Source organism: Colias philodice, chromosome 9, assembly GCF_061535455.1.
Source record: "Colias philodice isolate Cphi_HAF_F1 chromosome 9, ilColPhil1 Martin Lab GWU primary, whole genome shotgun sequence".
Lineage (NCBI taxonomy): Eukaryota > Metazoa > Arthropoda > Insecta > Lepidoptera > Pieridae > Colias > Colias philodice.
The window spans coordinates 6,324,443-6,557,847 of record NC_143094.1 but is presented as its reverse complement, the minus strand read 5'-3'; the positions used below and the strand labels follow the sequence as shown (position 1 = coordinate 6,557,847).

General features: G+C 34.2%; 11 protein-coding genes and 1 pseudogene across 22 annotated transcripts; 7 read left to right on the top strand and 5 right to left on the bottom strand.

Annotated features, from left to right (window-relative positions):
- The first annotated feature begins 12,379 nt into the window (after positions 1-12,379).
- On the top strand, positions 12,380-14,674 carry LOC149485857 (putative serine hydrolase). The gene is made up of 3 exons (XM_089699187.1): positions 12,380-12,893; positions 13,395-13,611; positions 13,695-14,674. The coding sequence occupies exons 1-3, from the start codon at positions 12,765-12,767 to the stop codon at positions 14,375-14,377; spliced, it is 1,029 nt and encodes a 342-aa protein (XP_089555313.1). The 5' UTR covers positions 12,380-12,764; the 3' UTR covers positions 14,378-14,674.
- A 492-nt stretch (positions 14,675-15,166) lies between these two features.
- LOC149485856 (tRNA methyltransferase 10 homolog A) lies at positions 15,167-17,557 on the bottom strand. The gene is made up of 5 exons (XM_089699186.1): positions 17,394-17,557; positions 16,662-17,191; positions 16,433-16,579; positions 15,918-16,023; positions 15,167-15,451 (listed from the first exon to the last, which is right to left on the bottom strand). Exons 2-5 carry the CDS (start codon positions 17,166-17,168, stop codon positions 15,297-15,299), a joined length of 915 nt encoding a protein of 304 aa, XP_089555312.1. The 5' UTR covers positions 17,169-17,191; positions 17,394-17,557; the 3' UTR covers positions 15,167-15,296.
- A 2,790-nt stretch (positions 17,558-20,347) lies between these two features.
- Positions 20,348-23,082, bottom strand: Dlip2 (Dorsal interacting protein 2). Its single transcript, XM_089698725.1, has 5 exons — positions 22,917-23,082; positions 22,504-22,669; positions 21,534-21,623; positions 21,229-21,318; positions 20,348-21,140 (listed from the first exon to the last, which is right to left on the bottom strand). Exons 1-5 carry the CDS (start codon positions 22,985-22,987, stop codon positions 20,955-20,957), a joined length of 603 nt encoding a protein of 200 aa, XP_089554851.1. The 5' UTR covers positions 22,988-23,082; the 3' UTR covers positions 20,348-20,954.
- A 3,311-nt stretch (positions 23,083-26,393) lies between these two features.
- Positions 26,394-32,156, top strand: Argl (Argininosuccinate lyase). 2 transcript variants are annotated; one of them, XR_016316073.1, is made up of 8 exons: positions 26,394-26,489; positions 26,646-26,843; positions 26,956-27,180; positions 27,262-27,362; positions 27,531-27,724; positions 27,809-28,152; positions 28,233-28,475; positions 31,962-32,050. XR_016316073.1 is itself a non-coding variant. In XM_089699184.1 (8 exons), the coding sequence occupies exons 1-8, from the start codon at positions 26,481-26,483 to the stop codon at positions 32,110-32,112; spliced, it is 1,410 nt and encodes a 469-aa protein (XP_089555310.1). In that variant the 5' UTR covers positions 26,394-26,480; the 3' UTR covers positions 32,113-32,156. The 2 variants fall into 2 exon arrangements, 1 of the variants encoding a protein (XP_089555310.1); XM_089699184.1 differs by having other exon boundaries at positions 28,233-28,420; positions 31,962-32,156.
- An 81-nt stretch (positions 32,157-32,237) lies between these two features.
- On the bottom strand, positions 32,238-46,987 carry Pitslre (cyclin dependent kinase 11B pitslre). 2 transcript variants are annotated; one of them, XM_089699182.1, is made up of 12 exons: positions 46,719-46,987; positions 46,412-46,564; positions 45,566-46,272; positions 45,013-45,234; positions 44,643-44,826; positions 44,263-44,434; positions 43,813-43,995; positions 35,869-36,013; positions 35,489-35,610; positions 35,178-35,402; positions 34,796-35,014; positions 32,238-34,419 (listed from the first exon to the last, which is right to left on the bottom strand). In XM_089699182.1, the coding sequence occupies exons 1-12, from the start codon at positions 46,793-46,795 to the stop codon at positions 34,213-34,215; spliced, it is 2,616 nt and encodes an 871-aa protein (XP_089555308.1). In that variant the 5' UTR covers positions 46,796-46,987; the 3' UTR covers positions 32,238-34,212. The 2 variants fall into 2 exon arrangements, with proteins under 2 accessions (XP_089555308.1, XP_089555309.1); XM_089699183.1 differs by lacking the exon at positions 46,719-46,987 and having other exon boundaries at positions 45,566-46,323; positions 46,412-46,539.
- A 629-nt stretch (positions 46,988-47,616) lies between these two features.
- On the bottom strand, positions 47,617-49,128 carry LOC149485852 (uncharacterized; annotated as a pseudogene).
- Positions 49,129-49,896: 768 nt separating this feature from the next.
- Positions 49,897-55,848, top strand: LOC149485851 (sorting nexin-29-like). 2 transcript variants are annotated; one of them, XR_016316072.1, is made up of 12 exons: positions 49,897-50,178; positions 50,254-50,423; positions 50,869-50,996; positions 51,363-51,504; positions 51,597-51,700; positions 51,795-52,527; positions 52,624-52,747; positions 53,050-53,223; positions 53,312-53,452; positions 53,755-53,882; positions 54,238-54,568; positions 54,857-55,848. XR_016316072.1 is itself a non-coding variant. In XM_089699181.1 (11 exons), the coding sequence occupies exons 1-11, from the start codon at positions 50,176-50,178 to the stop codon at positions 54,326-54,328; spliced, it is 1,938 nt and encodes a 645-aa protein (XP_089555307.1). In that variant the 5' UTR covers positions 49,897-50,175; the 3' UTR covers positions 54,329-54,576. The 2 variants fall into 2 exon arrangements, 1 of the variants encoding a protein (XP_089555307.1); XM_089699181.1 differs by lacking the exon at positions 54,857-55,848 and having other exon boundaries at positions 54,238-54,576.
- A 4,810-nt stretch (positions 55,849-60,658) lies between these two features.
- Khc (kinesin heavy chain) lies at positions 60,659-74,891 on the bottom strand. Its single transcript, XM_089699170.1, has 19 exons — positions 74,568-74,891; positions 73,234-73,405; positions 73,000-73,143; positions 72,764-72,907; positions 72,493-72,617; positions 72,154-72,407; positions 71,955-72,063; positions 71,696-71,830; positions 70,338-70,510; positions 68,431-68,620; positions 68,009-68,299; positions 67,201-67,362; positions 66,518-66,684; positions 65,857-65,958; positions 63,585-63,702; positions 63,012-63,239; positions 62,565-62,679; positions 62,096-62,203; positions 60,659-61,697 (listed from the first exon to the last, which is right to left on the bottom strand). Exons 1-19 carry the CDS (start codon positions 74,712-74,714, stop codon positions 61,687-61,689), a joined length of 2,895 nt encoding a protein of 964 aa, XP_089555296.1. The 5' UTR covers positions 74,715-74,891; the 3' UTR covers positions 60,659-61,686.
- Positions 74,892-75,653: 762 nt separating this feature from the next.
- mys (position-specific antigen beta subunit myospheroid) lies at positions 75,654-92,624 on the top strand. 2 transcript variants are annotated; one of them, XM_089699171.1, is made up of 17 exons: positions 75,654-75,810; positions 80,306-80,630; positions 80,833-81,018; positions 81,370-81,598; positions 81,802-81,886; positions 82,139-82,309; positions 83,313-83,420; positions 83,853-84,005; positions 84,841-84,963; positions 85,079-85,246; positions 85,553-85,789; positions 86,186-86,360; positions 86,896-87,002; positions 87,402-87,546; positions 87,995-88,128; positions 90,148-90,300; positions 92,122-92,624. In XM_089699171.1, exons 2-17 carry the CDS (start codon positions 80,330-80,332, stop codon positions 92,185-92,187), a joined length of 2,541 nt encoding a protein of 846 aa, XP_089555297.1. In that variant the 5' UTR covers positions 75,654-75,810; positions 80,306-80,329; the 3' UTR covers positions 92,188-92,624. The 2 variants fall into 2 exon arrangements, with proteins under 2 accessions (XP_089555297.1, XP_089555298.1); XM_089699172.1 differs by lacking the exon at positions 75,654-75,810 and adding an exon at positions 78,697-79,110.
- Positions 92,625-103,440: 10,816 nt separating this feature from the next.
- Rbfox1 (RNA-binding Fox protein 1) lies at positions 103,441-205,091 on the top strand. 7 transcript variants are annotated; one of them, XM_089699180.1, is made up of 15 exons: positions 147,650-147,994; positions 168,076-168,120; positions 189,647-189,898; positions 190,214-190,486; positions 190,578-190,631; positions 193,348-193,440; positions 194,171-194,225; positions 195,848-195,868; positions 197,511-197,643; positions 198,515-198,575; positions 198,839-198,859; positions 199,129-199,131; positions 200,009-200,181; positions 201,003-201,066; positions 201,150-205,091. In XM_089699180.1, exons 1-15 carry the CDS (start codon positions 147,983-147,985, stop codon positions 201,192-201,194), a joined length of 1,305 nt encoding a protein of 434 aa, XP_089555306.1. In that variant the 5' UTR covers positions 147,650-147,982; the 3' UTR covers positions 201,195-205,091. The 7 variants fall into 7 exon arrangements, with proteins under 7 accessions (XP_089555304.1, XP_089555300.1, XP_089555303.1 ...); XM_089699174.1 differs by lacking the exons at positions 198,839-198,859; positions 199,129-199,131 and having other exon boundaries at positions 147,647-147,994; positions 190,217-190,486; positions 200,000-200,181; XM_089699177.1 differs by lacking the exons at positions 197,511-197,643; positions 198,839-198,859; positions 199,129-199,131 and adding an exon at positions 196,811-196,913 and having other exon boundaries at positions 147,649-147,994.
- A 179-nt stretch (positions 205,092-205,270) lies between these two features.
- LOC149485847 (cGMP-dependent protein kinase, isozyme 1-like) lies at positions 205,271-212,609 on the top strand. Its single transcript, XM_089699162.1, has 11 exons — positions 205,271-205,644; positions 208,115-208,479; positions 208,616-208,899; positions 209,129-209,298; positions 209,391-209,629; positions 209,835-209,935; positions 210,436-210,652; positions 210,745-210,976; positions 211,125-211,223; positions 211,685-211,941; positions 212,277-212,609. Exons 1-11 carry the CDS (start codon positions 205,543-205,545, stop codon positions 212,434-212,436), a joined length of 2,226 nt encoding a protein of 741 aa, XP_089555288.1. The 5' UTR covers positions 205,271-205,542; the 3' UTR covers positions 212,437-212,609.
- Positions 212,610-213,328: 719 nt separating this feature from the next.
- LOC149485846 (ATP-binding cassette sub-family C member 9-like) lies at positions 213,329-232,592 on the top strand. Of its 2 annotated transcripts, none has more exons than XM_089699165.1 (26): positions 213,329-213,711; positions 216,415-216,550; positions 216,633-217,008; positions 219,030-219,266; positions 219,349-219,678; positions 219,894-220,097; positions 220,188-220,488; positions 220,789-220,970; positions 221,063-221,339; positions 221,431-221,539; positions 221,607-221,758; positions 221,841-222,085; positions 222,392-222,607; positions 222,984-223,129; positions 225,101-225,217; positions 225,848-225,918; positions 226,130-226,251; positions 226,536-226,691; positions 228,122-228,343; positions 228,438-228,595; positions 228,684-228,879; positions 229,105-229,324; positions 229,476-229,600; positions 229,744-230,035; positions 230,851-231,050; positions 231,397-232,592. In XM_089699165.1, the coding sequence occupies exons 2-26, from the start codon at positions 216,417-216,419 to the stop codon at positions 231,541-231,543; spliced, it is 4,935 nt and encodes a 1,644-aa protein (XP_089555291.1). In that variant the 5' UTR covers positions 213,329-213,711; positions 216,415-216,416; the 3' UTR covers positions 231,544-232,592. The 2 variants fall into 2 exon arrangements, with proteins under 2 accessions (XP_089555291.1, XP_089555289.1); XM_089699163.1 differs by having other exon boundaries at positions 225,098-225,217.
- Positions 232,593-233,405: the final 813 nt, after the last annotated feature.

Sequence of the window (233,405 nt, the reverse complement as noted above, 5' to 3'; positions counted from 1 at the left end):
TTCTTCTTGAATCACTCTATCTATTATAAAAAACCGCATCAAAATCCGTTGCGTAGTTTCAAAGATTTAAGCGTACAAAGGGACATAGGGACATAGGGACAGAGAAAGCGACTTTGTTTTATACTAACTACTAGCGACCCGCCCCGGCTTCGCACGGGTGCAATGCTTATGCTGATACTAAATACACTACAGAAAAACTGTGAACGTTGTATAAAAACATAGCGGCCCGCTCCGGCTTCGCACGGGTATATAGCCGGGCGGCCGGCCGGTACCGCCGCAAACGCTACGTCCCGCAATTTTTAAATCTGTAATATCTTCGAAAATATTCACTTAAATCATACGGTGTAAAGGGCCATATAGATCTATATTAAATGAACAATGTATTCAAGGTATTTAATTGGTTAATGATTAATGCTGTATTGGTTAAAATCGCTTCGAAAATTAGCCATTATTTGTCGTTAAAAGTAAATGACAAAAAAAAGTTATTGTGGGTTACCCATAAGAGATAGACATATACCATCGCGGACTTTTCTGTAGACCTTTTCAATGTGTATAATACTTAGTACATTATTTTGATAAAAATCGTAGGGTTCAGCCTGCGTTTGCGATGTAAGCGGAAACAATGTAATTTTTTACGACATCACATTAGAAACCTCAAAAATAACAGTACTTCTCCACTATTTAATGGATGTTATTATACATATAAACCTTCCTCTTGAATCACTCTATCTATTAAAAAAAACCGCATCAAAATCCGTTGCGTAGTTTCAAAGATTTAGGGTGCACTCACACACATCAGTCACCGTCACGGCACGTCACCGGACAGGATTAAAAAAAAATATGTATCAATAGTTCTAGTATGACTCTGTTCCCACACGACAGTCGCCGGCACGAAATCTATCAGTGACGTCACCGGTCAGGCACGTCAAATAATCTTTCCATACATGTATCATACTTTTATCCCCACTCACCCGGTGCCGTCACGTCTCAGTTCAGTCAGCGTCGTGCTACCGTCAATAATTGCTACATGTTCTCTAGCGTGACACACGTCTAATCACTGACTAACCTGATGTATGTGTTCAATGATTCAGTCAAACCGGCGACGTGACTGACGGACAACATGACGGTGACTGGTGTTTGTGGATACGTACACAAACCGTCACCGATCAGTCATCGGTGACTTGACGGTGACTGATGTGTGTGAGTGCACCCTTAAGCGTACAAAGGGACATAGGGTAATAGGGACATAGAAAGCGACTTTGTTTTATACTATGTAGTGATAGTGATGTAGTGATTAATTGTCCTCGAATTTTTTTTCTTTCCGAGTACCAGTATGTATGACGGGAAATTTTAATATTTTATTTTGAACCAATATTATCTGGAGGACAATTTTGGTCGTAGTCGTCGTCGTCGTTGGTAGTGTGACCGAACCATTACTAAAATATCATCAGCCGTACAAATAAAAACTTGCTTATTCAAACCTTATGCAATGAATAGATATGATTAGAATAAATAAAGAATAAGGATGTCATAATTTCTTACAAATAAATTTGGAATAACGTCGATGTAACTATGCTCACGCTATGCAATAGGCGCGAAGCGGCAACGTAGCAATTCATTCACAAAATTATGAAAAACATTGAAATTGTCTACGGTTAAGCCTTGGTGCTGTCATTTTGAGTTTTGACGCTCGTTTGACTTCGTCGAATTTGTTGTGAAGTTTCATCATACGATGTTCTGTTTATTTTTTTTTAAATATTAATTGTAAATAATTTAAATAAGTCATTAAATATGCAAGCAAATGAAAGAGAACGCTATCCAATATCTGGAGAACAGAAGATAAACCCACCTTGAGATAGAGAGTTATACAATTATATATATTACAAAACATACAACTCCAGGCTTAGAAGATTTATATTTTCAACGAAAGTTTATATTATTGTGATAAGTTTAGAAATAAGTTTTATGTAGGTATGTATGGTTTGGCGCATGCCGTAAATAAATAAATCATTATAAATATCAAAAGGGTTTTTCATAATTTCATATGTTTTGACATTTCATACAAAATTTTCAATTTGAAATTATTAATTTGCTCAACTTTTTCTACTTCTCGTACTTATTACTCTCATTGCTATTATCTCAAATTAAGATTGAAAATTGCTTCTAAAACTTGTAAAACACAGCACAATGTACTAAAAGATAGGTTATAACTCGGTTATGCTGACATAACCGAGTTATAACCTATCTTTTAGTACATTGTACTAGGGTGTACACTTATACTAGGGTGGTAGGCGGAATAAGGACGAAATAGCATTAGTATGAATACTTATTACGAAGTTATACTAGGTTTCATTTATTACGTGTTTATTTGTATGATTTTTCCTTATTCTTAGTTTATTCTTTTCATAAAATGTTATAACTCGTTTATTTGTACGGCTGCATGAGTTTATGTCAAAAATTAGCGATAGTAGTTTCTATTCTTTAACGTTATTCTATTCTCTGGCATTAGTCTTGGCCTGCTGATCAGCTTAATCAATACTCAGTTTTTATCAAATCCAGCACCAAATCCAAATCAGATCTTTCCTGTCTCACGCACGTAGTAACTAAACCGTTTAGACCGTGCGATAAAAATTAAATAAAAAACACCCAACGCAGCGAATAAAAGTGCATAGAAAAAGGAATAAATAATTTCACAAACTTCCCGAATAATATTATAAAGAGGAAAGGTTTGTAATTATGTATGTATGACGTATGGTTTTCACGCATAAACTACTGGACCGATTTCAAAAATTCTTTCACCATTAGAAAGCTGCATCTTCACTGAGCAACATAGGCTAGGTTTTATCGCGGAAATTCCACGGGAACGGGAACTATGCGGGTTTTTCTTTGAAAACGCGGGCGTGGCCGCAGGCGGAAAGCTAGTTTTAAATATTTATGTTATGGACCAGGTGATTAATGCGGACATTATTTATAATATTATTATAGTTTATTACATATATTATATATTGTAGTTTGTGTAGTGTATAATACAAGTATATTTATATAACTATGTGGTATCTATGTACAGTATATGTAGTTTATGTAGTATGTAGGCATTTTTTAATATATTCGTTCTTTTATTTCTTTTTTGCGCTATCCTTATTATTCTCACATTTCCTTTCCTACCAGGTTGCCTGGCAGAGATTGCTGTGTAGCAATAAGGCCGCCTATTGTGCAAAAATTTTGTACCTCACTAATTTGTACCACATTTCCTATATTGTTTTGTACAATGAAGTGTTATAAATAAATAAATATAAATAATGTCTAGCTTTATTGGGCTAAGTGATTAATTACTATCTTAACTTCATTATTTATCACATTGCACGGTCATTATTATAATGCTACATGACAATTGGGCAATTTGATAATAAAGCTTGAAAAGTTGTCGCAAAGCCAAAAAGTTGTGTACCTACCTCAGAATGCCATCGCAGTGGCAGTTGTTCTAATAAGGGCCGGCGCCCACTGCCGGCACGGCGTGGCATGGCAGGGCAGAGGATTTTATTACTAACTAGCGGTCCGCCCCGGCTTCGCCCGTGGTACATGTTTACGTTTTCTCTACATAAAAACCATCCTCGTACTTCAAGGAATATAATAAAAAAGAATTATCAAAATCGGTTCAGCCGTTCTCGAGTTGTTCGTTGTTCGTTGTTCGATGTTCGATGTTCGATGTTCGATGTTCGTTGTTCGTTGTTCGTTGTTCGTTGTTCGTTGTTCGTTGTTCGTTGTTCGTTGTTCGTTGTTCATGTTCGTTGTTCGTTGTTCGTTGTTCGTTGTTAGTTGTTCGTTGTTCGTTGTTCGTTGTTCGTTGTTCGTTGTTCGTTGTTCGTTGTTCGTTGTTCGTTGTTCGTTGTTCGTTGTTCGTTGTTCGTTGTTCGTTGTTCGTTGTTCGTTGTTCGTTGTTCGTTGTTCGTTGTTCGTTGTTCGTTGTTCGTGGTTCGTTGTTCGTTGTTCGTTGTTCGTTGTTCGTTGTTCGTTGTTCGTTGTTCGTTGTTCGTTGTTCGTTGTTCGTTGTTCGTTGTTCGTTGTTCGTTGTTCGTTGTTCGTTGTTCGTTGTTCGTTGTTCGTGTTCGTTGTTCGATGTTCGATGTTCGATGTTCGTGTTCGTTGTTCGTTGTTCGATGTTCGATGTTCGATGTTCGTTGTTCGTTGTTCATTGTTCGTTGTTCGTTTTTCATGTTCGTGTTCGTGTTCGTGTTCGTGTTCGTGTTCGTTGTTCGTTGTTCGTTGTTCGTTGTTCGTTGTTCGTTGTTCGTTGTTCGATGTTCGATGTTCGATGTTCGCTGTTCGATGTTCGATGTTCGATGGTCGATGTTCGATGTTCGATGTTCGATGTTCGATGATCGATGTTCGATGTTCGATGTTCGATGTTCGATGTTCGATGTTCGCTGTTCGCTGTTCGCTGTTCGCTGTTCGCTGTTCGCTGTTCGCTGTTCGCTGTTCGCTGTTCGCTGTTCGCTGTTCGCTGTTCGCTGTTCGCTGTTCGCTGTTCGCTGTTCGCTGTTCGCTGTTCGCTGTTCGCTGTTCGCTGTTCGCTGTTCGCTGTTCGCTGTTCGCTGTTCGCTGTTCGCTGTTCGCTGTTCGCTGTTCGCTGTTCGCTGTTCGCTGTTCGCTGTTCGCTGTTCGCTGTTCGCTGTTCGCTGTTCGCTGTTCGCTGTTCGCTGTTCGCTGTTCGCTGTTCGCTGTTCGCTGTTCGCTGTTCGCTGTTCGCTGTTCGCTGTTCGCTGTTCGCTGTTCGCTGTTCGCTGTTCGCTGTTCGCTGTTCGCTGTTCGCTGTTCGCTGTTCGCTGTTCGCTGTTCGCTGTTCGCTGTTCGCTGTTCGCTGTTCGCTGTTCGCTGTTCGTTGTTCGTGTTCGTTGTTCGATGTTCGATGTTCGATGTTCGTGTTCGTTGTTCGTTGTTCGATGTTCGATCTTCGTTGTTCGTTGTTCATTGTTCGTTGTTCGTTTTTCATGTTCGTGTTCGTGTTCGTGTTCGTGTTCGTGTTCGTTGTTCGTTGTTCGTTGTTCGTTGTTCGTTGTTCGATGTTCGATGTTCGATGTTCGCTGTTCGATGTTCGATGGTCGATGTTCGATGTTCGATGTTCGATGTTCGATGTTCGATGTTCGATGTTCGATGTTCGATGTTCGATGTTCGTTGTTCGATGTTCGATGTTCTATGTTCGATGTTCGATGTTCGATGTTCGCTGTTCGCTGTTCGCTGTTCGCTGTTCGCTGTTCGCTGTTCGCTGTTCGCTGTTCGCTGTTCGCTGTTCGCTGTTCGCTGTTCGCTGTTCGCTGTTCGCTGTTCGCTGTTCGCTGTTCGCTGTTCGTGTTCGTGTTCGTTGTTCGTTGTTCGTTGTTCGTTGTTCGTTGTTCGATGTTCGATGTTCGATGTTCGATGTTCGCTGTTCGATGTTCGATGTTCGATGTTCGATGTTCGTTGTTCGATGTTCGATGTTCGATGTTCGATGTTCGATGTTCGATGTTCGATGTTCGATGTTCGATGTTCGCTGTTCGCTGTTCGCTGTTCGCTGTTCGCTGTTCGCTGTTCGCTGTTCGCTGTTCGCTGTTCGCTGTTCGCTGTTCGCTGTTCGCTGTTCGCTGTTCGCTGTTCGCTGTTCGCTGTTCGCTGTTCGCTGTTCGCTGTTCGCTGTTCGCTGTTCGCTGTTCGCTGTTCGCTGTTCGCTGTTCGCTGTTCGCTGTTCGCTGTTCGCTGTTCGCTGTTCGCTGTTCGCTGTTCGCTGTTCGCTGTTCGCTGTTCGCTGTTCGCTGTTCGCTGTTCGCTGTTCGCTGTTCGCTGTTCGCTGTTCGCTGTTCGCTGTTCGCTGTTCGCTGTTCGCTGTTCGCTGTTCGCTGTTCGCTGTTCGCTGTTCGCTGTTCGCTGTTCGCTGTTCGCTGTTCGCTGTTCGCTGTTCGCTGTTCGCTGTTCGCTGTTCGCTGTTCGCTGTTCGCTGTTCGCTGTTCGCTGTTCGCTGTTCGCTGTTCGCTGTTCGCTGTTCGCTGTTCGCTGTTCGCTGTTCGCTGTTCGCTGTTCGCTGTTCGCTGTTCGCTGTTCGCTGTTCGCTGTTCGCTGTTCGCTGTTCGCTGTTCGCTGTTCGCTGTTCGCTGTTCGCTGTTCGCTGTTCGCTGTTCGCTGTTCGCTGTTCGCTGTTCGCTGTTCGCTGTTCGCTGTTCGCTGTTCGCTGTTCGCTGTTCGCTGTTCGTTGTTCGTGTTCGTTGTTCGATGTTCGATGTTCGATGTTCGTGTTCGTTGTTCGTTGTTCGATGTTCGATGTTCGTTGTTCGTTGTTCATTGTTCGTTGTTCGTTTTTCATGTTCGTGTTCGTGTTCGTGTTCGTGTTCGTGTTCGTTGTTCGTTGTTCGTTGTTCGTTGTTCGATGTTCGATGTTCGATGTTCGATGTTCGCTGTTCGATGTTCGATGTTCGATGGTCGATGTTCGATGTTCGATGTTCGATGTTCGATGATCGATGTTCGATGTTCGATGTTCGATGTTCGATGTTCGATGTTCGTTGTTCGATGTTCGATGTTCGATGTTCGATGTTCGATGTTCGATGTTCGATGTTCGCTGTTCGCTGTTCGCTGTTCGCTGTTCGCTGTTCGCTGTTCGCTGTTCGCTGTTCGCTGTTCGCTGTTCGCTGTTCGCTGTTCGCTGTTCGCTGTTCGCTGTTCGCTGTTCGCTGTTCGTGTTCGTGTTCGTTGTTCGTTGTTCGTTGTTCGTTGTTCGTTGTTCGTTGTTCGATGTTCGATGTTCGATGTTCGATGTTCGCTGTTCGATGTTCGATGTTCGATGGTCGATGTTCGATGTTCGATGTTCGATGTTCGATGATCGATGTTCGATGTTCGATGTTCGATGTTCGATGTTCGATGTTCGATGTTCGATGTTCGTTGTTCGATGTTCGATGTTCGATGTTCGATGTTCGATGTTCGATGTTCGCTGTTCGCTGTTCGCTGTTCGCTGTTCGCTGTTCGCTGTTCGCTGTTCGCTGTTCGCTGTTCGCTGTTCGCTGTTCGCTGTTCGCTGTTCGCTGTTCGCTGTTCGCTGTTCGCTGTTCGCTGTTCGCTGTTCGCTGTTCGCTGTTCGCTGTTCGCTGTTCGCTGTTCGCTGTTCGCTGTTCGCTGTTCGCTGTTCGCTGTTCGCTGTTCGCTGTTCGCTGTTCGCTGTTCGCTGTTCGCTGTTCGCTGTTCGTTGTTCGTTGTTCGTGTTCGTTGTTCGATGTTCGATGTTCGATGTTCGTGTTCGTTGTTCGTTGTTCGATGTTCGATGTTCGATGTTCGTTGTTCGTTGTTCATTGTTCGTTGTTCGTTTTTCATGTTCGTGTTCGTGTTCGTGTTCGTGTTCGTGTTCGTTTTTTTTTTTTTTTTTTTTTTTTTTTTTTTTTTTTTTTTTTTTATTAGGTCCACCAAACTGGACATAGCACTACAAAAATAGATATGGTTATTCTATGATACATCACAAGTAATAGGTGCTAGACCTTCTAGAGGTGAACACAGCCTGCAATAATAAGTACGCGAATACATATTTACATTATTACAATATTAACATAATTTAGAAAAATAACATTATGGATCAATTTAAATACAATATTTATGCAATTTTGGAAACTAATTTTTTAAATGAATTTAGGGATGCGCTAAATATATCGACGTTATTACAAACTTTTTCGTTGTAAGCTGAACACATGCGGTGCAATGACGAGTGTTGAGCGTAGTTTGTACGACAAAAGGGAAGACTAAACGTTTTCATGTTAGTGGGACGGCTGAATGGCCTTGGTACATGTATCCTAATTTTTCCTAATAATTGAGAATTATCTATTTTACCATTTATAATTTTGTATAGAAACACGATATCAGAAAGGGTCCGTCTGCTTTCAAGCGATTTCATTTTAAAGTGCATAAGTCTAGAAGAATAAGACGTTAGGTTACGGCAAAGATTGTGAGTGAAAGTTAGGTGGTACAGGAATTGTTTCTGAATCCGTTCCAACCGCTGTATGTGTACGGCATAAGTAGGATTCCACACAGGGCTACAGTATTCGAGGAGAGATCGTACGTAGCAATTAAAAAGCAATACTGGTACTTCAGAGTCATTAAAGAATTTGCTCTGTCTAATGATGAATCCAGAAAGGCGTGCGGCCCTTGTTGCTAACGAGTCTATGTGCTCGCGAAAGTCGACTTTTGTGTCCACCACAACACCGAGATCGCGAATGTTCGTGACTTCACCGATTGGAATGTTATCAATAGAGTAAGTTATATGAAGTGGATTACGTTTCCTTGTGAATTTTATATGATAACACTTAGATACGTTAAGGAACATGTTATTTTTTGCGCACCATAATGTAATGCTGTTGATATCGTTTTGTAATGCTAAAGTATCTTCATGGTTTTTTATTACCCTATACAATTTGAGATCGTCGGCGAACATTTGGTACTTAGACGTAATGTTGGCACCTAGGTCGTTAACGTATAGTAGAAAAAAGAGTGGACCGAGGTGAGAGCCTTGAGGTACACCTGAGGGTAATGGTCGAGCGACTGACTTGTAACCTCTGAGTACAACTAATTGGGACCTGTTACTAAGATATGATTCGCACCATCTGAGCAGAGAGCCGCAAATACCTGCGTGGTACAATTTTTGGACGAGAAGGCTATGATCAACCATGTCAAATGCCTTGGAGAAATCGGTGTAGATAGCATGAATTTCATTTTGTTTTTCGAGCTCTTCATTGATGTCGCTGACGTATTCCAAAAGATTAGACATGGTTGAACGCCCCGGAAGAAAACCGTGTTGACAGGGGTCAAACAGAGGTTTGAGATGAAAATAAAATCTGTTGTAAATTATGGATTCGAACAGTTTACCCATGGCTGACAGTATTGATATCGGCCTATAATTCTTAACATCACTCTGATCACCTTTTTTGTGTATTGGAGTGATGTGTGCAATTTTCCATTTAGTCGGAAAATGGCCGAGGGAGATAGATTTATTGTAGATGTGGTACAGAGGCTTTGTGAGTTGCGCAGAACAAGTTTTTAAGAACAGGGGAGCGATTCCGTCTGGGCCTGGTCCCTTGTTAATGTCTATTCCTTGAAGTGATTTGTAGATTTCAGTTTCAGAGATGTTGCAAGAGCCGAGAGATCCATTGTTAGTGAAGGGTGTCATAGCGAAATCTACTGAATGGGGTGCAAGTTTACTATTGTATATGGAGTGGAAGTATTCAGAAAAGAGATTACAGATATTGTGCCCACCTTGAACGTTTCGGTCGTCAAGATACATTTCATCAGGAATGTCCCTACTATTTGATCTTAAGGATTTTATAAAAGACCAGAAGTATTTTGGGTCTTTTTTTATTTGAGCCTTTGCCTCAGATTTAAGTCTATTAATACATGTCAGTAGCATTTTTTGGCAACGGTCACGTAACACTTGAAAAGTAACCAGGTCCATTGGATTAGAGTATTTTTTGTACCTGTTATGATACTTTGACTTTTCGTTTAGGCATTTAATTAATGACCGACTGAACCAAAAGGGATAGTTTTTGTTATTTTTTGGTCGTAAGGGCGTGTATTTTGTTATTATGGGAGTTATAATACTATAGAATGTATCAACTGTTTCGTCAACTGTTTGTTTAGATTTAAAATAGCTATCCCAACATATTTTATCTAATTCCTCTTTGATTTTATTGTAGTCTGCCTTAGAAAAATTGAGGCTAGGAAACTTATTAATTTTGGGTGGTTTGTAGTTTTTTAGTTTGATATGTATGTCTAAAGGAGGGTGATGATTATCAATTTTTACTAGGGGGAATGGATTGATCGTAACTTGAGATGAGTCTTTTGCGTTAGTGACAATAAGATCTAGCGTGCGGTCATTAATGTTTGTGACAGGATTTATTTGGTGGAGACTATTGAATGAAAGGGTGTCAATTAGCAGATTGTCGATTGGATTTGACGAGCAGGTTGGGACTAGATCTTTGTTTGTATCTAATTTCCATTGGATGTGAGGCAGATTAAAATCACCCGCCAACAAGATCACCGATTTCTTCGGTAGTTTATGCTGAACAATATTGTTTAAGTTTGAGGTGAAGTTATTTAAATTAGTTAAAGAGATAGGAGGAGGGAGGTATACTGCGCAAATAAATAGGGGGACGATGGAATTGCCTTGTTTCAGCTTAACAGCTAGCCATAGGTCTTCGATTGAGGATTCCCATTGCAGCTTACGAATTGGCTGGAACTTATTTAGGACAGCTACAAGTACACCACCTCCAGAGATTTTCTTAGAATCAGAGGAGCTTCGGTCCCTTCTGAATACCGTGTATCTATTGTCAAAAAGTTCGCGATCGAAAACCGAGTCATTCAGCCAAGTCTCCGTGAAAATAACAATATCAGCATTTTGTTTTAAAACATTTGTAAAAAGTTCTTCTGTTTTAGTCCGAAGACCTCTTACATTTTGGTATGTAATTTTTATTTTAGTACAATCGTTTATAACCATTCAGCAAAAAACTAATCGAATTTAAGGGAATTCAGAAAGTCTAAATCCTTAACCACAAAGCTTTTGGACGTTATGTCCTTCCTCATATAAATACGGCCGTTTCTAACCCACACAAATTGAACGTTTTTGTCCTTGGACACTTTACGAGCCGCTGCGTGTAATTGTTTGTTTGTAGGTGATAGATGTTCACAAACGTACACAGGTTTCTGTTCGTTGTTCGTTGTTCGTTGTTCGTTGTTCGTTGTTCGTTGTTCGTTGTTCGTTGTTCGATGTTCGATGTTCGATGTTCGATGTTCGTTGTTCGATGTTCGATGTTCGATGTTCGATGGTCGATGTTCGATGTTCGATGTTCGATGATCGATGTTCGATGTTCGATGTTCGATGTTCGATGTTCGTTGTTCGTTGTTCGATGTTCGATGTTCGATGTTCGATGTTCGATGTTCGTTGTTCGCTGTTCGCTGTTCGCTGTTCGCTGTTCGCTGTTCGTGTTCGTTGTTCGATGTTCGATGTTCGTGTTCGTTGTTCGATGTTCGTGTTTGTTGTTCGTTGTTCGTTGTTCGATGTTCGATGTTCGATGTTCGATGTTCGTTGTTCGTTGTTCGTTGTTCGATGTTCGTTGTTCGTGTTCGTGTTCGTGTTCGTGTTCGTGTTCGTTGTTCGTTGTTCGTTGTTCGATGTTCGATGTTCGATGTTCGATGTTCGTTGTTCGTTGTTCGTTGTTCGTTGTTCGATGTTCGTGTTTGTTGTTCGTTGTTCGTTGTTCGATGTTCGATGTTCGATGTTCGATGTTCGTTGTTCGTTGTTCGTTGTTCGTTGTTCGATGTTCGTTGTTCGTGTTCGTGTTCGTGTTCGTGTTCGCTGTTCGTTGTTCGTTGTTCGATGTTCGATGTTCGATGTTCGATGTTCGATGTTCGTTGTTCGTTGTTCGTTGTTCGTTGTTCGATGTTCGATGTTCGTTGTTCGTTGTTCGTTGTTCGATGTTCGATGTTCGATGTTCGATGTTCGATGTTCGATGTTCGTTGTTCGTTGTTCGTTGTTCGTTGTTCGTTGTTCGTTGTTCGTTTTTCGTGTTCGTGTTCGTGTTCGTGTTCGTGTTCGTGTTCGTGTTCGTTGTTCGTTGTTCGTTGTTCGATGTTCGTTGTTCGTTGTTCGTTGTTCGATGTTCGATGTTCGTTGTTCGTTGTTCGTTGTTCGTTGTTCGTTGTTCGTTGTTCGTTGTTCGTTGTTCGTTGTTCGTTGTTCGTTGTTCGTTGTTCGTTGTTCGTTGTTCGTTGTTCGTTGTTCGTTGTTCGTTGTTCGTTGTTCGTTGTTCGTTGTTCGTTGTTCGTTGTTCGTTGTTCGTTGTTCGTTGTTCGTATTTCGTTGTTCGTTGTTCGTTGTTCGTTGTTCGAGTTCGAGTTCGAGTTCGAGTTCGAGTTCGAGTTCGTGTTCGTGTTCGTGTTCGTGTTCGTGTTCGTGTTCGTGTTCGTGTTCGTGTTCGTGTTCGTGTTCGTGTTCGTGTTCGTGTTCGTGTTCGTGTTCGTGTTCGTGTTCGTGTTCGTGTTCGTGTTCGTGTTCGTGTTCGTGTTCGTGTTCGTGTTCGTGTTCGTGTTCGTGTTCGTGTTCGTGTTCGTGTTCGTGTTCGTGTTCGTGTTATTGGAAATAAAAATTAACATCGAGTCCTACCTTATCGACTGTAGAAAAAAGTTATAGAAAATTTTAATTATTTTCTTACCTTATCGACTATAGATGTCGGTTACAAACAAACATACAAACATACAGGTGAAGCTAATAAAAAGCGTGTAAAAATATATGACACATAACATTGGTTTATTTACATAGCGATGTTTGGTCGTGAAGATATCACGATTCACGATGCGAAAATGATAAACGATAATACTTTACAGTCATTATCATGTAGATCAAACATCATTCCTACTTTTATGATAAATTAAGTACAAAGTCTATGAAAAATTTTATACAGTAACGATGAATGAAATGAAATTTGTAGATTCTGAGAATGACAAAACTGGCCTTGACTCCTAAGCCTAACGCAAAGTAAAACACGCAGTTACTCGTAGTTTTATTCTGTCTTCACTCACGAATTATACTTATATTTAAAAACAAATCGTGGAGTGTTATTTAATTTCTACAAACAGTCGCGATGAAATAATATTCTCATAAGCGAGACTATTTTTATTTCATTGAATTAGGTCAATAGATCGTATAACCTATAAGGCGTTAAATAGGTTATGATAATAGTGTAAGAATTTTACTATAGGTAATATAAACAATGAATATCTCAACCAAGATGGCGCACCGATTTATGAAACCTATCATTTTGAACTCTAAAATACAAACCATAAGATTTGTTTTAAATTGTTTTGAAAATACAGGATGCAAACAATTGCATACTGCAACGGTGAGTGTTATAATATTATCTAATAATTAGTAACTATCAACCTAGTTCAAATTAAATATAATATAATTTTCATATAATTTGTATTACCTATAGGTATTTTATTCCTTATACTTATTACCTTTTTTATATTAGGTAGTTATACATATCTAATTAGTAATTACCCACTTATGTTAAGGATTTTGCTATGTTCTTGTATTAAAATATTTTTGATTAATGCTCAATTGCCTTAATAACCACCTACCTAACTGATTTAAAGAAAATTATAAAATTGTAATTTTTAATATTTTTGTCTGTCTGTCCGTCTGTTTGTTCCGGCTAATCTCAGGAACGACTGGAACTATTTTGGCGTTACTTTACTGACAGAGCTGTTGTTAAAGGATTAGCTATTCCGATATTCCCACAGGAACATTAGAATTAAAAGGAAAAACTCATTCACACGCACGAGTTAAAACGCGGGGCGCAGCGAGCAATAAATAAAATAAATAATCATTGTTATTGTAGACCGTGCCCGTCAAAGAAATTAAAATACCAGTACAATGGGGCCACATAGCTGGGAAAGCGTGGGGAGACGTGGACGGACGCAGACCAATACTGGCCCTGCACGGCTGGCAGGACAACGCCGGCACCTGGGACACACTGGCGCCATTGCTCTACCAGAAAATTCCTATATTAGCAATTGATTTCCCGGGACATGGACTGTCATCGTGGTATCCACGTGGTATAATATACCTAAATTAAATAACTACTTACCTATTGTACTTTTACATATTATATATTAATCGTAATTTCTATTCATTACAGGTATGCAATACTATCCATGGGACTTTGCACGTTTAATACTAACTATTAGGGATCATTTTCAGTGGGATAAGGTATCACTGCTTTGTCATTCAATGGGATCCATCGCGGGGATGCGATACGCCTGCGTTTTTCCAGAAGACGTAGATTTTTTTATCGCTATTGACAATATTATCACAGACGATTATGACTTAGACCAAGTGGTTGAAATGTTCCCAAAACTATTTCGTAAAATCCAAATTGCACAATCCAGAACTGATGCTGAGCCGCCTTCTTATACTTTGGAAGAATTAGTAAAGAGATGGCATTACGGGACTAAAAAATCTGTATCCATGGAAAGTGTTCACCATCTTGCGAAGCGAGGAATGAAAGCATCATCGGGTGATCCCAATAAATACTATTTTAATAGAGATGCTCGTTTGAAGCACACCCTATTCATGCCCGAAAATAAAATGTTTGTAGAAACACTTGTAAAGCGATTAAAGTGTCCGACCGCTTATTTTAAAGCTATTAATTCCCCATACGCTTCGGATCCGTTTGCAGTGGAGCTTCGAGAAACTTTAGAAAAGAATAATGAAAACTTTGAATGTCACTTTGTTCCTGGTACACACCATGTTCATTTGAACAACCCTGAATTGGTAGCGCCTATTATGACGAAATTTTTAGAAAAATATAAATTTATATGAACCTACATGTTATTGTTACCTACATGTTTATAGGTAAAATTTATAGAAAAAATTAATTTCAGTATTTATTATTTAATATAAGTTATAGATTTCACTTCCATAGAAGCTTGTATATTTAAACTTTTAATTATGGTACACAATAGGTAAAGGTATGTTGTAATACCACTAATCAATTTAACATGATTTTGTGATCTTAAATATATTGTGATGGATGTATGTGTTGTGTGTATTGATTTATTGTATAAAAAGTTTATAATAAACATAAAAATACTATGTGTGTAATTACTCTTGTTTTTTATTTTCCTAATGAAAAGATATCCAACCAGCACACATTAAAATCATACAACCAACGGGACTTAGTTGAAGTGTTATTGGTTTACATGTTGTTTACTTAATTGTTCTTAAACTTTATAGACTACAGGCCAATGTTGAAAAATTTATGGGTCATTTGAACCACCTGATAGATCACCTGATCTATCTAGAATGATACAAGAGCATAAAATAATAAGATTTAGCACTATGACGTCACTTGTAAGCTGTCCAACTGAGTGCAGATGAGAATTCGAAAGTACAGGTAGATTTTTTCCCCTTATCTCCATAATTTTTGTACGGCGTTGCGGAATAATGGATTATAAGCAGTATTGAAATAGTATGACACAGATGAATTTATTTTTATTTTCCGACAATTGCCGGGGTAAATTTGGTCATTTGATTTTGTCACCTGGTGGTTGGCTATGGGCTAGTAGTAATAAGTCTATTATTAATATTAAAACAAAATAAAACAATGTATTCAAAATATAAATTATACTATATTGTCAAAAATTTTATAACAGTTGAATAATCAAGATATTTTAGTTACGAAAGTAAAACAAAAGCTTTAAAAGTTGAGAAAACTTGGTGTAACTATTTCAATACAATTTCATATGGGTACATCATTTTCTTTTGATGTGTCTATGCTGATTGTTGAACTATTTAATGAATCACATAGGTGTACTCCCTTCCTTATAGGTAAAACTTTCAGGAGAGCTTCTTGCCACTGCATACCCTCAGAAATACGAAGCACAATCTCAAAAACTGAAATAAGTAAAACAACATATTAGCCTGATTGTACAACTATTAGAAAAAATTGATTGTAATAAATAAATCTATACTAATATTATAAAGCCTAAGAATTTGTTTGTTTGCTTGAACGCGCTAATCTCAGGAACTAATGGTCCAATTTGAAAAATTCTTTCAGTGTTAGATAGCCCATTTGTCGAGGAAGGCTATAGGCTATATATCATCACGCTAAGACCAACAGGAGCAGAGCAACGCGGGTAAAACCGCAGGAATTGACTTTTTGTAGGGATTTAACCCATTGAGCCCCGAACGGCCCGATCGGGCCACGACACAATAGATTTTCTATTGTGTCTGTGATTCCGGGGCCTGATGGATTAATATTTATTGAAGTAGTTCTGTCTGTCGTGTTATAGTCAAGAATTAATGAAATATTCAGTAACATTAACATTAAGTAATTCTAAATGTTCATAAAAATACTCACCATGGTCTATAGTCAAAACTTTCCTTGTTTTCATGTTTACATATTTATCTAGAGGAAGCTGTGCATGCCTGATGCCTTGTTCCACAGCCAACTTATGACACAACCCCTGAAAATGTACAGACAAACACAGGAATAAATATTTATAACCATTTCATACTTTCATTCCTTCTTACAAATTCTAATGTTATAATGAATATTATGTATATTTATTATCCAAATATTGGATAGAATTTAAAAGAATGCACATAACTATATCATAGTTACAATGTAGATAAACAGATTTTATGAGTTGATGCTAAAATAATCTATATTTCACATGATAATAATCAAATTTAGAGAAAAGCACATAGTAATGTAATGTAAAGTTACTATTTTGGTAGTTATTACCAACACTAAAATAGACAGTTAACAGTGTGTGGAACAAATTGGTTGTAACTTTGATTATTCTTTAGATTATTATGTTTTAAAAATTTAAATTTACAATTAGTTAACTTACTTAAACTTCCAATCCTTACCTTATGCTTGTTATGGTCTACTAATCCACCAATGATATAGTATGTATCCTCTTCAAATTGCTCTATAATATTTTCAGATTCACTAGACAGATAAACTAACTTTTCTATAGGAAAAAGCTCGAGGTAGGATTTTTCATGATACTCCATCTGAAAACACCTTTACTCTAAGTTGTGATTAAAACATTCTTAGATAAGATTGCAATCATTATTGTATATTGTTAAGACTTACATCCCAATGTTCATAGCCATTGTGCCTGGAAATGTCAACTTTTGATTTTTCTCCAAAACTTGTAACATGAAATTGGAGAGGTGCTTCGGATCGTCTATTTATTGAATAGCACCGTAGCAACTGTTTTATAACCTTATACCTATCTTTTTCGATCATTAAATGGTCAAAACTTAAATCAATTATAATGCTAATATTCTTCTTAATTTTTTCTAGCTTCATTTTCTTCAACATTTTTCTGTTGGGACCTAAATCTATATTTGCCGCGCGAGCCTCACGTTTCCTTTCTTTGGCACGGGCCTTTTCTTTACTACGTTTTTCGGCCTTGTGTTTTTCCCATCTAACTTTTTTCAACCACTTTCTCATTTGATTTTTATTGAACGGTCTTGGTAGTTCATTTCCCTCGTCGTCTTTTAAACCTGGGTCAACAGTGACATCAAATAAAGTGTAATGATGATAGCTATTTTCCTCTGGTGCATTATTCTCCGGCTTTTCAAAAAGTTCCTCCATTTTCTTAATAATTTTCGCTTGGACTTAAATTAAACGTTTAAGTAAATTATTCATTCTTTAATATGAACACACCTGGCATAGAAACTTAGTAACAGGTCAATGCAGGTTAGGTAAATTTAATGTATTTTCCCATAGATAACTTTTTTAATAATGTGCAAACATTAAAAACTGCTGCATTACTACACACAGTTACTACATACGTTGAAAATTGATAAATAATTGTACCTTTTGAAATGTTAAAAATATAAAATTACAATTATTAAATTAATAATTTGGAGGCAAAATTGGACATTTTACATGAAGGAGTCTGTCACTGTCACAGTCCACAGCGTCCACAGAGCATCTGACTCAAAGAATATACTACTATCATACTACTATACTACTCTCTAACGAGATTACGAGAGATCTGACCCCGTATATATTAAATTACTCTATGGATCTGACTAATTCTGAGCTCGGAGCCGTAAGCTGGGTATCGACTTCGCGCTCCTGGCGCGCGCGCCATGAATGACCGCGCCGAGAGTGCGCTCCGCGGAGCGCGTTCCAAATAATTGAAGTATATCAACTAAGCGCGCCTGGCGCGCGTGGCAACTGTTCCAGTGTTTGACCGTTCATCATGGAAGCGTCGTGTACGAGCAGCAGCAGCTATTGTAATTATTATACACAGCATAATAAAAAAGAAAAAACAGAAACGTCAAGTGCGTTGGTGGATAAAAGAGCTGTACCGAAAAAAAATGCAGTATGGAGTGACACTTATAAGAGACATGCAGTTCGAAGTGATAGAAGACACAATAAAAAACTTCAAAAGAATGTCTACAGAAGATTTTTATTACTTGCATAACTTGATAGAGCCAAAGGTGAAAAAAATGGACACCCAGTTTCGCGAAGCTATTACAGTGACTGAAAGGCTAGAGACAAGCTTGCAATACCTGTTCAGAGTTTCAAACACAAAAACTACGACAAACCCGTCTCCATTGGCGCGCGCGCCACGTTTGATGCGCGGTAAAAAACCGACACCCGACGGAACGGACCGCTCCGCGTTCGACCGCTCCAACGAACATTTTGGCGCGCGTTCCAAACTGGTATCCATTTCACGCGGCTGGAGCGCGCGCCAATGTTCGACCTCTTGGAGCGCGAAGTCGATACTCAGCTGTAGGGCCGAGGGCGTAGGCCGTAGAAAGAGAAAGCAATAGACACCGGCAATGCGTGTCGCAGAGAGAGATAAAAAAGATTACGTCACAATATTTAGGGTTACCGTGTGAGGAAATTTACCCCACAATTTGTAAGATACAAATCTCTCAATATCATTATTAACATAACATAAGTGGATAATAATGAGATAATACCCACATAATAATATTATGTAGGTAAATACTAAATACTTACATGTCTAAATCTAAACTAATATTTTAAAGAGGAAAGGTTTGTAATTATCCCCGTTTTCCAATTACAGCACTAGAGCGCATTATGCGGCATAATGCTTAACGTTGAATGTTCCAACTACAGCAACGCTTCGCACAATCGAGCAATAGAAAAAGTAATGCGCGTGAATTGATGCGTGCAATCGATTTATCGTTAGTAATTATTAATTGTTGGAAAAAATTTTAAAGCTTTCATTTCATTGTAGTTTTTTCGAAATAATCAAAGTTAATTCAAATTGTGTTAAAAAAATAAATATAAGTATGGATGAAGGTACAAACATTGAAAAAAATGTTAATGAAATAATCAAAATCCAAATTACTTAAATTACTTAAAATAACCGTAAATATTTTTCAACCAATTACATATTATGTATACCACTTTATTTACACATTAATGAGGTTATTGCTAACTCCATGGACGTATAAAAAAAGACGGACGCCGTATTACGAACAAACAACGTGAAGCCACCATAGTAAGCTAGCGATCGTGTAAAGACAATAAACACGCACACACTCTCACCATAGTAAGCTAGTCGGCCGCCATTACGTCGTGAACTACCGACTGATTAACTGCGTCACTGTTTCACAAAAAATATTTAAAATGCTGTCTTGCGTGGTTAAATGGTGTCGCAACAGTACAATTTTAAATAACAAAACACGAGGGATTACATTCCACAGGGAAGCAAGTTATTTCTTTTATGTTTTAATGACAAAATTATTACGGCAAAATTTATAGAAAAAAATACAGCCGCCATTGTCAACAGGACAGCTGTTGCCATGGCAACATGGCACACACACATGGATGTTTCGCCGCCATTACTAGGCTTCACTCAATGTTTAGGCGATATACCGTCCGTCTTTTTTTATACGTCCATGGCTAACTCTATGAATATTTTTTTTTCAACACTGAACTTAGCGCAACCTGTGCGTTTCACGTTCCGTGCACGTTCCAATTAAGCATCAGCATAATTCGGCATTGTGCGGCACTGAGTCGCATTATGCTCTGTAATTGGAAAACAGCCTATGTATGTATGTATGTATGGTTTTCATGCATAAACTACTGGACCGATTTCAAAAATTCTTTCACCATTAGAAAGCTGCATTTACACTGAGCAACATAGGCTATATTTCATTTTCAAAAAAAATAGAGATCCTTACCAAAAATGCAATAATGTAACCCAAGGTATAAAAAATTCCTTAATAAAAATTCTGTTACTGCGTGCGCTGCGGAATCTATTGAATATAGAACAAAAAAAAATGTTCTACGGTATTATAGAATGGATCAATATCTACAAGAAAGTCCGTGATATTCCATTCAAAAGATATAACGAATTTTTAAAAGTGTCATTTTACAGAAAATAGTAGGTATACTGTTTAATACAGTGAGCAGGCGTAGTGCGGGACGGGGTACAGGTGAGGAGGGAAGGGATATTCGCAGGAACTACTGGTACGTTTTGAAAAATTCTTTCAGTTAGATAGCCCATTGATCGAGGAAGGCTACAGTAGGCTATATTGTACCATAACACTAAGACCAATAGGAGTGTAGCCACGCGGGTGAAACATATACCATAACCTTGAGATAGGTAATACATATTATGTATTTACACATACATATATTATAATATGTATATATCATTATCATAATCCCATATGAAAATGTGGATGTTATGATAATGCAGATGAAAACTCGATTGTTTATTATTTTTTATAAAGTAAAATAAAAAAATAAATAAAATAATGTTTATTTTCGTAAGTAATAACAGATACACACATTACAAAATTGACTTGGCCAGCTTACAAATACTCCGTAAAGAAATATACATAATATTATACATATCATCCAGAACTGGAAACAGATTCTAAGTATTCCACTTCCATTTCTAGATCTTCGGATGAAGATGACGAAGATGATGATAAAGAAGTGTTTTTAATAAAACGCTCTTCGATTATTACTTAAATATCTTGTGTCATATAATCGTTTTCGATTTTTCTGACGTGTTCACAGCATTTCAGTTATTGCTCTGGCCCAATTTCAGAAAAAGCTTCCTCCACTATTTTTTTTTTATATCCGTAGCAGGTCTATAAACATTCTACTCAAATCATTTCTATTGGACTTAAGATTAAGTTGTTTAAAATTTAAAATATTTTTAATTTAAAGTATGAAAACGGGTAAGTCCAATTTACTAGTCAAATATTCCACGCGCTTCAAAATTGAAGATTGCGGTGTTTGACCCTTCTTCATCCAATATTTTTCTACACATTGTATAATTAACAACACTATTTGCTTGTGATCGCAGCGGCTTTTTCAACATTTTCGAAGATTTTGAAGACAGGGTCAACAGATTCCAATAAATCCCCATCTTCTTCACTTATAATTAATAAGACTTTTTTTAAGTTCTGCAATAACATTTTGTAGTTTAGCTACTTTTTTCGTTAAACGTCTATTTTTTTCTCTAAGAGCCTTTAATTTTTTCAGTCGTTCGAATGACAATTTTTCCGATCTTTTCCATTTTTTTCGCAACGTTCGAGGAGTGTACTCTGGAGTCTTGTCCTGAAATAAAAAAAAGAGTTTATGATTTAATATATGATTTTTATAACTAATTGGTACAGACACTAAATATTTTGTTAGTCATACTTACTATTGTTGGTTGTAGAGATATTAGAGGGTCTACTATTTCAGCTGGCTTTTGACTACTAGTAGACGGCAACAGGTCAACTGCACTATCAATCTGAAATCATACGATTTATATGTTAAATCTGTCATATTTTTACTTTCATAACATACCTCATTAATAGTTCTTGATAACGAATTAGTGTTCCACGGTTATAAGTTATAACGAAGATAATATATTTTCATACTATAGTAATACATAGCAAAATAATGCTATGTAAATATTCGGGGGTAAATATTATAATTTTTATTTAAAATACTTTGTTTACTTACATGAATGTTTAAATTATTTTCAATGTCCAAAGTTTCCTCATGCAGACTGGAGGACGACGTTGATGGAACACAGGCTGGCGGATTGGTATCCTAAAAAAATATCTTTTGTATTTTATAGAAAACTAGCGACCCGTCCCGGCTTCACACGGATGCAATGCTGATACTAAATTCACTACAGAAAAACTGTGAACGTTGTATATAAAAACATAGCGGCCCGCGCGGCCGGCCGGTACCAAGTACCAACGCAAACGCTACGTCCCGAAATTTTTAAATCTGTAATATCTTCGAAAATATTCACTTAAATCATACGGTGTAAAGGGCCATATAGATCTATATTAAATGAACAATGTATTCAAAGTATTTAATTCGTTAATGCTGTTTTGGTTAAAATCGCTTCGAAAATTAGCCATTATTTGTCGTAAAAAGTAAATGACAAAAAAAGTTATTGTGAGTTATCCGAGATAGACTACTTAGTACATTATTACTTAGTAAGTACATTATTTTGTTAAAACTCGTAGGGTTCAGCCAGCGTTTGCAATGTAAGCGGAACAAATGTAATTATTTACGACATAACATTAGAAACCTCAAAAATAACAGTACTTCTCTATTATTTAATGGATGTTATTATACATATAAACCATCCTCTTGAATCACTCTTATCTATTAAAAAACCCGCATCAAAATCCGTTGCGTAGTTTCAAAGATTTAAGCATACAAAGGGACATAGGGACAGAGAAAGCGACTTTTATACATACTATGTAGTGATAGTGAAGTGATTATGTTTATAGGAAATATTATTTTACGTTTTTAGTATTTTGTAGAGGCTAAGAGAAGCCAGTCTCAGTCATTTATTGGTAATAAAATGCACAAAATAATGTTTTTCTACAGGTAATTAAATTTAAAAACACAAAACATATAAAAGTCTCAAAAAACCTTAATTGATAAGTTTAATATGCAACTGAATATTTACCAGAATAGGTACAGCATTAGGGTATAGCATTGTAAGTTTTTTCTTTTGGATCAACATTTTTTTCTCAAAATGGTTGCTGCAAATTTTTGATGATGGTTTTGGTTTCCAATTTGTTCGTCCTGTAGCTACAATCCAAATTTGTCGTAATATATCCGGTTCAGGAAAACTGGAACAAGCCATTGAATGTTTCAGATATTTAATTAAATACACACTGCAGAATATATATTTACCATAATAGTGGGTAACAATTTGTAGAAAAGTTGGCAACACAAAATTTTTTAGGTTAAAATTTATAATTGTTATTTTTGTGGTTTTTAAACAATGTATTTAAGTCAACAGCACGTGATACACAATATATTAACACGCTAAAATATCATGAAGGCCTATTAACTGATAAAGAGTTGTATACTTACGAGTGAAAAGATAATCCAGGCATTTTCGTTCCACTATCACTTTTACACCCTTTAACGCTACACCGCACCATGGTATTATTATATGGTATTAAAAACAGTAAGTCTTTAGAGCATGCACTATATATTTTAGGGATGACGATAGCTAGCCAAAAAGTATAGTAACTATGTGTATTAGGGTGGAGTGAAAAATATTTTTTTTCATTTTCGTTTCGGCATACCTGTAAAAAGATGTCATTATTGCTCATAAATACACATGCAAAATTATACTTTGCAGATGATACATTTAGAGGTGCCCCCAACATCATGAACTTTCAGAAATTCAAAAAATTTAGTCGAAAAAATCATTAAAGTTTAATTTTGACGAATTAACGCTAAATCAGATTTTGTGTTATCTCGTTGGTTGCCAACGGGAAGACACAGAACCCATAATATTTCAATATATAAAAAAGTGGCTATCGCTGGCTACCAGTGGCTCTGGTCGGTGGCCCGTTTGCGCCGACTCTTATTGTAGGAAACGTTGATTTTAAACAGTGCCGTTAAGGAAATAACACTAATGTTAGTAATATTTCTTAATTACATTTTACACGTAAATACAATTAAGATCATAATTTAATATTTTTGATGTGAGTTCTATCTATAATTTCGCTTTGTTACAGTAAAGTGTTGCAAGTCAAAATACGACAAACGACATGTTGTCCTGTATTTTGTTTGCCAGAGAAGTACCCAGTGTCTCAATTACCAACTTGTACTGATGCTAAGAAACTATTACTTATTTATTAGATATGAATTTAAACCTGATAAAATAACAAAATTCATGATTTATCCGAAAGATTAGCTACGGAAATGTTTGATGTGTGGCGAAAAGCATCGCTTCCCACTATTAGCTTGAATAGAGTACTACAACTTATTCGACACACCGTATTCGATGAATATAGACGCTTATTAAAACCTTATCAAGACCGACAAACTAACAAAAAAGAACAAGAAAAGATAACTGAAGTATTTTGTCACTCAGTACCAAAGGTTATTTGATATTTGAAGTTGCAAATGCATTTTTTTATAACTCTCTTGTACTTGCTCAAAAGATTATACCGACTTAACTATGTGGCAATAATGTAAGAAAACTGAGCCTCTGACTTCTAATTTATCTGAAGAAACCTTAAAAGACATCGTGAAAAGCGGTTTGACTACGTTTCAGAATATCAAAGATTTTCTATGCCTTGCCCAGGCCGTAAAGCATATTATCAAATTGGTGACATAAGCTTCAAGTGCAGTTTGCTGAAAAAGTAAACAAAACGATTTTATAATGGCAAGAGCATCAGTATCACGACTGCTAATGCCTAATTTTGAAAAAAAAAACAGCGTTATCTATACTAATATTATAATCTATACTAATATTATAAAGCTGAAGATATTGTTTGTTTGAACGCGTTAATCTCCAGAACTACTGGTCCGATTTGAAAAGTTCTTTCGGTGTTAGATAGCCCATTTATCGAGGAAGGCTATAGGTTATATATCATTACGCTTAGATTAACAGGAGCGGAGCCACGCGGGTGAAACCGCGAGGCAACCGCGAGCGCAGCTAGTACTAAATAATTACTTATTTCTGATATTTTCATTCCTCTATAATATCATTTTCATTAATGAAATACGTTAAAACAACTAATCAGGCTATTATTTAGTGTATCACAAAGAAGTTTGTTATATAATAGACTTGAAGGCCATAAAAATACTGTGATTAAAAAAGAAATCAAAGTTTGCGAAAAAATCATATTTTTCTAATTTTCAATTGGGTTGGGGCACCTCAAAACATCAAGACAGGTAAACAATATTTTGTATGCTGAATTCACTCATTAAAAGGCACCTTTCTGTCGCTATGCCGTTTGAAAAAAACAAAAAAAAATTTCTTCCATACATTATCACTCCACCCTAATGTGTATGTAGCTAGCTGTCAAACTTTGTTTATCAAACTAGCTTGCTAACCTTGAAAAAAGTGGCACGCTCCGTGAAACAAAAAAAATTATCGTTCTCTCTCATTTCTACACAACACCGGCGTTGCTCTTTTTCTTGTGTGATTGCAACATAAGATATCAGTTTGTCAATTGGTTTCTCTGCCTACGATCTGACGATTACTTGCTCAGCATCTGAGCAAGTAATATTAAAGTCTGTCAATTACTGGACATTGGCGAAGTCCCTTTTTATTGGGCTATAATATTATATAGCTTTACAGCTATATAATAAAAGCTATATAGCGGGCTTGGCTGGCATCACAGGCTGGCATCATGGAAATATTTCCATGGCTGGCATAAAATATTTTATATTACCTCAGAACCACAATTAAACACTACAGAATTTGTAATAGCACAATGGGAAGGTACCCTAAATACTGTAGATAGAAAATTTTATTAGACGGAAACATTCCATTTTTTTTTTAAGAAAAAAGACTGCATTCTACTAAGTATTTCGAAAATTTGCTTTCAACACCTGGGATTCGAACCAACTAAAATCATGATCTTTTGTACCTATTACAAGTTACAACATCGACCGTTGCCACATGGCTGTAACGGCAAGTAACGGTCGATCTCGAAAATCTTTGAATGCGGTTTTCTATCTTTTCAAAAATAAGGATGGATCCCTCCCAAGTCAAACTTAATACAATATCAAACGAAAGGAATATATGCCGCGCCGCAGCCGAGACCGGGGATTCCTTGCTCCAAATAGAATGAACTACGGTCCACTACAGAACGGATGAGTGATGACGGTCTTCTACAGTACCTGAAAGGAACCTGAAAGGAAGTTAGGCATAATAAGATGATTACAAACTCTTCCAAATATTTGAACTGTGCCTAATTATAAGAATACAATATTATAGAAAGGGGCTAGTCTAGAAAGCGCTGTTTTGTACAGTTTTTTTTGTAAAATTCTTTGTAAGACATTTGACAAACTATAATGTTTTCAATTTATATGAATAAATGCTATAAGTAAATTGAAGGTAAATTGTTTTTCATTTAATTTTTTTTATGTTTATGAACATAAAAAACGAGTGTGTACCTAGTACCTAACTAATCCTACTAAAATTATAAATGCGAAAGTTTGTGAGGATGTGTAAGTATGTGTGTGTTAATTGTTACTCTAACGCTAATACTACTGAACCTCCTAAAAATGAAATTTAGCACACATATAGAGGGTAACTTGGATTAACACATAGGATTGGTTTTATCCCGGAAATGCCACGGGAACGGGAATTATATAATTGTATTTCTTTGAAAATGCGGGCGAAGCCGCGGGCGGAAAGCTAGTATCTGATATTGGCTCGATATTGATAACTTCATATTAGTTTACTACTTATAAACAAAAATATTTGAAATTGAATTATTTCTTTTAAATATTGTGTGATGTGTCGTTTTCATAATCGTAACCTTTCATAACCTGCGATTGTGATAAGTGAACAAATAACAAAGCCCAGTCAGCCAGCCACAATATCATAATATAAACAAAAGTATTGTGCGCAAAAATTGCTTCATTTATATTTTTGTAAAGATTGACTTGAACACACTGAAAAAAATGTCAGAGGTAAGAATTAATATAAAAAATAGTAAAATTTTCAATAGATACCTATATTATATAGTTTCTATAGAACCTAGTTTGATGCTTTTCATCGTACCATTTTATGTACCTACCTACTACATAATCATTGTAATAATTGATTCACGTTGACCTTTCTTATAGAATAGATATCAATTATGGGGTGGTTGTTTCGAAGAAGAGGCTTCACAGGATCTGAGACACTTGAACGATTCCCTAGCAGTTGATAGTAGGCTCTTTCGGGAGGATATTCGCGGCAGCAGAGCTTGGGCTCAAGAACTGAACAAAAGCAATCATCTTTCCGATGATCATTATAATGCTATAATAGAAGGTTTGAATAAAGTTAGTATTTTTATTTCTTGTTTATTTAAATCACCTATTTTCGTTGATACATTTTTAACCATATAGACTACTGGCCAGGTAGGTATGATTGCAAACTCCGATTTGATTTTAGGTAGAAATCGACATCGAAAGTGATTTAAATGCTCATGGTCGCCTCTTAGATAAAGAAGAAGACATACATTCTGTCGTAGAAAGACGGCTTCAAGAATACGCAGGTGATGCAGCTTTACATTTACACACGGCCCGCAGCAGAAATGACCAGTCTGCCACAGATACAAAACTATGGATGCTTAGTTCTCTAAAAAATATGAAAAAAGAACTACTTCAACTTATTTCGGTAAGTAATACTAGACTGCTTCTGCATTCTTTTATCTTTTAGAGAATTGTGATTTTTATGGATTGCGTTTTCCTTTTCAAGGTAGTGATGAGCCGCGCAGAAGATGAAATAAATGTAATTGCACCGGGTTACACTCATCTTCAGCGAGCTCAGCCAATACGATGGAGTCACTTTATGCTAAGGTTATAATTATTTCCTTCTTTGTGTGTTTAAAAAGAGACTAGTTGTCTAGTTCACATTTACGTCTGCAGATTCGGGTACTAAGGATTAAATAATGGATTAAAATTTAAATCTGGGGTATAACCGTCTGAAGGCAGAATATAAAAATATTCACTGAATGTAAATTTCAGCTATGCTTGGCTTCTAAAAGACGATGTTTCTCGATTAAATGAACAAGCCAGGCGCCTGTCAACGTGCCCCCTCGGTAGTGGTGCTCTAGCTGGCTGTGCTTTGCCGATTGATCGTGAGAGACTGGCACACAGTCTGGGATTCAATGATATCACACCTAACTCTATGTATGCCGTTGGGTCAAGAGATTATATAGGTATTTTTTTTTCTTTTTGTTATTCTATTTGAGTTTTTAATGAGATTCCTTGAATTCGTAAATATTCAATAACTTTCTTTCTAGTTGAATTCCTAAATTGGGCTGCACTATGTTCCGTACATCTGAGCAGACTAGCGGAAGATTTGATAATATACAGCACGCAAGAATTTGGATTTGTACAGTTATCCGATAAATTTTCCACTGGGTCAAGTTTAATGCCTCAGAAACGAAACCCTGATGGTTTAGAATTAGTGAGAGGTGCTGCAGGAATGCTATTAGGGGATAGCTTTTCGTTTAGTTGTACTCTTAAAGGTTTACCCAGCACTTATAATAAAGACTTGCAGGTCGACAAGGAAATAACGTTCAGATCATATGACAGATTAATGCACTGCATAAAAGTTATGAATGGAACGATAAGAACTATGACTGTGAGTATTATATTAAGATAACAATAGTAGTTACCTGATTTTTTGCTTTTTTTAATTATCAATTATTTAATTTGAAACAGGTTGATCAAGATAAAGCTATTGGCCTACTGGATTCCAGCATGTTAGCTACAGACCTCGCTCACGCGCTCGTTCGACGAGGTGTTCCATTTCGGAAGGCACATCATATTGTAGGGTCCGTCCTTAAACGCGCTGCCGCCTTAGGAGTAGATCTACAACACATGCCTCATAAGGAATACATTGCTATATGGTAATACTAGAGGTCCGCCCCGGCTTCGCCCGTGGTACATATTTCGCAATAAAAGGTAGCCTATGTCCTTTCTCGGGTATCAAAATATCTCCATACCAAATTTCATGCAAATTGGTTCAGTATTTTAGGCGTGATTGAGTAACAGACAGACAGAGTTACTTTCGCATTTATAATATTAGCATAATATTAGTATGGATTTAGCAAAAATTGCTTCATTTTCTTTACCTTGTTCACATATAGAATCTTGTAAAAAATTTACCCAATATATTTGTTTCAAATAATTCATAATTGTATTATTATTACTTACAATAATTGACAACGGACCAGAGGGCGGGGCTTAAAAAACATGGCTACGTATTGTGTGCAACAAAAGAATTAACCATAAGCTTAGATTATGGATTGGTCTCCGCGCGCGCGCTACGACTAGATACCGCCGGCGTACTTGAAAAATGCGGCAACTAATAGTACGCCGAATTCGGCGTACCCAAGCCAGTCGTGTCACAAGCATTGTGTGGAGAGGGTGAACCGATAATTTATAAAGATTTTGAACAAAATCTGAAGTAAAATGCCTATTTGTGTCATAAAACTATTTAAAAATAATACAACAAAAAATAAGAAAGACACTGGGATCACGTACCATCACTAAGTATCGTATTATTCGAAATTTCTCCTTTACTTCGAAAAATTTTTCTACGAAAATACGACGCCATTCAGTGTTGCCGTATTGCATATCCAAAAAAATACACGTGGTTGAGGAAATATTTTAGCAATAATTTGAACTTTTTTTTTCAATACTATTACTAACACATGTATAAAAAAGTATAATACAATAATTTATTTCTGTTTAACCATGTTTAACTGACTCATATAATATGTTTTTTTTTTAATTTCCGCTTTTTTACTTTTAAACAACCTTTGTGACTATAGTATAGTAGCGTCGCAAGTGGATTTGAGTCACATTTTCATGGATTCGATTCCCGGCCAGGTCAGGATGAAAAAAATATTTTTCAAACTTCTTTCCAAGATGCCAGATTTCCCATTTATGAGGTAAAATTTATGTAGCTGGCAGCCCAATTCTTCACACACACTAGCGTCTTTACAAATTGCCTAACACACACTACAGAAATGAGTTGCCGCCATAGAAATCTAAATAACAAGACACTAGAAGTCGTAAGCGTGCGTGACCTTGTCGCCACTCAGGTGATTTGCACATCACCAGTGCATTCGTCACTGTTCAGTTGCTCTGGAGACCTATGAGTGTATACATGGTGTGTTTCAGCAATTCCCATTGCGGAAATTCTTCCACAAATTGTAATTATAATTATAAAGGAATAATATTTCATCGGAAAATATTTTTTTTTAGAAATAATGCCGTTTTTCCTTAAAATTATAGAATATTTACAAGTATTACGAGTGTCACCATAGTAATCGAAATAACAATGAATGACACAGTCGACCATTCTTATTATCACGTTTGTTCGTATTGGAGCAAAAAGTCTCATATACTTAGGGATGTTATTCTAAAATAAACCGTAAATTCGTGTGTTAGGATACATATTCAAAAGCTTAATTTAATAGATAAGTTAGTTTTCACTAAAATCAAGCTGTCCAATAAAAGGCATAGTTTACTTGTGTGTACTGTTTAGCTTTCGGTTTGAATGTGTTGATTTTGGCGACAGCGGTTTTCATACGAATTATGACATTACAGCACTTCTATGTGTCTTGTTATTTAGATTTCTATGGTTGCCGCACTCACAGAGCTATTGTTTTTATGTGGGGCGGTATCTAGTCGTAGCGCGCGCGCGGAGACCAATCCTTCATCTAAGACCATAAGTTTACATTGAATTAGTGTCATCAATTTTAATTATTTATGTTTTCTATAAATGATTTTTTTCAATTTGTTGGATCATGAATGGATTAATGAATCCTCATTAATATCATTATGTTTTTTCACAGTATCCTTCTTTAAACTCCGATTTACTAGACGCTGATGTCGTGCCTCTATATTTTTTTTAGCTTTATTTGATTCTCTAGCAGAGCTTGGTAGATTACACGATGAAACACATGTTTTTTTAAAGTCATCTTTTTAGTAATAACACCTGAAAAACAAATTTTTCAATTAGTTTTAGATTTATATTTACATTTATATTTGAGGTTAAACATTGTCAACTTACTTGGTACAATAAAATCATTCCTTTGAAAATGTAATGAACACACTCTCATATGCGGATTTATATTTTTCAATTTTAAAGCACGCTGCCAGGCTTTACATCGATCTACTTTTTCTTTTTTTCCGAAATAATTTTCAACATAAACAAAACTGCTACCAGGTTTAGGTAAAGCATGAAAACTAACTCCTAAATTCGTATGAGATTTATGGAGATTTACTACCACAACCGTTCACCGCACAATAATACTCCAGTCAGTCTAGACATTCAATTCACAATAATTCCAAAAGTTTTCAAACTTCGGTCAAGTGAATGGTACATTGGGACGACAATAAATCCCATTTTGCAACCTTGTCCGCAGTCCGGAACTGCAATTAAATTATTTTTTGCTGTATGGTCCTGAAAAAAATTCCAAAAGTTCTGCAAACTTGGGGAAGTTTTCGATATAATATTTCATATCACGTATTAAATTTGCAACCAATCTCAGTGTACGGAACATCTTTTAATATTGAATATTAATGTTTTTTTTTTTTTATTAAACTGAATGAGGTTGCAAATTTGTAAATGCACCAGAATAGATGTTTTCGAAGTTTGCAACCAAGTTCCAAAACTTTTGTAATTATTCCGAGACCACCTTACTCGAAAAAATGACCACGAATTAAAAATAATTATAAATAAACATGTTCCGGTCAACGAAAAAGGTTGCAAATTTATACAACCGTTCGGTATATATTTCCGATAACTGTGTTAAGTTTGCAGAACTTTTGGAATTTTTTTGCACGACCATACAGCAAAAAATAATTTAATTGCAATTTTAACAATGTTCCGTACACTTAGATTGATTGCAAATTTAATACGTGATATGAAATATTATATCGAAAACTTCCCCAAGTTTGCAGAACTTTTGGAATTTTTTTCACGACCATACAGCAAAAAAATATTTAATTGCAATTTTAACAATGTTCCGGACTGCGGACAAGGTTGCAAAATGAGATTTATTGTCGTCCCAATGTACCATTCACTTGACCGAAGTTTGAAAACTTTTGGAATTATTGTTAAATTCTCGATTTTCAATGTCGATTCTGACTGATCTATAAACTCTACTTTTATTTTTAGTACGAAATTTTAAAGAATTTTTATTAATTTAAAAAAAATTTTCTTTTTAATAGATTCGGTAATATACTTGTGCACTTAAGTGCACACTAAAACTAGTTCTTTTTTTGAACACCAGGTGTCGTGACTCGTGACCAAAGTGGTCCGTTGTCAAAACGTAAATATAAATTAAATATTTGCATATTTAAAAAAATCGGCATACCTATTAAAATGTTTAAAAATATAATTCGATATTGAAATCGTTTTTTTTTTTTTATTAGCCCAGAGTTTGGATCTCGAGAGGAGCTTGAGAAAGTATTTTCTTGGGAATCTAGCGTGGAACAATATAAAAGTGCCGGAGGAACTTCGCGTGACACAGTTGGAAATCAGTTGCAGTTGTTACAGAAATGGTTACAAGACGAACATTGTTAGTTTTATTATTCAAATAAATATATGAGGAAATTTAGAAAAATAAATCATTCGTTTGATTTTAAATTTGTAAATTCACAGGGTCAAAGTAAGTTTGGGTCTTTGGTATTTAAAATAAAAGAAATATCTCCTGTCAAAACATAGGTATATTTTATACCATATTTTATACTAAATCTAATTATCGTTCGAGAAACGCTAATAATTATTTATAAGAGGTATTTACATTTGTATCTATTTCCTAAACTGTTTTTACATATAGAAAAATATTTTGACACTTTAAAAATATGTATGTACCATTCAAACAAGTTTCGAGTATTTTAAATCGCTGACATATTTCATAAGATTATAAATGTATTTTAAGATCAAAAGGCTTGGAACTACATGCAAGAACATAGATTATATTAAATATATATTCCGTATTAAATATTAATTGTTTCTTCGGCTATGCATATTACAACAATAATATAATGATTATACAATAAAAATATTAATCAAAAATTTGCTGACGAATACAAAGATATAAATATTCTTGCGTAGTAAGTACTCCCATCTTAGAACAATATTTTATATTACACATTACACATTTGATACAGTCTTAACAGTTTACAAGTAGTTTTTGGATAATTGAACACAATTTCACTTTTTTTCTTCTGGTATTCTCTGTGAGAAAATAGACTACAGGCCCGTGTTGAAAAAATTATGGGTCATTTGACCCACCACCTGACCTATCTAGAATGATATAAGAGCATAAAATAATAAGATTCAGCACTATGACGTCACTCGTAAGCTGTCCACCTGAGTGCAGATGAGAATTCGAAAGTTCAGGTAGAGATTTTCTCCCCTTGTCTCCATGATTTTTGTACGGCGTTGCGGAATAATGGCTTAAAAGCAGTATAGAAATAGTATGACACAGATGCCGTACAAAAATGGTGGTCCACAAAGTCGGAATTTATTTTTATTTTTCGACAGTTGCCGGGGTAAATTTGGTCATTTGATTTTGTACGGCATCTGTGTCATACTATTTCTATTCTACTTTTAATCAATTATTCCGCAACGCCGTACAAAAATCATGGAGACAAGGGGAGAAAATCTCTACCTGAACCTTCGAATTCTCATCTGCACTCAGGTGGACAGCTTACAAGTGACGTCATAGTGCTGAATTTTATTATTTTATGCTCTTATATCGTTCTAGATAGGTCACCTGGTGGGTCAAATGACCCATAATTTTTTCAACACGGGCCTGTAGTCTAATAGACATATGCATTTAATATAAAAAACTCAAAACAATGCAATGTGAGAAAGATCTTTTGAATTTCAAAGTGAGAATAATATTATGTACAGATAACTTAGAAAAATATTTTGTCATACATATCAATTTATCAGTTAGTGTTTATTATTTCAAAAGTACCATGAAGTAAATGCTGATTTTTTTTTTGTTTTGTTTGCAGGATTATTCATGTTTATACCATAATATATCATACTAGTGATTAAGGCTCTCTTACATCTGCTTCTTCTTTAAGTCGCAACTCAGAACATGGTTCAATCGGTCGTTCTTGAATATTGATATTATTTTAATAAGAAAAAAGAAAGAGGAAACAGAAGTAAATTTTTAATATTAGTAACTACAATGAAGTCCTCCTTTTAATGCTTAATTTCTGATCGTCCAGATATTATTTTCAATATAGACTGTAGAAGTCTGAGCCATGTATATGTACAATAGGCTGTATAATGCTCTAGTTGTATCTACGCTGCTACTCCACGCTTCACAACAATGCCACTTAGCGCATGGATATCCCTTTTACGCTACGTCACTTCGAACTTCATAGAATAGTGATAACACTGAATTTTATATCACGATACGCAACTACATACTGGGCATACATGTATGTTGGGCACTAAAACAGGTCTAGCTGTAGCCTGGGTGAGACACGCGGTAGAGTACTAACCGTTCACGCAGTTCCGCCCAAAGCAGCGCGACGGACTGCTCCATTGCGAGAGCCGAGGGTATCTATGCAAGATTTCCGCACTTCAAAATAGTTCTGGTTATAACCACAGTCGATAGATAGTTGGTGTTCAGCGACGCAGCAGGGGCCGGCAGTAGCGCTAGAACTTGAGCGAGAAGCCGGGCGCCACGTTGAGCGAGCGCGCCTGCACGTGGAAGCCGAGCGCCTCGTCCGAGTCGGCGCGCGCGAACTGCGCGTACGCCGCGCCGCCCGCCGGCGGCTTGGGGCTGTGCGTCGTGCGCCGGTTGCCCTCCGACTTGGCGGGCCACGTGGGGAACATCGCCGGGTCGATCGCCACCGGGTTCTCCTGCAAATATTGTCATATTATATACATTGAACAGACATACGAACTACGCCAATGTCATGAATATTTGACAACAATATTCCTATACAAGCATAGAGTATATAAATAAATATAGTAATAAATAGGATAGCTTTATAGTGTATAATAATTGTAGAAGCTTACTTGCATTCCTCTAGAAACCACAATAAGAAACGTAGATTCATGAAACATAAAATAGCTTATCTACTTGTATATTTACTTCTTTTATTGTTATACCTTGAGACTTGTATACCATATAAAATTTCATTAAATTATATAATGCAAAATAAAATATTTTTTAACACATCACAAGCTGCATCCGATATCGCAACAAGAAACCCCTACAATCCATTCCACGCACCTTAAAGTATGCATGCTCGAGCGCGGCATCAGCGGACAGGCGACGCACGGGGTTGTACGTGAGGAAGCCCTGCAGCAGCGCGAGGCCGCTCTCCGAGAGCAGGTCGGCGCCGACGCGCTGCCGCAGCCCGCCCGGCGGGTGCTCCGCGAACGTCATCTTCTGCACCGCCGGCAGCTCCTTGTAGCCCGGCCACAGTAGTTCCGACGGCGTGCCGAGGTCCTGCAACGGACAACGACTTGTTACGACACTAGTTAAATGATAAATAAAAGTAAATAATTTAACTATGATCGAGAGCCACAAAAAAAACATCGAAAAAGTTTTAAATATAACCGAAACGCCAAAAGAGACAAATTTTATCTATGCAATTGAAAATATATCTCACCTTAAATATTCTATTCAACTGATCGACTTCTGATTTTCCAGGAAATAGTGGATTCATTGTAACAAATTCTGCAAATATGCATCCAACACTCCACATATCAATAGGTGTAGAGTATTCCTTACAGCACAGCAATAGCTCTGGAGCGCGGTACCAAAGCGTGACCACTATGGGTGTGTACTGGCGAAGCGGTGACCCATACTCCCGGGCCAAACCAAAATCTCCCACCTAAAAAAATAAAAATAATTATATTTATATCTCATAAATTTTTAATTATTTCACGAGATATTAAATTGTGAAAACAAAAATTATACCTTCAATATTCCTTTGTGTGAAAGCAACAGATTACTTGTCTTCAGGTCTCTGTGTAGGATCCAGTTATCATGCAAATGGTGAACTGCTTTTAATAATTGTGTCATCAAACATTTCACCTCACCTGAAAATATTAAATAGTTATTAAAATGCAATGTGGACTATGAAGTATGAACTATAGTGTGGTACATGACCACCATGGTATTTAATGCTGCAACTAATATGAAAACTGAATATGTCCGTAATATTGAATTATGCTGATTATGCGTGGACGATTGGCGCAAATAAGTATAATAATAAATTGAACCTAATTTAAAATTATTCCTACCTTTTAATGGCTTCTAATTATTGCGATATAACTCTATTTAAAATACTTTTTTACCTGGAAGAAACACCTGTTTCTTGTTTCTCATCGTTTCCATGAGGCTCTTCAAATCGTGTTCGACGTAATCCATGACAATGAATATTTTGTCCATATTCGAACCGACTACTATTTCCCTCACGGTGACTATGTTCGGATGCTGGCCCTAAAACAATACAATAGCGTTCTACCAATTAGTACACATAAAGGACTAAAGCTAAACTCCTTCCATTGTGAAGATTCTTCTTCCATTCCTTGCACCTTATTTCTAGACCAAATAAAGAGCAATTAAAACAATATAACAAATGTTCAATGAATAGAATGTAGTTCTACTTTTGCAAATTGGCTGGTAGACCTATATTGTATTATTAATATTTCTAATTGTTCATTTGGAATACTGATGGCTTGCCATACAGGTTTACTATATACAAACATATCACACAGCTCTGCTTGTATCATCATAATTATATTAATGTCTGTATTGGCAAATAGTAACATGTTATAGTAGATATAAATGAATTCATAATTTTCATTCATTTTCCGCATATTCAAACAGTAATGAAACATTAAATCTTATAAACAGTGCGCAAAATCATAGTTTATCATATTTACATATCTAATCATTACAAAAAATGTAAACATCGTAAAAACAAAATGATGTATCTATATCATTATAACTACTATTGCGCATTATTTATGAGTCGTTGATTGTAAAACTCTTTGACTTCAACTAATTATTCGAAACTATATCCTGGATTGAAATATGGTTTTGCTACCCAATTGCAAGTGCGCATGTTCCAAGGTTAGTTATTTGTAAAATCTGGATGTATTTATAAACACAAAGACAGCTAACAACACAGAAAAACAAAATAGCTGCAGCAAAAATAATTTGCCCGATTTTGTTAAAAGTATCGAGTATCTTAAATTTTCGGGTATAATTTGGGTCTCCATTGGGTAGATCGACATTTTAATATTCCAGATAAAATAATACTGACCATATATTATTGTATAATATGAATTGAAATACTAGCAATCTAATTATATACGGATTTGAGATTTCATCTTAATTTGAAATTTAAAATGATAAATTGTTTTTGTAAGCTTCATAATACCTTAAACATTTAAAATAAATATATTATAAACTAGCGGTCCGCCCCGGCTTCGCCCGTGGTACATATTTACGTTTTCTCTACATAAAAACCATCCTCGTACTTCAAGGAATATAATAAAAAAAGAATTATCGAAATCGGTTCAGCCGTTCTCGAGTTATGCGCTTACCAACACATTTTGCGATTCATTTTTATATATATAATAAATAAAGAGTTCCACATTAAATATTAACAAAAATTAATATAACATTTAACTTATGTCTTAAATAATAATTTGAGTTCATAAGATGAAGGTCAAGGGCGTGATTGGTATGTAAAAATTTTTAAGGCAGAATCCGATTCTTCCTAATAAACACATCATGTTAAATGTTGAAATTCATGTTAAATGCATAATATTTTGTTCCTTAACCCACATCTTAATCCGAATACATAAAATTTTAAATTCGGTAATTAAACGTGTATCCGTCGGGTGGTAGAAGCATGATATTTTTTGCAGAATGGCTAATCCGAAACAAAAAATAAAATAAAAAAGATTTACAAAATATTATATGTACATATATAATCTACACTAATATTATAAAGAGGAAAACTTTGTTTGTTTGATTGTAATGAATAGGCTCATAAACTACTGGACCGATTTTAAAAATTCTTTCACCATTCGAAAGCTACATTATCCACGAGTAACATAGGCTAGGTTTTATCCCGGAAATCCCACGGGAACGGGAACTATGCGGGTTTTTCTTTGAAAACGCGGGCGAAGCCGCAGGCGGAAAGCTAGTATATAATAAAATCCGATGGATTACGAAGGGACAGCTGTTAATTAAAATATGATAAACATGTGGTTGACCCTTATATCAAGCTTGTGAGTTTTCTCATCTTAAAAATTTTGTAGGTAGAGAAAATATTCAACAGTGCCTTGCAGGCCTTGTCTACATTTTTTTTCTTCGGGAATGGCTTTATGGTCCGGGAGCCAGCAATAAATTCCATGACCAATTTCGTTCAGACTTAAAAATAGAACAATGTTTAAGAAAAGTGTATCATTAACCATGGTGACCATTAGCTGCTTCATCTACTAACATCTACTGTTGGTGGTTTGAATAGCCGACTTCTGACAAATTTCAAGTCGGAGGTGTTAGGGAATTTTTACCGTATTTCCAAGGCTATTACTAAACCCATTTAACAAATCTTCAGCTGACGGTCACATGCTTAATAATAGACTTATCTCAAGCATTGTAAAAATTATCAGACCAAAAAATGAGTGACGAAATTTTTGCGTGACTCGCGATTCGCGAACCAATAAGTCGCTTATCTGCGCGGCCATGGCGTTAAATGGAGTTTCATTGAGTATATCGTTAATGTTAATAATAAAAATAAAGGCAGAATATAGCCAGTAGAAGCACTTATACTATAATTTATTAGTAATTTCCATAAACTTCTTATATATTTAATCATTTCTAAAAACATACAAAGGTACATAATCACTGAAAACCAGGGAAGTTGCTAAATTATTTAAGGCGCTGACTCCACGAGCGAGAGAATCGCGGCGATATTATCGTCGTGCCACGTATTTCTATACACTCTCTATGGAACCGTCTCCACACGGCGATATTATCGCCGCGATGCAACGAGTGGTAATGAGCGCGCGAAACGTCATTACATCATCGCTAGCCCGCCGCGTCTAGCAGCGGGCTCGCCACGCGCTCCCTACGAGCGCGCAGCGGGCGCGCTGTCAAACGCAGCGTCATTTCAGCGTTGCCTCTAGTCTTCTCGTAGTTCTCTTTAAGGAAACGTGGCGATACCGTTACGAGTCGCCCCGGAAACGCTGCGATTCCGTTACGACTCGCGACGATACGCGGCGGAATTATCGCTCGTTCGTGGAGATTGTCCGACGATATAAGGGCGGACTCGTCGCGATTCTCTCGCTCGTGGAGTCAGCGCCTAAGACAATCCATAAAAACATATAAGTTACTAATATATTTAAGATTAACTTTTCTATGTGATAGTAATATAAATATTATGCATTTATGGATGGTCATAAGTAAATAAAATTATAAAGATTAATTTAATTTATACATAAGACAACAATTTTAAAGAAAATTAACTTATTATCTACTTTAAACTCTAACGTATCAACTTAGGGTGATAAGCATAAATAGTAAATACCATCAGATTTTACAAATAACTCAAGACATCAAAACAAAATGGAGAGTAAAATATATGCATAATTATAGAATTTCATTAATATTATTAATTTACTAGGGCTTGTAATTAATGAAATTCTATTTAGTTAATAAATGAAATCTCGTCTATGCTTTATTGGAGTATTTTAAGGGTATATTACAAGTACACAGAACTTGCACTAATATATTTTGTTGTCGAAGTTATTGTTTAGGAAAGCCAGTTCAAATATCGATCGTAATTCTGATATGGCAATACAAACTCGGAATTTAGTTAGATATAATTTAGCTTATAAACAATTGTTTACAAAAATGTTACATAAAATAGAAATATTGGCTCACATTCAATTAATATTTCTTTTTAATTAGAATAACTTTCTTACATTAAAAAGTAAAAGAAAGTCATTCTCATTAACTCAATATAAAATTTAAATAATTCATGTTAAAATGATGGCAGATTTTAGTATTTTCACTATTTATTAGTTTTAAGTAAACGGGGATAAGTTCACGTTAATATCACGTAATATTATTTTGAGTAAACTATATTCTATCGCTACACATTACCAAACAAGTCTATCTGTTTGACGCAATCTCAAAAACTACTGCACCCATTTTCATTGTTTTCACCAATAGATAGAAGAAGAGTACTCGGGGAAGCTTATCATGTATAATTTGTTAAATTTTAGACAATACGGGCGAATCGGGGGGAAGCTAATACAATATATATTGAAATAACTTTCTGATACAAGTTTCTACAAAAAAGGAGGATCTAAAGAAAATTATATAACAACCTTATCGAAAGATCTTTTATCCAGTTAATGTTTTAATTTTGAAGAACCAATTCTAGCCTGTTAAAGACTATTGTAGTCATGTATAAACAGACTAAAGAAAACTTCACTTTTATGTATCATACAATAGAATACATTCTTTCAAAAAGCAGATACTTTTCAATAATCAAATGCCTATGAGATGATGGATCCATTTAATGTGTATATTTTTTGAATTGATTGAATCAAATTTAAATGAATTTGGTAATAGCACAATGAAAGTGATAAAAAGTCAACTATTGTAGGAATTTCCTCTGAGGTATCAAGGTTATGAAGCTATGAAATAGTTTTAAAAATTAAATCTCAAGTCAATTGGATATAAGTTAAGTTAGAAAGTTCGTTATAAAGAATGTCAAATAAAAGAAAACAAACAGTGAAAACCTTTGTACACTTGTAGTATGTAAGCAAATTGATAACTGGTTAAAATAACGTTTTATTTTGAAAAATATGTATCGGTTACTACAAGCATGAAACTATTCATATTAACTGCGCCCTAAACATCTAGCAAATACCGTTAAAATGACTTTAAGCATGCTTACTAAGTTATGTATAATTTTAAAATCTTTTATTTAAAGATAACAATCAGTGTCGAAAAAATAAGTTATATTGGACTTTAGGTCTATTCCTTGGCTTCGTTGTTATAATTTTCAGAGCACAGAAAGGTGGAAGGCGTTGCCTTTGTATGCATGTGAATTCGGGACTAACATAACATAACACTATCTATTACTAGTTGTTCTGGCAAACGCTGTTATGCCTTACTCTTATCATTTAGGGGTATAAAAAGATGTCCGATTCTCTGACCTACACGATAATGAGAATTTTATATAACAAGATATATTAGAGGATAGATAAGAACAATCCATCAAATAAAGTAAATTAGAATTAGAATAAAAATTACCAGGCACATATTTTATCTAACGGTGCATTTACATCAAACGAGTGAATGCTCATTCTATTCAAATTCTTTTAGTGTAAACAGACGTAGAGCATTCTTTCGTTGTTCTTAGGGCGTTCGAAAAGATTCTACGCAATATTCTAATACTGAACAACACTGAATACGAAATGAAGAATGCTCTTGCTCTAGCTCTAAAGGACGTCCAACGAGAAGCGATACGAAAAGTCATTCACCTTGAAAACAACTGTGGCGTTGACAAACTAATATCTATCTCTTTCCATCTTGTGCAGTTGCCGTAATGTCTCGTTCTCCCGGTTGTTCACATGACAAGTCAAGCCGGGTTCGCCAACATTCGGCCGGCCATTTTAAAAAGATTTATTCTGTTTTACAAATTTATTATAAGTGTTACAGACTCTGATTCTGACACTACAGACTTAGAAGAATCGGCGTCTGACTAAATAAATAATAATTTCTTTAAAAAAAATTGTTTTCTTATTTCCATAAACAACATAATATCATCACGCTTGTATTCCATAAGGGGCAGGCAGAGGTATTATTATTACATATTATATATATTATATGGTATATTATTACACACTCACATTTCGACTATTTGTTTCAAATCCCTATATTACAGGGGGCAAGTGTGTTGCCATACATAGAAACAGAAAATTATTATTATTCGCGTTATTTAATTTACATCTACATTATACAATAATTCAAATTAAATATGATAAAATTTATAAAAAAGACTACATATCCTTTTTTGTATTATTACAATTTGCCGGATATTTAATAAAAATATATTTAAATCCAACTTTAAAAAGGTTACGCACCCCTGCTATTCCGAATGACCTTGACTGTGGTTTGTTTACATTTGGTATCGCTTCTCCTTGGACGTGCTTTATGTTCGTTTGATGTAAATGCACCGATAAATACATGTCTAAACATATCCAGTTCCAGTTGTAACTAAGAGATAACTTCTAATTGTTAGGTAATCGTTTCTCGGTGCAATTTAAAAAAAGATTTGTTTCATTAAATCAGAAATTTTTAGCAAGAACATTAACAGTAAGAATAAAGGAGAAGTATTTAGTAAGAAATAGTTTGTGTCATTAATTGAACAAGATTTGAATGTTACATAATCTGGGGTGATAATTAATAATAATAGAGAAAGAAAAGAACAAGTAAACTTAATGATAACTGGATTTACTTAGAATTACCCAAGATCTTTTGGTAAATTAAAAAATTTCATTAAATTTAATTGATATTCGGCATTTACCCTAGGTCTCTTCAACACAGAATGGGTAATGGTGTTGCGAATTTTTTTATTACCGCTTGTATAAATGCAAACTAGTAAAGCATAATGGATGAAATATTTTTCTGTTTGTAAAAGAACCAGTTTTCTGTGCCATCATATAATATATCAGAATTAAAATCATCTAAACAGCAACGGTTAAAACCCATCTATTATTTATTTGACAAGCAAGACAAAACTGCTGTGACATTTTTAGTTGCAAATAAATAAAAAATAAATTTATGATTTTAATATGTTGATTTTATTTATAACTAGCGGTGTGCCCCGGCTTCGCTCGTGGTTTAGTTTACGTATTCACTCCATAAGGACCATTCTCGTACTTCAAGGAATTAAAAAAAACAAAGAATTCGAAATCGGTTCAGCCGTTCTCGAATTTTGCGCTTAGCAACACATTCGGCGCTTCATTTTTATTAAATAAATTATAATAATAGGAACAGTTCAATATAAAGCTTAATATTTGCAACATTCCTTACGAGTAAACGCCGAGTACAAATTAAGTTTGACTGAATCTTCAAATGATACCCAGACACCTTGGTTAATATTAACTAAACCCATATAAACCTAAGTTTATTTTTCTAAATCTATATTATTATGTGCATCTACCAGGGTTTCCCATCATTTGTATGTGCAAAACTGGCAAAATGTGATAAACTATTTACAAAGTCTACTGGCTAAGAAATTAATATTAAACATAAATGTTATCTTATTTTGTCATCATAATGTTCTACAATTAACTACAAGGTAATATGTGAAAATTTGTGAAGTTTTACACATGTTTGTGAATAAGAATAAATCACTGGCTTAACAGATTTTGATGAAATTTCAAATAAATTTTTAAATATAATAGTTATGTAAACTAGTAGTGAGAGAAAATTAAAATAGACGGTACCTTACCCTTTAGTCAATTAACCCATTGACCACCGAGCGCCCCGATCGGGGCGCGACACAATAGATTATCTATTGTGTCTGTGATTCCGGGGACTGATGGATTAAATTGCAAGGGTTGAAATAAATAACTAATTAATGATCTATGAAGTTTTATCTTGCCATTGAAATGTGATCAGTGTAAATCACTTTAGAGTAATTTCGGTGTCATGCAGTCAATACCTTATTGAAGTTCCGTACAATACTGTCTGTTATTTTACACACAATTTATATTACAGTTACCTTAATTAATGTCGAGATGTGATGCTTCATTTCACTTGTAAATGTTTGTATTGCCATTTCAGAAAACCATCGATATTTGATAGAAATATGGGTAATGGTAGGAAAAATTACTTTTCAAAAACAGTAAATTTGTAGGAGTAGAGAACATTGGAAGATTTTCCCCTGGAATAAATCCCTTATAAGATACTTAGGCCCGCCCGTGTATCGAAGTTGTTAACCCTTGCAATTGGGTCACACCTCTAGCACAACCCTCTTCAGGTAAGAGGTGCCGGGCCTGTAGGAATAAAATACATTGCATTAATAAAGTGAATAACACACGTGAGCCATCGAGTGCGTTTCCGCGCGGCTCAAACTTACAAGCTAAAGCTAAAACAGACATTACATTGAAAGATATACCTTTAAACAGTGAGTAATGTTGCATTACGATGGCCCAAGTGAGCTTATAATTATTAATAAATTGAGATTGTGATCCTACCTTCAGTAATGTGTTGATTTCCCTTAGTGATGTGATAGGGAATCCTTCTTTTTCCTTCTCCATTTTGAGCCGTTTCAGGGCAACAATCTCATCAGTGGTTTTGTCTCTAGCTCTATAGACAACTCCATATGTGCCCTCTTCAATTCTATTTAAACATTGAAACTCTTCAACTGATCTACACCCCTATAAAATATTTTTAGTTAATAACCATGTAAGCATTATTTTGCTATATGTTTCTGTTAAGTTACAGTTATAAAGTAAAATTTATCGAAATAAATGTAACTTACTGACTTTTCCATCTGATGATTATCATTATTTATAACTCATAATAGTTAAGCTCCCGTTAAATAATATAAATGATAACTAGATCACAATTGTGAAAATATAATTTTGTCATGGTAAATTTCTTAAGAGTAAATATTGTCTTACTACAAAATATAATTTAATTACCTGAAGGGCAGGGAAGTAGGGTGGCAATGAATTGATGGCCTCCTCTTTGAGTCTCTGACTTTCATCATCCTCAGTGGGTTTGACTTCTTCTACTGGAGTTTTCCCATTTTCATCAGGTGGCGGTGGGGAAAATGAATGGGACCTACTCCTACTTTTTGATCTAGATTGTGACCTGATGAAAAATTGCCAATTAGAATTTTTATATAAATCTTACTAACATTATGATGAATGCAAAAAATTAGACTTTGGTTTCTCAAGCAAATCAACAAGGCTACATGGAAATAGCGATAGTTTCCTCAATACAGCCATGTTTAGAAAAACAAAGTTGCTACAGTAATTTTCCTTATGACCTCAACCAATTTTATTAAAATAAAATTTACCTTCTAGTTTCATGTGATGAGGGGCTTGCATGGATTGATTTTGGAGATGGTGATTTTGACTTTGTACGATCTTTGGCCACTTTTTCATTCATAACACTATCTTGTACTTCCTCCTCTGATTTTGCGTCAGACTCTGAATCGGTAGAAGTACTCCCATCTTCGGTATCCGTATTGGAATGTTCACCTATAAATATTCATAATAATAATAGTTAAAAAATGTTTTAAAATACTCAGAAATAACATATTAAGTATTGAGGGTCCAATACCTGACATTTAACTTCTATAATTTAAAGAATTAAATAAATTAAAAATAAAATTATAAATGCAAAATAAATCCAAATTTTACCTAAAAAAATAAAATCAGAATTACCTTCTTCAGGTTCAGAGTGAGTGTCACTCTTCATTTCAACATCACTAGCGTCAGACACTTCTACAACTGAATCTCCATAGCTTGGTGAGTGCATTGTCTTGTTCTTTTTAGTTCTGCCTTCATCTGGGCTAATAGAGCGCTTCTTGCCTCGTCGACGACGGTCTTCACGACGCGCCTCTAATTCATTTCGCGATTGATGTTTTCTTTTAACCATTTCTCTTTCTACAATAGACAAAATACTTGTTACTAAAATAGTATAATATGAAAAGCATTTAAATTACTATACTACTCTTACTATGAAATTTTCCTTAATTAACAATACATTTTTCTGATTAAATTTTGTATTCAAAAACTTGAATGCATATCTTGAAAAATTAATTACTCATCTGTATACAATTTAACACTGATTAGGTACAATAATTAATTAGCTTAGTTGTGTTGCCAATTATATAATAAGCTAATCCTATACGAACATCATTCTATTTTTAGTAAACTGTATAAACTATAAATTGTTCTCTGATACAATAAAGTGATCTTATAAATAAAAATTTACCTGCTTCTATCAATCTGTTTTTTCGTTCTAAATGTTGTTTATCTAGAGATGAGTGTCTACTGGAATCAGACCTAACTTCTTTGTCATAATCAGAGTGTTTTTTAGTATCTTGTGTTTGAAGTTCTTTTGTCAATCTTTTACTTAATATTCTGCTCCTTAAATCTTCTAATTCCTTATCTCCAGAAGTTTTATCTCTATTTTCTTTTTCATTATTTTGAGAACCTCTAGTTTCTTCAGCCAGCATTTGTAACCTAGCATTTATTTGTGACCTCTGTGATGTACTTTCAAGCTTTTCGGCCTCAATATGCTTCCTTTCAGCTTCAGTATACTTATACTGCCTATCTCTATTAACATATAAATCACGATCCCTTTGGACATCTTTTTCTTTGTATGCCTCTTTACTTCTATAAGCTTCCCTTTGTCTACCTAAATCTCTATATGTATTATCTCTATAAACTTCTCTCTCTCTATAATGCTCTCTTTCCCTATAGGGATCTTTTTCCCTATAAACTTCCTTTTCTCTATATACTTCCTTATCTCTTATTTCTCGTTCCCTATACATTTCCTTTTCTCGTATGTCTTTATTATCGCGGTATACTTCCTTTTCCCTGTAGTATTGTTTATCTCTGTAGTAGTCCTTAGGTACATCATCACGCTCAATGGGTTTAACAACCTCACGTTTTGGTTTTTCCATCTTATCCCGGTCCCTGTTGAAAAAAGTCAATTATGTTGTACATCCCCAGACCACTGAGTCAGACCTTAAATTAATATTCAAAATTAATAATAAGATAAATATACAATATAGATGAAACATAATATATTAGTCCCTACAAAAAAAATACTAACCTATAGAGATGCTTTTTCTCTTTTCTCGTAACTTCTTTGTACCTTTCTTTGCCAGAACGTTTGTGACTCCTTTTGTCTCGATGCGACCGAATAACCGCTTGAGGCGGCTTAATTATCAAAGAATCAGCGTTATCGCGGTCCTCGTCAGACAAACTAGTAAAAAAGAAATAAAGAACGTTATACAGTCTGTAAATATCACATTGAAATATAGATGAATATGTACATATTGTCATAACCTGACAAATCTATGAACATGAATAGTAATGGAATATGTAACATATAGAATAACTTTATAAGAACTACTAACCTGAAATCCATTTCGTCCTGAATTGGACTTCGTGCTAATTCTCCGTCTTCACTTTGATCATCTTCGTAATTGCTCATGATTCGTCGAATCTATGTAGTATGAACACTTGAGTCCTTTTGAGTGTTTCAATTATCAATTAACAATATAAACAAACCACACTATACACCATAAAATAAATAAAAAATAAAACTTAATAATAATAAGCACTTAGAAACTGTATTACTTTAAAACATGCAGCTATCAAATCATATAGTTCGACGCCATCTTTACAAAATGGATAACGGAAGTTAAACGCTAAAATCAAGTCAGGTGTGCCAACATAACAAATTGATTATTTTTTTTTTTTTTTTTTTTTTCTGTTATGGCAAGAAGATATAACTATTTGCCAGTGTCAAGTATGTATGTATTAAAAAGGTAAGGAAACTGATCGCGGTAAGTAATATGGTGAGGAGATTAGGATTTGGGTTTTAAGTCAGAGGAGTTAGGAAATATTTATATATAATTAGATTAGGTACTGACTTATTTATTTATTTACATATATTATATACATACGTTTAATGTTATTACTTACTAGATACAAATATATATTATTATAGCTATAAATTATTTCATACTAATATACGAAGTTTAACATACGAACTCCAACAACGTATTTAGATATTCCAAGAATAATGATTATGCAAGAAAGTGTATTTTTTATATTGCAATAAATTTTTACTCTGTGCATCACAGACAATCACAGATCACGTAAACAGTGACAGTGACAGCCACAGGTGACAGCCAGGAGCCCAGAAATGCGAAATAACTTCGAATTAATGAATTTTGTGTTTTGATAAATCCATACAATATACCCATGTTTCATAAAATTAAATCTGTTTTTAATCTAGCAATGACACTTCTACACTGGATTATATTTTAATCTATTACTATTACCGAAATTTTTAAGAACACTATTTAACTGAGCAACGTTGGTCGGTTTTAATATGTTATTTTGATGTAAAGCTTCTATTAAGGTCGATAATAAATCTAGAATGACATTATTCGTAGGCTGATCACAACTTGGCTGTATTGCGCAACCATTATCAGGAGCTGGGATCTGATATTCCTTAATGAGAGCCTCATGAGAAGCTTTATCATATCCCACACTTGATTTAGGTGGAGATCGTGGTTTAAGGGCCACTGTCTTTTTATATGATGACCTCATACTGTCAGCATGTAATACATTTGCTTGATTTGATGCGAGATGTACAGTTGGGGTTGACTGTAATATGTCTGCAAAAGATTTCGAAATTTGTGGATGAAATTTACTTGCTTCAGCGTATGATATATTCTGCTGAGCCATTGAAATTTTAATGTTCCTTTGTCTATTAATCCATCAGTCCTCGGAATCACAGACACAATAGAAAATCTATTGTGTCGCGCCCCGATCGGGGCTTACGGTGGTCAATGGGTTAAATTCAGGACAGTCTTTATTTGTAGCATAGTGAGAGCCAGAACATACAATACACTGAGCACAATCTTCCTCAACTGTACATGTCTCACCAGAATGATCTAGACCACATTTGTAACAACGAGGTTTTGATCTACATATGTTTTTTGTATGGCCATATCGGCAACAGTTGAAACATTGAATTGTTGGGAAAATATACAAGTCAACTGGTAAAGCATTGTAACACATAAATATTTTTTGAGGTAGAACTTGACCATCAAATGTTAATATAACAGATTGCGATGGCTTCCAAATATTTGAACCATCAATGTTTACTTTATAATTTATACGCCTAATTTTAATAATTTTCCCACAGCCAGAAGGTACAGTTATATTATCTATAACTTCTTCTGGAGACCAGTCACTAGGAACACCCCTAACTAAACCCATTCTTGTAATATGAAATGTTGGGATTTTAGCTTTAAGTTTATATGTTATAAGATTACTATTATTTAAAAATGCATTAGCATCATAGAAGGTTGAAAACGCAACAGAACATCTATTTCTCCCTATTCTCTTAACACTGCCAGGAACAATGTTTTGAATTTTATTTTTCTTTAAAAAATTCCCAAAAGTTATTGGATGCAATGTGGAGCCATCTCCCACAGAACCTTCAATTCTCTGTACATGGACAATATATGGATATGCATCTGTTTGAATATAATTGGCACGGAAAATATCTGTAGGAGTAGGTGGAATCGAGTTTGATGATTCTGCTACATTATTTAATATAGAGGAAGAAGCATCATTAGCAATGTTTATTTCATTATCAATCATATTCTTTTTACGTCGCCGTTTTCTACTTAATTCAGGATCTATTAGCAAACTATCATTGTTAGTTTCTAAAGTGATATAACTTGCCACAAGAGGACCTGACCGTAAATCTGACTCCTCTGCAAAAGGATCGGGAGGGTCATTCATATTCCCGCCCGAAACTTCTACGAGGATTCTTACATACCAAAAATATAAAAGAAAACTTACCAATATATACAAAACTATATGAATTTACAAATATATATAATAAATACAAGTAATATTTACAAAATAAACACCTCTGACTACGAAGAAAATAATTAAAATTAAATAAGCTTTAGAAACACTCCCTCCAACTTCGAAGTTTCCCGCGCTTTTTTTCAAATTGATTATTTATGGCACAGATTTATGGCCACATTTATGGCAATAAAGTTACTTCCGTTAATAAATAATATTGACACTGAGCAAGTAATATTTATATAGTACTTCTATCGCGGGCCTTGAGCGCGGGGACCACAGCGGGGACCACAGCGGGGACCGAATCCAGAAATTCCGTAACGAAAAAAAACCTCACGCTCCCCACTCCGACGGGCACGGAGGTGTGGCTTGAAGGCATGCACGGCATGCTATGCTTACAATTTAGTCTTCGGATTTAGTGATATGCCGTTTCTCGCCGACTCAAACAATATTTGAAACGTATGCATCCAGAAGAAAAAGAAACCGACACAAAGTTACTTTCGATTAATATTATACTAGTAAAGAACTGGTATAGTATATTTGTAGGACTAAAATTAAATGAAAAAGATTTATTATAATACCGCGTATTTCGAATTCAAGTAGTCAGGCCATTATGACTACTAAATTCCTAGTATTCTTGATCATCCATGTCTAATAAAAACCAGTTATGTCAAAATTAAAATCTAAAGTCAAAACTCAAACTTATCAATTATCATGTATGAAAAGTCAAAATACAAATTAAAATAATGGTCATGATTTTAATGTTTTTTTTATTTTCAATTAGTATCAAAAATACAACTTTATGTTCTGTGTTAATTATTAATATGCAATTAAGCTAAAAGTGTAATGTAATGAATATATTGGGTATTGTCCTTGAATGAAGAATATTAATTGTAATATGATAGTTGTCAATACTATTATTTTCATGAATTTATTAACTTTGGCTTATTATGAGTAACGTTATAATCTATTATTAAAATGGTAAGATTCTTTCATTACACATTAGCGAGCTTTAATTAATAAAAAATTTTAAAAAACATTATGATTACCTCACAGAACAGTAAGATATTAAATACCCTTGCTAGCGCAATAGAAAATAAAGACGAGGAACTTAAAAAAAGGAAAGAAACTGCTAAGGAATTCCTACGTGAGCTGCTAGGCTGCATTGAAAACTGCCAAAATCGTTTCGGAGGAAAATCTGAACTTGCTACAGAAGACGATATAAGGTATACATTTTTAAGATGTCAACAAACATTAAATATGTAACATAATTCTAGTCTTTGGTAATTATATTTTGTATATATTCTGATATGATTTATAATGCATAATATTAGGTATTATTTTTTTTTACAGTACAATAGGGGAGCGCAAAATAAAAAACATATAAAAATCCCCATCAAAATCCGTTGCGTAGTTTTAAAGAGAACATGACTTTGTTTTATATTATGTTGGGTACGCAATTATTAAGAACACTATAGAACAAAATACAAATTATAAATTTTATGTAACATGCATTACATAAAAAAATGACCTCCAATATAATTACACTATATTAAAATAATGTTAACATATAAATTTATAATGTTAACATGTAAGGCAATATAATATATAATATGTAATGTGTGATTTATAAATAGTATTGAGTAAAAATATCACAAATTTTTATTACAGAATACTCCATCTTTGTGAAAAATGGGAAAAGGTTCTTAGCCACGGATTGAAGACTAGTTTATCAAATTACACCATTCAGAATTTTGTGTCAGCTGGATTAAATTTTACATTTAATATTGTAAATGTTGGTAAGTCAACATTTTTAATTGATCTATACTGCTATACATATTGGGTATATTATTAGATATGTATAGTATTTATTTTATTGAAGTTTTTAATTAATTACGTTACATAATATTATGTATTTGAATAACTTTTTCTACAAATTCTTTATTGTACACTATATAGGATATGATCAGTTTGATTGAAAAAAAAGAGAAGATGTTATGGAACAGGTAGTGGATAAATAATTGTTGTTATCTTAATAACTTATTATAATTAATTAATATTGATATTATAAAAAAATGAGTATTGAATGTCATGGCTTTTTTTGTAATTTTAAACATTTCCTTTCATTAGCCTAAAAATGAATCATATTATTTTTCATCTTTTAGGAAATTCACTATGGAGTTATTGTTGTCTGCACTTAACAAAGCACGAAAAAGAGCGATTTAAAATTTTGTCTAATATAAACACACCTCTAGGATATTTTAGAGCATTTCTTAGAGCTTCTTTGAATGAGCGTTCCTTGGACAGGTAGATATTTAAAAGTTTAAAGTATCTATCTTTTACAATTTTTTTAAATCTAAGGTTTGATTAATAATTATTATATGTATATTGTCTCTTAGGTATTTACAAAGCTGGATTTCACATGGTCTTTTAGTAGAGTATTATGATGAAGGAGCTATTGTTAGAAGTCCTGAAGCCAATCTCCTGCCTAATACGGCTGCAGGTAAAATTAAAAATAAATATTGAGTTGTGTATTTTATAAATAATCTTAACGCATGGGAAAAAAATTAATCAATATACTTCACATTTTGTTGCAGGCTTATCAACTGTTTTGTTTGCGTTATCAATAGATAGGGCGGAGTTGAATGACTCTCAGCATGCTAGCCAAACGAACAAGGCAGAATTAGTTATACCGCTTCCTACTCCGATCAAATCAGCTAACAATTCCAAACGAAAACCCCTTAGACAAGTTATATCTTTTGACAAAACAGAACATAAAAATAGTACGAAGGGAGGAAAGCCTTTAGAACCCGTTGATAGCGTATCAGAAGCGTCATGGAGCAGCGCTCCAGCTACGTGCTTAAATTCGCCAGACCCTAAAATAACATCGCCTATTGCATCCACAAGTGAGCCCACTAGTTCAGACTGTAGAACTGGTATAAGGCATTTCTTCCCCGACAGCGTCAAATCTCTTGACAGCCCTTTCCAAATACTGTCCAAATTATCTGAAAGCGCAAAGGAAATATTCACAAGCTCTTCCAGTATTGAAAAGAATAATTTGCGAGACGATGCGTCCGATTTAAGTGTCAATTGTTTGAAAATATATGAGAGTGATAGTGAAGAAGTAGCTGGTAGTATAGATGGTAGCACATCTTGTTTAGAACTTTGCTTTACAGAAGATGAAAGTGTGCCCGATGAAAAGGCACTAGATTCGGTTTTAGAATGTAGAGAAAAAGAATTCATTAACTTGCAAAAAAAGTTCAATCAAATTGAACAAACTAATAAAGATAAGATTCAGAAATTGGAAAAGGTTGTACTAGATCTAAGCAAGTAGGTATTCAAAGCAAATGTATATTTATTGTAATACGGAATCTGATAGTATATTATTTTATTGCACATGTTTTGATGTCATAATATGGTTTTCAGAGAAAATGATAGGCTGAAGGACCAGTTAAGAAATTATATGTCTGCCGTGGAAATGGGAAAGGCATTGAAATCAAGCAATGGCCATGACGAAGAGGTAACACAATATGAGCGAAAACTTGTTCAGGTTAGTAAAGGTATCATTACTGAAGTTCTCTTAAATAATATTAAATTGTAAGCAACTTACTGTGACAGACAGACAAACCTATAATGATACACCTATGTACACGAGTAGGATAGCGGTTTTTTTGTCCATTCCGATTCTTTGAAATGAGGATATTACGTTTATTGAGTTGTCCATGTTGTTGAAAATCTTTTGTTTTGTAAAAACATCAAAGATTAGATAAGATTATTAACTATAACATAGAATTGTTTTCTTAAAATAGTCATATTTATCGTGAAATCGTAACTACAATATCTCACGTACAGGTAGCTGAAATGCACGCGGAATTGATGGAATTTAATCAACATTTACAACGACGACTTCAAGATTTAGAAAATTCGGGACTGGAAATATTAGAATGTCCAGAATCTAACGTGAAAGTGTACATTCCCAGTGCGTTCTTAGTTGGAAAGAAACCAAATTCCTATCATGTTTATCAGGTATTAATAACTTATTATTCATTATTACGCCGTAAACATTTGTGGTAGTGCATTATTTGTTTATCTATATTTCCATTTATTTTTTCAGATATTCTTAAAGGTGGGACAGGAAGAATGGAATGTGTATCATAGATACGCGAAGTTCTATGAAATGCATACGCAACTCAAAAAATGTCATCCAGATATTGCTAATTATAAATTTCCTCCCAAAAAAACGCTGAGAAAGAGAGTGAGTACATACTGTAACAAATTTAGAAATAATATCTCACAATTAAAACATACCTACCTAATTTATGAAGATGTTAATTTTTAATTCTTCTTAGTTCTTTCCCGAAATATATGTTTTATTTTATTTTTGATGCATTGCACTTACTGGCTTTGACTAAGTTCGCTCCGGTTTAACTGATACAAAAAAATAATGATAGATAAATAGTTGAGTATTTTAAACGTTTCATACGTTCCCTTACAGAACAAAGTATTAATCGCAATAATACAAAAATACTTCTAAAGTTCTAAATTTGTACATTACAGGACGCGAAGGTAGTAGAACAACGTCGCATATCGCTACAAGCGTACTTGCGGCACGTGGTGCTCGTGCTGCCGGAACTGCGGGAGTGCACGAGCCGCACTCAACTCGTCACTTTATTGCCTTTTCTAGGGTATGTTTGACATTTTTTGACGTGACAACGTCTTATATTTCGATAGCCGGCTGCACGCACGAAAAAACATGACACATGCGGCGTTACCTCGCGCTCTGAGGCCTTCCGAGCGAGAGCGTGGAACGATTGACAACAGACAAAGAAGCACAATCGGCCGTTGTCACGTTCAACTATCGTCAATAAACCGACTTTACAGACAAACAATTTTTTTTGGATTTCTTCTCGAGTAGGTATTAATAATTTCTTGAAATCTCCGTATCATCTCCTCTAACTATGAAACATACAACAGCTTATCTCTGTAGCCATACGGCACATAAATAAATAAATTGTTTATTAAAAAACAATTCGTTTTCAGTACGTCGTCAACAGTCAAGGAAAATGGACTTCACAACCCATTAGCTCGCCAACATTCCAATGACTCTGTGTCTACTTATGATCCACTATGATATGTGTTTGCAGTATTGACTTGACCACACTTTTGACGGCTACGCAACGGCTATGTTAGATTTCTTAAAAATAATCCAAGTTGATTAGCCATAAACGATTATATGTAGAATATTCACAATGGCAGAGGTTGCGCTGCTGATGTTAGGTATATGACAAACGAACGAGTTTCCGAATCGGACATTGTGGTTTCAATGTAGTTTTATGCGTATGTTGAGTAATAACCACTTGTAAAAGTCTATGTGAAATGTATTTTTAACCGACTTCAAAAAAAAGGAGGAGGTTATCAATTCGGCCGGTATATTTTTTTTTTTTTTTTAATGTATGTACACCGATTACTCCGAGGTTTCTGAACCGATTTACGTGATTCTTTTTTTGTTCGATGCGGGATGGTGTCGAATTGGTCCCATAAAAATTTTATTCGGATAGGCCCAGTAGTTTTTATTTTATGAGCTTTTTGTCTGTATATTTGTAAATGTTGCAAGTGCAAGTTTGAAGTCGGTTGTTTTTAACGCAGTTATCACTTGTAGCTAAACGTATTTTAGAATAACATGTAGTATACATTTTCATACGGCAATAACTATCATTATATTTGATACTCTTATAAAAAGCGTAGGATTTCGCTCAGAAATATTCGCACGGATCTGAATACGCGACTTCACGTAGTATAAGAAAAGAAACGGTATGATAATAATTATTCGTTTTATTAAATAATGCTAAAACATGATCTCTGCATCATTACTTCCACTTTTTTCCAATGAATGTTAATTTTAATTTATTTTAATTTGTAACAATTTTTGTTATAGATAAATAGTTGTACAGTGCTTGAGATATTAGAACAATTTCTAATTTAAATTTAAAATCTAACCCATTGTTTATACTTTTTATGTACAACTCATGACATATTTGTATGTAATTTATAACATGTATAATTGAAAAGTAATCCTAAATAGATAATTTTCTGTGATGTTATTTAATTCCTGACGCAAGTACCTAGTTAAATATGGTTTTAAAGAAGCTATCTATTATATAAAAAACTGTGATAAAATGTTATCGTCATACAATGAAATTTCATTGCTGTAAAGAAATATTTATTTTAGCGTAATCCTAGTCCTAAACCCGAATGTATTGTATGCACGTTGTTAATGATTTTATTATTTTAACTAATTAATATTTTTAAGCTTTTCAGGTTAATTGTTGTTGTTAAAAGTTGAACTTATATCAAACAGAAAAACCTTAATCAGTACAATTTATTATCATCATATCACACATTAACTGGTACTAAACGATAGCCTTAAATTAGCTTTAGTATCTTATAAGTTATCGTAAAAACAAATAAGTAATAAAATATAGATTATTTTTCTTAAATCAAATTCCAAACTTAAAATTTTAGATATGTATGTTAATATGATGGCAATATATTATTTTAAATATTGTAAAATGTATTAGTTAACTAGGTACTGTATTTCTACTAGTAGCCAAAAACTCTAAATAAATACAAATAAATACAAGGTGTTTCATTCCATAATCCATATTTGCATTGATAACGTGGAAATAGATTCTAATATTTAACTGGATTATTATAAAATTATTACTACGATTGTATCCCCTTCATAACAGTAACTAGGAGGTGTGAGGCTACCAGCACATTTTATAATGGCTACAGCCATGCTGTTTATCAATCACATATTATTAGGGTGCTTTTCCTACTGTTCTATGGTAGCGTGGAATGTGTTTGTTAATAACCAATGATCGCTTCAAACTTCATGAAGCGATGTGATTGGCGACGCGGTTGGCGCAGTGGTAAAGTAACTGCCTACTGAGCCGACGGTCCCGGGTTCCATCCCCGGTCAGGGCAAATATTTGTGTGATGAACTCAATTATTTGTTCTTGGGTCTGGGTGTTATTATCTATATATATGTATTTATTAAATATTATATTTATCGTCGCCTAGTACCCACAACCTTAGATCATTAAGTAATGGATGGAGCACGCTGGCAAATGTTCTAACTAAACTTTCTGCTGGTTTTGGTGCGGGGAGGGTAACTCACACTTTGAAACACAATCACACATTCACAAAAATAATTTGTGTCTTTACAAACTCAAACTATTACAAAATGGACAGACTAGCATGTTTTTGCACACATACATCGATTACACAGAAAAATCTCTATACATATACGTAATAATACAATCGCTCTAAAGGGATGTAACCATATCGATATTACAAAAATAATAATTTTGTTGAAATTAGAAATAACATTAATATTATATTCATAAAAAATACTACACAGGTCATTTGTAACGTTTTCATCATTATTATATGCATACGAAAAAACAATAAAACGCCATTTTATTTGTATTTGAATATGTTTTTATTCAACACATCACATATTATATTCAATAAAATAAATATCGGTCCAGAAATTTTTATTATTTCTGTACCGAGGTGTCCATTCTGATTTTCTCCCACAGCATTCAATCCACCTTAGCCTTAAAGCAGGATTTTTTGTAAATCTGAAATATACGCAATATTCGTACATACATATAAACAAAGTAGCTGCTCCGCGCGGTTCCACCCCCGTGGCTCCACTCCTGTTGGTCGTAGTGTGATGATATATACCTTCCTCGATAAATGGGCTATCTAACACCGAAAGAATTTTTCAAATCGGACCAGTAGTTCCCGAGAATAGCGCGTTCAAACAAACAAACAAACAAACTCTTCAGCTTTATAATATTAGTATAGATTACATAATAGAAAGGTTACAAGATTAACGTTACAAAAAAACGGCTAAATGCGAGTCGGACTCGCGCACGAAGGGTTCCGTCTGCCAGTTAAAAGTAACCAAGCGTAAATTTTAATAAATATATACAAGACTTACAAAATAAACATTATACTCCTTTTTATGCAGTTGTGTAAAATTTTAATATAATAAAGATTAATTCTCATCTCATTTCAAATTAAGTTTAGAAAAATGTTTTTTTATCGACGTTCAAGTTAAAAGCAGTCCGTCACTAAGAAAGTCGTAAAAATTTACGACCTTTTAAGCGACGAGTTTTTAAATTCAACTCTATCACTGAGTTCATAAAGATTAAATTTGAATTTCTCTTCAAGATAGTCTCGCTACATCACTTTATAGTCTCGTGGGGAGTGCGGTTCAATATCGCGTTCTAAATTCAACTTTATCGCTTAGTTCATAAAGATTAAATTTGTATATTTTCTCTTCAAGATAGTCTCGCTACATCACTTTATAGTCTCGTGGGGAATGCGGTTCAATATCGCGTTTTAAATTCAACTTTATCTCTTAGTTCATAAAGATTAAATTTGTATATTTTCTTTCCATGATAGTCTCGTGAGGCCGCATCAATGATCGAGTACACACATGACTCGATTATTTGTCTTGATCATATCGCTAAACGATACATCGACGATTATTAGAAATTGCATTTAATTAGAAATGTACGTTAAAAAAATAAAAAAATATACACAAATGAAAGGTTATTCCATCTTTTTTAATATTCGACATGTTTGAATTGCTTCTGCAAGACTTGACAGTGCAAAACGGCATTTTTAGCGGAGCACTCGCAGACGTCCTTTCGATGTTTTACGAATACGCAGAGTGTTCGTAATCGATTACGCAAGTAGTTTTTATGAAAGCATAAGATTTTTCGATTCGAATAATCTTATACCTCGGCAAAAGGGGAAACGCCTGCGTGTGTTATCCATTACTTAATGATCTAAGCCCACAACACAAGCCTTGATTGTGCTTACTGTGGGACTAGGTCGATTTGTGTAATAATGTCCTATAATATTTATTTATTTATTTACACATCCTCGCACATAGTACTACGACGAATAAGTGCGTGTGTGTGTTATTCTAGCTCTTGTGTTGAAAATGTGTACAATTCCTATTTTAATTTATCGATTGAGTAGTCTTGCAGGTAAAATAAAAAACACTGTAGCAAATTAAATTCATATTTTATTTTTATAATAAATAAAAATCAAGAAAACACTCGTTTTGAGAATTTCCTATATATCAAATACATCGTACAAAAGATGTCGATATAAACTAAATCACTTGGTGCAAGGCAAGCCTTTCGGTTAGGGGTTCGCCCGCGCGGCTCGCGCCCTGTTTGAGCTGTCGATGCATCGGCGATGGAAACCGAGGATAGCCTCTTATTTCTCTACATATTATAACAAAAGTTAACTCACAACAAAGACGCAACTGCTTTCCGCACGGAATGCATCTCTGTTGACGTTTAAAACAAGTTTCGAGTGAAAGAATATGCGTTTTGATCATCATGATTATAAAACATTGTAAATAGAGGTATGTAAAAAAACGTTCAACACTTCAAAAGTGAAAAAAACGACATAATTTAGGTTTATGTAGTAAAATAAATAAAATATAATAAAATCAAGTATCTAACTTAAGTATGAAATAATTTACTAAAACTTTACACCTAAATAATATAAATGTATTGTAACACATTAAGGAGCTTTGGAACCTTTCAGCGAAAAAACGTGGCTTATATTAAATTTCAGTTGGTAATTAATAATCTCGGGACAATAACTCTAATGATTGTGATTGATCTTTGGTTTTCTGAACATGTGTCGACCATAGTTCCATAACTCCCAATGGGACGCAGCGCGGGCACTCGGCGTCGTTCCGCTCCGCAACAACCCTCAGACTGCGTGACGTGATTATTTCATAAGTACTTACATAAGTTACAGATCTACTAAGAAGCTAATGAATCTTAAAAGCAAATAGAGAACTTTAACCAAATCGCAGGCGTCTAAACCGATTCATAATAAAAACTTTAAACACATTTATTGTAATTCATAAGCATACATAGATTGTAGTAAGACTATTGGCAATTTTAAGACTGTAAGTGTAATCTACTTCAACGAAAGCTCTATTTGAAAGAGTTTTTAAATGACTACTGTTACCACCAAAACACGCGATATGGATAATCCTTCTACATAACATCACAGCTCACAAGCGAAAATGTACGACGCAGTATTGAAGATTAGTATATAAGGTGTCATGGATGATAACTAGTAATTTGCAAAAACTTTCTACGTGACTATGATAACTTTATTATTATGCAACAATTTATTTTTTCAAATTACAAATGAGATGTTTTAGTTGAAAGTGATTTTCATATTCGTCGCGGGAATACAAAAATCGCCCACTAAAGTGTCGTGCTCTGTGGCGCAGTTCGTAACCTAGAGGCCGAGAACTTGCTCATGGCAGCAAGTCGCCTAGGTACACACGCTCGTCATCTTTGTATCACTCGCATCAATAAAGAATGTAAGCTGATATATAGCTATTAGAAATTCATTTTGTTTCACCCGAACTGTATAATAAATGTGATTAAAGAGTAAAGTTGGCGGAATTGGTAAGGCTCCGCGAGTTGGTACCTCATGTTGTGACTAGAAAGTGAGTCGAGAAGACAAGCAAATACAGTGGATTTCATTAATAACGACCTCGGTTGTAACGACCTTTCGGTTATAGCGACGTCGAACTTACGTCCCTAGAATTTGAAGCATACTTTCGTATAAATCCATTCGGCAATAGCGACTCCGGATATAACGCCTAATTCGGGTATAACGACTTGTTTTTATGAACTATTTGGGACAGATTCCTAGAAATTCATTGCGGATATTGAGACGGAGTCGGCAAAGGCGCAAAGACTCATTCATCAACTTTAACTATTAAGCTTGTATTATGTAGGAATGTAAACAAAGGATAAGAATCTTTTGTTTACATTCGCAGATGGTCAAGTGATTTGTTTCTGTGTAGGATTACTTAGCACGTGCATGAAGTTAAAATTATGAATCAGTTACGTATCAATTTCCAGTGAGTAGTAGGATTAGGAAACGTATGTGAATATTGATGATCAAGTTATCACTACTGATAACTTGACGGATAATGAAATTATTGAGTCTGTACTTCAAACTCAAGAACAGGAGCATGAAGAAGAGGAGCATGAAGAAGAGGATTGCAATGTAAACGAGATTCCAATAATTAGAGATGCATTATGTGCTATTACAACGCTCAAAAAGTACTGTTTATTTGGAGAAGCCAGTAATAATTTAGATGTAGAGGGAATTATGAAAATGGAATATACCTTACTGCGTGCACAAAAGTCTAAACTTAAGCAGTGCACTATAACTCGTTTTTTAATAAAAGCCTTGTATAATATAAATAAGTGATAAATAAATAACTACGTATGTATAGGTATATACATAATGTACGTGATTTTTTATTATTTCGGATATAGAGACCTCCGGATATAGCGACAACATTAAAGTGGTCCCTCCGCCGTCGTTATAACCGAAATCCACTGTAATTGTATCCGTTCCCATTCTTTATTTGTGCGCGTCATACGTGTACGTGTTTGTTGAATAGTCGCGGTCGATACGTTATCACCCATTTCACCGGTTCTATACTTCGTTTCGTTAACTTATTAAATGCTCACATGTCGGCATAACAACGCTTATCACAATATATAAAAATATATATTAAAGAAGCTTACACTAGAACTACACATTGAATATGCACTCTGGGTTATGCATTTGCCACCACACTTGCCGCAACAGACATGACTTTAACGAAAATCCTTTTTTATTTCATTTTTTAATTTTTTTTTTTCTTTGTGCGGTAGCACATGCGAGTCTCTGAAACAACTTATAGCAGTTCATCTCAGATACTGGTATATAGATCAAATATATCTTCAGGGAAGAAATGAAATACACATTTGATGTTCTCCAATGATTGGTAACTGGCTCGGTATCTTTGTACTGACGTTATTATGAAACCTTTATATCATTCCTTCCCAGAAGATATGCCTTAATTTAAGAATATTTCATTTAGCACAGAGGCAATTAATTGGAACTAAATATAATACTTGTCATTTCATAAAATTTTCAATAGAATCCTTTTTCTAAAATCTTTAAGTTGACGCAAGTCAGAAGAAAAGTAATACTTTAAACAAAGTTGAGTTCTCTGGAATTACTTACTGATGCAAAGTTTCTGCACAACATAGTCTATTCGTCATAATATATCTTTTGTATTTGTCGACATGAGTATGGGATTATGGAAAACTTGCAAGAAGCTTATAACCATTTCTAAACATGTGCACTTATTAACATTAAGATTAAATAGCTCGAAATGTTAAGCCTTATGAGTACTACTATATTTTTGTTATTTTTTTGCTGTGTAGCTTACTTATTAGGCTTTTGATAAATACGTAAGTAGAATAATTTTATTTTTTTCAAGAATGATTTTGCCGCCTTATTTAAAAATACATCTATGAATTTTCACTTTAGATTCTTTATGAAGCAACGGCTATCTCTTCAACTCTCATCTGAAAAATTGTAAAATTAATTTTTATTTTTGTAAATATTTAAACACTTAAATCAGTTAAAATACTTTAAAAAAATGTAACAAACAAAGTGAAGTACATAATTGAATTAGTAATAAGTAGTGTTATTCTAAATGAACATAAAACAACTGAGCTCAAATTAGATTGTATACTTTAAAATGTTCATAACAAATTGGCAATACATTAATAAACTAGTGGTCCGCCCCGGCTTCGCCCGTGGTACATGTTTAAACTATCCTATCTCTCAAGTTGGATCGAACTGCACATGGTGTGCGAATTTTATTATAATCGGCTAAGTGGTTTAGGAGTCCATTGAGGACAAACATTGTGACATGAAATTTATATATATTGAGATAATAGCTAATAGAAGCGTGTCTCACCCCTGGCGCCTACAATGATGCTCTTCCTCTTCATGTCCTGTGCGGGCGCGGGTCGCACCACGCCGCCGCCGCCCACCAAGTGTCCGCCGCCAGCGCGGATCGGTTTCGCTGGAACACGAAGAAGTAATTAGTATACATGTTTATACAACACTTATTTCATGAATCGGTAAAATAGTTAACAGTATTACAGCGCATAATATATATATGAAGTCGGTTAAAAATTGATTGAAAACATAATCAAAATTGCTATATATTTTAATGATTTTGTGTAAATTGATCAGTTCCATATTCCATAGGAAATTAGTTGTTGCCATAATAATATTATGTTGGCAAATAAATTTGTATGGGGCTTTACATAATATAAATGTAACTACGATAACCGATATTTTCTAAAAGTGAGAGTGACAATCCTTATAAAATATCAATTTCGAATGACATTAACGATAAGATAGAAATTAGAAAGGCTCACCAATTTGTGCTTGCACGCCCCGTCTGGCGAGGTTCTTGGCGCGCACGGCCTCCTTGATCCTGTCCACCTCGAACTGATACCGCTTGCGGTCGCGCATCGCGCCTTCCTTCGCCTCCTGTTATTTTTCATGAGGTTAGTATATTAAAAGAAACTTAATTTACTAACTAATTCTAAAGATACAAACATATTTAACCATTAAATAAGGTAAATATTTTTTGCATATAGTTCTGCCATCTTAAATAAAGAATACAAAATTTTCCATGTACTAATGCGGATATTTTGTATTACCAAAACCTACACACCCAGCTCAGATTGAACAGTAAGATTTACTAGATAACAAGACCAATAAGCTGAAATATTCCACATCGCCTGAAAAAATAATTTAGTTCCCAAATATATTCACATCTCCTAGCATACACAAACAGAACATAATACAAAAACGCGTACCTTGAGAGCAGTCTCCAACGCCTTGACCCTTTCCATAGTGGCTCTCAACCGCTTCTCGAGCTTGGGCAGCTCGCAGCGCAGGTCCGCGTTGTCGCGCACCAGCTGCTTGTGCACCTTCGTCAGCTGCTCCAGGTTGTTCTCCAGGAACGAGATCTTCTGCTTCTGCGCTAGCGAGCCGCCCTCCTCCTCGGCGCCTTCTTCCGAGTTGGTCGATTTCTTTATTCTTGCCTGTGTTTTGTAATACAGATATTAGAAAGGTATAAATTCAAATTTTATGTTCAAAAGAAATGTATATAATAAAGCTGAAGAGTTGTTTGTTTGAACGCTCTAATCTCAAGAACTACTAGCCCAATTTGAAAAATTCTTTCGGTGTTAGATAGCCCATTTCTCGAGGATGGCTATAGGCTACATCATTACGATAAGGAAGATACAACAGGAGCGGAGCCACGCGGGTGAAACAGCGAAGCGAAGCTAGTTAATTATAACTGTATATTCATATCATCGCGCTCTCTCATGTGGATATCTAAGATTAAACAAAAAATATGTTTAAAATGAAACATGACAATATCTTACCTGCAAGTCTTGTACAAATAGTTTTCTTAGGTTGTGCAATGTCTGCAATTCCTTAGCCACAGTGTCTTCCAGTCCTTTGAGATCGGCGCGAGCTTGTTCGCGTCGCTCCACGCTTTGACTGTGTGATAATGTTTCGATTTAATATTACAAAAGGTAAACTATTTTAAATAATAAAATGATTTGTTAATGAAATAATGCTACTGGTATTAAATTTCCTACATTATAGAATTTTGGTTAAAAATGATAAAATTTACCTGCAAAGTGAGATATCTTCCTGCACGCACCCATCCATATTATGTCACGTATCGCTCTTAGGCCATTTTCTCAGAAAATGCCAACCCCCGGCAGTATGAATATGAATGGGATACGTGCGGAATAAAATGATAACTTAAAAAATATAAAAAAGCGAGGCGTTACAAGACCTTGCACTACATGTAACTTTTACTTACACCAACTAAGATTATTGTTTGTATAAATATTTGTATCACAAGTCAGTTTATTATATTGATTAATCATGACGTGAACAATCCAATCTAGAAATACTTGTACTAGGGTTTTGGTGTTTCATATTTTTCTAGATTAAATTGTCATTTAACTACATCGTTAAAAAGTCGTAACTTTGTGCAAACTTGTAATAGTAATGCCAATCATAATTTTTTTTTCACCATTTGCACAAATTCGCAACTTGTAAATATTGAGGCAACAATCACTCTTCGGCATTTGAGTGCAGACTAAGGAAGTGATATGGATTCTAGGAACAACATAAATGCAATTTTTATACAAAATCGTGGAAAAATCATTGGAATGGATGAAGTGATCATGCACTATGAAAAAAAATTAAAGTTTGTAAATGCCAATACGTAAATGCAATACTTGGAATGAACTATTACGATTTGAAATGCTTATAAATGCACTCTTCATTTCATTATCTCTAGGATTTCTTATTCTATTCATCTAGGAGGGTTAAGTATTCTTGTCCTCGTTTTATTAATATTTAAAAAAATATGATAGTTACTATAATATAATCCTAACTACAAAACTATATTTTAATCTTTGGTTTGATAAAAAATAATGGCTAAGTTTATCTAAGTGAAGTGTTAAAACTGATGGTCGCCACATGTGGTAGAAAAATATTTTATTAAAAATATTCTAATTTGAAATCTCTTTATTACATTATGTTTGATATTATTTACATATGTATTATTTACAAGTACCCAAGAAATATAACTCAATAATAGTTTTAAATTCCGTACACCGCTGTTTTGTGCATTTTGAGTTTTCTCAAAAAAATTCCTAATAATTTATTCATGTAAATAATATTTATTCGAATTTCCTTTAAAACTTAAAGCGTTTAAAATGACTAATAGTAATTACAACAAGAAATATTTCGTTAAAAGACGAATGTTTCTTTAAAAGACAACCACGGATTGGAAAACACTTAAATAACGACAACAACGAGCCTACTTTCAAACATTTACGTCTAATGAACCAATATTTAGATCTACTTATTATTATCATTATATACTTTCTCCATGCTTAAGTCACAATAACAAACAACAAAAAATCAAACATGCTAATTATTAATAACTACGTTAAGCATTTTAGTTGATAAATAACTTTCCTAATTTATTTGTTCGACTAGACTTATGGCTCACGACGAACTTCAAAGCGAAGCGATTAAAATGCGTAAAAAAATATAAATTAGTATTCTTAAAATAATTTCGTTACACCCGTTCGCAACTGTCTCACATGCATTTTCTATTAATCTAATTTGTGTTATTGCCGATTCAATATAAGACAGTCGCGACGAGAGAGAAGCGTTAATGAGTTAAACATGGTGGTCATGGATCTCTTTTAAATGAATTAAGGTTGCAGTAGTGTCAATAAACAATGTAAATGTTAAATAAATGCAACGTGAAATGTTAAGAGACCCATGATATTATCACAGAAAACAAGCCATCGAGCTTAAACCAAAACAACAATTTGTGGGTATCGGTGGGTAAGGAGTATCATGGTGACGGATATAAGTAAATGTAACTGGAGGGGATGGATGTTGCAGGTATGGCGGGGGACTTTAGAGATTGCCGAGAGCGACTTTTCCTCCCTGGCCGAAGCCTTTTCGATATCTAGGCCCATGTCGTAATGGAAACCCATCTTGTCCCTCTTGGGTGACATGATAAAGTCCCGAAAGTCGTCCTTGAGCAGCATTTGCTGGTTGGCGACCTCCTTTTCGGCCTTGTCTAGATTACGGCGCGGTGAACGTGACACTAACATGAGTTCCTTGAGCTTGGCGGACTTGTCGGCCTCCTCGCGTTTCAACTTCTCGTAGTCGTCCTGCAGTTGCTGTCTGGCCAGCGTCAACTCCTGGTAGGTACTGTTGACAATTGAATTACGATCATTAAATATGTCTTCAAGTAGGTACTAAATAATAAAAAAAACATGTTCCAATTAGATGACCTCATGTGAAAAGTTTTTTCTAATAATTTTTATATGGCTTAAAGATACAATTATATGTATAATCAAACAAAAATAAGTTAATTTATGTCACAAGTCACAACACAGTATTTATATCAATTCTCCCAACCTAAAATAAAACCAGATTCATATACAATCTTTGAAATTTGAAACTACTAATAGAGTAGTTTTAGCACACTATATCCACAACACAAGTGTATCTAGCACACAAACTAGTATCTATAGTGTATGTGCGGGACGCGGGTACTTCTGCGGACGCGGTTCTTCTGCGGACGCGGTTCTACCGAATACGCGCGGCCCCGTCAATAAAGTGGCACGGCGGAACACAGTGGAGTTTAGTCGGTAGGACCCTGCACTCAGCAGGGTGAGTCTGACATAACCCAGGGCTCTTCCCCCGAGTGCCCTGGGTATGCCTAAATGCATTCTCCACTATAAAAAAAAAATGTGCGGGTACTAACTCCTTGAGCTCCTGGTGGTGTCGCTGCAGCGCGGCGAGCTCGTCGCGCAGCGCGGCCAGCTGCGTGGCGTGCGAGGCGCGCAGCTGCTCGAGCTGCGCCTCCAGCGCCGCGCGCACCTGCGAGTCCGCGCGCTGCTCCGCCGCCGCCAGCTGCACGCGCTCCGCCGCCTGCACGCATGCAAATATTTCTTATATTACGGGAATAACATTTATGGCAAATAAAATCAGCACTGTTTTTGTGCAGCATTTTGCTGAGGCTGCATCCGTTTGCTAATCTTAAGATAAATTTTGTAATGTTGTTGGCTGTGTTTTTTGCAATAAATTTATTTATTTTCTTTCTTTCAAATACATGTAAGAAGAATTTGCAATAAATTTATATTAGCAGATATCTTTATAACTATTTAAAGCATTGCAATACAAAACTTTTCGGTGTCAAATATAAATTATTATGAAGTCTTTCAAATGTTGTTTTACATAGATTGTTCAATATGACTCAAATACCACAATGATATTTTTTTTAAATATATCAAAAAAATTACATGAATATTATCAGGATTGGAAAATTAACCCACAAAAATAAATCTTTATTCAAAAATCTTAGAAAATAAACTGAAGAAAAAGAAATCTTATTTAATTTAATCAATTTCATAAAAAATATGCAATGATTGATTGCAAAGAAATTACCTGCAAACGAGCACACTCCTCCCGCAAAGCGTCCGCGGCCTCTTCGAGCTGTCGTTTCTTATTTTCAGCCTCACGCATCGACTCGGCGAGCGAGGCACAACGCGCTTCGTGCTGCGAGATAAGGAGACGACATTCGCCCAACGAGCGCTCGTACTCTTCGATCTACATAAAAAAAATTGGTTGTTTGTAAATTAGGTTTACGATCGAGATGTTTACGTGATAACATAATGCAATGGCAGCGCTCGAGATGAGACGGGAGATCGGTCCGTCTCTCTCTCGTTATACCTGCGATCGCGCTCGTGAGGTTTTGGTGTGACACAAGTTTCTGAACATGTCACCCGGCTAAAACGATTTTAAAAACGTTATCACGTTAAAATTTTTAAACATTATTAAACTGAACATGTCATAGTTAACATAACCACTATCTTTAATTTTGAAGATGTTAAGCCAAAAATATACAATATCGATTAAGGCGTCGCGTGCCTTTATGTCGTCGAAGAAGCATGTCGAATTCTATTATCAAACAATGTTATGCTTGGAATTTACATTTGATTGCATATTATAATTTCCTCTATTTCTATCCTATTATTTTGCCCTCTCAACTAACAAATATACAAGATTTGTTTCTGTTATTAAAGGCATTCGTAAGAAAATCAAAATGATAACTAATTAGGAATGTAGCTCAAATTATAAATACTCATGATATAAGACACAATTCAAAACAATTAGAAAGAAAGGTGAGACAAACAATTCAATCATAATAATTACTATTGCATGTTGAAGTGGTAATTAACGACTATGCACTGACCTTCTGGTTAGCGTCGATATTAGCGGTTTCGAGCGAGTGGCAGCGTTGCACAATGTTTTTAACCTCACTCTTCATTTTGCTAATGTGCAGTCTGGCCACAGTGAATTCCTCTTCTAGTTTTCCAACAGTGTCCACGTTGAGTTTGAAGTCAAGTTCTGATCCTCCCACGGCCGCTCCGATTTCGGACAGATCCCGTAATAGGTTGGTAAGAAGTTCTGCAATGCGTTTACGTTGATGGGCAGAGAGATCGCGTAGCTGCTGGAGTTCGGCTGTTGCTGTTGTCAAGGCGCTCTGTTACGAAGAAAAACAATAGTTTATTTAAAAAAATCATTATTACTACTATTTTTATAAAAACTGTTGGTCAACCCAATCAGTTGTACATTTGCGAGTATAAAGCGCATAAAGTGCATCATAACACGCACCTGTTTGGACTGCAAGTCCTCCGAGAGCTGGTCGCACTCGCGGCTCTTGCTGTCAACCTCCTGCGACTTCTGGTCGTAGTTGACGGCGAGCTCCTCGAGCGCCTGCAGCACTTCCTTCACCTCCTCCTTGGCCGCCTCGTTCTCTTGCTGGATGCGGTTCATGTCGCCTTGCAACGCTTCGAAGTCGCGTCTGTATCGGAAATTTGTTTGGATAAGTGCTGATATTTCAATTATGGCAGAGCAAGGGAGCAGTTTGGCCAGTTATTTTTAAGTGACCACCACCACTTACTGAAGTAAACACTAGTAATGGTGCTTGTAACTTTGAAAAGCTTAACCCAGGTAGAATACTAAATATAGCATCCTTTCTTCATCCTAGTTAGATTAGTTGTTGTTTACAGACATTCCAAATTACCAAAACATGGCAAGTGACCCACATATTATCATCAAACATAAGAAGACATGAAGGAATTATAAGCCACATAATATATTTATCAACATTTGAGTTCATAAACATAAATACTACAGATATGAATGAAGCAATCCACTGGAGTAAATAGTGCATGATATAATATATTATATAATGAATAATGAGCATACAGCATACTATTAATATTACTATGAACTTTATTTTTTTGACAAAACTAATTAATTAGTAATTTAATCAATTATGCATTATCATCATAATATAACTATGCACTATCACCTTTTCCTTAAAATTCTCTGAATGAAATTTATAAACATTTTCGTTGTTGATAATGCAGATTATCATCATGACATGTTATCAATAAATGGTGCAATTTGCTTTTTTTGCTACGAAATTTATTGCTACAATACGCATTAGCGTTGATGTGCATTCACGTGAAAAATTTTAATGAAACATTATGTCTTATTTATTACCTAGCCTTGTTAAAATTAAATAAAAATGATGTTATTAGCGTTGTTTTACAGAAATTGAAATTAATTATTACTGGAGACTTGTATGATGATTAACCCCTTAGTTTTTTAGGTAAATAACAATGTATGCTACATATAAACCAAATAGTTACAGTGGTATTAATTACGTGTATTAAAGCCATTATTTACACTGCATGTTCTATTTTTTTTAAGTTATAGTCAGTCATTCATAATCATGTCACAGACAAAGTCCATAATTAATAAGCTATCATACATTAATAAGTCAATAATGTTGGTATGTGCAATAGAGAGCAACATTATGAGTTGTTTATATTCATATTACATAATTAACGAGATCTGTATCTGTGTTGAGGTATCTATGAAGTGAAATTCTTCTAGTTTTTTTTTTCAATAAAATGTGCTACATATTTTTAATTTATTACATTTTGCATGACTCACATTTTTTTTTTATATTTATGTTTAACTACAACATAGAAGCTGCAACATTCTCTTAAAAATAAGCCACACCTTTGAATACGCGTCCAAGTACCTTAATGTTTATTACATAACTTTTCAGGACTATATTATACAATAGCAACTACTGCGACTCATATCATGTACTAAATAGGCCCTATACTTTGTAGTTAGACCTTTAGCAATAAATAAGTTTATTAGTGATAATTGTAAACCGCATGATGATTGCTTTCAATGTTTACAAACTTTTGACATATACAAAATTAAAATAAAAAAAAAAATGTTGTGTGGTTTTATGAAACCACGGTAAAAGTGAAACTTAGGCACAAAATTATCGTATTTGTACGATAATTATCGTACGGTTCCGAACACTGCTTTATACCTACTCGGCAGCCGACCGTCACGCGACATGCGCTACACAGACCAAAAGTTTGAGACGATGTAATAAAAGTTTCACTTTAAAACATTTCTCCAACATCAGAAGACCTTATAAATTAAAAGTACAACCATGTACAAACTACAAGTTCTAAATCACATACCTTGTGCAAGCAATGAGTTCCTCCTGCTCCATCATTTGCTCCTTCAACTTCTCGACCAGCTGCGAGTGTTGGTTGATCTCCTCGTCCTTGTCGTCCAACTGCTGGTACAGCGCTTCGAGCTTGCCCTGCATCGCCGCGTCTTCCACTGCGCTCGACACCGCCACGGGGACAGGCTACACAATTGTACAAAAATATATTTTTTCGCGCTTAGTATACCAATAGTGGGACACCCTGTATATTACTAGAGGTCCGCCCCGGCTTCGCCCGTGGTACATATTTTGCAATAAATGGTAGCCTATGTCCTTTCTTGGGTATCAAAATATCTCCATACCAAAATTCATGCAAATTGGTTCAGTAGTTTAGGCGTGATTGAGTAACAGACAGACAAGAAAATTTAGTTTACTATAGTAAACTAATTTTTCTTATAATATTTAAAAATAGTATATTGTAATTAGGATTAGATTATTTTTATTTGTTTGGGGATTGCAGACTGCATATTATGATGATCAGGCATGATCTAGTTTAATTTTTAATATCATTAACTAGGTATATTTCAATATCTACATGTGAGATATGATAAGTAAAGAATCTCCATGTGGGTTAAAGATATAAAAACAGTATGATGAGCTTTATTTATATTACCTAAAATGCTATCATGGAATTTATTTATTTAAAAGAAATGGAAAGTACTATCTACAACCATCTTCAGACCTAGCTACACCCCAATGTGAATGTAAATAAAAGATGACATATTACATTACATATTAGAATAAAAATGATAGCCTTTTATATAAATATATAAGATGCATTTTAAAGAATTTTGTCAACCTACACATAATTATTGAATTATACACAGCAAAGTACCGCAGAAATGAACTGAGTAATCCACTTGGTCAAATGGAATGATTAGAATATTACGTCTGGTTTTAACAACTACATACTGACTCATCATTAAAAGCTGGCAAAGTGTTTTTGATCTATTTTTTCCATCTTTCAGTTGAGGATATTTATTTTCTTCTTCTATTTTGATAAATTTATTCAATCAGTTTTACACTTTTACTATAATATAGTAATGGATGATATTATCATCCATACATTTAAATTGATTTATAAGAACATTTTCTCTTGCTTCCTATTTTTAACATTATTATTATGGAGATAGCTGATTTTTACTCTCAGAACTAAACAAACCCACATAGTGGATCATTATCTATAATTAAGATGCAGATTTATAAAACACTTCAGTCAATAAATGAACAATTACATATAGAATACAACATCAATGAGTAACAGATTGAGTGGGAGTGCATTCATAAAATAACTGTATATATTAAGTCATAGTGTTTGAATAGACTTACCGCAACTGGGGGTTTCTCTTCAATGAATGATGTAACCGGAGTGGCAGCATCAATCTCAACCAGATTGACTTGTTCTTCAGGCCGTACAGTTTCTCCAGACCTCCAGCGGTTAACTTCGGCCTCCAATTTCTCAACCTATTTAAAGAACATGAATTAGTAGAAAAATATTACGAAAAAATAAATAAATTTTGTATTAGTATAATGTAAAAAAATGTAATAAAAATAAATACAGAGATAAAATGCTGCAAGGTAACCTGACCTTTCCTTTGAGTCTTGCAACCTTCTCCTTCTCCCTTTCATAGCGACGTTTCCATTCCTCAGCTGTGAGTTCCTCATTGACACACACAACATTCTTGACTGTTTTCGCTCTGTTAAACAATTAGTGATTTAATTATTGTGATCAAATTCATAAGGTAAGTATTACAATTAATATTATCCCATATATTCTTTTTGCTTACCTCTTACCAAAGTCCAATGTACTCTTAGTTTCACTCTCGTTGAAGGATGCTGGGGAACAGCAAATGACAATAGTGGTTCTAGCGTTACCACCAAGTGACTCTTGTAGAATACGAGTCAGTTTGGAATCTCTGTAGGGAATGTGGGATTTGTTGCCATCAGCAAGTGCAGATATAACATTACCCAATGCTGATAGTGATTTGTTAATATTTTTGGCTTCATCGAGCACAGTACCTTCAGCACCAGTTTTAGACACCTATAAAGTAAATATTTATTAGTTATATCAAGCAATCATCAATCACAAGTTATACAAATTAATGGCATTAAATTTAATGGCTTACCTTTTCTGAACCAGCCAAGTCCACAAGATATAGTTTTCCTGATAATTTCTTTTGATTTTCTAAGTTTTCTTGTTTAACATTAATCAGGAAGACTGAATGAGATCTAGATGAGTGTTCGTTCATGTCTGTAAATATAAAAAAAAAATTGTATTACTTTTCAATTCTACAAAACAAATATTATGATATACCAGTTGTTTAATATTATATTGTTTACACAGAAAGCTAACAATAACAATGTAATAAACAAAGTTGTTTTCTAAACATAACTTACTTGTAACTGCAATGTGTCTATTTGATTTTCCTTCTTCTATAACTTCAAATACTTCTTCTGGACTTGACACAAATCTCTCTGTAGCACCTTTTACAAATGGGACTCTGTTTTTATCTTCATGTACACTGAGGTTCACCTTTGAAACTGCAAAAGAAAATAAATATTAGAATTAATTAATAGAATTAAAACAGTTATTTTTAAACAGTTATTTTATTATTCAGAAAGTTATACATTACCATCTAATAAATCTCTGATTTTGTCCATATAAATTTCAAAATATGAAACTTTTATGTGAAACTCAAGATTTTCTTCCATTGCATAGATGTGATTGAATATATCGTTGACTATCCGTGGTATTATACCCTGTTTTCCTGGATCCCCTGCGAAATAAATATATTTTGTTAGCGTTTTATAAAGATTGATTAACTTTTAAATTATTTCCATGTTTAATAATTTATAATCAGACATACCTATGACACCTTCCATTGTGTGAGTTTTTCCGGAACTTGTCTGTCCATAGGCGAATATAGTACCATTATATCCAGCCAGCACATCTGATACAATGCTTTTTGCAGCCTCATTGTACACTTTCTCTTGTGTTGCATTAGGCTTAAATACTTTGTCAAACAAATATACTTTACCCTAAAACAATAAATTTTAAAACAAATGATAAATAAATAGCATATCATAGTCATAAATTAAATGATATTTAGAGCTAGCGCGCACGAGCAACTTTGTCTCCGCAACTATTTTGTCTCTCCCATCAATTTGTATGGGGAGTTGCGTCGCTACGTGCGCGCACTTTCATACTAGCCCATAGGTGGGAGAGACAAAATAGTTGCGGAGACAAAATAGTTGCGGAGACAAAATAGTTGCGGAGACAAAATAGTTGCGGAGACAAAGTTGCTTGTGCGCGCACTGTCTTATAATGATTATTTTTCAGCAATTTGTTACATATTGAACACCATTTGTACTTATCATATTATAATCTACACAAATTTAATGAATCTCAAAAAGTTAATTGAGAAAACCGTATTGAATAAAGTATAGTTCCAAAATCAAAATAACATGGATATTTTAAATGTACTGCAAGGCTAGATGAATTCTTATTGGAAAGTAAAAATAATATAGTAAATGAAAAGTAAATTCAGTAAGAGTATACCTATTGATTATGTAAAATAGGAAATATTGTATTGTATAATATAATTTCCTATACACAAGGTAATTACTAATGTATATTATATTAATTCATTTAAATTTAAAGGACATCTTAATTTTAATTCAAGTAATTGTTTTATATGCGTTCAGTTTTAGCGAAACTATGGAACATGAGGAGCTTCGTTCCAATAATAAATAAATAATTCTAAAATAATTGTATATCACTTCAAACTCATTTTACTTGCTGTGAAAATAAATATAAAAAGAACATAATATTTTCTACCATTTAACACCTACTGTTTTCGAAATATGTAATCTATTTAAGATTATTGTTTGTTTTTAAAATATAAAGTAAACAATGGACAAATTATTTAAGGCTTACAATCCTAAGAATTCTCAGGTCAAGGTCGGAAAACTATTTGTATTGATTTTCGACAGAAAAGGATTCTCACTCCAATATTGCGTCAAATACATCGGGAATCTTCAAATTTTCACTATTGCGATCATAATCAACCAAGCGGAATAAAAAAGAAAGGCCATTTCGTAGCAGGTGAACACCAGCCGTAATGTATTAGTCATCATGGTCTAAATTAGGGCGATGATAGAGGAAGTCAATATTGATACACGCATTAAATGTTTTACTTACCCCTATAGAAATGCAGTTGTCATCGGGTCCTGAAGGAAATTTCACAATAAATTTTGAACCAGCTTTTTCTTCAGAGTCATTGAGTGGCCGAAATCGGCATACGACTCTAATGCTGTCTTCAGCAGCTATTTCGCGATCAGCCGCCATATTTTACAACAATTAAGTTTACACTAAATACGGTCTACGGAATTACAAAAAATAAAACGTTAATGGAACATAAAACCGTGCATGAAGAACTACAAAGTTAAAATTTGTCACTGGGAAATCTTCATGACAGCAGTACCTAAATGTCGGCCATGTTCTCTGAAGAAGAAAGGCCTGAAATTGTTATTCTATTGGCTGGTCATTAAGAGCTGCCAACATAAAAGAAGAAATCGATTCGTCGCCAACTACCCACAAACATAATATGTAAAAGGTGCGTTCATAACTAAGTTTTTCTGAGTAGTTCGTCAAATCTACATAAAGGCGTGTTAAAAAGAGAAAAGATTTGATTGTTTGTTTGCATTAAATAAATTTTTCAACTCGTTTGCACATTTCTCTCATGAGCACAAAGCTGCAGTATTCCTGAGTATATGCTTTGTTTTATTGTGTTTTTATCCTACCATTCGGGCCGAGCAGCCGTTCTTTATCGAATTCATTTATTCCATCAAATATAGAATAGAATAGAATAGAATAAGAATTTATTCGCAGTAAAAATCAAACACATAAACAAAAAAAAAATCAATCAATATCAATCAACCCCATAATAAGAATCCCATAAATGTATTACATATTTATTATTTATTCAGTTTCTAGATGTTACTGAAGTGGTAGTTAGTATTTGAATTTCATTTCGATTCTTCTATAAATCTTTCAAAATAATTAATATTGCGATGAAAGTTTATCTAAGAAAAAACTATTTAATGACTCCTGACTTACTCCTGAAGTCCTGAGCATTTATACAAGATTAATGAATGAATGAATGAAAGATTACTTGGTTTAATAAAAAAATTGAGTATTAGAAAATTCTAGTTTTATTCTTTTTATAATCTGTACTGGTTGCTTTCAATTTTTTTGGTCTGTATTTATTTATGATTTTGACGTAATCGCATCAAAATTAGCATAAAATGAGCAAAAGGCAAGCAATAGTAACTTTTAAATTGTAATTAAATTTTCAATCTTTATTCAAAAATATTCCTTCATGATCTATATGTGCAAATAGTTTTTGATGATGAACATGTTGGTTTAAGTGTTAAAGTAATTGGTGAGTGATTATGTTATTTGTTTTACCATTTACAGACACCATTCATTAGTCATTTCGAACCATTGTAACTTGTAAGCGAACCCACACACTTCTATATGGTTTTTTAATCGTTAGATCTTACTAATGTACTGCATGGGAACAAGAAAATTACATTATGTACTTGAGCATTTAAAATATTCTGGTATATTTATTGTGCTCTTTGGATATTCCTAAACTCAAACTGTTCTTGTTGGTTTATTTGTTTAGTTTAATACACGTTATCTGCGTATATTTCTGTGTAAGATGTTTTAAAGGTCAAAAAACATTGAAGCCATGCAAAAACTATAATAGGTACATATTATCATAGTAATATAACAGAATATAACATACTTTTTATAAAATATACCCATAATATTATGTAAAGTTAGTTTATCGTTTTTCATAGAATTTGTTGAATTCCATTCTCTAATATTAATTGTTAATGAATATACACACTCATTTAAGATGATCAGTGACCACGTTTTCCTCCTTCATATTTCTGAAATCTGACCGTATTTTACATTTCTTATTAATGTGTTGTTATTTTATGACGTTGTTGGATGTAATGGACAGGCATATAAACAGATTCCTTTATTTATATTTGCTGTTTTTTTTATTACGATGATTCTTTATGCCGCACAGATATATTACTGAAATGAGACATGTAATCAGCTTGAAGCAAAGAAATAAGCAATTAAATTAAGTTTTAGTTACATCCCAAGGGCCCTTACAGTTTTTTTTGAATAAAGATTCAAAAAAAACTGTAAGGGCCCTTGGGATTGTAGTTTAATAGTTTTTAGTGCCTCTATCCAGGAGTACTATGTCGGAGTCGGAGTCTTATCACTAGAAAGACTGGCAACCTTTTTTTTATTATTTTGCAATAATAATTTCGTAATTATGTAATAAAAATACCTACACTAGGCTTTTTTTTAGTTTCGTACAAATGATAAACAATGGTCTTTATTACTATGAAGACGTAGTAGCCGTTGGTCTGACTACCAGGCTGTATCTCAGGAACCATTTACAGTAGACATTTCCAGAGATGATGTATTTTTGTTGGCGCTATAATAAAATATCGAGGTTAAGCAACGGTTGGCACGGTCATAAATTGGATGGGTCACTTTTATTTAGTTGCTCTTTCGTTTTTGTATGGGACCCTTATTTCGTGAGTCCGGCTCGATGTCGTCATGTTGTTTAGGTATTTCCGCCCGTGGCTTCAGTCGTGTTTTCATAGAAAAACCCGCATAATTCCTGTTCCTGTGGGATTTCCGGGATAAAACCTATCCATGTGTTAATCCAAGTTACCTTCTATGTGTGTGCCAAATTTTAATTGTAATTGGTTCAGTAGTATTTGCATGAAAAAGTACCTAACAAACATCAATACATATACATACAAACTTTCGCATTTATAATATTCATAGGAAGGATATAATATCATATAACATTAATCCATACTAATATTATAAATGCGAAAGTAACTCTGTCTGTCTGTCTGTTACTCAATCACGCCTAAACTACTGAACCAATTTGCATGAAATTTGGTATGGAGATATTTTGATACTCGAGAAAGGACATAGGCTACCTTTTATTGCGAAATATGTACCACTGGCGAAGCCGGGGCGGACCACTAGTAGGATATAATATCAGTAGTTAGGATGTACCATTTTTAAGCACTAATTCGAATTCCGTTTCCATTGCGTACCTACCTATCGTAACTAAACAAACATAAAGAATCCCTTTTCATTTTTTTTCTTATTTTGTGTCACAACCGTCTGTTAAAATTGTGCTGTTTGTATCAATACACTTAAATAACAATATGTACATAAAAATATGTTTATAGGTAATATAGCTACCGTTTTTGTAACGTTTACGTGGTTAAATTCAACAAAACCCCTTTGTATTATTGGATAGAAAATTAGTTTAAAGAATGAGCTAGTTTGTTGTCTATAAAAAACACGGTATGAATAATAATTACACTTGCAGTACGATAGTACTTATAGGGATTTATGTTTGGTGGCGCCGCGCCTGCCAGCCGGGAGCGGTCATCGACCCTCCATGCACCCTCTACCGTTATCGACGTTGTATATGGAAACCCGCTTGAAGATCGGCAAAATAGAGCTGGGATATAGCAGTTTAACTTTAACAAAAAATGTTGCATTCACAAGGTAACTTGACCTAACTGTTTTGTCTATACAATGTAAACAAACGGTATTAGAACGAGAAATTTTACGATAATAATGCAAATGACAACTCGGCGGTTTTTTTTATAATACCAATATATTTTAAACATGTAAACAATGTGTGTAAGTAGGGTGTAGACTGTAGGGATATGAATATAAAAATAAAATCCTTTCCTTTGAAAATAAAATCACGTAACTATGTATAAATATTTAATTAGGTACATTTTATTTTTAAATTTTAACACACCTTAAGTAAAATACGGGAACATGTTCACCGTATGCTTTACGCAAAAGCTTTAATTCACCTTTCTAGAAAAGTTCAATATTTGCAGAACCCTATGACGAACTTTTGATGATTTCCATTGATTTTCAATGTTGTGAATGTTTCGTTTATTTTTAACACACGGTTATCACAACAAAAAAGGTATTAACATCGCTTAGTTGTGATGTTATCGTTATGACCAGTTTTCTCGATTTTACCTTGATGAATTGATGTCGTGGTAAACTTGAAAAATAAAGATTTATTTCATTCACCTTAGCTGCTTTATGTTACGTCTTCGGGGCGTATTAATGCTGTCATACCCTTGTTTTATTGTGTTGACTTGGTTTTGGCACGTATTGGTTCCGAGAAGGCATGGTGACGGCGCCGCTGTATCACCCGCTGACGAAGTTATTTTCTGTACAATTAGTCACGCGTGTATCCGGCGCGGTCTGGTCGCGCGCTCTCTAGCAGACCGAATGTGTAATCGAAAAATAATAAAAAAATAATATGTATTATTTTCATTGACGCCGTAATAATTTGAATTAATTGTAATATTAATAATTATTGTACTTAAGCAAATTTTAATTTTGTGTTGTACATTTGTTTTTGTGATTGTTATTATTTTATAAATTTTAAATTATTAACTATTTTATTTATAACAAGTTGATGCCTTCTTAGTAATGTGAGAGTGAGTCAAGTGCAGTGATAAGAACGCGAATTATTACTTTATACCTTGTAGTGTAAACTGGGTCACTGGTCGAATAGTGAGCTTGCGAAATCATTGACTGCATACAAACTCTGCAATAAACTCTTATTTTGTACATAATGTGCTATATGTAGGTAAGTAATAAAATATTTTGAAGGAAATTTCTTGTAATTTGTAACTTCTTACATTTACATGATACTTAGTAGGTATAGAATAAAAAATATATAGATACTTGTTATAATTCGTACAATGTTTATGGTTTTTTTTAATTACATATAATCATATTTTTTAATACAACCTTATAACGAGGACAAGGTACAGTCAAGAGCGACGTATCTTTGCATTCATGATGCAATTATTTTTTCAACATTATTCAATACTATTTATCGCGAAAGAAAATCTTGTTTTTTTAAATAGTAAATTGTGTAGGTATCACGAGTTTTTCGACGCAGAAAAATTTTCAAAGACGTTCCTCGACAATCTTATTAGGCTATCTATAAGCAAATGAAACTCATTTTAAATACACTATCCCAATTTCCAAATAAGTTCAAAACTTATTTTTGTATATATATTTTAAGACAAAATATTACTATGATTTGAGTTACAATTTTTATTATTAAACAAAAAAAATAAATTATTGTAAAACTGTACTAGTCATATCCTTTGAAACATATTATGCCGTTATCATCTACAAATGAGTTGGGAGTTAACCCGAAGCCCAAGTAATCTGTTTTTCTGTATTATGGCCCAGTTGTTACGGCATTCCGCGACCTCGTTAGTAACGCGGGGGCGCCCTTACTCGCCCGCGCCCGTAAACGCCTACAGGTACGGATAACTACCGTGAATGTCCCATAAACTCGACAAACTCGCTTTTTTATACCTTACAGCTCAATGCGACGAAGAATTGTATCACGAAAATGATACGCTTATCAGTAATAGCAACCCACAACATAATGCAAACAGAAAATTTAAATTGTCCTGATAACACTAGTCCTCTTGTTATTAAACATCAAACATACGGATTAGTTGAAATACTCATATAGTAAACGATAACAAATAATTCATGACAGTGGTGGTCCAGTGGTCCAGTCCAGGTGGCTAAAACCTGGGAATTAAATAAAAATAGGAGCAACGAGACCAAAGGAACTTGTAAAAAATATAACTTTAAGATCAGCGTTATTCTGATTGCAACGCAACTAGTGGAAATCAGTGGCGAAATCGGCGTATCGTAGAATCATAATATAATACAACATATCATATGATCTACCATTCAGTACCTACTTAAATAACATTCCATACAATACTTATGACGAAAATATTTGTTCACAGATATTGATCAAGAAACGAATCGAAATGAAAATGAACACACGATCGAATATGCTTCGAATTTGCGTGTGGGTCTGCCTTTTGGCTGTATGTTACTGTCAAAGAGCAGAACAGCTCTTGGCTCAGAATCCATGCTCCAGTAAGACAACGTGCAGTGATTGCGCGCGAACGGCGACATGTGCTTGGTGCTTCGCCCCCGAGTTTAACGGTCCGAGATGCTTCAACCCCGCAATGGAAGGCGGAACCGCTGGTTGCGACGAAGCATACATATTCAACCCAGACAATCAGCAATCTATCGACACTATGTATAACAGAGAGTTGACTAGAGGTAAGTGTTTACAACCTAGCGAATAAATCAAGCAAGCTGTAAATTCGAACTTTGTATGAATATTTGTCTTTCGAAATTTAGAAACTATATTGTTACTTATCTACATAATTTTTTACATAATTTAGTAACAAGCACTAATCTGAATCTTTGTCACTGTCTCCCAATAAAAATGCCCGGACTTTATTAGAAGCATTTTTCGTAGCGCGAGGACGAATGGGTATGGGTATGGAGTCGACATACTACGAAGAGTCAATGAGTAGCAGTAGCAGCAGTAGCAGTAGCAGCAGCAGTAGCAGTGTGAAAGGCGGCGGTGGATACATGGCGGCGGCTGGTGGCGAGAACCTCGTACAAATCAAACCTCAACGAGTCAAACTACAGCTCAGGATGAGTAAGTGTGAAAATATTGTGACTCACGATAAGGCGTTTGCATTGTTGAGGTCATTTGATTGTAATTATATGTTAACGAGTTAAAAATAAAGTTATCATTGGTGTTTTCATTTATAAATAAAAAATAGCTGTTTATATTTGTCTTTACTTCATATAAGGCTAGTAACTAAATATAGACCAAAAGATAGCTAGCCTTATTATAAATGTTTTTCATTCATTAATCAAATTTTAATTCTGACATAATTTTCTTAGATTTTTTCCTGTTTACTAGGTAAATGTTTTAAAATTTTCCTCTGTACTTAAATATCTTGTGAAGTATATTATTTTTGTTACACATTAAATTTTCTTTTAGATCAAGCGCAAAAAATGACGTTCTCATACGCGCAAGCTCAAGACTACCCAGTGGATCTCTATTACCTTATGGACTTGAGTAGATCTATGAAGAACGACAAAGAAAAACTTAGTACTCTTGGAAGTTTGCTGTCAAGTACTATGAGAAATATTACATCAAACTTCAGAATCGGTTTCGGTTCATTTGTTGATAAACTAGTCATGCCCTATGTGTCTACTGTACCTAAAAAGTAAGTTTATCTTATGTAATGCGTCATTTTAAGAATTGCAAGGTTTCAAGGTCTTTAGAATATGTTGTTTATCACTAAATAATGAATTAATAATGAAGAATAAATTTGATCACTGTTTATAAATTTTCTTCATTTTAGCAATAACGCCATCATACAGTTTTAAATATGTAGTATAGTGATATTTAAAAATGCTTAATTTTCAGTCTCATCTCACCATGCGATGGTTGTGCTGCACCATACGGTTACAAGAATCAAATGTCACTCAGCAATGATACAGACTTTTTCGATGTAAGTAAACTTAAAATCTACTTTTTTAAAGATTCTACCATAAGTACCGGAAAAATGTCAGTGACTTGAATAAAAAAAAAAGAAAACCTGTGATCATGCTTGCCATATTATGTTCAAAGTGTTCAAAACGTCAGGTTAAATTATTATTTTATTAACAAATGACGTATCAAATCCGCCAATGAAGTTTTATTTATTATATTTTTCAGAAAAATAATCTGAAAATAATAAAATAAATACATAAATCACTTTCAGAAAGCGGTAGCCCGCGCGGACGTATCAGGTAACCTGGACGCGCCTGAAGGCGGTTTTGACGCGATCATGCAAGCCGTGGTGTGCAAGCAAGAGATCGGCTGGAGGGAACATGCGAGGAAACTGCTCGTGTTCTCCACTGATGCGGGATTCCATTATGCTGGCGATGGGAAGGTGAGCTGGTGAATGAATGAATGTATGAAATACTCTTTATTGTACATACACAGTAATAAATTTGATACATAGTTAAGATAGCTTATAATAGAGATGTACAAAGAGCGGCTTTATCGCTCGTGAGCGATTTTTGGTGGTGGTTATTACTTATTACCTTTTGAATAAGTTTTTTTTTACGTTTTGTAAACATAAAATAATATTACAGATAAGTACTGTTTTACATGAATATCACTGCTTCAATGGTATTTCTGGTTAAATGTTAAATAATAGAATGTACTTAGATATGTGTTTTTGGATTAGGAAAAATCTAGTGCTCTATTAAGAAGATTGTTTATTATACATTTGGCATTATAACCAAGAGTTGTTCCATCCATTTCCAAAAAAATTAACTAATAGCTTAATTACATGTGTGATTCAAAATTCAAAATTCAAAAAATTAATTTATTTGCCAAAAAACATGGTATACATAGATGTTAACAATTGAGTTCCAGCATGTTCAGCCGTTATTAACAGCATGCAAATTATGTCACTTAATTATAAATCAAAATTTCATTTATTATTTTCATTATCATTACATTTCACATTCTACAATCATTATTAACAAAGTCAATCAATCACAGTCAAAATTTATATTTGAAGTATTCTGCCAATGTGTAAAAGGAACGCTCTGCGAGGAATTTCACTAGTTGCCATTTTAATTTATTAAGTGGCAGTGATCTAAACTCTTTAGGAAGATGGTTAAAAATTTTGATAGCCATTGCATAGCTATTCCTGTTAAGGAGCGCAGTCCTACACAAAGGCATGCGCAAACGCGTCGGGTCTCTTGTAATGAAAAGCGAGCTATCCTCAAAGGTTGTGAATAAGTTATAATGATTGTCTTACTTATGTGTTAAAATTTTTTATCGGGTCATATAAATTAATAGCATTTTGTCGCGTGCTTAAAGTAACTCCATTTAAATTAAGTGTTATGAACATTAATAGAAATTATAATTTTTTATTGCAGTTGGGCGGTATTGTGCAGCCAAACGATGGTGAATGTCACATGGAGGATAATTCATATACTCATTCTACACTACAAGACTACCCAAGCATTTCTCAAATTAATCTGAAGGTAATGTTTACTCATGTAACCTTAACCTACTCGTAAGCATAAATTCATCTTAATTGAGTATAAGCCATAAACAATACAGGGAAAACTGGATAAATAATTCGTCATGAACATTTCGCAAAATTTTTGCATAAGTACTATTATTGAGTCATTACATAAATATAAATGTTGAAATTACCTTTTAAAATCTGCAGTCTATATGTTTTTCATACAGTGTATGGTTTTTTTTTTTCAATTTTAAGGTACTTACCAAAAACAACATAAGAAATTTTTAATGGTTTTTCACTGCTAAATTCATAATTTAATACCATAAATCATTTAAATTAGAAAAAGATCCAGTTTCACTTTCGAAGTTTATTTTGACCCATATTTTCAAACATGGTCTTCATAGAATTCTACTTGCAATGAAATTAAATATTTTAATCATCTCTACAGGTGAAAGAGCACGCAATAAACGTGATATTCGCAGTGACCGCGGAACAGATCAGCGTGTACGAACAACTGAGCAAGCACATTGAGGGCTCCAGCAGTGGCATCCTCAGTGATGACTCTGACAATGTTGTGGACTTGGTCCGGGAACAATATAATGTGAGTTTACGTAAATAATAATCGTAATAAAGAAAAATATCAATAATTATATCATACTAGCGACCCGCCCCGGCTTCGCACGGGTGCAATGCTGATACTAAATAAACTACAGGAAAACTGTGAACGTTGTATATAAAAAAATAGCGGCCCGCTCCGTCTTCGCACACGGGTATAAAATAGGTATATATATAGCCGGGCGGCCTGCCGGTACCGCCGCAAATGCTACGTCCCGCAATTTTTAAATCTGTAATATCTTCGAAAATATTCACTTAAATCATACGGTGTAAAGGCCCATATAGATCTATATTAAATGAACAATGTATTGAAGGTATTTAATTGGTTAAGGATTAATGCTGTATTGGTTAAAATCGCATCGAAAATTAGCCATTATTTGTCGTAAAAAGTAAATGACAAAAAAAAGTTATTGTGGGTTATCCATAAGAGATAGACATATACCATCGCGGACTTTTCTATAGACCTTTTCAATGTGTATAATACTTAGTACATTATTTTGATAAAACTCGTAGGGTTCAGCCTGCGTTTGCAATGTAAGCGGAAAAAATGTAATTTTTTACGACATCACATTAGAAACCTCAAAAATAACAGTACTTCTCCACTATTTAATGGATGTTATTATACATATAAACCTTCCTCTTGAAACACTCTATCTATTAAAAAAAACCGCAACAAAATCCGTTGCGTAGTTTCAAAGATTTAAGCGTACAAAGGGACATAGGGACAGGGAATGCGACTTTGTTTTATACTATGTAGTGATTTTTTAAAAAATTTTAAAATTTTCTTTGAAATAAAAATACAATGTCAATGTCCTTTGCAGAAAATCACATCAACTGTTGAAATGAAAGATACCTCAAGTGACGCCATCCAAATTTTGTACCATTCATCGTGTCTTGGAAGTAAAGATAATCTTGTACAAACGAACAAATGTGATGGATTGAAGGTAAGAATAAAACAGTATTTTGCTTATTGATTTTTTATACTTCAAATTTATATTTATTTCTGCTATTGTGTAGAGCAAAACTAAACTTTATTTCCAACTAATTTATTCTTATCAGGTAGGAGACGTCGTTGAGTTCACAGCGGAGATCACATTGAAGGAGTGTCCCAAAGACCGCAACAAATGGAAGCAAATGTTCACAATTTACCCAGTGGGTGTGTCTGAGAGTCTTACAGTCGAACTGGAGATGCTGTGCGATTGCCCTTGTGAACATCCTGGACATCATGTAAGTTTATGCCTTCAATTTAATAGAGGTTTAATTGAAATTAAATCCATCCCATGGCAGTAAAATTTCTATATTGGTTGTTTTCAAATTTGTTTACGCATGATGATTTCAAGAATTCTACAATTATATCATCTGTTCCTAGCTATTTTCCATTAACCAAAATAACTATGGTATAATTATTGAAAATTACGATCTAGCCTTATACTATAGGCTATAATATAAATCTAACTTAATTTGCTAGGTATAGTATGTCTAAGAACGCGTCCATTAACACGTTGATTGATTGTGTGTGTGTTTCGTTGGCAGGCGTACAACGACAGCCCGCTAGTGTGCAGCGGGCAAGGCATCTCGGCGTGCGGCGTGTGCGTGTGCCACCCGGGCCGCTTCGGCAAGAGCTGCGAGTGTTCCGCGCACAGCGGCGTGTCGCTGGAGCAGGAGCGCGGCTGCCGGCCCACCAACGCGACCGCCGGCCCGCTGTGCTCCAACCGCGGCACCTGCATCTGCGGCGTGTGCGAGTGCAACAAGATGGACGACCCGCTCAAGGTGACTGCTGTGATGTGTAGAGAGAAGACGTTACACCTCCAGCGTTAAAAAGAGTACCTACTGCACCATCAATCGGTAGCGTCGGTAAAAATAGATCTTGCCGGTCGCAGTGATACAAGCTTTAGACTAGTGTCTAATACAATACAGCTGCTGTTGTGCAGTAAAAAAATAATAATTGAATCAGTAATAGTGCTATGTACTAATCCCGGTCATGCTGACTGGAATTGGTATAATCATATACACATAGTAAAAGCATAAGAACTATTACTTGACTACTAGATATAAAACATTTGGCTGGTAAAGAAGTAGGTAGAAAAAGTTTAAGTAAGATATGTTAAAAAAGGTTCATAAGAACACAAAAGTAAGAAACATCCGATAAAATTCCATTCGTCACAGGTGATATCTGGCCCGTTCTGCGAGTGCGACAACTTCACGTGCGACATGAACCACGGGCAGATCTGCTCGGGGCCGACGCACGGCGAGTGCGTGTGCGGCAAGTGCAGCTGCCGGCCCGAGTACACGGGGCCCGCGTGCCAGTGCCTCAAGGACCAGAGCGCGTGTATATCGCCCGGTTAGTTGGATATTTTTATAATGCAAAAGTTTAAAAACTCAGGCCCCGGAACCACAGACACAATAGAAAATCTATTGTGTCTGGGACCGATCGGGCCACTTGGGGCTCAATGGGTTAAAAAAAAAATGTTGTGTGGTTTTATGAAACCACGGTAAAAGTGAAACTTAGGCACAAAATTATCGTATTTGTACGATAATTATCGTACGGTTCCGAACACTGCTTTATACCTACTCGGCAGCCGACCGTCACGCGACATGCGCTACACAGAGCAAAAAGTTTGAGACGATGTAATAAAAGTTTCACTTTAAAAATTCGTATTATTATAAGTACACTAAGTAGTAAAACAATAAAACAACTGTAGTACATTTATTGTCAGCTTTGATTAATTGTTATTCGCTTTCAAAATAGAAGAAGGCATTATAAAAAACAATCACAATCTCTATGATAGAAATTAACAGTGAACAGTACTCAAAAATACTGTTTACCCAAAGAAATAAAAATAAGAAATGTGTAACTACTATATTTTTTATTGCAGAAAACGGAAAAATCTGCAGCGGCAACGGTAAATGCGTGTGCGGCCAGTGCGTGTGCAACGTCGATGACGACCGACACTATACCGGAAAGTTCTGTGACAACTGCCCCGTAAGTTTCCATCATTTTTATTTTTTAAATATTTAATTAATTTAAGAGGACTACAAGAGCTAGCTGAACTTGAGTGACTCGCGCACACATTAACACAATCGACTCGATTTATAAGAACATTTTTTGGTCCTCTTGACGGGTTTTGTTTTATTTCCCATACTAAATATTTACAAAATAACAAATAATTTATCAGTTTTAAAGTAAGTAAAATGGATTCTAAAAATAATTTAACAACAAAAACAAACAATTCTGGCGGAAAAAAAAACAGTGAAACAAGCGACACGTCCGTCTAGCAACAGGCCTCGACCGATACTGTCGGTGCACGGGCGTTCACGCACACATGCGTACGTTTTTGGTTTGGGAATAAAAACATATTTACTAAACGCTAAATCGTTCCAGACGTGCCCCGGGCGGTGCGAGGACTTCAAGCACTGCGTGCTGTGCGAGGTGCACCGGCGCGGGCCGCTGTACCGGCCCGACGAGCCCGGCCCCGACTGCGGCGACTGCGCGCTCTACCCGCAGGTCGTCGAGGGCAAGATTGAAGGTGAGCGCTGGTGGTTTGTTTTTTTTTTTTGCTAGAGTCGGATATACTGGCTGGTTATAAAATTTTATAAAAAAGTAGCATTTATTTTTAATTTTTTTACTAGTATAAGCTATACTGGCAGGCTATAAAATTGAAAAAAGATAGAAGGTTTTTCTTTCTTGTTTTCTAACACCAGCTGTACTGGCAGTATATAAAATTTTGTACAAATAAGCTATGAAATGGCGTGTTATTCAGTGATGATGTAGAGATGTAACACGCACACTCGCGTAATTGTGTATAAAAAGCCGTGTGTGAAGTTTAATCGAACGATTAACAAAAATCGGGTGTAGTCATTTGTATGAATATTAAATGATAATAAATACATAGGGTAAATTTTTATGTGTTTTTATCTCCACGCTGCTGTATCAAGTAACTGCATATAAAGTTTAATCAAATTTTATTTTTTCAGCCAACGAAACATTGAACGAGCATTTGTGCAGTTTCTACGACGACGAGGACTGTCTGTACGTCTATGTGTACTCGTACAACGACACCAAGACTGTTCACATCCGAGCGCAGAAGGAACATGAATGTCCGAGGAAGGTATGTGTATTGTGTATACTGTTTCTTTTTCTATTGTGCTACATACAGTGGTGGACGTTTAATTAGAAACACGTAACAGATGAAGTGGTCATCAAATTTATTTACATTTGTGTATGAACGTATTAGAGATTAAGCATTATTTCATATTATGTAATAGAACACCCGTTTATCTAGTTTTATAAGAAATTGCTTAATTTTAATCAAACGTTAGCTTAAATTAATAAAATTAAACAACTTTAAGTGAAGTCTGATTTCCGACTATTTTCAGTCTGGACAACAAATTAGAAACAGCATGGTTCGAGTGTTCCAAAGTCAAAACCTGTTGAAATGCCGCCAATATTTTTATCTTCTACAAATATTTGCACCGTTTTTTAAACATTCCATCTAAAAGTTTCTGAAAATTAATTTACTTTGCAGTATAAATGGGTAAAAGTAAGATTTGTGACCCATTAACAAGAAAAATAATTTAAAGTTTACATTTTGACAAAAATTGGAGTTACAGTAAAATTGCAAATCATTTAGAGTGTTCGATAAAAAGATATTCAATGCTACAGTTTATTTAAAACAGCATGGTACTTCTGATCAAGTGCCTAAAAAAGCTCGACCATGAAAAACCACTGCTCGCGAGCATAGGCAAATAATTCTTTTCGCAAAGATGGATCCATTTAAAGGTTCCAATTGTATTAGGAAATATGTTTTTGCAAACGTGTTAAAATCTCATACAATCTAAGCCACGACGTTGTAAAGCCGTTGTTGTCTATAAAGATTATAACAATCTAAAAACAACCCCATTAGTGCCCATACTATAATGTTTCCTCCGCCATGCTGAAGCCTGAACTGTTTATTTATTATCTAAGGCCTGGTTAACTGAACGACGAGCCTTTAAAGATGGCAATTGCCATCAGAATTGATTAAATTAATTTTAATTTCGTCCAAAAATAAAACTTTTTCACTGGCGGACTGTCCACGAGCAATATTTCTTAGTAAATGAAAATCGTTGTTGTCGCTGTACTGCCTAGTAAGAACCTGCACTTTCCTGGCGTCTCTCCCAAAAATTTTTGCCTCGACTTACCGCCTGCAAATTGATTTCATCGACACATTGCGAGGTTCATCTTTGGAAAAAACTAATTTTATAATAGAATTTCAACTTTTAAATGGAACCATCTTTGCCAAAAGAATCATTTCCCTATCCTCGCGAGCAGTGGTTTTTCATGGTCGAGCATTTCTAGGCACTTGATCAGAACTTTTAAATAAACTATAGCATTGAATATATTTTTATCGAATACTCTAAATGATTTGCAATTTTCCTGTAACTCTAGTTTTTGTCAAAATGTAAACTTAAAATTATTTTTCTTGTTAATGGGTCACCAATCTTACTTTTACCCATTTTTACTGCAAAGTTAATGAATTTTCAGAAACTTTTAGACAGAATGTTTAAAAAACGGTGCAAATATTTGTAGAAGAAAAAAATATAGGCGGCATTTCAACAGGTTTTAACTTTGGAACACTCAAACCATGCTGTTTCCAATTTGTTGTCCAGACTGAAAATAGTCGGAAATCAGACTCCACTTAAAGTTGTTTAATTTTATTAATTTAAGCTTATGTTTGATTCAAATTAAGCAATTTCTTATAAAACTAGATAAACGGGTGTTCTATTACATATGAAATAATCCTTAATCTCTAATACGTTAATACACAAATGTTAAATAAATTTGATGAATACTTCATCGTGTTACGTGTTTCTAATTAAACGTCCACCACTGTAGTTTGAAAATGTATGTCGACGATTGTCCGTTTTTCGTAAAATTATTAATTTAAATGTTGTTGCATTGCCATGTTATGAAGTGTTCTTTTTAACCCATAAATATTATTTTTATTGGTTACTTTTAAAATGTTCCTGTTATTTTAGTACATAGAAGGCTCTTTGAACATTTATGTTTGTTCATTTTAGCTGACAGATAAGCTAAAGAACGTGCTGTAACGTAAGTGCAGTCATTTAACTCGATTAACGTTTGTCAGGTATTCATCCTGGGCATAGTGCTCGGCGTGATAGCGGCGATAGTGCTGGTCGGTTTGGCGCTACTGATGCTGTGGAAGATGGTGACCACCATACACGACCGCCGCGAGTTCGCGCGCTTCGAGAAGGAGCGCATGATGGCCAAGTGGGACACTGTGAGTATACTGTACTACTAGCTGGATCAAATCTTCTCATTTTTATAGCACAATAGCATTCCGTGCGCGGCTTCGCCCGCATTGTACTAAACTTAACAAATTGTGTATTTAAACCATTCTCAAGAACCACTCTATCTATTTAAAAAAAAAATCAAAATCTTTTGTATAACAACTGACACACAGACGGCTTAAAAAGTGTCAGTAGACGGTAAGGAGTCTACTGATACAAAAAACAAACCTTAACATCGCTCCGAAGTGACGTGAAAGAAAGAGAAACAAATAAACAAACACACTTGCGCATTTACAATATTAGTAAGGAAATAAGGATACCTAATATAGGATATAAATATATTTGAGGAGTGACATAAGCATCATTTTAATTGTGAAAGTGATATGGGGTACTTAAAAAAATAATAGAATAATAGTTTTTTGATGCCAAATTGAAATAGTGAATCAGACAAGTTTTTAACCCGTTACGCGTCCGGCGCACAGCCGGCACCGATCCCGATAGTGTCAAGGGAGTTCACGAAATCTAGCTTTTTTATGACTACCGAGTTTGAAAATTTTATTTACCCTATTGTTCTATAATTATATGCCATGTATTATATATTTTTGGAAAGAGGAAGAAACTAGTTATAGCATAAAAATGTAATCATGACGATATATTTTTTCTATAAAATTATAAAAAATTGATTTTCTTTTGTTTTAATTTTAATTGCTTACATACTAACACTTACATGATAATGCTGAGTCATCAAATGATCATATTCACGTTTTCATATCACTACACGATTGCCAAATACATTCACTTATATTTTCACACATTTAACACAACGTATTTCACTATGAATAATAACAAATCTCCATTATTCACAAACAAGAAAAAAAGCGCCATTTTGCGTCTTCCGCACTGAAAAGTTGAGACACTTTTTCACTGAGTATTCTTCAAATATCCCTAAAACCAATATCATAAACGTATTCTACGTAAAATTTCCAGTAATATACGTCTCAATTATCACTCATCTAATTATTCCTCTCGGCATAATTCACAATCCAAATATTCGTTGAACAAGACAAATGTCACAAACTATGGCCGATGACGCAACTCAATCAATGATTCACTTTTTTTTTTATTTTGTGGTTTTAGTCTCTATTGCCTGTCTCGGAGTCGTGTCGATTCGAATTATAAATGTTTAAGGCATAGAGAAATATTTTTTATACTGGAAACATTCACTTGTAAGTCTCTACTGATGACCTTCAATGTCACGGACCGCGTTACGCACAGGCGTTTGTGCGCAGGACGCTACAGTCCATTTTGAGTTACGCACACCCGCTGTGCGTAGGACGCGTCACGGGTTAAAAGAAAAAAACGATTTGTTCTTCATGCAGTTGTTTTTTCATTACTTCAATAAATATGTATTTACTTTATAAAATGACACAAGGCACTTACTTATCAATATGTGAGATCATAATTCTTTGTATTTGCTAATATTACTGTAAATGAGTGCAATGCGTCAAGGTTATTGCGCTCATTTCTTAATATATAATTATGATTAACTCATTAACTACTTCAATTTTGTTAATTTTTTACCCATACAAAAATTTGTATTTATTATATTCAGCTGATTTTGCGTCAAAGTTGACCATATATCAATGCTAACAAAGTTTCGGTCACTACTGTTTTACAAAATTATGTCTATTTTGTAATAATTTTGTTCATAAAATAATTTAATTCATAGAACCGTATATACCTTAATTTTACTTATCTTTATAATGTAATGAGATTTTATGCAAGTAATAATCAAACTATTTTATTTGCAGGGTGAAAATCCGATCTACAAACAAGCGACGTCGACCTTCAAAAATCCCACGTACGCCGGAAAATAAATACTTTCGACGTTATAGAAGCAATAAATGAAATTAAAGAAACGTAGTTCAGATAGTCATTATAAATTACATATAAATGTAAAGTCAGTATTTGAAAAATCGTGTATTTGTAAATGTTTAGATACAAGTATATAGATGCTAAATAAGCCTTATTATGTGCCTTTGATATATTTGTCGAACTTGTACACGGTAGCAATAAACAGCTATTTTTATTTAACGATTCTCCAATTCGTATCTATAAGGTCTGTTTTAATCTCATATTATATTTTATATCTAGTACGCTTTTGTACTTATGTGTGTGTGTATCATGTATGTAGAATGTGACTGTGTGTAGGTGACTATGATACAATAAGTTTCAGAGAATTATACAAATAATGTTGTTTGGTCTCTTATTTTGATTTAACCGAGATGATCTTTATACGAATATATATACGAATAAGAATTAGGGTTGTTGAGGATTCCTCTTCCGCTTCCTCATAATGAGGAAGTTCCGCAATATTTTGGGTTCCTCTACCGTTACCGCATCCTCAAAAATGAAAATAAAAAAATCCTCTTCCGCTATCGCTTCCTCAAAATTTAGAGGAAATTTATGAGGATGCTGATCCGATCGGGCGGCGAATTTACAAAGCCTATTTAAACTATGTATTTGAGTTACGAGTCGGACTCTACTAACGAACAAGAGTAGAGTCTTACCGCAATATTTATATCTGCGCCTAACACTTATCTCTAAACATAATAATATAACATTTTCTCTCATACTCAGTAGAAACATATTTTACCAAATAATGTTTGTCAAAAGTGATTTTAAATTAAAAAACAAACAAGTTGTTTAAGCTTACATAATAAGTACCAGTTAGTTTTTTTTTGTGGAAATCTTTTGTCGCTTCTGGCACTGATATAGATTAGGTTTTTTCTGTGGGTTTTTTCGAGTAATATGCATAAACAAAAGCTCATCTGAGTCCGGCTCGTGACTCAAATAGTATAGTACTTACAGTCTTCGTAAATTCGCGATCGGGCGAGCTAACCTCCCCTAACCTTAAACATCAATATGTAGAGACAGGAAAACGGCTTTTGTTTGTTTTTTAATTTTGATTATAATTTCCTATCATCCTCATCCGCTTCCTCTTCCGCTTCCTCATCCGCATCCTCTTCCTCAAAAAAATATCCTCTTCCTCATCCGCATCCCCTAAATTTGTGTGTAAAAATTCCTCTTCCTCCTCCTCTTCCTCATAATCACTTCCTCAACAACCCGAATAAGAATGTACCCTTTTATGTACGTATTTTTAACATTTTGATATTATATTGTAATGTATGATTGAGCACAAGAACTGCCTTTATTTATTAATTTGGTTTTAGACTTACAATATACTCGTATAATGGATAATGAAATTTAACCTGGCTTCCAAAATTACTGGTGCCTTAAAAAAAAAAATACAAACTAATATGACTAGTGCCATTACTAATAAGTATAATGAAGAGTGTTTTATTATTTATTAATTTTGATATAAATACATACAAAATGTTTTAGTTTTATTGTATATTTTAAGTTATTTTAGTTTTTAATAGCTTTTATATGCTGCAGTTTCTTTGCATTTCAGTAAGAATCCGTTTTTTTTTTGTATAATTTAAATATGTATGTGATAAAGTTTATTGTACTGATTGTATATTTTATTTCAACTGAGACTAACTATATAAAACATTTTGTGGCCTTTTAATAATAGCTAATAAATTTAATATTTGACAGTTTTGAGTTTTATTACCAAAATCCTCATATTCCTTTTACTCATTGCTCCAAAAATAGAATGTCGCATTTTGGAAAATATTTGCGATTATGACATTTGACATACACGCACAATACGGGGAATTTTTATCTTTGAATGACGCTTTTTGAGGGGCGTTGGTGTGAACTGCCGACTCAAAAATCTCCTTTGATTCAGAGAAAAGGCGTTTAGTTGATCTTCTAATTTTTAGGAAACCTCATATTATGTAATTTTCTTCAAATTTTTATGTTTGCGTTATTATAAATTTATATAGGATCCATCGCCCATTTTTGCACTTGATTACTATCAAGCTAATTTTCCGTGAGTAGCTTTATTTTGATGAGACGCCCAATAATTTCCTGTACGAAACTCGATGGTGGTAGCTAACAGAGGTAACAAGGATAAAATATTTTGATTTGATGGTTCTCAAATATTTATTACTAACTGAATGTTTTTTTTTGTTCAATCTCAAGATATTCAAGATATCTAAATTATTCGAAAAAATATTTGTCCTACAAAATCTATGGTTTGATCAAAGAGTCCCTCTTTCCAATGTGTATCGATAACGAGGTCATCCTAAATGATTACTAACCAGCTGATTTTTTTGTTTTCACTTATTTAATACTTATATAATTCAACAGACATATTGTCCTACAAATTGCGTAATAAATATTTGAGAACCATCAAATCAAAAATTTTTTTCCTTGTTACCTCTGTAAGCTACCACAATCGAGAGTTTCGTACATGAAATTATTGGGCGTCTCATCAAAATAAAGCTACTCACGGAAAATTAGCTTGATAGTAATCAAGTGCAAAAATGGGCGAAGGATCCTGGACTATAGTTTGAGTGGAAGCATGACGATATTCCACACTGTATTCTTCTTCCACAGGTAGCACCTTGACTCTAGTTACTTAAAATTCTATATTCAGATACCTACCTTCGTAGATATACTCGGTAACTTTTATCTATTCTCTCAGGAACGATAAAAAATATACCTTTAAAAGCTAAAGTTCACATTTCGGAGACACATAAGGTTATATCCTAAAGTAGGTATAGGTGCCTACCATTGTTTCAAACAAACAATCTTTTGACGTAGACTGAAATATCGGATGAAAGGTTTTTGGAAGTTATTAATTTTATATTTATTGAAACCTTGTCCTCCGGTTGCTCCTGTGGGGATAGAGACTGAAATATTTAGGTACATTTTATTTGTGTAGGAAAACACATAAACGCACTTAAATGGTTACCGACTGCCTCATCAGTTGAGTGGTTTGTTTATAACTTTATAGGTAGTATGGAGAAATCGCAATTTCGAGCCTCGTCATAAGTACCTAAAAACTTTTTTACTCGTACGAAATTCCCCCCGTATCTCGAAGGGCGAATAAGGGCCGGCGCCCACTGCCGGCACGGCGTGGCATGGCAGGGCAGAGGATTTTATTACTAATGAAGTTATTTTGAATCTTTTTTCAATCAGTTTAGTTATGCAGCATTAGTGGGGCTTTTAGCAGGATGCCACGGCATGCCGCGGGATGCCATTGCACGCCGCGGGATGCTCTGCCGTGCCATGCCGTGCCGTGCCGGCAGTGGGCGCCGGCCCTTAAGCTTTCGATGCTGCACGGTGCGCTATTAGACTACTGGCGCATGTTGAAAAAAATATGGGTCATTTGAACCACTAGAAGACCTATCTAGAACTATATAAGAGCATAAAATAATAAGATTCAGCACTATGCCGTCACTTGTAAGTTGTAAGCTGTCCAACTGAGTGCAGATGAGAATTCGAAAGTACAGGTAGACTCAGTAAATTTTGGTCATATATTTTTGTACGGCATTCTTTACCACCTACAGATCCATTAAAAATAATAAGAAAACGCGCAGTGCCGTACAAAAATGGTGGTCCACAAAGTCGGAATTTTTATTTATTTTCTGAGAATTACCGGGGTAAATTTGGTCATTTGAGTTGCATTCCCCTCTCTTTCCGCACTCCAGGGGGTGATTTGACACAACATGAAATAAATTTACTTTTAAAGTATTTTATGCATAGATAATATTTTTTCATGTGCCGCGTACATTTTCGTTGGTTCAAAGGGCAAAAAAACTGAAAAAGAAAAAAAAGTGTGCGTGTACTAGTGTACACACGTAAGAAGTGAAACTTCTTTATGACCTTATTTTTCAAAAAATAATTTACTATTCTTAGTTACTAAAATAGAAAAAGGTAATTTGGAAAAGTAATTATTTTTTAATTTTATTAATAATTTTAAAATTTTCTTATTCATTCCTGTTTCCCTTATCAAATCATAAAAAAATATATCTTAAAACTATAGTAGAGCCATTTTAATAGGCAACATTTGACGTCTATCAATTTTATCTTTGAAGAGAGGTAACCTGCTTAAAAACATCGATTAAAGTGAATTAATCGATACTGACTTGAAACATTTGTCAATCGAACTTGAAACACATTTATTAATATAAGATGATTTTTATTCAGAAGTAATCAATGCATTCATTAAATAATGCTATAATTTAAACATTCCATTTTACCAGATTCTCATGAGAATTGACGAGCCCGGTCAACTTTGGAGCGCAGCGCGGTAACAGCAGCAGCGTCTCGAATGCATTATATAAAAAAACTAGCGACCCGCCCCGGCTTCGCACGGGTGTAATGCTGATACTAAATACACTACAGAAAAACTGTGCACGTTGTATATAAAAACATAGCGGCCCGCTCCGGCTTCGCACGGGTATAAAATAGATAGCCGGGCGGCCGGCCGGTACCGCCGCAAACGCTACGTCCCGCAATTTTTAAATCTGTAATATCTTCGAAAATATTCACTTAAATCATACGGTGTAAAGGGCCATATAGATCTATATTAAATGAACAATGCATTCAAGGTATTTAATTGGTTAAGGATTAATGCTGTATTGGTTAAAATCGCATCGAAAATTAGACATTATTTGTCGTAAAAAGTAAATGACAAAAAAAAGTTATTGTGGGTTATCCATAAGAGATAGACATATACCATCGCGGACTTTTCTGTAGACCTTTTCAATGTGTATAATACTTAGTACATTATTTTGATAAAACTCGTAGGGTTCAGCCTGCGTTTGCAATGTAAGCGGAAAACATGTAATTTTTTACGACATCACATTAGAAACCTCAAAAATAACAGTATTTCTCCACTATTTAATGGATGTTATTATACATATAAACCTTCCTCTTGAATCACTCTATCTATTAAAAAAAACCGCATCAAAATCCGTTGCGTAGTTTCAAAGATTTAAGCGTACAAAGGGACATAGGGACATAGGGACATAGGGACATAGGGACAGGGAAAGCGACTTTGTTTTATACTATGTAGTGATAAGGAGAAAAAGTTTCCTCAAAAAACCACATAATACAAGATTGGTCAGAATTTTCTCGTTTCTTAAAGAAGTAATCTTTAATTTTCATTTTAGGACAAAAAAATATATAATTGTGAGAAAAAATTGTGTACCTAGTATGATTTCTTTATATTTCATAGGGCCCCCAGGCCCCAATTCTTGTGGTCCCAAGGGCCCCGGCATAATCTAAGACGGCCATGCATCCATGCCTTCTTTTTCTATCTCATCGGCCTATTAGAGTAATAAAATAAGACCTCTACTCATACTTATAAGCTATACGTATGTTATCACTCACACTTGTGCGCTATAACATTTCTATATCTCCTGCGCAGTTCGTTAGTCTTAATCGAGAATGCCCGGTAAAACCAAAATTAGGTCAAGAGAACTTGTAAAACAGTTGTCCAAAGGTATTTGTATTACATTTATTACTGGTGGCTCGCCACAACTTGTCCTGTTTGAACAATAGAGCGCTTTCGCCTAGAAGGAATGATGAAAGCTTTCAAGTTTCAAGTTATGCAATGATTCCATTGATCTATATTCAAAACTAGCTGTACCCGCGACTTCGTCCGCGTGGAATAGTGACCGCATAGTAGTTACTACTTAACACACAATTATTGAGTAAACACGTCTTGAAACACGTACTATCATATACAACTAAATTATAAGTACTTACACATTATTATAAAGTTAAGAAATAAAATAAATAATAACACAAAAGAACTGTTAGTAACATTTATTACTAAACTGAGCTATAAAACTTAGGTACAGAAGAGTTCAAAATTTCCAGGATGTGGTTATTCTCCCGCTCCCATATTCCTTCTACTTTCACAGACTTTCAACTTTTCCCTTTCATTCCTAGTAAATGGCAGAACCGATTTTGATCTAAATTCTAAACCATGTCTAATCATATACCTATATATTATGTACATGTCATATCCTTTCGTTTGGTACTCCATTTGGATTATGTATCCCCACTATCACCCCAAGGTGCCCTATATAATAATAAACAGATTAACCAATTTTGATAAAACATGACTAATTGTAATTCACACGTCATTTGATATGCCGCTTGATAATATTATTTGACCACATTCGATTATTCATTCCCACTTTTACCGCTATAAATCAATAAATGGATGAACCGATTTTGATTAAATTTGCCTCATCATACTTCTCACGTCAGGTCATGCCCTTTCATTTGATATGCCACTTGGGTATATTATTTGACAACTTTTATTCCCACTTTTATACCTATATCCAATAAATGGATGAACCAATTTTGATAAAATATGTCTTATTGTACTTTACACGTCATGTCTTTCATTAGATAAGTCACTTGAGTATATTTGATAAAATTTATTTATTTATTCCCACTTTTACCCCTATATCAAATAAATGGATGAACCGATTTTGATAACATTGGACTACTTAATTGTGTCTGACAGGTCGTCTTTTTTCATTTGTTATCACTTGGGTATAACAGACAGCATTCGTTTTTCTCATTCCCACTTTTGCCCTACATATAATTATTGGATGAACCGATTTTGATTAAATATGCCTCATTATACTTCTCACGTCAGGTCATGCCCTTTCATTTGATATGCCACTTGGGTATATTCGACAACTTTTATTCCCACTTTTATACCTACATATTATATCCAATAAATGGATGAACCAATTTTGATAAAATATTATGTCTTATTGTACTTTACACGTCATGTCTTTCATTAGATACGTCACTTGAGTATATTTGATAAAATTTATTCATTTATTCCCACTTTAACCCCTATATCAAATAAATTGATGAACCGATTTTGATATAATTTGACTTGTTGTTACTGACAGGTTGTCTTTTTTCATTTGATATATCACTTGGGTATAACAGACAACATTCGTTTTTTTCATTCCCACTTTTACCCCTCTACTATATAATAAATGGATGAACCGATATTGATTAAATACCTATGCCTCATTATACTTCTCACGTCAGGTCATGCCTTTTCATTTGATATGCCACTTAGGTATATTTGTCAACTTTTATCCAATAAATGGATGAACCAATTTTGATAAAATATGTCTTATTGTACTTTACACGTCATGTCTTTCATTAGATACGTCACTTGAGTATATTTGATAAAATTCATTTATTTATTCCCACTTTTACCCCTATATCAAATAAATGGATGAACCGATTTTGATAAAATTTGACTAATTGTTTCTGACATGTCGTCTATTTTCATTTGATAAATCACTTGGGTATAACCTACAACCTACATTAACAACTAACATTCGTTTTTTTCATTCCCACTTACCCCTATATAATATAATAAACAACTAATGTAACAAAAGAACGCATCTAATTCGTATTACCCGTTAGCGAGCTACGGTGGCACAGACAGACACGCAATACACACATAGCGGACATAACACCCCTCTTTTTGCGTCGGGGGTTAAAAATATAATACCTACGACATAATTTCAAAGACCTTTTATATAGAAAATTTACCTAGAAGTAACCATAATGCTATTTGTGCAGGTTTTAGACTTATGAGCAAAAATCTAAATAAAGTTCCTTTGACCCCCCCTACTACCCCCTCAGCATAACCATCCCCCCCCCCACGCTTGGGAACTTTCGATATGATCATCTGGACATGTCAAGGAATAACTTTAGCGTATAATTTACGTAATAAAGTAATTCATGTATAGAATGCCTTAGCAAATGTTCGCTGTGATTACTTAAATGGTCATAACTTTTTTATTTATGAACCGATTGACATGAAATAAACACTAAATGTTAAATGAAGCTTACCACAATATATTAGTGAAAACCGCATTTAAATCGGATAAGCCGTTTCTGAGATTAGCGTGTTCAAACATACAGACAAACAGACAAACCGACAAACAGACAAACAGACAAAAAATTTTTTAACGACAGTTTTGGGTTTGGGATCGATTTAGTAATAACCCCTGCTAATTTTTTTTTACATATTTTCATTGTACAGACACCACTTTTCTAGAATTTTATTATATGTATTGATGATGATGATGATGATAAACGAAATATTTACCTATAGAATTAACTTTCAATATTAATTTTCTATTTGATTGAAAATATAAATATGTAATAACCAAAAAAATCTAAGTACCTATCCATTACCATTTAGACATTAGACAGATACTTCCCGCACGGCCCTAAAGCTCCGTGTAGTTCGAAAATTCGAAATCAAGTAAGTGTCTTTATAAATAGGTACCTACTAGCCATCAGCCGCTGAAGTTGGCCCGCGTTAAGATGTAGAAGCCCTTCTGGCTAACATTGAGAGAACCGCAAAAAAATTCTTCAGGCTTCACTTAGGTAGGTATTTCATTTACCATTAAACTACTACATATTGTTAATTTATTTAATTATACCTCATAAAATGCTCTGCATTTCAAATCGAAAGGAACTTCGTTCCAATCGGGTGATCTACATGTGACACCTCAAACATTTTTTTATACAAAGACACTTATACTACCTTTACATACATATAGGTAGGCTATAGCATAAATAATTCACTTTCAAAACACAATATTGAACACGCAGTATTTTTCCTCATTTAAAATCGTTCAGATTGAGCAAGCTTGATAACATATTACATAGGAATTTGGTACAAATAACACGCTGCGAGGTATTTTGCGTTTTACCGATTACCTATCTGATTTACATTCCTGTCAGTTTGGAGAACTATCATTGGATTATGAGTGTGAACGCCTGAAACAAAAAAGTTGGTAAAAAATCTAAGTTGCACAACTGCGCCTTACATTTATGCAAATGACCCACATAATATAATGCAGCAATCAGTAGGTACGTATCCAGCATTAGAAATGTGGCCTTCATGCTCCACAATGTTCACGATATGTGTTATATTATTTTCTTTTCTTTGTTTCTATAGGCGGATACCAGATTAAATAAATGAAAATTAACTTAGCGTAGTTATAATCACGAGCTTACAGATCGTGACGTGCGACGTTAATAAGCTATGCCGATAGTGCAGCGATTAATAGAAAGAATATTAAAATAGACCGTATGAATTTATACTAAGGTCCGACTAAACAGTAAGAGATAGAAGAAATTAAAAATCCATTAAAAAATATTGATTATGAAAACTTTACGTAATTTATTTTATCGAATTTTTCTTAGTCAAAATATCATCTATTGGGTTGTTTAGAAATTTAGTTTCCGCTTCTATAATTCGAAAGCGATTCAATTTCCTCGCGGCCTGTTTAATTTTGGTTTAGGTACGTTTTACCTAATAGACAACTGTAAACAACCGACCGAAATCAAAATGAACTGATATATTATGGAAACTGGATAGTATAGTATTTCAATGTTTTATATGGTATACAAGTTAATCCTTCGTCCGATTCTCTTACGGCTCTCCCACTATAAATAAATTAAACTGGTGGTGGAAATTAGATTAAATGAATGAATTTGTTATATTTTGTTACTTAATTTGTTTCTGTAACAAGATTCATTTCCTTCATAAAGTATAGAATTTCACTTTTCATATGAAACATTTGTTTCGCTGAGTCTTTTATTTACGGGAGCAGACGTTTTAGACCGGGAGATACTGACACAAAATTTCGAGTCATTTGTAACAGGATGGCGGTTCTACAGGGGTCTTAGTACGCAATGATAAAAAGAAAAATGATGGTGTGATCGCTGGTATCGGTGGTTTAGTCGCGTGGGCGTTAGCCGAACTCGTCGGAAAAATAGCGAAAGTCAAACGATTTGTAACACAAAAATTTTAGTATTTACCGATAGCCCATACTAAAGAAGTAGGCGGTAGTGTCATGCCATACTTTTCCGGTGTGACTTACAGCCCGCCATACCGACGCGAATATGTTGATTTAAATAAAACAATTATTCAACCATTTGTACCAGGCTAATTTTTGCACAGGTAACCATCGTCGTGCAGCCATTTACGAAAATCGCCATGCCATACTTTTCGGACGATTCCAAATGGTCGCCATACCGCCGAAAATCTGCAAAAAAAATTTATTTCGCCAAACTTTTTGTACCAGTATTGCATTTGGACTTTTGGAGAGTATTTGATAAAATGTGACCATTATTATATTTGCCATACTTCTAGTAGGGGGAAAAAGTGCTGTCATACTTGAAAAATTAATTTAGTATTAATTTATATAAGTGAAGATTTCCAACACCTAGATCTTTGAAATTTTGTATTTATATTCTTTGATCCTCAAACTTCCAGGAAAAATAAGTGCCATACTGTTACAAATCGTTTGACTTTCGCTATTTTCCGACGAGTTCGACTAACGCCCACGCGACTAAGCCGCCGGTACCAGCGTTCACACCATCATTTTTCTTTTTGTCATTGCGTACTAAGAACCCTGTAGAACCGCCATCCTGTTACAAATGACTCGAAATTTTGTGTCAGTATCTCCCGGTCTATTTGTCTTCTGTCCCTGACCATAGTGACGCTACCAGACATTACTTGCTCTGTGCCGCTATAGCGATGTCACTAACTCACCAGCATATAACAACCAACTTACAACTTTTACTTACGTTATGATTCTAGATTAATGATGGATATTCTCCTCGTATCATTGTTCCATCATGATACAAAAGATTGTTGAGAAACAGATAAAAATACATACTAGGATACTAGTAGAGTCTAGTGATATCTATACCATAGCAAGTAAGCATGGCAAATGTTATGGGCAGGTGAAAAAATATATTATAAAAAAAGAAGTTAAAAGAAATATTATAGGTACTGAATATTCAGTGTTCTACAAATTTTGTTTGCATCGCAGTCCACGATAAAACGCTACTCTCGTACTCATGACCTTATATATATGCTGCACTCTTTTTCACGTGCTTCATGCATATTAATAGCAAAAGAACTCAACTTCAGAAAAACCTATTTAAAGTTCCATTCAACGTGTTTCTTGCTAGATGTTAATAACGTCTAACAATGTGGTTTCATGATATCATCGACTGAAATATTGTTACTATTTCACTTGTATTTTATCGAGAATTGTTTAGAGTAGGAACACATTAGTGGTATACAAAGGCTCCGCAGGTGGCTCGGCGATTAATCACGGCGAGGAATTCGCAGTGGGGGCGGGCGGGCGGTCGCGGTAGTGCCGCCTCGGGACTCCGTCGCGCTGCACGCTGCCTGCCCAGCGCCCTGACTCCACTTCTCTATCGCGACAACACATGGCATTCGACCCGCACTACCCTTAACAATTTTGCATAATATAAAGGTAAGATTATTTTCAGTTCTGCTTCTGTTGACTTGAAAATTGTCAACAGTATTTACCTGTAAGTTTTTAGGATTATCTATTGAATATTTTATTTCAATTTAAAACTAAACAAGGTGTTTTTATTAATGTAATTTAAATTGATTAATTTATGTCATTTTAATTCATAAAGCTTCATTAAATTGACCTAAATTTTTTACCGAAATTTTGTATAAAAATAATGAATAAAGTTGAGGCGGGAAATAAGTTTCTCAGTCAACAAGCGTACTTGTACCTGCAAAACAAGTTGCTTACACTAATTAAATTGGTTACAAATTCCGTCTTTGTATGAACTGAAACTTTATGAAGTTGTATCTTTACGTGGTCGTATATGTAGTGGTCGTATAACATTGCAGAAACTACAAAGATCAGGCGCGGCGTAGTGAAACTTTCTATAAGTACCTAGGTACTCGATTTTGGACACTTTTACTCCTAGTAAATAATAATATTGTTATGAATAGCATCAATATTTGAAATGATTGCAGTTGGTGATGATTTACAGGTTAGTAGCATTTATAAAAATAAATTGCTATGAGCTTAAAGCTCAGAGCTTTTTATGATTGAGTAATAGGTCGACGTACATTTGTATAACCATTAAAGAGTATAACAAACAACAAGTGATTTTAATATTATACATAGCCCAGGTATGTTATGGTGATGTATGATGGTTTTCAAGACGTAGGTTATCTGAAGCATGAAGGAGATATAGTTTATACAAAAGACTATTACAAAATATAAACAATTTTCAGACGTCGTGAGAAACAGCTGTTGATTGCATACATTTATAGAGGCAGTCGACAATTGTGTAGAACTGAAATACCTGTATCTGATAAATAATATTCTACTAACTATGTACATCTACTTATATACAAGTAGCAATTCACATAATTATAACATAGATTTTTAGTAAGCCATGCCGCCCATGCCTATGCATTAGTACCTTTTTAAAGGTAAACTATAGGTACAAAAGCTTTTGTTCCTTTGTGATTACTCATTTCCTAGTGCCGTGAAATGTATTTCATTGATTTTGCAAAGCGCAAGTCATCAATATTGTAAGCGCGGGCATTAAAGTTTGAGAGCTATAAAGGCCCAGAAATTACAGGAAAATCAAACCTGACGCATAAATAAATCATTTTGTAAAGGTATTTAGCAGACAAAATAAAAAATATTTAATTTTAAGTTATTGCTCTACAGTTCACTGATTAATTAGGTCATCCAGTCCTATAAAAATCACCCGATCAAATAAGACGAATAAAAATCTTTATAACAAGATAATTAATTGTTGTGTTGTTTGAAACTAGATAAAACTTTATTTACGTTGTATATTATGGGCATTGGGCTATGGCCCAATTAAAATATATTAGGTCGATATCATAATAAGCAAAAATTGTTGATGTAGGTACTTTGTATTCCAGAAACGATTCTTCTCATTTTTTTTTTTTTTTTTTTTTTTTTTTTTATTGTGTGATAGGGAAGCGCTTGACCACGATCTCGCCTGATGGTAAGCTGAGATGTGGCCTATGATGGAGCGCGCTTCCCTAGAAGGTACCCGTTCACTCTTCGCTTGAAGACCCCCATATTGTACTCGTCGGGGAACACATACTCAGGAAGCATGTTCCAGTCCCTCGCGGTTCGAATGAAGAATGTCGATCCGAACCGCTTTGTCCGGGTACATGGAACATCCACCATATGGCGATGCCTAGAGTCTGTGCGCCTCGACGATCGATGGAAAAACGGGGATGGCGGAATTAAATCGTGCAATTCCGCAGCGCACTCACCAAAGTGTATCCGATAAAATACCGATAAACTTGCCACTCTGCGACGGTGGGCGAGGCTCTGGAGTTTTTTGCCTACTAGCTCATCGTCGTTTATTAGCCTCTTGGCACGCCTCTCTATCGCCTCAAGCGCCTCCAGCTGGTACTTGGCGGAACCGTCCCAGAGGTGAGAGCAGTACTCCATGCACGATCGGACTTGTGCTTGATAAAGGTTGAGCAGCTGTCCCGGGCTGAAATACTGTCTCACCTTCGCCAGAATTCCAAGCTTTTTTGAGGCTACTTGGGCTTTGGATTCTATATACGAACCAAAGTTCAGAGTAGGCGTCAGGGTAATGCCAAGAAGCTCGAGGTGGTTGGTTATCGGCACGGATACACCCTGGAAAGTCGGAGTCAGGTGGAATGGACTCCGTTTAGCGGAGAATAGACACGCCTGGGTCTTAGTCGCATTGAACTTGACCAGATTGGCATCGCCCCAATCGGAGACCGCCTGTAAGGACAAGTTCATGCGATCGACCATCGTCTCTCGTAGAGACTGGATTTGTGCCGTACTGGTTCGCGCGCTGGATACATATCTCTCCACAACAGTGCTATCGTCTGCGTACCCATAGATACCGGGTTTCAGCAGATCGTTGATGTGTAGCAAGAAGAGTGTAGCGGAGAGAACTGATCCCTGAGGGACCCCGGCATTAATAGCCATTTGGTCGGACGAGCAGCCGTCGACGACTACCCGAAGCGACCGGTCTCTCAGAAAATCTGAGATCCAGGCGCAGAGACCAGCAGGCAGACCGTAGGATGGAAGCTTGCCAATAAGACTATCATGCCAGACCCTATCGAAGGCCTTCGAGATATCAAGGGAGACAGCAAGTGCTTCACCATGATTCTCGATGGCCTCGCTCCAGATGTAGGTGGCGTACGCTAGAAGATCCCCAGTGGACCGGTTTCGGCGGAACCCGTACTGACGGTCATATTTTTATAAAAGTAAAGAGAAGATATAATCACTTCACTTCAGGATTTTACTTAAGCCTAAGTTATTGCGTTTACGCTACGAATAGTTAGGTATAATATGTTTAATGTGTGTTTGCAAAGAAGCGTCATCAGAAGTGAATAATTTTGAAAATTTTGATGATATTATGCTTGAATTTATAAATATATATTTAGGTATAAATCGTTAGTTTTACTTGGGTTCACTGTCGTTCCTATGTTTGAATCATTAGTCTTTTATGCAGTCAAAAGGTTATCGGATATATTGTGTATCGTTTATGTATATAATCATAAGAACTTTATCTACCGCTTTTACTTTATTTCTTGCCTATGATAATGTTAAAAACATAAACTGTTATCTACCTAATTAAGCCAGTCTAGCTCGAGCCATCACGGACACGCTTAGCGTTTGAAGTTTAATCTAGTTTATTTCGCAACCTATAAACTTTACACAAAGCTAATAAGTAGATATAATATTTATAGATATGCGTTCAAAGGATAGGAGATAGAATGCATCAAATACGAAAAATAGGTAAAAAAAATACATCCTGTAAGTTTGTTGTGTTTTAACATTTGGTGCACTTTATTTTTTGCACCCAGACAGTATTTAATTCATATTGAGTAAACGTGGTACATCGATACGCAACCAAACTATCCACAAACAATATTAGTAGTCCTTTGTGTAGCCGCACAATTTACAAAGCATATCTCTAGACTCTAGCGTAGAACGATACCACAGAATAAAGTAGGTATTAAACTGACGATAAGCTTCCTCTGCAACCTATATGTTAAATTTAAACTTAAAAGAACGTGACGTGCTTTATGTATGAAGCGGATATGCATATTTTTTCATTAATTTTTCTGTTCATTGTTAAAAATAGACAACTCGTGTATTAGAATATCGGTCATCAAATCTTAAGTTAATCAAAATTACGTAATATGATATAATCAGTAATTACATATTAACTGTATTGTTAGCGTAAAATCATTTGTGATTACGAACATTTAGTGAGATCAATTAATCAGTTTACCAATGCAATACTAGCAAATTAAAGAGATCTAGTTGTTACTGTTATTTTATCAACAATAAAATATTAAACAATTTGTAATAAAGCATAAAACTTATTTCTGATATGTAATTTTGCTAAAATACGTTCAATTACTATTAGCCTTTAGTCATAAGTATAAAGTAACTATTTACGAAGATTAAAAAGACTTGCACGTAGGTTGTTACTTGTTATACGTAGCTACGTTCTCTGTGCATTATGAGATTTTCAATTTCAATCTCATAATATTATGATGTTTCTTTGTGATTGGTTTTATATTGTAAGTATGTTATGATTTCTTGGAAGAAAAGTTTGAAAGGTTGAGTAAAAATAGTACAAAATTATAGCAGTGTTCTTAAAGTCGTAGCTCCCGTAACTTATTGATGCTTATAATTGTTAATAGATAAAATAGAACTTTAAATACATTTTATTACGAACTATTTCTTTTGAAATCGATAAAGAAAGTAGTATATAATTTCTTTTTCTTTTAATTTTACATATTCTACCTACCCAATAGTGATAGCACAGATCAAGATAATATGTAATACGAAACTAAGATATTTTATAATATAGGTACAGTATACGTACACGCACCTATTAAATTAGAATGTGGTGACTGCCAAATTAATAATTCAGTAAATAAATATCGTAAAAAATTTAATCACGTTCTTAGGATTTAACTTAAGGGAGAGGGATTTAAACAGCACAATAAAGCGACGTTGAAGGCATTATAACAGGTCCTAAGGGAATAAGTATAACCAGTAATATTGTGTTTAACTTGATTTATAAATCGCCCTGTCTAATGATGATGAGGATTGTAGCTAATATTTAAATGTATACGACCGAACATAATGTAGAGTCAGGCCAGTTACCTACGACTATTTAAAATTAATAACCACTGTCGATATCGTAGATATTGTATGATATTTGATTTGTTGAATTTACAGTTTATGTATGATTACAATGATACAGGTAGGTACTTAGTTACATTATTTTTTATCAATAAGTTTGCATTACATTTGCGAAATCGAAATTTTTATTACAACAACGCTTTGTTAAACAAGAATTTATAATAGTAATTCTCTATTTACAATGATTTCTAATCATCCAGTCAACTAATTACCTACTCGTAGCCGTAGATAGGTTTTAAAAACTAGTAGAACATTGATGAAACCACTATTATGAATTCAGAGGCTGAAATAATAATCAGGGAAATACTCAGAAACATATCTTTCTTAATTAATCACAACACAGGCTGGCTTAATCTTAAGCGAAAAACAGTACTTTGTTTTACTTGTCCGTTAGAATGTTTTCTGCATGATAGGTATGTAAAATAAAATATGAGAAACGTTTGTCAAAAGTTATATTATGACAAGTTCTTTGTGATAAAGAAGACTGTTTACAAAGGATTCTACATTTAGAACAGTGTGTTGAAGAAAACGGCTCTCATAATATTATAAGTGAGAGATACACGTTGTAGCCATGTACCTACTCTCCTTTGGGACGTAAGAACCACTTATTCAAGCTGCTTTTCTATTACAGACGTGTCTCTCGCACGCCTATAAATATTATATATTTTTTTCGTATCATTTGAATTTAACATCAAGCTTTTATAGCAAGCTTGTAGGATGTCATTTGCAAGTTCGTTGTTTCCAGTACATTTACTAAATTAGGTACCTACTTGTTTGTACTACTTGTAAAACATAAATAGACCGTACTTATTTTAATTATAATTAATTGAGGCCATTTTCTTTCAATACTTACTTTAAATATAATACAGTAAAAGCTCATTTATAATATTTTAAAAGTTGAGGTGATTTTATCATTTTTTTATTTTTCTAAGGATTTTTAAATATTTGACCACATCGTATACTTATTGAAACAATGTCTATACCTACGTAGGTACTTGTTGTTTTACTCTAGCTTATAGCTACCTTCAATAAGTCGTTTATCCCGTATAATAAATTAATTATCGAATGCAAATATTTATAATTTCAATTCCAACGCATGAAAAGTTTCATGTAATCTCATTCAAGTTCCATCTTAGTTCCGGTCAATAGTCTAAGTGCCGGCTGTAAATTTCACCGAGAATCTCATGCCTCGAAGAACACGTAAGTCCGTCTTGGCTGTTGATAAACAGTGTCAGATGCCTGCGGGCGCTTGAACTAGTTTAAAGTAGGTTTCCCTGTAAAATGATGCTTCAATTAAACACGCGAAGAGATAAAAGCACAAATCCGTGAAATATTTAAGTTAACAACGTTCGAGCTTTTAAAATAGCATAAACAGTCTCTGCAACATTTTGTAACATAGGTTACATTTTGGGTGTTCCATGATCCATCTTTACCACAATGTTAATTAAGTGCGATAGGATATCATCTACATTCTACAGTATTGAATTAGCAAAAGATTATTTTTTTCAATAAATAAATTTTCCGTAAGACCAAAGGGTAATTTTTTTTACCTACAAACTAACTAAGAGGTGATGAGGATGAGGAGAAATTTGACCTTTACATTTTGAAGTTGCGTTACTAAAATAAGTCGAACGAAATGTTTATAATATAAAATGTAAACAACATTTCACATAAAATGTAATTAATTTCCTACTAGTATCTATACTAGAACTTTAAAAAGTTTATATGAAGCAGTTTATGTTATTGTTATATCACATGAGTAGATAAACTACATAGGTATGTATAGTGTTTTTAAATTTTACTAATAGACCCTATTTATATTGCTAAATAATTACTAGGTAGGTACGTGCCTAACCTAAATATTGAATTACCTATAACAAACATTCATAAATAATGTCAAATCATTGTTCAAATCAGGGAAATGAAAAATATTATTACCTTTTTGTATACAGGGTGTAATCGTTAAGTGTGCACAGGCGATTTTTCCGTAAGTATTACAGATAACAAAAAACTTTAAACTGATATCGAAAGTACTTAACCTAATGAGTAAAATGGCCGTAATAAATTTTTAAAAATAAATCGAGAAATATCAAAAAAATTATCTTTAAACCCTCCCATACATTAAGTATGAAATATGAATATCCCATATACATTTAATATGAAAGATTTTAGCTTTCTTTTTCTTTTTTGGTTTTCTGCTTTAATTACTTCGCAAATTTGAAGTGGCATTTTCCACGCTTTTTCCGGACATTTTCACGCATTTTCCGGATATTTTCCGGGGATTTTCCGAGCATTTCCCTGGCATTTTCCGGGGATTTTCCACGCATTTCCCAGTCATTTTCCGGACATTTCTCAGGCATTTTCCGGGGATTTCCAGGCATTTTCCGGACATTTTCACGCATTTTCCGGACATTTTCACGCATTTTCCGGACATTTTCACGCATTTGCCGGATATTTTCCGGACATTTTCACGCATTTTCCGGATATTTTCCAGGCATTTTCCACGGTTTTTTCGGAATTTTCCACGCATTTTCCGGATATTTTCCAGACATTTTCCAGGGATTTTCCACGGTTTTTCCGGAAATTTCCACGCATTTTCCGGATATTTTCCAGACATTTCCCAGGCATTTTCCGGGAATTTTCCGGACATTTTCACGCATTTTCCAGATATTTTCCAGGAATTTTCCACGGTTTTTCCGGAATTTTCCACGCATTTTCCGGATATTTTCCAGGTATTTTCCGGGAATTTCCCAGGCATTTTCCGGGGATTTTCCGAGAATTTTCCACGCTTCTCCCGGACATTTTCACGCATTTTCCGGATATTTTCCGGACATTTTCACGCATTTTCCAGGGATTTTCCAGGCATTTTCCACGGTTTTTCCGGAAATTTCCACGCATTTTCCGGATATTTTCCAGACATTTCCCAGGCATTTTCCGGGAATTTTCCGGACATTTTCACGCATTTTCCGGATATTTTCCAGGCATTTTCCACGGTTTTTCCGGAATTTTCCACGCATTTCCCGGATATTTTCCAGGTATTTTCCGGGAATTTCCCAGGCATGTTCCCGGGATTTTCCAGGTATTTTCCGGGAATTTCCCAGGCATTTTCCGAGCATTTTCCACGCTTCTCCCGGACAGTCCGGAAAATTCCCGGAAAATATCCGGAAAATGCGTGAAAATGTCCGGAAAAACGTGGAAAATGTCACTTCAAATTTGCGAAGTAATTAAAGCAGAAAACCAAAAAAAGAAAAAGAAAGCTAAAATCTTTCATATTAAATGTATATGGGATATTCATATTTCATACTTCATGTATAAAGATAATTTTTTTGATATTTCTCGATTTATTTTTAAAAATTTATTACCGCCATTTTACTCATTAGGTTAAGTACTTTTGATATCAGTTTAAAGTTTTTTGTTATCTGTAATACTTACGGAAAAATCGCCTGTGCACACTTAACGATTACACCCTGTATAGCTAAAAGCTGAATGAAATGTGAATGTTCCTATCCTTCCATTAATTGCAATTAAGTGCGAGTTCAGGGACAGTTTAACCACGTTTAACGAAACCTTTTAAACGACGACATGGCTTCATCGGTAAATAGCTCGTAATAGTATCATGTTAATGTTTGCGGTAATAGTCCCTTCATTGAAGATAATTTGTCGCAAATACTATACTATGAAATCTAGGTAAATCACATGAAATGCGGCTGAAAGGAAATAAATACTATTTCCATATTATGTTTCAGTTGTTGTTTTTCGATATCATTGCATTATTAGCATATTTTCATAGTTATCCTGCGTTCGCGTAGAATTACGTTTAAAAATTATTTTAATAGAAATACAATTTTCTTGTTTATACACAAATAAAATCCTTTTTGATATTATAGGATTAAACATTGATATTATTCAGTATTCAATATTTAGTTGTCAAAAAATTATAATGGATTGAGAAGCCTTGGTCCTTGGTGCACATCACTCTCCCAAAATTTGCTTCGTTGTGATATTTCGTTCGTTTTAAGGTGCGTATAAATTAAGCGCGGCAGCCGCGCGAGCCAATGTTCGACCAGAGTTGACGTTCATTTGCTGCGCGAGCCAATATGTAGATATATTTTAAGTTGAACGTAGTTGCCGCGCGCGGCAGGCGATCCATCACGAACATATCTTCTGTAGGTCGCCAAAAGTGTAGTCATTTTCTTTTTCAAGTCAGGAATAGGTATATCCATTTTCTTACTGATTTCTACCCACGCATCATACCTCAGCGATTTATTGTGGCATTGGGAGGATTTGCTGTTCCACAAAAATTCATTAGCGCCATACAATTGTATTAGTAAACGGCACTTTTCGTTGTCCATTTTTACATATACGCCGCGCGAGCCAAATCACCAAAACTACAAACCGTCCACACGGCGCGCGAGCGAACGACTGAAGCTCCTTTGATGCGGTCTCAAAAACCGACAGCGAGCGGATCGCCCCGCGGCACGTTCGAGCGCGGCAATGTTCGCGACGCCGCGCGCGGCGATCCCGTCTACATAGTGCGCGGCCGCAACGCGCGCCAATGTTCGATGGTTTGCCGCGCTTAATTTATACGCGGCTTAAGGCCCGGCGCAGACGGCACACTTTTTGTGCGATCGAGTCTGCGGCGCACAAAAAGTCTGCATGACGCGCAAAAAGTCGGTCGCGGATTTTTCACAGACTCAACGCACACGACGCACATCTTCGATCATTTTGTCGGCAGAGCTGTAGGGACGTAGACGCTATGGAAATCGTGCAGAGATCGCGAAGTATTATTTTGTACATGAAGTACAGAAAAAGAAGAAGAAATAGAGAATTTTGGGTACATCCTATACTTTCGGAAAGATTACTGAAGGGACAGTTCCATACCAAACATTTGATTCTGAAACAACATCCGGCAATTTTTTTCAAATTTTATAAAATGTCTGTTACTACATTTGATGAGTTGCTATTTATTTTGAGACCTGCTTTGACTCATTCAGAAACAACAATGAGGAGGTGCATTGGTCCAGAAGAAAGGCTGTCTGTGACACTCAGGTAAGTAAATAAAATATACATATTTATATAATCATAATTATATTATTTATTATAAACAACAACAAACTAAGTTTTTTATTATTCAAATGACAAATAGGTTTCTGAGGTACCTACTTATTATTTAAACCAAAGTCCAAAACATTATGAACAAAGATTTTCTTTTATTAATTAGGGAAAATAAAAAAACATAAAAATTTATAAGAATTACGTGGATTTTCATGGCAACAAATTTTTAAGTATGTTGTAATAATGTAGGTACACAATAATATCAATCTATTACAAGTGAATTGTCACTTATATTGTACTAAATAAAATTAGGGGCTTAACTACTAAATCACAATTATTATGGCAGATTATTATTATTAATCATACATTTTGGAAAACAAGTGAATTGTCACTTTTAAATAAAATTTGGGGTTTAATTACTAAATCACAATTGGAGCTTATTTACTAAATCACAATTGGGAGCTTAATTACTAAATCACAATTGGAGCTTATTTACTAAATCACAATTGGAGCTTATTTACTAAATCACAATTGGGAGCTTAATTACTAAATCACAATTGGAGCTTATTTACTAAATCACAATTGGAGCTTATTTACTAAATCACAATTGGGAGCTTAATTACTAAATCACAATTGGAGCTTATTTACTAAATCACAATTGAGAGCTTAATTACTAAATCACAATTATTATGGCAGATTATTATTATTAATCATACATTTTGGAAAACAAGTGAATTGTCACTTTTAAATAAAATTTGGGGTTTAATTACTAAATCACAATTGGAGCTTATTTACTTAATCACATTTGGGAATCGTATAGGAGCTACCGACGTTGACAAGTGAGAATTCTAGTACCTATAGTTGGTTCTTTGATATACTGTTCCTCTTACTATTTCGGTTAGAGTCCGGGCTGTCTGGCTGGTCGCAGTGGTTGCGTTTAGTAGTGCGCATCTTATCTGCACAGGATAATTTCCTTAATTTTAAGTCATTTTTTAACGCGTAATTTTTAATATTTTGCCTTTAGATAGATCCATCAGACATAGTTTTTTTAATGCAAGACGTTTTTTTCGTTGTTAAACATTGAGATAATATTTACTATACGTATGGAGGAGACACCACGAACAAAATCTGTGCGCCATTTTTTTGCTCTAACTAAGTTTTAAAAATTATTATCTAGTTAGGTTCTTACCGATGAAAGTTATTCCTTTGCACATTTCCGTATTATTTGTGCAATATCGTAATTCGTAACACACTCGAAGGCATATTTGATGCGTTTCACTTTAAAACCATTAAAAAAACCGCTCAACATACGTCATGTGGCGTATGTTGAGCGGAACATAAGTGATGTAGGCGGTGTCGTCTCCATATATGTATATTATCTCAATGTTGTTAAATAGGTGCCAGACGCAATTTTTTATTTCGTTTTTATAAAAAATTCAAATTATTTTAGAATGTCTGTAAATTTCATATTATGTTCTTCAAACATAATGTAATCTAAAATTAATTAGCCAGTCGCTAATTCGATTGTTAAGTATTAAATAATGTGTATAAATAAAAAAAAGTAATGAAGCATGCAGCTCATCAGCTAGTGTATTTTAATTATGCGACAGGAAATAATTGCAAGAATACAATATTATTTACACTTGTTCTTATAAATAAAAGCTAAAATGAAAAAAAAACATAAAAGTGAAAAATAAAATATTAAAGTTACCATACATTGAAAATAGAATAAAATCTATATCAATGAAGGTTAAACAACTACATTGTTAAATTTAAAAAGCCATCTTCATAATCATCATCATCTTCCCTCACACTGTCAGAATTATTTATGTTATCGTCTAAGGAATTGTTATTGTTTTCCAATATTCCATCATCTGTAAACAACTAGAAAATTAGTTTCAATAATGATGTACACACATACACACACACAACACACACACACCACACCACACACCACACCACACAAGACACACACACGTGAACACACACACAGTACACACTCGCATGTTTAAGTTTGTATTGAATTTAACTAAAGTAGTTAGCATGAATTTATATAGCTAGTATACTAGCGGTCCGCCCCGGCTTCGCCCGTGGTACCTACATGTTTAAACTATCCTATCTCTCAAGTTAGATCGAACTGCACATGGTGTGCGAATTTTATTATAATCGGTTAAGTGGTTTAGGAGTCCATTGAGGACAAACATTATGACACGAGATTGATGTATATATATTAAGATTAATGAATTAATATTGTTATCATCATCACTACATGGTATAAAACAAAGTCGCTTTCTCTGTCCCTATGTCCCTTTAAATCTTTGAAACTACGCAACGGATTTTGATGCGGTTTTTTGATAGAGTGATTCAAGAGGAAGGTTTATATGTATAATAACACCCATTAAATAGTGGAAAAGTACTGTTATTTTTGAGGTTTCTAATGTGATGTCGTAAATAATTAGGTACATTTTTTCCACATACAGTGCAAACGCAGGCTGAACCCTACGAGTTTTATCAAAATAATGTACTAACTATAATAGTACACATTGAAAAGGTATACAGAAAAGTCCGTGATGGTATATGTCTATCTCTTATGGATAACCCACAATAACTTTTTTTTGTCATTTACTTTTTACGACAAATAATAATGGCTAATTTTCGAAGCGATTTTAACCAATAGGTACAGCATTAATCCTTAACCAATTAAAGACCTTGAATACATTGTTCATTTAATATAGATCTATATGGCCCTTTACACCGTATGATTTAAGTGAATTTTTTCGAAGATATTACAGATTCAAAAATTGCGGGACGTAGCGTTTGCGGCAGTACCGGCCGGCCGCCCGGCTATATATTTTATACCCGTGCGAAGCCGGAGCGGGCCGCTATGTTTTTATATTCAACGTTCACAGTTTTTCTGTAGTGTATTTAGTATCAGCATTGCACCCGTGCGAAGCCAGGGCCAGGCGGGTCGCTAGTTAGTTATAAAAAAAAATTTTTTGTATAGAAGATTGTTGATGTACCCTAATAGTTTATTTTTTAGCCTAAGGAATAAAATGTACCAATGGAAGGTACTTGTTCCCACAACACAGGGAATCCTAGAGTAGGAACAATTCAATTTCTATGCATCGTATATTTTCGAAAAAAAAAAGTTATTTTTTATTGTTATTTAATTTTCGCGGCCGACCCTTTCTATCTCTCTTGCACTTTAAACTATCTCTCCATATACACAATCACCAAATTGTTATACTTACCTACTTTCACTACGTTTTTATTTGTACATATTTAATACTTAACAATCGAATTAGCGTCTGGCTAATTAATTTTAGATTATATTATGTTTGAAGAACATAATATGAAATTTACAGACATTCTAAAATAATTTGAATTTTTTATAAAACGAAATAAAAAATTGCGTCTGGCACCTATTTAACAACGAAAAAAACGTCTTGCAATAAAAAATTTATGTCTGATGGATCTATCTAAAGGCAAAATATTAAAAATTACGCGTTAAAAAATGACTTAAAATTAAGGAAATTATCCTGTGCAGATAAGATGCGCACTAAAAAACGCAACCACTGCGACCAGCCAGACAGCCCGGACTCTAACCGAAATAGCAAGAGGAACAGTATATCAAAAAAACCAACTACATATACTAAAATGACTTTTTTTTTAACGTTAATAGCTCCCGTACCAGAACTTAATTACTAAATCACAATTATTATGGCAGATTATTATTATTAATCATATATTTTGGAAAACAAGTGAATTGAAACTTTTAAATAAAATTTGGGGTTTAATTACTAAATCACAATTATTATGGCAGATTATTATTAATAATCATACATTTTGGAAAACAAGTGAATTGTCACTTTTAAATAAAATTTGGGGTTTAATTACTAAATCACAATTGGAGCTTATTTACTAAATCACAATTGGGAGCTTAATTACTAAATCACAATTATTATGGCAGATTATTATTATTAATCATACATTTTGGAAAACAAGTGAATTGTCACTTTTAAATAAAATTTGGGGTTTAATTACTAAATCACAATTGGAGCTTATTTAATAAATCACAATTGGGAGCTTAATTACTAAATCACAATTGGAGCTTATTTACTAAATCACAATTGAGAGCTTAATTACTAAATCACAATTATTATGGCAGATTATTATTATTAATCATACATTTTGGAAAACAAGTGAATTGTCACTTTTAAATAAAATTTGGGGTTTAATTACTAAATCACAATTGGAGCTTATTTACTAAATCACAATTGGGAGCTTAATTACTAAATCACAATTGGAGCTTATTTACTAAATCACAATTGAGAGCTTAATTACTAAATCACAATTATTATGGCAGATTATTATTATTAATCATACATTTTGGAAAACAAGTGAATTGTCACTTTTAAATAAAATTTGGGGTTTAATTACTAAATCACAATTGGAGCTTATTTACTAAATCACAATTGAGAGCTTAATTACTAAATCACAATTATTATGGCAGATTATTATTATTAATCATACATTTTGGTAAACAAGTGAATTGTCACTTTTAAATAAAATTTGGGGTTTAATTACTAAATCACAATTGGAGCTTATTTACTAAATCACAATTGGGAGCTTAATTACTAAATCACAATTGGAGCTTATTTACTAAATCACAATTGAGAGCTTAATTACTAAATCACAATTATTATGGCAGATTATTATTATTAATCATACATTTTGGAAAACAAGTGAATTGTCACTTTTAAATAAAATTTGGGGTTTAATTACTAAATCACAATTGGAGCTTATTTACTAAATCACAATTGGGAGCTTAATTACTAAAACACAATTAATATTGCTGATGTTATTACTATACCTTGGGAAATTAAGTCTTTTGATTGGTGGTGTATCTAGTCAAGAAAATAATTAGCTTAACAATTAGGTACTTAACTAATTTTCTAAAATCACATTCAGCCTTTTATCGAATTTTTTTGTTTATATTTTCATAATATACCTACTTTACACCTCGCCAACGTTGTCGTCGTCGCCAAGAGAAAAAAGTGATTCATTTTCGGGAGAAATTATTGATGCGTAATCTCTATAAACGGGTGAGGGTGTATATGACGAGCCGCTTGGCCTGCTTGAGTTTTGTAAAGAGATTGGCCTGGGAACGTATTCCGAATCTTCTGCAATGTCACTGTAGTTAGGGGGCTCAGTACTCGGTCTCTCAGCAGTGTCATATTGGTTAGACATATTTGAGTTCATCGATGGATCGGTTACAATTACCATTCGTTCATTAGGTATATCCAATACTTGCTGTGTTTGGTTGTGAATAGACGCTGAACTGCTTAAGGACTGTTTAAAATTTAAAACTGTTAGTAGTAATTGTATTCTTAATTGCAACTTTTGGTCTGATGAAAATTGTTTGACATAAGGCAGAAGCGACCGCAGAAATGATTCATCTTCATCCATATCCCCTAAGATTGTTCTGCTTTCTGAATGACGTAAGTTGTTGTTTTTCATCAGTTGATTGCCTTCTCTTAGTATTTCTAAATACTCCTCATCGTAACAATTAGTCTTGCTCTTCGGTTTCGTCTTTGGTCGTTTAGAATCAGTTGTTTCAGTATCTGAACTCTGCACTGTGACGTTTAATGTTTCGGCACTTTGTTCAATTTCGATAGAAGATTCATTATTCTCTACCACTGTAAATGGCAACAAAAATAGCAGTGAATCAAAGTAAATATATTTTCTCTTCTTTATTCTTCCGCTTCCAGAAGGAATGTTCTTTTGAGCACTGAGTTCCCTTCGGAAGCAACTTCTCAAAGAGTTCCACTTCGTCTGTATATCTTTTCCTATAAAAAAAGAAATAATTATATGTAGGTTACTAAAAGTTAGGTATTCATTATAGTTTTTGAACTATTTTTTTTTTTTGCAGGTATTTAGGACGAGGGTCATCGTTCGTCGAACTTGAAGAAGATTATCTGATTGGCGCATCTACTATTCGTTCTATAATTAAGGAAACCTGTACATCAATATGGGAACTATGTAAAAGTCAATGCTTTCCTGCTTTTACGGTGCAGAGATGGCTAGAGATTGCGAAACAATTCCACGACCGAACTCAATTTCCTAATTGTTTAGGAGCGGTAGATGGGAAGCACATACGTCTTAAGATGCCGCCAAATTCGGGTTCTAATTACTATAACTACAAGTCATATTTTTCTACTGTATTGATGGCAGTAGTTGATGCCGATTACTGTTTTACATTTATTGATGTTGGCGCCTACGGAAAATTCAGTGATTCAAACATTTTTAAAAACTCTACACTTGAGAAAGGAATTCTGGATGGTAAAATAATTCTTCCGGATAAACAAAAACTTCCTGGTGATCTGAATGGACAACCAATGCCGTTTGTTTTGGTGGGAGATGAAGCCTTTGCAGTTTCATCACACATAATGAGACCTTTTCCTGACCGCCATTTAAGTGTCCAACAGCGCATTTTTAATTACCGGTTGTCTAGAGCACGAAGAATGGTAGAATGTGCCTTTGGAATTTTGTGTAGCAAATGGAGAATATTTCAAAGAGGTTTAGACGTGAATATGCCACTAGCCATAAAAATTATAAAAGCAGGGTGTATTTTGCACAATTTTGTAAGAAAAAGAGACGGTATTCGTTTTGAAGACACGTTGTTTAACTGCTCTTTCGAAGATAATACATCTAATATTGGTGTGAGAGGGACAGATAATGGAATAGAAACGAGAAAGTATTTTACTAACTACTTCACCACTTCTCTGGGAAGTGTACCCTGGCAGTATAGTAAAGTCACATGAGTAAAGAAATTAATCATTAATTATGTATCAATTAATCTTAGATTACAAAATAAAAGACTGTATAAAACAAAGTCGCTTTCCCTGTCCCTATGTCCCTTTGTAGGTACGCTTAAATCTTTGAAACTACGCAACGGATTTTGATGCGGTTTTTTTTAATAGATAGAGTGATTCAAGAGGAAGGTTTATATGTATAATAACATCCATTAAATAGTGGAGAAGTACTGTTATTTTTGAGGTTTCTAATGTGATGTCGTAAATAATTACATTTTTTCCGCTTACATTGCAAACGCAGGCTGAACCCTACGAGTTTTATCAAAATAATGTACTAAGTATTGTACACATTGAAAAGGTCTACAGAAAAGTCCGCGATGGCATATGTCTATCTCTTATGGATAACCCACAATAACTTTTTTTTGTCATTTATTTTTTACGACAAATAATGGTTAATTTTCGAAGCAATTTTAACCAATACAGCATTAATCCTTAACCAATTAAATACCTTGAATAAATTTAACTCAAACTCAAACTCAAACATTCATTTATTCAAATAGACTACTATTTAGTAGCACTTTCGAATCGTCATTACATAAGTATTTTTAACATTTACCACCGATTCGGAAAGCAGTATCTATGGAGAAGAATCGGCAAGAAACTCCATTGTTCATTTAATATGGCCCTTTACACCGTATGATTTAAGTGAATATTTTCGAAGATATTACAGATTTAAAAATTGCGGGACGTAGCGTTTGCGGCGGTACCGGCCAGCCGCCCGGCTATCTATTTTATACCCGTGCGAAGCCGGAGCGGGCCGCTATATTTTTATATACAACGTTCACAGTTTTTCTGTAGTGTATTTAGTATCAGCATTGCACCCGTGCGAAGCCGGGGCGGGTCGCTAGTGCTTATTAAAATAATCCAATAATGATCATGAACCTTTATTGCACTATACAAATAATCACATTCACGACATTGAGATAATATTAATATGGAGACGATACCGCCTACACCACTTATGTTCCACCTCAACATACGTCATCTGGCGTAATTGCACTCAGTCGCTTGCTCGCTCATTGGCGCGAACGTCACGCTCATTTTTTATTTGTTTTAAAGTGAAACGCATCAAATATGCCTACGTGTGTGTTACGATATTGCACAAATAATACAAATAATACGGAAAAGTGCAAAGGAATAACTTTTCAATCAGTAAGTAACTAGATAATAATTTTTAAAACTTAGTTAGAACAAAATTTTTGGCGGGCGACATTTTGCGTCATTTGTCATAGATAAAAAATTTAAGATATGACATTGGGCATGAAATAAGTGTTGTTAGTAATATTTGCTGGCGTATATTTTTATAGTATAAAATAATAATTTTACATATTTAGAAAAGCATAGACTGGTTGTTAATTGAAAAAAAGTGAAATCATGAAATATGAAAATCAATTTTTTTTTGTTAATTGATTTTAATCAATTTTAATTGATATTGTATAAGCTACTGACTTGAACGTATAATTGAATTATTATTTATTTATCTGCACTAATATTATAAAGAGGAAAACTTTGTTTGTTTGTTTGATTGTAATGAATAGGCTCATAAACTATTGGACCGATTTTGATGAAATTTGGCACAGACAATCTTTAGACCCTGAGAAAAAACATAGGCTACTTTTTATTGCGAAATATGTACCACGGGCGAAGCCGGGGCGGACCGCTAGTTCAGAGATTAATATTTTTTCTATTCAAGGTTTCCATGTCTGAGCCGTGAAGAAAGGGAAAAATGGGCAGTGAAGAAACCTGGTTACCATCCGATAGAACTTGCGTCTGTTCATTGCATTTTCGCGATGAGGATAAATATACCACAAAAGCGGGAAGGCGTTTTCTAAAGAAGTCTGCTGTTCCTTGTATTGATGTTAGTAATAATAATAAAATTTTACGGATTTGTATAACAAATAAAATATTATTTTAGCCATCACTAACATTATTATTAGAGTCTGTCAAGCGAGTCTAGTCCCATGAAAAAGGCGGCAAATTCAAAAATCTTTTAGGTGTCAACACTGATATAGCACGCTGAAAACTTATTGATACTTGAATTTTTGATAAAAAAAAAAACATATTTGAAATAAATAAAAAAAAGCATTTCAATGTAAGTATTTATTTGTCACAATCAGAACTAAAATCAGAATCAAGAAATTCAATGCCTTCATATGAAAAATCACTGTCAGTATCATCATTACGCACAGAAATGATGAAAGTAACCTGTCATAGCAGCAATTTTTGTCAGATAGTCTGTTTCAGATTTCATTTTTTTATTGTCTTCTATGGCTATGACTTGCTTAACTTAATTATTATGAATTGTGCTTTTTATTAATTCATCATCCAAGGTGGCTGAAAAAAAACAACAATTTTTATAGTAGTTTTCACTTAAAGATGCCCCAGTAAGTTTCAAGGTCATGAACACGACGTCTGGATCTAAACCAAAACGGAAATCGTGATCACATCACAGTAAAATAAAAAAAGTTAGACAATTGTGCTAAAAGTATCAACACGTTGTTGCCAACCTACCTGATGTTAAAACGATTTCATCCAAAAGTCGTCGTTTTTGCGATAATACGTCGTCAGATTCACTCTGTACATGATTATATTTATTAATCATTGTAAACAACAAGCTCCTGACACTACTTTTAATAGGTTTCGGCATTATAACATTAAAAAACTCAACAAAAACCGGATAATTACGAGGTAACAACTGAATTTGTGACAATCTCTTTAACAGATCATAGTATTGCCATTATAAGAAATCAGTAAAAGGGTTGTGGACTCGACTCGCTTGACAGACTCTATTATATTTATTTTAGCCGAAGGTGTGCTACAATAGTACTGGAACAATACAAGCAATTTCTCAGCCGGGAACATGTTCTGAGGATGATGAACTAAATATAAATAAACACAATTTTTACACGGCTTTTATTTTTTTTCTAAAAAAGGCTCAATTTCTAAGGAATGAAACTTCCCATAGCCCTGACTGAACCTCCTCATCCTATATTATATGCCAGATATTGTTAGCCCCGCGTAGTAAAGTCAGTTTATATCTAAAATAAATATTAAGTAAGTACAAAGAAAATTTCAAGTCAACGTGCATGTAAGGAGTGGCACCCAATAAAATAGACAGAATGAAACAAAGTGTCGCCACTATAGCGGTGAGTCAGTGACATCGCATAATCTATGACTGTCTAGCCGTCATTCGCGCGCCCCGCGCCGCCGCGCTTGGCGCACAGATTTTGTTCGTGGTGTCTGCTCCATATTAATATTATCTCAATGATTCACGATCGAAAAATCCAACAGCACTACCCCGTAGATCTTTTAACCATTTACCGTTTTACCCATAAAAATGGCAAATTCATTTTCAAAATACTGGCAGCATACGTTGAAGTTTTGAATTCATTCGTATATGTAAAAATAATATTTAAAATAAGCCAAATAATCCACAGAAAACCTGTAAAACGATGTTTTATCTTTTTGTTTGTTTTCGGGAACAAATTTTACAGCGTTTTAATATCACAAGACAGCATTTTTTTACTAAAATATCAAACCCCTTTTGACGTATTGCATGACACTAGAATCGCTACCGATGGCACTGGCGGAGGTTCGTATTCGTTTTTGATTTCGTATTTTCTTTGACAAGGGCGATGGACGATTGACATGCTCCATCTGTCTTTTATTTTGTAATCTAAGCAATTAATTAATTATTTTGTTAAAAATACCAAGGTATAGGTGTTATACATAATAATCAAAGCGATTTTGATATATTGAATCTTGTTGTATCGATTCATAAATCGATAACTGTCATTCGTTCATTATCATTCAATGTCGATACCCATCCCTAATTTTTGCATAAGAAAAAAATAAACAAATAACCTCTATGCAACCTCTATGTTTTTCATCTAATCGTTTTTTTATAGTTTTGCAAGTTTTACTACTAAGGGCCGATTTTTCAATGCTTGGATAAAACTTATCCGTTCAATAAAGTATTACACGATAATATTAAAATGTCACGTAAACTGTCAAATACGGGCAATTAAAATACGTTTTTAAAATGGTAGTTTTATACATTACTAGCGACCCGCCCCGGTTTCGCACGGGTGCAATGCTGATACTAAATACACTACAGAAAAACTGTGAACGTTGTATATAAAAATATAGCGGCCCGCTCCGGCTTCGCACGGGTATAAAATAGATAGCCGGGCGGCCGGCCGGTACCGCCGCAAACGCTACGTCCCGCAATTTTTAAATCTATACTTGTAAAGGACGAGCACACGCAGGCGGCAACGGGGCTCCCCGCGCAGTGGCTCCACGTGTATGGGGCGGAGTTTCAATGCTACACGTGGAAGAGAGGCGCACCGCGGTTTCGATGAGGCGCACCGCGGTTTCGTCTATCGCGTTGTACGGTTGTACACACTACGCCACGTGTATTGCGTCTACACGTGGAGGAGGTGTGGCCTAGGCGGCACATGCAAGATGCCGCCGCCGCTTTGTACGCCGCCGCCGCTTTGAACCTCGCCGCCGGGCGACCGCTTTGTATCTCACCGCCGGCGACGCATATAAATAGCCCACATTTTCGAATTGGAGTCAGTTGACAGTTCCAGCAAGTTCTTATTCGAGATTAGTAGTGAATAAGTAATAGTGATTAAGTATAAATTGTAATAATGTAAAAAGGGAAAATAAATGTATGTCGAAGGAAGGGTGTTTACTTGACCACAAACCCCAACAATATACAGTCCACAACAATACTAATATTATAAAGAGGAAAGGTTTGTAATTATGTATGTATGTATGTATGGTTTTCACGCATAAACTACTGGACCGATTTTGATGAAATTTGGCACAGATAATCTTTAGACCCTGAGAAAGAACATAGGCTACCTCATATAGCGAAATATATGAGTCCGCCTCGGGCGAAGCCGAGGCGGACCGCTAGTCTGTAATATCTTCGAAAATATTCACTTAAATCATACGGTGTAAACTGTAAAGGGTCATATAGATCTATATTAAATGAACAATGTATTCAAGGTATTTAATTGGTTAAGGATTAATGATGTATTGGTTAAAATCGCTTCGAAAATTAACCATTATTTGTCGTAAAAAATAAATGACAAAAAAAAGTTATTGTGGGTTATCCATAAAAGATAGACATATGCCATCGCGAACTTTTCTGTAGACCTTTTCAATGTGTACAATTAACAATACTTAGTACATTATTTTGATAAAACTCGTATAGCCGTAATAAGGACGGAATAGCATTAGTGTGAATACTTATTACGAAGTTATACTAGGTTACATTTATTTCGTGTTTATTTGTATGATTTTTCCTTATTCTTAGTTTATTCTTTGCATAAAATGTTATAACTCGTTTATTTGTACGGCTGGTAGGGTTCAGCCTGCGTTTGCAATGTAAGCGGAAAAAATGTAATTATTTACGACATCACATAATTAGAAACCTCAAAAATAACAGTACCTACTTCTCCACTATTTAATGGATGTTATTATATGTACATATAAACCTTCCTCTTGAATCACTCTATCTATTAAAAAAACCGCATCAAAATCCATTGCGTAGTTTCAAAGATTTAAGCGTACAAAGGGACATAGAGACAGGGAAAGCGACTTTGTTTTATACTATGTAGTGATACGACGAATAAGTTTTAACCAAGGATTGAAAAATCAGCCCTAAAAAGTCTAATAAAAACTTAAACTTACCGTATTGTGTTTTTTCTTTAGTCGTCAAACATGTCCAAACAGGAGCGGAATAAACACTGCAGCACACTTCTTCCCACATTTTTCTTTTTAAATGTCTATCATGGTATTCCGCCTTAGAAGTGTCATAAATTGCTGGTCTGTTTTGAATTTCTTGAATTAACTTATTTACATCGACCTCTGGCATGATAATAGATCGCGTGCGTACGTCCCTAGCAATTGCAGATCGCCGACTAAAGTGTGCGCCGTCTGCGTTAGCGCTTGTTGAAGCAAACGTTCTATTTTTTTCACAGACTTTTTGTGCGGAGCGGCGCGATGCGGCGCGGTGCGATCTGCCCGAATTACACGGATTTTTTGTGCGCCGGACTTTTTGCGCGTCGTGTGCGTTACTGCATATAATTTCATAGGTTCTATTTTGACAGACTAAAAAGTGCGTCACGGATAGTCTGTCGTCTGCGCTGGGCCTTAATATGAGATTTTTCTAATAAATTATTCTTGGGTTTCAAATTTTATATTTTAATCTTAGATTTTAATATTATTTCATATTTAATAATTCTATTTCATTATAAGAGATTAAGAAGCTTGGTACGAAGTACGTGGATCTGTGAACTTGTAAAATCAACAATCGTTATAACTTATAATGAGAAGTAGTGATAATTACAGGAGAAAAATAAAAACCACTGAAACCGTTCCCCTTGATGAGTTGGGTATTAGTTTCTTTGTGTGGAAATGGGTTTGTCCTCGTTTATTGAAAATGGTTGGATACCGCTGAAAGCTACAGAAGTAGGACGTTTAATGGTAGATACTTAATATCACCAATATTGTTAAAATCTGTCTGTTCATGGGAAATAATATAAATTAAATTTATTGAAAATTCTTAGCGATTATTATCTTATAATTCCAAAACATAAATAATGAATATGCTTTATGAAAATTGATATCTCATCAATACTGAATTACTTTACCTATTTTACCATTTATCAAACACTTAACCTTACCAAGTTATCTTCAGTATTTATTCAATAAAATGCGGCACAATCCTTCTAAATTTCACCCTTTTATTGAACACGAGTTTACTAGATGAAAAAGTGAGTAGTTTGATTACTTTGACACGCGACGCAAGAAAGTTATTATTGAAAGAGCTTATGAAGTTTTTGATTAATATATATTGGAGCATGAGAAAGTTTACCATATAAGGCGTAAGCACTTTTTAACCTCAGCTATATTAGGCTGCGTTTATAAGTTACATTTAGGCGTCAAAATCAAATGTTTAATATTATTATTAGGTAAACTGTAAATGTATTATAGGACATTGATTGTTTGAGAGCATAAGAATTGGAATTAAAATAAAGAATTGTAAATGATCAATAGATAGGTACATGAATATTCTAGAATTTACCCCTACCTACCCGACCCAGTCATGCAGAAACACTACATAGGTATCTAATAGGAAATAAAATATGTATATCTATTATAATAGTATAATATTAAGCTAAGCAGCTGTAGCATAGTACCTAGTTATAATAGAGCAACTACAGCTGTAAAAAAGGGAAAAATTATCACAGTAAAGTAATGTTGTTATTTTTGAGCTTTCAGATAGGTAATTCAGAGATTTCAACGAAAAAAAACCCACCGATGTATTTAAAATTTTAAAAAGGAGATTTTTTAACGTGAGAATTCTCGATTCAAATTAGGGTGCTTTTGCGATAACGAGTGAAAAAAAAACAGTGTTTTTGGGATATGAAAACGAAATTTGATAGGTTATAAAAATTAATAATGAAAAGAAAAATTGTTTGTATGTAAGAGATAAAATGATATCTACAGATAAAAAATTAGAGGCAATGTGAAAAAAAAATATAATTTATACAAGATTAGAGTTGTACATACATCTTGCTACCTATAGTTATAAACTTAACCAATATAATTTTATTACATAAAAACCTAACAAATTTTTACCCTTAAAAACTCAACCCCTTCCACTTCACGACCTCTGGTCGCCGTTAATTTATTTTTCTTCTTCATTTTTCAATATACTTTTCATTTTCCAATGATTTTCATCCCACTATACTTATATTTTTTAACCTTTTACCATTTTTAAAAGCTTTACGCCTTGGTCTAATTATATTTGAATTAACAAATATCAAGTTCGATCAACATTGTATACCTATAGCACAGTATTACCATCCTACAGTATGGCGACGAATGTACTTGTGCAGAGAAACGGAGGGGAACTGGCGGGGGGTCGGGCGACGCGGGCCGCTTAATGCAATCACGCTGAGTTTGCATTAACTATCGCGAAAGGACGACGCAGTCGTATTTTTTGTGTAATAATTTTATTATACATAGGTACTTACATATTCTATTATGACGCGCAAAAACTATTCCGTTTACGAATGTCTGTGAAATCTACATTGAAATCCCAGAAGGAAACAATATTTCAGAAAGATTGTATTAATTGTATCTGTTGAATTAAAATCAAAGCTATATATATGTTGTCCTCATTATTTTCTAATCAGATTGTACATCCCAATGCGAATGCATTACTTAGTTAAATGGTATAATATACAATTAAGAACATCCAAAAATAAAGTGTCCACGTAAATAATATTTAGCAGTGCAATATCTGTAATTATATATTTATGAACAAATAATTACATCAGATTTAATAATCGCAATTATTTTGAATGTACATATGAATAAATGATTTCATCATAATATTAATAATCAAAATTGTTTTATTTCCCATTTGTTGCAACCCTAGCGTATTTTCGTGTGGCAGCGTAAGTACCTACGCTGGCGGCGGCATCAAAGGCGATTCCTTACTGTAGGAAATAATATTGTAATACTGTGCCTATAGTCCTATTATAACGGATTTTCTCACACTTTAGGGCAGTCGATTTTTATTCCTTATCGAAAGCACGCGATGGATAATTGTTTGCCTTGGAAAAGAAACCCGTATAAAATTGCGCTATTAAATACGATTCGCATGTAGGGTGGCGTATTTCCAAACTATACATAGCCAGAACGCAACCATAGGAAACTGCTCGTGTCTACTTTGTAATGCTGTTTTTAAGTTTTTTATTACAATATATACACGAATTTTGCGTACTGATCGTGTATACTTTGTAACGCGGATGCTTGCGTCTTCGTTCCAAACTATACACGATCAGTACGCAAAATATAACTAAATATACCTACTACTACACCACTTACGCTTGCTATATGTATCTACTTTTATTCTTCTTGATTGATTCAGTAAAATATGGAATAAAAATATTATAAGGTAAGCGTAGAAAAATAAATAGGTAAGAGATAAAAATAAGGGTTACCTATGGGTTAGGTTAGGTTCGTGTTTTTTTTTAACTACACAAAAATAGGAGCCACCGTCTTCTTCTGGACTTATTAGATTCTTACATTTTAGCACTATTGTCAATTGTAAGTCGTGCAGTATAGTCGGGAACAAAGACACAAGCATCCTCGATACAAAAAATATACGATTAGTACGCAACATTACTGTATACACAATACACATGCATTTTAATAATAGATTTCAAAACAGCAATACAATAATATAAACGCGAGCAATGGAAAGACGCCGCGCTTACTCCGAAACATACACGATTAGTCCGCATGCGTACTGGCGCTGTATATTATGGAGCGCTATTCTTACTTACTTCACTACAAAGTATACGCGAGTATTTGCGTACTGCTGTTGTATAGATTTGAAGAACTTTGTAAAAAAGTTATTTCCAAACTATACGTGATTAGTTTCACATCGTTGCGTACTGGCCTTGTATAGTTTGGAAAGACGCTGAACATCATCCAAATCCTTTATTATTTTATATTTATACTAGCGGTCCGCCCCGGCTTCGCCCGTGGTACATATGAAAAATAGATGTTGGCCGATTCTCAGACTTACCCGATATGCACAGAAAATTTCATGAGAATCGGTCCACCCGTTTCGGAGGAGTATGCAGACTAACATTGTGACACGAGAATTTTATATATAAGACTAGCTTTCCGCCCGCGGCTTCGCCCGCGTTTTCAAAGAAAAACCCGTTCCCGTAGGATTTCCGGGATAAAACCTATCCTATGTCCTTTCTCGGGTATCAAAATATCTCTATACCAAATTTCATGCAAATTGGTTCAGTAGTTAAGGCGTGATTGAGTAACAGACAGACAGACAGAGTTACTTTCGCATTTATAATATTAGTATGGATATACTTAGCCTTCCTCGATAAATGGGCTATCTAACACCGAAAGAATTTTTCAAATTGGACCAGTAGTTCCCGAGATTAGCGCGTTCAAACAAACAAACAAACTGATACACAAAAAGCTATAAGAAGCTGAATCAACACAACGACGACAACAACAAAAGAGGGCGTTAATTTTTGATAGACATAAATTTGAACCTCAATGTAATAATAGTTAGGTTTATGTGTGACGATTTAATAGGTTTGTGTTTAGGTTAGGTTAGGTTAGGTTAGGTTAGGTTAGGTTAGGTAAGGTTAGGTTATGTTAGGTTAGGTTAGGTTAGGTTAGGTTAGGTTAGGTTAGGTTAGCTTTTTAAAACTAAATTATTTCTGGCCACGAAATTTATAATCGTAATATTAGCTGTTTCGTCTCTCTTTTCTCGGAAAATTCGTAATTTTTCAAAATCGAAAAAATTCGGCTGTTCAACAACAAAAACAGGTACCTCAATGTACTAATAGTTTGGTTTCTGTGTGACGATTTATTAGTTAGGTTTGTGTTTAAATTTTTAAAACTATATATAAATTAGCTATTTCGTTTCTCTTTTCTCAGAAAATTCGAAAAAAAATTCGGCTATTCAACAACAAAAATAGGTACCTCAATGTACTAATAGTTAGGTTTCTGTGTGTGTGTGTGTGTGTGTGTGCGTGTGTTAAGGTTAGGTTAGGTATAAAACATGGGTAATATATTATCGAAAAATAGTAAATTTTCCGGACTGAGAAAAAATTTCCTAACCTAACATAACCTAACCTATCCTTTTCCACCTTATAGAAATATTTCCTGACGTATAGAAATTTTCCTGGCTTATATAAATTTTCCTGACGTATAGAAATTTTCCTGGCGTATGGAAATTTTCCGGACTTAGAAAAATTTTCCTAACCTAACCTAACCTATCCTTTTCCACCTTATAGAAATTTTTCCTGACGTATAGAAATTTTCCTGGCTTATATAAATTTTCCGGACGTATAGAAATTTTCCTGGCGTATGGAAATTTTCCGGACTAAGAAAAATTTTCTTAACCTAACCTAACCTAACCTAACCTATCCTTTTCCACCTTATAGAAATATTTCCTGACGTATAGAAATTTTCCTGGCGTATGGAAATTTTCCGGACATAGAAAAATTTTCCTAACCTAACCTAACCTAACCTAACCTAACCTATCCTTTTCCACCTTATAGAAATTTTTCCTGACGTATAGAAATTTTCCTGGCTTATATAAATTTTCCGGACGTATAGAAATTTTCCTGGCGTATGGAAATTTTCCGGACTTACAAAAATTTTCCTAACCTAACCTAACCTAACCTAAACTAACCTAACCTATCCTTTTCCACCTTATAGAAATTTTTCCTGACGTATAGAAATTTTCCTGGCTTATATAAATTTTCCGGACGTATAGAAATTTTCCTGGCGTATGGAAATTTTCCGAACTTACAAAAATTTTCCAAACCTAACCTAACCTAACCTAACCTAACCTAACCTAACCTAACCTAACCTAACCTAACCTAACCTAACCTAACCTAACCTAACCTTTTTTTTTTTTTTTTTTTTTATAGTGGAGAATGCATTTAGGCATACCCAGAGCGCTCGGGGAAAGGGCCCTGGGTTATGTCGGACTCACACCGCAGAATGCGGCGACTACCGACTAAACTCCACTGTGTTCCGTCTCTCCGCTATATTGGCAGGGTAACCTAACCTAACCTAACCTAACCTAACCTAACCTAACCTTTTTTTTTTTTTTTTTTTTAGTGGGGAAATCTTGCATAGATACCCACGGCCTCCGGGGAAGAGGCCGTGGGTTATGTCGGATTCCTACCGACCAAAACCCCACTGTGTTCCGTCAAGCCGCATCAGCGACAGGGCCACGGGTATGTGTAGAATTCATCCGTGACAACCTAACCTAACCTAACCTATCCTTATCCACCTTATAGAAATTTTTCCTGACGTATAGAAATTTTCCTGGCTTATATAAATTTTCCGGACGTATAGAAATTTTCCTGGCGTATGGAAATTTTCCGGACTTAGAAAAATTTTCCTAACCTAACCAAACCTAACCTAACCTAACCTATCCTTTTCCACCTTATAGAAATTTTTCCTGACGTATAGAAATTTTCCGGACTTAGAATAATTTTCCTAACCTAACCTAACCTAACCTAACCTAACCTTACATATCCTTTTCCACCTTATAGAAATTTTTCCTGACGTATAGAAATTTTCCTGGCTTATATAAATTTTCCTGACGTATAGAAATTTTCCTGGCGTATGGAAATTTTCCGGACTTAGAAAAATTTTCCTAACCTAACCTAACCTAACCTAACCTATCCTTTTCCTCCCTATAGAAAATTTTCCTGACGTATAGAAATTTTCCTGGCTTATATAAATTTTCCTGACGTATAGAAATTATCCTGGCTTATATAAATTTTCCTGACGTATAGAAATATTCCTGGCGTATGGAAATTTTCCGGACTTAGAAAAATTTTCCTAACCTAACCTAACCTAACCTAACCTAACCTAACCTAACCTAACCTATCCTTTTCCACCTTATAGAAATTTTTCCTGACGTATAGAAATTTTCCTGGCTTATATAAATTTTCCTGACGTATAGAAATTTTCCTGACGTATAGAAATTTTCCTGGCGTATGGAAATTTTCCGGACTTAGAAAAATTTTCCTGACTTATACGAATTTTCCTCATCTGTATAAATTTTCCCGACGTATAGAATTTTTCCTGGAGTATGGAAATTTTCCGGACTTAGAAAAATTTTCCTGACTTATACGAATTTTCCTCAGATAAAATTCATTTATTTATTCCTACTTTTACCCCTATATCAAATAAATGGATGAACCGATTTTGATAAAACGTTCACTTTCATCTTAATCTTAATACTATTATAAAGGCGAAAGTTTGTAAGGATTTATGGATGTATGGATGTATGGATGTTTGTTACTCTTTCACGTAAAAACTACTGAACCGATTACAATGAAATTTAGCACACATATAGAGGGTAACTTGGATTAACACATAGGATAGGTTTTATACCGGAAATCCCACGGGAACGGGAACTATGCGGGTTTTCCTTTGAAAACGCGGGCGAAGCCGCGGGCGGAAATCTAGTTTAATATATATGACTTAGATTCGACAACTTTAATTTTTTTCATTCCCACTTTTACCCCTATAGGTAGGTATAATAAATGGATGAACCGATTTTGATTCACTTTATCTAAGAACCAGCGTCGGAAAATATGCTGCCTTACAAAAAACCGCATCTAATTCGGATTACCTGTTAGCGAGCTACGGTGGAACAAACAGATACACACACACAGACACACATAGCGGTCAAACACTTATCACTCATCTTTTTGCGTCGGGGCTTAAAAATATATGTAATACGACATAATTTAAAGGACATTTTATGTATAAAATTTACCTAAAAATAAGCATAATTTTAATTTGCCCCTCCCCCCCTACTACCTCAGCTTACCCCCTCACTCCCACCCCCACCACCAGAAATAACTGTAGCGTATAACAGATAACTTACGTTTTATCGTACACTGTATAATAGTGTACCATAGAATGCCTTAGCAAATGTTCGCCGTGAATACTTAAATGGTCATAACTTTTTTATTTATAAACTGATTGACATGAAATAAACACTAAATGTTAAATGAAGATTACCAAAATATATTAGTGAAAACCGCATTTAAATCGGATAAGCCGTTTCTGAGATTAGCGTGTTCAAACATACAGACAAACAGACAAAAAAAATTTTAACGACAGTTTTGGGTTTGGGATCGATTTAGTAATAACCCCTGCTAAATTGTTTTTACATATTTTCATTGTACAGACACCACTTTTCTAGAATTTTATTATATGTATTGATTATAATACGATTTTTGAGAGTATATACCATAAAATACATGCTGCATGGACCAGGTATTTTCATATTCAATGCGTAAGGTGATAAAAATCTTTAGATGGCACGCTGTTCATTATATTATACTCAGATTATAGAACGAGAAACTGAGTATGGCTGGCAGAAGTACCTACCACTTTAATTTAATTATTTAAACGCATCTTCATATATGCGGAGTGCGGACGTTCTTTATACGTTGTGTTATTATTATTAACTTTATTTTAAACCTAAAGTATGCTTCAAAATTGCATACGCATTCAAAGGCATTAGTGAAAAAGACATAAAATTGAAAATCTCAATTCATCTTTACAGTTCAAAAGGCTATAAAATGTAGGTATGTATGTACTTTCAAAACTCTCTCTATTGAGTTTTAATAAATGAATACATATATTAAAAATGTACCTAAAATAAATCTGGGTAAGAAATCATCATTAATAACAAACCGAAACATTTTTCATTCTCCTATACAACAGTGTAGGTAATAGTGACTTCATGGGGTTATTTGCTTATCAAAGATCTTAACGATTCACCCTAGCCCAGTTTCCGCCAGCATTTGTTACCCTCGACTTTTTGAAGTGAACCAAAGAGCTATCGCATTTCATTTGGGTATAAATACATATGAATTAAAACAACGTAGGTATACATTTTAAGTCGTATGTTGTAATGTTCTTTCCGCCAATCTAGCGACCTATAAATTATTGCGAAAGCAGTATACCTTATTGGTACCAAATCATATTTTGACTGTAACTAGGTTTAGTGCACAGGATGTTTCAATTTGATCGTGCACTACGTAATAACGTCGTGGACCGACCTACCTCAAATTAGATATATATTATTATCTATTAACACATCAAAGAGGAATAAAATAGGTTATGCTTTGACTAAATATTTTAGAGAATTATTTTATCAGAAGTCTTGATTATTATCCCATCGAAGTGCTGATGAGGTCCCAGATTGAGCACGCCCTACTTCAAAAAGATTAATATTCTGTTGTAAGTACCTGTGTGGTTATTTACCGTGAACGAATTCATACTAACGAGCAAATGTGTATGGTTTTAATATGTATTATAAAATATTTTCTTTATATCATATAGTTTATATTGTATGTACATATACCTATCAGAATTTGTTTTTATTTAACGCAGAAGCCGTTCACCGAGCAAATAATCTATATTTTGTTGGATTTAAGATAACTGTATAAGTATACACAGTAATATGTATGCATGTTCCCATTTATCTTTAAAATGTTTAACAAGTTACTAATTGATGACACAACCTTCAGAAATTGAAATACTCGACTATAGTAATAAGTAATAACATCATTAGCATTCATTTCTAATAAGTTATTATTTCTGTAAACAACCGAAAATTCTGTATTAACTTAGCATTTAATTAACGGATAAGTACCTACTCAAAACTTAACGAAACAATTCAGAAGATTGTTGTTTACCTATACCTACATAAATTTTAATCCATTAAAAGCAATAAACAGACATGTATTTGAATATCTATCAATTACGGCGCGTATAATTGCTAATCAGCAACTAAAAATAATTATAAATGTTGGTTCATTGATGAATGTTACAATTATAATGAGGATTTAATGAAATAATTTGGAAAATCCAAAAGTGCACGCCTCATAATTTTTTTTTAATAAATATTTATTAATTATTATTTTTGTTTATTTAATAACAATTAAACCACATCGAATCAGACCCTGAAAAATGAAAGGGTTCTATTCCTGAGCATACTCAAGCGTAAGAGAAAAAAAAAGACTCGATTAGTAAAGTATTTCGGTCGCTATCGTGTTAACAAGAAAAAGGATCCGCACATACAGACACACGGACGTCCAAGACAGAACTTTTTTAAACTGTTTTTTAACTAGTTTAAATAACAAAAATGACATCAAAAATATCATGAACGTTAAAAATAGTGTTTTTTCTTAATATGTGTGTGTATGTATTATCTTACAAGTGCAATGTATGATACATAAAGACATTTTAAGTTTGAAAAATCAGATGTTTTGCGCGAAGTGACAGTAGTACCCACCTCAACGCTTCGCTTATGAGGCGTGCAAAACGCTGAACTGGCTTTCCGTGATGAATGAAAACCGTGTCGACGCTGTCGCTGGTCAACGGCAGTATTATGTTTTTTCCATATTTTTGTTTCCACAATTTCAACGTTATTACAACTTGTTTTATAAATGAGCATGAATTGTAATTAAAACAGGAAGTGGTTAAGAATATTATATTTTTATAACTGCCTTCCGTTGATATAAAATGTAGAGCATTAAGTAAATACCATAAATAAAAATAAAAAAAAAAATAAAAAAAAAAAAAATAAAATAACATTTATTTGCCAAAAACATGGTACAGAGAGGTGTGAAGAGATAATTGTTCAGCATGTTTCGCTTTGTATAAAGCATGCAAATATATGCGTAAAACAGATAGGTATACTAGATCTAATACACTACACATGCATATTATACAATCGATTTAGCAATTATCATTTAAGGTCAAAAAATTCTTTTAGGCTATAAAAACAATTAATAATCAGCCATTTCTTTAACTTATTTTTAAACACATTCAATGTCTGGTTTCTTATGCATTTAGGAACATTGTTAAATATTTTTATAAGCATAATAGGTCCACTTTTAGAGAAAAGCGCAGTTTTACAACGAGGCATAATTAGTTTGTCACGATCTCGAGAGGGAACAATACTCACGTCAGCCGCTTTTGTGAAATATTGGGGGTGTTTTTTAACAAAGACACAACACTCCAGTATGTACATAGAGGTCAGTGTCAGAATATTTAATTTTCGGAATAGTGGGCGACAGCTTTCTAGCGGCCCAACCCCGCAAATAGCTCTTATACATTTTTTTTGTGCCAAGAATGCTCTATTCATACTTGTTGAATTGCCCCATAATATAAGTCCGTATCTTAGTATAGATGACACATAGCCATGGTATGCGGTAAGAGCAATTTTTTCTGAACTTATGGTCCTTAAACGGCGTAAGGCGAACACAAATTTGTTTATACGCGAACAGAGATGATTAATATGTGATTTCCAATTACAATTGCTGTCCAATATAATGCCTAAAAATTTTATTTCATCAACTTCTTCCAATATAATGTCTTTATAAATTAAATTAATGTCACATTTTCTTTGTTTGTAATTATGGAACTGCATTACTTTCGTCTTTGCTAAGTTAGCCGTCAAGTTGTTTATTTCTAACCAGTCAATTATTCTATTCAATGTCAATTTTAAATTATGATTACATGTCAAATCCGAAGTTACATTAGGTATAGTCACAGAAATGTCATCAGCATAAAGGGTACATTTGTAGTTAGTTACGTTTGGTAAGTCGTTAATATAGAGTAAGAAGAGAAGCGGTCCAAGCACGCTTCCCTGAGGTACACCTGAACTGTTGAGTCTGGAGGTTGATCGTATAGTTTTTACTTCTGGACCAGCACCACTACATGCAATCTCGACACATTGCATACGATTGATGAGATAGGATTTTATCCAATTTAATGAGGGACCTCTTATTCCATACATATCACACTTATTTAGAAGGATACTATGGTTAACACAATCAAATGCTCTACTCATATCAAAAAATATGACCGTTGCGCTAGTACCACTATCAATATTTTCTAGAATGCTCTGCATAAGCTGGTATGCTGCTAGTGTTGTGGACTTTCCTTTTTGAAAACCGTTTTGTTCCTGTTTTAGTATTGAGAATTTACTTAAATAATCTATTAGTCTTTTATGCATTATTTTTTCGAATATTTTAGAAATTATTGGAATAAGTGTTATAGGTCTATAATTATTAATGTCATTTTTATCGCCTTTTTTGTGAATCGGTTTTACAATTGAGTATTTCAGTCTATCCGGAAAAATACCTTCATCAAATGATAGATTAATCAAATATGTCAATACATTAGCAATAAGATTAATACATAATTTAATAATAAAAACACATATCTCGTCATATCCCACTGAATTTGTATTTTTTAACGAGTTAACTACTTGAATAGTTTCAGTCTCGGTACAGGGGAAAAGAAACATAGTCGCTTCTCTGGGCTCGATGCCTAGTTTGCAGCTTGCTTCTGGGGATACATGGTTAGTGTAGTATTCGTTAAATGAATTTGCAATATGTTCCGGTTTCGTAAGCGTTATAGAGCCAGAGTTAATACATTCTAGGTAATTATGAATTTTTATTTCTTCTACTTTGTCACTTATAATATTCCAAGTAGCTTTGCATATATTGTTCGCTTTACTAAGGTAAGAACAGTTTTGATTCATTTGGGAGTTCTTAATACATTTTTTGAGCAACTTATCATATTTTTTAAAAGCTTCTTTGTTTTTTGTAGAATGTGTTTTGTAGTACGTGTATCTCAGTTTTCTTTTTCTTAACGAGGATACTCTTAACCCTTTCGTTATCCATTTAGGGCCAATGTTTCGATTTTTTATTTTAATGGTATTGATAGGAAAGCATAAGTTATAGAAAAGTATGAAGTAATCATGAAACTTATTAAATGCTTCGTTACAGTTGTTTTGTATGTAGACTTCACTCCATGATAGACTTGATAGACATTTTTGAAATTTTCTTATATTTTCTTTACAAAAATCACGCCTTTTTATATGTGACACTAAAGGTAAACTTTTTTTTTGAATAGGGCAATGTAAAGTTTGACCTGTCTCATGATCCGAAAGACCAAGTAGATGAACTGCTCCTTTTGCATTTTTTATGTTGCTTATAATTAAATCTAAGCATGAATTTTGTCTCGTTGGTTCATTAATATGTAGGATAAGGTCATAATTTAGGAGAATGTCTTGCAAGCTTTGAGATATATAATTTTCTTTAAGAATATCAATGTTCATATCTCCCGTTAATATAATTCTTTTTTTGTTATTTTTTGTCAGTTTATCCAGCAGTATTACAAATCTGTTTAGAAACTCATTTGGATTGGAATTAGGTATCCTGTAAATGCATATAATGATGATATTCATAGAGCGTATTTCGATACCGCAACATTCAAAGACCTTTTCCGTAGAAATATCAGTACAATAGGGGACTGGGGTGCAATCTATCAACTTATTTACAAGTATACAAACTCCTCCGCGTTTTTCCTTACTCCTTGAAAAAATACTACCCAACTTAAAATTTTTAAATCGAATATTTGACTCATCTCCCAATCTAACAAATGTTTCGGAGAAACAAATTACATCAATGTACGTATTTTCCGATAATAACTCATTCAGTGTAAGTTCAACTGCTTCCAGTTTGTTCAATAGGCCAGCTATATTTTGATGAAGTAACGTAAAATGAGACGCATTTAGAGAGCGCCTTGATTTAGCCGAAAAAAAGAAGACGACGATTCAGTATGAGACTTAATGTCATTTGAGTATTATCTATTATCACAGAAATTACTTGTCGCATGTTAGTGTACCTACTTATAATATAGGAAAAACATTTATAAAGGTAAAGTTTGACATAATTTATGCCAACGTTCATCAATATAAAATACTCGTATAGCAAGAAAAATAAGGTAACGAGCCTACAGCTACGTCCTGTATAACTTTCTGCCTTTTCAATATCAAGGTTTTAGAAAGCTAGTAAATATTGTGTATTTGACAGGCACGACCTATGGGCACGACCTAAAAAACCAGCCCTTTCCGCAGTCGCACCTTTACAGTTCACACAAGAACATCATATTTTATGTAAACGTCAATCATGGTAGATACGAGCAATCCCCGGAGCTTATCGGAGCTTGAATCCAATTCTTGCTTTTTCATTATCCAATATTGTATTGAATTGTATTGGGGCTTAACTCTACCGGCTCAATATAGATAATTGCTTTTCTAATATGTCCAAATATCTAATTATAAATATTATTCTATTCGTATCTAGATATTATTACTTAATAATAAAAATATATAACAGTAAAATAAAATGTATTCTCGCAAAGTTACCTACTAAAAATAATGATTTTATTGTTTTCTTCACACGACGCGACGTTTTGATTCAGATTTGATGGATACCATGAGATTTGTAGGTGTAAGCGTGAGATACATAAGATTATCCATTAACCGAAGTCTAGACAGTATATCGACTTTATAGTCAGACATACAGTTTTGTCTGTAGGAATCAATTTAATTGTCTTCAAAGAAAGAGATTCTGTGCTCTATATTTTTATGGTACCATATGTTCATGGAGTTCTCCGTCAACTGTTTACCGCTTTTAACTGTTTTTTTTATTAAAGTATATATATGAACAATATATGCTTATTGCATAAAGACTGGTATAACAATCAAAATGAGGAACTATTTCACGGGGTGAAGGTAACCTTGCGCGTCTAGCGCTATATGGGCGGTGTTAAGAACCTGCCCGAGCAATTATTCCCCACTCACAATAACTTTACAATGCAAGCATTCGTTTAAGATTAGAAACTAAATTATTATATATAATATACATGTATATGGAAATCAATAGATTGATAAATTACCTGGAACCTTTCAAATTATCGTCTCATACTTCGTGGTTTTTGTAATTATTAGTCTATATTTTGTAGTAGGTACTCACGAGGCATTCAATTTATTTTCAGTTTTTATAGCAATCCTATTAAAAATTTTAGTATACGGTTAAAATTTCCATGAATTATGCTTTTATAACTTCCAGAGGGACCTCTAGTATTTGTTTTAAAAACTTATTCATATATCGCAGCAGCTGAAATTTAAATGAAGTGTTACTCAATTGTTTCAGTAAAATAGTTTCACTCAAGTGAAATATATATCCATATTCCATACTAATATTATAAATGCGAAAGTAACTCTGTCTGTCTGTCTGTTACTCAATCACGCCTTAACTACTGAACCAATTGGCATGAAATTTGGTACATAGAGATATTTTGATACCCGAGAAAGGGCATAGGCTACTTTTTACCCCGGGACATAGGATAGGTTTTATCCCGGAAATCCCACGGGAACGGGAACTATGCGGGTTTTTCTTTGACTGCGCGGGTGAAGCCGCGGGTGGAAAGCTAGTCACCTATATGTAGATATACACCTCACAAACTAGAGAATGCGATAGTTGCTCATTGGTAAACTGCACTAGCTCGTATACCGCTCTTGAAAAAAGATAATATTATTAAAATATAACATATGCACATCATACATACCAACGGGACCCTACGGCTACAACTGATTCCCTAAAAATAGTAACATTTTCCGCAGTGCAGTAAAGTGTAAAATTTTAATAAACCTTTATCTGAGAAGAAGTGTAGCCAAGACATGGGATATGTAGGTGGGTGGGGGCCGGGTAGGAAGTATATAAACAGAATGGGTGATGTCCGCGATGACCGCCGTCGCCCGTCACTCAGCGACGTCGGCGGAGTCACCCCGCGCCACCCCATCACACCTTTGGACCTTTTCGCTAAATACGATGACCTCTATTATCAAACGAAACTTTAGATAAGCCCAAATAAAATTGTGTTGTCTCTGAAACAACGCAATTTTCGTAATGGCATTATTTCCATTAAACAAGACCTTTCCATTATTCATTTCATTTATTTTATAGTTTAAGAACTACTAACATGGACGATAACAATTTGTACCAAAAAATCAGTCGCATGCATAGCCAGTATTAGGTACCTATGCATTATCAATTAGTTTATGTGCTCAAATAATGAAGCGAATATTTATTGTATCTTTCTTGACATTTAACCAGGGCAGTCGGGTCTTCAAATATGTGACATGTCATGTCTTCCCCCGGGGTCTTTGTAACCCTTTATGTAAGAACTGAGAACTAAAGATACCCTTTGGCATTATTCATAACATAATTTATGAATATTAACTATATCAGCTTATTAATTTAGCAATGATATCCCTGGATAATAATAATTTAAACATTATTATAAGTATATATACTTATGTGCGGCTCCCAATCTTTACAGACATCTATCCTTTCTTATCCTTCATCTAATAATATAAACAAAGGGAAATCAAATACATATAATCCAACCTTCCTTAGACCATTATTACAAGGCTTGAAATTTATAGTAAAGAGGTGTGTAGAGTATCCAGAGAAGTACTGAATACAATTGAAAACTCTATATCGTCCAAATTTTACTCTAAACGGTCTTCTATTTTCTATGAAGTTTAAACCCAGTTATTGCGTTTAGTTTCACTAAACTTACCTCTAGTACATAATATATAATATAAAGTTTTACTCACATTGTTGCGAATATCTGTACAATTGCTAGTTTTGGCATCAGTCCAATGCTGACATCTTACAGCCTTAGAAGAATTACCGTAAAATAAATAAAAAGCAAATAACTTTTGTCGCTGATGATAATCTAGGTACTAGTTAAGTCTTTATAAAACCTTTATTTTAGGTGAACGTCGAACGAAAATTTATATCTTGCATATAAATTTTTTTCTCTCATCTTTAACATCTAGCCTTTGGAAAAATTATCGTGAAAAATCGAGGCTATCAATTATTTCGAAAAGTTACCGTATTTTTATTCGGCTCTTTATAAACACCCGCGGTGTGAATTTTATTGCATCGCATAATGATTTCAACTTTTTTTTAGAGTGATGCACAAATAATGAAGCAATTGTCGTCTTGTTTTTTAAGCTAAGTACGTTTTAATTAGATAATTAATTTTTGTAAGAATAAAAATATACTTTAAAACTAAAAGATATCTACCTACATCAAAACAAAATTTCGAATATTCCACTCCTTTATATTTCAATTTTTAACCTGAAAGTTCACATATTTCACCTTCATAACTTGACAAAAGATTATTATTTTAAGCTAAATATCTTAGTAAGTATATAGACTTTTATAGACCATTATTCCAGTAATAGTAGTAGTAGTAGTAGTTAGGTATATTATATCGTAAGACTGCAAAATCGCCATTTAGAACAGCCTTTGAATACTGAGCCTTCGAGTTAAAAGAAACTGAAACGCGGTTGAGAGCAGTGTAAAGTTTATGAATGCCTTTGCAAGATTGATGTATCGCACTTAACCCTAGCACGAGGCACAGTTTAACTACGATTATGTGCATTTCCTAATGCCCGACTTCCATAGACGGTATGTTATGATAACACTGTTTATTTAGGCCACCACTTTGTTCAAGTAACTACAGCACGATGTACCTATTTCATATATGAAATGTATTTGTCGGTATTACAACGTTGTAAAATTAATTGGTATTTAATATTCGCTGCATGTGCTGCAGTGTCTATAATTATAAGACTTTCATTAAAAAGTGGTATAATAAATAATTAAATATCTCTAGTACCTAGTATGTAGGTATATTACACTACTAGTACCTATATAGTTAGTACATATTTTATTATCTGTGGTTATATACATAATACATACAATAATTACAACACGAACGTAATGTTTCCGAATGTGTTTAATCTGAAATACTGTACCTATATTAGATACAAATTAATTTTTAATTTTAATATTCCTCATATTTCTATAACTAATAGGTAGTGTACTTTCAGGCTCTGTAAATTCTTATTTTTACCGACAAAAATAGGTATCATTAATTTATATTTTTGTGTTTATAATGAAGTATACGGATAATAATTTATATTCATTTATCATTTTTATAATCTGTATACTTCAAAATTTATAAAAAAATATGTAGAATATTATACAGGTACCTATAGCTATTGCCGATAAAATATTATGTGAAGCGGTGGTTTGTGGGTGGTTTGGTCTCCTAAAACCACCAATCACATAGAAACATTATTTATCACACATTAAATAAAATTACGTACGGTTTATGTAATATGATAGTAGGTGCCTTTAATCTTGATGACGATTCCAACTAAGATTCCAACCCTAACAATCTAAGTGCGGAAGACAATGACTGTACAAAAGTTTAAATATCTGCTTTGTTTACCAAGTTATTTTAATATCTCTTTAAACACAAATTTTTAAACAATACCGTCTTTCCATTGTTGGCATATTGTTGGATTAACCCATTTTAAAATAGGTACGACTTGTGACGAGCGTTTCAGCTCGTTTTTTAAGAAAATCAAAATACCTAGATAGGTATATATAATTTTTATACTTGATAATTATTGACACCGAATTTATTATTCCGAATATTGCCCATATTTTGATTCGATTCGATTATCCTAATTAGGTAGATAGCTAGGTACTGTGTATAGTATGCTGTATGGTATCTATTATTAATTATTAAACAATTTAAACAATTATTATTATCATTAAATAATAACTACTTGTAGGTACCTAGCCATAATATGGATACATATGATGTATTAAAAAGTATAGAAATAATTATTCTATAACTATAATATGAAAAATATTATATAGATAAGTACCAAACTTAAAATAATTTTAACATAGGTACCTACGTTAAAATTAATTTAAGTTTTAATCTAAGGCATCTTTGCTTTTTATAGAGTGTACGATAGAATTATTGTTTTTCATATCATTAAGCATTCAATAAGTATAAAGTATAGGTTTATACTTAATGAATGCTTAAAGTAGGTAAGTTTTATTCATTATGAATTATGATTATACTGAAGAGTTTATTGTAACTACGATATTTAAAAATTTTTAAAAATAGAACAAAGTTACAGGAGTTTTACTCAGTTGATATTGTTCATAACTTGATTAAAATTTTGTGTAAAACTTTAGCACAAAATTGATCGAAACTTTTGTAATTAATTTATTTTCTTATTGTTATATTATATGAATAGTAATGAATGTTAAACATCTATTGTTGATTGAGTGGTATCAAGATTGGGAATATATTAATTCTTGTATTTGGGTAAGGATAATATTTGTTTTATATAAATTTGAATTCATTAATCATTTCCATTCGGTATAATTTAAATTGATTATACCTACCTACTGTATAATGTTCTTATCATATAATTTTAATTTGATTACTTAAGTAACTATATATATAACAAAAATCTACCTATTTTCCATCTATTTTCTTTTTTGTATTGATAGAGTCAAATAGTCCGTAGATCTGCTTGCGTATTTTTTATTTCTGAATGAAACGAAGAATGTAATTTATGGACTAGGTACCTATATGAACAACTTTACACATTTTCTAGGATTGATCATTATATCTTACATAATATGTTTTGTTGAAGTAGGTAGCCTAAGTTTTGAACTTTTTGAAAAGATAGAATCGACATTACCTATCGCTATATAACGGTCATTTTCAAACCTAATTCAAATGGTTTTGTTTGAACATTTTGTTATGAAAATTAATTACCTACATAAATAGTTCTTGTCGTTCTTGTCAATAGTGAATAGGCTTTGAATAGATATCCTTTTGCACGCCTCATAAGCGAAGCGTTGAGGTGGGTACTACTGTCACTTCGCGCAAAACATGTGATTTTTCAAACTTAAAATGTCTTTATGTATCATACATTGCACTTGTAAGATAATACATACACACACATATTAAGAAAAAACACTATTTTTAACATTCATGATATTTTTGATGTCATTTTTGTTATTTAAACTAGTTAAAAAACAGTTTAAAAAAGTTCTGTCTTGGACGTCCGTGTGTCTGTATGTGCGGAGGATTTTCTTGTTAACACGATAGCGACCGAAATACTTTATTCGAGTCTTTTTTTTTCTCTTACGCTTGAGTATGCTCAGGAATAGAACCCTTTCATTTTTCAGGGTCTGATTCGATGTGGTTTAATTGTTATTAAATAAACAAAAATAATAATTAATTAATAATTATTAAAAAAAAATTATGAGGCGTGCACTTTTGGATTTTCTTTTGAATATTTTTTTTTGAATATGCACATCGCGACATTGTCTGTGCACATCGCAGACAATATGTCGATAGGGCCCGCATGTCGGGGTTGAGAGATAGGTAAGTAGAAATCTCTTCTTCTTCTGTAAAAGAAGAAGTGCAAAAGAAGGAGTGTTATGGTTTTTGAGTGTATGTATAAATGTAGATTGTAGGTATATTTAGATATTTCTTTGGCGCGCTGTACCTTCTTCTGAATCGTGGTAGGTAGCCGGTAGGTAGTGAAAAAGGCTATATAAATTAACAATCCGTTTTTTGTTTTCATAATAACTAATAATAATTCTTGTTCATCAGTATAATCGAAAATGAATGTATACGTACGTGTATGTTAATATAAATATCCACGATTAAAAAGCTAGGTACTCTGAGCTAGTTAGCCATTTTGTGCATATTATTTTCGATTTTTTCCAGGAATAATGCCATCTAGTGAATTAGTTTATAAGTATAGTAATGAAAGGTGCAGCTAATGACGACGCACTGTATAAACTCCTTATTTTCTTTACGTTCATAATAGATGGCGCTGTGAATTTTCCAAACGAATCAGTGCAAACTGCAAAACGTAGTATAATAATATTAGTCTGTGGCAAAACTGATAAGACATAGCTGTATAATATTTTTAGTTTGTGTCGTAAAATAAAAATATTTATCTTAATATTTCTAGTATTCGATTTCATTAAACTTTGTTATTGTCATTTAGTTTTCCCCTAAAAATACAAGTAATACAGGTCTATATTTATATTGAGTTCGCTCATTGGGTTCATTGTTTTCATCATAAGAATACAAATTGTTTTATTTGGCCTAGGTAGGTATCTACTGTACACTTACTGTACAGTCTACACGAAGTTTTGATATTTTTAGATTTTCATTACTTATCAAAGAAGATTCTTTATTGAATTCAATAATCTTTATATAATATAATTGGTACCTATCTATAAATTTTTCTCTTTATAAATCTAAGAATATAAATTTTGAATCTTTAAAATCTCGACGTTTGTGGAATTTATTGGTAGATCTCAAGAAATACAAATAAGTACTTTATAACATTTAAGCCCTTTGAATTAGGTATGTCGTTTATAGTTAGATACAAAAGAATGGGAAGCAAAATTATCGGTGTGGGGGATGCTGCTGGATCCGCGGAGCCCGGGAACGATTCATTGATCCGAAGCATTCTCGGCAATAAGACAGGGACCAACTACAAGAAGTTCAATAACATAACCTCTCGTTCACTCATTGTTAAATAATTTTCTTTTTGTTAAATATTTAACACGCATATTTATCGGTCAATCACATACCTACTTAATTTACATTTTGTTTATAAGATATACTATTTTGTAAATTAAGAACTTAATGTTCTCATATTATTTTAATATTCAATCAAATACCTAAAAAATTGAAGGTGGGTAGGTAGGTATCTTGTTTTAAAATTAACTTTGGTTTTACACGATAATTGAAAATTGAAATAGAATAACGTAGATGGTACTTTACTACTATAAAGCTTATAAACAAGTGTAGTAATTATTATTATTTGTATCTTGAAACTGAGTAAGTTCTACACAGTACACAATGAACATTCTACATAATGAAGTATGAGCAGTGCAGCTGGTCGTTGAATAAGTCAGATAAGGATAGATACATAGCTTCTCCCAGGCTGAGTGGCCGATCTGCGACGCACATTCTTCTCTCTCTTTCGCACGGGCGGCGGTTCGCACGAGTTCGTTGAGTCGCCACGCGTGCCCGTCCGTTGTTGCACATCGACGTCAACCGCTTTCAGTGCTATAGCGCGTTTCTTAGCGCTATATCTTCATAACCTTAAATTTTGAATTTCGTTTTATATTTTATTAAAATTATATTTTCGACAGAATACTCATGAATACTTCAAATTTATAACTTTAGTGGTGTGAAGTTAACGCCCAATAAAAAAGGCGGACGTGGAGTGTATTTTTGTGTAAGATAAAGTTATTACAAACGGCAAGCTGTGGGGTTCAGGGGCCTTTTTTTTGCCGCCGCAGGGGATGTACTATCCTGTAAGTACCTTTATATTTTTACTTATAAAATGAATAGAATATTTGAACTGTGTAACTAAATTATAACATACATACATCTTACAATCTTATCAAAACAATTATATTTTCTAAGAATATTGTGGCGCATGGCGTTACCGGGCTTACATGGACGCCTCGGGATAAATGATCAGTTTAACATGAAAAACTTATATCTAGATTATAAAATAAAATGCTAAAAGTAACATAATTCCGACGAGATTTTTGCTCTCTCGCCAAATGTTTAAAGTGAAGTTGCTGTGTATCGTGCGGAAAACGGGCAATAGCGACTATGTTGTAGTTATGTAGCAATCCGTGCATTAACTATCGTTTATTTATAAAGGACGCTCACATTAAATTTCCAAGTTCCTTAATTTAGCCGTACGGAGGAGGAAATTTCATCCAACGTTTTGTATCTTTACATATATTTAGCTTTGTTTATACCAGTATATAGGTATATACCTATAAGTATCATTATAATTTTATCAAATTAATCTATAGCCTTATTAACAACTCGCTCCAGACAATCCATTGTTGTGACATTGAACTGTGAATGAATCCATTGTTGTCGTTTCTTTCTAGGGAATTATGGTTTGTATTGGTTGGACAGAGAAAGATAGTGCGTAAAATCACTACTCATCTCTAATATCGTAAATAGTGCGTAACAAAATTATTATTTATGTTTCGAATAAGTATAATATTATACCATTGTATGATAAAATTGTATAGTACCTAGGTACTATATGTTACCATTTTCGAGTATTTAGCTCAGCCGTATTATTTTTAGCCCAGTCGCCCCTCAGATTGTGTAGCAAATAGCAATGCATGAGACGAATAGCGGCCTACATCCTACATCACCCTGTTAAACGAAACTAATTTTATGACGATCGTTCAAAAGCTTCTTTCGCTGCGAAATAGCCCGTTTATAAACAATCAATTAACAAGCTTTGATGATATTTTTATCGTATAAATTTATTGTTTTCATAATATAAATCAGGCGACGGCTTTGCGTAAGTCTTATGCTTTGGTTAATATTCGGTACGTAGGTAGGTACCTATTTCAAAAATTTCTGTAAGCACAACTATACTCTGTCCATTATATTATTTGCTTTTTGACAGCTTCACGCCTATGAAGGATTGTATTGTCTATGTTAAAATGTCATACAAATAATTATCGTTCTTCATGGACAGGTCCCGCCCACTTAGTGATGTCTACACAGAATTATTCAAAGATGGGTCGATAGATTATAATAATCGATAGAAATACTCTGTAAAATATATCCGATGCAGAAAAACTCTTCTATTATGTTATATAATTTAAACGTAAAGACAACCAAATTGTAAGATAGAAACCAATAAATAATAAAATATTAGTTTAGTTTAGTTTTAACATACAATGCATAGATATGTGGTCTTATTATTACATATCTTATTAGTACGTTTACGTTGTAATTATTATTTACGTACCTGATTCGATTTATGATAATATTTTTAATTTATAATTGAAATAGTATCACAATCGATAATCTTTTGAACATCACTTCTGGTATCACCCGTCGAGCTGTCAAAAAGCAATTCTTATAGTGGACAGACTATAGTGAACCGTCCTCGGCTTCACTCGCGTGCACTTCACGTGATCGCGCCATACCCGTTCTCCATACAAATTTCCATCCCCTATTAAGCTCCGTTCAGATTTTTGTCCCAGAAAGTTGCTTGTGTCCTTGTTACCATTCTGATATCCCAATTAAATCATGAATTAATTCTGTAATGTTATATAAGTATTTCATATACCCAGGTATCTAAGAGGGATGAGGGATACCTAGGATGCTACTTAAATATTACCACCACCTAACCATCAAAATATATGTGTCGTGGCCATATCGTAGATTTGCTCATTTCATGAAATGGCCAACATAGTTTGATCAGATCGTTAAATCGTCAACGTTTCACGGTTTGGTCATCGACATTTGGCCAGATCGTATAAAATATCTTAGAGAGTCCATAAAACATTAAAAAATTCAGAATATTTTAAGAACTTGTTTATTGTCATTTAAGTTAATACCGCGGTAACTAGCGCCGGCGAATACCAGAAGCGAATGGTTTTTTCAATAGAAAACAGTTAGGTTAGGTTAGGTTAGACTTTAATAAACAACGCACGAGCCGAGCGAGCAAAGCGGCCGGCGAGTGCCAGAAGCGAATCGCTTTTAATAAAAGAAACAAAAATGGTCGCATTTCGTGAAATGGCCATCCACGTTTGGCCAAATCGAGAAACGTTGACGATTTAACGATCTGGCCAACTAAATTGGCCATTTCATGAAATGAGCAAATCTACGATATGGCCACGACATATGCATGTAGACATATCTAAGGTTAAGAATCTCCTTTTTTCTATAGGTACGCTAACAAGGTGGGTAGGTACCTATCTGAATTCGATCAAATGATATATTGGCTATAAGGGTTTAAATACAATAAGTCTATGCTTAGATAGTAATCCTGGCTATGACAGCACGTAACGACGGTATTAATATTCTAAACAGAGCTATCTATTTTTAAATTCATTCTATGTATTACGAGGATGGAGGGATATGTAAAGAATAAAATACGACATTCATTGAAAATCGATCCATGTAACGATTCCACTTTTATACACTTTTGCGATGATTGGCTCAGAATCGGATGCGATCAGGTGTTCATAGCGGTGCTGAAACAGGATGAGGGATATGAAAGTGCGCAATACAGTTACAAGACGTACCTATCTGAGAAACGTTTATAAATATTTTATCAAGTCTTGATTGAAAAGATAGAAAAGTAATGGAATGACACAAACTGTGAAGAATGACACAAAATATTAAGGATGTAGGTATATTATTTAAAAGTTAAAACACAATATGAAAAAAGTATGAATTTCTAGAATAGCGCCTAAAGTAGCCGCAATATCGTCGGCTTTACGCAAAAATAATAGCCACGGCACTCACTTGAAAAGTAATTTTGCCACAAAGAAGGGATGATTATGGGAACCCGTTCAACGTTCCAAGGTGAACACGTCAAGCAGACGATAATATGAGCAAATTATTCTTATACAGCCCTTTGTTCACAATTTAGGTTCATGGATATGTATTTAAGTAATTCTGTTCTGTTGGGTCGGCTTTGCTCTCCGCTACCTGCTTGCGGATGTTAATGCTGAGTCGCAGGTAGGCAAATAGCTGCCAAATTCTTGGAAATCCAAAATGGGTACCATGTTTTGTCTCTTTCTTGTACCTATAGTTTTCTCCAATTTTAACGTGGCATTTATGTTGTATTCGTTAAACTTGAAATGTTGTACCTAGGTATGTTACCTATACCTACGTTTCATAACTTTTTCGAGATCTTGTGAATACCTATTATATTTTTCATATACATATATATTATTATAACTATAAAAATAAGTTGTAAGTTAAAACAATTAATAACTCAATAATAACCTCTAAAACCTTTAGTTATTTTATACTGAAGCTTAGTAGGTACATATTCACAAAGAATTTCAATACTGTACGCAGATTAGATAATGATTTTCACAACAATACAGATGACATTCCATAACCAGCTCTGAATATGAAAATAAATTAAACATTTTAGTAAAGGGATTTATAAAATTGTGTATATCGGCTTCTTGTAGAATGTAGATGCATAAAATTAAAATGAATAAAAATCTCGTAGGTAACATAGGTACATAATATGCGTTTTGCTTTAATATGCAGCTATAATTATTATGGACTGTATTCTTTTGTTTCCATACACTATCTCTTCAGTATTGTTTGAATTATGTTTTGAAGATCTTGTCCTGAAATAAAATTTGATGTTTGAAATTGATGTTTACCGTTCCTCAAAATAAATATCTTTAAGTAAATTTGCTTTCCTTAAAAGTAAACGATAATAAATACCTATATTACGTCAATATCGTATCGATCGTTTGTATAGTGGGTCTATTGTTTAAATTGGAATAATAATGTGGATGCTTATACCTAGGTAGCCCTTCGAAAAATTACCTGTAAATGAATGGTACATAACCAAATATTATTTGGCACCAAATGCGAGGCTTCATTCATTTTTTTACAGATATTGTACCTACTTAGTGTTTAAGTTGTTTATAACTTTAAAAGCTTTTATTCAAATACTTCAAAGTTAAAATGATATTTAAAATAGCAAATTCGTATTTATTAATGTTATTTGAAACCACAGATTTGTCATAATGTTAATTAGTGCTTTCGACGAACAGATTATGAGTAAACTAGCTTACCGCCCGCGGCTTCGCCCGCTTTGTCTAAAACCTAATAAATTATATACCTAATAAAACCTTCCTCTTGATCCCTTTCACTCTATCTATTAAAAAAAACGCATTAAAATCCGTTGCGTAGTTTTAAATATTTAAGCATACAAAGGGACATAGGGACAGAGAAAGCGACTTTGTTTTATACTATGTAGTGATATTGACCTTTACCTTTTAATCGGGTCAATTTTCAGATTAATTTACACAAACGGTATATTTTTTCATCAATAGAACAACTAAGTATCTATTTTTGAGCTAGCTTTTTACGGATATGTGTGCAAATTATCTGAAACATCTCCAGTAATTTGTATCGTGTTCTTTTTATCACATCTTTTATTTGCTAACATGAATGAATAATTTGCTTGGAAATAGGAAATACAAAACTGACAAAAAGCTTTTAACTGTCTAGTGTTTATAAATTAAATAAAAATTAGGTAACTTAAGTTAGTGTTTAAAGAATGTTCTTTACAAACTGTTGAATGCTAACAAACATATTTTAATTAAAGCATCTGCATTTTTAGTAGGTAGGTAGGTATTATGGAGTTAAACATTTTTCATAATAATAAAGTTTATAAAATTCAACGCGAAAAGCTGGTCATGCTTTATAAAAGTTCTTTATTCTTCGTAGGTACCATTTCGTACGATAGAATAGAATATAACGTTGCTTAATATAGACCGGGAAAATGAGCATGCCTTCGTTCTTTGTGTAAAATTTATCTGGCAGTGCGTCGGTGCAGCGATTCATTTGTCTCAGAGTCAGCTCGTTGACAGACGAAAATCAACAGACCAAGTTAATTGCGCCTTTTGCGTTACATTACTGCTTAAGGGCTTGGTCTAGTAGTGCAAACAAATGCATCCTGTCATCCTATATGTAAATAATACAAATGTACTAAGGGAAAGTTGCTCCACTTAATTTTTAAAAATTAAATCATTCGTATAATTTAATATTAGTAATAAGTACCAAAAATGACAATTTGAAACAATTTTCGTGAAAATTACACCGGGTGATTTTTTTTTATCAGTACACAAAATTTGCGAATACTTTCTATTGATATCTTCAACTTCATGTTTATATAACTGATCAACTTTTACAAAGAAATTTGGACGAAATATAAAAAAAAATAAGCTTTCCATACAAAATGCATAACTCTATACATTTTTTTCGACCCAAGTTTCTTAGTGAAAGTTGTTCAGTTTAACTAATAAAACGGATAAACAAATTTTGTATTTAATAAAAAAAATGTGATGTTTGTGTTAAAAAATTGTAAAATAGAAAAATACGCAAATGAAAACAAAAGATATTTATTTCTGACTAGCTTCCGCCCGCGACTCCGTCCGCGCGGATGTCAGTCTTCGAGTCTTCTACAGATTTATTATATTATGTATAATATATAGATTTACTAGCGACCCGCCCCGGCTTCGCACGGGTGCAATGCTGATACTAAATACACTACAGAAAAACTGTGAACGTTGTATATAAAAACATAGCGGCCCGCTCCGACTTCGTATAGATAGCCTGGCGGCCGGCCGGTACCGCCGCAAACGCTACGTCCCGCAATTTTTAAATCTGTAATATCTTCGAAAATATTCACTTAAATCATACGGTGTAAAGGGCCATATAGATCTATATTAAACGAACAATGTATTCAAGGTATTTAATTGGTGAAGGATTAATGCTGTATTGGTTAAAATCGCATCGAAAATTAGCCATTATTTTTCGTAAAAAGTAAATGACAAAAAAATTTTATTGTGGGTTATCCATAAGAGATAGACATATACCATCGCGGACTTTTCTATAGACCTTTTCAATGTGTATAATACTTAGTACATTATTTTGATAAAACTCATAGGGTTCAGCCTGCGTTTGCAATGTAAGCGGAAAAAATGTAATTTTTTACGACATCACTTTAGAAACCTCAAAAATAACAGTACTTCTCCACTATTTAATGGATGTTATTATACATATAAACCTTCCTCTTGAATCACTCTATCTATTAAAAAAAACCGCATCAAAATCCGTTGCGTAGTTTCAAAGATTTAAGCGTACAAAGGGACATAGGGACATAAGGACATAGGGACATAGGGACAGGGAAATCGACTTTGTTTTATACTATGTAGTGATATTGATAAACCTAATAAATCTTTTGCTAGCATTCTGATGCTTTATCAGTTGCACTGGATTTATCTCTTTTTTTTCAATCGCTTGAATGATATAGGATGGGTCCTTGATGGGCATCGAATGCTGAAGTCTCGAATCAATCAATTCTGACAGTAGGCAATTTATGTAAAATCTTGATAATGGTCCATCATTTTATTTTGCCTAAACGTTACATACTTTTTTATATATTCTATTTTTAACGAATGATTCACTCCAGTCCAAACAGCAAATAAGCAGACTTCTGCTTCTGCAACGTTTAGTTGTCCCTGAATTTGGAAAAAATAGTCATGATTCTTATCTATGACAAAAGTGTTATTTTTTGCATTGTATTTCAAGTATTAAATTTTTTTTTAACCGCATCTTCCGCATTCATGTCTTTTGCCGGAATGAGACATTTAACTTCTACTAGTCCCATTTTCCCTTTTTGATATGGGAGTGTATAAAGTAAATTTTTTAGATATTTCTCGTTATACTTTTAAAAAGTTATTATTGTCATTTTGCTCATTAGGTAAAGTAATTTCGATATCAGTTTTAAGTTTTTTGATACCTGCAATAATAACGTCATAATCGCCTGCACATACTTATCGATACAATCCACCATCCCTGTATACAATCCACCATCCACATTCATAATGTTTTCCTGTCCTCCTCTCCTTTACGCTGTTCACCGATACTTCTGCTACCACTGAAGGATGTTTCATTGTGATCAGCAAATTTTCACCACTGTTGTCGATTATTTGTTTTTCATTTTTAATCAGCAATTGGGAATCATCAGTTTTGTTTTTTGCAGATTGGTGATGTACCCTAACAATACGTCGAAAAGGGAAAGCATCAACGAATTATCGTTTTCGTCCTCTTTTTTTATTCTTCGCGTCTCTGTTACTTCTGTTTAATTAGTTCTCAACCCCACTGAATTTTCTATGTTATTGTGATCTTCCATTACATCTGAGTTTTGATGATGTGATGATAATCCATTCGTTTTAATATTGGTACTTAGAGTTGGTAGACTAAACTAGAAATGGTGGACTAAATTTGTCAGCGCGTCTGTAAGATCAGAATATAAAACCAACATCCTGTATTTAAGTTACAAAATTAATAATCAAACAACATGCCGCTACTAGGGCATGCAGAACCGAGTCCGGTTCCAAGTTTCTGAAACCCGGTTCCAAATCGAGCTCAGAACCGGGTAGAACCGGGTTACCCGGTTCTTTTATAATACCTCGGAAAAAAATACGAAATTAAACAAAAGTAACTGTAAAAGTACCTGATGGGCCTTTTATTTTACGCGGCTTATGTCTTATTTTATTAAATTAATAAAGAAACAAAATTTCAATACTTCTCTTTATTTATCAGTCTTATAAAAGTACCTTGTTATCATAATATCACATATAAACTTAAACCTTATTCATTAACTGCAAACTGTAAAGCAAAAAACCGGCCAAGTGCGATTCGGACTCGCGCTCCGAGGGCTCCGAACAAACCTATTTTTTTATAATGTTGTAACTTTAAAATTTATGTTTCTAGCAATTTTTCCTTTATCTGTGTTATAAGACGTTACTTTTACCAAATTTAAAGGCTCTGTGTTCATGTGAAATACTGTACCTGTAGGTTTTGAGTCCCATGCGAATGTCGAAATTTGTGAAAATTTTCAGCATTTACGGCTGTATCTTTTGATGCGTTGGCTTGTGAGTTTGACTTTTTCACAGCATCAAGGGACCGAAGACGTATTCGATATAAATTTCAGCTTGATACCAAAAACAAAAACATGACTGGATCATTATATGAAACAGTAAAATCAACAGCTTTTTAAATTCACGACAAATCTAATACAAATATTTCAGTAGCCTAATTTGTCATTTTCGAAGCCTAATTTTTTTTTGGTAATACACCCGTAGGAAACTTATAGCATCTAAGGTTAGACAACCAATCAGAGCCACGTTTGAGGCGTGGCACGAAAATTCGCGATGCACGTGAGTCTGACGTTGCCAGATAGAATAAATTTGTTAAAATAATGCAGCAAAATATAAATAATACTTTATATTTTAATATTTTGGTCGGAACCGGGAGAACCGGGTTTCATACTATTCAGACCCGGTTCTCAAGATCATCAAAAAACCCGGGTTTACCCGGGTTTTTCGGAACCGGGTAAACCCGGGTGCATGCCCTAGCCGCTACGTTGAAAATGACTAGAAGAAAAAATTAAAACACCTCGGATCAATTTTGGAGTAAACAAATCATTTTCCCCGTATGGGGATTTCCCCGGATGAACTTGGGAAGTTCAAGTTCTCAATACAAGTTTATATTATATTTCGTATTTCTCAAACAAAAAATAAACATTTTTGGAACTTCAAAAAAATTATATTATAAGAAAATTTATGAGCTTACTTTAGTTTTAAACAAATATATATCCCTTTACTGACACTCCGTAAAATAAAGAAATTGTTGCCAATCACCTTTGCAATCTATTTGGTTTCATTAACTTTATGTTCGAAGTTAATTTTTTTTCTAGTAGTTACACGCGTATTTTTTTCGTTTATTTTCCATATCGAAATCAAATGTTTAAAAATACGAATATTTGCACAAAACTAAGATAAAAATAATCAATTAACAAAAATATTAAATTTAATGAAGTAGAGCAACTTTCACTTCGGTATGAAGGAAAATCGAGCGTAGAGCACACGTCAGAACGCTCCGGCCCAAGGAGCGCGACTAAAGAAATTCGCTAGGATTTTTCCTTATTATTTTAAATATTTTTTTAATATTTAAAGAATTATCAAAATTCAAAAAAAATTTTTTTTAAAGGATTAATACTCATTGGTCTTCAACCAACTCGAATAAATTAATGGAAAAAATAACTTTTAGCAGTATTTATCAATAGATTTTGTAAGGCAAAAAATGGGAAATTTAATGAATTTATAACGTTCTAATTAAGAAAATCATAAGTATTTCGGCAATTGTATTCAGCAGTTTTTAATAACGACTATATAAGGATAATAATGCGCTGATCAGATTGTGTAAATTGTAATCGGTTGCAACGTAGTGAGTGCACAAACTTAGCTCGAAATGTCTTTGGGGGAAAGAGACTTATCTTGAAGGCCTGATTAAGGTAAAATAAAGTAACTTTATAAATGTGAAAAAATTCACGCGCATTGCGTATATAACACTTATTGATAAACAAGAAAAAAAAATTCAGTTTATCATTTCATTAGCCGGGAAAAAATTGTCAAATAATTTGTTGAAAACGCAATTTTGCTAGACTGCAGCCTTAAAACCGGCCCTTACTTTTTGAAAAAGTTTGTAATTTTTCCATGCTGAAGTTTCAATTTTAAAAAAGTATGGGCTTTAAAGAATACTCGACAATGTAAACGAATATAATGGGACAGTATAATCACTTTGTATGAAACTGGGTAGGTAGTTAATAAGCGGATTAAAACGATTTTTAATCTAGGCTACTTTTTATAAGTATGTTTGCGATGCTTTCACGTTTTTCTCTATGTTTACCCAAACAGGGATAACAGCATTTATGCGGCTATTTATTAATGTTTATATTTCTTCTTCTTTGCTATATTTTCGATTTGGGTAATTTGGGAATTTATAGCAATCCAAAACAGATTACAGACTACATCTCAATTACGCAAAACCAGCTAATACGTGGGTTAAATGCTAAATGACATCATAACAATTGATATAAATTCTGCTGAAAATAGAAATTGCACCTTCTCTTCTCTTGTAATATCTTGTGTGAAAACAGCAATATACACTGGTCATCAAAAAAATCGACCCACCTACACTATGTTTGCTATTTATCGATTATTTCACAAATAAGTCGTCTTATATTGTTGTATTTTGTTGTAAGGGTCTGATAACATGCTAATCATTATGTTTGTCGTAAATTTTACTGCACTTAATGATTCTTAACAAATTTTTATACAGAAATACTGTACAGTGTTGATTTGACGGTTTACGGCGGGACAAATTATGCCCGTGTTCCCAGTTCAAAAATGACTTTTTTCGGGATCTCTTGTTCATAACGTTAAGTTTAATAATTGATGCTGTAGTTTTGGTAAATTTTGTCTCAAAATAATGGATACTACTGTAGCTGAGGGGGCCCAAACTGTGGCTCTACTAAAACAGGGGTTATGTCAACTTGCCGTGGCTAAAAAGTAAAATCTGAGCTGTTTTGCAGTTCGATGAGTTTACCAAAGGTTTCTAGCGACTGGGCAGTATCGATGAAAATATTGATCTGCAAGAAATAGGGCGGCAACTCATAGGGACGACCCCTAGATAATGTAATCAACTCTACGAAATCGACATCTGTCTGGTGTAGATCTCTAGTGACGCCTGCGTGAAGATAAGGAGGTGGGTATAAATGACAGAACTGTTAGAAGAAGACTTTAGGAGTAAAACCTAAGACCACACAAGCCAGAAACAGGGCCACAATCAGCCACAGCTCATCGACAAACCAGACTTCAATTGACTCGAAATCACGTAAACTGGACTATAGGCCAATGGGAGTCAGTACTTTTGAGTGACAAGATGCGAATGACTTTATATGGTGCTGATACACGTCTTTATGTCATGCGATGACCAGATGAACGATTTGTTCAGTGCTAGGTAAGAGAAATGGTCGATTATGATAGAGGCTCTGTAAAGTTCTAGAGTGGCATTTCTTGGACAAGACGCACGGAGCTTGACGATAAAAAGATGCTCATTAAATGCTGTTCAATACATTACCGAGGTTTTGGACTATCATATGGTGTAATATGCCGGCTGTATCTGCAAAAACTTTGAGTCTATGCATGATAATGCTCGGAAACACGTAGAGCGAATCGTGATCCAGTATTTAGAAGAGGTCCGCATTAGAGTTACATTCTGGTTAGCAAAAAGTCTCGATTTGAAACCTACAGAGCACATGTGGGGCAATTAAAAAATAAAGCTTAGAGCTCGTAATTCAGCCCCTACTAGACATGTGCGCCGATGCTCTTTTGACCGGCGGCGGCGTCTAGCATCTTATTTGCCGGCGGCGGCGGCGTCATCGGCGTAATCGGCGTGGATGGGGAAAATGAGTAAAATACGCCTAAATCTCCATTAAATTTCTTATTTATACCATTGGCGACAATCAAAATCAGAAAAAAAACAAGGAATTATAAAATGGGGAAGTACGAGCAAAATATAAATGACAAGTACAAATAATATGCAAATTATTTTACCTTTTGTACTTGTTTCTTGCACATGTCATCTGAATCGGCCTTAACAAGATTGTCGTCATGTGGGATAGTGATGTCTACCAAGAAAATCCTGGAAGTTGCTCGGTCCATCACCACAATATCAGGTCTATTCGCTAGAATAGTCCTGTCTGTGATGATGGGCCGATCCTACTACCATTTGGCACGGTTATTTTCCAGGACCGGCTCCGGCGCGTACTTGTAATAAGGCACTTTTCCGTCAAGAAGGCCATACTTCAGAGCGAGCTCTTGGTGGATAATCCTAGCTGCTAGGTTGTGCCTGTGCAAGTACTCAGTGCTGGCGAGCATGGAACAACCGGAAGTAACATATCGGAGAGTTTCTCCAGGACGGTGACACATACGACATAAGTCCTGGGTCCCGTCCTTTATGATGTACTTCCGATAATTATTCGTTTTAACCACCTGATCCTGTATCGCACAGACAAAACCCTCGGTTTCCCCAAAGAGGTCACCAAAACGCAGCCAGTGAACGGAGGACAAGAAATCTACATGAGGTTCATGCAGAATCCTGTGGAACCTACCGTGTAGCTCTTTCTCTTTCCATATGGCCTCCCTGTCGGAAATGCTGAGCACTGCCGGCTTTTGCCAGTCCTGTTTGGCCAGGGACAGGGGAGTGAGTCCTTTGTCACATTCTATGACTTCAGCATGGATTGCATAGCCAACATTGCGAGGAAATAGTCTCTGAGTTTGCATATCTCACGATTGTGCAGCAATATATTAATTTATTTTATTATTATATATTTAAAAATACTAATGCTTTATTTAAACTATATACGCCGATGACGCCGGAAAAAAAATCGGCGGCGTCGGCGTGACTGAAACGGCCGGCGGCGTGCGCCACGCCGATCGGCGCACATGCCTAGCCCCTACAACAATAGGAGACCTGAAAACCGCCATGAGGTAAGAATGATAACGAACTCCTCAAGAGACCATCAAAATCTTGATTATTTCTTTAAAATGGTGAACGCAGGCTATCATTCCAGAAAGAAGAGAAAGTACTGAGTATAAATTCGAAGGAAACGTGATCATAAGTTTCATGATTACAAAATAAACTGCATTTGAAATAAAATAAAGAAAAGCCTGAAAATTGAGAATTTTGATCTTTATTCGAAATTGACAAATTTTTTTATGATGTTAATGATTTTATGTGTTTATATTCGTGTAAATATGCATGTTTAACTAATCAGTTCAGTTTCCAAACAAATTTTTTCTTTAGTTTGTGAGAAAACCGCAATTTTCCGTAAAAATGCAGGTGGGTCGATTTTTTTGATGACCAGTGTATTTTACAGTACGAGCCGGTTGCTTTTAATGATATTTCAAAGAATATTTAAGTTTATTTTTGTGATTGTTTTAACTGCTCGCTTTGTTTGCTCAATTACGGTTTGTGGTTTGGCATCAGTTGGTTTCTATTAGGAAAAAATACTTGCATAAACTAACATTCACTATAGGTATCGTGAAAGGAAGAGTCAATTGAATCTCTATTTACATTACGTAGTTTCACGATGGCTGATACATACAAAATTTTGATGCGAAAGCGCGACGACGCGGACGACGTGACGTCGTAGTCGACGACACGTACGACGACGTACACGACGCGGACGTGAAAGGAAATTGAAATGAAAAATTACTTCATTTAACAGTACTTACAGAAAAAAACCTTTAACGGAATTCAGTTTTCAATAGTTTTAAATAAGTTTTTTTACGTCTCCAATGTTATGTACCTACCTATGTTACATAAAGATACATAGATGGAATTATACCTATACCCGTGCTTAATTTTTTTATTTTACAAAGGTAGGTACTCAATATTTATTATTTACATGTAAATTGTTCGTTACATGTACATTGTTCGTTTATTATTTACATGTAAAAGATGGTAATACAAAATAACGTATCAAAAACATTCATCAATTTGCTTAAATGTTTTTAGAGGACATTTTACATAATGCCAATTCTTATATTCATTGTTACATCCATAGAAATCTAAATAACTGTGTCTTGTTATTTAGATTTCTATGGTTACATCTCCTATCACTCGGCTTCTCAAATAAATAACCCTATTGTTATAAAATACGAAATGAAAATATTATGTAGGTACTAGGTACTCCAAATTCATACTTAGCTAAATAATTTGTAAATGTAATAAATAATGTTTTCTTTTTTGTGCGAGCCTCAGTTTTGAAGTACAATTATTGGATGATTGAAGTGGTAGTGGACCACTTCAATCATTCAATTGACAGTACACGGATTATCATTCCTTGTACAATGTACATGATCATTGAAATAAGTACACATATCTTTCGTATTTATAAAAAAAAAATGTTTTGGTCAATTTGGCACGGGTCCAACAACGTCGCAGATAGCGAGTTAAACGCCATCGTATCACACGACCGACGGCGACATTAGAGCTATACATGTTATGATTTACATTCTTGATGGCGCTATATCATGGAATAATTTTTATCATTGTACTTAGTATCTATTAGCGTTTTTAGATATCTGCTGCTAAGTTATGACATGGATGTACCTACGTAAAAAAATTTGGCTGTGACACAATGAAAAAAGTCGATGTGTGTAGTCGTAAATTGAACACTGTTATAATAGAACAGTTTAGTTTCATTGTGTTCGAAATAGCTTTTAATTCTCTCCTTTTATTCAGATGATAAAGAAGCAGCTCTACAGAATGTTATTTCGTTTATCTGTTCAATTAAATTCTTCACAAATTCAGTCTCTGTAACTTTGTTCAATTGAAAATGTTATACACTCGATTTCAAGTTTTATTCAGAAATTTATTCCTTTATAGAAATACTTTGAATTTTTAAGCCAAAAATATGTCCATTCATTATTTAACATACCTTTATTTATATAATTATTAATTTTATTATATACTAGTTCATAAATTTTGCGCTTGAAAAGATATGTATTATATCCAACTTCAACAGGGCAAACTATTATTATATTATGATAAAATTATATCTATTTTGTAAAGCACTTACATAGAAAATGTCAATACCTTACCGTAGTATCAATAAGTAATCAGATGTTGTTTATTTACCATTTATAACACAACAAATATAATTAGTTATTTTAAAAAGAGATAACACGTCGAACCATTAATAATTTAAGTGTGCAATATAATTTTAAATTGTCTCCTATTTAATTGACTATTTATTATAATAAGTAGAAGAACGCATAAAATGTTTATTTCATCTATTATAATAACAAGCATTGTTTACCTTTCAAATAGCAACATTGTGATACGTATTTTAAATTAATGTTCCCATAACTAGTAATGTTTTCTCGCCGCATAAGGACATCGTGCGTTGATTCTTGTTTACGGTCAGATAACGAGGTCACGCTATCAACCGATAGAGAATAATTAATGTTTTAATGTGTTTACGTGGTCCAATGATTTCTTTATTGTCTGCGTCTTATTTGAAAACACTAAATCATTTAAAACAATGCGGTATGTTGGCACAATGTTAGGGTCCTGTAAGGAAAATTTATCTTCAATTGTTTTATTTTACAAGCGTAACGAGTGAGTTGAATTATTACCTAATCACAATTAAATAACTACATTCCTACCTAATGCTAGGTTTACCTAATGCTCATTTTTGACAATATTTAAGAAAAATCAGTGGACTCTGACTCAGTAAAATACCCATAAATATAATAAATACACTACCCGCCTAAGCTTTACTTTATAATAGGATTATAATATTATTCATATCAATTATTTATTCAAATACCAATAAAATATGTTTGAATAATGAATTTACAATTGGGTACCTACCTAATACTGTATATATAGGAACATTCATATTGAAACAAAACGTCCTGAAAGGCTTATGTTCCATTATAATTTGTGGGTATAAATGCAGGTGCAACTCACATCTGTTCCTTCATTACTGATCAAGTTTCTTTGCGGAGAAATAAGAAGGTAACCAGCCTTCGGCGTCCCGCCAGACCGTTTTTTTAAACTCGATGCGTTCAATAACAAAAGTCACACGAAACCGTTCGTTCAATTTTGACAAAATCTTTATAAAATATCTATAATTCTAATGATTTTTGGACTTGTTTGCGCTTGGAATTTGAACTTGTAAAAAACCTGAACCCGGTTGGAGCCAGCTCCAAATTCGTCCCGTTTTAAAGTCCTTTTCAACAAAATTTTCAATTTTATTTATATAAATTCTTCTATATATATCTTATAATTAAAATTTCATAAATTTAGGAGTCTATTCAAACATGTAATCATACAAAAAAACCCTTAAACTAATATAGATAAATTTGAATGAAAAGAGCTTTAATGGCAATATGTATAATTGCAATACACCAGAGAAAAGCGTAATTTAGTCTTGTAGATCTATTTTTTGCTTTGCTATTTCCACGCTATGTTTAACGATGATAAATTGAATCCTCAGTCACATTACTAATATAAAGTGCAAAATTTATGCGTTAAAATTTACAAACAAAATAAAATTTTTATTTTAATAGAAAGTCGTTAAACTTATATTTGCAATTAAACTTGGGCAGAGGCAAAGTTAATGGCTGCAGTTATGTTCGAAAATAAACTGTAGCCTTTGAGTGTAGTGGTCGCTTATCGTACCATTTATTATCTATTTATATTATAATTATGAGTTAATTATGTACCTAGTCCACTTTAACTCAGGTTTTCTTTACTAGATTGCACGACTTTCAAACCTTACGGACCTTACCTTTGTACTGATACTTTCTTTAGGTTTTCCCTTCAATTTCCAGATTTGTACTACATATTAAGCTTTTACTAGCGTTTAGCTACTGTATTATGTATTCTGTGCTTATACTATACAATATAATACGTGTCATTTTTAAGGTTTATAAGATCCTAATTGTTGACGTCTGTTTTGATAATGGAGGCCTCAGTAATTGATTATTAATTCATTGGGTGGATTTGCCACCTTAGAGTTAGTCTGTTAGAACGCTTAGGCAGGTAGGTTGAAAGGGTTGAATGCTGTTATAACATTCATAAGATTTAATAGTAAACCTTACTATTATTATGTGTTGAATATGTATCAAATAATAATTTATAAGTCAATTTATATGTCATTGTTAATGAATGAATGAATGTAATAAATAGCCGTTAAATGCGCCTAATGTTCAACTTTTTAAGTTACTTTAGCGAGCTTTCGAGTTAGGCCGTACTTTAAGCACGAAAGGATAGACTTTCGTTTTTATTTAACACCCACAGCAATTCGGGTATCGCATTGCATGTAGTTGGTATTTGAAGGCGAACCAGTTCGTAAATACCTGTTGGCGGCTTAATTGTGCGCGAGCACAAGCAGCTGAGGGTATTGGTATTGCCAATGTATTGCTGCCAATATTTTTTACGTTCGATGGACGCGCAAGTTAGCGGCGCGATGCCATTACCGCTGCAGTGAAAATTATCGCGCACTGTTTATTATAGAGCCAATTTAATAGGCAACATTTGACGTCTATCAATTTTATCTTCGAAGAGAGGTAACCTGCTTCAAAACATCGATTAAAGTGAATTAATCGATACGGATTTGAAACATTTGTAAATCGAATTTATTAATTTATGATGATTTTTATTCACAAGTATTCAATGCATTCGATTCTAGATGTCAGATTTCGATTTTTAGAGTAACGTCTCTGGTATTTAAAAAGAAAAAAGGTTTATTGACACAAAATTGTAGCGACGTCAGTTCTTCAATTCAGAAATTGTTTATTATGTTTAGAATGGTTTATCAGTAAAATGAAATCTTAAAATTACTTGTATCGGTAATTATTATTATAAATATGTAATCGTAATTGAAAAAAGTTAAGCAAATGTGCAGTTCTAATAAAACGAAATATCATGTTATTCTATGTCCTCGTTACTAGGTTACGTTGTTGAATTTTGTTGAACTGTCAAATGTTGCCTATTAAAATGGCTCTACTATAACTGCGTTCACAGACTTCACACGCGCGCGCACCATTAATCATGTGGAAAATGTTATATTTATACCATTGTAATTTGTAGGATTATATGAAATCATTAACACTTTTTAGTTGTAATCAATATTGAACAGACGTTGCAGTACTTTTGCTGATGTTTATTTATGGTGTTGATAGGAAACAAAGGAAGAAGGATCTTGTGGATCTTTCCAAATTTGTGACTTAATATTACTAGCTCGATCAATCATATTTAATGAAATAACTACACCCTGTCGTTCCTATGTCTGTCTATTTACAGGAATTTTATTAAATTTACTAGTAAGAATACAACAAAAATGTAAATAAAAAATATGATCTGAATAATAATTGAAGTGTTCCTATTTATTATACTACGACGGTAGTTTTAGACTACGATATAACTTATTTCATATTTGCGAAAACATTATTTCCAGCTATTTATAATTGTGTTGTTTCTCAGAGCAATTTGATTACGCAGAATGTACTCTATCTTTCAAGAGCTTTGTGCATCTGGTAGCTTACCTGTATTAATAACCGACCGCAAAATGAAAATTTATGTGCTGCGCTTGTTAAATGTAAATTTAAATGTTTATAATTTGCGTGTAATCTGTCTAAAGAATAATAATTTAGTTTTCGGAATACTTCCAACTTTAAAATAGACATGGGGCGGGTACCCGGCATGGATCCGGTACCCGGCGGATCCGGCACTTTTTTGAGGATCCGGCCGGATACCGGGTAATGGGGCCGGGTACCCGGCAGTGCCGGGTAATTTTACAGGAGCAGAAAAAAAATTGTAAGTTTTATAATCATTTATTGGGACACAATTTTTAATATTCATATTTTAGTATTGGCAGATTATGATGCAGAAAAGTTAACTTTTCTGCGCGAGCATCATTTAAGCGGCTTCTTTTTTTTTTCGTAAACTAGCTCTGCTTGAGAGATACTTTGCCGACACCTTACTTAATATGGGGTAATGCCCTCTGTTAAATCCCCACCATTTGTACGGATCGGTATTTCTTGCAGCCCTAGCCGTGCTTAAGTAATGATCCAATTCAGAAGCTGCAGAATTTTTTGGTTGAGCTCTGCTGGTTGCCGCTTCGTTATCAGCAGCTTCTTCGAAACAAGACCAAAATAAATCATGAGCCTCGGAAGCCACGTCGTTTGTTTCACCTTTTGTTTTGAGAAGGCCCTGCGTCATCTGCGACGACCTATAAGCGCTGCCGGGTACCCGGCCGGGTACCCGGCAAAAATGTGCCGGGTACCCGCCTGACGGGTACCCGGCAAAACCACTACCCGCCCCATGTCTACTTTAAAATATACAAACTGTATGAACGAAATATTGTTTTTTATAGAAATTAACAATTTTCGAACGTATACAAATATAAAACCAGTCACAACACTTGCACTATGCGGTATACCTCAGTGTTCGGTTTTCCTTCAATAATGTTATTGACATTTACAAATGTATGTATGCAATAAGAATAGATGGTTGTAATTTATTTCATTTTTACTTTTATTTTACATAACGTACTTTTATACAGGTTTTCTTTACACTTATTAACTGAATGCCGGCTATGCAATAAATTGAAGTTGATTATTATATGATCCTGAATTTGATCACTGTTTGTAGCAGTGTATTCATGTAAATGTATTCAGATAGAGGTGAGCAGGGCCAGTTATCCCAGACTGAAGTCGGCACATGAAAAATATTTGGGCTGTTGCCAGCGCTGCTCGAATCGCGAATGTCACTACCTATGCCGATGTACGAACTTGTAATGCTTGCTTTGCAATACATACTCACGACTTGATACTTATATTTATGCTTTGAAAGATTGAATCCTACAAGTTCGTATTGACAAACAGACAAATTAATTACAAGTTCGTAGGTGTTTTAAACACTATCCAAAGCGGAATGAAGGAGAATACTTTAGTTCGATAAAGTTATTTAATATTCATAAACGTATAAAGTATAAACGTTCAATTTCAAATGAAAACGATGGTAATGAATGAAAAATGGATTCATATTTTAAAAAGTATAATATGAATTTAAAATATTAATCGTTATTCGTTATAAATGGAGATAATGAAACGCACCATTCTATTGTACTTAACTAGCCGCTGTGTGGGTACATCAACGATGAAATAGGTCTTTAATAAAGAGAAGATATTTTAATATAAAAAAAGTGAACAATAATTTCAGTTGTGGTGTTTTTATTGTTCCCATGAAATCCTTGCAGAAACCTAAATGCTATAAAAAGAGTATCTTTTCGATTGTTATCATACTTGAATAATTATCTATTATAATTAATTCGTTTTATTATTGTTATTATCAGACCAGCAGATCTTTTTTACAAAAAAATATTACACATTATTGTGTTATGAATGATATTTTCTTTTATTTTCAGGTGAGTAATGGCAATGTCATCGATACAGGAACACCGACCTTACTGGTATTTATATTTGAACTTTTATTAGCATGTTTTATGCTTTGAATGTGTACTTAAATAATATTTGGGGTAATGATTTATTTTATAAGTACCTACTTACATAGTTTTATTATAAGGTTGTTACGTATTACCGAGAAATAATAAGCTTTTCATAGTGTTAAGACTGTTTGCATGCGTCTTTAACATTTTTCGATTTACCTGTTAAAACGAAATAAATGATATTACGAATACATTAACTTTCCATCTTTTTGTAGTATTCTTGTAAACGATATGATATGTTAGCTATGACGACAAAAATATGCTCTTTGATGTTGCCACTACCACGCGTATACAGGGTGTAATCGTTAAGTGTGCACAAGCGATTATTCCGTAACTATTGCAGATATCAAAAAACTTTAAACTGATATCGAAAGTACTTAACCTAATGAGTAAAATGGCCATAATAAATTTTTAAAAATAAAACGAGAAATATCCAAAAATGTTACATTAAACGCTCCCATACATTTTATTTCCCATACATTTTGTATTCATAGCAGATTTTCGAAGTGATGTCCTCATTGTGCAATACAATGAGGAGCTCTATTTACAGTTTCTAAATGAACGTCCCTTCAAAGTTGCGAAGTAATTAAAGCAGAAAACCAAAAAAAGAAAGAAAAAGCTAAAATCTTTCATATTAAATCTAGGTTGATCCAAAAGTAATGATAATTGGGTATTTCCTGTGCACATAAAAATATAAAATAAATGTTTTTTGCTTGCTCATGTACGACTAAGTTATCACAAAAAAATTATATCAACAGGCCACATTTCCAAGTATTTACATTAATTTGAATGTGAACCGTGCGTGCCAGAATGTTTACCGACGAAAAGAAGAAACAACGATTCGACATTTAGAGGGTGAATTTCTAAATTTTTAATGAGATCAGGATAATTTTTTGTCACGATTTGTGATCATGGACGTTACCCGGGTTCACCATGTTTATGCTGAAACCATTAAACAATCAATGGCCTGCGATGGGAGCTTCCAAAGTGACCATGAAGAAATTCAAAGTGAAAATTAGTGGGATAGATTAAAGCGGTAGTTTTTTTTGGAACGCTGAAGGAATAATTATGGTGGAATATTTTAAGAAGGTAGCCACTATATTGGGCTCTTACTACACAGACCAAATTAAAAGATTGCGGTAGGTTAGTAAGGAAAAGAGAATGGTAAAATGCGGGCTTGAATACTGTTTCACCCAGACAATGCACCAGATCACAAAGCGTCAGTTGCAATGGCTGCCATTCAAAAATCGGCATTTCAAATGCTTGAACACCCACCCTGTTTGTTAGATCTAGCTCCTAGTTATTTCTATCCCTTTCCTCGGCACAAGAAACACCGTCTTAGCAAGAAATTTTAAGACGACAGCGAAGTGATGGTCGCAGTAGAGGGGTTTTTGTGGATGAAGATAAAGATTTTTTTTTTAATTTTAGGAAAAAAAATATCGAAGTATATTATCTAGTTAGAAGACTATCTAGAGAAATACATAATTATTTCAACTGTAATGACCTTGTTTAATATTGATTATCATTACTTTTGGATCAACCCATGTACATGGGATATTCGTATCTCATACTAAACGTATGGGAGGGTTTCAAGTTAATATTTTAGATATTTCTCGTTTTATTTTTAAAAATTTATTATGGCCATTTTACTCATTAGGTTAAGTACTTTCGATATCAGTTTAAAGTTTTTTTATATCTGTAATAGTTACGGAATAATCGCCTGTGCACACTTAACGATTACACCCTGTATAACAAGATATAACCTGTGATATGACTACATATAAATATATTTTTGGCGCGTGTATTATAGACCTTAGTATGGTGAACGTGACACAACCTCTAACGCGTACCCGATTTGAATGTTAACTTTTTTTTATTAAACGCATGTATGTACACAAATATAAACCTTAACTCTTTACATCATAGATGAATATCGGGTGTTTATATCAGCCTCCATACGATGCATATAAATTAAAATATCTCGGGCTTGTCTGTAATTATCATTAAAATTTAAAACATATCAAGAATAGCCAAATGCTTAAGCGCTAAAGTAATAAGGTACATACCTACTCATAAGGTCTTGGCCCTGAGACTTAAAAATACTGGTACACGTCTACTAATAGCTAGTCAAATGAAACAAGTTAATCCGCTGACCGATAAAGACAGGCTATTAATTTTTATCATCACTTGGTATATGATATTTAAAACAAATAATACCTTGACCGCGACGTCAACGCGACGGTCAACATTTATTTGTTTTGTTGCGTTAATATCATTATTTTAACGAAAAGAAAAAAGTTGTTCTAAATGTATTATTAAATTAAGTAAATGTTTTTATTTTTCATAGACTCGTTATCTCCTTTAGATAAAACAGAACGGACTCCGTAAAAGAGACATCTAAGGTTAAATCCTTACGTTGATTAACATGCGAGCCGCGTCTGTTTTTATATTCACTCACTCAATTACACATCAGTAAATATTAAAGAGGCGACGCCAACAATCGGAAATGTGGAGCCGTATGAAACAAACATTTAAATAATATTATTCTCTTATTTTCACAAGTGCTGTAATGGGAACTGAGATATAATGAGTATTTGAAGAACAGTAAATAGGAGTAATAGTTGTGTACCTACCAATAATATGTTCATTTTTAATATTATGTGGATCAATAATCAGGAAAAGGTAAAAAAGCCGATTTATCTCATAAATTACAACATTTAATTCCTTTTTTTAACTAAGTCTGATACTACAGTCTACAGTATAAATATGCAAAAAATTAAATGACATTCTTCCCAACTTGATTCAGAAGGCGCTTGTTGGTAACAAAACTCCAAAATTAAGCACTTATAGCCACAAATTAACGTCAACGACGGCCACGTGTTATTCAAAAGTATTTAATTACAGTATCATTATATGAAAGAGCTGCTTGTGAGCTGCGTTTGATTCTATAAATAAAAGTAAAAAGATATGAAAACAAGATATTTGTACTACGTTTTTGGGATTGAAAAGATCACTAAATGTTTTATGTTTCAAGGAATAAGGTTCATTTACAAAAACTATATTATACACTATAACTTTTCTCCTTATCCCATTACCTTTTCTCAACATTTCTGGGATGAAGACTAACTACATCTGAAATGTTGGAAGAATAAAGATTTAAGAGAAAATTTGTCTAACCATTATTAATTTATTATAGAAATTTGAATATTACATTATTGCGCGATTTATCCATCAAGGCTTAACGTAGTGTCGTAGACAAATTCGGTGAGAGTGTAACCTTTGAAAGTTGTTATGATCGAAGTACCATTAAGGCCTCTCCTGGACCGGTGCCAGAGTTGAGATATTATTAGCACGTCGACAACGTTCGAGTTAATCAAGCTCAAATAAGATCGATAATTCCCGTAGGTGACGGTTTCAGAGAGCCAGCTCCCCGGATTCCTGTCACTCAGGATTACCGACCGCACTAACTTATGCCCCTCTTTTGGAGTCTTTTATTTTCTTATTAACGCATTTAGGTTCATGTATAATTTCGCTACCGTACTTATAGAGCTCCAACTTAAATACACATAATTATTGAAGTTTGAAATAGGTCAGAGCGTAATATATCATTATAGAGTTTCAAATATAGGTAAAAGAGAAAGTCACGGATGATAATTAATTTTCCGTCTGGAGTCTAGACTGTATGCAACATGAACCTGTTTGTTGTGCATTACCTGGAAGTAAGTAGTCGGCAGTAAGTACGACTGCGGCGGCCCACTGACACCATCAAGTGTGCAGTTTCGCAAAACATTTGACCTCAATGTTGCCGGCAAACGTTTGTACCTGTTTGAACATTACGATAGTTGGGTGAAGTCAATAATACGATTTACGAACCAACAATAACTTCCGCTTCTGGAAAAACGATAATAATTAATTATGAATTAATGATTTAATAAGCAATTTCCATGCACAATGACCCTAATATGAATGCTTTCTATAGACGTAGCGTGACAATAGCGTGATTTGTATGTAGATGCGTGCCAGAGAAATTCCTTTTAGTAACCGAACATATGCACATATTCGCTCTCAATTAGAATAACGACTTTTTGATTAATGAGCATACGCTATATTATCGTTTGCTTATATTATGCCCTATAGGTATATGTATAAAGTCATTTAAATTTATGCAAATGTTTTTAACTTAAAAATGTATTACACAGTGCTTCAAAAATAAAGACTGGGTTTAATATATAAATAAATAGAGAGCACTAGAAAGTATAAAGGACTTAATTAACGGGAGCGGCGACCCATAAAACAGAGTAGGTAACACACCTCGGGTGCAGTTTCAAAGATTGCTTCGCTCCAGCTGACTTCCTGATGTAAATTTATTTCTTCTCTTTTATGATCGTTTTACGTTTCCCTTTTAGAATTCAATCTTTCTTGAAATTAAGTCACAACCTTGTATTATAGTGTACTGTTATATTTGTAAATATGTATGTATTATGTAGATTGTAGTAGCTAAAATTTACACTGTTATAGCTATCAATATTACAGTTTGTTTCAGTAAGTTGAATCCTTTCTTTAGAAAAAAAACCATCGCACCAATTATTTTATCATAATTTTATGTTTATGATAATATTACCTGTTTATACTTCAGTAATATTAATCTTTGTGTAAAGTCTAATCAGTATGAAACAGAAGGCTCGAGCAATAAATGTTGATTGTGGCTCGGTAGATACAGTGTAGGTCATTGTGATGAGCTTTGCAGTCCTGTATTATACATATTTGCATACATTATACATATAAATTATAAAATAAATGTTCGGCGCTCGTCTGCATAATATTCACAGCAATTAAGTGTATGAAATTCTTTTTCGTTTTTCAGACCGTTTATTGAATTTATAAATTAAAGACTTTTTAACGGATACGTCGGGAAAATAATAGAATGAATAAATCGCGTTTAAAATCCGTTAAAAAGTCTTTAATTTCTAAAGTAAAATCAAACATTACAAAATACGTTTATTGAATTATTTAAAGAAAACTTAATGTATAATTGTTTTTATGCTTCTTCATAGAAGGATATATTATGCATAATATGAAATTGTACATTCATAATTGCTTGGAACGAAATTAAATCGAACAAAATTGATGACTAAACCGTTTTAACTAGAATACAACGGCTATATTTCAATTTTACAGACCAATTATTCCACTCCCTTTATCTGGATCCAATGTAGGGGACAAAAAGTTCATTGATTGCATTAATTCTTGCCTCAGTGATTGCATACACCCGGCCCGTATGAGGCCGAGATTCACAGATCGCACTTTAACTTTACTTTGATGGAAAGATCTACTTTCACACAAAAATATATTTCTTAGTCTTGTCAAGCTCATCTTTACTTTCCGAAATTTATACTTTACTTGGTAAAGGCTAAGGAGTCGATAATCATGACTTTGGTCTCAAAGTAAACTTTACATGACTATGCGTATAAATCATGTAGGTCTTCATTTTAAACTAATTTCCTAGAACAGAAACGCATTTTAATTTGGTTGGGTTATATATAGCTCGAAACGTCATGTCGATTTGAGTGACATTAATTTTTTGTTGATTTGTTGATCGTTGCATTGCTTCGTTTGTCTTATAACATTATAATATTTTTCTGACGAATTTTGCTGTTGTTACCGGTTTTTGATATTTCTACTACAATCTTCCCGACCCTGGCTTGTTATAATGGACTTTAAACTGCTACCTGACTGACAATAATTATTATTGCAAATCCACGTAATACCTACATTGTGTTATTTTTCTAATCAATTAATTTTTGATATAAAATAATCTTAAAAATAATAATGTTATTATTATATATGGAAATATAACTTAATTCAATTATATGTTCTCAAAAACATAAATTATGCGTATAATATGTAGTTAACAGTCACACGTCTTTCCCTGTACTTTACTTTGAGGCCGTACTTTTCTAAGGAAAGTCAAGCAATTGTCTCTGAAATTAAATATGTTGAAAGTAAACTTCGGTCATACAAAGTTTACTTTGTGAAGACTCTTTTGCGGTAAAGTAAAGTCACGACTGTGAATCTGGGCCTGAGTCTTTACGTGTTAGTAGACTGTAGAGTGCCGTAAGTAGGACTTTAAAAAAATGGATGCATTGTTATGATCTGTCCCAGTTATCACAATTACCAGTGCGTTTTCCAGTGATTGACACAGTTCTAGACTTAATTGTTGAGTGTGTGATACTATCCGAGGTCACTAACCTTTTGGGATTTTATCTGCTTAAATAAATATCAATGATAAACGATATACAATATTGATTTATCCAAAAAATTATATGAATATCCTGAAAAAGGTATAATTTTCATCCGCATACTGTAACTTTCACTTAAAATGTTATCTGATATGTTAACAATTAATGTATCCCTCTTGTATCAGAGTCGTATCTAAATAATTGATGCTGTGTGAAATTCAAACCGTGTGGCGGGTGGCGGATGCTCTTGCCGGAAGGAGGCTATTTCAGCTATCTACCGAGAACACTCGCTATCGCTACCTTTTACTAACATAATCTTAATATGAGCATCTTTTACGACAGCTTTACGGTACTCAATCATATTAAATTACTCAATTTCTAATAAAAAATAGATAATAAAAAAAAAAAAAAAATATGATAGATACAGATGATTATTCGAAATTACGTTTTTGTTGTACCGTATATCGTATTATGGTCACGAGTGATATTCTCATACTTACCCGTACATTTATTGATAACGCATACATAATTATATAGTTTATTCGTTGTGAAAATGTAGATTTAGCACGTTAGCTGATCCATGGCTGTTCCTTTAAAACCAATTCCAAAATAAGTATGTTCTATATACTTATATTCTGTCCACAAAACCTATTGTATATTGTGCTTAATTGCAGAACGTTTTATGTCTGTAATTACGCCTACATACTAAAATTAGTGCACGATTTTCTACTTACGAATAAGAGAAAATTATCCCGATCCTCGCGAGTATTATAAGAGCTACAATGGATACAAATTAGTTCTGTGTAGCAATATTCAAGGATGTTTCTTCCATGCACGAAATTGTTCTGAGCCATTGTTTAAATGTACAACAATTAGTATTTTACTATTCTTCCTATTGAAAATTCGCAGGTTGTAATTTCCCTAAGACTGATTATGGAATAATGTAGGATTTTAAAGTAAAAGAATAAGTACATAGCGTACTTATTCTTTAAAGTTCATTTTATAATCGTACTTTTTTCATTCTTACTATAAGTTGAGATATCACGGCTCATGAACTATCGTTTTTCCATAATATGATAACAAGCATTAATGTTTTATATTTGTAGATAGTTACTTACCTTAGAAATCGTTTGTCAGTCATTGTTTGTAGAAATCTGATTCGCAGTATATACCTAGAGGAGTATTAACAATACTTTAATGTAATCTTCTTGATAAAGGGAAAATCTTTTCCTAATAAAACTTACACAGATACTTGGTACAGAAAGGGGCTTGTGCTCGCCTTACTAAATACTCTTAATGCTCCCTTAGTCACGTTCACGTACCGAATTTCAAACTGTTGAATATTAATCAATAAGTTATATAAGCTTGGAATATCTGAAATAGAGTATAATATTATTTAAGGTGATTGCTACGATCTGTTCCCAGCCAATATCCCGCTAGATGGCGCTGAATTCTACATTTCTAGTTTATTTGAGTTTTTGCGTAATTGGAAAAGATTAAGGTCGTAGGAATAGTCATGGCGGTTACTGAATATTATATTTTATTGAAATATGTCATATCATTGCCTTAAAATCCACCCAATTCGGTAAAAAAATGCATTATAACATCTGTCATTGCATACAGGGTCGTTTACACACACAGACGTATACAAAAATGATAAAGATTTAAGTCTAGATGGCGTGAATGTAAAACAAGTAGGATTGTTATAAAAATAAAAGTTATATTTGTTGGCGTAAACTATTTTGTTGTAATTTTGGGAAATAAATAATGTCAAAATTGATTACAATAAAACGCAGTTTTATTTTATTACCTACATTACACTATTGTTTTTTTTTTATCAAAACATGTATTTGAAGTAGCAAATATGATATTATGCTGATCCAAGCATTTTCACTCAAAACTAATATCACTAGTGATTTGTAAAAGTAAATTATTTCAATATACATTTCATAACCAACAAGTAAGAATAATTATTCATACAACAACAAATCAAAAACACTATTTACTATGGAAAAAAAACCAGGAAGGTGAAAAACATATTTACGATTTCGATGCACTCGACTTTTAGTAAAATAATAGGTAAAAATATTATTATGGTTTTGATCACAGACATATCTGTGGTTTTGATTTTAGCTACTAGTATCAGAAAGCTGCGTGTTCAATGCACGTCGGGGTCCCACAACTGTGGAGGAAGGAAGGTAGAATACCTCTATCGAATAAGTGAAGTTTCTCGACATACTCGATTTGCCGGCCGGCCTCAATGAAGATTGTCCGAAAGTTGTATATGTGCTCTGTAACGAAAAAATTTCGCTAGCGCGATTCAGAGTGAGGTGTCGTACAATATACCTAATGAAGTTTTTCATCTTTTTATTTTACTGCAAATACAAAATAAAAATTAAACAATGGTAATGTAAATTCTAAACAAACTACTACCAAAATACAATTAGAACAAAAATCATTTGACTTGTTTATTTCACCCAGAGGCCAGAGGCGGCTCGTGACAAAATTGTATAGGTGTTTACTTGAAATAAAACAACGAAAATACAATAGCGTTCGGGATGATTTATTACAAAATAAAACCGGCCAAGTGCGAGTCGGGCTCGCGCACAAAGGGTTCCGTAGCAGCAAATATAATAAATTACAGTTAAATCAACCTATCTCAAAAACTATAAGAGATACTTTGATCAAACCAAAAATCGTTGAAAGAGTTAATTAGCATGCATCACCTCTATTTTTTTTAGAATTTTATACCCCGTAGTTATAAAAATAGAGGGGGGGGGACATACTTTTTACGACTTTGAGAGCTGATATCTCAAAAACCGTTCACTTTAAGAAAAATGTTTTTTAGAAAACTTTATATCATTTTAAAAGACCTTTCCATTGATACCCCACACGGGTATGTACATCGAAAAAAAAAATTTCATCCCTCAGTTACATGTATGGGGGGCCCCACCCCCAATTCTTTTTTTTACTATTTAGTGTCATATTTTTGTAGCGGTTCATACAACACATATTCCCATCAAATTTCATCACTGTAGTACTTATAGTTTCCGAGTAAATCGGCTGTGACAGACGGACAGACGGACAGACGGACAGACGGACATGACGAAACTATAAGGGTTCCGTTTTTGCCATTTTGGCTACGGAACCCTAAAAATGAGCACCACATTTTATAAATGTCTATAACACTAAAAATTACAAAGTACAGGCTATTTCAAAACGAATTCAATGACTAGGTATCAATAATTAGTAAATCACCGAATTTGCATTCGCGAGCGTAGGTATCCATAGTGTTTGTCACTGACGGTCACTGACCTCTATAACTTATAGTTATAGAGGTCAGTGGTGTTTGTTGTGTAAACATGTATGTATTTGAGTAGTTAGTAGCATATTATATTCTGAATTTCTGATCCATGCCTATTCACTCAAAACTAATAACACTAATGATTTGTAACAGTAAATTATTTCAATAGGTAGGTATTTGAACATTTCCCAACAAGACGTAAGAATAATTATTCGTAGGTATACAAGATACAATAACAAATCTAATACACTATTTATTATTTTATTATTTACTAGCGGTCCGCCCCGGCTTCGCCCGTGGTACATGTTTACGTTTTCTCTCCATAAGAAGTAATAGCTAGAGAGCTAGCGCAAAGCTACCTGTATGTATTTGACCAGACCTGGATTTTTGTGTGTTGATTCCCCTATACCTACTATACATGAGATGAGGAGTCACTAAGCCCAGAGTGGTGGACGGGGCGCGCGCTTAGGTAAGACAGGTGGAAATTTTTGGCGAACTTTGAAACCATTTGACCACGTCTGCCATTTTGATATTTGAAAATAGATTATTATTACTATCGGAAAATAACAATGGCAGACCATTATCACGCGGATAACATTCTGGCAGACACTTATGAAAGTGCTGAAAAAAATACAATTTTGAAAGTATTTGACCAGATCTGCCATTCATATATTTTATTTATTAGGGTCTTAAAAACTTATTTTCGAAACGGCAGACATTTTCATTGCGTACAGACTTCAGCAGACAACAAAACTTTACAGACTTCAGCAGTCAACAAGACTTAGCTTCTACATGGTCAGATGTATATATGTATTACGTTCCCTGACCTTACATCAATGATTTACTTTATTAATGTTTTTATGGTCATTTACATTTAATTTTGAAAACTATGGAATAAAATTTATAAATTTGATGATACAAAACTAAATATACATTTGTAAAGAATCTCAAATATAAAGTTGTGTTGCAAATAACAAATCATCATTTAAATATTTAGTTTATTTCTTTATTTAAGAAACAATTAACAATTACAAAACAACATAAAAAAACACGCATGCATTTATTGAAATGTTCATTCATCATCACTATCGTATGGCGTTGTGTGACTCGTCTTCATAATCCATTGAATCGGATTCTGTAAAAGTAAAACGTAAATTATATAATAAAAGAAATGAGTCATTATAAACTTACCTAGTAAGGCAATGCCTTTGATGTCGCACGATGCCGCCGCGCCGCCAGTGTAGGTACTTCTGCTGCTACATGAAAATATGCTAGGGTTGCAACAAATGGGAAATAAAACAATTGTGATTATTACTATTATGATGTAATCATTTATTCATATTATGTACATTCAAAACAATTGCTATTATTAAATCTGATGTAATTATTTTTTCATAAATATATAATTATTATTAATTACATAATATATTGCACTGTGAAATATTTACGTATCACTTTATTTTTGATGTTCTTAATTGTCTTTTATAAAATTTAAGTGACGCATTCGCATTGGGATCAACAATCCGATAAGAAAAGAATGGAGACAACATATACATAGCTTTGATTTCAATTCTACAGATACAAAATATACAATCTATCTAAAATGATACAACGGATGTTTCCTGCGTTTTCTCGTCAAAATACCGAAACAACGTAATTATTGTATAGTAGTTGGGCGTGAAAGTAAAAAAACAAATGAAAAGTGTTTTCCATATGATTATTTATTAAATTTACGCGATTAAGAATAATTTCAACGATACAATTTAGTAACCGAGAATTCAGAGGATTAAAGAAAATACCTGCCTGATCATTTTATCAAACTCTAAAAGAATTATGGTTATTTCGCATCACTCGGTTTATTAGTTTGGTAATAATTATTAAAGGTAGTTACAACCCTAGCCATTGAGTCGAACGGTAGGCAACACAATATCGACTTTGTGCGGGTACATATGGTACATTTCTTCTTGCTGTGAAGCGTAATTATTATTACTTATTAAGATTTTTTAGGCTATTTTGAATCAGCTGTTCTAATTTAATTCTAGAAATTTATTAAAACGTGATTTTTTTAAAAGTATATTATGAGTTTATAAATACCTCAACCAATAGTTATTGTGTCCTATCCTCATTTCTTTATATCTTGGTAGTTAACTAAAGTGTTAAATTTACATAACCTCAACAACAACATTTACACTGCCACTGCACTAAAACTAAACTAACTAGCTCTCTAGCTATAAGAACCATCCTCGTACTTCAAGGGATATAATAAAAAAAGAATTATCGAAATCGGTTCAGCCGTTCTCGAGTTATGCGCTTACCAACACATTTTGCGATTCATTTTTATATTAGACTAGCGGTCCGCCCCGGCTTCGCCCGTGGTACATGTTTACGTTTTCTCTACATAAGAACCATCCTCGTACTTCAAGGAATATAATAAAAAAAGAATTATCGAAATCGGTTCAGCCGTTCTCGAGTTATGCGCTTACCAACACTGCACATTTTGCGATTCATTTATATATATATACTAGCGGTCCGCCCCGGCTTCGCCCGTGGTACATAATATTTACGTTTTCTCTACATAAAAACCATCCTCGTACTTCAAGGAATATAATAAAAAAAGAATGATCGAAATCGGTTCAGCCGTTCTCGAGTTATGCGCTTACCAACACATTTTGCGATTCATTTTTATATATAAGAAGATAAGATTATGTGAAAATAACCAGGAAGGTGAAAAACATATTTACGAAAACATAGTAACATAATATGGCTGTCGCTAAAATAATTATATTTCAATTTTATCTTTTTATACCTAGTAGAACTGGCCGACGAATAAAAAAAATCGTATTAGAATAAATACAATAAATTACGGAACAAAAAAAGGATTGTAACTGAATTAGGTATGTTTGTTTCTGGGCGCACCGTTTTCGACGACGCGACGCGCGACGTAAGCGTATAGGTATAGGTACCTACTTTGCTAAAACAAACTAATAAAATTGTGTGTCTGTCTGAAAATTCGGAAAAGCATATTTTGCAAGTTTGTAATTACTTTGATAGTTTACCGATTTATAATAATTGTAATTGTAATTGTATAATATATAATTTGCAATGTGGTGAAATTTCATAAAAATCACGGGCCAATTTTTTGTTTTGAATCCCACCGAAAATATAATTGCGTTATTAGAATAATTAATTACTATACCTACCCACGATCAATTATTACAATATAGTCTCAAATGCATACTAGAGAAATATTGCAATTTGATTCAATTAAAATGCATAGCATACAAAAATAAATTCACAACACAAGAAATTCCGCGCGCAAATCATAGCGCGTGTCAATGAAATCAAGAATGTTTTATATCAAGCCGACGCGGACGACGACGCGACGCCGAACAAAAGTACCTACGACGGACGACCACGCTTCGAGTTGCCAAACAACATGAGTAATAAATTGTTTACAAAAAAAACAAGTTTTCCATTTTTCTGTATGAGTAGACAGAACTTCAAAACGCCACCTGCTACGGTTTATATTATGAACGATTGTTATAAAAATAAAAGTTATATTTGTTGGTGTAAACTATTTTATTGATCAATAATTTTGGAATTTAAAATTGTCAACATTGATTACAATAAAACGCAGTTTTATTTTATTACACTATTGTTTTTTTTATCAAAACATGTATTTGAAGTACCATATAATATTATGCTGATCCAAGCATTTTCACTCAAAACTAATATCACTAATGATTTGTAAAAGTAAATTATTTCAATATACATTTCATAACCAACATGTAAGAATAATTATTATTATTCCTACCTACAACAACAAACCTAAAACACTATTTACTATGGGAAAATAACCAGGAAGGTGAAAAACATATTATTATTTACGATTTCGACGCACTCGACTTTTAGTAAAATATAGTAGGTAAACATAATATTATGGTTTTGATTTTTGCTACTAGTATAAGAAAACTGCGTGTTCAAACTACTTGTTTGTCTGTCTGAAAATTCGGAAGTACTTTGGTAGTTTACCGATTTATAATAATATTGTATATATCGTTGTTTAAAAAATATTCAAACACAATAAAATATGATATACTGATTTATCACTGGTTTCAGTGATGAACTGATGAGTCAATTATAGCCACTATACTTTCGTCATACGTGTGTATTAGGGCATGCACCCGGGTTTACCCGGTTCCGAAAAACCCGGGTAAACCCGGGTTTTTTGATAATCTTGAGAACCGGGTCTGAATTGTATGAAACCCGGTTCTCCCGGTTCCGACCAAAATATTAAAATATAAAGTACTAGCAATGCCCTGCGGTTTCACACGCATAGATAGCGATATCGTTACAGTGAAAAGTCTACTATAGGTCGGACTATAGGTTTAATTTTTAATCACATGAAAATCACCTTTACCCCGTCCCGCACTAAGGCCTTTTTTTTTGTTTTAGTGGGGAAATCTTTCATAGATACCCACGGCCTCCGGGGGAGGGGCCGTGGGTTATGTCGGATTCCTACCGACCAAAACCCCACTGTGTTCCGTCAAGACGCATATTGGTAGAATTCCTCCGTGACCCCCGCACTACGGCCTGCTCGAACAGTATACCTACTATTTTCTGTAGATTGACACTTTTAAAAATTCGTTATATCTTTTGAATGGAATATCCAATTCTTTTCATTTAAAAAGTATTTTGCTGGTATTGAAACAGTCTATAATAAAACATCATTTAATGGGATAAGGATTAATATATGTGTATGGATAACATGGTTTGATTACTGTCGGCACTTCTATTTACTTTGAAAACGTAAAAAAGTTGTTGTAGTAACATAACTACTGAAGATGGACATATGGTATCGCGGACTTTCTTGTAGATATTGATCCATTCTATAATACCGTAGAACATTTTTTTGTTCTATCTTCAATAGATTCCGCAGCGCACGCGATGACAGAAGTTTTATTGAGGATTTTTTTACACCTTGGGTTACATTATTGCATTTTTGGTAAGGATCTCTAATTTTTTTGAAAATGCAATATAGCCTATGTTGCTCAGTAAAGATGCAGCTTTCTAATGGTGAAAGAATTTTTGAAATCGGTCCAGTAGTTTTTGCGTGAAAACCATACATACATACATACATACTTACATACATACTTACAAACTTTTCCTCTTTATAATATTAGTATAGATTATTTATATTTTGCTGCATTATTTTAACAAATTTATTCTATCTGGCAACGTCAGACTCACGTGCATCGCGAATTTTCGTGCCACGCCTCAAGCGTGGCTCTGATTGGTTGTCTAACCTTAGATGCTATAAGTTTCCTACGGGTGTATTACCAAAAAAAAATGTGTGTGTGTACTAGTGTACACACGTAAGAAGTGATCTTTATGACCTTATTTTTCAAAAAATAATTTACTATATGGAACTTTACAGATATACGTCGAATCACGCGTGCGGTAGGGATAAGAAAAAGATGACGCGTAACAGAAAAATGTCACGCGTAACGAAAAAATGTTACACTAAATTTTTTTCCAACCCCGTTAAAGAAGTTTCACTTCAAAAAAAATTAGGCTTCGAAAATGACAAAAATTAGGCTACTGAAATATTTTGATTAGATTTGTCGTGAATTTGAAAAACTGTTGATTTTACTGTTTCATATAATGATCCAGTCATGTTTTTATTTTTGCTATCAAGCTGAAATTTATATCGAATACTCAAGTCTTCGGTCCCTTGATGCTGTGAAAAAGTCAAACTCACAAGTCAACGCATCAAAAGATACGGCTGTATCTTTTGTAAATGCTGAAAATTTTCGCAAATTTTGTCATTCGCATGGGACTCAAAACCTACAGGATACTCTCATACTCTCACACAGAGCCTTTAAATTTGGTAAAAGTAACGTCTTATAACACAGATAAAGGAAAAATTGCTAGAAACATAAATTTTAAAGTTACAACATTATAAAAAATAGGTTTGTTCGGAGCCCTCGGAGCGCGAGTCCGACTCGCACTTGGCCGGTATTTTGTTTTACAGTTTGCAGTTAATGAATAAGGTTTAAGTTTATATGTGATATTATGATAACAAGGTACTTTTATAAGACAGATAAATAAAGAAAAGTATTGAAATTTTGTTTCTTTATTAATTTAATAAAATAAGACACAAGCCGCGTAAAATAAAAGGCCCATCAGGTAGTTTTACAGTTACTTTTGTTTAATTTCGTATTTTTTTCCGAGGTATTATAAAAGAACCGGGTAACCCGGTTCTACCCGGTTCTGAGCTCGATTTGGAACCGGGTTTCAGAAACTTGGAACCGGACTCGGTTCTGCATGCCCTAGTGTGTATGATTGATGTGATTTGCAACGTGGTGATATTTCAGAAAAATCACGGGTCAAATTGTCCCACCGAAAATATAACTGCGTTATAAGAATAACTATACCTACGATAAATTATACATAATACAATATAGTCTCAAATGCATACTAGTGAAATATTTTATTTGAATCAATAAAATAAAAAAAAAATAAAAAATAATAATAATACAAAAATAAATTCACAACACAAGAAAATCCGCGCGCAAATCATAGCGCGTGACAATGAAATCAAGAACTTTCGAGCCGACGCGGACGACGAAGGAGCCTAACAAAAGTACCTACAATCATAGGCGGCTCGTGACAAAATTGTATGGCCGTGTTCACTTGAAATAAAACAACGAAAATAGGTACCTACAATAGCGTTAGCAGTACAAAAAAAATGAGCACCACATTATAAATGTCTATTTATACACTAAAAATTATAGAGTATTTCAAAACGAATTCAATTATTATTTAGCAATAATTAGAAAATCCCCGAATTTGCATTCGTGATCGTATTCATAGTGTTTGTCTACACTAATATTATAAAGAGGAAAACTTTGTTTGTTTGTTTGATTGTAATGAATAGGCTCATAAACTACTGGACATTTTACCAATGTTTGCAAGTTTGTGATTACTTTGATAGTTTACCGATTTATAATAATTGTATACTTATATCATTGTTTAAAAATATTCAAACACAATATGATATAGGTACTGATTTATCACTGGTTTCAGTGATGAACTGATGAGTCAATGTTAGCCACAATACTAATCACTTTCGTCATACATGTGTATGAACTATGATTGATGTGATTTGCAATGTGGTGAAATTTCATAAAAATCACGGGCCAATTTTTTGTTTTGAATCCCACCGAAAATACATATATTACTAATTGCGTTATTAGAATAATTAATTACTATACCCACGATCAATTATTACAATTTACAATATAGTCTCAAATGCATACTAGAGAAACATTGCAATTTGAATCAATTAAAATGCATAGCATACAAAAATAAATTCACAACACAAGAAATTCCGCGCGCAAATCATAGCGCGTGTCAATGAAATCAAGAATGTAATTTTATATCAAGCCGACGAGCGACGACGCCGAACTAAAGTACCTACAGTACCATTTACCTTCAGTGTACAATACAGTTTACAGACCTACGACGGACGAACAATAATGAGTAATAAATAAAAAAAAACATAGTTTCTAAGGTCATTAGTTTTATTTTATTTTATTGTTATTTTCTTTGAACGATTGGAAATGAAATTACTCAATTTTTACACATAACTTTGATTTATTAGAATTATGCTCATTATGCATAAGATAACGAACGCGAATGCACGACATCTAGCGCGTCAATGTCTAAACATCGCCTTTCGTTTAGACATTGACGCGCTAGATCTGTAATAAGTATATAGTCTATGCGCTAGATGTCGTGCTTTATGTCGTGTTTCGCTTGACAAAAGTCACGCACACTACTGTAGAAGTGTCAAATTTTTCCGGTATTTTACTGTTGTTTTTCTAAGTAAATATTGTAAATTATTGATTAAAAAGGTCGAACGCGCACACATTTCATTATAGAGAAGTGATAAAATGATTAGTTTTAAAGAAATAGTGTCTGTGTTAAGTGTTTAGAGGTAATCAAAAATGTATGGAGGGACGGTCGGAACATCAACCTTAACGTATAGCTATACTAAAATTGTGCTGCCACTTCGTACCTAAAATTACTTTTCAACGCGATATGAGACGCTTGTGATAAAATTAAGGTCGATCTTTGACCGATTTATAACTTTATAAGTACAATATTGAGCTGTATTGTTGCTATGATTGATATTAAGTAAATAAGAAAATCTCTTTATGTATATTCAGCTGAGAATCTGAGTTACTAATACTTATTAATTTTATTGTAACAGTATCATTATGGACACGATTTATAATCAATAATCATTAACATTAAGTATAAATTAAATGGCAGTACCTAGGTATATAAAAAACGGATAATCCATTACGAATGTTCTATATTTAGGTTTTAATCATGTGACAAAATTAACTTCTCCCTATAATAGTTGATAATTATTGTAGGAACTCGGCATGACGAATCGTCCACCACATGCTTGATCCAGTTAATATCAATTACGTTTCATTGTCTTTAATATAATTATCTTGTTGTGCGTACTGCGTAGACTGCCATATGTTGATCGCGTTTTTACATCCCTAGAATATTCTTTCAGAACTATATTTCATCACGTACCTAAGATAAATATTTTTTAAAGATCTTAGTTATCACTTTCTTATACATTTAACAAAAATTGAAGGTAAACATTCGCCCGAAAAATACCTTTCGGGAGGTAATGTTTACAGATTACATGTTTTTGGAGAATTACTGAGACTAAACAAGCCTGACGGTTGAACGTACGATGAAACACAGAACCGTCTATAAAAAAGTCAGTTTGTTTACGCGGCCGCCCCAGCGCCGGATGTGATTAGACGGCGGGTGGCGCACCGCTAGGATGCTGATCATTTTAACTTTTACTTCACTATATTACTTGGCTGTTCCAAGTTATAGTCGCGATCTTCAAGGGTGGCACTGAACGTGCCCCTTTTTTTAATGTTACTTGGCCGGCTGTATCTGTAAACAGTTTTCTTTTCTTATCTCAATCAATAAACAAACAATATTCTTTCACATTCTTGGCACACATGACTAGATTCCCTACAGGGCAAGGTTCGTTGGATATAATTTTATCATTATTATTGAAGGCAGAATATACAGAAAAATCCAACCAAAATTCGCCAAAATCGTAATATTTGTTCTTTGTTGCATATAGCAATACATAAAAAAGTGGAACAACGTGAGTATTGTGGTAGACACTTAGAATTCATATAACCTGAGAGCTCTTCGTTCCGCGACAAGCGAGCGCGCGCGGCTCTTCAGTTAGTTTCGCATAACCCTGTTACCATTACATTCTGCTAAATTATTGTCATTACATTTTTGTGATGCCTTTCCACATATTTACTTCTAATACTGGAGCAAAAGCAGTGAAGCTTGGAAATTCTCGGATGTAATAATGTTGCTTTCACGATCTCTTGTCATAGATATTACTTTGTTTACGACGTCATAACATTGAGTGTATAGACTAGAGTATATTATGTATATTATATAGATTATAGAGAGACCAACACGGTACATATGAATTGCGACAATATTTCATCCTATGTGATTTCATCATTCTGGAGTGTATTCTGGAGATATTAAACAATTTTATTGGAATTTCTAAATCACTTTTAATATCACTTTGTCAGTCTCATAATATACAGAATACAGTTTCAAAGCATCAAAGGAAAATATTCTTCAACAAAGATCGTTTGTTGTACGTGAGTTCGTATGAAGAGTACACCTTAGATAGCTGTATGCTAGAAATTTTGTGTCTGTGTTTTATATGTGAGAGGAAAATGTTCTTTAATATGTTTGTCGAACTACACCGTACTAGTTATTTACGAAGCGACAGGAGCTGCCTTCAAAATGAACCTATGAACGCCTTTTAATCGAGCGAAACCATTGTGTGAAGTACAATAAGACCAAAATTGTGCTATTCATGGAAAATGTATTCATTTTGATGATTTTTTTTTTGGATATTGCCTGGCATTGTAAGATTTTCCTGTATATTCATAAATGGTTTATTGATTCGCTTTGTACCTGTTAATAACAAGTACCATTAATGGAATTTTGTGTGAATTTTCTCTTAACAAAGAATTGAGTACTTCAGCACGAAAATTGCTTCGCTGAGTTATGCTAGTATGCAAGTATATTATATAAAAAAACATGTTTAAATATCCAAATGAAATATGAGAAGAATATAATATACATATAAACATAGTTGATATAATATTACTGTTACAAAATGTTGAAGCCGAGCATCGACAGCTGCGGTGCAAATTAACAAGTGCTCATGGAACGCGGTCAGGAGCAGTCGACGCAATTGTGACCAATAACCACTTCCTAATTTTCTCGCTTCCTCGCATCTAATGCGCTCTATTCCCGACATGAAACAGAATTGCCTCCGTAGGGAATAATATGACAGTTTTGAAATGTTAATCTCATTCGATAGTTATGGGCACATTCATATTCTATATGATTAATTATCTTTTATAGAATACATCATTACCGACACAATGTAGGTATAATCAACAATTGCCTAATATATTATTCTACACCTTCTTCCAAACAAGGGTATATGTAAGAAAAAGTTTTCCTGAAAACGGTATCCTTAATCATGAAAGGTTGATAGATTTCGGGTAGGCAGCGGTAGAGTGGGCGGGCACAATTTAATTTGGATTGCTACGAGAATTTAGGGTACCAAATGGATAAATATATTCTGCTCGGATCTTTTTCTTAGTTACAATTTTCTTTAATATTTAGTTGACATTGTTGATTGTTCATTGTATACATTTTCATTTTAAATATTGGTAAGATTAGTGAAATATGAATAAAAATAGTCGAGATTCGGATAATCGAGTTTCTACACAGAGTTTCTACTGTAAATAAATATATTGTAGTTTAGCTAATGCATGTTATTCTGAAATAGTGAACATAGTTTGCTTATTTATAAATCCCTGGTTGTAATGCATGACTGACGGTAAAATATAAATGCATTTTATATTCATAGTGCATGTCACAGCAGTTATTAATTAGTAATAGCGTAATGAGAATCTATAATTGTATTCATCGAATCAAATATGTTTAGCGAATACCTATGTGTCGTTTTACTCGAGTTTTGGCACCGTTGCTCGATGTCAATAATTCGATTCGTAGCCCAGAAACGTCAACTATAAGTTACTACTTATATTTATTGTGACAGAATTAGTATAGGCCGCGTCCCTGAAGTGGATGCTTTAAATTTGCTCCACGTCACAACATTGATATATTACGTCCCATATAATATTTGTCTAGTTATTGCCTGCAGCTACACCCACGCGCAAATCGCAGGATAATTATTGGTGTATTAAATTGGGACTCGTTTGTTTCTTACTGTAGTTATAAATTATAATATAACGTTTCCAAATCCTCGATTAAATGTCGGTTCAAATTTCAAAGGTCATTGAAATAACAATGTTATTAGAAATCTATAATGATGTTTACCTTTCCTTTAACCTTCACTTTATCTCTGCTGCCTAAAAGCTGATGTTGTATTTTTGGAAACGTAAACAGAACCTGCAACCATTACTGTATGTGTATGGAAATCTGTGTACCTACCCAGTTAATTACATGACTAAGCAGAGCGTGATTTTACCTTCAATATTATAATACGGTTATTTATATCCTTTTTACATGTTAATTACTTTTTGCACAGATCCTTATTTTTAACGGATGAAGAGCTTCAAAATAATATATTTATTATTTCATTTAATAATAAACTGAACGAAATATTTTAATAAAAATTGTACAATACTCTATGGGCATCTTATCGTATATAATCTGGCTAGATTCCACAATTTGCACAATTAACTACTAGAGAACTATTTTTGTGTATCTATAAAAATGTTTATCTATCAACGTGTTTTAATGAGATATCTCTCAATTTCAGCACATGGTGGGAACGGGTATGGCGACCCCGTTCCCTGCGGCGGCGGCGGCTGCGGCTGCGGCGGCACAGTTTGCGGCAAACGGGGACTTAGCTGGTGTAAAAGCAGACACAGCTACCGCGCAACAGCCCTCTATCGTCAAGAGCGAGGGTCCGCCTCCACCGGCACCCTTACCTCCCGGCAACTTCTCGCCACAACCGAACTCACAAACTCACAGCACACAAAACTCTACAGAAAGTCACAATACGAGCACAGTACGTATCGCCGATTCAATTTAATACATATATTACGTTCGCTAGGTGAACTTTGATGGTTTGAGTGTAATGAACTTTACAGTACTTTTATACAGAAGTTAACATATGATTTATATGTTTGTTTACTCTCCTTCACTCGCGTTCTTGATATAATTAAAGCATACGCGCAAATGACTCGTAATAATATTAATAACGCTATCGCGTAAATGGAAACAAAGAGATACGAACTTACTCATTTGATAACTCTTTTTCAAACTTAATCTTTTTCATTGGCTGTGTATTTACATATTAAACGTTTAATATGATGTTTTACAGCAGAGTGAAAGCGAAGTATCGGATGAAAACAAGGGTGTAAACGTAGCGGCAGTGGTGGCTCAGCAAGCGGCGGTGGCGGTGGCGCAGCAGGCGGCGGCGGCGCACGCGGCCGCGGCGGCCGTCAGCGCGGCCGTCGCCGCCAACGCGACCACCACCACGGCTTCCTCGGAAAAGAATCTCGTGCCCGTCTCCCAAGCGTCACAACCGAAACGCCTGCACGTCTCCAACATACCGTTCAGATTTAGAGATCCAGATCTGAGAAACATGTTCGGGGTGAGTCCCTCCCTTTACGCACGGCATGCCCTTCCGTTATTTTATTATATGTTTAGAACTCGATTTTAAATGTAAATATTTTACCTTCCAGCAATATGGCACAATACTTGATGTAGAAATTATCTTCAACGAACGTGGCTCCAAGGTAAGCACGTCTTCTTCATATTCATCGAGTGGCTCGCTGAAATCCATCTCGTATGGATTCCAATGTAGCCTCTTTCAGAATCGAGAAGTCATTGATGTTAAAAATACTTTAAGAAGCAATAATACATTTATAAATATATAGCTTTTGCAATACAATGAAATCGTATTAGTAATATACTATTTTACAACTGTTTACTTAATTATTTTATTATTGTTTATGTTTTTTTATTGTTTCTTTAAGTGAAATGCAGGAATAAGTAGGAAGTCAAATTCGATATAGCAAGTTACGTGTTCTAAAAAATACTAATAAATGAAAAGCTAAAAATTTACTAAGAAGTTGATGAGCTTATTCCTGTAACTAATAATTATGTTATTGGTGATTATTATAGTTATTGTTACAGAATTCAAGGTAATTAAATAATTATTCACAGTAACAATAACTATTATAATATTTACTATTTGATAAATTGCTGCCCAAACTAGGTTTCAAATTGAAAGTGTTATAATTACTTGTTTCTCAAATAATATTTGATATTTATTATAAATCCTCGCTTAGACTTAGGCAAATGGGCTTGGATAAAACATTAATCTTTTAAGAGTATTTCCTTCTCATAGCATTAATGGTTTTTAATGTTTGGTGCAGTATTTCTAATTGCATTGTATATTGACATATAATAATAATAATCATTTTTTAAAAAAATTCAATATAATTATTAATACAAATGAAATTTAATGTAATCTACTTGTGGCGGGGAAATACTATTAATGCTTGAATGTAATTTGCATATATACATTTCTAAATTAATCCTAATACATATAATATTCTGTTAAGGTTGAGGATCAACTTGCATTAAAAGTGTTTCACCAACATAGCTGATAAGTGCCAATATATAATTTGTGATTTTGCGATATTCTCAAAAAACAACTCAGTTAAATCCCCTTTACAAATATGTACGGTCATAAGTCATTACAAAATAATGTAACTATTTGATTGAATTGACCGCTTTTTCGTGTTTACTGCTTTCCTTGTGTCAGTTTGGTGACCGTCCCTAAGTAGTCCATGCTCGCTCATGTCTAAACGTATTTTTACTATTTTGATATAATAGCTCCAAGTTATTTTTCTTCAATGCCTCACATTGGATATGCAGTATTAGAGAATGATGCATCGTCACTATAACAGCTGATATTCTAAGTCATGTTGAGGACAGCTCTATTATTCATCACTAATGAAACGAGAATGTCATCCAAACTGCACCGCTGTGTGTGTTTTCATTACGGGTTTACTGCACTGGAAATTAGCCTTACTTATGTAGATGTATGTACGATTGATTGTTCCATTCATTTATTTTTTCTAAATCGAGTGCAGTTTGGATGACGAGGCATTCTGATTTGTATTTTAATACAGTCTTTTAGATCGGTTATGTTAATATTTCTGTCTATTTTGTTAATTACTAGTTTTCTCAGTCATGCGCTTTTCCTAACCAGGGAACATAATTCATTAGATTTGGGCATGTATACTTCGCTGACCCTTAAAAATGTGTTTATTTTGTCAATGAAGTATTTCCTAGAAGTAACTTTGGTGCATCATTTAGAGTGGCTTTGTCTCGATCGTATGTCATTAGTCTCGTGTGACGGTTGAGTCGTGTCGTCCGCGCGCCGGCCGGTCGGCGCGGAGCGCGCTCGCTTACTACATAGTCTCTTCCTTCCCTTATTTTTTCTCTCTCTTTCTCTCTGCCCAGATTATTGTTAATGTACAAATTGTTGCACTCAGAATGGCATTTTTTATAATAATAGAGCTGTCATGCTTTGATAAGTGTAAGCGTTATTACGTACGATCAGCGACTTGTTTGCCACTTTCACGACTGGTCTATTTTCCACTGTATTGTGTGCTGTGCTAGCTGCTTTTTGTATCTATGGGTTATCACCATGTATTTTAAATTAGTTTTCCTAAGCACGATCAATTGTCATTAAATGTAATTTTAATACCTTTTAAGTTTAAGAGCGTATATGTTATAATTTACTTAATATGAATAAATTATATTATCATATTAAAATATATTATTGTTATCGCTTAAAAATATTTATGAATATATTATTTGTAGATTCTAAAGCACTGTAAATGTAAGCACTATTTTTGCCAGAGATTTTGCGTACTGTTGCGTGTTAGTGTAAATATCATGACACGAAATAGTGAAATGCTTCATATATTAAAAGTACGGAATAATGTTACAAACCATCTGTTTCTGTTTTAAACAAGGATTATGTCATTGAATTACAATAAAAAGTAAGTTCTTGCCTAAGTAATACTCTATTATTTGCTTAGCCAAATTTAGTTTTCTTTAGTTTCCTGCATGAGCGATGACTTTTATAGAACAAATTGCAGCTAACATTTCACATATGAATTACTAGAAAAACGTAGTGTCTATCAATAATACAATGTCCCGAAGATAAATATTTCAAGCTATTTAAACGTTTTCCAAACGGCTAGGTCCAATTATTTTATGTATCAATGTACTGTAATCCAAACGCTTATGTGTACCCATTCAGCTCTAGATACCGCTCAAACTATCAACGTAATCGAAAATATAACGTTTTTGTCAACATTTTAACTAGTATTACTTTAATAATATGCAATGCATATATATGTTAATTTTTGTTGCACGTTGTTTTTTGAGCGACGCTGTTTTTAATGCATGTTTTGTCTGTCTTGCATGCAGGGATTCGGTTTTGTAACATTCGCAAATAGTGGTGATGCGGAGCGAGCACGAGAGCGTCTACACGGCACCGTGGTTGAGGGCAGAAAGATAGAGGTGTGCATGAATCAATGAATACCATCCGTAGCACTGTAACTTTAACATCCCGCTCCTACCGCCCACCGCCCACCGCAACCTGCGCTCGTCTGCTCTGTAGTTACTGCCATGCTAGTGCATATTAGCACTAAGTATGCCGCCGTCTTGTCTAATCCGTAAACAAACCTTATTTATTTTGTCCCTTTACTCTCTAGACGGTCATTTAATATGCCGATCGATTGAGAGAGTCTCACAGAGAATGTAGAACGAACCGTACCGTCTCAATGTCGACGAGGTAAGAATACCAAAATACACTCTAAGCTATCTTACTTATTTTCGATTTCCTTTTTTGTTTATTATATTACATTATTAACACTCCTACTGTATTATTATTTTCATGTTATATCGACGACGATTCCCTTTTTATAATATTGTCACGAATAGTAACCTCCTATATAATATGTTTATACATAAATAAATTATAATAAAAATTAGAGTTGATTATTGATTTTACAAATTTCTTCGTTAGTTTCATTGCTGTTTAATTACAATTAATAATATTAAATAATAAATAATGATTCTTGGGTTCGAACCCTGAGCAATCTCAATTATTATTATATTTTTTTTCGATGTTTTAATTTATATTTTGGATCTTTCTTCTCACTCTAAATACTTATGTTGTATACATCTCGTTTGATTCGTCCAGCACGAGTTAGATTTTGTTTGACATATTGTTTACTTCCCATATCAGGTAAATAATGCCACCGCCCGAGTGCAGACAAAGAAACCTCCAGCAGTGCCAAACGGTAAGAAAACAATAAATTATGAAATCTGATACTGACAATATGCATATACTTACCGAGATTAACATGATTACCACTTTTCCATGACCATAAGGCGCACTACACTTTAATTTATAATACTACTAATAATTCACTATAGTCCTGTTTAATCATAATTATAACATAGGATAATATTGTATATTTACCGAACATAATGCATCTTGGCATTTCTTTTAACCCATCCAGATATTCTGGCTAGAAATGGATCGATTCCCACTCTCGGTGAGAACAGGCATTATAAGAATCGGTGTTGTCCATGTTTCTGTGTCCAGCTGTCCACTTCATGTTGCATAGAACCTTATGGGAATGCTATTAGATGAATGCTACTTAGAGAATGAGCCCAAACTGGACATTGGACGTAGCCTTTACGTGTAGAATGTTGTAATTAAAGCGAGGCAAAGATCACGTGCGACAAGTCATTGACATCGCACACTTGCTTACAAGTTTACTGTAAACAACACATTGCACAATATAAACTTATCATAATATTGTAAATTATGGGAAAATCCGTGAATTATCTTAAAAAATTAAGCAAGATGCAAGATAATTTTGTGATCAGTTTTTGTTCCTTAATGATACTTTATCTTAAATCACATTTAATTTTAAATAATTTATCTCATGTGCTTATTATCACGACATTATGCTTTATTTTTACAAATTATATCTTCATTTGCATGGACAAATGAATATGAATTCAAATCAATACTTATAGTCTGTCCACTTTAAGAATTGCTTTTTGACAGCTCGACGGGTGATACCAGAAGTGATGTTCAAAAGATTATCGATTGTGATGCCATTTCAATTATAAATTCAAAATATTATCATAAATCGAATCAGGTACGTAAATAATAATTACAACGTAAACGTAATAATAAGATATGTAGGTAATAATATGACCACATATCTATGCATTGTATGTTCAAACTAAACTAAACTAATATTTTATTATTTATTGGTTTCTATCTTACAATTTGGTTGTCTTTACGGTTAAATTATATAACATAATAGAAGAGTTTTTCTGTATCGGATATATTTTACAGAGTATTTCTATCGATTATTATAATCTATCGACCCATCATTGAATAATTCTGTGTAGACATCACTAAGTGGGCGGGACCTGTCCATGAAGTACGATAATTATTTGTATGACATTTTAACATAGACAATACCATCCTACATAGGCGTGAAGCTGTCAAAAAGCAAATAATATAATGGACAGAGTATAAATACAGTTAAATACCTTCTTAATTAATCATGCGTGTTTTCTTTTTACTATTGCAAGAGGTTTTGCTTTGACACAGACACCAATCGAAGGCTAAGTCCAGTGTCACACGTGCCTGATAACACTTGCGTTTGATCGGATAACACCAATATTAGTCAGCTTGTTAGATAATTATCGTTCAATTTTAAAATATTTGTACAAAACTAGTTTCCGTTTCGACGTTTCTGGAATGATCTCAATCTGCACTATATTTCGATCCTGTTGTAGAGAATGTCTTCTAGATTCGTCTTCTTTGTTTAGATTTACATTTTCTCTAATAACATCGGAGCCGACATTGTATTTATAATGATTGAATTTGTTTCAGTGTGTGTCCAGTGGCCGGAAGGTGAGAATGCAACGTTTTGTTACTATCATTGTACGAATATTACTGATCGAAGAGAGCTTCCGCGATTACATCTTTAATAACATTCATTCGAGCATGATCTTTCCTTACTTATGTGGTGGGATAATGGTTTAGTTCTTTTGCTCGATGAGATGTTGTCATGTCATAAATTGATTTTTACGGCATTTGTATAAATTGAATTTAACGGCCATGCTTTTTTAGAGCAGAAAGTAGGAATGTATTAATCGATCGCACGGTGGTGAGCATTGAATTTATATTTTCGTGATTTCAGTCGTGCTGTAATGTGGCATGGCCTTGATACTGATACTTTCGATGTGAATAATTCATTCGATTATTCTAGTAATTGGAACTGCATTTTAGTGAATAGTTCATAGTAACGTAGATATATTGTCTATTTGTGAGCTGTGATTACTAAATAATCTATTTATATGTTTATTTTCGAAATTAAACTAAACTCAGTATAATCCATGCCATTCAGTATTTTATCAATACTCAGAATATTTCATTTGAAGAACTACTAATGAGTAAAAGGAAATAAATTTGGTTCATGATAATTCTGTCACCAACTCTGGAGTCAAATTAAATTATATTTCCGTATTGGCCTTGTCTTTTAGGCTTGCCAGAATATAGTTACGTAAAGTATAAAAGAAAATAATGTTATATTATCCTAAACATATTAAAATTAGAAGAAGTGCTAAAAATTACGACGAACCAGCGAGCTTTCAAAACCTCACATCTTGGAAAAGTGCACGATTTTCGTGCGCCTAGTATTTTACATTTTTATCAACGATGTGACTCGGAACTTGGAAGGCGGTCGCGTGAAGCGCCGACCAGGGGACGGCCGGGCGTTCCCATCTGGCAACCCTAGTCGATAGCGGTAGAGCTGTGGTTAGGTCAGTGTGTAGAGGCGCGGTGTGTGCGCAGGGCTGCGGGTATCCGGCGTGACGTGGCCGTGGCTGGGCGCGGCGCCGGCCGCCACGCCCGCGCCCCCGCTCGTGCTCGCGCCGCGCGCCGCACAGCGACGCAGGTACACCTGCCGGCTGCAGTCGTGAGCATGGGCCGCTAGCGCATCATAGCTTTCATTCACGTTATAAATGACCACATGACGGTCCGCTCTTACGTCGACTGCTCCTTGGATCAAGTTACACTTGCTCGACCGAATTCATATTGTATCGTAATTTTATTAATTCTAGCGAAGAGCATCTTTCACTATGGCGCAGATTGCGTGCGTGTTTCAACTGCAGCTAGCGCTCTTTAGTGAATGCCTCTCTAAATCTTATAAGAAATTAGGATTACGAGATAATATGAGCGCAGTGGAAAAAGTGTAGCATGGCTGAATGAGTTGTAGATTAAGCGTATACACATGCTCTACACGCAGCATGGTGCAGTTTTGCAAACCTAACCTTACAAAACTCTCCATGCAGTAGTGTGAAGTTTGGACCATATATCCGCTTGACCTATTCGGTCGTCCGCGAGTATAGTAAAGTATGCAGCAGTAGAAGCGCGCAATAGGCAATAGGGTATGCTCACGACTCCCGCCGCCCCCCTCCCGCACCGCCCGCCCGCTCACCCGCCCCCGCCCCCGCCGCCCGCATGCCAGTAGCAGTATGTGTGTTGCATGTAGCCCCCGCGGCGGCGCTGCGCGGCGCGGTCGTGATGCGCGGCCGCTCGCCCCGCCCGCCCGCGCACCCTCACCCCCTCCAACCCATGCTGCCCCGCGCCGCCGCCTACGCATCGCAGTTGCACGCATATGCACCGTGAGTACTCACACTTGCACCTCACCACGCTATATCCCACTCCCTCCTTTGTATCCCCGGCCGGTTGAATATTTTCAGTTTCTTAATATTATGTATTGTAATTTGTATAGTAAACGTTTTGAATTTAATGGGCTTACAAATGAGATAAAAGCTTGTGAAAAGCCATTAATTAACTCAATAAACACTAAAATTAATGAACAAGTGTTTTTTTTTCTTATTTTAATAAGTTTTCTTTTTTTTTTGGGTTCATTAATTATTAATTTTTTCCTTGACAGGCCTTCTTCATCCCATGATCCTGAGAAATCCAATCCATAATTGTTCTAACATTGTATTATATGTTTGTATCGGTATGAGCTCAACTACTAATTTCAATGTATATTGTCATTAATAGCATCGCTAAATAATATTACTGTAGTAAAATTAGTATAGAACATCATCAATATAAAAATGGGTAAAATAGGTCGGCAATACAAATAAAACTAAAATATAAATATGAAACACTTCATATAAAGTTGATAACGTTTTTATTGCCAATTTATGACTGGTAGAATATTAGTTTTAGCTATTATTACTTCACTCTCTCCTTCATCTATGTAGATATTGTTAACACTTTCTGCACTTTCATGCTAATGAACGGATGTAAGTAGAAACTAAGCAATTAGTCATGCTACTTAGAACTCTACTGTATTATCTAGACTAGATATGAAATTTAGAACACAATATGTGCTTATTACAACAGCTGTACTCTAATGATCTAATCTAAAGATATGAGCTTATTTATTAAAATCAATTGTCAGTTATTATGGTAGATTACAGGTAGCTAATTATACGTTTTGAATAAAAATAATCATTTATATTTTTTATTTTGCAGCGTATATTATGACCCGTTCTTAGCTGCAGCAGCGAATGCTGATTCGAACTACAGACTACAGGTAATACATATTTACGTTAATATTAATATATTAGACATACCTTTATCATACAATTTCACGATCACTATCTTTTCAAAAACATAGTTTATCGACTATATTTAACATATTATCTACTATCAGCAAAAGAAAATAAACGTACATATATTTTTATGTATTATATTCATTTCTTCTTAAGATGGTCGAGGAAAGCTTCGATCTAAAAAAATGTATATAAATGAATGAAGAAACACGAAAAACGTCGTCACACCCTAATGTTGTTACAGGCGGTGAAACCCGCGGCTGAGGTACTGTCACGGTCTAAGCTGGTTGATCTTTCGTCTATTTGTGTATTGTCTATCGCTTTCTAATTTGTGTACCACCACGCTAGTAAACATTTGATAATGTGGAGTGAGTGCTGGGATTTTGGTTGCTCCTTTATACGATATCCTTCAGATTGATTGATTCACCGTAAAGCAGGTTGCACATTGTGTTTGTGGTAACAGAGATCGCGACCGGCCCGCTTTCTGTTCAGTTATTCTTGTTCTTAGTTCTGTGGTGGGTGATTTAGTTCTAGGCAGTGCTCGAGCTGTGTTTTCCATTTGAAATGCTAATGTACATCATGCTCCGTGTAGAACATTGAGCCCACAACAAATTCATCATTGGCATACGATTCACCAACACTTGTATTTAGTTTTAGTAACTTTCGGTTCGTGCTCAATGTAGTTTGTGTTTTAATATGAACATTATTTGAATATTTTATATGCTAGGAAGATAATGCATGCTTTCATTCATATACGGCTCTTTTTTTTCTGCAAGTATTAATATAATTGCTGATTTGCAGAAAGATCGCATTATTACTCTGTGGAATCATAAAAATATCGCGTTGCATGAGTAAATATTGATTGAATATTCTTGCAACACCTTATTTATTGTTTGAATATTATTTTCATTTTAATGCATCAATTGCTTCCATTTTTTTATGTTTTACATGGTAATTGTAGTTTGATGAAAGTCTCCATTGGGAATTTATCAGCGTGGTAAGGTATCATTTAATTCCATCGTTTAATAAATTAAAGGATAACAAATTCATTGGAAATTATTAGAGTACCTAATTTAAGTCTGCGCCTTTGTGGGCTCATTGTTTGTAAAACTCTTATATCCCCTTTGTGTTTTTGAAAAAATATCCGAATATAATGCGACGAAAGCGAACAAATCAAATCTTTCGTTTCTACATTATACAATTTTAACAAATGGCAGATAGATACGAAGGCTGTATGTACTTTATATTAGTGTGTCTTAGCATTAACACTGGAAACGAGTTTGCAGATTAGCTGTAAACTTGTTAAATAATTCTTCTTGGCGTCTCAAATGCTTCATAAATAAGGGATGCAATATTGTATAATTTTGTTGTTACATAAAGTTATAATGGTGTTATTAATGCGTAGTGTTTCCAGGCGGCCGCAGCCGCGGCGGCCGCGGCGCCGCTGCTGAAGTCGCCGCTGACGAGCGCGCAGCACGCAGCCGCTGCAGCCGCTGCGGCGAACTACGGCGCGGCCGCTAGAGCCGCCGCCGCCGCTGCCGTCAGCGCTGCGCCCGCTCCCACAGCGCTGACTCCGCTTGCGGCCACGTATGTATCGCGTCTTCAATACATGCTACGTTGTGATATTAAGTCCCTTCGTACAGATTATAGTGTTATATTTTAGTGTTTCCTCATCGTAAGGCGATGATGCATGATTATAACTCAAATTTGTCGAATTTAGATTTATTCGCGAGTGTTATAGTGGGTGTAGTAGAATATAGATGAGGTTCGATGTTTGGTCGAAATATGTGTTTAGATCACACACATTGAATTCTTATCGAATCTTCGACGCACAAATCAATACTCACTATAGCCCGAGCTTAAAACTAAACAAATATAACCCGTATCACTGAAACAGTTGCGGCTTCAATCCAAGAGCAATCAGTGCATATTGCTTCGTAATTCCCGATAGATTTTAGGATTACAGTCGTACAGAAAATCGGTTTCGATCGATGATTATTGCTGACTAACGATAGCGATGTAAACAAACTGTACGAAATACGCAAAAAGAGGTTTAATGTTAAGAAAAACATTAAAATAAATTTGTTCGATGTTTCAATTTCTCTGTGATGGTTCTATTAAGATTTGTCCCTTCTGGCAAATTATACAATGAGCAATAAACTCGTGATTCGGACCTTAATTTCATAAACAATATAGCAACGTTTAGAGTTGTTTATTATAAGGTTTTTCCTTGAAATTGAGCCTTTTTTGCACAAAGAAATGTTTTGTCTCTTTGAATACTTACAAGATTTCTTATTATACTCACTTTCTTTGTTCACCGTTCACGTTAAACGGTGGACATAAAGGAGGGGAATCCATAAGAACGTTGATATTCTTCGTATTATTTATTTTATTTGTATTGTTTTCAGATACGGCAGGGAGTACGCAGACCCATATTTAGGACATAGCATCGGTCCAGTAACAGGATATGGGGTAAATGATTTCACCATTTACATTTTTCATTCTATTACACGTATAAATTTCTAAAATTACAAACATTTTTTTTCTTTTTACAGACGGCAGTCTATAGAAGTGGTTACAACAGATTCGCGCCATACTAAGCCAGTGGAACAACGTAGCGATTTTATTACTCGAATATTCTTAGTTTTTCGGTCATCTTTACGTAACATGACAATGAACTCTCTTTATAAACGTACAAAATTACGATAGAGTAACAGTAATAGTGGTAGCCGATTACTGTAAGTAAGCTTGGATAGCGTAGCGTAGGGCGGGCTATCGAACTCATTCATACCAAAGTCATTTAAATTTCTCATTGAAATAGTTTAAGTTGAAGTATCGTTAATCGTTCGATATTGAAATACAAGTGCGAGCAACCGACACGAACAAGTCTGTTTGTGAAACACAAAGTCTGGCGTGGAACACTATTAATACCTGCATATTGTTGATGTTTGGTATTCTCTAGCGTAGTTGTTACATACATACAATTGACAATAGATTAACTTGTAAAAATATTTAGTGAGCTTTGCACTTGCATATCATAGAAAAATTGTAAATATAATTCCAAACACATTTTACTAATCTAAAACATACTTTAATTTAAATTTACGTGGAACAAAATTTTAAGCTTTTAAAGTATCTTAAAGTAAGCTGAAAGTATAACATATTTATTGAACTCGTTAAACAGTGTCACCCATACGGTGGAGTCAATACGATTTACGGTTACAATAGTGTATCAGCTATTATTAAATATTTTCAATGTACTCGTTAAATACAAATTCTTTTGTATGAACTATTATATGACATATTATATTGATTAAAGTCAACCGTATTGTACCTTCGAGTGTAGGTAGCTGTTTTATAGTAGTTTTAAACCAGTTGATGTGGTGCGATTCTGATGAGGTGCCATTTGTTCGGTTGTTATATACAAATATAATAATATATTTTTCTGGTTACTCCTTCAAAGCATATTTTGAACTAATGTAGTTCATTTGTACGTTACAACACATACCTTACTCGAGTAGCGCCGGCTACTTCGCTACTCGGAAGAGATTCGGCTTTAGATTGCATTATGAAACTTAGATTTGGAACATATTGTATAGTTCAAGCAATATTGTACATTTAGCTTCTCAATAGGCTAACAGTTATTTACCGCAATTGTTTAACTTGGATCGAATTATTTACGATCGCTAGTTGTATTGTCTAATTTTACTGAATCGTAGGCGATAATGCTTTAAATGTAGTGTTTAAGAAAAGAAAAAGAATAACTCCGTGGAGTTCTTACATATCATTGAGATTTCTCCTTGTAATTATGATTTTATACTGTAATTGTTTCCTCGACGGTGTCTAATTTTACAGTGCTATTTTGTTAAACCTTCATTTTATTGAACAAACATTCGTACGGGTCCAACCGTTTAGATGTCGTAACTAGATCTTAACATATTTGCATTAGGATTGTAAAATATTTGTATGATTCGCTCAACGTTTATACCAAAGCACAAATACCCATCGATTCATACGTATTTCGAAGCTTTTGCATGTCATCGATTTAATCCTCACTAGATTTAATAGTCTTTCTCTCGGAAAAACTCCAAAATCTACGAGTCGTACATAATTATTAGCTAACTGTCAAATGAAATATCATATCGGCATTCTAGAAGTTAGAGAAAAGTAGTCTTTCAATTTTATTTGATTAATAAAAGCCATAGATCTGATGCGACTTCATGTTTTATCTCTTTTCTTTATTTGCTACATATGAAATGTAGCCAATGCAAGAGTCTCTTAATTATTTTTATCCAAAGTAGCAGTAAAACCTCTGTACAACCGCCTGTTACATTTATTGATCAAATAAACAGTGCTAACTATATAGTTTGTAATATGTTTCACATTTTTGCGAACGGCCACTTTATGTCTAGATCCGATTGCGTTCTCTTAGAAGTTCTAGTCTTTTTGCGCACAATTATATAGAAATAATGGTGCTTTGTTTTCTTAAAGATTTCATGTGATAGCTACGAAACTGTATTTCGTATCTGAATTTGAATTCAATGTAAGTTTATATTTAGGAGCTAATGTATAAGTTGTTTCGTGTCATATTTTCTTGATTGATACTTTTAATTATTTCACTCACCTAGTAGTGCCACTGGCTTTATTTTGTAAGTTTTTTTTGTATTTTATTTAAGTAGGAACGTTATGTAGTCACGTTGCAGCTTCGAACAAGTTTTTTGTGCTTTATTGCTAAATACTCATGCGTGAATGTATTTAATTTTAAGGGTCTTAATTTTAGATCTATATAATTTTTATGCAAATTTTACACCTAAGTACAGAAACTAAAGTACATGTGATCCTAATCATTGATTATTATTATTTATTAGGTTTTTTAATGTAACTGTAAATGCATAGTCACAAATCAAAGTGATTGATGAAAAAATCAATTTTGTATGAAACAGGTATACAGGGTGGGTTTCGAACGAGCGAACATTATGACGTCATCAACTGAACAAAACTCAATAAGTAAAACTAGTGACGTCTCTTGATACAAAAACGCCCTGTGTACTTGAATGCTCTCTCTTTATTTTTTATGAATGATGCTGATTTTATTGATTTTACATTTTTAGTTGATTTTTATTGAATCATAATTAGAAGAATCATAGAAAATGCATTATTTAAAATAATTTTTAAATCTTTTTTGTTACTTGGAGGAAAATCGGAATTTACATGACATATCTGACAAAATGGTTAGTGTGCTACGATAAGATTTTGAAATGAAATCGTCAAAATCAATGTATTATAAATATCGTAATCGTTAAAATAAGTGATAGCTATGTATTTTGTAACACGATATGTTTCTCTATAAAATGTTAAAATTTCATGACAATTACTCTTCTCATCGCGCTGTGCACAAAATTTTCGACTGCTTCGTCATCTGTTAGACATAAAAATTGTTATATCGTGCATAATAAATCATATCATTAGTTGCGTAGCACGGGCCCTGGACAGCTGCAGCGGGCAGTGGGCGGTGCCGCAACCTGTATATAGTGTTATGTGTTATGCCGCGGGCGCGACCAACCGTCCGCAGCGGACGTCGCTTACCGTTTGTACCGTCGGATTTATATTGTTAAAGTAGTGAGAGTTAATAAGTAACACTTGTTTGTCAATTGCACCCGTCGAAGCTGTTCCCGTTAGATTATTCAGATATTAGCAGGGTTATTATTACGCCTACGCGTCTAAAATTAAAGTCGTAGACGTGCCGCCACTCCACTTTAGTGAATGAACGACATTTTAATTCGCGGGACGTCTACGAGTTTAACTAGTTTCTCGTTTTCATTGTACGTGTAAGAACGGCGGACGTGAAGCGATCCTGTCGTCGTCGAGCGGACTCTTTTGCTAAAACATAAAACGTCAACCTGTGTTCGACGTATATTTTAAATCTTTGATTTGAAGGTTGAATCGTTTTATGTATTTAGTTAAGGTAGTGGTTCTCAGTTTGGATGTCGGGGAGAGTTGTTCGAGATGCTGAACGTGCGACAGGTTCGCATCGCGGGCGCGTGAGGCGCGTGCGTTGACGCGACGCAGATTTGACCAGTATTTAGATACTATTACCGTGCTCAATTTCCATGTCTGTATGTTGTTTGTATAATGTTAAAATTTAATGTTTTATAGAATTTGAATAAAATGAAATTACCCTCATCTGTTAACATAATGAATGTCTTCCGTTCGGCACATTTCATACGATATTGCACATTTTGTGTCCCGAATAGTGGAAATAATTTTAAATCGAGTCGAGCCTGGTGCACAGCGAGCTCTTACATACGATTTGTGATAAATGAATAATGGATTTTTTGGTGTGGCAATTTTATAAATAGTTTGATTGCAGAGCTGATTTTCTCTTTTAATGTAAATATATATTTTTTTCAAATGAAAAATGTTGAATGAAGTGAATCATTTAAAAGCCTTTGGCATTGTGTACTCATTTACGTTATTAATAAATATTATAGTATGAATTGCTTTATGTTTTATTGATGCATCCTCCTGATCCTTATAAATGAACAAATAATTTATCTTGTTTGCATATGCACTCGACACGACACGAGTTTCCATCGTGGAAAATAGAAATGCATGTTTAAACATAACATTAGCAGCTTCGACTGCAGCATAGTAAATGTGAATTGGTTACGGTACGGAATTATTGCAAATGTGGCGGCTATGTTGTGAGAAGCACTGATTGGGTAACTGTGATAATGTGCCGATAAGATTGCAAGGTTCCTTGATAATAAATAATAATCGTCTTTAGCACAAAATAATTAAAACAATCGGAATGGTAGATTATCTAGCTAACGTGATAAAGAACGCTCGTGTGTCGTTTGAACAGTGAAGTGCTGGTTCACTATTACGATAACGTCGCTGTGTTTTCTAAGAATGTTCTAAATCGAATTTATTGAAAAGTATTGCAATATGGTTCTTTGTCCGCCGTTCCGATGGTCTTCTAGAAGCCGATTTGATCTCACAACTGCAGTGCGAGAACGGCGTAATGCCGGTCGACGTGAAACCTTCTATGTAAGTAAATTCACTATAAACAACGAAATTAAATGGAATTCCAAACAATTCCATTATTAACTGCTATTAGTTTAGTCTACAAGTGCCTTTTTGACCAGCATTTTAAGCAGTCTCCTAAAATTATGAATGAGATGTCATACGATTCGATTATTTTTGATAAAAATGAAGTTCAGCTTGCAAAAAATGCAAAAGTTATTAACAATCAAAAAAATTGGATTCAGTTCAGTTCCGTTCAGAAAATATCTTAAAATAAAGATTTTTCAAATTTGAAAAAAGACCAATACAAGAAAACAATGTAAGGTCAAAGTTTAAAATTATCCCAGAGGGGTGAAAAATGAAAATATCTACGAAAACGAGTGTTCTGCATAGACTTGCATACTCGAGAAACTATTAAATCAAAGTTATTTTAAAAAGTTAATTAAAATCAGGGTCTTACTGGGTAATAAATTAAATCCGCCTGAAAAAAAAATTTATCATGATATTCAATTAGTTATGCAATAAGTATTATTTAATGATATTCTTCTGATTGAACATGAACATTACGAGTGTGTAGTTCAACTTTAAATTTGTGACATTTTTTCCTTTTTTGGAAGTCTTGAGAATATATCCATGTTGGAAAAATTATATTAAGTATTTCTCAGTTTTTATTAAAATTTACGGTGTTGCAAAATTTAAGTTTTATTGATATCAAAATAAGTATCTAAGTATCAAAAAGTAACTCAGTCATATTTTCACATGCAACGGATATAAAAATTCGTGCTTGCATTAGAGATAGAGATAGTAGGAGCACAGGTAGGAGACTTTGGAGTCATTTTAATAAGCAATAAACGTGCATTCTTTTGTCTTCTATTTTTATATGAATAATGATCAAAATAAGATTGTAGAATTGATAGAGTGATAATACTCCGGAATCAGCAATGAAATGATTAATTTTAAACGTCAATTCTAACAATCAATATAAAGTAGGTAAATAATAATTATAAATTATAAATACATACTTAGGTAGGTACTTATAATTTTTTTCAACTACTTAACTACAACAAATTGAAATTTTTGAAAGGGTTTAACCCCTTCAAAAATTGCCTAAGTAGTAAGTACTAATTAGGTATCTAAGGAAACATTTTATTAAGAACGGTTCAAAATTAGGTTTTACCACAGATAGGTAATAGGTATATTAATACTAACCTATACCTACTATTAGTTCTACTATTGTGCTAAATGCACCTAGGGACATTGTAACGACCTGCAATGCAACATGACCATAATATTATGATTGAAGATTTTTTTTCGTAGTTTTGTGGGTATTTTTGCCGAACAAAATACTACGTGAATTTTTCATGTTTGTATGAGGGCTTTGGAACTATTTTTTTTTTATTATTATACAAATGTTCAACCTATAAAGACAGGATATTCCATATCCCACCCAGTTGGACCCATCGTGTCAAATTTGCTAAGTCTGGGCGCCGCGCTGGTGACCCAGACTCATGAAGATAGATAAGCCAAATGAATTTCACTGTGTTTATTATCCACATTTTTAGTCCACTTTTTATCCTTTCTTACCCTACCTATTGGTGTGGATGGTATATTAAAAGTGGATGGTATTATTATACCATCCACTTTTTAACCGACTTCAAAAAAAAGGAGGAGGTTATCAATTCGGCCGGTATGTTTTTTTTTTATGTATGTACACCGATTACTCCGTGGTTTCTGAACCGATTTACGTGATTCTTTTTTTGTTCGATGCGGGATGGTGTCGAATTGGTCCCATAAAAATTTTATTCGGATAGGCCCAGTAGTTTTTATTTTATGAGCATTTTTGTCTGTATTTGTAAATGTTGCAAGAGCAAGTTTGAAGTCGGTTGTTTTTAACGCAGTTATTGACTTGTAATATTATCTACTTTAATTCACTACCAATTGCTACCAATTATCATTTTCTATTCTCAATCAAAATAATATGTATATTATGTAATGCTTGTGTTTTCTTAAATGATTTGTGATACGCTTTTCCACTTTGTAACGCATAAACAAAGCGACAAAGAAGGTAATTTTTATGAATGTCGACATATCTATAGATAGGGAATGAGTAAAGAGATTTGTGCAATAAAGCTTTATAATTGTGTTCTAATCTTAATGAGCAATGAATTCCCCGTTATTACTACACACTATTGAAATAGTAATATCGGTATACTAGCGTACTTAGAACTCATAAACGAGGTACCTGCCTATCATTAATTGTTATTCTATCAATCTATAATATCTATGATTAATCGTTGTTTAACTGATCTTTCTATGAAACATAAAATATAGCCATTAAAAATAATTAATGATTAAATAAATAGCAACAAAGTATATTCAGAAAAGTACTTAAGAATAGAATTTATCTAAAGTCGATTCACAAATTAGCAGTAGATAGATAATAGATATACAGGTATATATTTTCTTACTACGTATTGACAAAGTGGTCTTATAGGTGTTACCAGAAAATAATCCTGCAATCCCGGTATCAAATGGAAATTCATCAACTGGAAACGTTGCTGTATACAAAAAGAGTCTTACATTACCTACTGATCCCGGAGGCTCTAGCAAGAAATCGAGCTACATGAGTATACAAAGTGCAAAATCAAGCGAAAGCATCAATAATATAAAAGACTCGGATAGTGAAGCATCAGAGGACCCGAAAGTTAGTGCTGGCCGCAAAACGATATCTGAAATTGTTCAAACTAATCCGGAGAAACGCATGAGAAGAAAGAGAGGCGTGATAGCACCTCATGCTCCTTTGGATAGTGCTCGGTCTCTAACAGATCTGCAATATGAAAAATTTGCTAAGGATGATTTGTAAGTTATATTTACTTACTCTGATAATGTACATACCTAAGAATAGAAAAATGTTTCATCAAATGCGTAAATAATTATACCTACAATGCCTATATGAAAATACTTTTTATATTAACACTTTTCACATTCATTTCAGATCAATAGAACAAATAAAAAAAGCGATAATGGCTAACGATTTCTTAAAAAATATAATGGACGAAGAACGCCTAGACGCAGTCGTAGAGGCAATGAATCCTCAAGAGTTTCCTGCAGGAAGTCTCATGATCAGAGAAGGAGAGAGTGGAAGCCACTTGTATGTATCGGCATATGGTCAATTCGAAGTACTCAAGGGAGGACAAGTTGTCAAGAACTTTGGCCCCGGTGAAGCTTTTGGCGAATTAGCGATTTTATACAAAGCAAAACGTTTTGCTTCAATACGATGTAAGTGCAAGTGTAGTCTTTTGTTAATGTAATGTATAAGCATCTTACAGATAACAAACAAATCGCAGTAAAATTACAAATAACTGAAATATCATCATCATATCATCATTCACATTACACATAACGACACCATATCATGACCTGTAAAATGAAAAATTAACTACTATTGATAAGTTACGTTTGAATATGAATTATAATTAAAGCATCTATAGCGCCTATGATTTTTCAGGTATTACAGAAGCTAAAGTATGGACTCTAGAAAGGAGAGTTTTCCAAAAAATTATGGTACGGAGTGGCCGTCAGGAGCAAGAGGACAATATGCGTTTCTTATCATCTGTTCCCTTATTACAAGGGATTCATCCCATCGAACTTGCAAAAATCGCTGATTTTTTGAGAAGGGTTTGTAATATTATTAAAAACACATGAAAATTCGTAAGTATATAACAATATGATCACACAGATAACTACATAAAATTTATCTAACAATTTAGGAGTTTTTCGCGACTGGTACAGCGGTGGTGCGGCAAGGTGACAAGGGTGACAAGTTTTACATCATCAGAGGTGGTACAGTGATGGTTACGAAACGTGACGGGGACGGCGGGGAACGTCGGGTGGGCACGCTGAAACGGGGCGAGTACTTTGGAGAACAAGCCTTGCTGCACGAGGACCGGCGTCTGGCCACCGTAACTGCCATGCCTCCAGGGGTCGAATGTTTGACGTTAGAACGCGGGTACACAATTTTTATTTAAATTCATAGGATGTTTAATGATCTTAAACTATAAAAAACCATCTACTTCTAAGAAAAGGATATTTCTAACGATTATTCATCTACATAATATCTATTTTCAAGAATATTATAGTCATACATAACTATATACTTAATAGGTGACTTTGAAAATTAAAAAAAAATATATCTAAACGCATACCATCCACAGACCTTTCTCTGAATTATTGGGAAATTTGGAAGAATTAAAGAACATCAGACATGCGGTTCCTCGACCTTCTCAGCAAAAGAAAACTTCCGAAATAAAAAGCGGTATGTGAAAATATTTTATTATTATAATCAAGTTTTAATCCTATCTTGGACAATATGTATGTGATTGAACTTGATTGATAAGATATCAAAACTACGTATTTAATTAGATATCGTGACTAGGTACAAATAAAATATTTTAAGTCCTTATGTACAGAATAACGATAGCGGTTCTTTGAATTTCCTTCTAAATATTTTTTCCAAGAGATCTTGTAGATATCTAAAACTGTGGCAAGCAATACAATTTAATGATACGTGCATAAATTATTTGATTGCCTTCCATTTAACAAAATGAAAGAATTGAGGAAAAATACTAATAAACCATTTAACTGCCAAAACTACCAAATACCATGAGGAAAAATATTCGCCACTCACGCCTATATATTTTGATAGTTTTATACCAATTTAGAACCACTATTTGTTTATCGAAACTTAGTAAGTTTAAATCGGTCGGCCACATAATATTTTATTTTCCTCAACATTAATTTTTGTTGTCATTTTAGAGTATGAGTTCATCGAGCTGAAAGATTTAGAGATTGTGGGTACTATGGGAGTCGGTGGTTTCGGTCGAGTCGAGCTAGTGCAGTATAAGAAAGATTCTTCAAAAACCTTCGCCCTGAAATGCCTTAAGAAAATTGACATGGTTCAGCAACAACAACAAGAGCATGCCTTCAACGAAAAAAATATAATGATGTCCTGTAATAACAGATTTATTTGCCGGTACTCATTATTTTCTATTTTTTTTTATAGGGTAAACAGGTTGGTTTATTGAGTCAAAACATAAATTATTAACACACCTCGTAATATTTCAGGTTATACCGTACTTTTAAGGATAATAAATACGTATATTTCTTAATGGAACCGGTCCTCGGCGGCGACGTGTGGACAATACTCCAAAAACAGCGGTATTTCCCCGAGAACATCGCACGGTTTATGGCGGCGTGCGTTGTCGAAGCTTTCCAATATCTGCACTCGAAAGATATCATCTATAGAGATCTAAAGCCAGAGAATTTGATGCTAGACAAGAAAGGCTATATCAAATTGGTACATAAACTTACATTTCTATAAATTCATAATAACCTCCATATTATGACCTCTATATTTTTGTATATGTACTAAAAAAAGATGGCATTCATAATTATAAGTTGAATATTAATTCAAGTTAACATACTCCAAATGTTCTTGTACACAGGTTGATTTTGGATTTGCTAAACGATTATCAACAAATAGTAAAACGTGGACCTTTGCTGGGACACCAGAGTACGTGGCCCCAGAAATTGTACTGAATAAAGTAAGTGTGACTCAAATTCTTTATCTAGAAGGTTTTTAACATGTATTAAATTACATTGTGTAAATTAATATTTATTCGACCATGTTATATTTGTAACGGTTATGCGTCTTGATAAGACCTTAGATCATTTGATCTGATCAAGATATTAATCCATGTTATCTAATACTTGTTTGTGTAATGATTTTATCAGTTACTTTATACATAGAAAATTAGTGAATTAAAAAAATAGTACGTGCACCTACACACATAGTTTCTTTTTATTTATCTTTTCTACTCGGATTTTTTTGTAAATTTAAATTATTGGATTGTTTCTATAGCTTTACCAAATGGGCTATTAAAAACCAAACAGCCAATCTAAGGCCAATTTCTGCAAGACCCATAAATTATTAAAATATTAAAAGCTTCTATTCACTTTTAAGTTTTAACATTAGCAAAGTCATGAATGACTTAACAACTTTCAGGGACACGATCGAGCTGTCGACTGCTGGGCGCTAGGAGTATTCATCCACGAATTGTTGGTCGGCAAGCCGCCATTTAGAGCCGCTGGTGGAGATCACATGAAGACTTACACACTCATCCTCCGCGGCATAGATGCTGTATCATTCCACCCACGCGTACCGAAATCTGCACAGTTACTCATACGAAAGCTATGTCGTGCTGTCCCAGCAGAACGTTTGGGTTATTTGAAAAATGGTATCACGGATGTAAAAAACCACAAGTAAGTAACTCTTTGTGGTTTGTTTGTTGGGCGCTTTGATAGAACGATGTTTTGTTTATTCGCCATTCTTATATAATATGTACAGTAATGATAATAGCGTGTAAACAGTTATATGTTTTGTGTCGATCGTAAACTCTCAAGATGTTGGTTTAGGTATTTATTTTATTAATGAAAATTGTAAACAATAACGTTGTATCATATCTCAAAAGGAAGTTCTTACCTTCTAGCATATCAGTACCTATCTACTTAGTACTTACATACTTTCATTTCTGTTATATTTCTCTTTTGTTACCAATTGGTTACATTACTTATTTAGAATTTTCAATTTATTTTAGATGGTTCCTCGGTTTTGATTTTGAGGGGTTACGCGAAGGCAAACTAAAGGCTCCTCTAATTCAACCAGTTTCAAATGACTTGGACCTTTCCAACTTCGAGAAATATCCTAAAGACAAAATGCCACCAGATGAAACTTCGGGCTGGGATATTGATTTTTAAATCCGGTGATTGTAGTTATATTCATATTTACTTTAATGTATCTACTTATTACCTACTTAGACATCATAATCTTAACATTTATGTAATATGAACCTGGTACCTACAGGTACCATAAGTTTTAGTATAAGTTGTAAATTGTTACGACGTGTGTAAATAAAAGATTTATTGGTAAAGACGCAGTATTTTTTTTGGAACCTATATAGGTACCTATAATCATATACATATGTAAAAACTTTATACCAGTTTAAAAATAAAATTAGTATACACCTGTAATTCTTTCTGGCCCTAATTAAACGGTAAAGAGAAGATACGTAGGAGTACAGGAGTGAATAGGATTATTGATTATCTCAAAATTATAACATATCAAAATATTACATTATCGGTTGATTAATTAAACCGATTTTATCAATTATAGTAACGTATCTACAAGTAAAAACCTGCAAATATAGCATTATTAAAAGGAGGTCACCAATGCCATAATAACAAAAAAAGTAGGCTGTCATTCGACCTCCTGCCCCGCTTATCACCTGTACGGCCTAGGTTGTACAGGAAAGTGTACTAGAATAATGAGACCAATTACCGTAAACAAAGCAGAGATACATGCCGTGCGAAAATTTAACGGTCTATGAAACTGTCCTATCATGGAAATTTGAAAATAACAATTAATATCGATAATCCCAGGGATCCAAAGTGTCTCTCTTCAGAAATTTACAAGACTAATTAATAAATAATATTCATTTCATATCTAAAGCTAAAACTACTATAGGCCCACGTTTCGATTACTTAAGACGATGCGAAAGCAACCATTTCATACATAGAGCAATTGATTATGTGGATATTGGATAACTTATATAACTGGCGCTGATCAAGAAGCTCGACAACCCTGGAAACTTTACGCAGTGCAGTCGGCCGGCCGGCGAGAGTACTCGCCGACTGCCGCGGCCGTAAACAAGGTTCCACAACACGGCTCCTAGAGTAAATGTATTCTGTAGCCGAGTCACACAAATTGAATATATTTTACATTTAGTTTGCCGCGAGTGAGTGCTTTGGACTGCCGTCGCGTCTCCATGGCGCATCGCACACGATACAGTTAGCACAACATACCAAAGGAATAAAAACATTATTACAATACCATACACACACGGCTCAAACCATATACAACACAATGGACTATAACTAAATTTATTATATTAAAATACCTACTAGAACCCGTGCTCAGTGAATTTTAATAGTGAATTGGTTATTATATTATCTGAAATTGGAAAAGTATTCAAGGTGAGTTTATATTTTAGAAACAGTATTTTCGAATTTACTTAATTATTGGATAATTTTTAAAACACATATAACTACTTATAACTGAATAAATTATAGATGAAAGTTATAGAAAGTGTGGATACCTTACCTTGCCTATTACCTGCTTTTAGAGTAAAAATTACGGAAATAGTAAAACAATCGATTTTTGGTTCAAGGTTAATTTTCATGCATATTGAATGAATGATCTTTGATAACGGATAAAAGTAAATAACGAGCACTTTAAGTCAGTTTAAGTATAAATATACTTAAAATATATTTATTTCCGATATTATAATAATATACACTTTAATTCATTTGTGTAAGACACATTCAAAAACCTTGTCATGCCTGTGTAGACGTATATCTTGAAACAACCTTGAGTATATGCAATCCTTACAGGTAATAAGACATTATTATAAAAAAAAAGTATATAGGTAGGTATATAAATAAGCGAAATGTGGGAGTTTGATATAATTATAGTACCTATCTACTAATATTTAGCATGCAGATAGATTACGACCTGGGAATAACTACGAACGCTAAAATCCATAATAGGCAGGTACCTACCTATATTAAATCTAGTCATATTTTCAAACAACTTAAAAAAAGTGTGGATCTCAATTCGACTGTATTTTTTTCTTGTTTTTTGGATTTATTACATCAGAACTTGCGAACGCGGGTGAACGAATATTAATAATTAGATATAATTTTTTTGTTTGTAAGCTGGTGCCTTCCATGTGGTCTTTTTTGTCGATTCTTTTAGGTACTGCAGTTGACTTGATTTTCATCATTTAATTTATAATATATTACCAATTATTAAGACTTCACTATTTTGGTAAATAGGTACGTATATAATTTATACCTTCCTACAATTAGTTACCTTAAAAGTTTGTGTGATTAAACTGTAGACGAACCAACCGAATATCAATTATGCACTAAGGATTGCTCAAAATTGGATGCCAAAATTGATTCTTTACGTAGTCCTTCCCATACAAATTATTTTAATAAAATACGAAGGAAGACATATCTTATGAATTTATAATTATACCGACACACATTGTTCTTGGTAGCGGATGTTATAAGATTACTGTAACTACGTCAACCCTTGATACACATCTCGCATACATGTAGTTTCAGATTACACGGGCTGAATACTGATTACCGACCATCCAATTAATATTGCACGCCTCATAAGCGAAGCGTTGAGGTGGGTACTACTGTCACTTCGCGCAAAACATCTGATTTTTCAAACTTAAAATGTCTTTATGTATCATACATTGCACTTGTAAGATAATACATACACACACATATTAAGAAAAAACACTATTTTTAACGTTCATGATATTTTTGATGTCATTTTTGTTATTTAAACTAGTTAAAAAACAGTTTAAAAAAGTTCTGTCTTGGACGTCCGTGTGTCTGTATGTGCGGATCCTTTTTCTTGTTAACACGATAGCGACCGAAATACTTTACTAATCGAGTCTTTTTTTTCTCTTACGCTTGAGTATGCTCAGGAATAGAACCCTTTCATTTTTCAGGGTCTGATTCGATGTGGTTTAATTGTTATTAAATAAACAAAAATAATAATTAAGTAATAAATATTTATTAAAATAAAATTATGAGGCGTGCACTTTTGGATTTTCCAAATTATTTAAACATTGAGTCGACTACTGTGTGATAATATATGGTAATAAACTTGCTTAGACTATTGTTTTTGTTATACAAAATATATCCTTTTTGATTCAAAAAATACTTTGATGTAAATCTTTATTCTTTATCTCGCAGAGGCGGTAACATTTGAGGTTGATCCCAACGCGATGGTCACATGAGTGATGAGGATAGTTAATTCAATATATACAAAAATGTATATTTAAAGTCCTATTGAACCATAATCTACTCATTGACCTAATTTAAAAAACACGCCTTTCCTTGAGGAATAGATATATAACTAATTAATTTTTTCCAACACTATAATTACTATCTACATCGAAACTTGATTAATTACAGCGTGTCCATGACATAAAAAAAATTCAGTAAGACGATGCGTTTCATTTTAATTGCGTTTTTTGTTTTCTTGTTGTGTTTACTCTTCTGTTATCTTTATTAAGTCAAACGTGATTCATGACTTAATAAAGGACATAATATAAAATTCTATGTTTTTCTTTATTTGTCTATACCTAAATGATTTAACTTAAAATATTTTTTACACTTTTCCTAATTTTCAAATTAAAAAAAAATACGAATTTAAAGTCAGTAGTAATAAATGCATTTGAAAAACCAATAAGTATTTAATTTATCAGAAGGGGGGCTTATTTACAGTACATATCAAATAAGTATAAAATAAACCGCAATTTCATGTGCGTAGGTAACCTACTTACAATTTAAAATTACATGAACTTCAGATTTACTGAGTACCTATGAATAAAGTTACAAGAAGTGTAACTTACACTTCTTCTCGTAACATATAGGCAAATCTAAGAAACCTTTCATTTATTTCACCTATCAAATAACTCAATAAATAATTCAATATACAAAAAAACAAGAAAGGGAAACGGTATTCACACTTGACAAATTTCCAATCCATTTGTTTTGGAGATTTAGAGATCAAAAAGAGGTTAATAGAGCTTTTTAAATTTATAAGAATTGTTTTTTATCATATAATATGATATTTGAAATCATCACTAGTCATGGAAGTCGTGTGTGGCCGCGGCGATGGAAGGTGCCAAGCATACGCCTTAGCTGCAGCATTGCACTCGCTCAATCTCTACTGTGCTGCAATATCCAGTGCCCTCATTTGCTGCTGTGGCCGTAGACCAACCCGGTAGGTCCATACATTGTATTGAAATTATTGATATCTATAGAAACAGTGTTGCTTTATAATTTATCTGATAACTTTTATGTAGGGCACCAAGCCGCTGGAGATGTCAAAACATTCGTGGCGTAACGAGCATTATTTTGGGAGTAGTGTGGTGTTGTGGTGCAGCGGCGGCTTCTCTGCGGCCCGTTGACACTGTCTACTTGGTCGCATCACTGATGGCACCACTTTCCTGGCTCGCGGCAGCTGCGTTCCACGTGTCCTTATGGACTAGGCGCTCGCTCGCGCCTACTCTCTATCTAGCAGTTTATTGGTTCCTTACAACTTTATCATCTGCAACATTACTCTTCGAACATTCGAAAAGAGAATCATTCGAGAATCATTTAGAAGTATACATTCAAGGCTTAGCACTAATCTGTGCCGTAGTAATGGGTGGTGTTGATTGCTTATGTTTTTATGACGAGGTAAGATATATATTATAATATGTATTATATTCCTACAAATACCTCTACCTTAGTCTACACGCAAATTATTGTGATATAAAAAAATGAATGGCTTCTGATTTCTGAATAACATCATGCATGTGACTGTGCATGTGACTATGGTCTATGGAAGTGCGGCCAATTAACCTAAACAACGATGCGCGACGCACAAGGTGTGACCATGTATAGGGGACGTATGCTTTTCCTGTGCAACGCGATTGTACTGACCTCAAAACATGCCATTAATTTTAATCTAAATGCACGGTCAACTATTGTATAGTTCATAATATTGAGATTTATTAAAGTCTTTACTCGACTTTGTACTGATGCTTGGTTCTGATACCTAATACAAAATATGTACCTAACATACATAACTACCTACCTACTATTTACTTTAGGTATTATACATAATTGTTATTTTAATTAACAATACCAGAACTACAATCGTCTTTAATATTTAAACTCTGCTCTACGTAAATACAAATTTGTGATACCTACATATATTTTCCCATTAAAATTTCTTTCATAAAATCTTTCAGCATGTTTTCAGATAAATATCTATTATAGGGTGTTGACCTTCAGTTATTACTCATAGAAAGACGCCAGACGGCGGACATGCAGACACTTCAAGACTGGCGCCGTTTGCTGGCTTTGTCGTTATTAACTACTCGCTATTACAATACTATTTTATTATCCTTATCGTCTGTCGAATGTTTCAGTATAATATATATGTCTTCATAGATGTAGATAGAAAATTTTCATAATCTTATATATAGGGTGATTTTTTTGCTGGTTTCTTTTTGGCAATACTGTTTTTGATAGATCACGCGTGAATCGTGTCTTGTGTCTTTATCAAACTTGTTCAGTTTGGTCTATAATTTAACCATGAATCGACTTACGAACGAACAACGCTTGCAAATTATTGAATTTTACTATGAAAATGCATGCTCGGTTAAGAGAGTGTGAAATCGGTTAAGAAGTGCGCGATGCACTTCATCGATTGGCGATTTTATTTTTTTTTGCTTAAAATGGAAGAATTGGACATGCCTCACACGTGGTTTCAAAAAGACGGTGCCACATGCCACACGGCACGCGAAATAATAGCCCAATTGAGAGCCGCCTTCGGCGAACAGTTTATCTCACGTTTTGGGCCCGTCGATTGGCCGCCTAGATCGCGTGATCAAACGCCTTTGGACTATTTCTTATGCCTACAGGGATAAACCAGCAACGATTGACGCACTGGTAGCCAATATTGAAGCATTTAAGTATTCGTGATATACCGGCCGATATGTTGTAGAGAGTGTGCCGAAATTAGGCCTTGCGAATGGGCCATCTAAACTGGAGCCGCGGCCATCATTTGCATGAAATCATCTTCAAACATTAAATTATATTGATCGTTTTATCAATTCCATTATAGATTACATCAACATTTTCAAGTTTTTTGTGTTTTTTTTTGAAAATCAAATCCTATACCTCTTAAAAAATCACCCGTTATAAAAATGAATCGCAAAATGTGTTGGTAAGCGCATAACTCGAGAATGGCTGAACCGATTTCGATAATTCTTTTTTTATTATATTCCTTGAAGTACGAGGATGGTTCTTATGTAGAGAAAACGTAAACATGTACCACGGGCGAAGCCGGGGCGGACTGCTAGTCTTATATATAAAAATGAATCGCAAAATGTGTTGGTAAGCGCATAACTCGAGAACGGCTGAACCGATTTCGATAATTCTTTTTTTATTATATTCCTTGAAGTACGAGGATGGTTTTTATGTAGAGAAAACGTAAATATGTACCACGGGCGAAGCCGGGGCGGACCGCTAGTAATTTATACAATTAAGTATGTTTAAGTGCAATATGTCACTAAATGACAAATGTGTTTGTTCCCAGATTCACTGTAGATGAATATATATGAATACGAACCATGATAACTTAATTATTATTTGAAACTAAGGCCTAGTTTTTTACTCTCCTAAAAAGAATCATCATTTTAACATTTCAGGTAGCCAAATACACATCGACAACATACAACCAAAAAAAATCTTTAAATGATTCTACTGTAACATATAAATATAATGAGACCCATTTCTACGGTAAAATTACATTTTTTTGGCTCAATACATTGTTATATAAAGGATACGAAATACCACTTGAAACAGGTGATTTAGGACCACTACCAGTGGAAGAGAAATCTAAAACATGTTATGATAAGTTTAAAAAAAATCACATTGATAAACATGTAAGCATTTATTTTTATATTTATTCTAAAGTATTAACATTGAATGGTGTAGAATTTTACTGAATAGTCATTAACTTTTTAGACGAGAAAAACCAATGCATGTACGCCTAGCTTATGGAAAACTTTCGTCTTAACCGTATGGCCCAATTTCTATATTGCCGGAATTCTAAAATTATTCGGCGATTTAATGGGAGTTATAGCACCTCTAGGCCTTGGCATCATAATACAATTTATGGACAAAGAACAGACGCAAGTTGAGGACGATCCAGATGTCACCATAGATGAATTCTTCGATAACGGTTATGCTATGTTGATGGTTGTAACACTTTCACTCATTCTTCAGGCTCTATTATCTCAAAATTCAACACATTTACTGACAGTGGAGGGAACCAGACTGAAATCTTCTTTACAGGTATGTAACTCCTAGCTACATTCTACAACATACCCACTCAAGTGCCCACTCTTTTTCCCGTTTTTAACAAAAAGTAAGTTAAAGGTATATTTATAAATATCCAACAACAAAACGAATATCCTCATTATTTCTGTATGATTGACTAAGTACTGTTTACGAAAAGTAAAGAAACATAAAACTATATTTTATCTTACAAAAACCTAACACTGTTCTAGAATATGGTATTTGACAAATGTATGAGACTAGCATCATGGTCATCCGACGAAGGCGAATCAGATGAATTATCTCCTCTTTTACAAGCTCCAAAAAGCGAAGAATCAACACAAGCAGGAATGCTTATGAATTTGGTATCACAGGACACTTACAACATAATGTCGTGTGTTTGGATTTGTCACTACACGTGGGCAATACCATTAAAGGTTGGTTAATACACCCTTAAGCTATTGGTAACTCTATATATTTAATTAAGTAATTCAATAGACATTGTAACTCATACTATTATTTCTCAGATTTCCGTTATTTTATATTTATTATATACAAAGTTGGGGGTGAGTGCTATAATAGGAGCAGCCACCAGCATTGTAGTTATTACACCATTACAATTTTACCTCGGTAAAAAAATATCGGATAACTCCAGAAGTATATTAAAATGCACCGATCACAGAGTTTCAAAAATGTCGGAGATTTTGCAAGGGATGAATGTCATTAAATTATATGTTTGGGAAGATTTGTTTAATGAAAAAATATTGCAATTGAGGGAAGTTGAATTGAAACATCTAAATAAGGATTCGATTTGTTGGGGTCTCTTAAGTAAGTACCTATTTTTAGTCTAAAATCTTATATATAAAAATGAATCGCAAAATGTGTTGGTAAGCGCATAACTCGAGAACGGCTGAACCGATTTCGATAATTCTTTTTTTATTATATTCCTTGAAGTACGAAGATGGTTTTTATGTAGAGAAAACGTAAATATGTACCACGGGCGAAGCCGGGGCGGACCGCTAGTATACTATAAATATATTGCAAGCATTAATTTATTACTCAATAATTCAGAGTAGGTCATTTGTTACGACCAATTCGATAGGAATTTTCATTTCTTTATTATTTCAGCTTTTATGACACAATGCTCGTCAGTATTAGTAACAATAGTTACATTTACAATGCATTATTTTCTCGGGAAGACAAATCACCTAACAACCGTGAATGTATTCGCCGGGCTAGCATTGTTTAACCAGCTAACAATTCCACTACTTATTTTACCAGTAACTGTACTCATGGTTATACAGGCTTTGGTAAGCAAAATCTATTACGTCAATAAATTACTTTTGTACAAATATTTTCTTTAACGTGACACTACCAGTAAATAAAAGGGCGTATTTCACAGGTTAGCACGAAAAGAATTAGAGACTTTTTGGAGCTGCCGGAATCTAAAAATCTTCAAAAGGATAATGATTATCATATAAAATGCCAAGACTTAAATGAAGAATTAATTATGAATCCAGAAGACAAAATACTTATCGATGCTGAAATAAACGACACATTCCCTGATGGTGGTAAAATGCAAAGTCAGGACTATTTAATGAAATTTAGAAATGCTGCTTTTTCCTGGGGAATTAAAGATAATTTATGGCTGGAAATTGAAGATTTGGATATACCGGCAGGTGAACTTATAAGTCGTTATTTAGTTTATTCAAACCCCAAGTTCAATAGCTACTTAGTATTTACTCCTTCACATTAAATTTATACCTTTAGGAAAGTTGATCATGGTAGTCGGATCATCTGGGTCTGGCAAAACTTCACTACTCGCAGCTATAATCGGAGAAATGCAATATGAACGGGGACAAATAGAGTACTGCAATGGGTAAGATTAATTTTTTTATTAAATATGATGAATCATTGTATTACCAATAAATATTATGTTTTAAAAGGAATTTTTCGAAATGGTATGCGGGTCAACCACCTTGGCTCCTGGATTGGTCAATTCGTGAAAATATCCTCATGAGAAGCCCTTGGTGCGCAACTAGATATGCAAGAGTCGTGAGAGCTACTGGTCTCCGGCCGGATTTACAACTTTTGCCCGGTATGCAACATTATTTCTACTGATTTTGAACGAAATGTAATTGTTGCGGTAAAAATTAAATTTACTGCATTGCACCCTGTAGATGGCGATGACACCATTTTAGGAAGTTATGGAAGCCCGCTGTCGGGAGGCCAACGGGTGCGCGTGTGCATCGCACGCGCTTTGTACTCTCAAGCCCGACTCATCGCACTCGACGAGCCGTTGGGTGCCCTGGACGCACCCCTAGCGCGGCACGTGGTCGCACGAGCCCTGTTGCCGGCCGCGAGATCTGGCCGCACTATTCTTCTTGCTACTAGTAGATTGGAATTATTGCACTATGCAGACTTTGTAAGTTTTCTATTTATAACTTCTAGCGTTATGTGGCTTGGAAAATTTTCGGATCCACAGAGAGCTAGCAGCCTCGTGAAGCAATTGCTGCCCGAAGCAGCTAGATGTGCGACCGCATTCACATACAATTATGTGAATGCGGATCGATCGAGGAAAACACGCGTGACACGGCGAGGCTGTTCGCTCCTTTTTGTGCTGATGATGATGATGAGGTGTTTAGGTACTAAATAGGCGGGCCCACCCGACTGTTTAGTACATAAACATCTAGTGCCTTGTTTTATCCAATACCATTTACTAAAATTTAAGGTAATAGTAATGGAAGGTGGGCGTGTGAGCTGCGTGGGTCGTCCAGGAGCGTGTGAGGGAGCACTAAGCCAGTGGTGGTCGCTGGCGGGCGAGGCGCGCGCAGCCGCAGCGCGGAGCGGCGCCGGCCCGCCCGGGGGCACCGAGCAAGAGCGATCGCTTCTCATTCGAACGCTCTCCAGAAACAACTATCAGAGAAGCGTATCGGAAGACAACATTGTGAGTTTAAAATTAGCTTTTTTTAATGATTACAGGATTACGCATATAAAATTACTTTGCTGTAATTTGTTACAGTGTAAATAATCGAGATTATAGCCTGTATTTGTTCAATACTTTCTGAACGAATGCCCGTTAAAAGGTGTCTCTGTCCAATTTAATGTGTATAGATAGATAGATAATGTGTATAGATATAGATAATGTGTATAGATAGATAGATAGATAGTATAGATAGATAGATAGATAGAAGGTCCGTAGGTGTCTCTGTCCAATTTAATGTGTATAGATAGATAGAGAGATAAAGTAAGGTTTTTTGAATATCGTTTTATGCTTTTTATTGATATCAGTAGATAAAGAAAAATTATAATATTTCTCATAGATTGCAGTAAGCGAAGCGACTGGAGCTCACTTGTTGGCGGAAGTGTCGATGTGCGCCGGTGGCACTTGGCGGAGAACTTCACGAAAAACTAGAACACCGCTCGCAAGACAGTTCTCATCTCCGCCTACTTCCGTACACAATTATAAGTAAATTTCGCAATTTTTATGTCTTTATCTGTATTCAAAGTGTTAATTACTTATGCTCTACTGTTGTTTTATTTTTTTTGCGATTTTTACAAATTTATGGAACACAAGTGTGTTATGTAGGTAGGGTTTTTGCCAGTGGCGTAGCTATCATAGGGCCAGGTGGTGCAGTGCACCAGGGCCCCGGAGCTCAGGGGGCCCTCAAACCTCAGCTTTGAAAAAAAAATATTTTTTTTTAATTAAAAAAAAAATTTACGACACACTAAATTCATCAATGTTTCCAGTAAAAGTGTTCAACTGTCAAAATTAGATGACATCACTGATTTTCATACTGTACGCAGCAGCAACGGTTACAGTGTTACTAATAAATAATTAAATAATGTCCTATAATATTTATTTTATTTATTTAGTATTGACTACCCTCTCAAACACCGAACGACCCGATCGGGCCGCGCTATGACGAATTACGCCATTCTGTTAAACATCATGCGGCCCGATCGCGCCGCGCTTCCTCATTCGACTTTGGACGAAATCATTGGACGAAACAACGGATAAATTGAAAAAGTATAGAAATGACTTCGAGTCCTTCAAATCCAAGGCCACCGAAACCGCGAGAAAATACGATATCGATACTACCTTTCTAGAAAAGCGACGAAGAAAAACTAAAAAGCATTTCGATGAATTGGCTTCTGATCACCGATTCGAAAACCAGGAAGAAGTCTTTAGAGTAACTATTTTCAACAATGTACTCGAGATAATAATCAATCAGTTAGATGAGCGTTTTATTGGTATGAGTGCAGTTTGTAAATTGTTCGACTTCCTGATGCCAAAAAACTTGCTTAGCTGGAATGAAACGATTTTACTCGAGAAATGTGATCAGTTTCAGAAGAAATATTGCGATATAATTGGACCCAATTTCTCGCTCCAATTTCTTAATGTATATCATCTGATTCTCCCTCAATTGATGGAGACGTGGTCTATTCGCCAGCTTTGCAAAGAAATTATAACAAAATTTGGCGTGCTCGAATGTGACTTTACGGAAGTGTATACAGCGATGCTACTGTTTCATACAATTCCTGTTACTTCCGCAGCAGCAGAAAGATCTTTCAGTAAACTGAAGATTATAAAAAATATTTAAGAAACAGCATTCGACAAGATCGCCTCCGACATTTATCGTTAACTAGCTTTCCACCCGCAGCTTCGCCCGCGCAGGCAAAGAAAAACCCGCATAGTTCCCGTTCCCGTGGGATTTCCGGGATAAAACCTATCTTATTTCCCGGGATAAAAAGTAGCCTATGTCCTTTCTCGGGTATCAAAATATCTCTATACCAAATTTCATGCAAATTGGTTCAGTAGTTAAGGCGTGATTGAGTAACAGACAGACAGACAGAGTTACTTTCGTATTTATAATACATATTAGTATGGATTGCAATAGAAAATGAGGCGGCATCAAACTTGGATTTGAGTGAAATTATAGACGAATTCGCAAAAATTAAAGCGCGCAAGAGATTGTGAATTGGGCGGGGAATTCTGTTAAAAATCGTTTTTTCCATTAATTAATCTCATCTTTATAATAAATATTCTATATTGTCATGTGCGTCGTTGTTTATTTATTCCCTTTTTCTTCTATTAAACACATGGAGATTCTAATCGAGACGACGTATGGATTTAGCCTACTAGAGATAAGTTCACTTACTGTTTTCTATTCTTATTCTTATCAATAATTTTGAACGCAAATATAAGTTCAAACTACGCGGAAAGAGGGGAGGAGGAGGGCCCGATTCTTTCCCTATGCACCAGGGCCCTTGTCCCCCTAGCTACGCCACTGGTTTTTGCTTAAGCTTAAATTGCAAGGATGAAGTGTGTTTATCGATAATTATAATATCTACATTCTACATACGTTTCATGTATCTCACAAATGTTATTTCCATTTCAATGATTTTACATTTCTGGATTATTTAAACGACTAAGTAGATTGCGACGCGAAGTTCGTCGCTCGGTTAGCGCAGACGCAACGAACGGAGCTTTACAACGGGAGGCAAGTTTATTGAGACGACTTCTACGGCCACCGAGCCAACGTACTCTTATAAGGTAAAGATAATCCTATAATGTGTTGATGTTTATAGCATAATATTCCTATAACATTTAGAAAATTATGTTGATTTCGAAACTTTAATAGTCACTTCCTCTGTTTAGAACAACATATTTGTCATACAAAGTACCTAGTTACCTACTATATAATGTTAATTAGGAACTATTTAAAACCACGCTTTGCAATATTTTCATTGCACATACTGTTTGTAGGTCACAAGATAATTGGCAACACGTGTTTTGCGCTCTTGATATTATGTAGCGTTAAGAAATAATTAATTAAAGAGTCGGGCAAAAACGCTTTGGTTTCAATTACATAATTATATTTTTTTTCATCTGCACATTGATTTATGATGTTTACTCGACTTTGATTATTCATTAAATAAGAGTTAGTGATTCTTAATAATTTCCAACAAGAACTACTAAAAATTTAATATCCTCACCAGTATCATAATAAGTAAAATGTAGACAGCAAAGATAAATTATTAAGACAGATAGATAGAAATAGCTCCTAAAATCATATATTTTTAAATTTTAGAGCTTTAAAAAGGTATCTACTATTAAATAATAGAGTCTAAAGCACTTCTAAATGAATAAACTATTTTTTGAGTAAGTATATCAAAATTTTAGATGGACACCGAGGACGTTACGACGCTTAATCAGTTCTGAATCCGAAACAAATGTGGAAATTGGCTGTAAAGGTAATTATGAATATTTAATTAGTTATCTCCTACACTGAGCTGATACGTCTTAATTAAAGATAAATTCTCAAGAAAATATTTTTTATTACTCAACTATTTTCATTTAAATTTCAAAACATTTTAAATCATAAATGTGCCTAGTCTGTACCTAGATGATACTTACTGATTAATATTATACTATTGTATAAAAATACACGAAAACATTTTACAGATGCGACAGATGACAGTACATTAGATTCAACGTTTGCAACATTAACTTCAAATGGTGTAGAATCCATTGCTGTGAGCGACCCTCAGCCAACAAAAGATGAACCGGAGATATTACGCAACGAGGTGTGTACACTGTACATAACTGCCCCCCTAGTCAAGTGGCTTTCTGTTAGCGTAGCGTTCAATAGAATAGACTACGAATGTATGAGATTGACGTAGGCTGTAGATAAACGTATCTTTTTAGCATTCTCATACTATGCTACAGACTACCACGTAGGTATAATACTACATAATGCCTTAAAACTCGGTTTATATCATGAGTCACATTGCCTTCTATCTCAAGTATCGGAGTATTAATCGGATATTTATTGGATAATTTAATATGGTAATAATCTATTTATGTATAGAGTGCAATATGGAAAGAGTACATAACGAGCTGCGGCTGGTGGGGTGTGTTGTACTGCGTGGCGGCGGCAGCTGGCCAGGGCCTGGCTGTGGCCGCCGACTGCTGGCTGTCCCGCCTTGCTGATTACAATACGCGACAACCGCTTAGTGATGATCAGGTCTGATTTTCCTCTACATTATATAATAATCTCCAAATAAAAAAAATATTTATGCATAGTCGATATTTTGTACGTTTTACGAATCGACTCACAAGTTATTACAATTTATCCAAATAATGGGTGTCTATCTAAGGAAAACTCTTTTAAATATTGAATACTGCGTGGTATAGGTATCACAATTATAAAATTACAGTAGGTATTATAGACCGGGAGATACTGACACAAAATTTCGAGTCATTTGTAACAAGGATGGCGGTTCTACAGGGGTCTTAGTACGCAATGACAAAAAGAAAAATGATGGTGTGAACGCTGGTACCGGTGGCTTAGTCGCGTGGGCGTTTGTCGAACTCGTCGGAAAAATAGCGAAAGTCAAACGATTTGTAACACAAAAATTTTAGAATTTACCGATAGCCCATAAAAAAGTAGTAGGCGGTAGTGTCATGCCATACTTTTCCGGTGTGACTAAAAGCCCGCCATACCGACGCGAATGTGTTGATTTAAGTAAAACAATCATTCAACCATTTGTACCAGGCTAACTTTTGCACAGGTAACTATCGTCGTGCAGCCATTTACGAAAATCGCCATGCCATACTTTTCGGACGGTTCCAAATGGTCGCCATACCGCCGAAAATCTGCAAAAAATTTTTATTTCGCCAAACTTTTTTTACCAGTATTGCATTTGGATTTTTGGAGAGTATTTGATAAAATGTGACCATTATTATATTTGCCATACTTCTAGTAGGGGGAAAAAGTGCTGTCATACTTGAAAACTTAATTTATTATTAATTTATATAAGTGAAGATTTCCAACACATAGATCTTTGAAATTTTGTATTTATATTTGTTGATCCTCAAACTTACAGGAAAAATAAGTGCCATACTGTTACAAATCGTTTGACTTTCGCTATTTTCCGACGAGTTCGACTAACGCCCACGCGACTAAGCCGCCGGTACCAGCGTTCACGCCATCGTTTTTCTTTTTGTCATTGCGTACTAAGACCCCTGTAGAACCGCCATCCTGTTACAAATGACTCGAAATTTTGTGTCAGTATCTCCCGGTCTATTACGTTAACCGTAGTTAAATCATTATTAATTATCATAAATAATAGGTAGGTATGTGACCATTATTTCCTCGATACAATTTTAATACTACATTGTTATAAACATTAGATAAAACTTAAAAGCAGAAATATTTTTTTTTTTACAATAATTAAACAATGTAGTTAATTTACCGTCAGAAAGAATTGCGAATAAAATTTATTTTCTATTGAGCAAATCGCATCCAATTATCCTATGCTATTATCCGGATACAAATAAAACATAAGTAATTTCAATAATAATTTATTTTTCCTGTGTAAAAATAATATTTGCACGTCATCCTTATTATAATCATAAGTAGCACACATTAAAACGAGTGATATAATATTGCAGATGTGGGACATGGTACAGATGTACGCAGGCTGGTGTGCGTGCGGTGTGTGCGCGGGCGGGTTTGCGCAAGCGGCATGCGCAAGTGCGGGAGCGGCCGCACGCAGAATGTTACATGACAAGCTGTTACGAGCCACTTTAAACGCTCCTTTACATCACCATCACACTACACCGCAAGGCGCTTATATCCACCGATTTTCAAATGATGTTTCAGTTGTTGACAAGGTAAAAAATATATAAGAATTAGGTACCAATATTCTAGAATTGCATATTTTCAAGTAAAAGTCTCATTATTTATGCATTTTATTAAATGTTTTAGAAATTGCCAACTGCAGTAAGCCGTTGGACGCAATTGGCTCTGCTTTGCGGAGCGGCCTTTCTCGTGAACATCATTCTGTCTCCATGGACCCTGTTGGTTTTATTGCCCGCTCTTTTCTTTTTCCTAGCATTACAATCTGTATACTTGAAGAATGCCAGGTAAGTCAAGTATTATATAAGTTGTTTACCTGATTTCAATTCGTTGAATCAAAGTTTACAATCTTTAATTGATTTATTAAAATTACAGTGAACTACAAAACATTGAAGCAAACAGTGCAGCTGGTGTAGTGACACTAACTGCACAAACAAGTACAGGTGCGGCGACTGTGCGAGCGGGACAACTGCAAACTAGATTGCGAGAAGTATTCCAAAAGAGAGTCGATATCAATCATAACGCTCTACTGCTGCTAAATGCATCCAATCGCTGGCTCGGACTTGGTCTCGTAAGTATATGTTATTGTTACAAAAATATGTATATTAGTCATCTTTTGAAAGTTATATTAGTTACCAGAATCTATACCGTTATCACTTTAAATCCTTTTTATATCTGCATTAGATACTAAAAATAACAATTACTCATTTAGACCAACTGTTATATATTATAATCCATTGTTATAAGAAAAATAAATTAATTCTTTATCTATATTTTAAAATCTAATTAATTCCAGGATCTAGTTGGCGCTTGTACCGTGTTTACTTCATTATCTGTGGCCCTCTATAGTGGGAGTGCGGGAGCAGTGGCGGGTTTGGCGGGCACTTATGCTCTCATACTGCCCATATACCTTGCCCATTTGGCGAAGTGTCGAGCAGATCTACACTTACAACTTGCATCTCTTGATCGAATAATTGCGGATATTAATGTTCCTCAAGAAGACTACCGGGATGATTGTAAGTTTTTAACTAAAACCTTTCGGCTTTTCTTGGTTTCCTCTATCACAAGTAAAAGTTACATAAACCAAGCTATCATTAATAATGATATTAAAAACATCTTGCTTCTTTTAAGCAACTTAAACATATACATTTTAACCACTTTAAATAGGTCCAATACCAGCAGGGTGGCAACGAAACGGAAAAATAGAATTTCAAGATGTTAACGTTCAACAACGACCAAATGGACACACTATCCTGAAGAATATAAATATCACTGTTAAGCCTGGCCAAAAGGTACGTAGAAAGTCTTTGTCTCATGAATACACGATAATATTTAATAATATTTTTTTACATACATATAATACATTATGCATAGCAGTAACATATAGATATGTAAAGAACTATTAAATAACAATTGAATAATTAAATAATTTCAGATCGCTGTATGTGGTCGCAGCGGTAGCGGAAAGTCAACTTTATTATTAACGTGCGCTGGTGCGACGACCATACAAAGTGGTCGTGTACTCATCGATGGGCAGGATATTACACGGGTTCCATTAAAGCCGTTACGTCATCGCATCGTGGTGTTACCACAAGACACTACTATGTTCTCTGGAACATTGCGGGAGAATTTAGATCCGCTCGCTGTGCATACAGATGAAGAAATATGGCAATGCTTGAAAGCAGTTGGACTGTACGATTTTGTTACAGCTCAATCTGCAGGACTCGGTAATCCAATATTTTTAAAATCATATACATAACATCAATTTATTTTCCTTAACGGCTTAAAATTAACAGTACTATATTTGGTGTTCAAATTGGTGTTCAAATTAATATTTAAGGGGCTGACAAGACCAAATTGAAGTTATTTGAGCAGTTTTTTAAGAAAAGATATTTATTCTAGCCCATCAAAAAATATATATGTTAATATTCATCATATTTCGAAGACCGTGGACGGACTCGATACATAATTGGACGAAATCGGCTCGATAGAAAATAATTGCAAAGATTGGTCTTAAAATCATCATTAAAGGATTCTATGTGTTTATTTTTTTGACGTACGGGTCTGCAATCTAAAACACGAAGTCAACATATTCATACCTGAACCTCTAACGAGTCATATTTCGCATATGACCCACACTTTTCCTTAAATCACATATTTTCTTATTATTTTCTTCTACGACCTGGCCCCGCCCAGTAACAGTGATATTGCGCTCTCGTTTGCGCACACTGTCCAATTGTATGGGAGTAAACGAGAGCGCAATCACTGTTAAATTGGGTCTTGTCAGCCCCTTAAGTAACAGTTCTAATGAAGAAAGTCATAAAACTTGCTCTAAGTATCTTAAAACTACTGGTAATTCAAATTAAATTAAAAATTAAGAATTTTTGAAAGAATAGAAAAAATTCCTTCACGAGGCAGGACTCGAACCCACGTCTTTCGCCAGCCTATATATTTTTATGTACTTACTTTTAAAAACTTTTCATTTAGAAAGAATTTAATATAAACTCCAAATATCAAATGTATTTAACTGTTTATATTCCAGAGTGTTTGATAAGCAAGCACAGCGGGTGGGCCGGCGGGCGCGGCGGGCGGGTGTGCGCGGCGCGCGCGGCGCTGCACGCCCGCCCCGCCGCCGCGCTGCTGCTGGACGAACCGGCCGCTGCACTTGACGCGCCCGCACAGCGCGTGCTACTTCGCGCGCTGGCTACACTCGCACCGCATACCACTATTATTACTGTTGCGGTTAGTTCAGTTTCGTTCAGTTCGTGATATGGAAGTATCTTTAGACGCGTAGAGAGCAACTTTATGTGGGTTTGCTTTGAATGTGATTTATGTGTGTAATGTGTTACGCAAGACTGGTGACGAGTAGGGCTTTTTGTGTTTTTTCGTCTGGAGTTAAGACTACCTTTTGATGCTACATTAACTTTATAAGGAATTAAAAAGAATTAAGATATGCGGAATCTATTAACGGTTTTATCAATAAAGACAATTCAAAACTATATTGGACGTTTAGAATTTAATTTACTGTACTTTATCATTTATTTTTCTGTGTTTTGTAACTGACAACTAACATAAATCATCTTTTCAGCATCGTATATCATCAGTTCGTGAGTACGACAGCAGTATCATCCTTGACGACGGGCGCGTGGTGGAGCGAGGTGACATCAATGGTCTACTTTCAGAGCCTGCTAGCCGACTGTCACGCATGCTCACTGCACCCAACTATGTTGTCTAATCGACATCATTGTAAATTATGAATTCATTTTAAACAAATTTGATATAGAATATGTAGTAAGGTGCTTCTAGAATCCATCCACACTATGCATAGTGGATTTTATTGAACGTTATTCAATACTGATATATGTCACTGTATTCAGATATATCCTGGAACTTATTGAAATCAATATTAAATGTAAACGCTTTTGTATAAGTGTACGTAATTTATAATTAGTTGTAGTAGTACGTGTATTACTAAAATATAATAATGTAACATAATATTTAATAATAAGACTGATATTATGTCGTAAGCCAGTTTACTAGCAAATTAATATGACAACACCAAATGTGTAGCATTAGCAATATCTTTTGATGATTTACCTTTGTTATATTTGCGGGGTGAATGTTGATAATAAATGATTAAAACAAGCTTAAAGTTTCATTCCAATGTATTTAGACAACAATCGCATAAACTCATTTAAAGCTGACATTGAGCGTCTCACGACGTGCTACCAGAGTCAACGATACAACATAAAATTATATCACTATATAACAATTTACAACAATATTTACGTTGGCACCGATTTACATAATTACATTATATAAAAATATTTGTGTAACGACACAAACCATATAAAAATATTCACTTAAAGTAACTTACTGCCGTAAATATACTTAAAGTTATTACTCTAAATTAAATCTCGACATGTTTAATAAATTCTCTGTTTCACTTATACACTAGATTGGTATTCACGTGTAACACAGGACGGGCGGACCACGTTTCGTTTCATTTCATTATACATTGTGGAACCTTGCACTGCCACATCTTAAGACAACAATCTTTGGTCTGAGTCGAACTATTTTTTTAATCTATTATCCACTGATCATGTTTCAAAAGGCACATACTTAAGGCACTGAGTTGTAGTTATATACATTTTTACAATCGATAATAATCCTAAATTATTATTAAATGGTGTGAATTTCATTAATAAATAACAGTGTGTTTTAACCCTTAACAAGGCACAACGAACGAGCACCAGCCATTAACAATTTGGGTGCGAGAATTTGTAGCTCACAGGTCGTATGAATTTAGTCTTTCTACAAAAAAGAATAAATCAGGAAAATAAGACAGCTTACAGTTCATAACAATATTTTCATTAAATGATACCATTAAATCACAGAAAAGAAGCAAAAGCGCTAACCGAGTTTTCACAAATACAATTTTCTATTATCACCAATACCTATGTGTTAATCCACCCGCACTTTCATAATATTTTACCCGTCTCAATTAATTTTGTGCGCATCCTTAATACAATAAGGACTTGTGAACACCAAAAATTGCACAATAAATACCCAAGTAACATATTGATTACTAGATAGGGCCCGAGCGCAATCAACCACCGACACGTCCCTTGAAACCGATGCATTTAAATATACAGCTACGTTCAATTGACACATATTTGAGTATTTAATAATTTCCAATTATGTTCAGAAAATTTAATTGTCGTATATTTCATTTGTATAATAAATAAAAGATACAATTGAGTAGATGAATGCCTAAACATGGCCAAGTAGACTGAAGGTCCTAAACATGGCCAATTTAAGCCGGATCGAACTTCAGCATGAATATGTCGCACGTATATTGCATGATTTCGCTGTTTACAAACGGCACTGTCAGTGTACAAACTAATACTGGACGTTTGTCCCCAAGAAAACACGACACACCCGTCGATTCGCAAACGGATCGACGGGTGCATCGTGTGTCATTTTAAAATAAAACGAACCTATCCTAGCCCACCTTCTAAACCAAACATTTATGATTACGAACTCATGTCTAAATTGTAAGCCGCGGCATAATATAAAACTGCGAATGCTTGTAAA

Excerpts from the sequence above, each read along its gene's own strand:
- LOC149485856 (XM_089699186.1), bottom strand. The coding sequence starts at position 17,168 with ATGGAGGAACTTTTTGAAAAGCCGGAGAATAATGCACCAGAGGAAAAT. Across the intron at positions 16,024-16,432 it reads TAGACCATAACAAGCATAAG|GGGTTGTGTCATAAGTTGGC; the intron begins GTAAGGATTGGA and ends GTACATTTTCAG. Across the intron at positions 15,452-15,917 it reads AGTTTTGACTATAGACCATG|TTTTTGAGATTGTGCTTCGT; the intron begins GTGAGTATTTTT and ends TACTTATTTCAG.
- Rbfox1 (XM_089699180.1), top strand. Across the intron at positions 168,121-189,646 it reads CAGGAACACCGACCTTACTG|CACATGGTGGGAACGGGTAT; the intron begins GTATTTATATTT and ends TCTCAATTTCAG. Across the intron at positions 198,576-198,838 it reads ATTCGAACTACAGACTACAG|GCGGTGAAACCCGCGGCTGA; the intron begins GTAATACATATT and ends ATGTTGTTACAG.
- mys (XM_089699171.1), top strand. The coding sequence starts at position 80,330 with ATGAAAATGAACACACGATCGAATATGCTTCGAATTTGCGTGTGGGTC. Across the intron at positions 81,599-81,801 it reads GTGTCTACTGTACCTAAAAA|TCTCATCTCACCATGCGATG; the intron begins GTAAGTTTATCT and ends CTTAATTTTCAG. Across the intron at positions 88,129-90,147 it reads AACATGAATGTCCGAGGAAG|GTATTCATCCTGGGCATAGT; the intron begins GTATGTGTATTG and ends AACGTTTGTCAG.
- LOC149485846 (XM_089699163.1), top strand. The coding sequence starts at position 216,417 with ATGGAAGTCGTGTGTGGCCGCGGCGATGGAAGGTGCCAAGCATACGCC. Across the intron at positions 216,551-216,632 it reads TGTGGCCGTAGACCAACCCG|GGCACCAAGCCGCTGGAGAT; the intron begins GTAGGTCCATAC and ends ACTTTTATGTAG. Across the intron at positions 222,086-222,391 it reads TATTGCACTATGCAGACTTT|GTAATAGTAATGGAAGGTGG; the intron begins GTAAGTTTTCTA and ends CTAAAATTTAAG.
- LOC149485857 (XM_089699187.1), top strand. The coding sequence starts at position 12,765 with ATGAATATCTCAACCAAGATGGCGCACCGATTTATGAAACCTATCATT. Across the intron at positions 12,894-13,394 it reads AACAATTGCATACTGCAACG|ACCGTGCCCGTCAAAGAAAT; the intron begins GTGAGTGTTATA and ends TTGTTATTGTAG. Across the intron at positions 13,612-13,694 it reads GTCATCGTGGTATCCACGTG|GTATGCAATACTATCCATGG; the intron begins GTATAATATACC and ends TATTCATTACAG.
- Pitslre (XM_089699182.1), bottom strand. The coding sequence starts at position 46,795 with ATGAGCAATTACGAAGATGATCAAAGTGAAGACGGAGAATTAGCACGA. Across the intron at positions 46,273-46,411 it reads GAGAAAAAGCATCTCTATAG|GGACCGGGATAAGATGGAAA; the intron begins GTTAGTATTTTT and ends TTTTTTCAACAG. Across the intron at positions 44,435-44,642 it reads TCATCACATGAAACTAGAAG|GTCACAATCTAGATCAAAAA; the intron begins GTAAATTTTATT and ends ATTTTTCATCAG.
- LOC149485851 (XM_089699181.1), top strand. Across the intron at positions 51,505-51,596 it reads AATGAGCGTTCCTTGGACAG|GTATTTACAAAGCTGGATTT; the intron begins GTAGATATTTAA and ends ATTGTCTCTTAG. Across the intron at positions 53,883-54,237 it reads ACTTTATTGCCTTTTCTAGG|TACGTCGTCAACAGTCAAGG; the intron begins GTATGTTTGACA and ends ATTCGTTTTCAG.
- Dlip2 (XM_089698725.1), bottom strand. The coding sequence starts at position 22,987 with ATGGTGCGGTGTAGCGTTAAAGGGTGTAAAAGTGATAGTGGAACGAAA. Across the intron at positions 22,670-22,916 it reads CCTGGATTATCTTTTCACTC|TTTTCCTGAACCGGATATAT; the intron begins GTAAGTATACAA and ends GGCTTGTTCCAG. Across the intron at positions 21,141-21,228 it reads TATCTCTACAACCAACAATA|GACAAGACTCCAGAGTACAC; the intron begins GTAAGTATGACT and ends TTTTTATTTCAG.
- Khc (XM_089699170.1), bottom strand. The coding sequence starts at position 74,714 with ATGGCGGCTGATCGCGAAATAGCTGCTGAAGACAGCATTAGAGTCGTA. Across the intron at positions 73,144-73,233 it reads CACAATGGAAGGTGTCATAG|GGGATCCAGGAAAACAGGGT; the intron begins GTATGTCTGATT and ends TTTATTTCGCAG. Across the intron at positions 63,703-65,856 it reads GCCAAGCTCAAGGAACTCAT|TCAAAGCGTGGAGCGACGCG; the intron begins GTTAGTGTCACG and ends ATTATCACACAG.
- LOC149485847 (XM_089699162.1), top strand. The coding sequence starts at position 205,543 with ATGGTTCTTTGTCCGCCGTTCCGATGGTCTTCTAGAAGCCGATTTGAT. Across the intron at positions 210,977-211,124 it reads AGAAAGGCTATATCAAATTG|GTTGATTTTGGATTTGCTAA; the intron begins GTACATAAACTT and ends TCTTGTACACAG. Across the intron at positions 211,942-212,276 it reads ACGGATGTAAAAAACCACAA|ATGGTTCCTCGGTTTTGATT; the intron begins GTAAGTAACTCT and ends AATTTATTTTAG.
- Argl (XM_089699184.1), top strand. Across the intron at positions 26,844-26,955 it reads TAATAGAAGGTTTGAATAAA|GTAGAAATCGACATCGAAAG; the intron begins GTTAGTATTTTT and ends ATTTGATTTTAG. Across the intron at positions 28,153-28,232 it reads GAACGATAAGAACTATGACT|GTTGATCAAGATAAAGCTAT; the intron begins GTGAGTATTATA and ends AATTTGAAACAG.